This window comes from Mus caroli, unplaced genomic scaffold, assembly GCF_978045245.1.
Source record: "Mus caroli unplaced genomic scaffold, Mus_caroli_1 scaffold_5, whole genome shotgun sequence".
NCBI lineage: Eukaryota > Metazoa > Chordata > Mammalia > Rodentia > Muridae > Mus > Mus caroli.
In genome coordinates this window covers 20,608,674-20,897,031 of record NW_028227260.1, presented here as the reverse complement: position 1 = coordinate 20,897,031, position 288,358 = coordinate 20,608,674, and the positions used below count along the sequence as shown (strand labels likewise).

At 39.3% G+C, this 288,358-nt stretch overlaps 1 protein-coding gene and 3 pseudogenes across 24 annotated transcripts; 1 reads left to right on the top strand and 3 right to left on the bottom strand.

The window, feature by feature from the left end:
- Window positions 1-50,547: 50,547 nt before the first annotated feature.
- Window positions 50,548-51,121, bottom strand: LOC110286695 (ubiquitin-conjugating enzyme E2 D3 pseudogene; annotated as a pseudogene).
- A 27,792-nt stretch (window positions 51,122-78,913) lies between these two features.
- LOC110287340 (ATP synthase F(0) complex subunit k, mitochondrial pseudogene) lies at window positions 78,914-79,143 on the bottom strand (annotated as a pseudogene).
- Window positions 79,144-82,723: 3,580 nt separating this feature from the next.
- On the bottom strand, window positions 82,724-83,268 carry LOC110287363 (ferritin light chain 1-like; annotated as a pseudogene).
- A 44,906-nt stretch (window positions 83,269-128,174) lies between these two features.
- Huwe1 (HECT, UBA and WWE domain containing E3 ubiquitin protein ligase 1) lies at window positions 128,175-265,539 on the top strand. 24 transcript variants are annotated; one of them, XM_085837957.1, is made up of 86 exons: window positions 130,496-130,861; window positions 133,600-133,735; window positions 134,051-134,195; window positions 162,872-162,940; window positions 163,872-163,979; window positions 167,775-167,873; window positions 168,500-168,706; window positions 170,836-170,988; window positions 178,579-178,641; window positions 180,308-180,385; window positions 181,221-181,268; window positions 181,347-181,415; window positions 181,970-182,069; window positions 183,864-183,964; window positions 184,248-184,398; window positions 184,519-184,646; window positions 185,863-186,003; window positions 186,211-186,316; window positions 187,847-188,080; window positions 188,565-188,666; window positions 189,067-189,147; window positions 192,937-193,043; window positions 193,298-193,475; window positions 194,493-194,584; window positions 195,157-195,368; window positions 200,740-200,797; window positions 201,751-201,927; window positions 204,659-204,904; window positions 206,415-206,548; window positions 206,905-206,999; window positions 208,779-208,970; window positions 210,716-210,932; window positions 211,286-211,408; window positions 212,729-212,966; window positions 213,377-213,607; window positions 215,871-215,993; window positions 216,385-216,480; window positions 217,043-217,312; window positions 218,704-218,856; window positions 220,123-220,250; window positions 220,444-220,525; window positions 221,156-221,332; window positions 221,472-221,631; window positions 222,194-222,552; window positions 224,424-224,619; window positions 225,519-225,686; window positions 227,126-227,271; window positions 227,742-227,808; window positions 229,008-229,225; window positions 231,421-231,632; window positions 232,015-232,197; window positions 234,496-234,668; window positions 235,019-235,167; window positions 236,017-236,092; window positions 236,929-237,027; window positions 237,615-237,748; window positions 237,940-238,108; window positions 239,385-239,613; window positions 240,066-240,244; window positions 240,514-240,603; window positions 240,755-240,909; window positions 242,865-242,910; window positions 244,791-245,078; window positions 246,248-246,503; window positions 246,708-246,838; window positions 247,486-247,700; window positions 247,779-248,067; window positions 248,212-248,314; window positions 249,036-249,582; window positions 250,228-250,837; window positions 251,684-251,799; window positions 251,892-252,048; window positions 252,993-253,125; window positions 253,357-253,559; window positions 254,143-254,270; window positions 255,335-255,434; window positions 258,275-258,433; window positions 258,793-259,038; window positions 259,398-259,515; window positions 259,969-260,109; window positions 260,705-260,992; window positions 261,102-261,207; window positions 262,431-262,548; window positions 263,222-263,403; window positions 263,620-263,810; window positions 264,928-265,539. In XM_085837957.1, the coding sequence occupies exons 7-86, from the start codon at window positions 168,578-168,580 to the stop codon at window positions 265,028-265,030; spliced, it is 13,149 nt and encodes a 4,382-aa protein (XP_085694083.1). In that variant the 5' UTR covers window positions 130,496-130,861; window positions 133,600-133,735; window positions 134,051-134,195; window positions 162,872-162,940; window positions 163,872-163,979; window positions 167,775-167,873; window positions 168,500-168,577; the 3' UTR covers window positions 265,031-265,539. The 24 variants fall into 24 exon arrangements, with proteins under 24 accessions (XP_029328989.1, XP_029328996.1, XP_085694086.1 ...); XM_029473129.2 differs by lacking the exons at window positions 130,496-130,861; window positions 133,600-133,735; window positions 163,872-163,979 and adding exons at window positions 128,175-128,221; window positions 128,428-128,640; XM_029473136.2 differs by lacking the exon at window positions 163,872-163,979 and having other exon boundaries at window positions 130,495-130,861; window positions 254,143-254,225; window positions 258,278-258,433.
- The last annotated feature ends 22,819 nt before the right edge of the window (window positions 265,540-288,358 follow it).

The window sequence follows — 288,358 nt, the reverse complement described above, 5'->3', positions numbered from 1 at the left end:
AAAATTTGGAGCTGTGACGAAAGGATGGACCATCTAGTGATTGCCATATGCAGGGATCCATCCCATAATCAGCTTCCAAACGCTGACACCATTGCATACACTAGCAAGATTTTGCTGAAAGGACCCAGATATAGCTGTGTCTTGTGAGACTATGCCAGGGCCTAGCAAACACAGAAGTGGATGCTCACAGTCAGCTATTGGATGGACCACAGGGCCCCCAATGGAGGAGCTAGAGAAATTACCCAAGGAGCTAAAGGGAACTGCAACCCTATAGGTGGAACAACAATATGAACTAACCAGTACCCCGGAGCTCTTGTCTCTAGCTGCATATGTAACAAAAGATGGCCTAGTCGGCCATCACTGCAAAGAGAGGCCTATTGGACTTGCAAACTTTATATGCCCCAGTACAGGGGAACCTCAGGGCCAAAAAGGGGGAGTGGGTGGGTAGGGGATTTGGGGGGTGGGTATGGGGGACTTTTGGGATAGCATTGAAAATGTAAACGAGAAAAATAACTAATAAAAAAATAAATTAAAAAAAAAATGGGGCTCAGAGCTAAGCAAAGAATTCTCACCTGAGGAATACCGAATGGCAGGGAAGCACCTGAAAAAATGTTTGGCATTCTTAATCATCAGGGAAATGCAAATCAAAACAACCCTGAGATTCCACCTCACAACAGCCAGAATGGCTAAGTTAAAAAATTCAGGTGACAGCAGATGCTGGTGAGGATGTGGAAAAAGAGGAGCACTCCTCCATTGTTGGTGGAATTGCAAGCTTGTACAACCACTCTGGAAATCAGTCTGGCGGTTCCTCAGAAAATTGGACATATTACTATCGGAGGATCCCACAGTACCTCTCCTGGGCATATATCCACAAGATGTTCCAACAGGTAAGAAGGACACATGCTCCACTATGTTCATAGCAGCCTTATTTGTAATATCCAGAAGCTGGAAAGAACCCAGATGCCCCTCAACAAAGGAATGGATACGAAAAATGTGGTACATTTAAACAATGGAGTACTACTCAGCTTTTGAAAAGAATGAATTTATGAAATTCCTAGTCAAATGGATGGACCTGAAGGGCATCATCCTGAGTGAGGTAACCCAATCACAAAAGAACTCACATGATATGTACTCATTGACAAGTGGATATTAGCCCAGAAACTTAGAATACCCAAGATACAAGATACAATTTGCGAAACACATGAAACTCAAGAAGAAGACCAAATTGTGGACACTTTGCTCCTTCTTAGAATTGGAACAAAATACCCATGGAAGGAGTTGCAGAGACAAAGATTGGAGCTGAGATGAAAGGATGGACCATCTAGAGACTGCCATACCTGGGGATCCATCCCATAATCAGCCCCCAAACGCTGACACCATTGCACACACTAGCAAGATTTTGCTGAAAGGACCCTGATCGTAGCTGTCTTGTGTGAGGCTATGCCAGTGCCTGGCAAATACAGAAGTGGATGCTCACAGTCATCTATTGGTTGGAACACAGGGCCCCAATGGAAGAGCTAGAGAAAGTACTCAAGGAGCTGAAGGGGTCTGCAACCCTATAGGAGGAAACAACAATATGAACTAACCAGTACCCACCCCCCCCCCCAGAGCTCATGTCTCTAGCTGAATATGTAGCAGAAGATGGCCTAGTCGGCCATCATCAGGAAGAGCGGCCCCTTGGTCTTGCAAAACCTATATGCCCCAGTACAGGGGAACACCAGGGTCAAGAAGTGGGAGTGGGTGGGTAGGGGAGCAGGGCTGGGGGAGGGTATAGGGAACTTTCAGGATAGCATTCGAAATGTAAATAAAGAAAATATGTAATAATTTTTTTAAAAATTTTTAAAAAAGCACTGGCTGTTCTTCCAGAGGTCTTGAGTTCAATTCCCAGCAACCACATGGCAGCTCACCACTGTCTGCAACTCCAGCTCCAGTGGTCCAACACACTCATACAGACATACATGCATGCAAAACACCAATGCACCTAAAATAAAAATAAAACCAGCCGGGCGGTGGTGGTGGTGCACATCTTTAATCCCAGCACTTGGGAGGCAGAGGCAGGCAGATTTCTGAGTTCGAGGCCAGCCTGGTCTACATAGTGAGTTCCAGAACAGCCAGGGCTACACAGAGAAACCCTGTCTCGAAAAAAAAAGACCCCCCTCCAAAACCCCCCCAAAATAAATAAAATAAAAGCAACACAACAAAAACAGTGAAGATTCTAACTCACATGTGATAGTTTGGATTCACATTTCCCTGGTGACTAATGATGTTGAATTTTGTTAACCATTTATATTTCTTTTTTGATAAGTATCTATTCAGATCATTTGTGGTTGAAGGAACTAGGCTGATAAACACATTATTACAAGATGGGGGAGTATGCACAGTCCCAAACCAAATGAGGATCCCAAGCTAAACTACTTCCTATTCTTTTCTGCCTCAGAGTTTATAGGTTTTTCTATATGGAGAATTATATCATCAGAATAAATGGACTGCCTTTCTTCCTATTTGTATACTTAAATTTTTTTCTCTTGTTTCTTTGAATCAGCTAAAGTTTTATTGCTTATCCTGAAAAAGACCACTAAGAGCAGACACCCTATCTTGTTCTTGACTCTATAGGAAATGCTTTGATATTGGCTAAAACCTTTTTTTGTTGTTGTTGAGGTAAAAATCCTTCTACACCTAATTTTATTCAGGACATTATCATTAAAGTATGTTGAAATCCATCAAATGTCTTTTCTGTATGAAATGGAATGTTTATATGATTTTTTTTGTTTGCTTGGTTTTGGAGGCAGGGTTTCTCTGTATAGTCCTGGCTGTCCTGGAACTCACTATATAGAGCAGGCTGGTCTCGAACTCAGAAATCCACCTGCCTCTGCCTCCCAAGTGCTGGGATTAAAGGCATGAGACACCACTGCTCGGCTGATCATGTGATTTTTATCTTGCTGATATGATGGATTGTGTTTATTGACTTGCACATAGTGAACTACTCTTGCATCCCCAAGATTAAACCTACTTGATCATATGAGTGATACTTTGGATGTTCTACTAAACTCAATTTGCTAGTATTTTGTTGAGAATTTTTGCATTCACCATAACTTCTTTTGGAGGCACCTGTAGGTGTTACTGGATTGATAAGAGTGTTTAGCTAGCATACAGAGTCCTGTGATTAAAACCCAGTACCTTATAAAACCAAGCATGGTGACACATGCCTGTAAACCCAGCATTTGGGAAGTAGAGACAGCATCAGAACTTCAAAGTCTGGGCTACAGAAGGAATCTTTTTAAAAAAACAATTCCTTGTTTGTTATGTTTGTGAAATTTTGGCTGCTGTAAGATACTGTTGGCCTCATAGAGAGTAGTCAGAGTTTCAGTCTATCTCCCTAGCTTTAGATGTGGAGAGAACAGAACAGGCATCAGGTCTTTTTCCTTTTTTTTTTTTTTTTTTTTTTTTTGGTTTTTCGAGACAGGGTTTCTCTGTGTATCCCTGGCTGTCCTGGAACTCACTTTGTAGACCAGGCTGGCCTCAAACTCAGAAATCCGTCTGCCTCTGCCTCCTGAGTGCTGGGATTAAAGGCGTGCGCCACCATGCCCGGCCTTCTTTTTCCTTTTTTAAAAAAATCCAGCAGTGAAGCAATTTCTGAGCCTTTGTTGTTTGATACTTTGTTTATATTTTCACATGTGGGAAGGTGGCATATGTGTGTGTGTGCGTGACAGTGTGTGTGTGTGACAGTGTGAGTGTGTGTGTGAGAGAGAGTGTGTGTGAGAGAGAGTGTGTGTGTGTGAGAGAGTGTGTGTGTGTGAGAGAGAGAGTGTATGTGTGTGAGAGAGTGTGTGTAACAGTGTGTGTGAGTGTGTGTGTAAGAGAGTGTGTGAGACAGTGAGTGTCTGTGAGAATGTGTGTGAGTGTGTATGTGTGTGAGTGTGTGTGACACTGTGTGTGAGTGTGTGTGTGTGTGTGTGTGTGTGTGAGAGAGAGAGAGAGAGAGAGAGAGAGAGAGAATGTGTGTGTGTGTGCGCACACATTCATAGAAGCCAGAGGAGGACATCAGGTGTCCTGCTCCATCATTATAAGCCTTATTCCTCTGAGACTTTTGCCACCTAGAAACATCTGGAAATGTCTATAGAGATATTTTCTTTGTTTCAACTAGGACAAAGGTTAGTATTAGCATCTAGTGTGTAGGTAGCAAGAATGCTACCAAAATATCCTATGGTGCACCAGACAACCACTCATAAAAATGAATAACACTGAATAAATTGTCAATAATGTTTATATTTAAAAATCTTATTCTTGTGTTGTCATTCCAAAATATCTACCAAGAAACAATTTAAGAAAGGACATTTTTCTTTGGCTTATGAGTTTTGTTTGCTAATATTTAATTTCATATTATATGTGGGCATTTTGTCTGCATATATGTGCACCACTTGTGTACCTGGCATTCATAGAAGCCAGAAGAGGCTTGATCCATGGAATTAGAGTTACAGACAGTTATGAGTCGGCGTGTGGGTTCTGGGAATTGAAATGTGGACCTCTGGAAGAGGAAGCAGCCAATGTGATTAACCACTGAGCCATCTCCCCAGTTCCATTGGCTAACAGATCAATGAGAGATGCAATCTGCCATGGTTTCTGAAGTATGGTAACAGGAGAGTGAGGCAGCTGGTCACATGTATCTGGCCTGAGGAAGCAGAGAGCTATAAAACAAACTATAAAACTTCAAGGCCCATCTCTACTGACTCACTTCCTCTAGCAAACAAGTCATTATACTCTAAATGATACTGCAAAAGAGTACAACCACTTGGATATCTCCAACAGTACAAGCATATAAACTTATGGATGATATTTTCCATTCAAGCCTCAACTAAAATAAAGTCTGAAATATTAGTGAATAAAATGACATGTGTAGAGTTTCCTTTAAAGTAAGTATGGGAAATGACATGTGAGGTATAGATGGCAGAATCTAGGCTGTAAATTGATAATTATTAAAATTAGTTAATGAGTACATGAGAGATGAATTTTATTACTGCCTGTATTTTTGTTTATGCCTGAAAATAGGTGTGCTATAATCTTTAAAAACAACTATGATCACTAGGCTCCGGGATTGTTACCCAATCCATCTTATGACATTCCCTTTTTTACTTGGTTTCAGTAACTCTTGATGATCACTCAAGAGTGGAAAACTTCTTTTCTAATTCTTTCCCTCTGCCTTCGTTTATAAGTTAGAATTCTATTACTGCAAAGGTAGAATAAAGATTTATCTACTAGCTTTCAAAATAAAAGCTTGACATGGTAAGCAATGAAACTGGGCCTTCTTCTAATCATAAATTTACACAATTAGATTTATTCGATAGCTTTTAGTTTATTGGAATAATTTTTCTTCTTGCTATCAAATTGTCCCCAGACTGCTACTTGGATCAAAGTCTATCCTTGTGGTTGTTATTTTTAGATTTTTTTTTGAAGTATTTGGTTCACACACAGCATCTTTTCCCCTTTTATTGAAAATAGATTTTTTTCTTATATATCTTGATTACTGCTTCCCTTCTCTCTACTCCTCTTTAGTTCCTCCCCACCTCCCCTGCCACTTGGATCTACCCACTTTCTGTTTCTTATTAGAAAACAGTTTTCTAAGTGATAATAATATAATAAAATAAAATATGATAAAACAAAAACTGACACATCAGATTGAGCCAAGACAAACAAACAGAAGAAAAGAGTCCTAAAAGAAGGCACAGGAAACAAAAACCCACTCATTTGCATACTCGGGAATCCCATAAAAACACAAAACTGGAAGCCATAGTATATACACAGAGGACCTGGTGCAGACCCATGCAGAGCCTGTGTATTTCTACCTCAATCTCTGGGAGTTCATATGAGCTTTGATCATGTTGATTTAGAGGGCTTTGTTTTATTGGTGTCCTTCATCCTCTCTGGCTCTAATATTCTTTCTGCCTCCTCTTCCTTGGGGTTCTCTGAGTTCTGAGGGAAGGGATTTGATGGAGACATCCCATTTAGGGTTGAGTATTCCAATGTCTCTCATTCTCTTTGTAATATCTGACTGTGGGTCTCTAATACTTATTCTCATTTGCTGAGAAGGAAACTTCTCTGATAATGGCTGAATAAGGTATTGATATAGAGTATAACAGAATATCATTAGGAGTTGTTTTATTGCTATTTTTTGAACAGTAGTATTGAGTTTTACTCTAAGCCTCTGTGCTATTTAGTCTCTGGTTCTTGGTCACCTAAGCAGTGTTGGGTATGGTTTCTATCTTGTGGAGTGGACCTTAAGCCAAAATCAGACATAGATTAGTCACTACTACAAACTTTGTGACACCATTGCCCTAGCATAGCTTGTAAGAGGGACAGATTGTAAGATCAAAGGTTTTGTAGTTGTCTTTGTGTTTATGTTTCTCTTTTGGTATCATGCAGAATATCTTCCTGTACCAAAGACTCTAGAACACAGGGGTGAAGGGATCTTTTATCTGTATTGTCATATGATTGAAGGGAATATCTGAATTCTTCTACTCCCATCCAAGTGATGTTTTGCTATGCAGCCTATGTTGGCCAATGTGGTCTTCCTGCCTCAATATACTGACTGTTGGGATTACAAGTGTGTATAGCCATCCCCAGCTTTAAATTTTTTCTTTTCTTACTTTTTTTCTTGGTGTTGCTAAGGACCAGAATCAGGACTTTTCACATCCTAAACAAGTGTTCTACTATACATATATATTTCCGTTGGAGGGTTTGGGATATATATATATATATATATATATATATATATATATATATCCTCAGCTTTTCTAATCCTGTTTTATAAGAGCATGAGGTCTCTGCCTGCCTAGTCACCCCCAAATACCCCTCCTATACTAAATCTTAGAATTTGGCAACCAAATTGCAGGCCCTCACCAGATTTCAAAGATCCTGATGCCTTGATCTCAGATTTCAGCAATTGAGAAATAAATTTTTCTTTTCATAAACCAACTAGTTTATGGTTTGTTATATAGTTCAAGCATACTAAGACATAAAATTGTTGCAAAGTTGAGACTGCTACTATAAAAATATATTAAAATGCAAATGTGGCTTTGGAACTGTTTAATAAATAGAAGCTGGAAGAGTTTTGCGGTATAGGCTAGAAAATACTTGTATTGTTGCGAATGGACTAATTAGAGAGATTCCACAGAAGGCTCAAGAAAAAATGAAGAGAACTAGAAAATGCTATAATGTTCTTAGAGAACACCTAAGCAATGAATTTGGAACCCTAGCATTCACACAAAAGCCAGACATGGTATCTCCCATTTGTTCTGTTATCCCAGAACTGCATAAGGTAGAGGTGGCACTGGACAAAACTGAAGGGTTGGAAGGCAGATGCTAGGATCTTTCTGGCTGGCCAATCAGTGATACCCATCTTCAATGAGAAGCCCTATCTCAAAAATAAGGAGGAGAACAATTTATAAAGACTCCCCATGTCAACCTCTGGCCTCAATATGCATGTACATGCATATGTATTTGGTGCATTATATGTATACATATACATATAATATATATTATTGTATACATGTACACATATTGTATACATGTATACAATAATAAACATTGAGATTTGGTCTTGCTGTCTATTATAATGCTAAGTGTGGGCTCCTAAGACCTAGAGTCTACATGTAGATCCTGCCCCAAGTTATTTCTGATTGGTAAATAAAGATGCCAATAGCCAATAGCTGGGCAGAAGTGACATAGGTAATGTTTAGGATTCCCCAGCTTGAGTGTCAGAGGAGAACTATGAGAGAAGAAGAAGGTGGGGGAGGAAGAGAAGCTGCAATGGGTTAGGTGAGCCATAAGAATGTGGAACCAAGGGTTGGCCAATTGGAGTTAAGAGCATCCCCATAGTAAGTAATAACTCAGGGTTATCGATAGGAGAGTAGATTCTAATAACAGAGAGGGTAGATATTGGCCCAGCTCTAGGCTGACTAAGGCTTATTGTAAATATAAAGGTTGTGTGTGTCCTTTATCCAGGAAATAAATGGTCAAAGGTGGAATAGAAACCCCAGTTTGAGATTAAATAAGCTCTACAACATACACATATACATATATGTATATGTTGTGGAATACATATACATGTGTATATGTATATATATATATGTGTGTGTGTAATATATATATATATATATATATATATATATATACACACATATATAATTACACATGGATACCTAAATGGTCATAAACAGAATGTTGGTATTCACAAGTATGGCAGAGGATATTCTGATGAGGTATCACATAGGAATTTAAAATATGTTTCCAGAAATTGGAAGAAATGTAACCTTTATTATGATGTGGGAGAAAATTGGTTGAATTAGAAGTAATCAGGCAAAAAAAAAATCACACAAATGCAGGCATCACAGTAATTGCGAAATACTGTACAAAGCCAGACTGGTCCGCACAGCACTGGCATACAAATGCATCAACCAATGAAGAGAATAGAGAACCCAGAAATAAACTCATGCAATTATGCTCAGTTGATTATTAATAAAGCTGCCAAGAATGAACAATAGAAAAAGGCCAGTCTCTTAGTAAGTAGTGCAGGAAAAACTGGAAATCAACATGCAGAAGAATAAAATTGCACCCCACAACGTATTTAATATTTAAATGTAAAACATGAAAGTATAAAATTGTTTCAAGATAGACAGCAGTATGGCTTAGATAGTAAATACAGTTACTGCCAAGCCTGACAGCCTGAGTTAGATCTCCATGTAATGGGTATCCTGGTGTTTGCTGAGTCTTTTCCACAGGACAGATAAAGAATTGACTGTCTGGGAAAGACAACATTCTAAAATGCAGAGAGAATGAAAGAAAAAATAAAAGCTTTTTTGAGGCAAGCTGAGGCTGCTTTTTGGAATGAGAGGGGGACCCAGAGTTAGGAATCTGGTGGGCCAGGGGCAGTGAGGGTGCTCTGGGTCAGGCATTTTATTAAACCATCCCATTTTTCTTATCCTCTCCCTCAGGTGTTTGTGCTTGAGCAGCTGTGCTTCCCCACTGCTGTTCTCATGAGATAGGAAGTAACCACATTGGACTTTTTAAATACTGTTGAGACTATGAAAGACTATGAGGACTTTTGAAACTGAACTAATTGTATTTTTTTTTTTAAAAATTTCATTTTATTATTTTTTATTAGGTATTTTCCTCATTTACATTTCCAATGCTATCCAAAAAGTCCCCAATACACTCCCCCCCTGACTCCCCTACCCACCCACTCCCACTTTTTGGCCCTGGCGTTCCCCTGTACTGGGGCATATAAAGTTTGCAAGTCCAATAGGCCTCTCTTTCCAGTGATGGCCGACTAGGCCATCTTTTGATACATATGCAGCTAGAGTCAAGAGCTCTGGGGTACTGGTTAGTTCATAATGTTGTTCCACTTATAGGGTTGCAGATCCCTTTAGCTCCTTGGATACTTTCTCTAGCTCCTCCATTGGGGGCCCTGTGATCCATCCAATAGCTGACGGTGAGCATCCACTTCTGTGTTTGCTAGGCCCCGGCATTGTCTCACAAGAGACAGCTATATCTGGGTCCTTTCAGCAAAATCTTGCTAGGGTATGCAATGGTGTCTGCGTTTGGAAGCTGATTATGGGATGGATCCCTGGATATGGCAGTCTTTAGATGGTCCATCATTTCGTCACAGCTCCAAACTTTAACTCTGTAACTCTTTCCATGGGTGTTTGGTTCCTAATTCTAAGAAGGGGCACAGTGTCCACACTTTGGTCTTCGTTCTTCTTGAGTTTCATGCGTTTAACAAATTGTATCTTATATCTTGGGTATCCTAAGTTTTTGGGCTAATATCCACTTATCAGTGAGTACATATCATGTGAGCTCCTTTGTGATTGTGTTACCTCACTCAGGATGATGCCCTCCAGGTCCATCCATTTGCCTAGGAATTTCATAAATCCATTCCTTTTAATAGCTGAGTAGTACTCCATTGTGTAAATGTACCACATTTTCTGTATCCATTCCTCTGTTGAGGGGCATCTGGGTTCTTTCCAGCTTCTGGCTATTACAAATAAGGCTGCTATGAACATAGTGGAGCATGTGTCCTTCTTACCAGTTGGAACATCTTCTGGATATGGCCAGGAGAGGTATTGCTGGATCCTCTGGTAGTATTATGTCCAATTTTCTGAGGAACCACCAAACTGATTTCCAGAGCGGTTGTACAAGCTTGCAATCCCACCAACAATGAAGGAGTGTTCCTCTTTCTCCACATCCTCGCCAGCATCTGCTGTCACCTGAGTTTTTGATCTTAGCCATTATGACTGGTGTGAGGTGGAATCTCAGGGTTGTTTTGATTTGCATTTCCCTGATGATTAAGGATGTTGAACATTTTTTCAGGTGCTTCCCTGCCATTCGGTATTCCTCAGGTGAGAATTCTTTGTTCAGTTCTGAGCCCCATTTTTTAATGGGGTTATTTGATTTTCTGGAGACCACCTTCTTGAGTTCTTTATATATATTGGATATTAGTTCTCTATCTGATTTGGGATAGGTAAAGATCCTTTCCCAATCTGTTGGTGATCTTTTTGTCTTATTGACGGTGTCTTTTGCCTTGCAGAAGCTTTGCAATTTTATGAGGTCCCATTTATCGATTCTCAATCTTACAGCACAAGCCTTTGCTGTTCTATTCAGGAATTTTTCCCCTGTACCCATATCTTCGAGGCTTTTCCCTACTTTCTCCTCTATAAGTTTCAGTGTCTCTGGTTTTATGTGGAGTTCCTTAATCCACTTAGATTTGACCTTAGAACAAGGAGATAGGAATGGATCAATTCACATTCTTCTACATGATAACCGCCAGTTGTGCCAGCACCATTTGTTGAAAATGCTGTCTTTTTTCCACTGGATGGTTTTAGCTCCCTTGTCAAAGATCAAGTGACCATAGGTGTGTGGGTTCATCTCAGGGTCTTCAATTCTGTTCCATTGGTCTACTTCTCTGTCATTATACCAGTACCATGCAGTTTTTATCACAATTGCTCTGTAGTACAGCTTTAGGTCAGGCATGGTGATTCCACCAGAGGTTCTTTTATCCTTGACAAGTGTTTTTGCTATCCTAGGTTTTTTGTTGTTCCAGATGAATTTTCAGATTGCCCTTTCTAATTCCTTGAAGAATTGAGTTGGAATTTTGATGGGGATTGCCTTGAATCTGTAGATTGCTTTTAGCAAGATAGCCATTTTTACAATGTTGATCCTGCCAATCCATGAGCATGGGAGATCTTTCCATCTTCTGAGATCTTCTTTAATTTCTTTCTTCAGAGACTTGAAGTTCTTGTCATACAGATCTTTCACTTCCTTATTTAGAGTCACGCCAAGGTATTTTATATTGTTTGTGACTATTGAGAAGGGTGATGTTTCCCTAATTTCTTTCTCAGCCTGTTTATGCTTTGTGTACAGAAAGGCCATTGACTTGCTTGAGTTAATTTTATATCCAGATACATCATTGAAGCTGTTTATCAGGCTTAGGAGTTCTCTGGTGGAATTTTTAGGGTCACTTATATATACTATCATATCATCTGCAAAGAGTGATATTTTTACTTCATCTTTTCCAATTTGTATCCCCTTGATCTCCTTTTGTTGTGGAATTCCTCTGGCTAGGACTTCAAGTACAATGTTGAATAGGTAGGGAGAAAGTGGGCAGCCTTGTCTAGTCCCTGATTTTAGTGGGATTTCTTCCAGCTTCTCACCATTTACTTTGATGTTGGCTACTGGTTTGCTGTAGATTGGTTTTATTATGGTTAGGTATGGGCCTTGAATTCCTGATCTTTGCAAGACTTTATCATGAATGGGTGTTGGATTTTGTCAAAGGTTTTCTCAGCATCTAAGGAGATGATCGTGTGGTTTTTATCTTTCAGTTTGTTATATACTGGATTACGTTGATGGATTTCCATATATTGAACCATCCTTGCATCCCTGGGATGAAACCTACTTGGTCAGGATGGATGATTGTTTGTTTTTTTTTAAAGATTTATTTATTTATTTATTTATTACATGTAAGTACACTGTAGCTGTCTTCAGACACTCCAGAAGAGGGAGTCAGATCTCATTACAGGTGGTTTTGAGCCACCATGTGGTTGCTGGGATTTGAATTTCGAACCTTCGGAAGAGCAGTCGGGTGCTCTTATCCACTGAGCCATCTCACCAGCCCAGCCATCTCACCAGCCCTGGATGATTGTTTTGATGTGCTCTTGGATTCGGTTAGCAAGAACTTTATTGAGGATTTTTGCATCAATATTCATAAGGGATATTGGTCTGAAGTTTTCTATCTTTGTTGGGTCTTTTTGTGGTTTAGGTATCAAAGTAATTGTGGCTTCATAGAATGAGTTGGGTAGAGTACCTTCTGTTTCTATTTTGTGGAATAGTTTGTGAAGAACTGGGATTAGATCTTCTTTTTTTTTATTTATTTTTTATTTTTTTTTACAATTTCTTTTTTTTTTAATTAGGTATTTTCCTCAATTACATTTCCAATGCTATTCAAAAAGTCCCCAATACACTCCCCCCACCAGTTCCCCACCCACCCACCCCCACCCCTTAGCCCTGGCATTCCCCTGTACTGGGGCATATAAAGTTGGCAAGTCCAATGGGCCTCTCTTTCCAGTTATGGCCGACTAGGCCATCTTTTGATACAAATGCAGCTAGAGTCAAGAGCTCTGGGGTACTGGTTAGTTCATAATAATGTTCCACCTATGGGGTTGCAGTTCCCTTTAGCTCCTTGGGTACTTTCTCTAGCTCCTCCTTTGGGGGCCCTGTGATCCATCCAATAGCTGACTGTGGGCATCCACTTCTGTGTTTGCTAGGCCCCGGGAATAGATCTTCTTTGAAGGTCTGATAGAACTCTGCACTAAACCCATCTGGTCCTGGGCTTTTTTTTTGGTTGGGAGACTATTAATGACTGCTTCTATTTCTTTAGGGGATATGGGACTGTTTAGATCATTAACCGGATCTTGATTTAACTTTGGTACCTGGTATCTGTCTAGAAACTTGTCCATTTCATCCAGGTTCTCCAGTTTTGTTGAGTATAGCCTTTTGTAGAAGGATCTGATGGTGTTTTGGATTTCTTCAGGATCTATTGTTATGTCTCCCTTTTCATTCCTGATTTTGTTAATTAGGATGCTGTCCCTGTGCCCTCTGGTGAGTCTGGCTAAGGGTTTATCTATCTTGTTGATTTTCTCAAAGAACCAGCTCCTCCTTTGCTTGATTCTTTGAATAGTTCTTTTTTCCACCAGGTTCTTTTCACCCCTTTGTTTGATTATTTACTGCAGTCTACTCCTCTTGGGTGAATTTGCTTCCTTTTGTTCTAGAGCTTTTAGGTGTGTTGTCAAGCTGCTAGTGTGTGTTCTCTCTAGTTTCTTTTTGGAGGCACTCAGAGCTACGAGTTTTCCTTTTAGAAATGCTTTCATTGTGTCCCATAAGTTTGGGTATGTTGTTGCTTCATTTTCATTAAACTCTAAAAAGTGTTTAATTTCTTTATTCTTTCCTTGACCAATGTATCACTGAGAACAGTGTTCTTCAGTTCCCCGTGAATGTTGGCTTTCTATTATTTATGTTGTTATTGAAGATCAGCCTTAGTCCATGTGATCTGATAGGATGCATGGGACAATTTCAATATTTTTGTTTCTGTTGAAGCCTATTTTGTGACCAATTATGTGGTCAGTTTTGGAGAAGGTCCAGTGAGGTGCTGAGAAGAAGGTATATCCTTTTGTTTTAGGATAAAATGTTCTGTACATATCTGTCAGATCCATTTGTTTCATAACTGCTGTTAGTTTCACTGTATCCCTGTTTAGTTTCTGCATCCATGATCTCTCCATTGGTGAAAGTGGTTTGTTGAAGTCTCCCACTATTATTGTGTGAGGTGCAATGTGTGCTTTGAGCTTTACTAAAGTATCTTTAATGAATGTGGCTGCCCTTGTATTTGGAGCATAGATATTCAGAATTGATAGTTCCTCTTGGAGGATTTTACCTTTGATGAGTATGAAGTGCCCCTCCTTGTCTTTTTTATTATTTTGGGTTGGAAGTCGATTTTATTAGATATTAGGATGGCTACTCCAGCTTGTTTCTTCAGACCATTTGCTTGGAAATTTGTTTTCCAGCCTTTCATTCTGAGGTAGTGTCTATCTTTTTCTCTGAGATGACTTTCCTGTAAGCAGCAAAATGTTGGATCCTGTTTGTGTAGCCAGTCTGTTAGTCTATGTCTTTTTATTGGGGAGTTGAGTCCATTGATATTAAGAGATATTAAGGAAAAGTAATTGTTGCTTCCTTTATTTATGTTGTTAGAGTTGGCATTCTGTTCTTGTGGCTGTCTTCTTTTAGGTTTGTTGAGGGATTACCTTCTTGCTTTTTCTAGGACGTGGTTTCCGTCCTTGTATTGTTTTTTGTTTTTTTTTTTTTTTCTGTTATTATCCTTTGAAGGGTGGATTCGTGGAAAGATAATGTTTGAATTTGGTTTTGTCGTGGAATACTTTGGTTTCTCCATTTATGGTAATTGAGAGTTTGGCTGTGTATAGTAGCCTGGGCTGGAATTTGTGTTCTCTTAGTTTCTGTATAACATCTGTCCAGGCCCTTCTGGCTTTCATAGTCTCTGGTGAAAAATCTGGTGTAATTCTGATAGGCTTGCCTTTATATGTTACTTGACCTTTTCCCCTTACTGCTTTTAGTATTCTATCTTTATTTAGTGCATTTGTTGTTCTGATTATTATGTGTCAGGAGGAATTTCTTTTCTGGTCCAGTCTATTTGGAGTTCTGTAGGCTTTTTTGCATGTTTTTGGGCATCTCTTTCTTTAGGTTTGGGAAGTTTTCTTCTATAATTTTGTTGAAGATATTTGCCGGTCCTTTGAGTTGAAAATCTTCATTCTCATCTACTATTGTCCGTAGGTTTGGTCTTCTCATTGTGTCCTGGATTTCCTGGATGTTTTGAGTTAGGATCTTTTTGGATTTTGTATTTTCTTTGATTGTTGTGCCGATGTTCTCTATGGAGTCTTCTGCACCTGAGATTCTCTCTTCCATCTCTTGTATTCTGTTGCTGATGCTCACATCTATGGTTCCAGATTTCTTTCCTAGGGTTTCTATCTCCAGCGTTGCCTCAATTTGGGTTTTCTTTATTGTGTCTACTTCCCGTTTTAGGTCTTGGATGGTTTTATTCAATTCCATCACCTGTTTGGTCTGGTTTTCCTGCAATTCTTTAAGGGATTTTTGTGCTTCCTCTTTAATGTCTTCTACCTGTTTAGCAGTGTTCTCCTGCAATTCTTTAAGGGATTTTTGTGCTTCCTCTTTAATGTCATCTACCTCTTTAGCAGTGTTCTCCTGTATTTCTTTAAGTGTGTTATTAAAGTCCTTCTTGATGTTCTCTACCATCATCATGATATATGCTTTTAGATCTGGGTCTAGCTTTTCCGGTGTGTTTGGGTGCCCTGGACTGGCCGAAGTGGGAGTGCTGGGTTCTGATGATGGTGAGTGGTCTTCATTTCTGTTAGTAAGATTAGTACGTTTACCTTTTGCCATCTGGTAATCTCTGGAGTTCATTGTTATAGTTGTCTCTGTTTAGAGATTGTTCTTCTGGTGATTCTGTTAGCCTCTATCAGCAGACCTAGGAGAAAGGCTCTCTCCTCTGAGTTTCAGTGGTCAGATCCCTGTCTTCAGGCAAGCTCTCCTCTTACAGGGAAGGTGCACAGATATCTGGCGTTTGGACCTCCTCCTGGCCGAAGATGAAGGCCCAAAACAGGACCTTTCCCAGAAGCTGTGTTGCTTTGGCGGGTCACAGAAACTGTCAGCTTGTGTGGTGCACACTCTCACCTGTGCAGAGTATGTTCGGTGGAGTCCCAGAACCAAGATGGCTACCACCAATCTAGATGCAAAAGCCTCCCGGGCCGGGCAGACACCTGTCCTCTGGCCTAGAAGGTGGCCGGATGTCTGGGGTCCAAAAGGGTGCTGCCTCAGAGGCTCTGTGGCTCTCGCCTGTCCCACAAGCTGTCAGCTTCTGTGGTACACACTCTCACCTGTCCAGACTAAGTTCCTAAGTTCGGCGAAGTCCCGGAACCAAGATGGCTTCCGCAGATCCTGAGGCCAAGGGCTCCCGGGCCAGGCAGACACCTGTCCTCTGGCCTGGAGGGTGGCCGGATGTCTGGGGCCCAAAAAGGGTCCTGCCTCAGAGGCTCTGTGGCTCCCGCATATCCCAGAAGCTGTCAGCTTCTGTGGTGCACACTCTCACCTGTGCAGACTAAGTTCAGTGGAGTCCCAGAACCAAGATGTCTTCCTCTGATCCTGAGGCAAAGGGCTCCTGGGCCGGGCGGAGACCTGTCCTCTGGCCGGGAGGGTGGCCGGATCACCTGAAGTCTTAAGATCCCGTGGCTGGTGTTGTGAGTAGCTGGCGGGTGTCAGCCAACTCTGTGCCCTAGCTACCCTGGTGCTGGTCCGACCGGAAGGGGCTTGTGCCCCTACTCAGGCCGGGTTTTCTGCTTCCCTAACTAATGCAGTCTCAGGTCCTGTGTGATTGGATTGGAGCAGACGCTGTGTTCCACTCACCAGAAGTCTTAAGATCCTGTGGCGGGTGTCGTGGGTAGCTGGCGGGTGTCAGCCGACTCTGCGCCCTAGACACCCCGGTGCTGGTATGACCGGAAGGGCACTGAACTAATTGTATTTTGCACTGTGATATAGCCATCAGCCTATGTGGGCCAGAGAGTGAAATGTAGTAGTTTGAATGAGAATATTCCCCAGAGGCTCAAATGTTTGAATACTTGGTCCTCAATTGGTGGTGGTGTTTGGTTAAGTTTAGGAGGTATGACCTTGCAGGAAGAACTTTATCACTAGGGGTAGGCTCTGAGTATTCAAAAGCCATATGCCATTTCAAGTTTGCTTTCTCCTTTCTGCTTGTGGTTCAAGATACGATTCCTCAGCAATTATCTTCCAGCTCCAGATGCCATGTCTGCCACCTGCTGCCATGCTGTTTTGGCCATAACGAACTCTAACCATTTAGAAGCATAAGCCCAAATAAACTCTTCCTTCTGTAAGTTGCCTTGGCCATGGTGTTTTAGCACAGCTCTAGAAAAGGAACTAATAAATGTGGTAAGATCAGAAGTTAATTGCATTTCCAGTATATGCCAGCTGGATGGAATTTAAAATGATGCTTTCAAGCTTTTGAGCAAGATTATAGTAATTTTAGACAGAAAAGGAGCCAGCATCTACAGGAACTAGACCCCTAGAGGGCCAGACCCCTGTGAATAGCTAGTTTTTGTTTATTGAGATAGGAAATGGTCCTGAATGCCTGGTGAACATTCTTCAGCCATCAAAGAGTCCCTTTTAGGGTTCAGTAGGACTGATCCTTGGTCCCATTAGGGCAGTCCAGTTAAAAGTAATGAGATTCTCTTGAAAGGGAGTGTGGGTTTGCTGGAGGGAGGGTTTTTGTAATGCATCCAGCAATCTGTCAGATTTTCTCCTCATGTCTTGGTGTTAGATATGGTGATGAGAGAAGATTGTTTCTCCATTCCAGGTTTAGGGTCAGAGGGCCTGAAGAAGCAGTACTTCTCAGGTAGTTCTCAAGACCATTACAGCAAGAAGAATATAATCCATAGAAGGACAACTGTTTGGCTGGGCAATGTCCAATGAGGGAAGCATAAATGGTGTATAGTCCTACTGGCAAGGTTATAGTGAGAAGAATGTCAAGAGCAAATAGCATATAGATATAGAAGGATGTTACTGATCTATATCTTAGATGGTTATTTCTTGAAAAGTAGTCTGACTCCCCCTGGTGTCTCATAGGAGTAGTCTGACTCCCCCTGGTGTCTCATAGGAGTAGGAGTTGGCTTTTGAAGAGGTATTGTTTGTGCTTTCCTTAGGTGGTGACTGCATGGAGTACCACTTTCTCTCCACACCCACTCCCTTGACAGCGGTAGGGATAAGTCAAATAACAGGATAAGGGACTTCCAATGTGACTTCTAGAGAGAGAGAAAGAAACAAAATTTCATTTGTTTTTCAGGTTAAAATAGTAGTAGGTCTGTGTCTCTTGAATGAGCCAAAGTCATGACGCTATATATCTGGAATGCATTTTTCAATCAAGTAGGAAGGAGTTGGTGAGAAATAGTTGTTTAAATAATATCCTATATGGATTTATGCCTAATGTGTAGGGGTTGGGAACCCTAAAACTGTTAAGAGTCATACCAATCATTTTAATCCTAAGCTGTACTTTACTGTTTGGTGTTTAAGACCATGCAGGTTGCTGAAGTTAATTGCCTTTTTTTGTACTGTTAAGGTGAATTAAGGATCTGCTCCTCGGGGGTCAGCTAGGCTTGAGAAGAACCTTTGGCTCTTCTAGCCTTATTTCCACAAGTTGTTCCATCTATGTGAGTCTAAGTCAAAGGTTTTGCCTGACTGTGGCCTCCATTGTAAACATGTAGTGAAATTTTTCTTTTGTGTTGACCCCCTTCTTTGAAGACTAGACACTAGTTAGAGTCTACTGGGTGGGGTCTCCATGGCCTCCATGAACAAGAGAACTTGTGACTTACTCTACAAAGAACATGTTGACCCAAGTCCCATAGGCCCCTGAGACCTAGTTGAATTTGGACAGTGTACTGACTGGGTTTGTGTGTCAACTTGACACAAGCTGGAGTTATCACAGAGAAAGGAGCTTCAGTTGAGGAAATGTCTCCATGAGATCCAGCTGTAAGGCATTTTCTCAATTAGTGATCAAGGGTAGGAGGGCCCATTGTGGGTGATGCCATGCTCCTGGGTTGTATAAGAAAGCAAGTTGAGCAAGCCAGGGGAAGCAAGCCAGTAAGCAGCACCCTCCATGGCCTCTGTATCAACTCCTGTTTCCTGACCTGCTTGAGTTACAATCCTGACTTCCTTTGGTAATGAACAGCAGTATGGAAGTATACGCTGAATAAATCCCTTCCTTCCCACCTTGCTTCTTGGTCATGATGTGTACTGGCTAGTTTTGTGTTAACTTGACACTGGCTGGAGTTATCACAGAGAAAGGAGCTTCAGTTGGGGAAGTGCCTCCACGAGATCCAGCTGCAAGGCATTTTCTCAATTAATGACCAAGAGGGGAGGACCCCTTGTTGGTGGTGCCATCTCTGGGCTGGTAGTCTTGGGTTCTAGAAGAGAGCAGGCTGAGCAAGCCAGTAAAGATCATCCCTCCATGGCCTTTGCATCAGCTCCTGCTTCCTGACCTGCTTGAGTTCCAGTCCCGACTTCCTTTGGTGATGAACAATGACAGAAGTGTAAACTGAATAAACCCTTTCCTCCCCAATTTGCTTCTTGGTCATGATGTTTGTGCAGGAATAGAAACCTTGACTAAGACATGATGTTTATGCCATAGAAATCCTGACTAAGAGGTCAAGGGGGAAGCTATTCTCCATTATAATCTCTCTAACCATATTAGTATAGCATCCAAGTATGGTCACTGAACATCCAGAAGGTCAGTTACACAAATCTGGTACTTATAATACTTAGAAAAACTGAAGAAAACCGAACATTTAAGCAAACTTGGATTAGACATACAGGTTTTTTTTAAACGTTAGTCCTTGTAATTGTTATGAATTTAATTTGATTTAAGCAGAAGTGTGACTTTTTGGACTTAGTAAGTTCCCAGTTAACCCTTACAGAAAAAAGTCAATGTCCTTTATATAGTACAAAAGTGATGGTCCATAAAATTCAAGCTTTTCATTTTCAACAGCTTAAGAAGGAGATAGAAGCAGTAGATAAAAAGCAAAACACCCTCAAATCCATTTTTATAATCTCTCCCAGAAATCAACAAAGAAAGCTCTTCTAAAAACACATGGTTAGGGCTGGTGAGATGGCTCAGTGGGTAAGAGCACTGACTGCTCTTCTGAAGGTCCAGAGTTCAAATCCCAGCAACCACATGTGGCTCACAACCACCCATAATGAGATCTGACGCCCTCTTTCAGTGTATCTGAAGTCAGCTACAGTGTATTTATGTATAATAATAAATAAATCTTTGAGCCAGAGCAATCAGGGACTGAGCGAGCTGAGTTGACCAGAGTGAGCAAAGGAAAGAATTAAAGAATTAAATTCCCAACAACCACAGGAAGGCTCACAACCATCTCTACAGCTACAGTGTACTAATGTACATAAAATAAATAAAGCTTTGAAACACACACACAGGGCTAGAGTTACTATTGAGAGTGTTTCTTTTTTTTTTCTAAAGACAAGAGGGTCTTCTCTATCCTCTTCATGAATGAATTCCTGTTAGCTATTCTTACTGTAGACATCTTTATAGCATGAGATAAATAATAGTACCTATGTTAAATATAGTTTACCCATTAAGGACAAAGGGTCATTTACTCTTTGTCTGTCTTCCTTTCTTTTCTCTCTGTCACAGAGTCAGGGTGGCCTTTCAGTAAGTTTAGCAACAGATGACCCTTTATTAAGCAATATAATGTATATACAGAAGATATTATTTCTCCAGTGAATATTGAGTTGGGAGACTTGTTGTAGAGTCCAGTGTTGACAGGATAGATCCAAAGTACCTGCTCTCTTTTTAACCTGTAGATTTGATTAGATAGATGAGTCTTATCTGATAACTCTGGTAGGAATGACAAGGGACAGAACTATTGATTTTAAAGCATTACCCCCAATTTCTTTATGCTTTTATAAGGTCAAGGGTGTGTGGCAGTCTACACTCATGATCAAGTAAGAAAGATCAAACAAGTAGAGTTAGCTATCTTTATCAATGTCTAAACAAAAGATCTGCCAAAACTCACAAAACCCTCCAGGTCCTAGAGACTAGGGAAGTACAGAGAGGGCAGTTTTGAGGGTCTGATAGGCAGAGGATCCATGGTACAAAATGTTATTTTTATAGATGTAGTTTACTATCTGCTGTGGACAGCATTTGCAAGCAACAGGACTCCAGGAAGGCTGGCTCCAGGATTTGGGAAGTGTGACTCTCTGAGGACAGTAACATTCAGGGGAGGTGTGTCCCTCTTCGCTTGTAGCCCTGAGACTGTGGGAGCAGATCCCACTTCCCAAGCCCTAGCCACATCATAATTCCCAGGCTGGTGGTGAAAGTGCATTTGTAACCTTGCAATGTCTCAGCTTAGGCATGGTGGTGTCAACTCCTGGTTGCACATGTTAAGGTCTAGATGAAATAGTAAGGCCTAGGTAACAGTTACTTGGCTAGCCTGCCATTGTAAGAAAACTTTCTCATATGTTTCTGCTGTTACTAGGAAACTTTTTAATGCCAAGATTGATAGTCTGTTATATTCTGTAACTTTGGAAACCAGTCACAATTAAAGTCAATAAAACTGTTTTGTATAGTTACCCACAATAAGCTTAGACTTGAACCAACCACCCAACAGCACTTCCTGCACCGTGTATGAGCTTTTATAGTATAATCTGCCCCCCAGGAAGGACCCTGATATAAGAGAGACCTCTGCCCCAATATAAGAAACTATTTGGAATAAGACTTCCATTTTGAGTAATGGTCAAGTAGAGTTTAAGTTCCCAAGACCTCCCTGGGAACTGGCATCCACTTAACAGAAAGAGACATCTGCGTGGGTAACTGACATCCTGGTCAACAAGTTAAGACATGGATGTTAGACAAGTCTTATCCTGGTAGTCAAGTTAGAATATGAATATTAGACAAGGCAAACCCCCTGCCACAGTTGAATACCCCAACCAATGGGAACAAGTTAAGTCTACAACAAAGACATGTTTCTAAGGAAATCTCCCTATTCATAAGTCCTGATTTGGTGGAATAACTTGGAACAGATATTAATGGATTTGGGGCTTAAAAACTCAGTAGGATCTTAACTCAATGTTATGGTTCAGTTCCAAATCTGGACCAAAAGCCCTGATAGACCAGTCCTGGGGTAGGCGCTCAATAAACAATCCCTGTCTGACTGAGATTGGTGTTTGTGTGGTTTGTGGGGTAAGTCTTGGACCCTAACAGCACAGAAGCTGAGGCTGCAGAGCAAATTTCCATTTAGCTGTTACAAGGTCAAAGCCTTCTTGTTTCCCAGTGATTGGAGCCCCTTTTTCTTCCTAGTTCCCAAAGAAAGTAAAGTGGGGGCTGATTGGGGGGTTTGGGCATGTTAATCATGGCTGGGAGTTCTACCCACTACCCCCAACCCACAGCTTTGAAGGGGTCTCCAGGCATACCGACTGTATGGAGTCTTCTCAGATCTTCTTGAGACCTCCAAGAAATGTAATTGGAATCCTGGTGTTAGCTGGGCTCACTCCATGAGAATTGACTATCCAGGAAGGACTGAAGTGCAGAGAAGATTTTTTAAAAAGTTTTATTGAGGCGGGCTAACTTCTTCTATTAGGATAGGAAGGGAAACTCAGAGTTGAGAATCTTATGAGCCTGGGGTCCTCTAGGTTTGGTGTTTTATAAGATCATTGGGTCCTTCAATTTTCTTATCAGCTCACTCAGATGGTTGTTCCTGAGTGATCCTTTTTGTCCAGGCCATGTCCCACAAGCAAGGAAGTAGCTTTCTTCGGAAACCTGTCCCTACTTTATCTACCTATCTGCTTAACTTTCCCTTGCCCACAGTCACATGGTGAAAGGAGAGCTTGACTCCCTCAAGTTGTCCCTTGACCTCCACATGCACCACACGGAGGCATTTATACATACATGCGCACATGTGTGTGTGCGCACGCACACACACACACACACACACACATCAAATGAATAAATGTTTAAAAATTAAATCACTGCAAGAAAACTTAGAAGAAAAGGCTTTGAGCAATTGTTTTGAGCAATGATATTTGAAATATAGGTAACAAAGACAAAAATAGACAAGCAGGGTCGCATCAAACTGAAAAGAATTCATACAGCCAAAGAAACACTTCATAAAAAAAAAATTAAAAACCAACTGTGAAATGGTAGGAAACATTTACAAACCAGTTTCTGAATAAGATGGCATCTTAAAAGCCCCATCTGTGTGAATAGCTGGTGGAAATTGGGGAAACAAAGGCAGTAGGAAGGTTTTACCACTCCAAAAGCTTCTTCTCCCTTTCCCAAGATCCACTTGCTAGTTGCCCAGAGAATTCCACCCCCAACCCCCGACTGGACTGTTAGCTACCATTACAGCCTGTTTTAAGGACCTCCTCCAAAAAATCTACAAAAGCTGTGTCAACAGAGATCATATAGAAAGGGACCTTAGGGACACCATCCCTGGGACTATCCTCTGCATCCCAAATGGCAGGAAGGATGCACACGTTACAAATGGTGCTCCTGGCACTACACTGTGGCCTGCCTGGCCTGATTGCCACAAAGGTGGCTTAACAGAAGATACTCTCAGATATTCCTATCTTTGAGAAAAAGCAAGGTATCATCATTAGTGAACTTCATACAGATGAGGCTCGAGGAATCACCAAGGGAAGGGGTGCATGGATGAAAAATCAACATGGAGAATAAATATATACATATATTTCTGGACACAGAGGGCAGAGCAACTTCGGATCTCCCAAAAGTGAGGCAAAATCCACTATCCAGGTCAGTTAGTTTCATTAACCTACATCTCCATCAAGAACTCATTCCCTCCTACATTTATTTCTTATTTATAAAATACCCAAGGTCAAAGTAGCAGATCAATCTGGTCTCACTGTTTGTGCCTTATTCTATTTCTTCCATACCTTTTCATTTTTCTTTGGCTTCTTTCAAAAAACACAGGCTGCCCTGGATTATAGAATCCCTGTGATTCAACCTCCTTAGAAATGTGACTTTTCTGTGTTATCTGAGTATGGTACTTTTACTTCTCTCTTAAAAACATATCTGTGTGTATATGATATGTATATATGCATGTTTATTCTCTTGGAGATTTCCAGAGTTGCACATGTTGACATAACTTGATTTTTTTCTGCGAGCTCGGAATAGCTGAGAGGATGGCTATTGGTGTCAATCCTTGGGTCTCAGTCCTCTCCTTCTACCTTTTTTGAGACAGGGTCTCTTTGTTGTCACTGTTGTTCAACCCTGTGTATACCAGGAGAGCTGGCTCACAAGCTTTAGGGAATTCTCCTGTTTCTGTGGCCCATCTTCCCATCTTCCAGATGTTATGTGTGTTCTACAGATTTGAACGTGGTTCTCATGCTTGCACATCATGTGCTTTACCCAATGAGCTGTCACTCTAGCCCTTCAGTCTTTAACCAAAATTTCTACATCGCCCCTACTGTAGTTCCTTTTCCTTGCTCTAATTCCTATCTTGCAGCTTAATACCTACTGTCTTAGTTAGTGTTTTATTGCTGAGAAAAACCACCACAACCAAGGCAACTCTTTATAAAGGCAAACATTTAATTGGGGCTGGCTTACAGATTCAGATGTTCAGTCCACTATCATCATGGTGGAAAGCATGACAGCATGCAGGCAGACATGGTGCTGGAGGAGCCAAGAGTTCTACATCTTGATCTAAAGGCAATCAGAAGGAGACAGGCTTCTGCAGGCCACCAGGAGGAGGCTCTCATCTACACTGTGTGTAGTTTGAGCACTAGGAGACCTCAAAGCCTACCCCTACAATGACACACTTCCTTTAACAGGGCAACACCAACTCCAACATTGCCATAACTCCAAATAGTGCTACTCCCTATGGGCCAAGCATATTCAAACCACCACACCTATCAATCTCTAGTTCTCTGTAACTTCTGTCTTCTTTTACTTTTCTGTTCCTTTCCACTCATAACAACACCTGATATAATATATACAGTATTATTAGTGTCCTTTAACTCCCTAAAACAATTGAGGAGTAAGAAGTGAGTGTTTTATAGTCAACTGCTATACTAATATTGTGGAGGGTTTACAGCTAGATGGTGACTCTTATTGAAGACAATGCTTATATCTCTGGGAGAGAACAGGTGTAGAGTGTAGTGACCTGAATACCAAGTATTCCAGAAGAAAGTATAACCTCAATTTTAATATAGCCTTGTCTCTCTTGGAGCCATCTCACTAACAGAAGAAATATCCCTGAATTAAAACAATAATAAATTAATCAATGATACAACTTCAAATAAGCAAGTTTCAATACAGAAAAACATTAACATGAAAAACCAAGGCAACATGTCTCCTCCAAAAAATAATTATTGAACTCCAATTAGCAATTATAAATATGTTCAAATGATCGATTCAAAGAACGAATGAATCAGCTCCAAAAGAACACAAACACTTGAATAAAATAAGGAAATCATTTCAGGACATGAAAACTCAATAAAAGGATAGAGATACTGAAGAAGAACAGAAAGAACAATTTAATAAGTCAAGTATAAAGTTAAGTGTAAAGTCTTATAAGAATGGATTATGTGGGCCACAGAATATGAGAACTTAAAGGAAAGGTATAAGAATTCAATCATTCAATAAAAGACGATAAATTAAAAAAATTAAAAAGTGAACAAATTGATATTTCTCAAAAGAAAACATTAAAATGGTCAGTGGACATTGATCCCCACAGAGACAATCAGAGTTAGATGGGCACTGAGCAACTCTGGGACTTGCTGAGGAAAAATATCTAAATATGAACAAAGGACACTTCAAAACCTAATACAAACCTTATGCACTCATTAAAGCATGATATTGTCATTAAAATATATTACCCAATGGAACAGAATAGACAAGCCAAAAAATAAACCCACACCAAGAACATTCAATGGGAAAAGGAAATTCTAATCCAAGAAGCAAAGTTTTCTCATGTGTGTTCTCTATGCAAACCTTTCAAGAGAAACACAAGAAACACTGAGATGGTTCAGCCAGTTTCTCTCAGCTTCTAAATCATCAAAGTTGTAGAAAACCATGTTTTCTGAAGAGAAAGGAGAATGGGAAGGCATGGCAAATCAGACCAGGACCATTATGAAAAAAAAAAAAAGAGAGAGAGAAGTCCAGGGATCCCAATGCACCCAAGTGTTGAGGTTTGGTCTGTTGCTATGATTGTAATGCTAAATGCTTGCCCTGATTGCCTCATGTACACCAAGTGATGCTATGTAACTTTGCCCCCAAGTTATCTCTGATTGGTCAATAAAGATGTCTATAGCCTATAGCTGGACAGAAGAGGTAGATTGGGCTTTAGTTCCCAGGCTTTGGTTATGAACAGAGACCACAAAGGAGAGCAAGGAGGTAAAGACAGAGAAGACACCATAGGGTAGGTAAATCATAAGAGCATGACCATGACCACTGGCCAATCTGAATAACATCAACACAGGAAGAACATGACAAGTTATATCTCAGGGTTACTAACAGGGAAACAGACAAAATATCATATAGGGTTGATATCTACATAGCTCTAGTGCTTTAGGCGAATTATAAATATAAAGGTTTTGTGTCTTTTAGCTGGGAACTGAATGATCCAAGGTAGGGTAGAAACCCCCTAAATAATTTTTACTATATCACCCAAGAGACTTTTGATAGTTTTAAATATCAACTTACCCAACTTAGGCTTGCTTAGAAAGACACTCTGAATTGAGTAGTTGTTCTCTGGGCATGTGTACCAGGGTGTGGTCTCCCTTCCCCCACCTGCTTGAACCTGCTTGCTCAAGGGTGGAGTTTCCTGCTCATTCGTGCTGCCACGCCCACTGCTGGGCCCTGTCGGCTTTGCTGCCTGGAGGCACACACGTGTTCATCCTGCTACTGGATCCCGAGTTACTTGGCGGGAAATTGGGTTCCCTCCCCCTTCCTTTATAACTGAATGTTGGAATTAAAAAGGTGGGCTTTGAACATGAAATCGTCTTGGCCCCATTCTTTCTTCCACCCCATCTAGATTCCTCTCTTTTCAGCTCGAACTGCCATTCTCAGTTGAACCGTTCGTGTTGTGGACTGTGGGCAGGCCGCAACAGTTGGTGCCCGAACAGGGACCTGAAGAATGGCAGAGGGATGCTAAGAGAAATGGCTGCTGTGTGGAGCTCCACAAGAAAGGAAAGGATCTTCGTATTGGAGCATCGGAGCAATGGACAGGTATACGTGCTAGCGCTAGCTTAAAATTTCAGTTTTGTAAAGTGTTGCTGAGGATGCGGTAGGATACGAATTAAGTTTGAATCAGTGCTAACCCAACACTGGTTCTGCTTGGTTCAGCAGCTTGTTAATCAGAACTAGATACGGAAACAGGTGGTGTGCTGCTTAGAAAGCTGCTTAGGTGGAAGAAGGAAGGGTTTAAAGTCATGGATCAGGCGGTTGTTTTTAGTTTTCAGGAGTTGTTTCAGGCCAGAGGAGTAAGGCTTGAAGTACAATTAGTAAGAAATTTTTTAGATAAGATAGATAGCTGTTTCCATGGTTCAAAGAAGAAGAAATGATAGATTGTGGAACCTGGGAGAAAGTTGGTGAGGCCTTGAAAATCGCTCAGACAGATAATTTTACCCTAGGCCTCTGGGCGCTTGTAAATGATGCTATAAAAGATGCAACTTCTCCAGGGCTAAATTGACCTCAGGCGGAGCTTGTGGTATCTCAGGAGGAGTGCCTATCAGAGAAGGCCTCCTCAGAAAAAGATCTTCTTAACTCAAAAATTGATAAATGTGGAAACTCTGATGATGGACTGAATTTTAACAAAAATCACTCAGATAGAGGAATTGCCCATTACCTTAATGAGAATTGGTCCTCTTGCGAATCTCCTGCTTCACCTATAGTCACCACTTCGGGAGGTGCTACTCATAGGGACACACGGCTAAGCGAGTTAGAGTTTGAGATTAAGCTTCAGAGGCTGACTAATGAGCTTCGGGAACTAAAAAAAGATCTCAGAAGCGGAGAAGAGTAACTCTTCTGTAGTTCACCAGGTGCCGCTAGAAAGAGTTGTGAGTCAGGCTCGTGGGAAAGGACAGAATTCGTCTAATACGATAGCCTTTCCTGTGGTCGAGGTAGTTGATCAGCAAGATACTAGGGCCAGACATTACCAGACCTTGGATTTCAAGTTGATAAAAGAGTTAAAGGCAGCTGTTGTGCAATATGGTCCTTCAGCCCCATTCACTCAAGCATTACTGGACACAGTTGTGGAGTCACACTTAACCCCCTCAGATTGGAAGACTCTTTCCAAGGCTACCCTGTCAGGAGGAGATTTTTTGCTTTGGGATTCTGAATGGCGAGACGCCAGTAAGAAAACTGCTGCTTTTAATGCTCAGGCTGGTAACTCAGACTGGGATAGCAACATGCTTTTAGGAGAGGGTCCATATGAGGGACAGACAAATCAGATTGATTTTCCCGTTGCAGTGTACGCGCAAATTGCGACAGCTGCACGCTGTGCTTGGGGAAGGTTGCCAGTTAAAGGAGATATTAGTGGAAGTTTAGCTAGCATTCGGCAGGGTTCTGATGAACCATATCAGGACTTTGTAGACAGGCCATTGATTTCAGCTAGTAGAATCCTTGGAAGCCCAGACACAGGTAGTCCCTTCGTTATGCAACTGGCTTATGAGAATGCTAACGCAACTTGCCGAGCTGCAATTCAACCACATAAGGGACAGACAGATTTGGCGGGATATGTCCGTCTTTGCGAAGACATCAGGCCTTCCTGCGAGTTCTCGCAGGGAACCCACACGCAAGCAATGTTCTCGAGGAAACGAGGGAATAATGCATGCTTTAATTGTAGAAGTTTGGATCATTTTAGAAGTAATTGTCCTAAGAACAAGGGCGCCAAGGGTAGACAAACAGGCCGTACCCCAGGAATATGTCCCCAGTGTGGGAAGGGCCGCCACTGGGCAAAAGATTGTAAGCATAAACCAAGGGTTTTGAGCTGCCCGGTGCCGGGAAACGAGGAAAGGGGTCAGCCCCAGGCCCCGAGTTACTCAAAGAAGACAGCTTATGGGGCTATAAATCTGCTGCCCAGCCAACAAGATCAGTTCTTGAGCTTGTCAGGTCAAACCCAGGAAATGCAAGACTGGACCTCTGTTCCACTGTCCATGCAGTATTAACCCCAGAAGTGGGAGTCCAAACTCTACCTACCGGAGTCTTTGGACCACTGCCCATAGAAACCTGTGGCTTTCTCTTAGGACGAAGCAGTTCTATTGTAGAAGGCCTGCAGATTTATCCAGGTATTATAAATAATGATTATGAGGGAGAACTTAAAATCATAGCCGCTTGCCCTCGTGGTGTTATAACTATACCCGCTAATCAGAAAATTGCTCAACTTACTTTGATCCCTTTACGCCAGTCACTGTATAGATTCTTTGGAAATGAGGAAGGACAAAATAATTTTGACTCCTCTGGTCTAAATTGGGTGAAATCTATCACAAATCAGAGACCTAACCTTAAATTGACTCTTGATGGAAAAGGCTTTGAAGGATTAATAGATACCGGGGCCGATGTAACGATTATAAGAGGGCAGGACTGGCCCTTGACTGTTTCCTTGACTCACCTTCAAGGAATTGGGTACGCCAGTAACCCAAAACGTAGTTCCAAATTGCTAACCTGGAGAGATGAGGAAGGGAAATCAGGAAAGATTCAGCCGTATGTTATGTCAAATTTGCCTGTGACCCTGTGGGGAAGAGATCTGTTGTCACAGATGGGTGTTATTCTGTGCAGTTCTAAGGAGATGGTGACTGAGCAGACATTCAGGCAGGGACCCCTGCCTGGTCGTGAACTAGTAAAGAAAGGACAGGGAATTAAGACCTTTGAGGATCTTAAACCCCACTCTAACATGAGAGGCTTAAAGTATTTTCAATAGCGACCACTATCTTGCCTGCATCCCACGCGGAAAAAATTCAATGGCGTGATGATATTCCAGTGTGGGTGGATCAGTGGTCTTTACCTAAAGAGAAAATAGAGGCCGTTTCTTTGCTAGTGCAGGAGCAGTTAGAAGCAGGACATTTGGTGGAGTCTCATTCTCCCTGGAATACACCCATTTTCATTATCAGGAAGAAATCTGGAAAATGGAGACTGTTACAAGATTTAAGAAAGGTTAATGAAACCATGGTACTTATGGGAACCTTACAACCGGGGCTCCCCTCCCCAGTAGCCATTCCTAAGGGATATTATAAGATTGTTATAGATTTGAAAGATTGTTTCTTTACCATCCCTTTGCATCCAAAGGATTGTGAGAGATTTGCTTTTAGTGTTCCTTCTGTAAATTTCAAGGAACCCATGAAACGATATCAATGGACAGTCCTCCCGCAGGGGATGGCTAATAGTCCCACATTATGTCAAAGGTTTGTGGCGAAAGCAATTCAGCCTGTTAGACAACAATGGCCAAATATTTACATCGTTCATTTCACAGATGATGTCTTGATGGCAAGAAAGGACCCCCAAGAATTGCTTTTGTGTTATAAAGGTTTACAAAAAGCCCTAGCTAATAAGGGATTGCAAATTGCTTCTGAAAAGGTACAAACTCAGGATCCTTATAATTATTTGGGTTTTAGACTCACTGATCAAGCTGTTTTTCCCCAGAAGATCGTTATTCGTAGAGATAACTTAAAGACCTTAAATGATTTTCAAAAATTGTTAGGTGATATTAACTGGCTTCGCCCCTATTTAAAGCTTACTACAGGGGAGTTGAAACCTTTATTTGATATTCTTAAAGGGAGTTCTGATCCCACTTCCCCTAGATCCCTAACCTCAGAAGGATTGCTGGCCTTACAGCTAGTGGAAAAGTCTATTGAAGAGCAATTTGTTACCTATATAGATTACTCCTTACCGCTGCACCTGTTAATTTTTAATACGACTCATGTGCCTACGGGACTGCTATGGCAAAAATTTCCTATAATGTGGATACATTCGAGGATTTCTCCCAAACGTAATATCTTGCCATATCACGAAACAGTGGCTCAGATGATTATCACTGGAAGAAGGCAGGCATTGACTTATTTCGGAAAAGAGCCAGATATCATTGTTCAGCCTTACAGCGTAAGTCAGGACACTTGGCTGAAACAGCATAGTACAGATTGGTTGCTTGCACAAATAGGGTTTAATGGAACTATAGACAGCCACTACCCTCAAGATAGGTTGATAAAATTTTTAAATGTACATGATATGATATTTCCTAAGATGACTTCTTTACAGCCTTTAAATAATGCTCTATTGATTTTTACTGATGGCTCCTCTAAAGGGCGAGCTGGATATCTTATTAATGATGAACAGGTTATCGTAGAGACTCCTGGTCTCTAGGCTCAGCTAGCCGAATTAACAGCAGTACTAAAGGTCTTTCAGTCTGTACATGAGGCTTTTAATATCTTTATTGACAGTTTATATGTTGCTCAGTCAGTACCCTTATTGGAAACCTGTGGTACGTTTAACTTCAATACACCATCAGGATCCTTATTTTCAGAATTGCAAAACATCATTCTTGCCCGGAAAAATCCGTTTTATATTGGCCATATGCGGTCTCACTCTGGTCTTCCTGGGCCTCTGGCCGAGGGTAATGATCGCATTGACAGAGCTCTAATAGGAGAAGCTTTAGTTTCGGATCCTGTTGCTCTGGCCCAACGTGATCATGAAAGGTTTCATCTCTCTAGCCATACCCTAAGGCTCCAACATAAGATCACTAAGGAGCAAGCAAGAATGAATGTAAAACAATGTCCTAAATGTATTACATTATCTCCAGTGCCACATCTAGAAGTCAATCCTAGAGGCCTTATGCCTAATCATATTTGGCAAATGGATATAACCCATTATGCAGAATTTGGAAAACTAAAATATATACATGTTTGCATTGATACCTGTTCAGGATTTCTCTTTGCTTCTCTACATACAGGGGAGGCTTCAAAAAACTTAATTGATCATTGCCTACAAGCCTTTAATGCCATGGGGTTGCCTAAGCTTATTAAGACATCTTATTCTAGTAAAAACTTTATTGCATTCTGTAAAGAATTCGGTATCAAACATAAAACTGGAATTCCTTACAACCCCATGGGACAAGGAATAGTTGAACGTGCTCATAGCACCTTAAAGAATTGGCTTTTTAAAACAAAAGAGGGGCATCTATATCCCCCAAGGTCACCAAAGGCTCATCTTGCCTTCACCTTATTTATCCTAAACTTTTTGCAAACTGACATTAAAGGTCAGTCTGCAGCGGACCGCCATTGGCATCCAGTTACTTCTAATTCTTATGCATTGGTAAAATTGAAGGACCTCCTGACTAATGAATGGAAGGGTCCGGATCCGGTTCTAATCTGGGGAAGAGGCTCGGTTTGTGGTTTTTCACGAGATGAAGATGGAGCACGGTGGCTACCAGAGAGATTAATTCGTCAGGTAAACACAGATTCTGTCTCTTCTCGTAAGTATCATTCTAAAGACTAAAATTCCTCTTGTGCTTAGAATTCAGCTGGGAATGGAAGCTCCCAGAAACGCTGTTTTCCTCTGAGCCAAATCCCCTACAGGAGGCCGGAGACTAGCTTTAGCTTTACAATTTGCATCTGAATAAGTACCTGGATTTCTCCAAAAAGAAAATTTGCATTGCTACGCTCTCATTGTCTAGATCTCTTTCTTTTTTCAAGCAGGTCAATCTACATTCTCCGGCGGACCTGCAGGCGTGCCTTCCCCTCCCCCAAGAGCAAACAGGTGGCTTCTGCTATCTCCCTTCCAAGGACATTCCAGCACGTGGCTTTCAGTCTGAGATAGGATTTAGATTTACCAAGAGAGCTAGGGAAGTAGAAATTTCATATATTTACAGAGATTAGTTCTTATTTTGATAGATGGGCTTAGTCCCTTAGCTGGCCTCTGGCTTTTCACCCTTGCTGTTACTGCAAGGTGTCCTTAGTTCCTCAGGCTAGGGAATAACAGGGATGAGGAGGAAAGACTTCCAGCTCCTATTTTAGCCACAATTCGTGGCATTACTAATGACATAATTCTTGTCTAGGCCTTGCTAAATCTGAGGTTGTCAAGTCTCCACTAGAGACCGCGCAGAACTCAGACCTGCGCATACTGATTTGTGATCATACGAATACAGTATGGCTACCGCTTGGCACAGGAGATTACTGTGGGGGAAGGTCCAGCTTGACCGTTTCTGAGTTCCCTGTGCGACACACCTGACTTGAAGGAGGTTGGTATCTGACTCCAGCTAAAAACCAAAAATACCTAAGGCTCTGCCTCCCCTCCCCAAAAGATACCAAGAGCCACAGATGTGGGTCCTGACAACACCCACGGGAGGAATCAGGTCAATGTCCACCCAAGCCAAGGTTAAAGGCCCACTCATCTACGGATGAGAAAATCATTTGATCACCTCAGTTAAGCGTTGCCTATTTAAATTTAATTAATAGGGGGGAGAGAGGTTGGAGACCATACTGTCGAAAGGGCAAGCCCTTCACTGCCTCCCACCCAAATAAAATAGCCAATTGGCCTTGTACTAAGGAGCCAGCCGGTCTTGCCCCTTCTCCCTGTTTCCCCGCCTGTCATCCAAAATTGCGGAGGAATATCAACTCAGTGTTATTCTAAATTTGTTTGGTCAAACTTAGCCAGGGTTCCAACGCCCTACTTAAAATGCAACCAGGTAGTTACCTATTCAGCACTAATTAGCATTATAAAGTCAGAGCCTACAGCTCAGCACTATTCCGTCAGTGCTTTAAAGACAGTCTTAGCCAGATACAGTTTACCATTAGAAAAGATAGGGAATCCCACGAAAACAGGTTTTTTCTTTAGCCCTAAGAACTCAGGCAGAACTATTTAGCATAGATAATTTTTCTGCCTCAGGCCAGCCTTTTCTTTTTTTTATTTTTTTGTTAACTAATGGGAGGAGATGTGGTCTCCCTTCCCCCACCTGCTTGAACCTGCTTGCTCAAGGGTGGAGTTTCCTGCTCATTCGTGCTGCCACGCCCACTGCTGGGCCCTGTCGGCTTTGCTGCCTGGAGGCACACACGTGTTCGTCCTGCTACTGGATCCCGAGTTACTTGGCGGGAAATTGGGTTCCCTCTCCCTTCCTTTATAACTGAATGTTGGAATTAAAAAGGCGGGCTTTGAACATGAAATCGTCTTGGCCCCATTCTTTCTTCCGCCCCGTCTAGATTCCTCTCTTTTCAGCTCGAACTGCCATTCTCAGTTGAACCATTCGTGTTGTGGACTGGGCAGGCCGCAACACCAGGGAAATGTCTTGATTGTTAATTGATGTAGGAAAACCCACCTTTGAATGTAGATGGCATTATTTCATGAGCTGGACACAGCCTGTGCAAGAGTGAAGAAACCTAGCTGAGCATAATCACCAAACTAGCAAACAAACAAAGATGTATCCATTTTCCTTCTGCTCTTGACTGAGGATGTGATGTGACTAGCTGTCTGAGTTCCTGACTTGACTTCCCTGAAATTATTTGAGCCAAATAAACGTATTTATCCCCAGCATTATTTTGTGGAAGGGTGTTTGCCATAGTAACAGAAATGAAACTAGAACAGGCCTTCTTCACCTTCCTCTTGTACTAGTCTGAATATTACCCCAAATCAAAGGAGAACTCCCAGCTTCATCCTGGGTGCTATTGTGAAAAAAAAATACCACTTCAGATGGCAAAGGAAAAACACAAAAGAGATACTGTTCCCTACTGAGCTAAAGAAAACCTGAAGTATCCAAAGAGGAGGTGGTTGTCAATGCTAAAGAGAGTAAAACAAGAAGACAAAGGAGAGGAGGATAACAAAGAAGATAAAAAGGATGAAGAGACAAAAAATACTGGTGCTGAATAAATTGGTTCTAGTGCAATTTTTTTTTTTTTGTCTTTACAGCATTTAACATCCCCTAGTCACTCCTTTTAAAGAAAATAACATGGAACATAGGACTTGTAAGACTTGATTTTTCTTGAACAGTGTCCCCATTTCTTTAGTTAATTAACACAAGACTGAAAATTTCTCTGGAAATCCATGTTCTTGAATTGGTACAATGTGGAGGAGGGACTCAGACTGACTGGGAAAGTTAAAGCAAGTTGTTAGTACACAGCACTGACGAGTCATGTATGGTGTGGTAGTTTCTTCAACTTGAGTTGTCACTAATAAAACTCATGAAAGTTAATTGCTCTACGAACTAAAAAATACTCTGTAGTTGCAAAATATCTGTGGATTTATTGACATTCTGAATATTTCTAAGAAAATACAATTTTCATTAACATTGTTTTTTTTTTGTTGTTTTTTTTTTTTGTTTTTTTTTTTTTTGTTTTTCGAGACAGGGTTTCTCTTTATAGCTCTGGCTGTCCTGGAGCTCACTTTGTAGACCAGGCTGGCCTCGAACTCAGAAATCCGCCTGCCTCTGCCTCCCGAGTGCTGGGATTAAAGGCGTGCGCCACCACGCCCGGCTCAACATTGTTTTTTTTTTTTAAACTAACATACATAGGAAGCCATTAACATTACCAGTCATCAGGGAAATATAAATTTAAGTCACAATGAGTTATCACCTTTATGCTTGTCAGAATGTTTATTATCAAAAACATTAGGTAAGCTTTAGTGAGTATATGATGAGAAGAGAACCCTTGTACACTGTTGGTAATAATGTAAGTTAGTTCAGTTGCTATAGAAAACAGCACAGGGGTTTCTCAGACATTAAGGATAGAATTATCACATGATTCAGTGATTCTACAACCAAATAGTATTACTCTCAAAAACTAACAAATAGAATAGACCTAAATGTTTCTAAACAGATGAATGGATCAAGAAAAAAGTGGTACATGTATGAAATACTATATGTTAATGTTTAAAAAGGAAGGAAATCCTATTATCCATGAGAACACAGATAATTCGGGAGGACATTATGCTAATTGAGATATTGCAGGCACAGAAAATCAAGAACTGTACAGTTTCTCTCAGATATAATGTCTAAAATTATTTTTAATTAGGTATTTTCTTCATTTACTTTTCCAGTGCTATCCCAAAAGTCCCCCCATACACCCCCCACTCCCCTACCCACACGCTCCTACTTCTTGGCCATGGCACTCCCCTGTACTGAGGCATATAAAGTTTGCAAGACCAATTGGCCTCTCTTTCCACTGATGGCCGACTAGGCCATCTTTTGATACATATGCAGCTAGAGACACGAGCTCCGGGGGTACTGGTTAGCTCTCATCATGTTGTTCCCCCTATAGGATTGCAGATCCCTTTAGCACCTTGGGTACTTTCTCTAGCTCCTCCACAGGTGGGGGGGGGTGTGGGCTGTGATCCATCTAATAGCTGACTGTGAGCATCCACTTCTGTGTTTGCTAGACCCTGGCATAGTCTCAGAAGAGAGAGCTATATCAGGGTTCTTATCTTGCTAGTGTATGCAATGGTGTCAGCGTTTGGAGGCTGATTATGGGATGGATCCCGGGATATGGCAGTCTCAAGATTGTCCATGCTTTCATCTCAGCTCCAAACTTTGTCTCTGTAATTCCTTCCATGGGTTTTTTGTTCCCAATTCTAATAAGGGGCAAAGTGTCCACACTTTGGTCTTTGCTCTTCTTGAGTTTCATGTGTTTCGCACATTGTATCTTGTATCTTGGGTATTCTAAGTTTCTGGGCTAATATCCACTTATCAGTGAGTACATATCATGTGAGTTCTTTTGTGATTGGGTTACCTCACTCAGGGTGATGCCCTCCAGGTCCATCCATTTGCCTAGGAATTTCATACATTCAATCTTTTTAATAGCTGAGTATTACTCCATTGTGTAAATGTACCACATTTTCTGTATCCATTCCTCTGTTAAGGGACATCTGGGTTCTTTCCAGGTTCTGGCTACCATAAATAAGGCGGCTATGAACATAGTGGAGCATGTGTCCTTCTTACTGGTTAGAACATCTTCTGGATATATGCCTTGGAGAGGTATTGCTGGATGTCCAATTTTCTAATGGACTTCCAGACTGATTTCCAGAGTGGTTGTACCAGCTTGCAATCCCACCAACAATGGAGGCGTTTCTCTTTCTCCACATACTCGACAGCATCTGCTGTCACCTGAATTTTTGATCTTAGCCATTCTGACTGGTATGAAGTGGAATCTCAGGGTTGTTTGATTTGCATTTCCCTGATGATTAAGGATGCTGAACATTTTTTCAGGTGCTTCTCAGCCATTCGGTATTCCTCAGGTGAGAAATCTTTGTTTAGCTCTGAGCCCCAATTTTTAATGGGGTTATTTGATTTTCTGGAGTCCACCTTCTTGAGTTCTTTATATATATTGGATATTAGTTCCCTCCCTGATTTAGGATTGTTAAAGATCCTTCCACAATATGTTGGTGGCCTTTTTGTCTTATTGACAGATTCTTTTGCCTTACAGAAGCTTTGCAACTTTATGAGGTCCCATTTGTCGATTCTCGATCTTACAGCACAAGCCATTGCTGCTCTATTCAGGATTTTTTCCCCTGTGCCCCTATATTCAAGGCTTTTCCCCACTTTCTCCTCTATAAGTTTCACTGTCTCTGATTTTATGTGGAGTTCCTTGATCCACTTAGAATTGACCTTAGTACAAGGAGATAGGAATGGATCAATTCGAATACTTCTACATGTTAACTACCAGTTGTGCCAACACCATTTGTTGAAAATGCTGTCTTTTTTCCACTGGCTGGTTTTAGCTCCCTTGTCAAAGATCAAGTGACCATAGGTGTGTGGGTTCATTTCTGGGTCTTCAATTTTCTTCCATTGGTCTACTTAGCTATCCCTATACCAGTACCATGCAGTTGTTTTTATCACAATTGCTCTGTAGTACAGCTTTAGGTCAGGCATGGTAATTCCACCAGAGGTTCTTTTATCCCTGAGAAGAGTTTTTGCTATCCTAGGGTTTTGTTATTCCAGATGAATTTGCAGATTGCCCTTTATAATTTGTTGAAGAATTGAGTTGGAATTTTGATGGGGATTGCACTGAATCTGTAGATTGTTTTCGGCAAGATAGACATTTTTACTATATTGATCTTGTCAATCTATGAGCATGGGAGATCTTTCCATCTTCTGAGTTCTTCTTTAATTTCTTTCTTCTGAGACTTGAAGTTCTTTTTTTTTTTTAAGATTTCTTTATTTATTATATGTAAGAACACTGTAGCTGTCTTTAGACACACCAGAAGAAGGAGTCATATCTCGTCATGGATGATTGTGAGCCACCATGTGGTTGCTGGGATTTGAACTCAGGACCTTCCAAAGAGCAGACAGTGCTCTTAACCACTGAGCCATCTCACCAGCCCCAGACTTGAAGTTCTTATCATACAGATATTTCACTTCATTAGTCACAGTCACGCCAAGGTATTTTATATTATTTGTGACTATTGAGAAGGGTGTTGTTTCCCTAATTTCTCTCTCAGCCTGTTTATCCTTTGTGTAGGTAAAGGCCATTTACTTGTTTGAGTTGATTTTATATCCAGCTACTTCACTGAAGCTGTTTATCAGGCTTAGGAGTTCTCTGGTGGAATTTTTAGGGTCACTTATATATATATACTATCATATCATCTGCAAATAGTAATATTTTGACTTCTTCCTTTCCAATTTGTATCCCCTTGATCTCCTTTTGTTGTCGAATTGCTCTGGCTAGGACTTCAAGTACAATGTTGAATAGGTAGGGAGAAAGTGGGCAGCCTTGTCTAGTCCCTGATTTTAGTGGGATTGCTTCAAGCTTCTCACCATTTACTTTGATGTTGGCTACTGGTTTGCTGTAGATTGTTTTTATCATGTTTAGGTATGGGCCTTGAATTCCTGATCTTTCCAAGACTTTTATCATGAATGGGTGTTGGATCTTGTCAAATGCTTTTTCCGCATCTAACGAGATGATCATGTGGTTTTTGTCTTTGAGTTTGTTTATATAATGGATTATGTTGATGGATTTCCGTATATTAAACCATCCCTGCACCCCTGGAACAAAACCTACTTGGTCAGGATGGATGACTGCTTTAATGTGTTCTTGGATTCGGTTAGCGGGAATTTTATTGGGGAGTTTTGCATCAATATTCATAAGGGAAATTGGTCTGAAGTTGTCTATCTTTGTTGGTCTTTCTGTGGTTTAGGTATCAGAGTAATTGTGGCTTCATAGAATGAGTTGGGTAGAGTACCTTCTGTTTCTATTTTGTGGAATAGTTTGTGAAGAACTAGGATTAGATCTTCTTTGAAGGTCTGATAGAACTCTGCACTAAACCCATCTGGTCCTGGGCTTTTTTTGGTTGGGAAACTATTAATGACTGCTTCTATTTCTTTAGGTGATATAGGACTGTTTAGATCATTAACCTGATCCTGATTTAACTTTGGTACCTGGTATCTGGTATCTGTCTAGAAATTTGTCCAGGTTCTCCAGTTTTGTTGAGTATAGCCTTTTGAAGAAGGATCTGATGGTGTTTTGGGTTTCTTCAGGATCTGTTCTTATGTCTCCCTTTTCATTTCTGATTTTGTTAATTAGGAAGCTGTCTCTGTGCCCTCTAGTGAGTCTGGCTAAGGGTTTATCTATCTTGTTGATTTTCTCAAAGAACCAGCTCCTCGTTTGCTTGATTCTTTGAATAGTTCTTTTTTCCACTTGGTTGATTTCGCCCCGGAGTTTGATTATCCCCCCCCCTCCCGGTTGGGAGGGTGCTGGATGTCTGCGGCCCCAAAAGGGTGCTGCCTCAGCGGCTCTGTGGCTCCCGCCTGTCCCAGAAGCTGTCTGCCTCTGTGGTGCATACTCTCACCTGTGCAGACTAAGTTCCTAAGTTCGGAGGAGTCCCGGATCCAAGATGGCGCTCCCTTCTCCTGAGGCAGAGGGCTCCCGTGCAGGGCGGGCCACTGTCCTCCGGCTGGGAGGGTGCTGGATGTCTGCGGCCCCAAAAGGGTGCTGCCTCAGCAGCTTTGTGGAGGAGTAGAAGGCAGGAAACAATAAAAGTTAGGGCTGAAATAAATCAGTTAGAAACAAAGAAAACAGGCAGGAGTGGGTGGGTGAGTGAGCAGTGGGGAGAGGATAGGAGATTTTTCAGAGGGGAAATTAGGAATGGGGATAACATTTGAAATGCAAATAAAGAAAATATCTAATTTTAAAAAAAGAAATAAAGAAAACAATACAAAAAAATAAATAAACACAAGACCTGGTTCTTTGAGAAATCAACAAACTAGACAGACCCTCTAAACAAAAGACAGAGAGACAGTATCCAAATAAACAAAATCAGAAATGAAAAGGGAGATATAACAACAGAAACTGAGGAAATTCTAAGAATCACTAGGTCTTACTTCAAAATACTGTTCTCCACAAAATTGGAAAATCTTAATGAAATCGATGATTTTCTAGACAGATAACACTTACCAAAGTTAAATCAAGGTCGGGTCAACTACTTACACAGCCCTATAACCCCTAAAGAAATAGAAGTAGTCATTAAAATCTCCCAACCAAAAAAAGCCCAGGGCTAGATGGTTTTACTGCAGAATTCTACCAGACATTCTGAGAAGAGTTAATACCAATAATCTTCAAAATAGTCCACAAAATAGAAACAGAAGGAATACTGTCAAATTCATTTTACGAGGCCACAGTCACCCTGATACCTAAACCACACAAAGTCTCAACAAAAAAGAGAACTTCAGACTGGTTTCTCTTATGAACATTGGTGCAAAAATACTCAATAAAATACCCACAAAACAAATCCAGGAACACATCAAAGACATCATCCATCAAAATCAAGTAGGCTTCATCCCAGGGGTGCAGGGATGGTTCAATATGCAAATATTCATCAATGTGATAGAAACAAACTGAAAGAAAAAAATCACATGGTTATCTCATTAGATGCTAAAAAAAAAAGTCTTTGATAAAAGCCAACACCCCTTCATGTTAAAGGCATTAGAGAATTCAGAGATACAGGGCACATACCTAAACATAATCAAAGCAATATACAGCAAGCCAATGGCCAACATCAAGCTAAAGGGAGAGAAACTTAAAGCAATCCACTAAAATCAGGAACAAGACTGCCCAGTCTCTCCTTGTCTATTCAATATAGTACTTAAAATTCTAGCTAGAAAAGTAAGAAAACTGAAGGAGATCAAGAGGATACAAATTGGAAAGGAAGAAGTCAAAGAATTGTTATTTGGGGATGATATGATAATATGCATAAATGACACTCAAAATTCAGAGAACTTCTTTTTTATTATTGAATATTTTCTTTATTTACATTTCTTAGGGTTTTTTTTTGTTTTTTTTTTTGTTTGTTTGTTTTTGTTTTTTCGAGACAGGATTTCTCTGTGTAGCCCTGGCTGTCCTGGCACTCATTTTGTAGACCAGGCTGGCCTCGAACTCAGAAATCTGCCTGCCTCTGCCTCCCGAGTGCTGGGATTAAAGGCGTGTGCCACCACGTCCGGCTTTTATTTACATTTCAAATGTTATCCCCTTTCTTAGTTTCCCCTCCAAAACTCCCTATCCCATGCCCCTCCCCCTGATCACCAATCCATCCATTTCCACTTCCTGGCCCTGGCATTCCCCTATACTGGGGCACAGAACATTCACAGGACCAAGGGCCTCTCCTCCCATTGATGACCAACTAGACCATCCTCTGCTACATATGCAGCTAGAGCCATGAGTCCCACCATGTGTTTTCTTTGGTTGGTGGTTTAGTCTCAGGGAGCTCTGGAGGTACTGGTTAGTTCATATTGTTGTTCCTCCTATGGGGCTGAAAACCCCTTCAGCTCCTTGGGTATTTTCTCTAGCTCCTTCATTGGGGACCCTGTGCTCCATCCAATGGATGGCTGTGAGCATTCACTTCTGTATTTGTCAGGCAGTGGTAGAGCCTCTCAGAAGACAGCTATATCAGGCTCCTGTCAGCAAGCTCTTGTTGGCATCCACAATAGAGTCTGGTTTGGGTAGTTGTTTATGGGATGGATCCCCAGGTGAGGCAGTTTCTGAATGGTCATTCCTCAGTCTCTGCTTCACACTTTGTCTCTGTAACTCCTTCCATGGGTATTTTGTTCCCCCTTCTAAGAAGGATCGAAGTATCCACACTTTGGTCTTCCTTCTTCTTGAGTTTCATGTGTTTTGCAAATTGTATCTTGGGTATTCTGAGCTTCTGAGATAATATCCACTTATCAATGAGTGCATATCATGTGTGTTCTTTTGTGATTGGGTTACCTCACTCAGGATGATATCCTCCAGATCCATCCATTTGTCTAAGAACTTCGTGAATTCATTGTTTTTAATAGCTGAGTAGTACTCCATTGTGTAAATGTACCACATTTTCTGTATCCATTCCTCTGTTGCAGGACATCTGGGTTCTTTCCAGCTTCTGGCTATTATAAATAAGGTTGCTATGAACATAGTGGAGCATGTGTCCTTATTACTTGTTGGAGCATCTTTTGGGTATGTGTCCAGGAGTGGTATTGCTGGATCCTCTGGTAGTACTATGTCCAATTTTCTGAGGAACTGATTTCCAGAGTGGTTGTACAAGCTTGCAATCCAACCAACAATGGAGGAGTGTTCCTCTTTCTCCACATCCTCGACAGCATCTGCTGTCACCTGAGTTTTTGATCTTAGCCATTTTGACTGGTGTGAGGTGGAATCTCAGAGTTGCTTTAATTTGCATTTCCCTGATGATTAAGGATGCTGAACATTTTTTCAGGTGCTTCTCAGCCATTCGGTATTCCTCAGGTGAGAATTCTTTGAGAATTCTCTATGGAATCTTCTGCACCTGAGTTTCTCTCTTCCATCTCTTGTATTCTGTTGCTGATGCTGGTATCTATGTTTCCAGATTTCTTTCCTAAGGTTTCTATCTCCAGCGTTGCCTCACTTTGGGTTTTCTTTATTGTGCCTACTTCCCTTTTTAGGTCTAGTATGGTTTTGTTCATTTCCATTACCTGTTTGGATGTGTTTTCCTGTTTTTCTTTAAGGACTTCTACCTGTTTGGTTGTGTTTTCATGTTTTTCTTTAAGGACTTGTAACTATTTAGCAGTGTTCTCCTGTATTTATTTAAGTGAGTTATTAAAGTCCTTCTTGATGTCCTCTACCATCATCATGAGATATGCTTTTAAATCCGGTCTAGCTTTTCCTGTGTGTTGGGGTGCCCAGGACTGGGCGAGATGGAAGTGCTGTGTTCTGATGATGGTGAGTGGTCTTGGTTTCTGTTAGTAAGATTCTTAAGTTTGCCTTTCGCCATCTGGTAATCTCTGGAGTTAGTTGTTATAGTTGTCTCTGGTTAGATCTTGCTCCTCCTGTGAGTCTGTTAGCCTCTATCAGCTGACCTGGGAGACTAGCTCTTTCCTCTGAGTTTCAGTGGTTAGAGCACTCTCTGCAGGCAATCTCTCTTCTTACAGGGAAGGTGCACAGATATCTGGCATTCGGACCTGCCTCCTGGCAGAAGATGAAGGCTGAAACAGGACCTGTCACAGAAGCTGTGTTGCTTTGGCCTGTCACAGAAGCTGTTAGCTTCTGTAGTCCACACTCTCACCTGCGCAAACTAGTCTCGGAGGGATCCGGGAACCAAGGTGGCTCCCCCAGGTGCTCCAGCAAAGCCCTCCCGGGCAGGGCGGACACCTCTCCTCTGGCAGGGAAGGTGCCGGGATGTCTGGAGCCCAAAATGCTGTCTGTCTAAGAAGCTGTCCTCTAGGGACCTTGGGGGTGTCCACCAACTCCGCGCCCAAGGTGACCCGGTGGTGGCGCTGACCAGAAGGGACTTCCTGTCTGGTGTTTAATCCCAGTTCATTGCTGAGGATGGAACCACAACTTCATGCATGCTGGGCAAACAGTATACTACTGGGGAACACCCCAAATCCCTTAACTGATATTTTTAGATGCAGCAATCAGGGGCAAGGGAAGTGCAGCTTGATACATACATTATACCTACAGGAACAGCTGAAGCCATGATAACCTACAGGTGTCTGAGAGAAGTACCAGCAAAGGACCTACAACCTTCCCTTCATTACAGACTAGAACCCCAAGAACACTGAAGCTGCAGAGACCAATGGCTCCCACTCATCCTTCCTGTAAACAGCACCACATGACCCTAGAGAGCCAGGGGTAATCTAAAATTTCCAACTGTCAGCTCATTGTAGCTGTACCAGCAATTCATTCCATAAGTACTCTGATTTTCTATAATTTCCATTCATCTATATGTGTCACATAATGGTTTTGCCTTGATTTGTGTATTGTTCAGTTAGGTATTAGGACTCGCCACCCAGTTTACTATAACACATCTTTTAGAATATTCTTCAGCCATACTGCATACACTACTACTCTCATTCCCATCCTTTCCTCTTTCTCTCATCCTTTTCCATCCTCTTTTTACCTCTGAAACTGTAAGCAAGCCATAATTAAATGTTTTCTTTCATAAGAGTTGCTGTTGTCATGATGTCTCTTCACAACACTAAGACACCTTTCATAGCTTTAATAATCTAGAAAATCTGTGGACCTTAACCGTATCCTAACTTTCCCCTCATATTTTTTATTATTATAATTTTTAAAGTTGATGTAATACTTAATCATTGGGCTGGCGAGATGGCTCAGTGGTTAAGAGCACTGACTGCTTTTCTGAAGGTCCTGAGTTCAAATCCCAGCAACCACATGGTGACTCACAACCATCCTTAATGAGATCTGACACTCTCTTCTGGAGTGTCTGAAAACAGCTACAGGGTACTTACATATAATAAATAAATACATCTTTAAAAAATAATCATTAGTTTTTATCCATTCTACTTCCCCATCTCCTCCTAATATTATTAGTGAAAGAACTGCTCTTGGATGTTTATCCTCAATTTTACTGAAGTCAAAGGGACCACTGTCAATAGTTAGTTAACATGACAGCTTCATAGGGGTAATGACAAGGAGCTATTGTTTTCAGAGTTAATATCTTACTCAAGGAATAATATAAATTTTATACCAGGCATTTTGACCTGCTATATTGAGGAACTATGTTTTAATATATTTTTTATATTTATTATTATAATATATTATGTAATATATATTATATGTTTATAATATATATAATGTCATATACACAAGCATAGTTCTTTTAAAACTATACACACACACACACACACACACACACACATATATATATATATATATATATATATATGCGCTCACATATAGTGTTGGGCTGCCACATGTATGAAAGTGTGCTCAGAAGTCAAAATAAGGTGTCAGATCTGGAGTTGGAGCGATAGATGAGTGTGAGTAGCCTGATATGGGGGCTGGGGACCTAATTCAGGCCTTCTGGAAGAGGAGTACGTGTTCTTATCTGCTGAGTTATATCCTAGCCCAGAACTATTATTTTATTTTTCATTTTACTCATCGAAAATTTCATACACTTGGACAATTAAATATATTCATATTCACCCCCATTTGCACCATGCAACACCCTCTATTACTCTCCAACATTTCCTTTCCCAACCTCATGTCTTCCTTTTGGTAGAGGGTTATGCTGGCTAGTCTTATTGTCAACTTGAAATAATCTAGAGTTATCTGAAAGGAAGGAACCACAACTGAGAAAATGCCCCCATATAGTTGAACTGTAGGCAAGATTGTAGGGCATTTACTTAATTAGTGGTTGATGCAGGAAGACCCAGCCCATTGTTGATGGTGCCATCCTTGGGCTGGTGTCCTGGGTTCTAAAAGAAATCAGGCTGATTATTTATAATACCCAGAAGCTGAAAAGAACCTAGATGTCCCTCAATAGAGGAATGGATACAGAAAATGTAGTACATTTACACAATGGAGTAGTACTCAGCTATTAAAAACAATGAGTTTATGAAATTCTTAGACAAATGGTTGTATCTGGAGGATATCATCCTGAGTAAGCTAACCCAATCACAAAAAAACCACACATGATATGCACTCGCTGATAAGTGGATATTAGCTCAGAAGCTCAGAATACCCAAGTTACACTTCGCAAAACACATGAAACTCAAGAAGAAGGAAGACCAAAGTGTGGATACTTCGATCCTTCTTAGAAGGGGGAACAAAATACCCATGAAAGGAGTTACAGAGACAAAGTGTGAAGCAGAGACTGAAGGAATGACCATCCAGAAACTGCCTCACCTGGGGATCCATCCCATAAACAACTACCCAAACCAGACTTTATTGTGGATGCCAACAAGAGCTTGCTGACAGGAGCCTGATATAGCTGTCTTCTGAGAGGCTCTGCCATTGCCTGATAAATACAGAAGTGGATGCTCACAGCCATCCATTGGATGGAGCACAGGGTCCCCAATGAAGGAGCTAGAGAAAATACCCAAGGAGCTGAAGGGGTTTTCAGCCCCATAGGAGGAACAACAATATGAACTAACCAGTACCTCCAGAGCTCCCAGGGACTAAACCACTAACCAAAGAGCACACATGGTGGGACTCATGGCTCTAGCTGCATATGTAGCAGAGGATGGTCTAGTTGGTCATCAGTGGGAGGAGAGGCCCTTGGTCCTATAAAGGTTCTATGCCCCAGTATAGGGGAATGCCAGGGCCAGGAAGTGGGAGTGGATGGGTTGGTGATCAGGTCCCCCTGAGAAGGGGATAGGGGGGTTTTGGAGGGGAAACTAGGAAAGGGAGTAACATTTGAAATGTAAATAAAGAAAATATCTAATAAAATAATAATAAAAAGAAAAACAAAACAGGCAGAGCCAGCCATGATGAGCAAGCCAGTAAGCCACACCCCTTCATGTCCTCTGCATCAGTCCCTGTCCCCAGGTCCCTGCCCTGTTTGAGTTTCTGTCCTGACTTCCTTCAGTGATAGATAATGATGTGGTGAGGAGGAAGTATAAGCCAAGTAAGTCCTTTCCTCTCCAAATGTCTTTGGTCGTGGTGTTTCATAAGAGTTATAATAACCCTAGCTAAGAGAGTGGATAACCCACTTACTTCAATGCTCCCTCTAAGAGCCAAACACTGTCTCAACTCCACCACCCGTCTGCCATGAAAAGCCCTCTTTTGAGTTGTTGATCAGAATTATCCAAGAGCCTCCCAAAACATCATAAGCTATTGCTGTTTCTCTTGATTGTCCCCCAGAAGTGGAAGTTAAGTCCCTATTGCTGAAGACACTGTGTATCTCAGGCACAGAGCCCTGTTGTATGACAAGATTTTTTCCTGGGAAGATATAACACACACTTCTATTAACCCCAGATAGGAGCACATGACAGACAAAAGTACAGATGCCACAAAATTTCAAAGTTTTATTGGGACTACTTACAGGAATATGGGTAAGTGTCGCTGGTCTAGAGGTAGTAGGACCTGGGAGTATGAAGATTATAAATGAGGCAGACTAAAGTCTCATGTAATAGCCAACTCTATTCAGAGAATCAGCCAATTTATACTCTGAGAGTTAAGACAAATCACATGAGTAAAGTTCTCATGAGTTGAAGCTGTAGACAATCACAAAGGCAAGGCGAATGGCAAAAACATGCCATTCCATGGAGACATATAAAAATTTTAATTGAATAACAACAGCAATCAATAATGAATAATCTGAAGTAAACTCACTTCTATCCATTATACCTAGGAGGACCACAAAAACACATCCCAAGATTACTTCTGTGTTTTGAAAAAACTAAGGTTACAAGACTCTTGGTTTCTTGGAGTATTCTTGAAAGTTTTCAGAATTCTCCTCACGTGACTCCATTCTTGGCAAATTTGCCAACAGGTGAGGAGTTACAGGAGCAGAAATAACTCAAAGACAACTGCGTTACCAAAGCCCGGTCCAGAACAGGTGGCAACTCACAAAAGGTGAAAACACCGCACAACCTGAAGGCAGCTCAGTGGGTTTAAGAATGTCCTTTGCTCGTGAGTTATTTGGTAGAAACCTCTTTCAGTCAGCTTGGCTGTCTTCTGCTTCATCCAGGCAGCTATCTAGTCAGGTCTCAGTGTTTTCTTTGCAACTTGGCTTGTCTACGAGTAACTCTCAACAGGCTTTATATTTACTCTGGGAGGAAGGGACTTAGTGAATCTAGTTAGTTTCAGAAACTTCCTGGAGATATTTTGAGATCTCTATCTTTTGGTTTAAAGAACAGAATTCTCCACAGGATGGAATGTTTAAATGTCTAGGAAAATACTACACAACAGATCCACTGGGCTGATGAGCTGAAACTGAACTGACCTGAAAATCATCTCCCTGAGGACAAACTTTTATGATATCAAAAGGTGTCATGAATCTTCCAAAGGAGCTAAGCAACCAATAATCCTACTCAATTATAAGTACCCTTGCACAGTAACCAGTTATAAGTACCCTTGCACAGTAACCAGTTATAAGTACCCTTGCACAGTAACCAGTTATAAGTACCCTTGCACAGTAACCAGTTATAAGTACCCTTGCACAGTAACCAGTTATAAGTACCCTTGCACACTAACCCTAAGGATGCAGTAGTGGAATAAATATTTTGGCAGTAGCCAACAGCTCTCTTATTGAACTTAAGACTAACTCGACAAAAGGGAAAACGTCTGGTTCTGGAAACCTAGCCTGAAACCTCTAGAAACCCAAGGTTACTGAAGTTATGTATCTTGGGAGAGAACCTACAACCACCACTTTACTAAACTAGTATAATCCCTAACTACATTCTAACTATTTGTTTTTATACCCACAGGTAAGTTTAGTCCTCACCCGTCAACAAGGAAATGTCTCTTTGCAACAGAGACTATTGCAGAAAACCATAGCCAACTAAAATGCAGAGTTGTAGAGCTCAGTCCTAATGGATATATCTTAAAAAAAAAAACCAAAAAAACAAAAAACCTCCTGCACTTAAGGGTCAGAGAAAGCTAATGTGGAAAGATTGTAGGAGGCAAAGAACCATGGAGTTTGCTGTGATAGTGCATCTCCTAGGAATGTCAAAATTTATACTCATAAAGTCTTTCCAACATGACTGCCTAGACAAGAGCTAAACAAGGACACGAGCATTAGACATGCTAAAGTAGATGGGGAAGGCCCGTGAGGCCTTGACCATACATAAACAACTACAGGCAACTAGGAATGCTGAGAATGAGAGAAATAGTCTTACCCAGGAAAGGAGATATAAACTAGTCAGTCCTAAAAACAGACATACAAATAGCATTATATACACTAAGCAAACTACTTAGGAATATATATGTACACATACACACATGCATATATATACATATATATACATATAAACATATATATATGTAATAATAATGGGAAAAAGGCCATGAATTTGAAAAAGAGCAAGGAGTAGTGTATGGAGGGTTTGGAAGGAGGAAGGGGGAGGGGTATGAAAGGAGGAAGGGGGAGGGGTAAATGATGTAATTATAATCTCAAAAATAAAAGAATTTATAAAAATATATTGTATGAAATTCCCAAAGAATTAATAAAAAATATATGGGGCCTAGCAAACACAGGAGTGGATGTTCACAGTCAGCTATTGGATGTATCACAGGGCTCCCAATGGAGAAGCTAGAGAAAGTACCCAAGGAGCTAAAGGGATCTGCAACCCTATTGTTGGAACAACATGATGTACTAACCAGAACCCCGGAGCTCTTGTCTCTAGCTGCATATGTATCGAAAGATGACCTAGTCGGCCATCAATGGAAAGAGAGGCCCATTGGACTTGCAAACTTTATATGCCCCAATATAGGGGAATGCCAGGGCCAAAAGAATGGGAATGGGTGGGTAGGGAAGTGGGGGGCGCTATGGGGAACTTTTGGGATAGCATTGGAAATGTAATTGAGGAAAATATGTAATAAAAATATTAAAAATTAAAAAAAAGAATGTAACAGGAAAAACTCCAAGAATTAGGAAGAGAGATCCCTATATAAGAGGCATTTAGGATGTCAAACAGATAGGACTAGGAAAGTATCACTCCTCATAGCTTAATGAAGATGCAAAATACACAGAACAAAGAAAGTATGTTGAAAACAAAACAGCAAAAAAGAAACACTAAGCTACTTATAAAGGCAGGCCCATCCGAATAACAGCAGATTACTCAACTGAAAACTTTAAGAGGCAGAAGGCCTTGGGATTATGAATTTCAAACTATTATACCTAGCAAAGCTAACTGTCAAGATTTAAACAAAAACTAAATCTGTGACTACTAAACTGCTTCTACAGGAAATGCTCAAAGGAATTCTTTCAACTAAAGAGGAAAACAAAAAACAAGACAAACAACAAACAAACTCGAGTCTACCCACAAGGCCATATTGTGCTTCAATATGAATTTTTGAATTCTTATATTTCTCAAAAAAATCATTATTAGAATTTTGATTGGGATAATATTGAATCATAGATTACTTTTGGTAGGATGACAATTTTCGCATTCATTTTGATCATGAGCATAGGGGCGCTTTCCATTTTCTAGTGTCTTTTTCAGCTTCTTTTTTTTTTTTTAGAACAAGAACAGGTCATTCCTTTATTGACATGCATAAAATACATCACATTTTCTGTTCTGCTGATGCTATAATGCAATACCAATTCTCCAGCCACATCAGTTATGAGCATAAAGTATATTATGTAACCTCAAACCTCTAACAGTGGAAGGTGTAAGCAAGAACGGATGCTGCTAGAATAATGCTGCTTCCTTTGATGTGACAGCTGAGCATCCATCTCCCTCCCCCTCAGATGGCTTCTTCAGCATGTTAGAGCAGTGAGGATTGTTTTAGTCTCATAACCAAGTTAGAGTGAAGACATTGGCCACATACTACACATGCTCCAGTTTTTTAAAAAATTTCTGAATCTTGGGCAACTGTTCTAGTGTAACTACTTTACAGTTTCTAAAAGCAGTTCTTGTCCAAAGCTGGGAGAACTTAAGCCGTCTCAGATGAGCATGTGAATGAATGGAGGGAGGTAAACAAAAAATAAAATTAAAAAAGATGAGGTCTGATAGGGGAGCAACTGGATAAGAAAATCAAAAGAGGAACAGTAATTTAAAGTTTATTCCAGCTATAATGCAGGTTATTCTGACTTTAAGGTAGCATCACATGGCATACTTCTGAGTCCATTCCCGAGATATTCTGTTGTACTTATCTCTGTCTCTTTTATAGATCCGTGCAATCTCTGGCACTAGGGGGTCATCTGGGTTTGGATCACATAGCAGTGAACAAATGGATAAAAGAACTTTAGAAATAGTTAAAGCAGGAGACCCCTGTGATCTTAGAGTATCAAGACAAATGCTGCCATTACTGTTACTATTTGGATGATAAATTCTTGTTGTAAGTGCAACCGTAGGTGGTTTGAAGGGGTAGTCTGTAGGAAAATGAATTGTCAAAAAGAATACACCACCTTGATATGGGCTGTCATTAGGTCCCCTAATTGTGGCTTGCCAATGAAACGTGTCATCTCCAACTGGACCTGCAGAACATTGTGCTGGAGGGTCACGGGCCAAATCACTAAGTTCCTTATTAATCCGTTTCAGCGCCATAGTCTGTGCTATTCGCCGGGCTCCTCACTATCCCAAGGTGTACTCAAAGGTCCGGCCAAAACTCTTGATTATCCCGGGGAAGGATTGTCTCTTCTCACACCGGCTCTGCCAGACACAGGCGCCTTAGGAGGAAGGTAATGTAAGCGGCAGCTGCGCAGTCGAGGTTTTAAGGTTTTTATTATAGAGATATTTCACTTCCTTGTTATGTTTCTTCCCAGGTATTGTGTGTGTGTGTGTGTGTGTGTGTGTGTGTGCCTGTGTGTCTGTCTACTGTGAATATCATTGTTTCTTTAATTTCTTTTTCAGTATGTTTGTAACTGGTATACAGGAAAGCTACTGATTTTGGTGTATTAATTCATGTCATGCAATTTTGCTACAAGAGTTTATTAGCTCTAGAAATTTTCTGGTGGAGTCTTCTCTTATACATGTAGAATTTTATCAACTGCAAGTGAAGATATTTTGACTTCTTCCTTTCCTATGTATATCCCTTTTTAATTTCACCACTTTCTTTTTTAATTAATATTTACTTATGTACATCCCAAACACTGCCCTCCCTCCCAGAGCCCCTCACAGACACCCTCCCCCTCCATTTCCCATCCCCTTCTCCTCTGATGGCTTTAACTACAACTTTAAGCACTATATCAAATAGGAATGCTAGGTTCTTTAGAAGAGTTAGAAGCATTCCTTCTTTTGTCTTGTTCCTGATCTTTGAGTTCACTCTAGTTATTAAGATATTTACTATAAAATTGTCTACATAGCTTTTAATGACATGTTTCCCTGTCTTTAGTGCTCTGGGATCTTGAGGTTCTTTTTAAGATTTATGTATTTTATTTTATACAGACGTATATTTTGCCTTTGCGTCTGTACATTTACCATCTACATACTTGGTACCCATAGAGGTCAGAAGAGAGTATAAAAATCCCATGAAATTGGAGTTATAGATTATTGTGAGATACCATATAGGTTCTGGGGACTGAACTCAGGTTCTTTGTAAAAGCAACAAGTGCTTTTAAGTACTAAGCAACATCTCCAGCCTGTTTTGGGGGTCTTTTATCATGAATGGAGTGGATTTTGTCAAAGGAATTTTCTTATCTACTGAGATGATCATGAAATTTCTCTTTTAGTCAAGTTATGTGGTTAATTATATCTATTGACATGTATTGAACCATTTCTGCATGTATGGAATGAAGACAATTTGATCATGATGAAAGATGTTTTAATGTATTCTTGAATTCAGTTTTCAAGTAAATTTTTTTGTTTAATATTGGGTCTCACTATATAGCTATGGCTAGCATGGAAATCGCTGTGTAGACCAAGCTGGCCTCAAACTCTCAGAGATCCACCTGCCTCAGACTCTACCTCCAGAAAGCTAGAATTAAAGGCATTTGCCACTATACCCAATGCATTTTTTGAGGCAGAATATCACTAAATTATCTAGGCTGGCACTTTGATCTTTCTGTCTCAGCCTCCTGAGTAGCTGGGATTACAGACTTGTGTCGCTGTGCTCAGCTATATTTCTACCTTTTTAACTAAATGTTAGAATCTAGAGTTTTACCTGCCCATAGCTTTATTTGGATATACAAACTATGTAGACCTACATTTGTGGACCATGGGCAAGACAAAAATGCCTGGGTTTGGGAATCTTTGGGATTTGAGTTTGAAGTCCTCATATCTATGAACCTCAATCCTTACTGTAAATGTCTCAGGCAGCATATAGTCTCAGGTGAGACAATACCTTCTACCTAATAGAAGTTTGGTGGAGATTTTCATAGATATTGCATATAAAGCATGCAACACCAGGCGTGTCAGACAGCAGGTGTCAAAAATAGGAGCGATCGCTTCTTAATGGGGGCGAGTGCGAAATAAGATTGGAAAGATTTGAATCAGGTTTTCAGAGGACCTGGATTGCCAGGTCTTATTCTTGTGACACTGAGGAACCTTGGCAGGCCTGTCAGCAGGGGAGAGAATTGATCCTAAAGAATTTGTGGCACTGTTCCCTTAGTCTGGTCTGGGAAAGGAACAAAAAGCCCTTGGCCCAGCAGCTCTTGGGTTAAAATCTTTGCAGGCATCTGAGTTATTTGTAACCCGTTGTCATGGCAACACGTTTGGCAAGCGAGCCAGTGCTGCAAGCTCCTGACAGTGGGGTGGGGAGGGCAGTGGGAGACGACAGAGATGTGGAAAAGGGTTCATCTGTGACCAGTGTCTTACTTTCCTCTGATTTGCCCAAAGCTTTTCAGCTGCAGAAGAGGGTGAGCATCCTCTAGGGAGAATCATTGGATGTTGGGCCTCTCCTCCCCGATCTCCTGATATCTCAGATGTGGAAATAGGCTGAGAGAGGTCCAGCAGCTGGCTCTAGGCCACAGACAAGTCAGGGACAGAGAGAGTGCAGCACCCTCCCCCTTTTTTATTACTTTGATTTTTTTTTTTTTACAATCCAGTTGTTACCCTTCTCCTGATCCACCCTCCCATAGCTCCTCATCTCATTCCTCCTCCCACTGTCTCCAAGAGGATATCCCTACCCCCTGCCCCTGCCAGGCCTGCCTGGGGCCTCAAGTCTCTAGGGTTAGACACCTCTTCTCCCACTAAGGCAAAATCAGGTGTTCTTCTGCTGTGCATGTATCTGGTGCCTCGGACCAGCCAATGTATGCTGCCTGGTTGGTGTCTCAGTGTCTGAAAGATCTCATGGGTCTGAGTTAGTTGAGACTGCTGGTCTTCCTATGGGGTTGCCCTCCTCCTCAACTTCTTCCAGTCTTTCCCTGATTTAACCACATGGGTCCCCAATTTCAGTCTATCAGTTGGGTGTAAATATCTGCATCTGTCCCTGTCAGCTGCTTATTAGGCCTCTTAGAGGACAGCCATGCTAGACTCCTGTCTGTAAGCACACCATAGCATCAAATAGTGTCAGGTTTTGGACTCTCCTTGAGATGGATCCCAAGTTATGCAGTCTTTCCCTCAGTCTCTTCTCTATTTTTGTCCCTGCAGTTCTTTCAGACAGGAACAATTCTGGGTCAGAGTTTTTGACTGTGGGATGGCAGCCCCATCCCTCTACTTGATGCCCTGTTTTTCTACTGGAAGTTGACTCTACAAGTTCCCTCTCCCCACTGTAGGGCATTTCATCTAAGGTCCCTGCTTTTGAGTCCTGATAGTCTCTCATCTCCCAGGTCTCTGGTACTTTCTAGAGGGCTCCCCCACCTCCCACTTCCTAAGGTTCCCTGTTTCTATACTTTCTGCTGCTCCTCAGGGCTTCTTTCCTGTTCCCCCCCTCCCATACTTGATCATATTCCCCCTTTCCCCCTTCTCCTCTCCTCTCCCACCCAGGTCCCTTCCTCCCTCCCTCTGCCTCCTGTGTGCTTTCTTTTCCCTGCCAAGTGGGATTGAAGCAGCCTTACTTGGGCCCTTCAGCTTGCTAACCTCCTTGAGTTTTGTGGATTGTATCCTAGATATTCTGTACTTTTTTTTTTTTTTGCTAATATCCACTGATTAGTAAGTACATACAATGTATGCACTTTGGGGTCTGAGTTACCTCACTTAGGATGATATTTTCTAATTCTATCCATTTACCAGCAAAACTCATGATGTCCATGTTCTTAATAGCTGAATAGTATTCCATTGTGTAAATGAACCACATTTTCTGTATCTATTGTCTGTTGTGGGGCATTTGGGTTGTTTCTACCTTCTGGCTATCACAGATAAGGTCGCTATGAACATAGTGGAACACATGCCCCTGTGGTATGGTGATGCATCTTGTAAGTATATGCCCAAGAGTGGTATAGCTGGGTCTTCAGGTAGATCTATTTCCAATTGTCTGAGGAACCTCCAGATTGATTTCCAGAGTGGTTGTACAAGCTTGCAATCCCACCAGGAATGGAGGAGTGTTCCTCTTTCTCCACATCCACACCAGCATCTGCTGTCACCTGAGTTTTTCATCTTAGCCATTCTGACTGGTGTGAGGTGAAATCTCAGGGTTGTTTTGATTTGCATTTCCCTGATTGCTAAGGATTTTGAACATTTCTTCAGGTGTTTATGAACCCTTCAAGTTTCCTCAGCTGAGAATTCTCTGTTTAGCTCTGTTCAATATTTTTTAATAGGGTTATTTGGTTCTCTGGAACTTCTTTTTTTTTTTTTTTTTTTTTTTGGTTTTTGAGACAGGGTTTCTCTGTGTAGCCCTGGCTGTCCTGGCACTCACTTTGTAGACCAGGCTGGCCTCGAACTCAGAAATCCGCCTGCCTCTGCCTCCCGAGTGCTGGGATTAAAGGCGTGCGCCACCACGCCCGGCTCTCTCTGGAACTTCTTAAGTTCTTTGTATATATTGGATATTAGATGTAGGATTGGTAAAGATCTTTTCCCAATCTGATGGTTGCTGTTTTGTCCTATTGACAGTGTTCTTTGCCTTACAGAAGTTTAGCAATTTTATGAGGTCCCATTTGTCAATTCTTGATCTTAGGGCATAAGCCATTGGTGTTCTGTTCAGGAAATTTTCCCCTGTGCTCATGTGTTTGAGACTTTCCCCAACTTTCCCTTCTATTAGATTCAATGTATCTGGTACTTGGACTTGAGCTTTGTACAGGGAGATAAGAATGGATTAATTTGCATTCTTCTACAGGTTGACTGTCAGGTGAACCAGCACCATTTGTTGAAAATGTTTTATTTTTTCTACTGGATGGTTTTAGCTCCTTTGTCAAAGATCAAGTGACCATAGGTGTGTGGGTTCATTTCTGGGACTTCAGTTATATTCCATTGATCTACCTTCCTGTCACTGTTCCCGTACTGTGGAATTTTTATCACTATGGCTCTGCAGTACAGCTTGAGGTCTGAGATGCTAATTCCCCCAGAAGTTCTTTTATTGTTGAGAACAGTTTTCACTATCCTGTTTTTGTTTTCTTTTTTTTTTTTTTTTGTTATTCCAAATGAATTTGAGAATTGCTCTTTCTTACTCTATGAAGAATTGAGTTGGAATTTTGATGAGAATTGCATTGAATCTGTAGACTGCTTTCAGCAAGATGGCCATTTTTACTATATTAATCCTGCCAATCCATGAGCCTGGGAGATCTTTCCATCTTCTGAGGTCTTCGATTTCTTTCTTCAGAGACTCGAAGTTCTTGTCATACAGATCTTTCACTTGTTTGGTTAGAGTCACGCCAAGATACTTTATATTATTTGTGAGTATTGTGAAGGGTGTCTTCCCTAATTTCTTTCTCAGCCTGTTTATCCTTGGCTACCGATTTGTTTGAGTTAATTTTAAATCCAGCCACTTTGCTGAAGTTGTTTATTAGCTGTAGGAGTTCTCTGGTAGAGTTTTGGGGTCACTTAAGTATACTATCATATCATCTGTAAATAGTGATATTTTGGATTACTATATTGAATAGATAGGGAGAGAGAAGGTAGCTTTGTCTACTCCCTGATTTTAGTGAGATTGCTTCAAGTTTCTCTCCAGTTAGTTTGATGTTGGCTACTGGTTTGCTGTCTATTGCTTTTACTATGTTTAGGTATGGGCCTTGAATTCCTCATCTTTCCAAGACTTTTAACATGAAGGGATGCTGAATTTTGTCAAGTGCTTTTTCAGCAACTAATGAAATGATCATGTGGAGTTTTTTCCTTTGAGTTTGTTTATGTAGTCGATTAGGTTGATGGATTTCCGTATATTGAACCATCCCTGAATCCCTGGGATGAAGCCTACATGATCGTGGTGAATGACCATTTTGATGTGTTCTTAGATTTGATTGGCAAGAATTTTATTGAGTATTTTTGCATGGATATTCATAAGGGAAATTGGTCTGAAGTTCTCTTTTTTGTTGGGCCTTTGTGTGGTTTTGGAACCAGCGTAATTGTGGATTCATAGAACTTATTGAGTAGAGTTCCTTCTGTTTCTATTTTGTAGAATAGTTTGAAGAGTATTGGTATTAGGTCTTCTTTGAAGGTCTGATAGAACTCTGCACTAAACCCATCTGGTCCTGGGCTTTTTTGGTTGGGAGACTTTTGATGGCTGCTTCTATTTCTTTAGGGGTTATGGGACTATTTATATGATTTATCTGTTCCTGATTTAACTTTGGTATTTGGTATCTGTCTAGAAAATTGTCCATTTCACCCTGATTTTCCAGTTGTGTTGAGTATAGGCTTTTGTAGTAGGATCTGATGATTTGTTTTAATTTCCTCAGTTTCTGTTGTTATGTCTCTCTTTTCATTTCTGATTTTGTTAATTTGGATACTGTCTCTGTGCCCTCTGGTTATTCTGGCTAAATCTTGTTGATTTTTCTCAAAGAACCAGCTACTGGTTTTGTTGATTCGTTGTATAGTTCTTTTAGTTTCTACTTGGTTGATTTCAGCCCTGAGTTTGATTATTTCCTGCCATCTACTCCTCTTGGGTATATTTGCTTCTTTTTGTTCTAAAGCTTTCAGGTGTGCTGTTAAACTGCTAGAGTATGCTCTCTCCAGTTTCTTTTTGGAGGAACTCAGAGCTACAAGTTTCCCTCTTAGGACTGCTTTCATTGTGTCCCATAAGTTTGGGTATGCTGTACCTTCATTTTCATTAAATTCTAAAAAAGTCTTTAATTTCTTTATTTCTTCCTTGATCAAGTTATCATTGAGTAGAGCATTGTTCAGCTTCCATGTGTACGTGGGCTTTCTGTTCTTTTTGTTACTATTGAAGGCCAGCCTTAATCCATAGATTTCTGATAGAATGCATGGGATAATTTCAATCTTCTTGTATCTGTTGAGGCCTGTTTTGTGACCAATTATATGGTCAATTTTGGAGAAGGTACCATGAGGTGCTGAGAAGAAGGTATATTCTTTTGCTCTAGGATGAAATGTTCTATAGATATCTGTTAAATCCATTTGGTCCATAACTTCTGTTAGTTTCACTGTGTCTCTGTTTAGTTTGTGTTTCCCCAATCTGTCCACTGATGAGAGTGGGGTGTTGAAGTCCCCCACTATTATTGTGTGAGGTGTAATGAGTGATTTGAGCTTTAGTAAAGTTTCTCTTATGAATGTGGGTGCCCTTGCATTTGGAGCATAGATGTTCAGAATTGAGAGTTCTTCTTGGTAGATTTTTCCTTTGATGAGTATAAAGTGTCCTTCCTTATCTTTTTTGATGACTTTTGGTTGAAAGTCGATTTTATTCTATATTAGGTTGTTTCTTGGGACCATTTGCTTGGAAAATTGTTTTCCAGCCCTTTACTCTGAGATAGTGTCTTTCTTTGACACTGAGGTGCATTTTCTGTATGCAGCAAAATGCTGGGTCCTGTTTACGTATCCAGTCTGTTAGTCTGTGTCTTTTTAGGGGAATTGAGTCCATTGATATTAAGAGATATTAAGGAAAAGTAATTGTTACTTCCTGTTGTTTTTATGTTTGTGTGGTTATCATTATTCGGGTTTGTTGAAAGATTACTTACTTTCTTTCTTTTTCCAGGGTGTAGTTTCCCTCCTTATGTTGATGTTTTCCATCCATTATCCTTTATAGGGCTGGATTTGTGGAAACATACTGTATAAATTTGGTTTTGTCATGGAATAACTTGGTTTCTCCATCTATGGTAATTGAGAGTTTTGTTGGGTATAGTAGTATTCTGGGCTGGCATTTGTGTTCTCTTAGGATCTGTATGAGATCTGCCCAGGATCTTCTAGCTTTCTGTCTTCTCTGGTGAGAAGTCTGGTGTAATTCTGATAGGTCTGCCTTTATATGTAACTTGATCTTTTTCCCTTACTGCTTTTAGTACTCTTTCTTTGTTTTGTGCGTTTGGTGTTTTGACTATTATGTGACGGGAGGAATTTCTTTTCTGGTCCAATCTATTTGGTGTTCTTTTGACTTCTTGTACATTTATGGCGACCTCTTTCTTTAGGATGGGAATATTTACTTCTATGATTTTGTTGAAGATGTTTTCTGGTTCTTTGAGCTGGAAATCTTTGCTCACTTCTCTTCCTATTATTCTTAGGTTTGGTCTTTTCATTGTGTCCTGGAACTCCTGAGTGTTTGGGTTGGGATTTTTTTTTTAATGTTTTGAATTTTCTTTGACTGTTGTGTCTATATCTTTTAAGGTATTTTCTACACCTGAGATTCTCTCTTCTATCTTTTGTATTCTGTTATTGATGCTTGCATCTAAAGCTCCTGACCTCCTTCCTAGTTTTTCCATTTCCAGGGTTGCCTCCATTTGTGTTTTCGTTATTGTTTTTACTTCCATTTTTAGGTATTGGACTACTTTGGTCAAATTTTTAACCTGTTTTATTGTGTTTTCCAGTATTTTTAAAACGGGATTTATTTACTTTTTAAGGGCTTCTACATGTTAACTTGTATTTTTTTCTTTTTTTAAAAAAAGATTTATTTATTATATGTAAGTACACTGTAGCTATCTTCAGACACACCAGAAGAGGGCGTCAGATCTCGTTACAGATGGTTGTGAGCCACCATGTGGTTGCTGGGATTTGAACTCAGACCTTTGGAGGAGCAGTCAGTGCTCTTAACCGCTGAGCAATCTCACCAGCCCCAACGTGTATTTTCTTGTATTTCTTTCAGTGAGTTATTTATATCCTCCTTGAAGGACTCTATTATCTTCATGAGATAGGATTTTAGGTTAGCATCCTGGTTTTCAGGTGTGTTTGGTTATCTATGTCTTGCTGTGGTGGGAGAACTGGGTTCTGATGGTGCCAATGTATATTGACTTCTGTTACTTACGGTCTTGCTCTTGCCTCTCACCATCTGATCATCTCTGGTGTTAACTGGTCTGGGTGTTCTGTCTGGATCCTGCCTCCTGTGTCCCTGGGTTGCTGCAGGTCTCCTGGGAGTCCTTGGCCCTGCCTGTAGCAGATCTCCTGGGAGGCTTTCAGACTGTGGGGTCTTCAGAGAGGCATGCACGCTGATAATCTGTTGCCCTGGATGCAGCAGTTCTCCTGGGAGGCCTTTAGACTGTGCAGTCTGTTGCCCTGGAATCATCAGATCTGATTGGCCTTTGGAATGTAGGTCTTCAGAGGGACAGACAAGCTGATGATCTGCCCCTGCAGAAGGCACAGGCTGGAAGGGATGTCATGTAGGATTTAAGCAGAGAGGATGGGTCCCAAGTCTGCTGGGCTCCTCTGGGCACCCCTACCCCCTTTTTAAAGCACTTTGTGAGATGGAACTGAAGCACCTGGAGTAAGTGAGCCCTTGAGAGCAATTTGTCCATTTCCCTCACAATACACACCGCCTTTTTGTTGTTGTTCCTATGGAAAACCAGGACCCAGAGTGGTTTACAACTGACTAGGCATCACACAGCAGTTGTGAGATTGAGACTGTAGATCTCTTAAACCTCTGTGCCGACTACCAAGATAGAGCCTCCCCTGGCAATATTACTTCAACTGCCTTGGCCTTTGATGCCCTTCAAAAGCACACATGTTCTGGTCACATACCCGCTTCCCTGTAACCCCTTCAGTCACATGCAGGGATGTCTGTATTAACCACTTTTCTCATTACTGTGGCAAAATACCCAACAAAAGCAACTTAAGATGAGAGGATTTATTCTGGCTCACCGTGTGAAGGTACAGGGAAGGCGAGGTGGCAAAAGAATGAGGTGGTGGCTCACATTGCACCCACAGTCATGACCCAGGAGAGATGATGCTGATATTCCAGCTGCTGTACTCTTTTCTTCCTTTACCTATAGGGTAAAAAGAGAGACGAAAGACATATAAATAAAACAAAAACAAGAGATAAAGTAATAATATAAAAAAGTGTTTTCAAACAAGGAAGAGCTCTAACACAACAAGGAACCTCTAAAGCTGACAGTGAGTTAGTTTTCTGTTGGCCATCTCCTGCTGGGCATGTACCCTACCCTTAAATGTAGTGTGATTCCCCTGCTGAGAGCCCAGTGAAAAAACTAAATTTACATTTGCAAGTGGTTATCAGTTGATTATTGCTTCTGGGTTAGGGATGCCAGGGGGGAGGGGGGAGGGGCGAGGCAGCATGTATCCACTTCTTTCAGCTCTAGAACCACATCTGCTGCAGACCCCTGTAGGCCCTGTGTTTGCTGCCTATGACTCTGTGAGTTCCTATATGCATTGATCATGTCGATTTAGATAGAGGGCTTTGTTTTGTCAGCATCCTCTGTCCCTTCTGGCTCTTTCTGCCTCTCCTCTTCTGTGGAAATCCTTTAGGCCTGAGGGAAGGGATTTGATGGAGATACCTCATTTAGGGCTGAGTATTCCAAAGTCTCTTACTCTCTGTATAATATCTGCCTGTGAGTCTCTGTATTTGTTCCCATCTGCTGCAGGAGGAAGCTTCTCTAATGACAGCTGAGCAAGACAGAGACCTATGAGTATAGCAGAGTGCATTAGGAGTCATTTTACTGTTATGTTCATTTAATAGTATCTGGCGGGGGCTGGTGAGATGGCTCAGCAGGTTAGAGCACCCGACTGCTCTTCCAAAGGTCCTTAGTTCAAATCCCAGCAACCACATGGTGACTCACAACCATCCGTAACAAGATCTGACTCCCTCTTCTGGAGTGTCTGAAGACAGCTACAGTGTACTTACATATAATAAATAAATAAATTCTTTAAAAAAAAAAAAAGGGCTGGTGAGATGGCTCAGTGAGTAAGAGCACCCGACTGCTCTTCTGAAGGTCCTGAGTTCAAATCCCAGCAACCACATGGTGGCTCACAACCATCTGTAACGAGATCTGACTCCCTCTTCTGGAGTGTCTGAAGACAGCTACAGTGTACTTACATATAATAAATAAATAAATAAATCTTTAAAAAAAAATAGTATCTGGCTATACCATAGGTCCTTGGGCTAGCTAGTCTCAGGTTCTTGGTCATCCAATCAGTATTCTATCTCCTAGAGAGGGCCTTCAGTCGAAACAGATATTGGTTGGTCACTCCCACAATCTGTGGGACCATTGCAGTAGCAGATCTTGCGGGCAGGACATCATTGTAGAGCAAGGCTTTGTAGCTGTGTTGGTGTTTATGTTTCTCTTTTGGTAGCCTGCAGAGTACCTTCCAGTACCAAAGACACTAGCACATAGAGGCAAAGATTCTATGTAGGTATCAGCTCAATTTCTCCATGTTCAATGAGTTGTGAAGGTGTTGTCGTCAGCAGTGGGGCCTTGCCATCAGTTTGTAGAGAGCAACCTATAGTCTTGGCTACAGCCAGTTTGTATGGAGGTTCCCACAGGACCCCTTTGGAGCTCTGTGTCCCCATTATTTGATGACTTTTATTTAGATTGCCTTCATATTTATATATTTTTTAGTAAGTTTCTACTGCATTAGGTTTCCATACTACCCCTCAAATGGCCCTTAATTTTAGCTGCTTCTCTCTGTATTTTCTCCCTCAACCCTCCTCTTTCTCCCCCAAATCCACTTGATCCTCTCATTCCAGTTTCCCCCATCTATCTATAACTATCTATTTTATTTTCCTTTACTAGGGAGATCTAGCTTCCCTGCCTCCAGTCTCTTACCTATCATCTAGCATTCTATGGATTATAGCTTGGTTATTAATGACTTAACAGTTAATATCAGCATATAAGCAAATACATACTGTGATGGTTTGTATATTCTTGCACCAGGGAGTGGCACCATTTGGAGGTGTGGCCTTGTTGGAATAGGTGTGACCTGGTTGGAGTAGGTGTGTCACGGTGGGTTTGGGCTTAATACTCTCACCCTAGGTGCCTGGAAGTCAGTCTTCCACTAGCAGCCTTTGGATGAAGATGTAGAACTCTCAGCTCTGCTTGTGCCATGCCTGCCTGGATACTGCCATGCTCCCACCTTGATGATAATGGACTGAACCTCTGAACCTGTAAGCCAGCCCCAATTAAATGTTGTTTTTATAAGACTTGCCTTGGTCATGGTGTCTGTTCACAGCAGTAAAACCCTAAGACACATACCATATTTATCTTTCGGGGTCTGGGTTACCTCACTTGAGAGGATTCTTCCTAGTCCTATCCATTTACCTGAAATCTTCATATTTTCTTTTTTTTTAATAGCTTCATAATACTCTCTTGTATAAATGTGTTACATTTTCTCCATCCATTCTTCTGTTGAAGGCATCTAAGTTGTTTCCAATTTCTCACTATTATGAACAGAACACCAATGAAGTTGGTTAAATGACCAAGCCCGCTCAGTCAGTCAACTGGTTCTCCAGCGCAGGAGTGAGGATTAAAAGGAAAAAAGACAGACAACATTGCAGCATGACCCCAGTCAATTCTAAGACTGAAGGCAATTTTTTATTTTCCAATCCACTTTTTATACCATTTTAATTACATGCAAGTATTTTGGGCAAGCAATACAATAAGGAACTAACAAAGCAGCAAGCGACAGTTGTTTAAAAGGGCTTGTCATAAAGACCGAGATCCTTGAGCCCATTTCCTCGTCCAAGCCCAAAATCTTGCCTGAAGCCTAGTTCTTCTGTTCCACCCTAAAACTAAAATTCTTGCCTTACCTGACTTCTCTATTACAGCCTAAAGTTAGATTCTTGCTGAAACTTACTTCCTTATTATGCCCTAATGTCAGATTCCTGCCTGAGTTTACTTCCAATGTCAGATTCCTGTCTGAAGCCCACTTCTTTGTCCTTAGCCAATGTCAGACTCCTGCCAAGCAGTACCCCAAAAGGCTTTCCACAGTTAAACAAGTGTCTCTCTGGTAGAACGAAGTGATCTCTGGGCATATGCCCAAGAGTGGGATAGCTAAATCTTGAGGTAGATCGATTCCCATCTTCTTAAGAATCCACCACACTTACTTCCATAGTGGCTGTACAAATTTGCACTCCCACAAGCAATGGATGAGTGTTCCCTTATTCCACATCCTCACCAGCATGAGCTGTTACTTGTGTAGTTGATCTTAGCCATTATGACAGACATAAGATGAAATCTCAAAGTAGTTTTGATTTTCATTTCTCTGTTGGCTAAGGATGTTGAAATTTTCTTTATCTCTTGGCCCTTTGAGTTTCCTTTTTGAGATTTTCCTTTTTAGACTTTTTCCCCATTTTAATTAGGTTATTTATTTTCACTGATTTGTTAATCTATCTATTTATTTTCACTGAAAATAGAAAATAGAGAGCTGGAGAGATGGCTCAGTGGTTAAGGGCACTGGCTGCTCTTCCAGAGGTCCTGAGTTCAATTCCCAGCAACCACATAGTGGCTCACAACCATCTGTAATGGGATCTGATGCCCTCTTCTGGTGTGTATGAAGACAGTGACAGAGTACTCAAAATAAATCTTTAAAAAATAAAGAAAATAGAAAATGGAGCCTCCCCTCACACAATACACCTCAACCATAGTTTCCACTTCCTCCACTCCTCCTAGTTCCCTTTCATCTCCTCTGTCTCCAGATGTACTCCCCCTCCATTGACAGAGTTGTCTCTCTTTGGGTTTTCTTCATTGTTTCTACTTCCATTTTTACATCTTGGATGGTTTTGTTCAATTCTATCACCTGTTTGGTTGTGTTTTCCTGTAATTCTTTAAGGGATTTTTGTGCTTCCTCTTTAAGGGCTTCTACCTGTTTAGCAGTGTCTCCTGTATTTCTTTAATTCAGTTATTAATGTCCGTCTTACAATCCTCTACCAGCATCATGAGATATGATTTTAAATCCAAATCTTGCTTTTTGGGTGTGTTGGGGTGTTCAGGACTCGCTGTGGTGGGTGTACTGGGTTCTGATGATGCCCAGTGGTCTTGGTTTCTGTTAGTAAGATTCTTTCATTTGAGTTTTGCCGTCTGGTAATCTCTGGTGTTAGATGTTCTAGCTGTCTCTGTCTGGAGCTTGTTCCTCCTGTGATTCTTTAGCCTCTGTCAGCACTCCTGGGAGACCAACTCTCTTCTGAGTCCCAGTGGTCAGAGCACTCTCTGCAGGCAAGCTCTCCTCTTGCAGGGAAGGTGCACAGAAGTCTGGAGCTCAGATCCACCTTCTGAGTCCAGGGGTCTGGGTCTCAGCTCTGTCTCCTGACTGAGGATGAAGGCCCAAAGGGACCCTGTCCAAGAGGCTCTGTTGCTTCTGCCGCCCACGTGCTCTCCTGCGTAGACAGGTCTCAGTGGTCCCAAGATTCTGGGTGTGCTAGGGCCTGCCTTTGTCCTTTGTCCCTGTTCCTGCTAGCACAAGACCCTCTGGGTTTTTTTTGGAACTGATGTTGCATTCCATTCACCAGTGATCCTAAGATCCTGGGTGTGCTAGGGTGTCTGCAGCGTGAAGAGTCCTCCGTTCTGTGGGATCTTGTAAGATAATGCTGAGAGCAACTCAGACAATGGATGCCTGGCTTATGACATTTCCAAGGAATGCAAAGACTCTACTGAGGCTGTTCTAATAATATGTCGAATTAAAGAACTGTGGTCAGCTTGGGCTAAAGACTCAGCCATGATTAACAAGTGACCAGTAGCACTGAAGTCAAACCTGTGCTTTACTAGGATGTTTGATGTTGATGCTCATTAGCTGGAGTTGAGAAATTGGTCGTGATTAAAAAAAGGCCACCCCGGGCGTGGCGCACGCCTTTAATCCCAGCACTCGGGAGGCAGAGGCAGGCGGATTTCTGAGTTCGAGGCCAGCCTGATCTACAAAGTGAGTTCCAGGACAGCCAGGGCTATACAGAGAAACCCTGTCTCGAAAAACCAAAAAAAAAAAAAAAAAAAAAAAAAAGGCCACCATCACTGAGGATAGTAGGTCTGGGAATATTTCCTCAGGGTCAGCACATAGACGCTGTGGTCCAGAAGGGGACTATACTATACCTCATGGTGGCAGCCAAACTTGGTAATGTGATGTTTCTTTCCCACATGGTACTAGTTTTGAAGGCATGAAGAGGTCATAGAGACTGGCTAAGGTTTGGCACCATGAGAGACCATTAGTGAAGGTTTAGCCTCAGGGCTGTGATGTGGAAGTATAAGCCAAACAAACCCTTTTTTTCCCCAAGTTGCTTTTGGTCATGGTATTTTGTCACAGCAATAGAAACCCTAAGATAATGGCTTAATTGGTTAAGTATTTGACATATAAGATGAAGGTCCTGATTCCAGATCCTAACTAATCACTCATGTTAAAAAAAATAATAATAATTAAAAAGCTAGGCTTGGTGGCACATCTCTGTAATCCCAGCATGGAGTCTGGGGGTATATTTGCTGGACAGCTAATACTGTCAAATTTGTGAGTTCCAGATTCATTGAGTGTCATAATTTACCTCTCTGTTGTTGTGATAAATGTCATGACCAAAAGAGCAAATTGGGAAGGAAACAGTTAATTTCATCTTACAGCTTATGTATGACATCTTAAAGTCATGTCAGACTTTAAGTCAGGACCTCAAGCCAGGAGTCTGGAGGCAGGAGCTGAAGCGGAGACCAAAGAGGAATTCTGCTTACTAGCTCACTTTTCCTGGCTTTCTCAGGTTGCTTTTATGTACAACCTAGGACAACCTTCCTGGATAGCACTGCCCACAGTGGACTAGATCCCTCCACATTAATCATTAATTAAAAACAAAATGCCCCAAAGAGTAAATGAATGCAAGGAAAAGATTTTCCAGACAAAAGCTGAAGGAATTCTTCCTGCCTACCTTATAAAAATGCTAAAGAAGGGGGCGGGGTGGGTATGACACTTTTAGTCCCAGCACTTGGGAGGCAGAGGCAGGTGGATCTCTTGGATCTAGGCCAAGCTGATCTACAGAGCAAGTTCCAGGACAGTCAAAACTACACAGAGAAATCTTGTCTCAAAAAAAGAAAAGAAAGAAAAAAGGGAAAAAAAGAAAAGAAAACTAAAGAGTCTAAAGGGAATGCCTCAAGATAAATGGTGCTAAATAGTATGAGCATACAAAATATTTAAAATACAGAACAGTGGTACTAGTAAGTTCATTGACCAGTTAAAAAATGTTTGAATATTATAATGGGACATATAAAGAAATATCTTTTATATAAAGACTAAAACTATTTAGGATAATACTAGCTATCATAATTTTAAGAGAAATACAGTATAAAATATGTACATTTTTCTTTTCTTTTTAAAATATGTAAATTTTAATGCCAAAACGTATGTGGGGGAAATGAAATAAAAAAGGTTTTCATGCAACTGAAATTACAAAACTAAACTTTCTTGTTACAACTTGCATTTTGGAAGATGTCTTATTTTTATTGTTCTAATAATATATAGGTGTGTGTGTGTGTGTGTACATGTAGGTATGACCATGTGAGTGCAGGAGCCTGTAGAAGCCAGAGGCACCAGACCCTCTGCAGTTATGATTTCAGAGCTACCTGATGTGGGTGTTTGGAACTAGAAGAACAATAAAAGTTCTTAATCTCTGAGCCATCTTTCTAGTCCCTTATTAGATGCTTTATATAAGCCTCAGTAATTACAAATCAAGCATTTATAACAGATACCAAAAAAGTAAGGTATTAAAACATATTACTAGGGGAAAAGCAATCAAAAAAGGAAAAGAAAGAAAGGAACAAAAAAATCTACGAAGCAAACAGAAAATTAAGTTTTAGAATGGCAGTAATGAGGTTTATCTGTCTTAAACAATCTAGTTTTTTACGTTTTGAAGTGTTACCTTTGTTGGTCTGTGTGAATGTAAAGCCACAGTGTGCACTTATTAGGAAGGGATGCAGTGGGACTGTTGTATTTTCTGGGTGTATTTTCATGTCGAGGGACAGGGCAGTCTGCAATGTGCTCATAGAAGAGTATTGTGTTAGAGCCTTGAATCGAAAGATGAAACCTCTTTTTTCTAGGCCCGGGCAGTTTACTATTCCAGTTGATGCTCTTTGTTCTGGTATACTAGGCTGTAAAAAACAATTATCATTAGCCTTAGTGACATATGGGGATACATGTAGTATAATATGTAGTTGATTCTGGTTTTACTTTGTAAAAATATACCAGAATAGTTTGGTCTTTAAAGGAATCTTGTGGTGAGCACCTTTTGAAAATATAAGATAATATCTTTTTAAGTTTTTTTGTAAGTGTGAACTTTCAATTTCTAAATACAGAGAGATCTGGAGATATTTTTAGTTCAAACTACAATGTATAGCAGTAATTTTCTTTTTCTTAGACGCTATATTATATTTTTGTATTATTAATATCTTATGTATTTCAGTTGGTTTTTCTACTCAGAGAAAAGGAAATTTTATTTAGATCAGTACTTCTCAAAACTGTGGACCCATAATCAGCCGGATCAGCATCACCTAGGACATTTATAAGTGCAAATTCGTGGACCTGTGGCTCAGTGGCACTGTTTGCCGAGTGCTCAGCGAGCTGTGGGCAGAACCTCACCACTGTTCTCGTCGGAAGCTCAGGAGGTGGGACAGCAGCCTGCTGAAGAACTACTGGCTCACTGACCCATCTTCAGTGGCGACCAGCTCAGTTCATTCCCCTCAGAGCCCTGGTTTGATGTAGTTCCACAGGGCCTATTAGGAAGTATAGCATATGACTTCTTACAGATCAAAACAAGCCCAAACCTAAAACCAGAACAGAGTCCCAAGCCTGATGGCAGAGGCAGCCTGCCAAGAGCTGCAACTCCCGTGGGCTTGGGGTATGCAAATTAACAAGGACCGCCAGCCTTCCACGGAAGCATCTGAGCCTGTCATGGAGATTGTGCCCTGTGTTACCAAGATACTTAACATGACAACTCATGAATGGCCTGCTTCATGTTTACTTCATGCTACCTCATGATTATCAGTAGACATGTACCTGAGTGTTTCCTCAAAAAAAAAATATATATATATATATAAAATGTAAAAAAAAAAAAAACAATCTATTATGGGAAAAAGAGACAAAGAAAGTCATTACCCAATTACACATCTCTCCAGCCCCAATTACCCAATAAGGGTATTGGGGCTGGAGAGATGGCTCAGTGGTAAAGAGTACTGACTGCTCTTCCAAAGGTCCTGAGTTCAATTCCCAGCAACCACATGGTGGCTCAAAACCATCTGTAATGGGATCTGATGGCCTCTTCTGGTGTGTCTAAAGACAGCTACAGTGTTCTCATATAAATAAAATAAATAAAATCTCTTTTAAAAAAAGAAAGGTGTTAAGTCACCAAAAACATGATTACAATTACAAGTATGTACCTCACATTGGAGACTTTAGCTATATAACATAATGATTAGCAAATTGGAGGAGAGACATACAAAGATGTATTAAAATATCAGGAGGCTGGAGAAGTTTGAGTAAGACAGTGAGTTGGAAGCTATATCTGTGAGAGTGGATGAAAAGAAAGTTAAGACAGAAAAATAATAGCTCCTATTTCTAAAGAGAAAGTATGATGATTCATTATTCTGAAAATAGTGCTTGCATTCTAGGAGTCTGGAACTCTTGCTGGACCTCACAGCCAAAGTTAATAATACATCTTGAGGTCACTTATGACTGCTATCTTACTGTGTACTCATCTTGTTTGTTTAATGTGCCTTTAAGAGAACAATGTAACAACCAACTTGCTTGTCTTGGCTTTCCCCTGTAATCAACTTTTACAATCTAAGCTAATGCTTAGCTGTAGTCTTAAGATATGCACCCTTCCATGCTCCTGACCCAGAACAATGTATTGTATCATTTGCTAAAAGAAGCAGATACAGAGATAGAAAGCAACCTCCTAAAAATCTACCATAAAGGTTGAAAGCATCCAACATGAAGATAACTCACCAGGAGGAATTAAACAACAATAAATAAATAAAACAACAATAAATAAATAAAATGGGAAAGAAAAGAAGATTTGAAAAAGCTGGAGGAAATCTTCATCCCAACAGATGTGCAAAACACAACAAAGAAACAAAACTACGAGACATTGACCCACTACAACACCTAGACAGTTCCTAAAAGACTAGAAACCAAAGACAATGAGATAGATGCAGTGCCAGAAAAAATTAATGACCATATAGAAGAGTCCAACAAACAGATGAATAAAAGAAGAAAGTCAATTCAGGATGAGAAAAAGAAAGTTATCAAAATGAATGAAATGCTCCATAATTTATAGAAGAAATCTTCAAACACAGAGGAAAATATCAAAAATGAAATTGAGACTCTGAAAATGAAGTGATTAGAAATACTAGAAATAAGAGTCAACCAATTTAATAAAAATGCAGTGGTAAGAAAGATCAACAAACAAAACTAAGCAGAAGAATGAATTTGGGCTAGAAGATAAGGTCTAGACAATAATACATTATTAAAATATAAATAAAGGAAAATTAACAAACATGACAAAAATAAATAAATACAGGAGCGCCAGGAAGTTTTTGAGAAATCAAATGTAATATTGTGTAGAGACAAGATAATAAAAATTTAACAAAAAAATTCACAAACCTAGAGGGGAAAATGGTCATCCAAACACAAGATGTAGCCGCCTGCAGCCACACTAACTGGGTTCCTGAGTGGGAAGTTGGAGCTGTATGGAAGTGAAAGAAAATAAAACTTTTGACCTGTGATTCATGTAATTTATGTCAAATATCCCAAAGAGTTGTTTGTGAGCTTTGAAACCTGGGGCTGAGAACATAGCAGAACAGGCCAGGACATGCCCGGGCAGGCCTGTCGTTAAGACATTCCTGAGGCTGCTTAGCCATAAAGATAAAGAGAATGACATGCCGGACTGGCCCGGTGCCTCCCTATCTCCTGTCCTTCTGACCTAACTTAAATGTTAACAGGCTGCTGATGTTTAAATGGACCAATCATGTGAAACCAGACCAATTCCTCCCTAATGATGTTTAAATGAACCAATCATGTGAAACTGCGCCATTTCCTCCCCCAGCCTTACCCCTATTCTATAAAAACACCTAGCTTCCAAGCCTCGTGGTCGAAACCACTGTCTCCTGCATGAGATATGTTTTGACCCGGAGTTCTACCATAAAACAGTCGAAACTACTGTCTCCTGCGTGGGATACGTTTCGACCCGGAGCTCAGCCATTATGCTCGTGTTTTTGCATCAAGATGGTCATCTGTTCGTGATTCTTGGGTGCACGCTGAATCAGGAATTGAGTGGGGGTTTCCCCACTAGGTTCCTTCAGAAGGAAACGGGGAGAGAAATAATGGAGGCCAAGACACGTTTCTGTTCAAGGCCTGTGAAGTTTACTGAAAGTCCGTGCTTATGGTGGTGCACGCCTTTAATCCCAGCACTCAGGAGGCAGAGGCAGGCGGATTTCTGAGTTCGAGGCCAGCCTGGTCTACAGAGTGAGTTCCAGGACAGCCAGGGCTACACAGAGAAACCCTGTCTCAAAAAACAAAAACAACAAAAAAAAGAGGGTAGGCCCACCTCACCAGCCCATTCTTGGTGCCTGGAGCCAGCCCGTAGGCGATCTACAAGGTGTGTCTCCAGAACATCTCAAGGACCTTTCAGCAGGAAGCAGAGTCTTGGAGAAGAGCAAATAGAGCCATCAAGGTCAGAAGGCCTAGGTAATTTCCTTCTTAGTGGCAGGAAGGTCAAAGTCTGGATCAGCCTGCTTTAAGGTTAAGGGAGCTACCGGAGGATCCAGCAATACCTCTCCTGGGCATATATCCAGAAGATGTCCCAACCGGTAAAAAGGACACATGCTCCACTATGTTCATAGCAGCCCTATTTATAATAGCCAGAAGCTGGAAAGAACCCAGATGTCCCTCAACAGAGGAATGGATACAGAAAATATGGTACATTTACACAATGGAGTACTACTCAGCTATTAAAAAGAATGAATTTATGAAATTCCTAGCCAAATGGATGGACCTGGAGGGCATCATCTTGAGTGAAGTAACACAATCACAAAAGAACTCACACAATATGTATTCACTGATAAGTGGATATTAGCCCAAAACTTAGGATACCCAAGATATAAGATACAACTTACTAAACACATGAAACTCAAGAAGAATGAAGACCAAAGTGTGGACACTGTGCCCCTTCTTAGAATTGGGAACAAAACACCCAGGGAAGGAGTTACAGAGACAAAGTTCGTAGCTGTGATGAAAGGATGGACCATTTAGAGACTGCCGTATCCAGGGATCCATCCCATAATCAGCTTCTAAACGCTGACACCATTGCATACACTAGCAAGATTTTGCTGAAAGGACCCAAATATAGCTGTCTCTTGTGAGACGATGCCGGGGCCTAGCAAACACAGGAGTGGATGCTCACAGTCAGCTATTGGATGTATCACAGGGCTCCCAATGGAGGAGCTAGAGAAAGTACCCAAGGAGCTAAAGGGATCTGCAACCCTATTGTTGGAACAACATGATGTACTAACCAGAACCCCGGAGCTCTTGTCTCTAGCTGCATATGTATCGAAAGATGGCCTAGTCGGCCATCACTGGAAAGAGAGGCCCATTGGACTTGCAAACTTTATATGCCCCAATATAGGGGAATGCCAGGGCCAAAAAAATGGGAATGGGTGGGTAGGGAAGTGGGGGGCGCTATGGGGGACTTTTGGGATAGCATTGGAAATGTAATTGAGGAAAATATGTAATAAAAATATTAAAAATTAAAAAAAAAAGGTTAAGGGAGGCTACAAGACACTTTAGAGTTCCAAGTAGACAAGGCAAAATCCAAGCCCTTTCCACAATACATCATAGTCAAAATTCCAACCAAGAAACTATATTAAAACTTGTAACAACAATATGTCAAATCACATGTTAGTCAGAAAAATCAGTGTAACATCACTTTGCTCATATGCAATCTAAAAACCAGGGAAGCTTTCGAATATAGCCCAGGCTTTGCAAGCTACTTGAGCTGTCAACAAAGATTGTTGTACTCAGCAAAATTATTTCTTAAAAATTAATGGATATCTAAGAACATTTTAAGAATGACACTTCTTTAATCCCAGCACTCAGGAGGCAAAGGCAGGAGGATCTCTGTGAGTTCAAGGCCAGTCTGGTCTGCTACATAGCAAGCTCTAGGATAAGGACTACATAGAGATACCCTGTCAAAGAGATTACAAATTTCACAGATAAATGGATGGGGCTGAAGACAATCATTCAGAATGAGGTAATCCAGAACCAGAAAGACAAATTCTGCATGCTTTCTCTTACTTAGAAAAGTTAGATTTGGATCTTCAGATATGTGTATTTTATTTGGAATACCCATAGAGGTCAGGCAGTTCATTAAGGGATCATGGGCTCATGGGCTTTTAAGGGGGATGGGGGGGAATAAAATGCAATGGTATAAAGGGTTAAAGGAAAATAATGAAACAAGAAAGGTTAAATTGTAATGGGGGATGGAAAGATAGAATAGATGAGAGATAACTAACACAAAAGCCTTTAGAAAAAGTAATGCCCACCCTTGGAAGGCTAATTCATAGCACCTTCCAGCACCATGAATGATAGCCAGCAGGGAGGGAGCTTCCTGGTTAGTTCTAGGTTGATTTTTCTATATCCGTTAGTCAAAGTATTCAACAATAGAGTCTTACTATCTAGTTATGGTGGATAACGAAGAGCATTGTGCAATATCCTGTGCTGATGTACATGCACAACTCCTAAGAAAGTATACCATGCCTGGCACTGAAGCTTTGCTTTTTAATAACCCATGTTTTCTGGGAGCATCATTGTCTCCCCATGCAGGATTCCTGTGTTTAATCTCCATTAAGTTTTTTTAATTTATATTTTAAATTCGCTTGCAAATTAGTGTCTTCCATAAGAAATAAAATCATAAAGCCTTAGTTTTCATTGACCTGTCCCTCACCTCTTCCTCTCCCTCATTGCCTGTCCCCCTCCCCTATCAAACCTTTTAAAGCTCCCTGTGCTAGTGATGTTTTGTTGTTGTTTTATTCTGTCAACTTGACACAACATTTCAGAAGAGAATACCTTGATTGAGAAGATGCTTCCAACAGACTGAGCTATAAGGAAGCTACAGGGTGTTTTCTTGATTGGTGGCTGATGTGGGCTAGATGACTTATACTAAAGGTATCTAAGAAAGCAATGGAGAGCAAGCCTCTATAGCCTCTGCTTCAGTTTCTGCCTCTAGGCTCCTACTTGAGGTCCTGCCCTGACTTCCCCCAACGATGAACTGTGAGGAAGAAGTATAATCTAAATAAACCCCTTTCTTCCCAAGTTTGCTTTTGCTTATGGTCTTGACCACAGTGATAGAAACTAAAGTAAGACACTCCCTAAATTCCCATTTGTACTTTAATATTGCCTGTGTTCTACCATCTCCATCCTTTATGAAGGATTCTTCCCCTCCCCCATCACATGGGCCCTTTCTATCAGGCACTCCAAATCAAATATAAAAATCAATAGTTTAGAAGCTAGAATCCCATATGGCATTTGTCTTTCTGGGTCTGGGTTATCTCACTTTGTATGATATTTTCCAGTTCCATCCATTTTCCTGAAACTTTCATTTTAAAGTAGTGGTGAACATAGATAGGCAAATGTCTCTTTGGTAGAATATGAATCCCATTGGGTATATTCTCAGGAGTGGTTAGTGGGGTCACAATCTTTTAACTCTATGAGAAACCTCTACACTGATTTCATAAATAGTGGCTGCATTAATTTGCACTCCAACCAACAATGGATAATGGCTGCCGGTTCCCCCTCAGCATTTGTTTTTATTTGATTTCTTGATGATAGCCATTCAGATTGTAATGAGGTGGAATCTTTAATTAGTTTCAATTTGCATTTCCCTGATTGCTAATGATGTTGAACACTTTAAAATATCTGTTATCCATTTGCATTTCTTTCTTTGAGAATTCTGTTCAGTTTCTTAGTCCATATTTTGACAGGGTTGTTTTCTTTTTATTTATTTATTTTTTTCTCTGTGTAGCCCTGGCTGTCCTGGAACTCACTCTGTAGACCAGGCTGGCCTCAAACTCAGAAATCTGCCTGCCTCTGCCTCTGAGTGCTGTGATTAAAGGCGTGCGCCACCACGCCCGGCTCAGGGTTGTTTTCTTGATGACTAGTTTCTTGAGTTCTTTTATATTCTAGATATTGATCTCTGTTGGATGTATAACTAGCTATGATGTTTCCATTCTCTTTATTCTGTTGATAATTTCCAGTGAAGTCTCACTCAGAAAGTCCTTACATATGCCTGCATCTTGAAGTGTACTTCATAGTTTTTCCTCTAACAGTTTCAGAGTTTCCAGTCTTGCGTTGATATCCCTGATTTAATATCAGTCTTGTGTTAAATATCCTTGTTAATATCACTGATTGTGTTGAATTTTGTGCAAAGTGAGGTACACAGGTTGATTTTCATTCTTCTGCATGTGGACATCTACTTTTCATAACCCCATTTCTTGAAGATGCTGTATTTTCTTCAATGTGGATTTTTGGGCATCTTTATCAAAAATTAGCAGCTGTGTATATATGGCCTTATATCTGGCTCATCTTTTCTTTTCCATCAATCTACATTAATGTTCCTTCTTATGTTGTTAAATATGTTTTTGCTATATTACATTGTCTTATAAATAAGGTCACCTTGCCTTTAGGAGAATATGTTTCTGCATACTATCTTTAGATGTATGTTACACTGTAAGTTCATATATAAAGCCCTCACCAAAGTGTTTAACTTGGTTTGATTTATAAGTAAGCACTCAGGAAAATTTAGTTCAAGTTCCTTTAAGTTCCTATTTCTTAAATCATTTCATATTTAGGTACTTTTAAAATGTCTGAAATATTTAGAATTTACCTTTAATATAGTGTTGGAAATGGTAGGAATCATAATGATGTCAGCTTTAGAAACCTGCAAAACAATAGAGCATTGTCCTCCAAGAAAAGGGGGACAATATTAAGTCTAATAGATTACTATGTTACTATTGACATTAAAATCTTTAGCTGAAATTAAAGGTGTGCACCACCATGCCTGGCTCAGGGTTGTTTTCTTGAGTACAGTTCTCACTTAACATGTGCCAGGACCCAGAACTTGGATACCAAGACTGAAATAAATGTGAAGACAACAAATTACTGGATGTAATGGACAATTGGATATAATTACCTGTATTTCCTGTCATAACAGCCTGTTTTGATGCCCATCTACCTAATAATTGTGACTAGATTACCAGCAACATGAGACTTAGCCATAACTTTAAACCTCATGCACTCCAGTTTGAAGGATTAATTTGCTAGCCTCGAATTCCAGATGGGTAAATACTGCCATCTTATTTGGAACGATCAAGACATCTGCCTACCTCAGAGTATCTTTGATATATGTAGGAGTAGGAGTTCCCACTTCTATTTTTCTTTTTTTTTTTTTAGGATGGATTTATTTATTATGTACACAGTATTCTGCCTGCATACATGCCTGCATGTCAGAAGAAGGTCCTAAACTTCATTATAGATGGTTGTGAGCCACCATGTGGTTGCTGGGAATTAAACTCAGGACCTCTGGAAGAGCTGTCAGTGCTCTTAACCTTTGAGCTATCTTCCAGCTGCCCCCTGCCTCTATTTTTCATGCTGAAATTTTGTCAGACTTGAGCTTGAACAGGTTTTGTGCAAGCTGTCTCAACTGCTGTGAAACTGCCCAGTTGTATCCAGTAAACACTGTTTTCTTATAGTTGTCTCATTCCTCTGGATCTCATGATCTTTCTGCTTCTCCACAGTGATCCTTGAGCCTTAGGTGGAGAGGATGTGATGTAAATATCTCATTTAATGGCTAAGATTTCCCTGTCTCTTGTTCTCTACACCCTGATTGGTTGTGGGTATTTATATTAATCATTGACTACAAGAAAACGTTTCTTTGATGAGGGTTGACAGATGCACTAATCTCTGAGTTTAATGATGTACCATTAGGAATCAGTTTAATAGTGTGTCCATTTAGAAGAATAATAGTAGTAGGTTCTCATCTATAGCATATGACCTGTCTAGCCACAGGTTCCAGGCCTTAAATATAGCCACAAAGTTCTTGGTTACTCCCATAATTCTGGGCCATTATGGCATCAGTGAACATGTCTTTCCAGAATGATGATTTGTTATCTCAAAAGTTTCACATTTGGGCAGAGTTTGGGATTCTTTTCTACTCTAGGAAATTATACAACAGCTTTCAGTACTATGAAAACTAGCTAATAAAAATGAAATTTCCAGTAGAGTAGCATCTTGATTTCTTCATGTCCTATGGCTCAAGTGATGTCTTTAGCAATAGGGCCTTGTTGACAAACTCAGGAATGGAATCAACTCCATTGACAGTAGTAGCTTGTATCATTGAGTAACTATAGGACTTCACTGGCTAACAACTCCAAAAGGGATAGCCCATTCCTGGCACTAGGCTTTTGACTTGTTATCCTTTTGATAACTTTTGATAGGATAATTGTCAACCTGTTACATGATGACTACATTTGAATTCTTTTTCACATGTGTGTATATAAATATTTTCAGAAGCTCCTACAGTAGTAGGTTTCCATACAATCTCTTTCAAAAAAAATTTAATGTTAGTTATCCCTCCCTTACGCCCTCCTCTACTCTGCCCTCTAATCTTCCTCCACATTCAACACTAATAATCCTATTATTCTCCTTTTACCCTTTGTCTTAGTGGTGGTTTTATTGCTGTGGTGAGATACCATGACCATAGCAACTCTTATGAAGGGAAACATTTAATTGTAGGTAGATTACAATTCACAGGTTTTTGTCCATTACCGTCATAGTGAGAAGCATGGTGGCAACTCAGGCAGACATGGTGCTAGAGAGGTAGCTAGAAGGTTCTACATCTTCATCAACAGGCAGCAGGAACAGCAAGTGAGTCACTGTGCCTAGATTGAACTTCTAAAACATTAAAGCCCAGTTACACACTTCTTCCAACAAGGCTGCACCTACTCCAAGAAAGCCACAGCCACTAATAGTGCCACTTTCTATGAGCCTATGAGGGTTATTTTCATTCAAACCATCACATTCTACTTCCTGGACCCCACTGGCTTATAGCCATATCATAATACAAAATGCATTTAGTCAAACTTGAAAAGCCACAATATTCTATCACAGCGTCAACTCTTCACAGTTCAATCTCTGATATTCATGGCAATATCCTAACTATAATCCCTTGTAAAATCAAAATCAAAAACCAGGCCACATACTTCCAATATACAATGGCACAGAATATACATTGCCACTCCAAACAGGAAGGAAGGGGATATAGGGAGGAAATAGTTGGACTAAAGCATGACTGAAAACCTGCTGGGCAAAGTCTAAACTCTACATCTCCGTGTCAATGTCAAAGCTCTCTTCAGATCTTCAATTTATTTTAGCTTTGTTGACCTCAAAATACTTTATTCTCTTGGGCTGTTTCTACTCTCTGTCAGCAGCTCTCCTCAACAGGTATTCCATGACTCTGGCATCTATCATTTTGGGGTCTTACAAGCAATCCAGGCTTAACCTTCACAGCTTCACACAATAGCCTCTGTAGGGCGCAGTTCAGGGTCACTGGCCTCAGTGGCTTTTCTTAGTTGTAGAGATTCCATAACCCCCCTCCCCTTTTTTTATTCAAAGCCAGAATCACATGACCAAAGCTGGCAAGTTTTTTGTTTGCTGGCAAGGAACATGGCCCCCTCGTTCAAATACATTTTCATGAACTTTTTGTTTTTGATAATGTCCTTCACTGCCCAAGCTTGGCTGTCCTGAAACTTGATCTGTATGCTAGGCTTGCCTTGAACCCAGAGAGCTGCCTGCTTCTGCCACCTGACTGCTAGGAGTAAAGGCGTGTACCACCACATCCACCCCTAAGCTTTTCTTTAATTCTTTTTCACAAGTTGGCTGCTTAGCTGGGTGAGGTCTTTCCTTGAGGTCACCATTCTCTTTATTCCCTTTAGTATCAGTTTTATTTTTAAAAAAAAAAAATTCTGGTGTTCCTTTTCTCCTCTAACTATACATTTTGTATTTTTCCTTGCTCATCTTGATCCTTTTCATTTTAGATCTTCATAAGTGTGACAACTAATAACCAAGCAACACTAATACCAAGCTGTTTTGAAATTTTCTCTGCCAGAGCTATTAATCCATGACTCTTCAATTTAGCCTCTGGCAGATTTTTTTTCCAGGTTCATAACTTATTGTACAAATTGAGTATTACATGATGAGTTCACATCAGCTTCTTCAGGCATGGGACTTAACAGGTGAGGTCAGACATTTCAAAATCCATTTATGTTGCTTTCACAGCTGGAGTTTTCTTAGGCCTTAACTTGAAGTATAAGACCAGCAAAGCAATGCCTCCGTATGTGGCCAGGACACAATTCAATCTACCTGTGAGGGTAAAGAGTTGAAATATTTTTTAATACCAGTGAACTGGAATTGGCCATCATTTTCTGCACCAGCCATGACTTCAATCTTCATCGAACCCCAAACTTCGCAGCCGATGTCCTTTCTGGCAGATTTTTTGGACAAGAGAAAAATAGCACAAGAACAGTGTCTAGGCCACATAATAATGTTCTTCTCCTCTGAAATCTCTTGAGCGAGGCCCCACAGTTCAAATCACCCCCTAGCTCCATTGTATTCTACTAGTACAACCCACTAAGGTGCGCTTAAAGCATTCAACTGCTTATCTAATCCTCCACATTCTTCCAAACAAAGCCCATTCAGGCTTATCACAGCAATAGCCAACCCCTGGTACCAACTTCTCTTAGTTAGGGTTTCTATTGCTTCAAGACACCACGACCATGCACTCTTATAAAGGAAAACATTTAATTGGAGCTGGCCTCCAGTTAAGAGGTTCTTAGTCTATTATCATCATGGCAGGAAGCATGGTGTAATGACGCAGATATGGTTCTGGAGAAATAACTGGGAGTTCTACATCAGGATTTGCAAAATCAGGAGGAACAATATAATCAAAATATATTTCACACAAAAATAAAGACTTTCAGTACTATGTTGAGCAAAAGAGAAGAAAGTACACATCCTCAACTTGTTCTTATTTTAGTAGAAATGATTTTCATTTATCTCTATTTAGCATGATGTTGGTTTGAGGGTTGCTACATAGTTGCCTTCATTAGGCTGAGCTATGTCCCTTGTATTCCCAAATTCTCTAGGACTTTTATCATGAAGTGATATTGATTTTGTCAAAAGTCTTTTCAACATCCAGTGAGATAGTCATATGGTTTGTGTCTTTGAGTCTTTTTATGTGGTAAATTATATTTATTAATGTCCATATGTTGGACCATTCCTGCAACTCTGGGATGAAGCTGAAGTGGTCATGGTAAATACTCTTTTAAATGTGTTCTTGAACTTGGTTTGCAAGTATTTTACTCAAAATTTTTGTGTTCATCAGAGATACTAGCTGATAATGTTATTTTTGTGGCTTTGTCTGGGTTTTATGTCAGCATGACACTGGCTTCATAAAAAGAATTTGGAACTTTCCTATTTTGTGAAATAATTTGAGGAGTAGTGGTGTTAGTTATTTGAGGGTTTGATAAAATTCTGAACTGGATCCTTCTGGTTCTGTGCTTTTTAGTTGAGAGATTTTCAGTTACTACTTCTATATCGTTCAATGTTAGGAGTCTATTTAAACTGTTTCTTTCATCTTGGTTTAGTTTTAGTAGGCCATGCATATCTAGAAATTCATCCATTACTTTTAGATTTAGATTCCATCCAGTTTAATGGAATATAGATTATTAAAGTATGTTCATATAAATCTCTGAATTTCTTCAGTGTCCATTGAAAGGTTTCTCTTTTATTGCCCATTTTAACTCACTTGAATTCTCTCTTTTGGTTATTTTGGGAAGGGTTTGTTAATCTTTTTTTTTACTAGATATTTTCTTCATTTACATTTCCAATGCTATCCTGAAAGTCCCCTTATACCCTCCCCTGCCCTGCTCCCCTACCCACCCACTCCCACTTTTTGGCCCTGGTGTTCCCCTGTACTGGGGCATATAAAGTTTGCAAGTCCAATGGGCCTCTCTTTCCAGTGATGGCCGACTAGGCCATCTTTTGATACATATGCAGCTAGAGTCAAGAGCTCCAGGATACTGGTTAGTTCATCATGTTGATCCACCTATAGGGTTGCAGATCCCCCCAGCTCCTTGGGTACTTTCTCTAGCTTCTCCATTGGGGGCCCTGTGATCCATCCAATAGCTGACTGTGAGCATCCACTTCTGTGTTTGCTAGGCCCCGGCATAGTCTCATATGAGACAGCTATATCAGTTTGTTAATCTTATTAAACCATTTAAAGAACCAACTTTCTGTTTCATTGATTCTTGTATGGTTTGTTTATATTTCATTAAGATTGGTACTGATTTTGATTATCTCTTCCAAGCTTCTGTTTTGTGATGTTATTTGCTCTTCTTTTACCAAGGTTTTCTTTTTTTTTCCTTTTTTTTTTTTTTTTTTTTTTTTTTTTTTTTTTGATTTTTTGAGACACGGTTTCTCTGTATAGCCCTGGCTGTCCTGGAACTCACTTTGTAGACCAGGCTGGCCTCGAACTCAGAAATCCTCCTGCCTCTGCCTCCCGAATGCTGGGATTAAAGGCGTGTGCCACCACGCCCGGCTGGTTTTCTTTTTTTTAATTAGGTATTTTCTTCATTTATATTTCCAATGCTATCCCAAAAGACCCCCATACCCTCCCCCCCCACACTCCCTTTCCCCCCACTCCCACTTCTTGGCCTTGGTGTTCCCCTGTATTGAGGCATATAAAGTTGGCAAGTCCAATGAGCCTCTCTTTCCACTGATGGCCGACTAGGCCATCTTTTGATACATATGCAGCTAGAGAAAAGAGCTCCAGGGTACTTGTTAGTTCATATTGTTGTTCCACCTATAGGGTTGCAGTTCCCTTTAGCTCCTTGGGTACTTTCTCTAGCTCCTCCACTAGGGGCCCTTTGATCCATCCAATAGCTGACTGTGAGCATCCACTTCTGTGTTTGCTAGGCCCTGGCATAGCCTCCCAAGAGACAGCTATATCTGGGTCCTTTCAGCAAAATCTTGCTAGTGTATGCAATATCCATCCTTAATTTATTACTTTGAAATCACTCAAAAATCTTTGCTGTAGGTACTTGGTGCTATAAACTTTCCTCTTACGACCACCTTCACTGTGTACTACCAATTTTATTGTGGTGTGTTTTCATTTTCATTCCATTATAAGAATTTTTTAATTTACTTCTTGTTTCTTCCTTCAGCGGGTTATCACTTAATAGTACTTTCTTTAGTTTCCAGTAGTTTGCATACTTTTGTATTTTCTATTGCTGTTTAAATATCCATCTTTATTCCACTGTAGTCAGATACAATGCCAGGATGTTATTTTATGTTCTATATTTGTTGAGTCTTGTTTTGTATTTTTAAAAAAGATTTATTTATTTTATGTAGATGAGTACACTGTAGCTGTCTTCAGACACACCAGAAGAGGACATCAGATCCCATTACAGATGGTTGTGAGCCACCATGTGGTTGCTGGGATTTGAACTCAGAACCTCTGGAAGAGCAGTCAGTGCTCTTAACCACTGAGCCAACTCTCCAGCCCCATTGTTTTGTATTTTAACATGTAGTTAGTTTTGGAGAAAGTTCTATAGGCTGCTGAGAAGAATGTCTATTATTTAATGTTTGGGTAGAATGTTCTGAAGAAATCCATAAGGTCCATTTGATTTATGATGTAATTTAATCCCAGAGTTTTTTTGTTTGGTTTGTTTCCAGTTGACCTACCTATTCATGATTGGAGTGTTGAAATCACTATCACTGTGTTGAGGGTCAATCTATTGTTTTAGATATAATAGTATTTCTTTCGTGAAATTAGAGTAGTAATTATCACCATTACCACCCCACCCCCCTTCTTGCTGTTTCAAAAAGCTTTATTTTTACTTGATCCAAGACTTTGAAGAAGCTCCAGGGTGGTTACAAAGCTACCTAATGGCTTGAGATGTTCATTCACGTGGAGGTCCTGAGGCAGGCTGGTGAAGAGAAGAGGGAGCCCCTTGGAAGGCAGAGACCTAGTTGTGCTTGAGAGTGAGGCGCTCAGAGATATTCACCCATAGATGCCTGGGGCATACCAGTATGCGCTGGCTGTGTCCTTGCCAGCCTATGGATGTTGTTCAGGTGGTTGCTCATCTTGATGAGCTTCACCTCCTTATTCAGGAAGTGACTTTCCAAGAAGTCATAGAGATGAGGGTCTGTGCGGGCAGAACCCAGGGCATGCAGATCCAAGAGGGCCTGGTTCAGGTTCTTCTCCAGGGCCAAGGCAGGTTCCATGGCTTCCTGGGTTTTACCCACATTCATCTTGAGATGGCTTCTGCACATCCTGAAAGAGTGCATGGCCTCCGTGATCGTTCTGCAACTTGAGGAGACACACGGTGCCCTTGGTCTTTTCCTTGGCCAATTCGCCGAAGAAGTGGCCTACGCCCCCCAAAGCCACATCATCCCGATCAAAAAAGCCCAGAGAAAGGTAGGTGTAGGAGGCCCGCAGGTGCAAGTTGAACCCACGGTTCACCACAGCTTCCACTTCGGTGGAATAGTTCCGACGAATCTGAGAAGTCATGGCTAATCCCGAGTGTGGGGCTAACCACGAAGACAGTGCTGGCTGGTCCTAGGAGCCGAAGGCATTGGGTGAGGAGATGGTCCTGGAAGCTGTGACTAGAGAGATTTGTAAGGCGGCTGAAAGCTAATAAAGTGGGAGTCCTTGGGTTTGTTCTGTTCAAACACTATTGAAGCAAGACACAGATCCACGGGACCTCCAAGTTGCTGCTCTCACCATATATGCCTTTAACACTCCTGTTTGGCCTTTGCAGAAGACAGGTGGATTGTGAAAAATGACAATGGACTATCAGAAATTTAATCAAGGCATGACTCCGAATGCAGCTGCTGTGCCAGATGTGGTGTCCTTCTTACTCGAACAGATTAACATATCTCCTGGCACGTGGTATGCAGCTACGGATCTAGCAAATTCCTTTTTCTTAGTACCTGTCCATAAGGACCAGGGGCAAATTGATTTCAGCTAACAAGGCTAGCAGTACACTTTCACAGTTTTACCACAAGTGTATATTAACCCTCCAGCCTTCTGTCGTATCTTAGTTCTAAGGAAACTTTATCATGGGTCTCTTACATAAAATATCACACTGGTCCACTACATTAGTGACATTATGCTTATTATGAAATGAGCAGAAGATAGTAACCTCTTTAGACTGGTTGGTAATCCATATTATGATGAGAAATAAAATCCAACCAAAATTCAAGGGCCTTCTACCTAAGTGAAACTTCTAAGAGTTCAGTGGTGTGGGGCATGCAGAGATATTCCTTCTAAAGTAAAGGATAAATTATTGCACCTGGCCCCTCCCACCACCAAGAAAGTAGTACTATGCTTACTGGGCCCATTTAGATTCTGGAGGCGGCGCATTCCTCACTTGGGTGTGCTACTCTGGCCCATATACCAAATGACTCATAAAGCTGCTTGCTCTGTGTGGGGCTTGGAATGAAAAAGGCTCTTCAACAGGCCCAGGCAGTTGTGAAAACTGTTCTATCAGTAGAACCATATGATCCAAAGATACTTGAGGTGTCAATGGCAAAGAAAGACACTCTTTGGAGCCTTTGGCAAGCCACTATAGGTGAATCACAGAGACCTTTGGGATTTTGGAGCAATGCATCTGCAGACAATTGTCCTCCCTTTGAGAGATAGTTCTTGACCTACTATTGGGCCTTAGGGAAAATTGAAAATTTGACAATGAGTCACCAAGTTACTATGTGACCTGAGCTGTCCATCATGAGCTGGGTATTTCTTGATTCATCAAACCATACAGCAGTAATCCATTATCAAATGGAAGTGGCCCCCTCAACTGAAGAATGGATAAATATGTGGTATACACAATGGAATACTATTCAGCAATTAAAAACAAAGACAACATGAATTTTGCAGGCAAATGGACGGTAGTTCAGAATATCATCCTGAGTGAGATAACGCAGTCCCCAAGGATGTGCATGGTATGTATTCATAAGTGTATATTAGCTATGCTATACTCCACTGACCCAAAAAAGCCAAACAAGAAGGAAGGCCCAAGCAAGGATACTTAAATCTCATTTAGAAGGTGGAATAAAATAGTCATAAGAGGCAAATGGAGGAACTGAGAAGGAATAGGAAGGAGAATTGGGGCGGGGGGGGGTAGTTCAGGATCAGGTGAGGAGAGGAACAGGAGAGATGACCAGACGGCAGAGAAAATGAGTGGAAATCTGCAACTGACAGGGAGGTGGGTAGGGAGTATCTCCAGAAAGAGACAGAGACCTGGGATAAGGGAGGCATCCAAGAATCAATAGGAGTGACCTTAGCTGTGACTCACAGCATTGAGGATATGGAACCTGAAAATGCCACCTTCTATAGCCAGGCTAGAACCCCAGTGGAGCTGTAGGGACACCAACCCACCCACACAACTTTCAACACAAAATTTATCCTGTCTACAAGCAATGCAGGCATGGGGGATGGAGCAGAGACCGAGGAAATGGCCAACCAATAACCGACCCAACTTGAGACCCGTCCCATGGGCAAGCACCAACCCCTGACACTATTAATAATACTCTGTTATGTTTGCAGACAGGAATCTAGCATGACTGTCCTCTGAGAGGCTCCATACAGAAGCTGACTCAGATGCAGATGCCCACAGACAAACAGTGGATGGAGCTTGGGGACTCTTTAAGGAAGAATAGGAGGATGGATTGCAGGGCCCCTAAGGGGATAGGAACTCCACAGGAAGGCCAACAGAGTCAACTAACCTGGACTCTTAGAGCTCTCAGAGATGGAACCACCAACCAAAGAACATACATGGGCTAGAAATAGGCCTCCCTGCACATATGTAGCAGATGTACAGCTTGGCCTTCATATGAGTCCCAAACAACTCGAGTGGGGGCTATCCCAAAAGCTGTTACCTGTATGTGGGATATGTACTTCTAGCTGGGCTGCCTTGTTTGGCCTCAATGGGAGAGGATATGCCTAGCCATTCAGAGACTTGATGTGCTAGGGTGGGGGGGGGTACCCAGGACTCCTGGGAGAGGGGAAGAGGGTGTGGGGGAATGATTGTGGGCAGGGGTGACCAGGAGGGGGGCAGTGAGCCCCAGATCACCATGGAGAAATTGGACTGCTTCTCCACAATGGAAGCAAAAAGAAAAAAAAATAAGATGATTTATGTCTGGAGTGCAGGAGATCGTTTAGACTATCTCTTGGTGCTACTATGTCCTGTGATTAAACGTGCTAATTAAGGCAGGATGACAAAGGGCACAGACTCTTCAGGAATGAAGGTATGGGCACTCATAAAGAAAAAGAGCCTAGACTTGCAAAGGATGGAGAAAATATAGAATGGGCAGTAGAGGAAGGTAGTTAGTTATAAATCCCAGCTAAGGCCACATAACCAGTTGCAAAAATTACATTGTTTGTACATATATTAAGTAGATATTTGTGTTTTCTTTTCTCTATTTCTTTATCGCACTATAATAATTTATCTGAGGTAAGATCAGTGGTCTTGTGTTATGAGATGCTAAAAGACTAAGCATTCCTCAAGGGATATTGCCACCATCTAAAATATGTAATTTATAGTTCTATGTGTGATAGTTATATCATAGCAGAATTATGACCTGGCTATTGTTTTTATTTGGAAATAAGTATGACATAAGATGTGATTGTATGTCAAGTTGACAATGGGTTGACTTATGATGACCAACATTTGTTGTCAATTTTATGACAACTGGAATCAAATAAAACCCAAGCAGCTGGGCATGTCTGTGTGGGCATGCTTATGAGATAATTTCTTGATTGGATCATATGCAGTTGGAAGAGCTACCCAAAATCTGGGCCCCACCTTCTGGTGAAAGCCCACATAAAAGGACATGGAAGTTGCCCTTTTATGAAAGGGGAGCTTTTGCTTTTTGCCTGCTTGCCTTCAGTCTTGGTGGCAAGTCCAACTGTCTTGTTGCTGAGGCATTCCTTCTCTAGCATTAAAATCTACTTCAAGATTCCAACTTAGGCTAAAGACAAATAGCTTAGCTCTCTAGGAATTCACCACCACTCCAGTATCAGATTGGGGCTGCAAAGACATCCAGCCTATGAACTTAAAGAACTGGCGAACTTTTGACCTTTCCTCTGGGAAACAGGCATTGTTGGTCAAGCTGGATCACATCCTGTAAGCCATTCTATTAAATCTCACATATACGCATATGGACAAATCTCCTTGATGAAGATACATGCAAAATTCTCAACAAAATATTTGGGACAGTGAATTAAAAAATAAATCAAATCAGTTGAAAAAGGTGTCTGCTGCCAAGAGGGGAGACACAAACAGTATTAAGAATGAAGTATCCTCAATCATTACCCCAGAGGTCAGCTATAATAGTACATGTACAATTTTAGTGCCAAATATAACATAATACTGGAAATCAGTGTGGGTAAGTCTCAAAAAGCTAAAAGTAGGTCTACAATGTGACCTAGATATGTCACTCCTTGGCATACATCCAAATGATTCACTGTCCTCCTACACAATTACTTGTTCAGTCATGGTCATCTAGTAATAATAGCCAGAAGATGGAAACAACTTAAATGTCTTCATCTGACAAATGAACAATCATGAAATTTACATCTAAATAGACAGACATAGGAAATATAATGACTAAGGTAACCTGGTTCCATAAAAACAAATGCCACGTGTTCTCTGTCATCTGTAGTTCTTAGATACAAATCTTCAGACACAACATGAATAACCACATAGAAGAGGAAAGCATAAAGGAGCAATAGTAGGGGTTGAAGCAGGACGTTTCAAAAGGGAATACAGGTGATATGAAGTAGAAATTGAAAAATGGAGAAAGGGTTCCAGCTAGGGAGGGGGGGATTTCAATAAAGAAGGAAAAGAGACAGGGGAAACAATGACAAATCCTCGAGGAATCCTACTATTTAATATTTACGCTGGACTTAATACATAGATCAAAGGATCATTGGGAGCCCATCCCCAATAAATATTTCTACATCATAGCTCCTGCATCTATGGCTCAGTGGAAATTGAGGGGGCAGAAGTATTGTAAGGGATAGAATAACAGGAAGACAGCTGTGAAGTAAGTAGTCTCTCCTAAAAATAAGCTGCACTAGTGTATTTCTTTGAGTTCAAGGCCAGCATGGACTACATAGTGAATTCCAGGAAAAACAGGGCTACGTAGAGAGACTTTGTTTCGAACAAAACAAAACAAAAAAGAAATGGCTGGATAAACAAGATTGGAACAATAGCAATATCAATCAATAGACATGCTAAAAACTAAGAGGGAAAATTTTACAGGGAGAGGGTGTCCCACCCCTAGACAAAGAACTATAAGCAACTAATGACTGCTGGAAGAGGGATAATTAACCTCTCCTAGGGATGAGCCCCCTAATTGGTTATCTAATGTAAAGTGGTCAGCCCTGAAATCAAATATATACAAACAACAAAAACAGGTTTAGCAGGTTATATTTATATGTTTGTGCATGAGTGTGTGTGTTGGGGTGGGGTCAGATATGGGTTCCATCTCATGGTGTGGGCCTTAGATCAAACCAGACACTGTTTGGCTACTCGCACATGTTCTGTGTCACCACTGTGTTGCCAATAAACTTCTGATCCTGACTTCAGTTCCTGTACTGGGATCCAACTCACAGCCTCATACAAGCTAGGAAAAAAAAATCTATAAACTGAGCTATAGCTGCAGCCACTATCATAGAAGATAAATTCTAAAACAAACAAACAAAAAAAGTATCTGATATGGTTTAGATATCACCACCAAAACTCATGGTGAGATTAAACTCTGTTATAAAGTCAGATGAGGGTGTTTTTTCCTAATTTGATTTGATTGATTTTTTAAGACGGGGTTTCTCTGTGTAGCCCTGGCTGTCCTGGAACTCATTCTGTAGACCAAACTGGCCTTGAGTTCAGAGGTCTGCATGCTTCTGCCTCCTGAGTACTGAGATTAAAGAAATGTACCACCACACCAAGGTAAGAAGATGGAAATTTAATGCAGGTTTAAACTTAGTATAATTACAGTGCTTGAAAGTGGGTCCTTTAACATGTAACTAAGGTTAAGCGAGCCAATGTGTGGGAGTCCCTGACTCAGTGGGTCTATGGCTATATAAGACAAGAAGGAAAGGCCTGAGCTGGATGTTCAGTTGTCCCCCTGATGTGGTTTATCTTGCCACCAGGCTCGATAGACAGTCTCTACCTACTGGCAAGAAGGGCAAGAAGGACCTTATGACATCTGGCTGCCCAGTCTTGAACTTCCTAACTCTCAAAACAATGATGCAAGCACATCTCTTTTTCTAGGTCATGAATTTGAGAGGGAAGACATGGAAGGGGGTGGGGAGAGGAAAGGGAAATAATATAACTAACATTTAAATGAAAAGAAAAATATTAAGAAAAGATACCTCTTTCCTAACAAATTGATCAGTCTGTGGTATTCATTTATAGCAACAGAAGATAGATTAAGACATTAGACTCAAAGAGAACCAATACAAAATGTTAAAAGGTTCGATTCACAAAGAAGATAGATAATTCTAAACTTGTTTGCTTCTAGTAACATTAGTTTCAAAATATATAAAACAAAAAACTAGCAAACCTGGAAAAAGCAAAAACAATAAATGTACAATCATAATGGAATGATGATGGGTGGTATGATTTATTGGTACTATGAGTTGAGCCTAGGAATACAGGCAAGAAAGCAGTAAGAAACGCAAAACTGAACATTACAGTGAATGCTGACTGTAATGAGTACAGACAGAGCTTTGTGCTTGACCACTGAAAAAAATATACATTATTTTCAACCTCACATGAATCATTTAGTAGTTGGCCCAACACTATACTATGAAGCCAGTGCTAGCAAAACTTAAGGGATTTTATCATGCAAATAACTTTCCTTGCTACTATTCAGTTTAGTTAGGAATAAGAAATGTAAATGAAGAAAATATCTAATAAAAATTTGAAAAAAGACATTAGAAAAAGCTTGCATATAAGAATTATTTATTTATTTATTTATTTATTTATTTATTTACTTACTTATTTATTTCTTGAGACAGGGTTTCTCTGTCTAGCCCTGGCTTTACTGGAACTCACTCTGTAGAAAAGGCTAGCCTAGAACTCACAAAGACCCACCTGCCTCTGCTTCTCATGTGCTGAGATTAAAGGCATAGAACACTGTGCCCAGCTTTCTTTCATTTCTGTCATGCTAATGAGTGAACTCAGGACCTTGACCATAATAGTAAAGTGATCTGCCATTGAGCTACATTCCCAGATCTACAAATGGATTGTTTTTTGTTTTGTTTTATTTTGTTTGTTTTTCTTGAGACAGGGTCTTACTATGTATTCCTAGCTGTTCTGGAACTTGCTATGTAGATAGACCAGACTGGCCTCAAACTAACAGAGATCCATGTGCCTCTGCTTACTGAATGCTGGGATTAAAAATATGCAACACCACACTGGCAATATGAAGTTTTAAAACTACATCATGGAATAATTTATAGGTCAAAGAAGCTATGATGAATATTACAATTTTTTCTTTTCCATATTGTTCATTGAACCCAGGGCCTTGGACTTACCATGTTCTCTACTGCTGAGCTACATGCCCAGTCCTCATTTTGTTTGTCTGTCTGTTTGTTTCATTTTGAGACAACATCTAACTTACTTAGGCAGGTCTTGAGCAAGATCTTCCTTCCTCAGTCTCACAAGTAGCTGAAATAGACTACTTCACCAAGTAAAGGCTTTTTCTTATTTTGTACTATAGTGTATTGAACCTAGAGCTTTGTTTATGACTACTGAGCTACATCCCCACCCAGAAAATACTTACCTTTTATAGTAATAAAATGTTATGCATTGAAAATATGTGAACTGTCATTCCAAAAGATTGAGTTTTGTCATTGAAACCTACATTAGAGTTAAAAGGCTAAAAATTAAATTAAAAAAACAAAGAAAAAATAAAATAAGAAAATTGAAGACAATATGAAAGACTTTATAACACAAAGACCCAGTTGAGAGGACTAAAAACCACCAATACTGATCATCTGAGAGGACAGGGTGTACAATCTTCTCACATAATTCATCAAGAGAGAAGACACGTGGGCTGGAACAATGGGGTCGTACATATAAGAGCACTTGCTGTAATTCCAGAAAACACACATTAATTCTCTGCAGTCGATTCTTTCATAAGCACCTGTAACTCCAGTTCCAAATGATTTGAAACTTTTTTATGACTCAGGAAAGCAGGCAGGCAGGCAGGCACAACATACATGGGCACAGACTCACATTATCTACATATAAGCAAAAAATAAAATCTAAAAAAAAATCATTTTAAAAATTAAAGGGTAAACACTGAGAATATTAAAAAATAAAGAGTCCTCACCCATTGTATCCCAGATGCCAGCTACAACAATACACGATCAATTTTAAGGTCAAATATAGTATGATGTAAAAATCAGTGTGAAGAAGTCTCAAAAAGTTAAAAGTAGAGCTACCATACAACAGTTACTTGCTCAGCCATATTTACTGCTTCTTAGTAAAGACAGCTAACAAATAGTAACAATAAGATGTCCTTTGACTGACAACTAGATAAAGAAAACGTGGTACATATACACACAACAGAATTCTATTCAGATGAGAAGAAAAATGAAGTCTTCATGGAGCTGGAAAATATTCTGAGTGAGATAACCCAGATCCAGAAGACAAATGCCACATGTTCTCCTTGCTTGTGGATTCCAGCTCAAAATTTTTAGCTGTCAATATGTAACCTCAAGTAGCCAAAGAAGCCAGGAAAGAAGGGGACTATAGAGTTAGGGTGGGGTGAATGAGCTCTAGGAAAGGGAATAGTAGGAGACAGGTACTATAAGGTTAGTAATGAGAATAGGGGAGGAATTGTAACTGAAGAGGACTAAGTGAGAGAAGGAAGAAAGAGAAATAAATAACATTAAGGTTATTTGATAAAGCCATAGGAAAACATGATACTTTAGAAGCTTACTTAAAATGCATATAATGTATGCATATATAAATTATATTTACATAAGTTTAAATGAAATTAAGCTATTCAGGAGAATAATACTCAACCAGAAAAGCCATTGACTATCTAAGGAAAACCTCGGTGCAAAACATGCAGTCTCCCTTTGACTTATTGGTCACAGGAGTCCAAGAAATCCTCAAAACACTACAGGCTATTGCTATTGCCCTTAATTGCCACTTAGAAGACCCTCTTGATGAAGATACTATGGACAGTTGTTCTCTGAAATTTCATGAACCAAATCATCCTCATTTCTTCTGGTCTTCCAAATTTACAGCAGAACGACCTACTAAGTTCTGATTACAGCATTCCAGAACTTCTTGAACTCGACTCCAAATTCCCACATTCTTCCTACAAATTTATGAGATGCAATGAAAGCAGGCCTTAGAGGGAAGCTCCTAGCTCCCTCTATTTCTTTATTAAAAATTCAGAAATATCTAAAAGTAATGACTTGATGATGGATTTTTAGGACCTTGGAAAATAAGCCACACCCTTAACTCAGTAAATGTAAAAGAATAAAAGTCACAACAACAAATAAAAAATTATAGATCAATGTCTATGAACATAGATCCAAATTTTCTCAAAAAATACCTGTAAACAATGCTAGGCTCAGTGGTGCACATCTTAAGCCCAGCACTCATGAGGCAGAGGTAGGCAGATCTCAAAGAAACAGTTCTCAATCCAGAGATTCTTTGGATTGTTTTGTTTCTATTAATTAATCCCAGTACTGCTTGTTTTTTTTTTTTTTAAATATTTTTTACCATCAACTGGATTTGGGTTTAGTTTGTTCTTGTTCTTCCAAATTCTTGGTTTCATGAAGTCATTTATTTGTGCTCTTTCTGTGGGCTCTTCAAGCTATAAATTTCCCTCATAAGACTGCTTTCAATGTGTTCCAGATGTGTGTGTGTGTGTGTGTGTATTCATTTAGTTCCAGAAAGTTTTTCTTGGTTTCTTCTTTGAACCATTCATCATTCAGTAATGAGTTGTTTAAATCTCCATGAGCTTGCATATTTACTATATTTTTTTCACAGTCAATTTTAAATTTTATTGCATCATCATCAGATAAGATTTCAGTCTTTTTGAATTTGTGAGGATTTGTTTTGTGTCCCAGGACGTGGTCTGTTTTGGAAAAGCTTGCTTGTACTGATGAGTAGACTGTGTCTGTAGATATCTGTTAAGCCCATTTGATGGATGGTCTCATTTAATTATGGTGTTTCTGTTTATTTTTTTGTACATATAATGTTAGAGATATTTTGTACAGATAATATTTTGTACATATTTATTGGAGAAAGTAGGATATTTACTTTTCTTTCCAAGACAGGGTTTCTCTGTGTAGGTAGCCCTGGCTGCCCTGGAACTTATTCTGTAGACCTGACTGACCTCAAACTCAGAGATCCACTAAAGTGCTAAGATTAAAGGGATGCACTATCATCACCTGGCTCAAAAGATTAAAGGTATGCACTATCATCACCTACTATTAATGGGCTAATATTAATCTTTGTCTTTAATTCCAGTGTACTCTTTTTATGAATTGGGTATACCAAAATTTGTTACATATATATTTAAAATAGTAATATCCTCTTGATTAATTGTTCCCTTGATTAGAATGAAATGCCTCTCTCTATCTCTTCTGATTAGTTTTAGTTTGATCAGCCATTAGGTATGTGGTGCCTACTTGATTTCTGGTCTCATTAATTAGGAATATTTCTTTCCGGCTGATGAGATGGCTCAGTACTGGCTGCTCTTCCAGAATTCTTGAGCTCAATTCCCAGCAACCACATGGTGGCTTACAACCATCTATAAGGGGATCTGATGTCCTTTTCTGGCATTTGGATGTATATGCAGCAGAACACTCATACATTACTCAAATAAATTTTAAAAAAGAATATTTCTTTCCATTCTTTCACTTTAAGGTGGTGCCAACCATTAAACTTGACATGAGTTTCTTGTAGACAACAGAAACATGGATTTTGTTTCTTAATCCATTTTGTCAGCCTGTGTCTTTTATTTGTAGAATTGAGGCCATTATATTTAAAGTTATTATTGAAAGGTGTGTGTTGGTTGCTGTCATTGTGCTGTTGTTGATTTTGTTGTCTCAGTCAGATCTTGTATTTCAGTAATTATACATTCATTTGGTTTTTTGTACAGTCTCTTAGCTATGTTTATTCCTTTGTCTAGTCTAACATATTGCTTTTTTTCGTCTGTTTAGGGTTGATCTACTAAACAGGAATTCTCTTTGTCCTTCTACTACAGCAGATAGTTTTGCTAGGTACAATAGTCTAAGTTGGCAGTAATGGGCTTTTAGAAATTAAAGTGCAATATTCCAGGCCCTTCTGGCTTTTAGAGTTTCCAATGAGAAATCAACTGTTATTCTGATGGGTTTTTCTTTATATGTGACTTGTGTTTTCTCTTACAGCTTTCAATATGCTTTCTGTGTTATGTATACTTGGTGTTTTAACTATCTTATGTATGGTGGTTTGGATAAGAATGGCCCCCATAGGGCTGGAGAGATGGCTCAGCGGTTAAGAGCACTGACTGCTCTACTAAAGGTCCTGAGTTCAAATCCCAGCAACCACATGGTGGCTCACAACCATCCGCAGTGAGATCTGACACCCTATTCTGGGGCGTCTAAAGCTACAATGTACTTAGATACAATAATAAATAAATCTTAAAAAAAAAAAAAGAATGGCACTCATAGGCTCATATATTTGAATGTTTCCTTCCTAATTGGTGGACTGTTTAGGAAAGATTAGGAGGTGTGGTCTTATTGGAAGAGCTGGGTCACTGAGGGTGGGCTTTGAGGTTTCAAAAGTCCATACCAGGCCAAGTCTCTCTGCCTCTTTCTCTGTCTCTCTTTACCTGTCTCTCTGTCTCTGTCTCTCTGTTTGTATCTATTTCTCTGTCTGTCTCTGTATCTCTGCTCTCTTTGTGTGTGTGTGTGTGTGTGTGTGTGTGTGCCTGTCTGTCTGTCCATCCCCACAACCACTGCTGCTTGCATATTAGTTTGTAAGCTCTTAGCAGCTGCTCCAGCACCGAGCTTGCCTGCCTGCCTGCCAGTCTGCCTGCCTGCCTGCCTGCTGCCATGTTTCTTCTTGCTGTGGTGGTCATGAATTTACCCTATGAAACCGTAAGCAATCCCACCAATTAAATGCTTTCTTCTATTAGTAGCCTTGGTCATGGTGCCTTTAATCCCAGCACTTGAGAGGCAGAAGCAGGCGAATTTCTGAGCTCAAGGCCAGCCTGGTCTACAGAGTGAGTTCCAGGACAGCCAGAGCTATACAGTACAGAGAAACCCTGTCTCGAAAACAAACAAACACACAAAAAACGCATCATATATATATATATATATATATATATATATATATATATATATATACATACACACAACAATAGGCTAGGTGTGGTGGTGCATACCTTTACTTTTATTTTATTTTTCATTTATTAAAAATATTGTTTTCACACAAGCCTCTTCCGGTCAGAAAAGCACCGGGGCAGCTGGGGCACAGGGTCGGCTGACACTCGCCAGCTACCCACAACACCCGCCACAGGATCTTAAGACTTCTGGAGCGTGGAACACAACTTCTGCTCCAATCCAATTGCACGCGGAACCTGAGACTGCATTAGTTAGGGAAGCAGAAACCGGCCTGAGTAGGGCCACAGGCCTCATCCGGCCGGATCAGCGCCGGGGTAGCTGGAGCGCAGGGTTGCCTGACACCCGCCAGCTACCCACGACCCCTGCCGCAGGATTTTGGGACTGCTGGTGAGTGGAACACAGCTTCTGCTCCAGTCCAATTGCGCGGGACCTGAGACTGCTCTGGTTGGGGAGAGAGAAATCCGGCCTACATAGGGCCACAAGCCTCTTCCGGTCAGAAAAGCACTGGGGCAGCTGGGGCGCAGGGTCGGCTGACACTCGTCAGCTACCCACAACACCCGCCACAGGATCTTAAGACTTCTGGTGAGTGGAGCACAGCTTCTGCTCCAATCCAATTGCGCGCAGGACCTGAGACTGCATTAGTTAGGGAAGCAGAAACCGGCCTGAGTAGGGCCACAGGCCTCATCCAGCCGGATCAGCGCCGGGGTAGCTGGAGCGCAGGGTTGCCTGACACCCGCCAGCTACCCACGACCCCCGCCGCAGGATTTTGGGACTGCTGGTGAGTGGAACACAGCTTCTGCTCCAGTCCAATTGCGCGGGACCTGAGACTGCTCTGGTTGGGGAGAGAGAAATCCGGCCTACATAGGGCCACAAGCCTCTTCCGGTCAGAAAAGCACTGGGGCAGCTGGGGCGCAGGGTCGGCTGACACTCGCCAGCTACCCACAACACCCGCCACAGGATCTTAAGACTTCTGGAGAGTGGAACACAGCTTCTGCTCCAATCCAATTGCGCGCTGGACCTGAGACTGCATTAGTTAGGGAAGCAGAAACTGGCCTGAGTAGGGCCACAGGCCTCATCCGGCCGGATCAGTGCCGGGGTAGCTGGAGCGCAGGGTTGCCTGACACCCGCCAGCTACCCACGACCCCCTCCGCAGGATTTTGGGACTGCTGGTGAGTGGAACACAGCTTCTGCTCCAGTCCAATCACGCGGGACCTGAGACTGCTCTGGTTGGGGAGAGAGAAATCCGGCCTACATAGGGCCACAAGCCTCTTCCGGTCAGAAAAGCACCGGGGCAACTGGGGCGCAGGGTCGGCTGACACTCGCCAGCTACCCACAACACCCACCACAGGATCTTAAGACTTCTGGTGAGTGGAACACAGCTTCTGCTCCAATCCAATTGCACGCGGGACCAGAGACTGCATTAGTTAGGGAAGCAGAAAACCGGCCTGAGTAGGACCACAGGCCTCTTCCGGCCGGACCAGCACCGGGGTACCGTCAGCTACCCATGACCCCCGCCGCAGGATTTTGAGACTGCTGGTGAGTGGAACACAGCTTCTGCTCCAATCTTTAAACAGTGACAACGATAACAACTAACCCCAGAGATTACCAGATGGCGAAAGGTAAACGTAATAATCTTACTAACAGAAACCAAGACCACTCACCATCATCAGAACCCAGCACCCCCACTTCGCCCAGTCCAGGGCACCCCAACACACCGGAAAAGCTAGACACGGATCTAAAAGCATATCTCCTGATGATGGTAGAGGAGTTCAAGAAGGACTTTAATAACACACTTAAAGAAATACAGGAGAACAATGCTAAACAGGCAGAAGACACTAAAGAGGAAGCACAAAAATCCCTTAAAGAATTGCAGGAGAACACTGCTAAAGAGTTACAAATCCTTAAAGAAAAACAGGATAACCTAATCAAACAGGTAGAAGTCCTTACAGAAAAACAGGAAAACACATCCAAACAGATGATGGAAATGAACAAAACCATACTAGACCTAAAAAGGGAAGTAGACACAATAAAGAAAACCCAAAATGAGGCAACACTGGAGATAGAAACCCTAGGAAAGAAATCTGGAACCATAGATACGAGCATCAGCAACAGAATACAAGAGATGGAAGAGAGAATCTCAGGTGCAGAAGATTCCATAGAGAACATCGGCACAACAATCAAGGAAAATGTAAAATGCAAAAAGATCCTAACTCAAAACATCCAAGAAATACAGGACACAATGAGAAGACCAAACCTACGGATAATAGGAGTGGATGAGAATGAAGATTTTCAACTCAAAGGACCAGCAAACATCTTCAACAAAATTATAGAAGAAAACTTCCCAAATCTAAAGAAAGAGATGCCCATGAACATACAAGAAGCCTACAGAACTCCAAATAGACTGGACCAGAAAAGAAATACCTCCCGACACATAATAATCAGAACAACAAATGCTCTAAATAAAGATAGAATACTAAAAGCAGTAAGAGAAAAAGGCCAAGTAACATATAAAGGCAAGCCTATCAGAATTACACCAGATTTTTCACCAGAGACTATGAAAGCCAGAAGATCCTGGACGGATGTTATACAGACACTAAAAGAACACAAATTCCAGCCCAGGCTACTATACCCAGCCAAACTCTCAATTAACATAGATGGAGAAACCAAAGTATTCCACGACAAAACCAAATTCACACATTATCTCTCCACGAATCCAGCCCTTCAAAGGATAATAACAGAAAAAAACCAATACAAGGACAGGAACCACGCCCTAGAAACAACAAGAAGGTAATCCCTCAACAAACCTAAAAGAAGACAGCCACAAGAACAAAATGCCAACTTTAACAACAAAAATAACAGGAAACAACAATTACTTTTCCTTAATATCTCTTAATATCAATGGACTCAACTCCCCGATAAAAAGACATAGACTAACAAACTGGCTACACAAACAAGACCCAACATTTTGCTGCTTACAGGAAACTCATCTCAGAGAAAAGGATAGACACTACCTCAGAATGAAAGGCTGGAAAACAATTTTCCAAGCAAATGGCATGAAGAAACAAGCTGGAGTAGCCATTCTAATATCTGATAAGATTGACTTCCAACCCAAAGTCATTAAAAAAGACAGGGAGGGACACTTCATACTCATCAAAGGTAAAATCCTCCAAGAGGAACTATCAATCCTGAATATCTATGCTCCAAATACAAAGGCAGCCACATTCATTAAAGAAACTTTAGTAAATCTCAAAGCACACATTGCACCTCATACAATAATAGTGGGAGACTTCAACACACCACTTTCACCAATGGACAGATCATGGAAACAGAAACTAAACAGGGACACAGAGAAACTAAGAGAAATTATGAATCAAATGGATCTGGCAGATATATACAGAACATTCTATCCTAAAACAAAAGGATATACCTTCTTCTCAGCACCTCATGGTACCTTCTCCAAAATTGACCACATAATTGGTCACAAAACAGGCCTCAACAGATACAAAAATATTGAAATTGTCCCATGCATCCTATCAGATCACCATGGACTAAGGCTGATCTTCAATAACAAAATAAATAATAGAAAGCCAACCTTCACGTGGAAACTGAACAACACTCTTCTCAATGATACCTTGGTCAAGGAAGGAATAAAGAAAGAAATTAAGGACTTTTTAGAGTTCAATGAAAATGAAGCCACAACATACCCAAACTTATGGGACGCAATGAAAGCATTTCTAAGAGGAAAACTCATAGCTCTGAGTGCCTCCAAAAGGAAACTAGAGAGAGCACACATTAGCAGCTTGACAACACACCTAAAAGCACTAGAACAAAAGGAAGCAAATTCACCCAAGAGGAGTAGACGGCAGGAAATAATCAAACTCAGGGGTGAAATCAACCAAGTGGAAACAAGAAAAACTATTCAAAGAATCAACCAATCAAGGAGCTGGTTCTTTGAGAAAATCAACAAGATAGATAAACCCTTAGCCAGACTCACTAGAGGGCACAGGGAAAGCATCCTAATTAACAAAATCAGAAATGAAAAAGGAGACATAACAACAGATCCTGAAGACATCCAAAACACCATCAGATCCTTCTACCAAAGGCTATACTCAACAAAACTGGAGAACCTGGATGAAATGGAGAAGTTCCTAGACAGATACCAGGTACCAAAGTTGAATCAAGATCAGGTTAATGATCTAAACAGCCCTATATCCCCCAAAGAAATAGAAGCAGTCATTAATAGTCTCCCAACTAAAAAAAGCCCAGGACCAGATGGGTTTAGTGCAGAGTTCTATCAGACCTTCAAAGAAGATCTAATCCCAGTTCTTCACAAACTATTCCACAAAATAGAAACAGAAGGTACTCTACCCAACTCATTCTATGAAGCCACAATTACTCTGATACCTAAACCACAAAAAGACCCAACAAAGATAGAAAACTTCAGACCAATATCCCTTATGAATATTGATGCAAAAATCCTCAATAAAGTTCTTGCTAACCGAATCCAAGAACACATCAAAACAATCATCCATCCTGACCAAGTAGGTTTCATCCCAGGGATGCAGGGATGGTTCAATATACGGAAATCCATCAACGTAATCCAGTATATAAACAAACTCAAAGACAAAAACCACATGGTCATCTCCTTAGATGCGGAAAAAGCATTTGACAAGATCCAACACCCATTCATGATAAAAGTCTTGGAAAGATCAGGAATTCAAGGCCCATACCTAAACATGATAAAAGCAATCTACAGCAAACCAGTAGCCAACATCAAAGTAAATGGTCAGAAGCTTGAAGCAATCCCTCTAAAATCAGGGACTAGACAAGGCTGTCCACTTTCTCCATACCTATTCAACATTGTACTTGAAGTCCTAGCCAGAGCAATTCGACAACAAAAGGAGATCAAAGGGATACAAATTGGAAAAGATGAAGTCAAAATATCACTCTTTGCAGATGATATGATAGTATATATAAGTGACCCTAAAAATTCCACCAGAGTACTCCTAAGCCTGATAAACAGCTTCGGTGAAGTAGCTGGATATAAAATTAACTCAAACAAATCAATGGCCTTTCTCTACACAAAGAATAAACAGGCTGAGAAAGAAATTAGGGAAACAACACCCTTCTCAATAGTCACAAATAATATAAAATATCTTGGCGTGACTCTAACTAAGGAAGTGAAAGATCTGTATAATAAAAACTTCAAGTCTCTGAAGAAAGAAATTATAGAAGATCTCAGAAGATGGAAAGATCTCCCATGCTCATGGATTGGCAGGATCAACATTGTAAAAATGGCTATCTTGCCAAAAGCAATCTACAGATTCAATGCAATCCCCATCAAAATTCTAAATCAATTCTTCAACGAATTAGAAAGTGCAATCTGCAAATTCATCTGGAATAACAAAAAACCTAGGATAGCAAAAACTCTTCTCAAGGATAAAAGAACCTCTGGTGGAATCACCATGCCGGACCTAAAGCTCTACTACAGAGCAATTGTGATAAAAACTGCATGGTACTGGTATAGTGACAGACAAATTGACCAATGGAATAGAATTGAAGACCCAGAAATGAACCCACACACCTATGGTCACTTGATCTTCGACAAGGGAACTAAAAACATCCAGTGGAAGAAAGACAGCATTTTCAACAAATGGTGCTGGCACAACTGGTTGTTAACATGTAGAAGAATGCGAATCGATCCATTCCTATCTCCTTGTACTAAGGTCAAGTCTAAGTGGATCAAGGAACTTCACATAAAACCAGAGACACTGAAACTTATAGAGGAGAAAGTGGGGAAAAGCCTTGAAGATATGGGCACAGGGGAAAAATTCCTGAATAGAACAGTAATGGCTTGTGCTGTAAGATCGAGAATTGACAAGTGGGACCTCATGAAACTACAAAGCTTCTGCAAGGCTAAAGACACCATCAATAAGACAAAAAAACCACCAACAGATTGGGAAAGGATCTTCACCTATCCTAAATCAGATAAGGGACTAATATCCAATATATATAAAGAACTCAAGAAGGTGGACTCCAGAAAGTCAAATAACCCCATTAAAAAATGGGGCTCAGAACTGAACAAAGAATTCTCACCTGAGGAATACCGAATGGCAGAGAAACACCTGAAAAAATGTTCAACATCCTTAATCATCAGGGAAATGCAAATCAAAACAACCCTGAGATTCCACCTCACACCAGTCAGAATGGCTAAGATCAAAAATTCAGGTGACAGCAGATGCTGGCGAGGATGTGGAGAAAGAGGAACACTCCTCCATTGTTGGTGGGATTGCAAGCTTGTACAACCACTCTGGAAATCAGTCTGGCGGTTCCTCAGAAAATTGGACATAGTACTACTGGAGGATCCAGCAATACCTCTCCTGGGTATATATCCAGAAGGTGTCCCAACCGGTAAAAAGGACACATGCTCCACTATGTTCATAGCAGCCCTATTTATAATAGCCAGAAGCTGGAAAGAACCCAGATGTCCCTCAACGGAGGAATGGATACAGAAATTATGGTACATTTACACAATGGAGTACTACTCAGCTATTAAAAAGAATGAATTTATGAAATTCCTAGCCAAATGGATGGACCTGGAGGGCATCATCTTGAGTGAAATAACACAATCACAAAAGAACTCACACAATATGTATTCACTGATAAGTGGATATTAGCCCAAAACTTAGGATACCCAAGATATAAGATACAATTTGATAAACGCATGAAACTCAAGAAGAATGAAGACCAAAGTGTGGACACTGTGCACCTTCTTAGAATTGGGAACAAAACACCCAGGGAAGGAGTTACAGAGACAAAGTTCGTAGCTGTGATGAAAGGATGGACCATTTAGAGACTGCCGTATCCAGGGATCCATCCCATAATCAGCTTCTAAACGCTGACACCATTGCATACACTAGCAAGATTTTGCTGAAAGGACCCAAATATAGCTGTCTCTTGTGAGACGATGCCGGGGCCTAGCAAACACAGGAGTGGATGTTCACAGTCAGCTATTGGATGTATCACAGGGCTCCCAATGGAGAAGCTAGAGAAAGTACCCAAGGAGGTAAAGGGATCTGCAACCCTATTGTTGGAACAACATGATGTACTAACCAGAACCCCGGAGCTCTTGTCTCTAGCTGCATATGTATCGAAAGATGGCCTAGTCGGCCATCACTGGAAAGAGAGGCCCATTGGACTTGCAAACTTTATATGCCCCAATATAGGGGAATGCCAGGGCCAAAAGAATGGGAATGGGTGGGTAGGGAAGTGGAGGGCGCTATGGGGGACTTTTGGGATAGCATTGGAAATGTAATTGAGGAAAATATGTAATAAAAATATTAAAAATCAAAAAAAATATATTGTTTTCATACAATATATTCTGGTCACACTTTCCCCTCTGTAACGTTGGAGCATTTATCTTCAGCTTTCTGGCCCAAAACATCTGACAGACCTTAAATGAAGCAGAAATTATGAAGGTCTAACTTTGCCCTGTCTTTGCAGAGCTTAGCAGTCAACTATCTTGCATTTGTTTGTCCTTTCCGGACAGCATTTTGTCTGCAAATAAAATTAGGACATTTTTTTTTTTTGTCCAGTGGCTATCTTGCCTCAGTTGAAGTAACTCCATGTGTAGGTTATTTGTGCTCATCATCTTTTTTTTTAAGTAGAATGGGAGTACTGTTAACAGCAAATCTGTCTCAATGTCAAGATCTTAAATTAATAAAACAATTTTAAATGCCATACTTTATGGATCTCAGATGCTTTTGAAGACCATGTATCTATTTATAGCATATCTGAACAAGCAAACATTGCCTATCTCCAGCTATCTATTATCTGTTACAATGTTATAAGGAATATTGGGGACTGCCTAGACAATAAGCTATCTCTGTCATTTCTATGGTTTTTGAAAGCTGCGTCCCTTTGCTTCTTGCATACTCAAATAATATTTATTCCTCCTCAAATCTCTCATGGAATTGAAGACTAGATAGTTATATTCTCCAATTAAATTTAAGTTGTTTAGGATTTTAAAAGATGATTTTTGGATGGTGTCTTAGTCAGGGTTTCTATTCCTGCACAAACATCATGACCAAGAAGCAAGTTGGGAAGGAAAAGGTTTATTCAGCTTACACGTCCACACTGCTGTTCATCACTAAAGGAAAGCAGAACTGGAACTCAGGCAGGTCAGGAAGCAGAAGCTGATGCAGAGGCCGTGGAAGGATGTTACTTACTGGCTTGCCTCCCCTGGCTTGCTCAGCCTGCTTTTTTATAGAATGCAAGATGGTACCACCCACAAGGGGACCTCCTCCCTTGATCATTAATTGAAAAAATGCCTTACAGCTGGATCTCATGGAGGCATTTCCTCAACAGAGGCTCCTTTCTCTGTGATAACTCCAGCTTGTGTCAGGTTGACACGAAACTAGCCAGTGCAGATGATAATACAAGTAAAGATAAATAATTTAGATACAAAATTCTAACTCACCAAAATAAGATGACTATAAAATACTTTATCTAAATTGCCAAACACAATGCCAAAATGTAGGTTAAAATAAATAGATATCTTTAGTTATGACCTAATTAGAGTCTAGGTACTATGGCCAAAGTATTTGTGAATATAATTTGAGTCTGTGTCTTATATCTGGGAGCATGGGGCTAGGAGGCAGAACTAGAATTTAACTTCAACACCCCTCCCCCAACATATTCCAGTTCCTCTCTACCTCCCCTCCCATCTAGATCCATAGGCTTTCTGTCTTTCCTTAGAAAACAAATGAGAATGAATTCTTTAGAAGGAGTAATAATACAATATATAAGACACAATAAGATAAAAACAAAAATCAAACTAATCAGAGTAGTAGAAACCAACCAAACAAGAAAAAGATATAAAGAATCTTCAAATGAAGGGAAACCTAACTATGGTTTAAATATTATTTCCTCTTATATTAATAATCTCTTTTGAGACTCTTCTGACTCAGTGTTTTTCAAATTAAGGTTTATTCTGGAAATTTAAAAACATTTATGGGTCAGGAGAGGTGACTCAACAGCTAAGAGCACTGCCTGCTCTTGTAGAGGACCCAGGTTCAATTTCCAGTACCTCTATGGTAGCTCAAGACCATCTGTAACTCCAGTCCCTCAGGATCTAACACCATCTTTTGACCTCCAAGGGTACCAGGCATATACATGATGCACAATTGTACATGCAAACAAGGCACCCATACAAATAAAATAATAATCCCAACATTCAGTAGTTGGAGACAAGAAGATTGTGAGTGCAAATCCAGTCTGAGCTATATATCAAGATTGTCATAAAACAAACAACAAAAAGTATCCTCAATTCTCCATAAATTCATCAGAACATTTTTAATTTTGATGATAATCTAAATATAATAATCATATACATGTTCTATATTTGGGTGACTATAATGCAGTACAGCAATATAATTTCAACAACCACATCACTATTGATTTTTATAGTAAGATTTGCTGTAAGACCTAACATTTCAGTTGTTAGGGGTTTAATATACTGACACACCCCAATCTTTGTTTCAAAATGGGAGTTTCTCTCTGATACCAGTAGATATTTAGGGTTACCTAAAAGTGACTCTTCAGGTTCTATGTCTATTGTATTAGATAGATGATGTATTCAAAGTTTTGAAGCAGAAAGTATGTTGGCTCCATTTGTGGAGCAAAGGGGTTGTCGAAGGTAAGGTTCTGGCATATAAGCAAGACAATTGTTCTTTCATACATTAACAGATGCTCCTATGACAAGTTCTAAGACACAAATAAGGCGATGTTCCCATTCATGAACCAAATGAACTTGAGATTTATTCCTTTTCTGTGGTGTTAAATTTAGTTCTCTGGTCCAAATTAATGTTTCTCGTGTCACTACTCCTCATGATGCATTATCCTGGAAGTTCTCAGGTCACTGAACAGATGTGCTACTATATGCAGTATCTAGTCTCTGTGATCGTCAGGGACCAGTAAATATTCTCGAATTTTTTCAGTCTTTGCAAGTACTCAAGAGCTTCTTCCCACAATGTGTATGTCACAATTTGAACTCTCATAATGTACTAGAATACTATGTATACACACACACACACTTCACTCACTTAAAGAGAAAGAAGAGATGAAATTGGTCATCTTTTAGAAATGGAAAAAAAATTTGTATGTTTTAGGAATCAGTGTCAAATGGTATCATTAAAGGCATAAGGGCTTTTCTCCTCCTCCTCCTCCTCTTCCTCTTCCTTCTCCTCTTCCTCTTCTTTTTCTTCTTCTTTCTTCCCTGATTTTCTCTACTGACAGCATTCTGGTTGCAAGGTAGCTATAACAGTGCCAGCATAAGGGAAGTTTCTTCCTGTACATTTCTTTTTCTTATTCAGAAAGGTCTTTACCAGAAGTTCCCCAGAAGACTTCTCAGATCTTAAGACTAAATCACACATGCATGCCTAAGTTAACCACTAGCAAGGAGAATGAGTCTATTCATGTTTCTGATTGACTATTCAAATCCCACCATCACCTAATATAAGCCTGAGATAGGACCCTTTCACTCCAGTTAACACATAACAGCACTCAGCCCCCTACTTTATTACTACCCTTGCCTTTTCTTTATTTTGTTGAGAATCAGCATCTGCTAGCCAGTAGGACTCAAGAGTAGTAGAATACTGAGTGAGGGCCAATGAGATGACTCAATATGTAAAAACATTTTCTTCCAAGCCTGATGACCAGAGTTCTATCTCTGGAACTCACACAGCATAGAGAAACAACTCCCATGTGTTGTCCTCTGACTTCTATGTGTATGTAGTGGCATGTTCACATCTGCAACAGCCCCCCACACACACACACACAAATAGATGCAATCATTTTTAAAGGATATGGAGTAAAATTCCTGTAGACTTGGTAGAAATTATGTAGTGGCGCCTGAATTTGTTCCTGTTATGTTCATGATCAAAGGCAATACCCTGGTGAGAAGAAAAACACTCCTAAGATGTCTTTCCTCCACATAAGTACTATTCATTTGTCCACAGATTTTCCCCCAAGTCATTATGTAGTCTCTAGCCTGTGTTCAAACATCACCAATAGTTTTATCTGGCTTATACAGGACCAGTATAGCTTCCCAGATCTTTAGACATTAATAGTTTTCTCCAATCTTACAGCAAAGAGTTAAGGCATGGGGGAAAAATGGAACTTCTGTTTCTTTTTTATCACTTTCCTCAACTACAATTCAGTCTATTCTGCCTTCCTCTGTTCTCCATGAGTTAACAATGAAGAATTTAGTACCACATGACACAAAATAGCCTGTGCAAAGGTCATGTGCTATTCATTTCATTTCTGAGTGTTCACTTAAATCTATTTCCTCTGGTTGGGGACTTTCCCATCATGATTCTTGGAAGGTGGCAGAACCCATTTCTCCCTTTAGACAAAAGTGTCTCATTCAATTTCCTCCCAAGGTAGGGTTCTGGGGCATAACCTAGTCCAGTCACTCTAGACTTTGTTTTAGGAGTTAGAGGCAAAGAATTGAGGAAAAAGCTAAAGTTAGTCTTTCTCTCTCTGCTCCAGAGCCACCAAAGTGCTTACAGTGGGCTCCTTACCAGACCACTCCTGCATCTTTCTTGGAGTGTTGTTCCTGGCTGCAAAGCTGCCTCTTTAGCCTGCCTACTGGATCTGGAAGGTACTTAGCATCTTTTTAATGAATTATTTTGCTGCTTAAATCACAAAGAGTCCAATTCTATTGCTTGTACTTGAAGATCTACACTACTAGCTGCCTATATGTCCTTTAAAGGTTTGTCTTACTTCTGAGAACACCAAAGGGACCAAATTTCCAGGGATAGTTTCTATTGAAGGAAAATCTTTGTAGATATCTGCTTTGTGTGAATAGTAAAATTAAAGACTATAAGTCTACCCACTGTCGTCCCACATCATCTAATTTAGTGTCTTTGACTGCATGTGTTCAGCAATTCAAGAAAACCCCATTCAAAAAGCTTTTGCTCTGGTAAAAAAAAAAAAAAACAAAAAAAAAACTTTATACTTCTTGAAATAAATAGGTTCATGATGTTCTTTACATAGTAAACCTGATCTCAGTGAACAGATTATTTTCAACGATGATTTTAATTGTGTGGGAATAGACTATTCAAGTGTAACGAATTTAATTAAGTGTTCCTTTTGGCAAGATGCAGTAACTGCCTGATATTATGCTTCCTGCTTCAATGTGTAATGCCAAGGGGGGGTTCCAAAGTTGGTCTTGTTACAGTTGGAATCTGGGTAGCACCTCTTTAGAGGTTCTGTTTCCAAATATAGCCACATTCTGAGGTACTAGAGATGGGGTTTTAACAATATAAAACTTAGACAAACAATAGTCAACAAGGGAAACCATAGTTTCTCTAATACTTCTCAAACTCCTTTAAAAAAATCCTGACCTAATAAATTTAATAAGTAAACTATTGGTACTTCAGCAATGTAGCTCTCTGTATTAAGAACAGATGAGAGTTCAACAAGGCAGTTCACGTTCTGCCTCCATGAGACCATTCTCCCAATACAAACCCTGTCCCTGGTTCTGTTTTGTTTGTTTAGCTGGTTGGTTGGCTGGTTGGTTGGTTGGTTGGTTTTGTTTTCAAGACAGGGTTTCTCTACATAGCTGGGGCTATCCTGGAACTCACTAAGTAGATAAGGCTGACCTTGAATTTACAGTGATCTACCCACCTCTGCCTCCTTTGCTGGGCTTAAAGTCATGTATCACCATGCCCAACTACTGTTCTTCTTAGGACCAACATTGAGTATTCTGTTTTGCCTCCAGATCACAATAGAACATTAGCTAAATAAACTCCAAATTTCTTTCTGTATCTTAGACTACAGAGTTTATTTTCCACCTTTCCCATTCTAAATTGTGTGAAACCATGTTGTCCAAAGGAGCTAAAAGGTAGCTGCAGTCAGATCAAATTATAGCAGAAATATGTCTCAAGTAATAAATGAATGTCCAGAGCAATATGATATCTCCACACTTGTGGAGTTTTCAGAAACAATTTAAGTTCCAATCCTTTCCTTCTCAATTTCTTTTGGAATTGAGTCTCAGTTAAAGGGTCTTGTTCTGAGATGAAGGCAGAAAATACATCCTGAGCTGTTGTCTAATGGAATTAGTGACATTTCTGCAGGACCTCTGAGACAGAATTAATCCATCAGTAAAATTATTATATATCCCAATTTCTAATAATTGCAAAAGTAAATTGGGCTCATAGAACTTTCTCAGGACCCATGTATAAAATTTAGAAGAAACTGAAACGAAGAAGCAACCAAAGAAATGCAGTAAGTAGAACATCCCCCAGAAAGATTAGCTTGATACAGTTCGTAAATCAGAATCCTTAAAAGTGCTGGTTAGGTTAGATCAAAAGAGATGTTAAAGGACATAAAAATCGTATGAAATGAATGTTATGGATTGATTGCTGATTTGGATAAAATTGTGAGGGGTATTTTTAAAACATTCAGAAAAATATGAATAGAAGTTAGGTGTTAGAACATTGACAATGTATGGAATTAGCAAAATGGAAGGTAGTTGACTTAGAAAAGGCTGAAGAACAGTAGGTGTATTATGCTTTCCACTTGGTAGAAAAATAAAAGCATGCAGAGAAGCCAGATGCGGTGGCTCAGACTTGAGAAAGTTGAGGCTAGAGTACTGGCAGGAGTTCAAGGTCATCCTGAGCTACACCATAATATCCAGGTCAGCTTGGGATACAGAGACCAGAATAAAGTCCAAACTGTTTCAAAGCTTAGGATCTTACTGTCTCTGTCTCTGGAGTGTAGTCATTACAGTATCTCCATACCCAGGCAGAAACCACACTTTCTGTTCACTCTTAGGGCTGCCCTTCTTCTTTGAAGTAGACCAAGCTTCCTCTTTCCTGTTAATTATGAGAAACATAAAAATTTTAGAAAAGTTGATGGTGAGGGTAGACTGTTACTAGGGAGGGCCCTAAGGGGAGCTGGAAGTAGAAAATGATGTGTGGAAATAACTAAAACACATTGTATGCATATGCATTCAGTTCTTAAGGAATAAATTAAAATATTATTTTAAAAGCTTCAGAATGATTAGATGTGGTGGCCCACACCTTTTTTAAAAAAAATGTATTTATTTATTATATGTAGGTACACTGTAGCTGTCTTCAGACACTCCAGAAGAGGAGAAGAGGGCGCCAGATCTCGTTACGGATGGTTGTTAGCCACCATGTGGTTGCTGGGATTTGAACTCTGGACCTTTGGAAGAGCAGTCGGGTGCTCTTACCCACTGAGCCATCTCACCAGCCCGGTGGCCCACACTTTTAATCCCAGTAATCTGGAGGCAGAAGCAGGTTTGTGAGTTTGAGGTCAGTCTGGTGTACATAGTGATTTCCAGGAGAGCCAGGGCTATGCTAAAACAACCCTGCCTCAAGAAGCCAAAAAATAAATAAGTAAATAGATAAAAAATTAAAATAAAGGCTTCATAATAATAAAGAATATTATAATAAAACTTCATATTTCTGTCAAGCAAAATTGTACATATTTTGTTATACGTGCTTTTGACAAGTTAAAAATATATATAGATAGAACTAATGTGTACCATTTAACCATCATTTGAGTTGGTATCCTTGTCTATAGATTTTCAACATAGCAATCATCTTCTAGTAATTCATCAGATGATAGGTACAAAGGGAAAAGTGGAGAGGCATGTGTTCAGTATTCTCTAAGCCTTTTAGAAAACATGGAGTTGCTGGGCAGTGGCGGCGCATGCCTTTAATCCCAGCACTTGGGAGGCAGAGGCAGGTGGATTCTGAATTCGAGCCAGCCCTGTCTGCAGAGTGAGTTCCAGGACAGCCAGGGCTGCACAGAGAAACCCTGTCTCAAAAAAAAACAAAAAAGAAAAAAAAAAAGAAAAGAAAACATGGAGTTTCCTTTGGCCACATGTATATGAATCTACAAGAAAGGTGATATTATAAACATCAGGAAAATGTATACTGTTCAAAAAGAAACTGCCCCATAAATATCACTATGGCAAAATAGGAGCTGTCCACAATGTCACTTAGCATGCTGTTACCACTACTGTAAACAAACAATTGAAGGGAAAGATTCTTGCCAAGAAAATTAATATGCATATTGAGCATATTAAACACTCTAAGAGTGAAGACAGCTTCCTGAAATAGATGAAGAAAAAGGTTCAAAAGAAAAAAAAAAGGAAGCCAAAGAGAGAGGCACTTGGGTTCAACTGAGGTACCAGCCTGCTCCACCAAGAGGAGCATACTTTGTAAGGCCTAACAGAAAGGGGCCTGAGCTGTTTCAGCCAAGTTCGTGGCTTAATGTACAAAAAAGATAAAATACTGTTTAACAGTTGAATAATATTCCATTATGTAAATGTACTACATTTTCATGATTCATTCGTCAGTTGAAGAACATCTAGGGTATTGCCATTTCCTAATTATTGTTAATAGATCAGCAATAAACTTGTATGAGCAGGTATCACAAGCCATACCCAATCCCAACATGGAGAGGGAGGGGAGGTGAACTTGAAGTCCCACTCTTAACTAAAGAGCTATTGGCAATTGATAACTGCTGGGAGAAGTAGAAATGGTTATCTTTAATGTTTTGTCCCCTAGTGGGTTGATTATTCTCCAGTGAATGGCAAACATCCAAGAGTATTTGGGCAGAACAAACTGGATTTGATGGGTTAAAAAAAAAAAAAAAAGGACACAGGCAGGCACTAGTGACACATGCATTTCATTCCAGCACTCAGGAGGCAAAGGTAGGCAGATCTCTGTGAGTTTGAGGCTGGCCTGGTCTACAAAGCAAATTCCAAGACATCCAGGGCTGTTACACAAAGAAAATCTGTCTGAAAAACAAAACAAAGACAAACAAACAAAGAGGACACAGTGGATTGGAAAAGGGGGATAGATCTGAAAGGAGAAGATGGAGGAGTAAATATGATCCAAATACGTTGTAGGAAATTCTTTTTATTTTATTTTTTTAAAAGATTTATTTATTATTATATGTAAGTACTCCGTAGCTGACTTCAGACACACCAGAAGAGGGCATTGGATCTCATTACAGATGGTTGTAAGCCACCATGTGGTTGCTGGGATTTGACTCAGGACCTCTGGAAGAACAGTCAGTGCTCTTACCCACTGAGCCATCTCGCCAGCCCACAGCTTTCTTTTTTCTTTTCTTTTTCTTTTTTTTTTCGAGACAGGGTTTCTCTGTGTAGCCCTGGCAGTCCTGGAACTCACTCTGTAGACCAGGCTGGCCTCGAACTCAGAAATCTGCCTGCCTCTGCCTCCCGAGTGCTGGGATTAAAGGCGTGCGCCACCACCGCCCGACAATTCGTTTTAAAAAAGGAAAAATAGTAATAAAATAAAACACCTATTGAAAGACACATAAGAAATGTTTAGGGAAATAATATGAATATGGATGGTCTCAATAATATTAGTAGCTTGCATTAGCATATTTTTACTAGAATATTATTATTTATGTTTTAGGTATAATGAAGGCTCTATATTCCTTTCCAGATACACATTGAAGTATTTAGGGATGATGGATTCAATTCACTTTCAGATGGTACTAAAAAATAATAGTGTAGATTTGGTATTCCTCTTCATTTTCTAGCAGACAATTCCTAAAGTCCTTGGAAACTCTGGTGATAGTGTCTTTTGTCTGCTAATGAGTTAACCAATGACTGGAAGTGTCTGGGTCACTTCAGGAGAGACTGTTCCTCATTAGAAATACCAAAGCATTGCTATAGCATTGTAAACTTTCATCCCCATCTCTCAACCTCTGGGGAAAAGAGAGTGACTCAAGGTTAAGTTGATCACCAATAACCAATGATTTAATCAATCACACCTAAGTAATGAAGCCACAATAAAATACCCAAAAGACAGAGGTCTATCCAGATAGCTGAACACCAGGAGGTTCCTAAAGATTTGCATGTCACTGGACGTGGTGGCGCATGCCTTTAAACCCAGCACTTGGGAGGCAAAGGCAGGCAGATTTCTGAGTTCGAGGCCAGCCTGGTCTACAAAGTGAGTTTCAGGACAGCCAGGGATACACAGAGAAACCCTGCCTCAAACAAACAAACAAACAAACAAAAAGAAGTTAGGAACAGCCGGGCGTGGTGGCGCATGCCTTTAAACCCAGCACTTGGGAGGCAGAGGCAGGCGGATTTCTGAGCTCGAGGCCAGCCTGGTCTACAAAGTGAGTTCCAGGACAGCCAGAGCTATACAAAGAAACCCTGTCTCGAAAAACCAAAAAAATAAATAAATAAATAAAAGAAGTTAGGAACATTGTATACTTGGTCTATATGTATTTAATTTGGGCTGAGGGAATGTTTCAGTGAGTGATCAAATATCATGTTGAGCCAGAATTTCAACTACATTTTAAACATTTTAATTTATTAGGTTCATCTACTTGCCTTCTGTCATATGTGCATGGCTAGAATTGTCAAGATGCAGTTGTAGTTTCTTATAACAGCAATTCAAATTAATAGTGACTAAAACCATACTCATTTCCTCATGTGTAACAACAACAAAAAAGAAGTATAGGCCAAGTGAAGTAATGTAATAATATACATATTTAATATAGAATATATTGAATATAATATGTTGAAATATAACTTGTGTTAAATATATTCTATATTAATATATTAATATAATAGATACATATAATATACTATATAATAATATATGATGATATAGTTCATGTAGATCTATTGACTCAACTGTACTGTGAAAAACAGGACAGTTATACAGATATTCACTGCTAACATTATCAGGTGGAAGCAGACTAGACCTAGAAAATATTAGGAGTATTGAAGTAAAATTAGTCTCCTGGATGATGAGAATGCTGTAGCTAGAAGGCCATTATTTCTTTCTTCTTCGTTTTTCTTGCTTTGTTTGTTTGTTTGTTTTTAAGACAGGGTTTCTCTGTATAGCTCTGGCTGTCCTGGAACTCACTCTATAGTCCAGGCTGGCCTCGAACTCAGAAATCCTCCTGCCTCTGCCTCCCGAGTGCTGGGATTAAAGGTTTGAGCCACCATCACCCAGTTTAAAGCAATCAATTTTTATCTCTTCTTATTAACACTTGCTGACAGACCAGGTATATTGTTCTTCTGAAAGATAAGTTTTGCCTGTATAGCTTGATAGTAAACAAGAATATCCCGTATCTGTCTATTAACATTTGTGAAAGTTTTATAATTGACCTTTACTTTCTGTAACACTCTCGGCTCCTATTAAGGTAGTAAATGTCAGCAACCAGGCATCTCTACTGCCTGTCCCCAGTGACCCAGCAACAGCAGACTTCATCACTAGCTGCCAAGCTCCTGTTGCCAGGAGTCACATATCCTCCCCCTCTGCATGTGCTACATCCCCTTATAAAAAGCCAATCCCTACTCTCCCTGTTCTCTTTTTTTCCTCCATCCTTGCTCAGAGGCAACCTCTGTATACTCCATCCCTAATAAACCTCTATCATATGGTGTGACTTTATAGTGTCCGTCCCTTAGATCATAACCATTTTCTTTTTTCTTTTTCTTTTTTGGTTGTTTTTTTTGTTGTTGTTGTTTTTTTGTTGTTTTTTTTTTTTTTTTTTTTTTGAGACAGGGTTTCTCTCTGTGTAGCTCTGGCTGTCCTGGAACTCACTCTGTAGACCAGGCTGTCCTCGAACTCAGAAATCCACCTGCCTCTACCTCCCAAGTGCTGGGATTAAAGGCGTGCACCACCACTGCCTGGCTAACCATTTTCTTTATTGTGTACTTTCTTAGGGTTTCAATTATAACTTCTCTCTTTGTCTCACCTTTTTTACTTCTTTATTTCTCTGATTTGTTAAGTGTGTCATCAAAACTCATTTCAGCTTTCATGCCAAAAAGTTCAGGAACATACCACAGTGCACAGCACATATGGCGCTCAGAAGATAACTCTGTGGAGTGGGTTCTCTCCTTCCAGAACATGGGTTCTAGGGTTCTAACTCGGACTGTCAGGATCAACAGCAGGCACCTTTACCCACAGGCCATCTTGCTAGCACAGAACAAGTAATTCTTTTTTTGTTTGTTTGTTTGTTTTTAAGAGAATATATCTATCTAGCCTACCTACCTACCTACCTACCTACCTACCTACCTATCTGTTTATTTTATCTGTGCACTGGTGTTTTGCCTCCATGTATGTCTGTGTGAGGGTGTCGGATCCCCCTGGAACTGGAGTTACAGACCGTTGTAAGCCACCAAGTGGGTTCTGGAAACTGAACCAGGGTCCCTTGGAAGAGCAGCCAGAGCTCTTAACTGCTGAGCTATCTCTCCAACCCCCAAGGTTCACTTCTTATCCTTTGGGACAGTTGAAATAATCAACCATGAAAGTTCTCACTCATACACAATAGCCATGCCTGGCTTGCTCTCTTTATTCTGACCAATTTTTTTGAATTTCATCTCAAGAGGAAACACCTTCCATGAAAGAAGAGAGAGAGACAGACAGACAGACAGACAGAGACACAGAGACAGAGAGAGAAACAGAGACAGAAAGAGACAGAGAGAGACAGAGACAGAGAGAGTCATGAAAATGTTTATTTGTATGCTAATAATTTTTTTAAAGAATTACAAAAGAATCGTCTTCCTCTTTTCAACAAGAGCAGGAAACTCATATCATACCCTCAGTTTGAAAATCAAAATTCAAAATTCAGGAGTAGCTGGATAATAAAGTACTTGCCTGTTGTGTGCAAGGTCCTGGGCTCAGTCTTCAGCAGTACACACACAAAAATGTAAAATTCAAAGTGTGGCTTTAACCAGGCATGTGTATTGCATTTGTATCATCCTAAATTTAAGCAGTCCTAAATCAAACTATCATAAGTCAGGGACCATCTGCACTTTGAGAGAAGGCAAAAACAGATATTGGAAGATAATTAGCAGTATCTGACATGAAAACTACCACTTTATGAATCACAATGTATGAATTTCTTTCCTGCCCCTCCTTTTCCTTCCTTTGCCTGTTCCCCTTATCCCTTGAGAATTGATTCTAGGGCTTTTACATGTTTAACATGCACTTTATCAATGAAGTATACCCCTAACCCTCTCTTCTCTTTCTTTAGCTTTGCTTTCAGACCCAGCCATTCAATTCCCTAGCAAACCCCTCTATATTTTTGTGAGATTAATCTTAGTGAAATTTACACAACCAAAGCATTCCAGTTCTTGACAATTTCTCTGTTGCTCAACATTCTTATTGACTTTCACCTAGGCAATACTGGATAAATTCACCAATAGAGAAGTCTCCTACTAAATTCAGTATCAATTCCTCAATTCCAGGCTTAATGCAATCTATTACTGGTTTGCATACCCCCTACCACCCCACCCCACCCCACCCTTGCCAAATAGGTCTCTTCTTTCCCTTAGTCATAATGTCATAGTGTCCTGAGTATGTGCTCACAAAAACATGCTACACTTGCTTTCCAGCCCCTAATTGGGTTACCTTGAAAACTGTATAAAATATATGACATAATTTATTATTAGCTTCTAGTCTTACAGAATTAGCTTCTTAGTCTTCCCTTAAATGTCTTCAAATTTTATGTACTTACACGATACAATGTTACATAGTTTTAGTTTCTTCTTATTATTATTATTATTATCATTATTATAACAAATCAATACAAATTTAGAAACTTAAAATATGAATGTGCTTTTCCAGGATTGTTTAGAGTTAGATTTCCACTATCAAGATATCAGCCATCTGGCCTTTTTTTGGGAGGCTCTTAGAGGATCTGCTTTCATGTTTCTTTGGATTGTTGTCCAAACCCAAACTCTTTCATTGGTAAGACTGAGGACTGTTTCACTCTTGGCTGTCAGCTCAGGACCACAGTTAGCTCCTAGAGACAGGCTCTCTGTCATCTTTACAGGTATCCTCTATGCTATGTTTAGTGTCTCTCTGACTTCTCTTCTGCCATCTCTCCTTCTCTGCAGTCTTTTTCTTTTTCTTCCTCTTTACCTTTAAGGGCTCAGGCTATCATGAAATTGGGCCTACCTGGATAATCTAGCACCATCTCCCTATCTTGCTGTCCATGCCCTTAATAATACCTGAGATATCTCTTTAGTCATATAAATATCTATGCAGTATTCACAGGTTCTAAGGATTAAGCTATGAACACCTTGAGGGAGTGTTTTGCCTATGATGTTTTTCAGTAATCTCACTGGTAGAGTAATTCTAGGTGTCTTTTTAAAAATCTCTCTATTTCCCCCTGGTCTCATTGAGACCTCGACACCCCTAAGAACTAGTAACAATTAGAATAGCTCCCTGTTTTGGGATAAAACTTTAAGACCTTCAGAACTTGAGTATAATCTTACTTACCCTTTATATCTGTTTAGCTTTTGTTTAAGATCACATTTTCATATGAAAACTCCTCTGGTTCTCTAACTTAATATATCTTCCTGGATCTTCCCCCCATTTTCCCACTGTTCCTCTTTTGACACTAAGAACAAAGCTGGTTTTGAGCTTTTATTATATTATGGGAAACTTCAAATGTACATAAAATTAGGGAGGCTTATACTGCTACGAGTAGCAGAATGAATCAATCACTCAACTTCAATAAGGCTTTGATAATTATCAACATTTTTGCTAAGGTCAATGTTTGGTTGGAGTCCCTGGCTTCCCCCCTCCCCCACATGGTCCAGTAAATTCCATTCCTTCTTCTTTCTTCAACCCTGCTCACAAACCTACAAACAGATAAGGTGACAAATAGCCCAATCGGAATTCCTAACATTCCTGACAATTGTCAAACCCCCTCACCTGAAGTCACCAATCACCCAAGCATGACCAACCAATGCCTTCCCGTACAAGCCCAGCATGTGCTAGACACATAACTTTCCTTTGTCTACAGTCTATAAAAACTTCCACACCATAACTGCCTGCAACTTTTCTGGTCTTGTCCCCTGAGACTGGTGAACTCTCTTGGGAACCCATTCTCAAGTAAAGCTGCCTTTTTTACTTTTATTTTGGTTGAGTTGGCTTATTTCTTCAGCAGATAAAACCTATCAGTTTTATAAAATAATATCTATCCATACCTTTTCATTTGGAGAATTTAACATAAACACCAGGCATCTTGATTTTATGAGCAAACCACTTTCCTAGACAAGGTAGATTTTTTTTTTAAGATTTATTTATTTATTTATTATATGTAAGTACACTGTAGCTGTCCTCAGATACTCCAGAAGAGGGCATCAAATTTCATTACGGATGGTTGTGAGCCACCATGTGGTTGCTGGGATTTGAACTTGGGATCTTCGGAAGAGCAGTCGGAGCTTAACCACTGAGCCATTTCGCCAGCCCCGACAAGGTAGTTTTTAACATTTTTTTTTTAGACTTTTAAAAGTTAATAATTTTACATGTTTTTACAACATAGTTCTCTACTTCATTCCAAAAATTTAATATATACCTTAGATGGTAAGTATTCTAATTTCATTATTTGTCCTTAAAGGAAAATCACCTACCCTTTTCTTGTTGTTGATTGGTTGGTTGGGTTTGTTTGTTTCTTTGTTTGTTTTTTCAATACAGGACTTTTCTGGGTAGCCCTGGCCGTATTGGAACTCACTCAGTAGACCTTGATAGCCTTGAGCTCTGCCTGCCTTTGCCTCCCTAAGTGCTGGAATTAGAGACACCACCTCCCTTCTTTTAAGACCACAGTTTGAGTCTTTAACATTACAAAGTCACTATTGTGGTTTATGTAATTAAGAAATATAGAGCTTGACACCATGCAGAGAGAATGGCAGGGGAGAGATTCTAGGAGTCTGTAGATGTGCCACAAAGATTCAGAAAAACAGGTCCTTTGCAGTTGTTGGGTTTCCTTCCTTCCTTCCTTCCTTCCTTCCTTCCTTCCTTCCTTCCTTCCTTCCTTTCCTCCTTTTTGTTCTTCATAAATGGACTGGACTAGAGGTGTAGCTCAGTAGTAGAACTTGTCCTAACATGTAAAAGGCTCTTAATTCTATCCCTAGCATTGAAAAAAAGTGTTACAATTTAGAGCAAGGTAGAGAAGCAGCACTGAGAGAATTCACCTATGAAAATATACAAGATATAATCTCACTCCTTACTATTCTGTGGTTCACAAGTACTATTTTTCTTTTCAGTTCAAAGTTGTAGTCCTGCCTAAGAAAAATGGAGAAAGTGGGGCTGAAGGTGGAACTCTGTGGGGGTTCTGTCCTCTGATGATCAAAAGGCCTGATTAGGAAAGCCTGGCTTTGAGATGAACATTCACCAACACTAAACCATTCTTTCGAAGGAGTTACAGAGACAAAGTTTGGAGCTGAGACAAAAGGATGGACCATCTAGAAATTGCCATATCCAGGGATCCATCCCATAATCAGCCTCCAAACGCTGACACCATTGCATACACTAGCAAGATTTTGCTGAAAGAACCCTGATATAGCTGTCTCTTGTGAGACTATGCCGGGGCCTAGCAAACACAGAAGTAGATGCTCACAGTCAGCTATTTGATGGAACACAGGGCCCCCAATGGAGAAGCTAGAGAAAGTACCCAAGGAGCTAAAGGGATCTGCAACCCTATAGGTGGTACAACATTATGAACTAACCAGTACCCCGGAGCTCTTGACTCTAGCTGCATATGTACCAAAAGATGGCCTAGTTGGCCATCACTGGAAAGAGAGGCCCATTGGACTTGCAAACTTTATATGCCCCAGTACAGGGGAACGCCAGGGCCAAAAAGTGGGAGTAGGTGGGTAGGAGAGTGGGGGGGAGGGTATGGGGGACTTTTGGGATAGCATTGGAAATGTAAATGAGGAAAATACCTAATAAAAAATATTTTAAAAAAACATTCTTTCCCCATACTCTAATCCCTGCTTCAATCACAAAAGCATTCACTGCCTGTCCTTAAACTGCTTTTAGACATCAGCCATACATACTATAAAGTCAAAAGCACCAAGCGACTGTGTTTCTTTTTTGTTTTGTTTTTGTTTTTTGTTTGTTTTGAAACAGGGTTTCTCTATATAGTCCTGGCTGTCCTGGAATTCACTTTGTCGACCCGGCTGGCCTCGAACTCAGAAATTCACCTAGCCTCTGCCTCCCAAGTGCTGGAATTAAAGGCAAGCGCCACCATGCACAGCTGGTGACTCTTTTTGAAGTCCTCTATGAAAGGCAGTTTTTATCCAGAGGGTCTAAGTAGGAGGATCACTTGAGGCCATGAGTTTGAGGCCAGCCTAGGCAATGGAATATTTCAAATGTTAAAATCAGCTATATGCCTGTGGGTTCCAGACATCATAAAACTGCTACAGACTTTCTTAAGGATATTCACAGATAGCACTTTTTATGATAACACCGGTGAATGCCAGCCACCACACTGCCACAAAGACAATTGTTTACTAGTCTGGGTGTGGTATCAAATACTTGTAATACCACTACTCTAAACAGGGTTAAACCGAGAAAATCTGGAGTTTGAGGTTAGCCTGGGTAACATAAGAGTTCAAAGACAGTGTGAACATACCAAGAGCCCATCTAAACAAAACAAAACATCTATTGAGATGGCTCAGAGGGTAAAGGCACTTGTCAAGCCTCACAGCTTGAGTTCAATGCAGAGAGTGGAAAGGAGGGTACTGACTCCCAACAGCTGTCTGACTTTCACTTGCCACTTTGTAGTGTTAAAGATTCAGATTGTGATTTTAAAAGAAGGGACTTGGAAGCTGGTTAGAGGTGGCCAAAGCCAGTAAATTCCAGCACTAGGGAACCTGATTGCTTTGAATGTCCAACTGAGAGGAAGAAAGCTTTGAAGCTAATTTAAGCCTAGTTAGTGATGGTTTGGTGGTGTTGTTGTTTTGTTTGTTTGTTCTTGGCCCCTTATAGAGAGGACAAAAGAATAGAAGTGGTTTAAACAGATCTTGCACACCTGTAGCTTGCTGAAGCCATCCAATCTACAGATGTGTTTTTTAGTTGGTCCATAATTTTGTTTCAAAAAATATTTTTAAATTGTCAGAAAATACAAATTGGTATGCTCCATATAAAAACACAGATTTTATAGTTTCTCTAGAAAAGTTCAGAGATTCTGACTATGTGAATGTGCCCTTCTGAGTGACAGAATGAGCTGGATGGAGCAGACACTGCTTCTTCTAGGAAGGAGTGTAGTCCCCTACGGAGGCTTCCATGTAAGCAGCTAGGACCTGCCTGCAATTTGAGTTCATGGTCTCTGGTTTTGACTAGTGCTAGAAAGTATTTGCAATTTGGAAGAAATGCAAACCATGCATTTATATGAGGATTTAATGATGTCAAATCAAGTATTTGGCGATGTGAAGAGTACCAAGGAGATATATGCCAGGAATCTGACCATTCGGTGTAGAGAAGGAGGAATAAGGACCCATCCATCTATGTAACAAGGATGAAGAAACTTATGAAAAGCAAGAGAAAAGAGGCTCCAGTGCAAATTGCAGAGATCATCTAGGCTGAAGCAGGTGACTGCCAGAGTTAATTACAGCTAAATGTGTTGCTAGGGCAACTCAGACTCCCTTGTATAACCCAAAAGACCTCTGGCATTCACATGACTAAAGCAACTGATTCAGATGCCTGAGTTCTGAGGTCAGGAGTCTGATGAAGGAAAAGATAAGATTGTGGAAGCATTGTCCTGGGTTGGATCTCATGGGACTACAACATCCCACACAAGGCTACTGATGCCTTCTTGAAATACCTCTGGAATTGGAGATCATTATGTCTTACTCCTTAGCACAGTGTTTTCCAAATAGGTCATAAAGTATGTATAGGCTATGAAACTAATTTATTGAGATGAATTTTTTTTTTTTTTTTTTTTTTGCTTTTTGAGACAGGGTTTCTCTGTGTATCCCTGGCTGTCCTGGAACTCACTCTGTAGACCAGGCTAGTCTACCTAGATCTGCCTGCATCTTCCCCTGAGTGCTGGGATTAAAGACCAGTGCCACCACTGCTAGGCTAATTTTCTTCGGTGAATAGAAAAGAATGAGGGAAAAAAAGAGTGATGCTACAGTACCAAAATAAGTTAGGCAATCATAAAACATTTTAATGAGGTACATTTATTTTTTTGGTTTTTTTTTGGTTTTTGTTTGTTTGTTTGTTTGTTTTTTGAGACAGGGTTTCTCTGTATATCGCTGGCTGTCCTGGAACTCACTTTGTAGATCAGGCTGGCCTCGAACTCAGAAATCTGCCTACCTCTGCCTCCCGAGTTCTGGGATTAAAGGCGTGCACCACCACACCCAGCATGAGGTACATTTATATAATAAAAGTAAGTACTTTTCTATGAAACCATTGGTTACAGATACATGTATGTGTATATGTGTACATATATGTGTACTGAACTGTGATGTTTCTTTTTCGGTGAAATAAGGTTTCAAAATGGAGCCATTGCTACAGTCCATAGAGCAGCCAATTGACTAGATGTGCCTAACTTCACCTCCTTGGCTAGGTTAGTTCCTACAGACTTTTTCTTTGAGGTTGTTCTGGGTATAAGCATGTCCACAATCTCCTTTTCAGCATGTTTTTATGTTGACATACAGAAAGACTACTGACTTATGTAAGATGATTTTGTATCCTGCCACTTTGCTGAAATTGTTGATTGTGTGGCTTTTTTTTTGTCTTTTATGTATAATATCATGTTATCTGCGAATAGGGATAATTGGAATTCTTTTTGTATTTGCATCCTTTTGATTTCCTTCTCTTGTCTTATTGCTCTGGCTAGTAGCTCAAGCAAAATGTTGAAAAGGAGTGGGGAGAGTAGACAGCTCTGTCTTGTCCAGATTTCAGTGGGATTTCTTCAAGTTACTCTCCATTTAGGATGACGTTGGCTGTGGATTTTTAGCATGTATAGCTTTTTATTATGTTGAGATATATTTCCTCCAATCCTACTTTGCTGAGTTTTGGGGTTTTTTTTTTCTGGTTTTTGATTTTTGGTTTTTAGAGACAGGGTTTCTCTATGTAGCCCTGGCTTCCTGGAACTCTCTCTGAAGACAAGGCTGGCCTTGAACTCAGAGATACACCTGACTCTGCCTCCTGAGTGCTGAGATTAAAGTCATGCACCACCGCCAACTGGTTTAGGTTTTCTAATTTAATATACTCCAGGTTTTTAAAATGTTCCCTTATAATAATATTCTGAATGAATTTGTTCTTTGTTGTAATGTTGTCCTGGTCATTTCTGATTATATTGATTTGGGTCATCTCTTTCTTTTGGTTAGTTGGGCCAAGGTTCTGCCAATAGAATTAATTTATCTTCTCAGAGAACCAACTCTTAGATTTGTTGATTCTTTATATTGTTTTCTTTCTTTCTTTCTTTCTCTCTCTCTCTCTTTTCTTTTCTTTTTTCTTTTTCTTTTTTTTTTTTTTTTTTTTTTTTTGTTCTTTAAGACAGGGTTTCTCTGTATAGCCCTGGCTGTCCTGGAACTCACTTTGTAGACCAGGCTGGCCTTGAACTCAGAAATTTGCCTGCCTCTGCCTCCCAAGTGCTGGGATTAAAGGCATGTGCCACCACTGCCTGGCTGGTGCTGCAGTTCTATCTCTTGTCTTCTAGATGGAGACATCCCATTTAGGGCTGAGTGTTCAAAGTCTTTCTGTCTCTTCTGTCTCTCTATCTCTGTCTCCATATCTGTGTGTGTCTGTCTCTCTCTGTCTCTGTCTCTCTGTCTATCTCTCTGTCTGTCACTGTCTCTGTCTCTGTCTGTCTCTCTGTCTCTGTCTCTCTGTCTCTGTCTCTGTCTCTCTCTCTCTCTCTCTCTCTCATGTTTTTAAAACAGCTAAGTCTCCAGCCCATTAATGAGTAATATTGGGGTTTTCTACAGGAGTATTTGTAAGGAGCAAGAATGACTCGAAAATTTCTCGAAGAAAGGCCATCACATCATGGGTGACATGAAAGCTGGAAACCTGGAGTTCACTGAACAACTTGCAGGCAGCTTGAGGTCTTTTTGACCTCAGACTGTCTGAACCTCTTCCAGGCAACTAAGTTTATGAGATAGTGTCTCCAAGTAGTCCTTACTACTTATATAAATTTAAGGAGGGAGAAGACTAGTGCTTCTGGTCAATTTCAGGGACTTCCTGAAGCTTTTGAATTCTTACTCTTTGAGTTTTAATGAGTTTCCAGGCTGGATGGACTATGTCACTCCCTTTTGAACATAGTTTGAAGAAGTTATCCCTGCAGGATAGAGTGTTTCACCTCTCTGTAAAACAGTGGTTCTCAGCCTGTGGGTCACAAGCCCTTTTGCAAATGTCTACCTCAAAATATTTATATTATAATTCATACAGTAGCAAAAATTACAGTTATGAAGTAGCAATGAAAATAATTTTGTGGTTGGGGATCACCACAACACGAGGAACTATATTAAAGGGTCACAGCATTAGGAAGGTTGAGAACTACTGTTCTAGAATGTCTGATGTCTTCTTTTTTGTTTGTTTGTTTGTTTGTTTGTTTGTTTTGTTTTTCGAGACAGGGTTTCTCTGTGTAGTCCTGGCTGTCCTGGAACTCACCTTGTAGACCAGGCTGGCCTTGAACTCAGAAATTCGCCTGCCTCTGCCTCCCAAGTGCTGGGATTAAAGGCATGCACCACCACGCCTGGCTAAATGTCTGATGTTTTAACTTCATCTTGGAGGAAATTGTTTCATGACAGTAACGGACTCCTTTATCTGACAGAAGAAAATTTAAATTATCCCCCACATCCTTGCTCTTAAATGGGCATTAAATGGGTTTACAGTGAGAATCATACACAAAACACAGAGAAGAATGACCTTAATTTTTTGCAGTTGACTCGGAAAAGAAGCACAGGTAAAGTTGACCTTAGAAAGTGGCAACTGAAGACATCAAGGCAATTTACAAAGAAGTCAGAAACTGAGATTACACAGTTGTAATCGCAGCACCCAGAGAGCTGAGGCAAGAGGATCACGAGTTCAAGTAAAGCCTGAGCTACATAGTGAGACCCTGTGTCAATGGTCAAAATCAAGCCCCAAGCAGAAAGAAGTGACGAAATGAAAATGATGACACCGAGAAATGAAAAAGATGCCTTAATGGTTTGTTAGAAATTGGGCAGATCAAGAATGTAAAGGTTTTAATCCATTTGAAAGACTTTACTGTTTTTCCAAGTATGTTGAGTGCAAAAGTTACAGGGTAATAGAGGTATCTATTCACACATTCCACCCAGAAGGCCTAGGCAATCAAGCAATGTCTAGCAGGGTCAGAATCTCTGTAGGTAACCCCTGAGAAGACTAAGTGGGAAGCTAAGAGTGAAGCCAAAAGGAGATGAAGATCCCAGGAATTAAGAAATGCCAGGATTGTAGCCTTTCTGCTAAGGAAAGCTCTGGGTGGGAAGCAAAATAATAATAATTCAAGAGTACAGTCATGTAGGGGTAGTACAAAGGTGTAGGGGCAAGGCTCACAAAGCTCATTGGAACTCATATGGTGCCAGATCTCAAACATGGATCTGTAGGGTTTAATGCTTTCTTTCAGTCTTGGTTTGGTTCCATTCCCATCTCCCCCTTCTTAGGACTGGAGATGTATATTCTGTATCATTGTTTCTAGAAATGCATAGTTTGTAGTTTTATTTGTGTTTGATAGCTAAGAATTTGCCTTGAGTCTCAGAAAAAAAAAAACCTTTGAGCTTAAATTTTGAACAACATTTAGACTGTTAAGATTATATAGGAAGAACTAAATGCATCTTTCATTATAAAATGAACATGGTCCTTTGTGGGGGTTCAGGGGTAGAATTTGTTATACAAAGTGATGTGTTTGGGTTTTACATGGAAAAAAACTGGGCTTGTGATGGTTACTTCTGATTTTTAACTTGATCAGACTGAGAAGTGCCTAGGAGATCAATAAAAGTACACTTCTTGTGGTATCTGTGAGGGAATTTCCAGAAAGGAGTAAACTAGGGGGAAAGATCTGTCCTGAAACTGGGCTATATCATTCTATCACACACTGATGGAGAATTACAAAAGCACCCTAGAGCAGTCTATTTCTCTCTCTTCCTCCCTCCATCCTATCCCTCTTTCTCTCTTTCCTTTCCTTTCCCCCTCAGTCTCTCAATGTCAATTTCTCTCTCACTGTATCTTCTAATCTGCTACCATGAGACTACCTCCCTCTAGTTATTCCTTTCTAGAAACATGCTCACAAATTCTCACAGAAGTATACTTCACGAATTTTCTAGAAGCATGCTTCTGAATCCAATCAAGTTGACAATCAAGATTAACAATGACATCTGCAGAGAATGTTTTGTAATTATGCATTTACATGTATTTACGAAAGAATTTTTAAAATAAAAGGGAAGGGGGAAGCTAGGTTATTTCTTCACACATTGAGTGAAGAAATCCTTCATGTTGTCATAACAATGGTAGAGACAGGAGAGTGGGCTGGTCTACTGAGATAGCTATTCGGGTCCTCCCTCCACTATTCAAGCAGTGAAGTAGTGATGAGGTGGGAACAGGTGTCTAATTCAATTCTCTGCTTTTCTGCTCATAGCATGAAGTGATAATGTAGCAATCTGACATCAAGTGAGACCCAGAGGCTATAATAAGTGAAATTTGAGAGAAATCTGGGATTCTGGTCATCTTAGAGGACCAATAGATCATGGCAGGAAGAGGAAAATGGGTCACTGACATCGAAACATCACTACTAATCAACAACTTTAATGTCTAAACAACAACAACAATAACAAAACCAATAAACAAAGCAAAACAACCCCCCACACACAATGATTGGAACTTTTAAAATGTCTACTGAATGTGTGAGCAAACCAAGCAAAAATATTGTTCAGTGTCAAACTGTCCACAGGGTCTCCAGCAATCAAATAGTCAAGCATTTCTCTAACCACCATGAGCTGACCTGGAAGGATTTGATGGTGAGGAACATTAAGAGATACAAGAATCTTTAAAAAGAAGGGAATCCTCTGGAAGAGAAAGGTAGGAATGGACAATATTTATATCTAGATTTTTCTCAGTCACCTATTTGCTGTTCCCAAATTCACTCTCTTCATAGATGAGCTCAGGAAATACCCACTCAGCATCTGGACTAGGAATCTTTGTGCAATGCTGGAGAAACAGTCATCTTCCTTATCAAGAAATTCTCAGAGATTAAAAGGTGGTGATGACACAGCAAGCTATCCTTGTTTTATTGCAGTTCATGAAAGACATGTATGTGACCTCACTATACATCACTTGTATGTTATTCATTAGTAGGCTTTTGGTGTCCACATATAGGTGGCTATGCTGTATAAGCTGGATTTTTCTAGTTTCCCACAGAGAAATACAGTCAGAGCACTAGGATGCTGGGCATGCTCTCTTGTCTTACCAGTGAGGGTGTCCAGAAGTATAGGGAGGGTTACAACCACAGAATCAAGTGGAATAACAAGCAAATTACTCCTCTATCTAGAGAGTATCTTTGGCAAATAAGTAACAAGCAAGCTGTTTGATGAGATCCAGTGGATCAGTGTGCTATTCCTCATGGAGGTATGCCTGTGATGAACAATGATAAGCATTACTTTGACTGCAAAGACTACCACATCACCATAGGTGATAAACTGAAGTCCTTTCTGATAGGAAATATGAGGATGGATGGCTCAAGACCTTCAGGCACATTTCAAGCTTGGAAACCCAATGTTCTGCACTACCAAAGATTACATCTTTAAGTACAAGATGAATGACTCCCTTGAAATTCTGGTCCTCAATAAGAAGATTTCAGGCTGCAAATGGAGTGAGTTCTCCTGTTCCCACCCCATCCAAGTGTCCTCTCCCTTAAGGAAGTTCTTGCCAGTTATGAAATTCTATAAGACAAGGAGCTGGCCCAGGGTGACAGGGGTCTACTGAGAAATCAGAAGCCAACCAAGAACTCAGAAGTTGCAAGACAAGCTGGTTGGGTCCAAATGTATGTCAGCTACTCAAGAAACTTAGGGAGATCCATCCTTATGATCTTAAAGTGGCTGCTGTTGGAAATAAAAGTCCCTGGACCACTTCTCAGATGATATTTTAATGAAGCAAAGATACATAGCTGTCTGATTAGTTATTGCTCAAAGTTGAGATGCTTGTCTTGATTATCTTGTAGCCCTTTTGGAAGCCAAGGCCATGGATGGATGGCACAGAACCATGGCTGCTCCTTTCCAATGTTTGCTATGATAAAAACTAAGTCTGTTTTTAAAAATAATAATAAGACCTAAACGTAGGACATTAGTTAAATAATTAGCCTTACAATGGAGCAACACTCATTCATGAAATACATCTTTGTTAAGAATATACAATGAGACTACCTCAAAGGACCCTCTGTGCATCTTCTTAGGTTGTACAGAAAACTGCACATGGAGGGAGGGAGTGGTTCCATTAAGCAGATTCCCAATTCAGGGTTTGAACCACCATTCTGTAATGTGGAATGAATGTCTCAAGGGTTCTTTCACTAACATCTTTTCATTTTTGTTTTAAAAATCAAATTAATTCATTTGTTAAAATTCAAACCTTATTGAAGCATTCAGAGTTACAAATCAATGCCCTTTCCCCCATCCTTTTACTCTCCAATTTCATTCTCTATCCCAGACAAATACCAATTAATAGGGTCATCTCCCAACAGGTCATTTTTATTTCTATACATTTACAAATGTAGATCATCTACAGTTTATGGAGTCCTCCAATCATAGTACCACCCCACCTAATACAAAGGAGAAATGTTTGAGGGAGGACTATGTGCCTTTGTAGATTTGCACGGTGCTTCTCATCCTTTATTCTGGCCCTCCACAATGTGTGTCATCTTGCCCTCTTATACTCCCCGTTCCTTAATTTTTAAAATGCATATCAAGTTTTATCCCTTCAGGGATTTTCATTGTAGAGCAATCAAATTCCAGTTCCTTAGTGATCCTACTATCCTCTATGGTGGCATTTATTGGACCATGAGTAGCTCCAGCAAGGTCTCCCTTAGGTGAGTAAAATACACTACCAAGGGAGCAGGAGCGCCCTCTCAAGGGACAGAGGCGGGGCTAATCGCGTGGTAGGAGGAGCCTTATATCCAGTGTGAGCTGTGCTGCCGTGGGGGTGGGGGGGCTTTGTAAGCCGAGGGCGAGGGAGGGGGCTGGGGGGGGGGGACAAGATTGCTACTGGCCTCAGACCCTGCACACTGTTGCAGGCCTCGCCGAGCCACTGCGGCGGAGGTGAGCTTAGTTCCCCCCTCCCCTCTTCCGGGACCTGGGGGACGGGGCTGTTTTAGACTCCTCGAGGTAGGGGGCAGTTCCCACGGGATCTGGCTCTGAGGCTCGGAGGTAGCCGCTTTGGAGAGCCTTTGGGAAAGGCTGCTGAAGGGCCAGACAGGCGGTAGCAGCAGCCTTCCTCGAACCCCTCCTCCTCTCCCCTCCCCCAGTCCTCTGCGGCCTCCAGCAGAGAGCTAGCTGCATCTTTGGGGACAGCAGGACAGCGGGGAAGCAGCGAACAGCGCGCAAGAGAGCGGCCAACAGTGGGGATGCGAGGTACCGGCATTGGCCCTGGCCTAGTGGCCCTAGAGAAGGAGTAAAGGCCCAGCCTTCAGTTTTTCTCTTAAGGGTTGGAGGAAGGCGGCTTCAAGAGGAAAAGGAAGGTGAGGGGCGAGCAGGCAAGCTTCATGGTCACTACTAGGCGCACGCGCGCGCGCGTGCATGTGTCCTGATATGTATATATGTGTGTGTGTGTGTGTGTGTGTTCTGATATGTATGGTACTGCAGGACACACATTCATTTTGTTTCATTGCATTAATTTTAAAAACTATTTTATGTATCTTAGTATATCACAGCATTCAATTGTGTCCCATTTTTACATCGCTATATTGTATGCTTGGACTACAGTATATTTAACCGTTTCCTGATTGTTGTACACTAGCTTGTTTTCTTTGGGGGAGAGGGGGCTATTGCAAGTAATGCAGTAATGAATGGGCTTGTGTATGTTTCGTGCACATGTACGAAGGTATTCCTGTAGGAGAAATTCTTCGAGAAGTAATAGCAGAATCAAAACGTGTATGTATTTCAAATCTTGATAGATTTATCTAAATCTCCTTCCCCAAAGGCCATAATAATTTACACTCTCCAACGTAGTACGATATTGCCTATTTTTCCATAGCTATGCCAACATGAATTGTTACTAATCTTTATATCTTTTCAGTTATACAGTAAAAAAATCACATGTCGTTTCTTTCATTTTACTGCTGTTTGAGCATATTTTCATTTTTCTAATTACAAAAGTCAATAGTTAAATATGAACAGTCTTGTATATAAGCAATACACATTTTGAAATTTTAATATCACCCCCCCCTCTAAATCCCAAGAAAAATAAAAATATCTGGAAGTAAACTATAAAACTTTCAGGAATACAATGGATGGAAGAACGTTTGCATAAATGGAGAAGGAATATCAGGCTTCTGAATAGGAAGCCTCAATTCTGTAACGATATTCATTTTTCTATACTGATTCAAGCAGTTGATGCAATTCCAATAAATATACTAAGTTTTTGGAACTTGACGATTCTAAAGTTTATGGGGGGGGGATGGCTAAGAATAACCAAGAAAATGTTTTTAAAGATGGGGGTGCTTGTACTAGTAAACTGTACTCTGAAGGAAGCATGTTTAAATTAGAATAGACAGAACAATGGATTAGAATGGAAAAGCTTACAAACGGGCCAGACTGGATCCCAAGATTTATTGGAGAAACATTGTTGGTTAGACATGCAAAAACTGCCATATTAAAATCTTCAAGCGCCTTTCTCCCCACCCCAAGCTTGAATTTGCTTTTGAGGGCAGACGCCTTTGTTTGGAGAAAACCACTTTATTGGGTCTTTTTTGTTATGATAAGGTAAAGAAAGCCTCGATAGTTAAAACTGGTGACTCCAGAGGTAGAACTAATGATATGAGCTTTTAATGAGAAGATGGATTCAGGTTAGCCTGCAGTGCGGCGAAGGAAGAAGTATGGATATTAGAGGTCTTTAGATTTTTTCCCCCCATGTTTTGAGCAAGAAAACTGGTGTGTCATTGTTTCCATTTGCATTTGTGCGTTTATTGTAAATTGAACATCTTTTATGCGTTAGTTAAGACTAGCACCTTATTCCTCGAGGCAGGTAACAATGGGAACCCATTCTTTTCGCTTTCGGAATGGAGTTTGGCTAATTGGTACAGCCCTGCTGGAAGCGTGAGAATAAACAGGTTGACTTTTTAAGCACTAGGCAGGCTCCAGACACCTAAATCGGGGGGCGGAGGTAGTTTTCAAGACATGGCCGAGATTTGGCGCTGAGCTGTGTCATCGCGAGGTTTGGTAGCAAGCTCCGCAGTGGGTCGGAAACCTCGTGGTAAGCGAGATCCCTAAAGGACGAGAGCTTCCTCCCTTTCCCCGAAAAAAAACTCCCAGTCATTTTCACGAAGCTCCGCCTTTCTCCTTTTTAGGAGCGTGCACCTGGTCTCGCGAGATCTCATGTTTCCTAAAGGCGAGGCGCGGGCGGTCTCCTGCGGTGAATTACGGAGGTCTCGGCGAGGCTGAACGTAATATCGCGATAGTTCCTACGGCGCATGCGGGAGCCGGCGGCGGCATGCTGGCTCCGCCCCGTAGTGCTCCGTGAGGTTGTGCGTCATTTGCTTTTCGCTTCGCGTGGGGTGAGAGCGGAGCGGTTGCGATTTGGGGTTTGGTGGCAAGCGAGGGTTGGGACGGGCTGGGCTCAGTTTTTCCTGGTCCGGTGGAGGTTCTCCTGGGATCACGCGAAGGCGGCGGCCGAGGTTGGCTACTGAGTGCAGGAGCTGCGGAGGCGCGAGCAGCGTCTTCTGGTGCTGCTGTTCTTAGCCGGTGAGTTCTCGCGGGAGCAGGGTTACGTCCTCGTGGGGATTCGCCGGCGGTGGCGGAGATACCTTGGGGGTGGGGGGGCAGTGACTAGGGTCGGGCCGCCTGTTAAGATGGCGGCGGCGGCGGCGGCTGCTGCCTGTCTTGCTCTTACACGGTACCAAGGGGTTAGCTATCCGCGTTTGTGACGCTTCTCAGGTACCAGACGTTAAGGAGATGACGAATGGCGAAACGTCGTGGTGCCGGTAAATCCTTCCTGAGCTGAAGACCATCCTGTTTCTTACCGGTTAAAGCGACACCATTTCCCCCGGCCTCTGCCTCGTGTGGGCCTGCCTTTGCCCCACCAATCACTCTCCGCCTCTGTTTTCGTCGTCGCAGTGGGCGGGTTGGGAAGTGCGGGAGGGAGTCCATAGTTCATTGGGTAGTGGGCTGGGGATTAGATTAAAAAGTGGGAGAGAGGGACGCACCTAAGATTGTTCTCTAATTAATTATTGCGCGCTTGCTTCTTCTCAGCCCTTGCAGCGACCCATATGAAACCCCTAGTTTTTCTTGATCCGAGGTGGGCTCTGCTTCCCTGCTCCCGCAGCTTTCGGGCTAAGGTTTGAGAGGTCAATCTATAGAGTCATTAGAGTACCTTCCCTTTCCCAAATTCTGTCTCCCTGTCAAATCTCTGAGCTACGTGAATATCGGGATGCATTATTAAGGGGAGAAGTTAAAAAAAATCCTATCACTCCTCCTCTGTAGTCCTAATTTAGAGCCTAGCCTGAATCATCTACCCTGTCCCATGTCCTTCCATGGTGCTTTTGGCGCAGATGTTAAAAGAGCTTACCTTGTTCCCTGCATTTACTCCATCTTTGTGGATGGAGCAGCAGTAACCTTCCATTTTCCTAGGTCCTCTTGCTTGTTTATCCCTGACGCGGGGACAGCGTACTGATTTCTTCAACTTTGAATGTTTTGAGACCATACTTGGGCAGAACAATAAACGGGTCAGTGGTCGGATAATTGCAGTTTTAGTGGTCTCCTTCGTTCGTGCCCCCACTAGGTGAAACTTTGCCTTTCCAACCCCTTCCAAGCTACAAACTCTGGGACCCGCCCCCTTTCCCGCCTATGTTTCTGTAGTCTGTTGGTGTGTATATCTTTTTGTTTTGTTACAGCTAACCAACATTTAAGAACTAAGTCTCACTTCTTAATCCTTATATTTCTCTCCTAACTGCTCTTCCTCCCACCCCCAGGAGCTGAATCCCCTAGCAAGGTGTCGACCCCCAGTGCCTTTTCCTTCCTCCAGGAGTTTTACCCCTAAAACAGTCACGCTCCTTTTAAATTTAAAGTTACTTCCTTTCTCTTCAAATCACTTCTATTATAGACAAATTAATTCCCTATCACGTGTTCCCTTTGTAGATAACATGATTTGAATTACTTCTTTTATTTAGTACCAGTGTTGCATAGATTGAGGAGATGCCGCCAACATTTCCAATTCATAGGAAGCAGCCTGGTTTAGAAAGTAGTGTTTGCTTCCAGTTCACATTGAACTTATGACCTTGGGCAAATTACTTTTCAGATTTTGTTTATATAATGAGGGTAGTAATGCTTACCTTAAAGAGTTGCTTCTAGATTAGAAAATTTGCCTCAGAAAGTTTGGGTGCATTTTTAATGTGAAACTGTATTGGTAGATAGATGTTTTTGTGCCATATTCTACCTTTATAGCCTGGTAAGGTTTTTAAAAAATTGTTATTTCTTCAGTTCTATATTTTTCTATGTTTAGGAATAATACCTATTCACTCCTGTCTGCTTTGAATTTTTTCCTCATAAGCCACTTTGTATGATCAGTGGTTCATGTTTGAATATGTTCTCACTATTTGAAGCTTCTACTGGTGTAAGACTTTTGAATGCAAAATCATTCTCTTGGAATGACCACCAGCTATGTTTCGGTCATGAACCACACCCAAGTGTTCTACCTTTTGGAAGGGAGTGCCTCATCCCTTGCCTACTCATTTTTGCCACTCCTTCAAATACAGTCTGTCCTGTCCTTCACCTCACAAAAGTCGTGAAATTTCATGCCATTGCCAGTTTGCAGTGTTAAAGAGAACTTAGGTTTCAAGTGTTTTTATTTCTTTCTCTTTACCTCATTTCTTTCTTTTTACCTCTATCATTTTTAGACAAACTTTGTCTAAGTTGGGTCAGTATGGGGGGCATATTTGGTAGTCTTTTTATTTAAGTAGGATAATACCTATATGCAAGACATTAGGAAGGTTGATCTAGTAACTAAATACCATCATTTCCCCCTCAAAGGCAACCACAGATGGCTCTTTGATAACTACCTCCTGTTGTGCTTTTGCCATTTTATATTTTCTAACATTTTATTCGGAAGTAGTTTTCCTTACTATTATGTTTTTATTAGATCAACACTAGAGTGTTTTTTTTTTCCTTAATTATGTTGGTTGGGTGATGGGGTTAAAGTAGGAATATAGTTGCAAAAAGTATACTATCATTGAAATTTTAGTGGGTAACATCTGATAATTAACTATATGTGGATTTCCGTTTTGAGCTTCAGGGTTTGAGTTGGAAGTGCTCTAGGAAAATGAATTTCCTCTTTCATTGAAAGACAGGTCACTTTGCTTTGAGACTCTTGTCTTGATTCCTTTTACAGTGGGTTAAACAATAATCACTAACTCTTGTCCTTCAGCATTATACTAAATCTGGGAATGATGATCAAGGCATGACCTAAAAGGTTTAATTTATTCTAGGTAGATCTCTGAGAAGAGAGGAAGGAGTGGCAGTACCAAATAAAAACTTTGTCTAAGGTTCAGTGACAAAGTTCAACCTGAATTTCCAGGATGTTTATCGTTTGTCTCCCAGTATGGCCAAAAAGCACTTATGAAGGTGAAAAATAATTTTAATGTGTACAGTTTTTCTTTTCATAAAATATGTTTTCCTTAGTGTCAGTTTGTTAAACATGCTATCATTTTGTTTGAGTTGAAAACAGTTTTCAGGGGTATTGTATAAGTGTCACTAGAAACACTATACAGTTCTTTTTCAGAGTTCTTTAGTTACTGCTCAAAGCAGGTTCTAAAAATGCAAGTTGGCATTTAAGGGCTATTGCTTCAAAAATAACTGATTGTGTCTATTGATACAGTGGTTAACTACCCAATTCTAATGAATAATATACTTCTTTTCCACAATCTTTTTATTTTGTAGGTCCTTCAGTAGCCTGACCTGAGTGTCTGTTAGTGCTTCAGAGGAACATACCAGTAGACCAGAACTTGGTCAGGAAGTTTCAGGAAGCTATTGGAGCAGTGTTGGGATTTCCCACCAGGATGACTATGATTGGCTGTGATTTTAGGTTAGTTTTTTTTTTTTTTTTTTTTTTTTAGATCTTTGTGGTTGGTATTTGTATTTTACATCTTGAAATGGAGATGGGGCTGGGATTTCCATTTTTTGCTTGTGCTGCTTTGGTTCCATTATATGGGTCAGGTTTGTTTTATTTTTTTAAATAGTGGACGGAGCTCATTAGAAAATTAAAAGGAATTGTTTTAAATGTATATTATCAGTGCATGATTTAAAGTCACAAAATTTGAAACATAACTGAGTAGTATGTTGTCTACTCCCCCTGGTATTTTTAACATTTATCAACTTTAGCCTTTTTAGTTTTACCCTATGGCACCCCCCTTCCCATAGAATTATTTTGAAATAAACCTCTCTTGACGTGTTATTTTTATCCATACAAAAAATTGTATAGATATCTGAGAGAGTTCTTAACAGTATAACCCAGAATTCATTTTCAGTTGAAGAAATTGAAAATTTAAAAGTAGAAAATGGGCTCATTTTAAAATTTCCCTGATATTTTGACTCATGATTCAGAGAAAAGTCCATTTTTGAAATAGCTTATGTAGACTTTAAATCTGTTTTATTCTTCAGGTTATATTTCTCTTGTTTTTTTTTTTTTTCTCCAATTTATTTGTTAAGTCTTTTTTGCATTTCCTCACATTTGAAAATTACAGTCTATAGTGATGTCTAGCCCATTCTTGTTAAAGACCGTAGGTAATCTATTATAATGAAACAATAATGGTAGTAATCTCTTATGTGCTAGTTGGAGGTGATGCTGCTGGCTTAGTTGGTATACTAAAATGGCTAGTCATGGGTTCCTTTTTCTGTGGCCCTCTTGATTTGATACCTGATTTTAGTTTTCCATATGAAATATAGGCCTTCTGGAAGAAAAAGGTTTTTTTAATGTGTATTTGTAATATCTTTAGGTTGTTTGGTTGTTTTTATGCTCTGTTATCCTAGATTCTCTGATTCAGAGCTTAGATATTAAGAACTGGTTGATGAATTATTTTGCTTGTGCAGTGTTAGCCATTCTGGGCCTGTACTATGGTCAAAACCAGAAAATGAGAGTTGAACACATAGCCTCCAGCCTCCAGCCAGCCTTTAGCTCATACACAAATGTGAACAGAGCAACGGTTTTTGTTCCTGTCTTTAAAATAGTAAGAACTGCAAGTTAAAGGAACAGAAAGTGGAAAAGTCATGAATGAAAAATTTTGAATTATTTAGATAAATACGATTATGAATCACTGGTCAGGTGTTCAGTATTTCAGCTGTGTTCATCATTGGAGAAATAAGTCCCTGTTTGAAAATTGATTAAATATTAAAGGAATTTTGGGGAGATTCCAGCAAGTTCATGCTTTCAACAGAAAAAAAAAACGAGCATGTTAGATATAGTGATTAAATATTAACACTTCAGTTCTTGTAGTTTAAGCAAAACCACTTATACCCAAATCCTATTTTATGAAACTAGGATGACTGGTACAGAATTGTGCACAGTAGACATTCCAATATTTGAATCACCCCCTTCTTAACACTGGAAGTTCACAATGGAAACAGTGTTGGCTTTTTAATTCTCCTTTTGTTGTGTGTTTTTAGCCACCAGTTCAAAGTATCATTGAAATGCCAACTTGGTTGCTTTGAAAATATTTGCCCTTCACATTCCACATTGCCTCTCATGGAATAAGATTAAGTTTTTAAGTCTGTTGTGTAGCTGTGACCATGTTGGACTGTTTTGCAGTGGATCACACGGCCAGACAGGTCACAGGTGCTTGTATTCTTAGGATTTTCTTGTGTTGTTTTTTTTTTTTTTTTGACCCCTTTCTTCAATGACTGGTTACCAAATGTTTATATATGTTAATGTCAGGGATAATTCAGCTCTTAAGATTCTCTGGAAGCTTCTTAGTTGATGTGTCATAGAGGTTGAGTCAGTAAAACTTGATGTACTTGTTGACCATCTTGGTTTTCTGGTTATAGAAATGCTTTTTAATGAAGGAGTGGCACTCTGAGGAAAACAAGTTTGAGGTGTTAACCTAATAGTTTCCAACTTTGAGTTTCTTAAAAAAACGGTTGTCTTAAAAATCATAATGGTGACATGGAAAGTGATTTTACAGAATGTTGGAATTTGTGCTTTTATGAAGTACTATAAAATGCAAGTTGTATTATAGATCTGATTCAGCTGATTGAACTAGGTATATATTCACCTTAGAGATTTTGTTCACATAATCTTAAGAGTTGAAAGAAAGCAGTTTTACCTTTTTAATAGTGATAAGTAGGGCTGGACAGATGGCTCAGTGACTAAGAAATGCCCTTCCAGAGGTCCTGAGTTCAATTCCCAGCAATCACATGGTTGCTCACAACCATCTGTAATGGGTGTGTCTTCTGGTGTGTCTGAAGAAAGCAACAGAGTACTCAAAATAAATAAATCTTCTTTTTAAAAAAAGGGGCGGGGTGGTGGTGGTGGTGATGTCTCAGTGTTTAAGAACACTGATTGCTCTTCCAGAGGTCTTGAGTTCAATTCCCATCAATCACATGGTTGCTCACAACCATCTGTAGTGCGATCTATGCCCTCTTCTGGAGTGTCTGAAGACAGTGACAGTTTACTCACATATACGTGGAATAAATAAAATCTTAAAAAAAAAATAGTGGTAAATAAAAGGAACTAAAAGTAAAAACTAGAGGGAGAACTTAATATTTTTTGTAATTTAAAATTAAAAAGACTAGGGCCTAGAGAGAGAGCTTACCAGTTAAGACACAGGTTTAGTTTCTAGCACCCACATGGCAGCACACAACCACATGAAATTGCAGCTCCAGGGGATCTCATACCTTCTGCTGACCTCTTAGTGCACCAGGCACACACATAGTGCACATATACATGCAAGAAGTCAAATAAAATATTCATGCAAATAAATAATTTTTAAAAACCTAGAAGGTTGCTAAGTGCAGATGGACTACAATGAATCACCTTAAGCACAACTCAGGTTTTAAGTTCTTAAAATTAAATATATTGTATTTGGTAGGTGCTTACATTTTGGAACAGTTTTTAGAGAAAGTTTTTCTCTGGTTGTTGTTTGCTAAATTTATTTGCCTATTTTTTAATTGAAGTATATACTAGTCTTTGCTAGTGTTTTTCCATACACTTCCCTTTTCCTCACCCCAAGTTGGTTTTATATGTTTCTGCACAGATATTGGTGATTTAGCTTTAGCTTTGAGTAGCTGAAACTACAGATATGTGCCACTGCAGGAAGCTCTCCTTTCACTGTTACAGCATTCTAGGAATTGAGTTCTTATTGGTGGAAAGACTTCTTTCTATACAATGATAAAGAGTATTCAGTTCAAGTTCTGATCCAATTTATTTTTTTTGTTTGTTTGTTTGTTTTTGTTTTTCGAGACAGGGTTTCTCTGTACAGCCCTGGCTGTCCTGGGACTCACTTTGTAGACCAGGCTGCTCTCAAACTCAGAAATCTGCCTGCCTCTGCCTCCCAAGTGCTGGGATTAAAGGCATGCACCACCACTGCCCTGCTCTGATCCAATTTCTTATCTGCTGTGTCATCTTGTACAAATTGACCTCTTTATGCTATAGTGAAGTTGAAGTAATGATTGAGGCCCTTTGGGATTGCAAACTTTATACACCCCAGTACCGGGGAATGCCAGGGCCAAGAAGCGGGAGTGGGTGGGTAGGGGAGCAGGGCGGGGGGTGGGGGGGAAGGGTATAGGGAACTTTCGGGATAGCATTTGAAATGTATATAAAGAAAATAATAAAAAAATAAAAATCTGGAGTGTAAAATAAATAAAGTAATGATTGTTACCTATTTTCACATAGGATTTTGGATAAGTTGAACTAAGTGCATGAATCATTAATAGTAAATAGTGGCTTTAAAACTTTAGGGAACATCAGATCACCTAGAAGGTTTATTAAGCCAGATTGCTTTATTACTAATTTTTGATTCCATAATTTGATGGGGAATAGATTTTGCATTTGTGGGTTTCCAGGTGATAGTGGTGCTATCATAATTGTAGTTGGTGCAGAATTTTATCTACTACTGTTTCTAGACTGATTTCTCAGAGAGTGAAACACTTTACTCTTTAGTCTTATTTACTGTCACCTTTAGCTAAAGTAAATACATTCTTTGAGAATTTTACATGTGTATACAGTGCATTTTGGTCATTAACTAACCACCCAGTTTCATGTTTAATGTGCATAATGTGGATCATGTGTAACTTACCAATGTCCACTTTTCCCAAAGAAAAATGACTTTCCCTCTACAATAACCATTGGCTGCCAGTAGTAGCTCCTCAACTAGGGTGTAGGTCTTGTGTGTCCTTCCCCAATCAATCCATGCTAGAATTTTGATTATTTTGATCTTGTACAGACAGGTAATTACAGCTACTGTGAGTTTACGAGTGCAATGGAAATATCCTATCCAGAAGACATTTTAAGGCATTTTTCCCTGTCCTCTGGCATTAATGTTCTTTCTGCCTCTTCCTATTTCCTGAGCCTTGCAGGTTTTTTTCCCAACCTCCTTTAATAGGGTTCAAACCTCTTCTAGCCCACCACCCACCAGAGGTAGTAGAAAAGTTATTACGACATGGGGGAATTGGATCTGTTTAGAAGTAGTTGTTTGGGGGTGAGTCCAATCTTTGTTGTCTGGATACCAGCCGTTCAGTCCAGTAAGAATCACCAAATATAAATCAGCAGCTGCGGTCTAGTCTACTTGGCAGTCTCCATACAGGAACCGGCAAGGGGAGTTCAATCCAGAAGAAAGCACAAAGCTTGGCAACAGGAAGGTCTCTGCAAAAGCACCAAGAAGCTGCAGGAAACCTCCTCATGAGAAGTTCTTTGCGTTTTCTTCTCTCTCTCTCTCTCTTTTTGGTTTTTCGAAACAGGGTTTCTCTGTGTAGCCCTGGCTGTCCTGGAACTCACTTTGTAGACCAGGCTGGCTTCGAACTCAGAAATCCTCGTGCCTCTGCCTCCCAAGTGCTGGGATTAAAGGCGTATGCCACCACCACCCGGAGAAGTTCTTTGGAGAGCTTTTTGGTATGGAGTTCAACAATACAATGTAAAGCAGAGCAAAGCAAGCCAATGCTTGAGCTCCCACTGTTGGCTCATATTTATATTCTTTCTGAACATCATGTGTCCTTTCATGCATTTGCTATAGCAATACATCCTTTAACCTGTGTTTTCTTTAGCAAAACATCCTTTCACCTGTGTTCCCCAGCAAACCATAACTGACTTTCCAAAGAAGCCAGCAGTTTCCACTTCATGGTTAATATAGATTTCCCATTTTAGGCCTGAGCATTTAGTCACTTAGTCTTCTGCATTAACTAGTCACTGCAAAAAAAGAAGTTTCTCTAAGATTGAGAGCAGTTTATTTAGTATTGCCTTCAGCTAAAAGCAGTTTTGAAATCCTTACTTTCTTGCACAATGGTAACTGGGTCCAGAGGTGTGATAAATTCAGGTTCATTCCCTTTGGCAAACATAGGAGGGTATATGTTCATTTATGACATTGTGTTTTAATGATGTGAATCTTTTTAATTCATTAAATCATTGAGGACAGTGAATTGATGTTTCAATAACAACATTTTGATTTTTCCTAATATTTTATTTCCCCTTATTTCTTACTTGGTTACTCAAGTACATAGTTGATGTAGAACGGACAGAATGAACACTCAGTTTTTGTACCCTAAAAATAAAATGGTGTGTGCATGTGTTTTGTACGTGTGTGCATGTGTAAGCCAGCCATAGACTAGCATTAGGTATCATCATTCCTTTGCTGTCCACCCACATTTACTTCTTATTGTTGGTTTTGAAATAGGATCTTCTATGCCTTCTCAATGCTGAGATTATATGAGCACACAACACCCAGTTGGTTTTGTTTTGTTTTAAATGTGGGTTCTGAAACTTGGGTCCTTGTACTTGCAAGTAAGCATATTACTATCTTCTTAGTTTCTTCTCTTTTTAGGTCTGGCCTGGAATTGACTATGTAGCCCAATCTGGCTTTAAGCTCATAGTTTTATCCTCCTGCTCTTGTTTTCTGAGTGCTGGGATTACAGGTATGATCTACACTCAGCTTTTTTCTTTCTAAACATAGCTTTATTTTTTTAAAAAAAAAATGCCTAATGTGTTTATGCAGTGTACATGTGCTTTAGTGTATGCAATGTACATGTGCCCATGGAGGCCAGAAAAGGGTATCGGATCCTTTTGGAGCTGTAGTTACAGACCACTGTGGTTCTTGTAACCAAACTCCAGTTCTTGAAGAGCAGGTTGCTCTCTTAATTATTGAGCTGTCTCTAGCCTCTAAACACAGCCTTTGATATGATGTTTTGGTTCCCTGCTAGATTCAGATTATGTAAATGTGTATACCTAGGTACTCATGGATATAAACATTCTGAGGCTAATATTTTAACTTCAAAGTGTCCATTCTTCTAACTAGGAAAATTCTACAATATAAAGTTGCTTTTTGATTTTTCTTGGTATAAACCCTAGTAGTCTTGGGTAGTTTCCTTTCTATTAGTATGTCAGGTTATTTTAGGATTATTGTAGATTTCTTCCCTAGAGCTGGAATCAGCTAATGTGATAAGACAAAAGGTGAGATTGAAGGAAATTTTCTCTTTGCCATGGTAAGAGCTTTGTACCCAGTCTCCATTTTCCCTTTCCACTTCACCTTCCCAGGTTGTTTCATTATTGTTCCTACATTTTTTTCCTTTAGTAAAAAAAATTTTGTTAGAATTTAAGTGGAAAGGTTTGTAAAATCTTGATAAAAGTAGAAGGCATAGAGTACAGGCAGTTTTAGATTTGGGACTTTCCGCATTACAGTTTGGCTCAGTCAACTTCTTGTTTCATCTTTGGAAATACCTTCTTCATTTGTTATTGGAATCAGTTTTGTGGTGTTAATGTACTGCATTGTTTGCCATGATCTTCCCATTTTACATGGTTCTTTACTGTTAATTGTCTTTCTATTCAATGTTCTGCCACAACCTTATTAATCTGTGGTGAGAGTCCTTGCAACAGTTACCAGTTTCATTACCATGTTAGAAAAGAGTTATTCAATATTAACTCCTTTAAAATCATTTATTTTATGTAGTATCTAAATTACCATGTATGGTTCTGTAAGTGGAAACTGTTCTTGTTTTTGTTTTCTTGACTATTTGGTACTGGCTGGCCTTGAGCATGTGATTCTCCTGCCTCATCCTTCAGAATGCTAAGATTCCAGGTGTGCAATAGCACACCTAGCTCTGTTCATTTTTAAGTAATTTAAGGTTTTCGTTTTCATTCTTGTATCTTGTCTCTCTTCCTTTAGTTGAATAGGCATAGGTTTTCTAATTCTCGAGTGCTTCTTCAGCCTTTAAGACTGCTATGTTGAGAAACCCTGCAATTGTCTTCTATGAGTACAGGGTAATAATAACAAGTGTTTGGGCCAAGGTGAGAGTTGCTATTACTGTGCTAGTTTAGTCTTTGGATAAACCTGTATCTGGTCTTGAGGCCTGTGTCCTGTCTTTTTTAGCTGCCTGCTTCCAACTTTTTCCCTCTTTCCTTCTGCTGGCCCTAAAATGCATGTACATAATAATGAGAAACAGTATGCAAATTAATATTTGAATGGGTCTAGGATATTTTACTAAATTTATATTACTTATAAAATGCTTATCGAAATCTTACACTTACATGTTTGTATATACAGGTATATATAAAACTTAAAATGTACTTTATAGGTTGCACTGAGCCTTTAATATCATGATATGTAATAAAATTATGTAATAAAATTAATAATATTTTAAGGTACTGCAATTATAGAGTACTCTGTAAAGATGAGGCCATTATAGTTTATGTAATGGCTATGTCACTTAGGGCAAATTGAGTTAGTTTCCTCACCCTTTAAATGAGGGCAATAATATTTATGCAACACCTTTTTTCTAAGGATGTACTCATTGGTGCCACATAGTGGAGATACAAAAGATGAGCAATTGGGTGCTGGTAAGATGGTTTAACAGTTTAAAGGCAACTGTTAGCAAGTTTGATTTCTATCTTAGGAATCCACATAGTGGAAGGAGAGAACTAATGTCTGACATTTGTTCTCTGACATTCATATATGCACCGTGGCATACTCACCCACACTCCTATGTAGACCATACAAAATAAATACAAAATGTAGTTTACAAAGATAAGCAACAGAAATGGAACTTGCCAAGAGATTTATAAATCACACTGAAATGCTAGTATGAACAGTGGGAGGAATGAGCAAAATGTTACAGCAGTTTATAGGTGGAGGGATGGACTGAGACGAGGGAGGGAAATCTGCAGTTGAATGTAATATGTGAGAGAAGAATACGATGAATAAAAAAATTAAAAATAATCCCATTACTATGAAAAAAAGTAAAGACTAGCTTCATGGGCAGCATAGATCTACCTTTAGAAGACAAATTATAGTCATGTGCTGTCTAACAATATAGTTTCTGTTTGTGGTTTGTTTTGAGAAGATACTTATGTAGCCCAGGAACTCTCTGTATAGTTGTCAAGAATGTATTCTGTAGTGGAAGGTGACATTAAGATTTCTGTAATTGAAACATTCATTGTGCAAGACTAGTTTATTGTTGCTGGTGGTAGAGATCAGTAATGAATTACAGATACAGAAAATTATATTGCCTATTGATGGTGAAAGATTGTATTAATGACATTTGTAGACATTTACTTTAGGATGTTTCCACAATAATGAAATTTCCCTAATAGTGCATTTCTTATATTTCTGTTAAGGGATTCATGGCTGCACCAGCAGCTTTTAAATAGTAGAATCTTCTCTATATTCCACCAGAAAAGTTGGGACAGAGAACTTATTATACACATCAGACTCATTTTGTGGGCCCAGATTTAAGGGTAATAACTTGGCTATAGTTATTACATAGTCATGTATAGTATATAGTACAGTGGTGGAGCTAGGCACCAAGTTAGGCACAAGTTAAACATCCCAGTACCGTGCCACTGTGCTGTAGGTTTCCTTTAAGCAACTTGCTTTTATTTCTAAATGTGTTACCACCAGGTGTCATCTATGAAAGTACAGAGGTTTCCTCACTGGGGGAAACTTTGACCAAAAAAAAAAAATTTTAAGTAAAAGGCAGGACTCCAAAGAAAGCCCCCCACCTATAAACACACCTTTGACCTACATTCCAGTATGAGTCCAATTTGTAGCCTTTTAAAAACATTTCTATTCTTTGAGAATTTCATACAGTGTATTTTGAACATTTCCACTGTCATCCTCTTATGGGTAGGCAAGTTTTTAAGGGTGTTTTTGTTGTTGGTTTGTTTTTAGAAGGAATTTTTGTTTTGATAGTCTCATTTTATAGCCCAGGCTGACCTGGCACTATGTAGCTGAGGCTAGCCTCAAACCCGTGCCAATCCTGCTGCCTTAAATTCCCTGGTGTTTGAATTTCAAATAAGAGCCATCATAGCTAACTCTTTTAAAGATTTTTTAAAATTTATTTTATGTATATGAGTGTACACACCCGAAGAGGGCATCAGATCCCATTACAGATGGTTGTGGGCCACCATGTGGTTGCTGGGAATTGAACTCAGGACCTCTGGAAGAGCAGCCAGTGCCCTTAACCACTGAGCCATCTCTCCAGATCCCACAGCTAACTCTTGTCTCTGTTTTTACACACATATATATATATATATGTGGACACTATGTCAATAAGTGGGAATGAATTTCGATCCATAAAACTTAAGTGTTTTCTGAACTGGGGATGTAGTTCATTAGTGGAGCACTTCTTTTGCCCCAAGTCCTGGGTTTGGTGTGAGCACTGAAAAAGAAAATGTTTTCAAAGCCCATTTATTTCTCAACTTTTAAATTGTGAAGTGGTATATTTGCTATTTAGAAAAAAAAGCATGTATCAGACGAACTTTGTTTTTATAGCCTTTTTTGACCATTTGCTTATCTTTTGTTCATTTGACCATTTGGATATTAATCTTTATCAGATAAATAGCAGGCAAAGAGTTTTCTTCCATTCTTTTAGTGTTTTATTTATTCTAAGTTCTCTTTGCTGTGTAGAAACTTGTGATTTTCCATTTGTCTTATTACATCCAGAATTTTGGTTGACTAGTAATGTACTATAATCATACTCAGTTGTTGATTTCTACCTAGTTGACCCTGAATCAGAGGGTAGTATCAACTGAAAATTTTGGTTTTGCATTTATGTGTATGTAAGTAAAGGCATGCATTTTAAATATGTGGATGTTTTGTCTGCAAGTGTATTTGTGACTTGTTTGTGCCTGGTGTCTGTAGAGACCAGAAAAGACATTGGATAATCTGGTTCTGAGCTCTAATGTAGATGCTGAAAATCGAACTTGAGTCTGGAAGAGAAACCAGTAGTCCTAACCACTGAACTATCTTTCCGATCACAGTGTGTTTATTTTTTAGTTTTATTTTGGTGGTGGGATATCCTTTAGGGTACAGTACTTACCTAGCAAGGTCCTGAATTCAACCCTTATTTTTTGTTCCCTATTCCTTTCCTAAAAGGACTTGGTACAGCTTTTATCAGTGCACTGATGTGATCCACAATGCAAACTTGCAAAGTTGAGATGGTTTTCATCATTACTTTTCAGTAAGAGTTTGTAGTCATACTGATAACAGCTATAATTTCTCTGAAACTGTATAGTTTAATATTCATTTCAGCATATTCCTTCTAAGTTTGTTTGAACCACCTCAAAATAGTTGAGATACAGTTAAACTAGGCTACTTAACTTCTGGAGAAATAATAGACTTAATTTGAGAATAAGACCAGGGCCTCTCAATCTGATTATTATTAAAGTAGATTTTAACTTAGTTATAATACCAGCACTTAAGACTACCACTTGGAGGTTAAAGTTATCCTTCATATGTAATTTGTAGGAAGGTTGAAAGGTACCACATCTTTTTTTTTTTTCTTTTGATGATGTCTGCATATAAATCTTTATTCACTCTTCCCGTAAGTGGCCAGAGGTGACCTGTGAAGATGGTTCACTACTCTCTTGACCCAGAAAACCCCCACAAAATCATGCAAATCAAGAGGTTCAAACCTTTGTGTTCACTCTAAGAACACCCAAGAAACTGCCCAGGCCATCAAGGGTATGCATAAGCCGCAAAGCCACCAAGTATCTGAAGGATGTCACTTTAAAGAAGCAATGTGTGCCATTCCAGCAGTATAATGGTGGAGTCGGTCCAGTGCACCCAGGCCAAACAAAGGCTGGACACAGGAACGATGGCCAAAATGAGTGCTGAATTTTTGCTGCACATGCTTAAAAATGCAGAGAGTAATGCTGAACTTAAGGGTTTAGATATTCTCTAGTCATTGAACACATCCAGGTGAACCTAAGATGCTCCGGCAAACCTACAGAGCTCATGGTCGGATTAACCCATACATGAGCTCCCCCTGCCACATTGAGATGATCCTCACTGAGAAGGAACAGATCATTCCAAAGCCAGAAGAGGAGGTTGCACAGAAGAAAAAGATATCCCAGAAGAAACTAAAACTCATGACACAGGAATGAATTCAGCATAAAATAATGCAGATAAAGTAAATAAATAAATAAATTTTCATTCATAGAATATCTTGCCTAAAGATGATTGCTCTTGATTGATCTGGTGCAGAAAGAAATAGAACAAATGAGAGTTTATCTTATTCTTTGCCATGCAGTATTATGAAGTAGTCTTTTACTTATTTTACAGAGGTTACTGTAGCTCATTTATGTCTTAACACCTCCCAAAAAAGGATTTGATACATTGTTTTAAGTGGTACTTTAAAGACTGGCCTTTTGTGTATGGTGTTGTGTTTTATTTAATTTTTACTTCTTGTTGTTCTACTTCTAACTTCAAAAAGGAAACTCAACATGTGTATAAGCAGATAAATAAATCACATAGGGGTCTCTTCCATGATTTTTTTGCCAATTTATATTGACAAGAAAAACTTAGCTTTTAAGATATATAGATATCTATATATATGGATCATGTCTTTCAAAAAATGAGAGGATAGAGTATATGTAGCTAATGAGAGCATTCCAGGTATACAGAATTCCTCATATATAGTGAAAAAAACCTGGGTTTTTAAGAGACTAAACTTACACAAAACAGTGTACATATATGTACGTACATACATACAGACACAAACACACAAATACACACACACACGCAGAGCAAGAACTTACTGAGCTATCTCCCCATTCTCTTCATGACTTGAATATTCCTAAAAAAAGCTAAGATACTGCTTTAACCATTGAGAATATTTTTACATATCCCTTATATTTATGAACTACAGACATATGGGTTACTGTCATATATAATAAAACAGTATCAGATTATCAAAGAAATGGAATTCTATTCCTTTTGTATCATTTAAGCTCCAACTTCCCCATACCCCTGGGTTTACAGGAAAACAAGTAACATCTTTAAAGATTAACTCCCTATATATGAGGAATTCTGTATACCTGGGGGGGAAAATCCTTCTAGGTTTTCCCTGCATTTTCAAGAAAAAAAAATATAAAAAAATCACAAGCATGGTATAAAATGTTTGATATTTGTTTGTTTCTCCACTTTGCAGTTCAGGGGGTCAAGGGCTTTGTGCATGCTAGATACATGCTCTCATTGGCTGCATATTTTCTATCTCATTTTTTTTGAAAGACATGATTATATAGACTGGGCAGGGTATACTTACTCTGGTATATATATGTATATATGTTGTGTGTGTGTGTATACACACATAAATGAACAGGGACAATGAATTTGAAAGCAAGAAAGGGTGTGTGGGAGTGTTTGGAGGGAGAAAAGGAAAGGGAAGATATGTAATTATAGTCTCAAAAATACTGTAAATATATTAAATCTTACATGGGAACATTATTGTTTACTTTGAAAAGGTTATTTTGGTTTTGTAATTGTTTTCATTTTTTGTGATTTTGTTTACTAACATAATTGTTATGTTACTATTCTAATATTTTTTAATAGTTTACATTTCTATAATCTGGTTATGTCAGTGTTCTGCATATAGTCTGCATATAGTATTTTCTTTTTCTTTTTTTTTTAATTTTTTTTTCTTTTTTTAATTTATTATATTTAAGTACACTGTAGCTGTCTTCAGACACTCCAGAAGAGGGCGCCAGGTCTCGTTGCTGCGGATGGTTGTGAGCCACCATGTGGTTGCTGGGATTTGAACTCTGGACCTTTAGAGGAGCAGTCGGGTGCTCTTACCCACTGAGCCATCTCACCAGCCCCCATATAGTATTTTCATAACTGTTGAATGGAGAAAAAATTTAAAGCATCTTTTAATTTTGTGATAGTTTCTATGCTGGTGTCAAGGATGCAAAGACAGATAATGGGGGGGGGGGGCTGGAGAGATGGCTCAGTGGTTAAGAGCACTGACTCCTGAGTTCAGTTCCCAGCAACCATATGGTGACCCACAACCATCTGTAATGGGATCTGATGTCATCTGCTGTGTCTGAAAAGAACTACAGTGTAGTCATATACATAAAATAAATAAATAAATCTTTAAAAAAAAACCAAATATGGTACAGACCCAACCATTCAGAACTTCTGAGGGAAGTGTCAGGTAAAATGGTATGTGGATTGAGGGTAAAATTGGAAACAAGGGCTTCATTTTACCTTGAGAGAGGTGTTATAGTGAGGAGGTAACATTTAAGCTCAACTTTTAGGGATACTTAGGAGTCAACTTTTCAAAAGTCTTGAGTGCTAGGGAAGAGACCTTGTGAAACTTAACAAGACCAAAGCATGAGAATACTATATAATGTCATTTTGCCATTAAGAGAGAGGTATGCAGGTCTTAGGTGCTGCTTTAGTACTTATAGTTAAACTTAGTTTTAGGAATATTGCTTTGGTAATAATGTGATGATGGGATTAGAGATCTGGCAAGATAGAGCCTTAATTTAGCATACTTTTAATATATAGAGATGGTACAATGATAACCTATGTACCTGCCACCCAGCTACTAACAGTTAAACCAGCATGTGGCTGTGGTTTTATTTATATATACCCTACTCCCTCTTTCAATTATTTTGAAACAGGTTTCTAAGTCATTCATGGATTGGCACAGCTCTCACGGCTGATCTGTGCAGCCAAATCTGTTAATATAGCTTAAAAAAATGTATGACAGTCTCCACCCCAGAACCGAGTTAGGTATTTGTGTAACCAGGTATTTTTAGTTTCTAAAAAGAGTTTAAGGGGAAGTGAGTGACTTGATTTCTGCTAGATTAAAATACTTTACTGAACTCATTGATTTGTCTGTAATGAGATTTGCTTATTAGGTATGGACTGGATTTTTTCCCAATTTTTAATTAGGTATTTTTTCATTTACATTTCGAATGCTATCCCGAAAGTCCCCTATACCCTCCCCTCCCTACTTCCCTACCCACCCACTCCCACTTGTTTTTTTGTAGACAAGTTTGTGAAATTTTATAAAGAATAGTAGTTGAAAGGTCAATTTCTTAATTTTCTTTTGGAAGTGGACAATGGTGAAGAAAGGATTTATAATCTTAGAAACTGGATGTGATGAATCGTCTTTTTGCCAGGCAGTGGTGGCGCACGCCTTTAATCCCAGCGCTTGGGAAGCAGAGGCAGGCTGATTTCTGAGTTGAGGCCATCTTGTTCTATAGAGCGAGTTCCAGGATAGCTAGAGCTATACAGAGAAACCCGTCTGGAAAAACAAAATAAAAAAAAGTCTTTTTTTAAAGATTTGTTTTATTTATATGACTACACTGTAGATGTTTCCAGACACACCAGAAGAGGGCATTAGATCCCTTTACAGATGGTTGTAAGCCATCATGTGGTTGCTGGGAATTGAAATCAGGACCTCTGGAAGAGCAGTCAGTGATCCTAACCACTGAGCTATCTCTCCAGCCCGATAGGTAGTTCTTTTGTTTTGTTTTGTTTTTTTGCAGAGAAACATACATGCTTTTTTTTTTCCCCTTTTGGTTTTTTGAGACAGCTTTTCTCAGTTTAGCCCTGGATGTCATGAAATTTGCTTTGTTGGTCAGTCTGACCTCCAACCCATAGAGATCCATCTGTTCCTGCCTCCTAAGTGGTAGGATTAAAGGTGCTTGGGGAGCATACACATTTATCTTGAGATTTTAGTATATTCAGATTTTGTATGAGACTTCCAAGCAATGTCTGCAAATGAGTTTCCAGATTTTTTTGGGGGGGTGAGTAAAGGCTACTTGTTTTGTTATTTCATTTTACTGCCAGGTCATAGATTTAGCTGAGCAATCCTCCCATGCCATTTTATGTAGCTAAGGATAGGGATACTGGTGCCTGTAGTGAGGGGCGGTGGGAGTGGTTGGTAGTTTGAATTTGCGTTCTTATCCCTTCTTATCCCTGCCTGTAGACATTTTTTGACCTTAGTAAATTGGTCACAGTCTTCATTTCTCAAGTGGTCATGACGGTTAGATATTAATGTGTGATGGATAAAGTCTTGGCTGTATATTAATTGGAACTTAGGTCAGATAGAGAAAGGCTTAAAAATTATGCTGAGTCCTCCTTAACAAATCAGGCAATCAGTGATGTCTATAACTCTGTAATCAATAGTGAATAGGCTGGGGTTTTGTTGTGGTTTTGTTTGTTTAGTTTGGTCAGGAATTCTTTTTTTTTTTTTTTTTTTTGATTTATTTATTGATTATATGTAAGTACACTGTAGCTGTCCTCAGACACTCCAGAAGAGGGCGTCAGATCTCCTTACAGATGGTTGTGAGCCACCATGTGGTTGCTGGGATTTGAACTCCAGACCTTCGGAAAAGCAGTAGGGTGCTCTTACCCACTGAGCCATCTCACCAGCCCCGGTCAGGAATTCTAAAAGTGATCTTTCCTTTAAATTTTTTGAGATTATGTCTACAAAATTTCTTCTTTCCCCTTTGTACTTCTAAACTTTTCAGATACCCTTCCCTCTTGTTTAAATTCATACTCTTTTCCTTTTATTAAAAAAAATTTACTTATTTTATGTATATGAGTACACTTGCTGTCTTCAGACACACCAGAAGAGGGCATCTGATCCCGTTACAAATGGTTGAGAGCCGCCATGTGGTTGCTAGGAATTGAACTCAGGACCTCTGAAAGAACAGTTGGTGCTCTTAACCACTGAGCCATCTCTCCAGCCCCATACAGTCTCTTTTCATTCATTGGTTTTTTTTGTTTGTTTGTTTTTGGTTTTTGGAGACAGGGTTTCTCTGTAGCTCTGGCTGTCCTGGAACTCACTCTGTAGACCAGGCTGGCCTGGAACTCAGAAATCCGCCTGCCTCTGCCTCCCAAGTGCTGGGATTAAAGGCGTGCACCACCACGCCCCAATTCTTCCATTTTCTTAATAGTTCTATCTTCTCAAGCAAAATTTAAGAACCACTTGAACAGAGAGGTAGTTTGATACTTATAATTATATTTTGACCCAACAAAAGCAGTAAAACATTTCCAGAATTTTGTTTTTAAAAACTATCTTCTTTTTGTTGGGAGTTCCTATGTAATAGAGTTTTAATTTTTTGACCTCTAAGATAGAATCCATTTCCCAATCACCATTCTCTTTATTTGTGACACTGTATACTAGTTAAAATTTAGTTTCTCAAGATTCACTAACCAAACAAGGTGCTGATTTTCCTGTGGGCCTTTTTTTTTTTTCTGTAAATAGGGACAAATTGGGCTGAAAGAATATTTGTGTGTGAAGTAATAATACATCAAGTCTCTGACATGTTTCAAAGTATATTCTTTAGAATGCTTGAATTGTTAGATACCAAATAGGCACTACTTGAAAACACTGTTGTGTGCCTTCCTAAAATCAAGTTGTTTTTAGAATCATTAAGTATGTCTGTCAGCCTGGCAGGGTACTTAAGCTCATAACATTTATTTTAAATACAGGATATTGTTTGGCTTATGATGAACACTAAGTAAATATTCTCCTTCCTGTTAGAATAGTAGGTTTGAATTGAGAACAGAACGTCAGAATTTTAATTGGTATCTCAAGGACATACTATCTTTCATTTCTTTTTTTAACTATTAGTATTTCTTGCAGTTGAGTGATAGAAAACAGACTAGCTGTTCACTGATTATAGGGAGCATTTATTTGTTTTGGCTCCTCGTGTGTATTGGTGAGTAGCATATATCAGATGCTCATACTTGGAATTTGGGACCTGAGATGATTTACAGGTCTTTCTGCTTCGACCAGTACCTTTTAGGCATCTAAAGTCTGGTATTGGCAGCAGAAGCACCCCAACTAAACTGCTTTTGTGTTCCTCCCTTGGATATGGTTACCTGGCTTCCCTTAAATTCTGCCATTTTCAGAATTAGATGTAGGCTCCTGCCAGTTCTCTGAGCTACTAGATACTCTTTCAATAAATTGCTTTCCTGGCTTTTATGTTGCATAAAAATGTCCTAGACACTTGAATAATATAGTATCTATAGTCAAAACAGTTTTAATTAGAGCCAGATGCTTATTTCTGGGAATATTTTACCAGTGATCTCATCTGCAGTTTTTGGTAAATAACAGCAAAGTGATCATATATTTATTTTATTTAGTGGGTATTTTATTTAGTGGGTAAGGTACTTTGTTCTTTGGAAGATTTTTTAAGTGGTTAATTACATAGAAATTGAACAGGATTGGCATGTATCTTTAGTTTCAGCACTTGGGTGGTATGTGGATCTGAGTTCCAGGATAGTTAGGTCCATGTAGAGAAACATTTGTCTCAAAGAATTTGTATGTCCCCACTGTAAATGATACTGCATTATCAGCATTCCTTTACTAGAATGGCATATTTGTTACAGTTAATGAATCATCCAAAGATTACCTATAGTTTACATTTGAATTTACCCTTGGCATAGAAATTTGACTATATTTAAAATACATGTATTTAACCTATCGTATGGAATAATTTCACTGTATTAAAAAATCTTTTATACTCTATTCACTAACTCCTGGCAATCAGTAGTCCCCTTTTTTTTCTTATTATCTCGATATTTTCCCAGAATACCATATAATTAGAGTAGTCTGTTTTGTTTGGTTTGTTTTAAAATCAGGTTGACATTTTGATTGTTTATTTTCTCTGGAGATCCATCTGCTTCTGCACTGAAATTAAAGGCTCTATATCTGGCCTTTCAGATTGACTTCTTTTGTTCAGTAATCAGAGTTTGAGATTTTTCCACATCTATTTCTTGATAGCTCATTTAGTACTAAATATTCCTTTGTCTGATATACACCAAGTTTGACAGTTACAATGCAAATAATAGCTTATATTTTATGAATATGCTTAGTTCTCTAAAGGCATTTTAGCCATCTTCCAGGCAATCTAAGGGACTTCTTATTCTACATCCTTGCTAACATTCTGATGTCAGTGTTCTGGGTTTGGTTATTGTAATAGGCATAGTGAAATCTCAGTGCTGATTATCACAGTCTCTTGTTGTGTAGCATCTTTTCATTAGTTAATTTTCTATCTGTATATCTTCTCTGGTAAGGTATCCACTAAAAATTTTATTGGTTTATTTTTATTGACTTTCTATTCTTTGTGTTTTCTTGGTTTTTTTGGAGACAGGGTTTCTCTGTGTAGCCCTGGCCGTCCTGAAACTCACTCTGTAGACCAGGCTGTCCTTGAACTCAGAAATGCACCTGCCTCTGCCTCCCGAGTGCTGGGATTAAAGGTGTGTGCCACCAACGCCTGGCTTTCTTTGTGTATTTTTATATTTTTAATAATTGTTTTCTATGTCTTTACTCTGTCTTGCTACTTTGGATTAAACCAACCACTTCATCTGTGAGCCATGTCCTAGTTACCTTGATGCCTTTTTTAGCAAATATTTTCTCCATGCTAGCTAGCTTTTTTATTTAAAAGAGAATGCTTTTTTTTTCTTGGATGGATACCCTTGGTTATAATTTGAAACATCGTCACCAAAACCTGTATCATCTAACTCTTTTTGGAGATGTATTATTTTACATTTTGTAGATAGGTCTATGATCCATTTTGAATTGCCTTTTCTGAAAAAATGTGGAATTTTATTGTTTTGTCTTTTTTATGATGCATGTGGGTGCACAGCTATTCCAGTACCTTTTTAAAAAAAAATCCCTCATGCATATATTGACTTTGATTCTTTGTCAGAGTTGACCAATTTATATGGGGCTATTTTAGGGCTCCATTTTCTGTCCCCCCCCCCCATTGGCTAGTACCGCACTAATGATCTGTAATTTTCCTCCTAGATCTGGACATACTTTGATATATTGATATTTAAGTATTCTTAAGATGCTTATATAAATGGTATTCATTTCAAATCCAGTTGTTCATGGTAGCATATGTAAGAGTAATTAATACATTAATCTTGTATTCTGGAGGTTTCAGGAGGCAGTTTTTCTTTGTGGCTATTGGGTGTATTTTTTGGATTTTCTACATAGATGAAATGATAAGACACATTCCAATCTATGTGTCTTTTACTTCCTTTATTTTAGACCTCCCATAAACAAGTATTTTAAAAATACTTAATTTAAAGAAAAATAAATTAATAGAAAAAAGTGAGAGATCTCAGTCTTTTGAAGCACATCAAGGTTTCAAAAATCTGCCAATCCAAAAACCAATAAATGGCAAGGAATAAAGATTAGGGAAGAGATTAATGGAATAAGCTGAAAGAATGACCCAAAAAAAAAATCAACCAAATAAAATTAGATTCCTATCCTTCACCTTGGACATTAATCAGCTAGAAATTGATCAAAGACTTTAATCCCTCAAACTCAGTCAGAAACATAGGGAATACCCTTCTAGACACTGGGGGTAAATAACAAGTTTGGAACAGAATTTTAAGAGCAGAGTAACTGAACCAAGTATCAGCAAACTAAATATGTAATTACAAAGTTGCTACTCAGCAAATAAAATTATAAAGAAAGCACATTGACAGCCCACAGAGTGGGAAAAAATCTTTACAAGGTATACAGATAAAAGGTTTATATTCAGAATTACTGAGAATTGCATAAATTAAACACTAAGCAGATACAACTTGCAGTCAATATCTGAATAATGAGATTGAGTGGGCAGTTTTCAGAAGAATCACAATTTTGTAAGTAGATTTTTAAACAATGTCTTTATCTTATTCTATGTGTACGAGTGTTTGCTTGTATGTGTGTATTGCACCATGCACACCCAGTGCCCTTGAAGGCCAGAAGTAAGCCGAGTCCCCAGGAGTTACAACTGTGAGCTGCCATGTGGTTGCTGGGAACTGAATCCAGGTCCTCTGCAAGAGCAGTCAGTGTTCTTAACCTCTGAGCCGTTTCTCCAGTGTTTTTTTTTTTTTTTTTTTTTGGTTTTTCGAGACAGGGTTTCTCTGTTTAGCCCTGGCTGTCCTGGAACTCACTTTGTAGACCAGGCTGGCCTCGAACTCAGAAATCCGCCTGCCTCTGCCTCCGGAGTGCTGGGATTAAAGGCGTGCGCCACCACGCCCGGCTTCTCCGGTGTTGAAACACAATTTTAAAGTGTTCACATCCCAGTCATCAAGGAAATATAAATAAAACTACTTTGACATACCATTTCACTCAATGAGAATAGCTACCTATCCAGATGTTTGAGAGAAAGGAAATAGGGAAAGAAGAATGAAATAGGGTACTTCATTCCCAAGTACCAGAAGATAGAGTAAAAATACACAAAACAATTATCCAATTATTCATTGCTGGTTAGCGTGCAAATTAAAACAACTGATATGGGAACCAGTGTGGGAGTGCTTCAAAAAATTAAAAAAAGCACTAACGGATGACCCATCATTCCACTCTTGAACATATCTCTATAAACAAAACCATAAAATTTGCTGGAAATGGTTGGACATTGAATGTTTCTGTTTGACTGAGTGGGGGATCAAATTAAGGTCTTTGATCAATTTCTGACTGATTAATGTATAAAGAGAAAGATAGGAATCTAATTTTATTTGATTGTTTTTTTTTTAATGTATTGTTCTTTCAGTTTATTTCATTAATCTCTTCCCCAATCTTCACTATTCCTTGCCATTCATTTACTGGCTTTTGAATTGCAGTTTTTTTAGAGAGCCTTAATGTGCTTTGTTAGATTATTTATTTGAGATTTCTCACTTTTTATTTTCCATTCATTTATTAATTCATTCACTTTACATCCTGATCATAGCCCCCTGTCCCCATCTCCCCTCTCACAGTCCTGCCTCACACATACCTCATTCCCCTTCACCTCTAAGAAGGTGGAGGTCCCCCTCTGGGTACTAACCCACCCTGGCACCTCAAGTCACTGCAGGACTAGGTGCATCCTCTCCCACTGAGGACAGACAAGACAGGGGAATAAGATCCCCAAGCAGGCAGCAGGCAGGGTTACCCACATCAAGTGTTGGGGGACCCATATGAAGACTAAGCTATACATCTGCTAAATATGGGGGGGGGCTTAGGTCCAGCCTTTGTATGCTTTTTGTTTGGTGGTTCAGTCTCTGGGAGCCCCCAAGGGCCCAAGTTAGTTGACTCTGTTGGTCTTCCTATGGAATTTCTATCCCTTCTGGGTCCTTTAGCCCTTCCCACAACTCTTCTACAAGACTCCCTGGTTTCATCCAGTGTTTGGCTCTGGGTCTGCATCTTTTTCTGTTAGCTGCTAGGTGGAGCCTCTCAGAAGACAGTTATGCAAGGCTCTTGTCTGCAAGCATAACAGAGTATTAATAGTGACAGGGATTGTTGCTTGCCCATGGGATGAGTCTCAAGTTGGCCCAGTCATTTGGCTGGCCATTCCCTGCATTACTTGTAGACAGAATAAATTTTGGGTTGAAAGTTTTGTGGGTGGTTTAGTGACTCTATTGCTCCACTGAGAGTCTTGACTGGTTACAGGAGGTGGCCATTTCAGGCTCCATATCTCCCACTGCTCTCCTTCACTGGATCTCCCTCCACCCCCACATCTCTCACTTTCTAATATGAGCACTATAAATTTTCCTCTTAGGACTGCCTTGGCTGTGTCTCAGAATGGAGGTTCTAGTAGGTTGTTCTCATTTTGTTGGTGTCTAGGAATTTTAAATTTCCCTTTGAATTTCCTGGATAGCACACTTTTGTCCCCAAATATTTTTGTAGTTTCTCCTGTAGAATTCTTTCTTCTTTTTTTATGCTCTGATAGGACACAAGGAATTAGTGTGGTTTCTTTTTATTTTGTATTTGTTGGGACTTTTTATTCTATGATACCGATTTTGGAGGTTCCATGTACTGCTGAGAAAAATGCATATTCTCTGTTAGGTAGAATATTTTAAATGTATCTGTTAAGTTGATTCCATCTGAAGTTCCTTTGCCCATTTTCATTTCAGAACACCTATAGAAATGAGTGGTATATTGAAGTTTCTCACTATTATTGTACTTGGACCTATGTGGTTTTTATGCCTTTTGCTGTTTCTTTTATGAAATTCGAGGCTCCAATTATAAATGGTTGTTTCTTTTCCCAGCCTACTTAATTCACCCATTTTTTTCATAGATTGTGCACTTTTGTGTACAATCTTATAAAGGAGTCTATCGTTCCACCTTCTATAATATTTCATTAGGAATTTTCCAAAGTGCTAGATTGGTTGTTGTTATTGATTGCCATAATTTGTGTTTGTCTTGAACTATCCTTATTTCTTCATCACTTTGAAAGATAAACTTTGCTAGTTAACATTCTTGGCTCACAGTTACTTCAGAGTTTGATAAGACATTACTTCCTTTGTGTTTTTCTGTTTGCTGATGAAAAGTCTGGGCTGTGTCTGACATTTCTTTGGCCTTTGTATGTAAGTTGATATTTTCCTCATGTTACTTCTAGTATATTTATTTACTTTGTATTTTTGACATCCTGACTAATGTATCATGGAGTTTCTTCTCTGGTCATGTCTATGTGGAGTTCTTTCTAAATGTCTTATGTGTGTAGTTTTATCTACTTGTACTATAGTGCCAATAAATAGCCTGTGTTCCTATTGATTTTATCTGTTCCTTTCTACACCATGAATTCTCACATTTCACCCCTTGATTGTATCCCAGAATTTTTAGAAATACCATTCATACTCATTCATGTATGTGTCAGAGACAGACAGGCAGACAGACAGACAGACATACAGACAGACACACACACACACCTACACCTACCGACTGACCACTGGAACCTCAGTCAAAACCTGGATCATTGCCCTTTAAGACCACTGGAGTCAAAGCTTTAGTCTCTCAGGGATCCTTGGTACCACCTGGGCTGGAGACCTATCTAATCATATAGTCTTTTTTAGTCCCTTTGGAGTCAGAGGCCTGAACTTGTGGTTATTCTTAAGCATGGTTCATGTTGTGCTCCTGGGGATTCCCAGTTAATAGACCCCTGGGGCACCCAGCCGCTGGGCTAGCCCAGGATATCAGATAAGCACTCCACCAACAGGAAGCCAAGGGGAGGTAGGTCACTTGGTGGAGTTTCCAAATCAGTCTGCTACAAGAACATGGAGTAGAGTCCTGGGCCAGAGGCTAACAGGATACCAAGTTGAAGTACAGCCTCAAGGTGACTGGAGAGGCAAGCAGGCTTGAGAGTTCTTTATATATTCTAAGTACTATACTATACATGGTTTGTAATTATTTTCTCCCAATAGGATTTTATATACGTTTTGTTTAATTCTGGGACATTTTGAGTTAATTTTTAAAAATTAATTATCTGAATATATACATGTGTGTGACTGTGTATGTGAGTGCAGATTCCTGTGGAGTCCAAAAGAGAACTTGGATCCCTTTTTGCTGGAGTTATATGTGGTTATGAGCTATATGAAGTGGGTGCTTGGAATTGAACTTGGGTCTTCTGCAAGAGCAGCACAATTTGCTGAGCTATCTCTCTAGCTCCTTGAATTAATTTATGTGAGCTGTGACACTTGGGCCATAGATTATCACTTTGTATATGGATGTATTCTTGTTCTGACAACTTTTATTGACAACGCTTCCTTGATGTCACTTGGGTGTATTTGTATATTGGGGTTTTTAATCTATCTTATTGATATACATGTCTCTCAGTCAATACTACTGTGTGTATGTGTGTGTGTGCATATACATGTATAGTGTCTTGATGTATAAAATGGTATAGAGAGTATAGAGTGATAGTATTTGCTAGGGGTTTGGAAAATACTGTCTAAAGAATACAAGATTTCAGTTTAGGAGGAATGAATTCTAGGAACATTATCCACCATGATGACAATAGTTAGTGGATATATGAAAATTGTTGAGAGTCAACTTTTAGGTGTTTTTCTCCATACCCCCAAAATTTATATGAGGCAGTACCTCATTAACTATTTTAGCAATTCTACAATTTGGGCATAGTTCAAAATATGTTGGAGACCATAAATGCATGGTTTGTATCTCTTAGCTTAAAGTTTAATATAAAAAATAGTGACCGGCCAGAAGTAGTGCTTGGGAGGAGAAATAGGTCGATCTCTGAATTCGAGGACAGTCTGGTCTACCTAGAAGAATTCTAGGACATCCAGGGATAAACAGAAACCGTGTTTGAAAAACCCAGAAAAGTTAGTAGCTGATATTCTCGACATGGTGGTACATGCCTTTAAGCTTATCATTCAAGAAACAGAGGCAGGTGGGTCTTCAGAGTTCAAGGCCAGCTTGGTATACATAGTGAGTTTCAGGACAGCCAGAGCAGGGCTTTATTCTCGTTTAAAACAACAAAAATAAAAATTCCTCAAACCCAAACAAAAAACTGAGAACCAGTCTCACAACCTGAATCCAACCCCTCAACCCTACATGGTGAAAGGAAAGAAACTAACTCCTGCCAAGTTGTTTTCTGACCTCCACATGCATATATGCATAACACAGGTGCATGTGATGAACACACAAGCAATTTAAATTTTTTGAGCTATAGCTGAGATAAAAAGCTGTTTGACCCTACCCCTCAAGAGGGTTAGATTGAGCCTTGCATGCTTGTTATCCTATCACTACAGGGGAACTAACTGACCCTACATAGCAATACTCTTGTCTCCAAAAATAGTGTTTAACCCATGAGACAAGACAAACACCTCCCCACCCCCACCCCCACTCCTCCTGTCTGTTGGCAAGTTAAGAATTGTTGGGGGTGGCATGTCATTTTATGCAGTAGTCTAACCATTGTTGACTTATTCTTGTTTCAGCAAATAACCTATCAATGTTTTTTAATTTCAACTCAGTGGGGCACACACAAAGAGAAATAGTGAAAGTAGGAGTGGTCTTGCTGGGAAGAAGGGGTTCCAGGAGCAATGGGAAAGAGCAGATTAATTGACATGGAGTGAGGCTTACAAACTAAATTTTTGATGTAAACGTGAATTGTCAAAAATAGTGATTTGACGTTTTTATTTTTCCAAGTTGTTTCTGCTATTGTCATTCCTTTGCTTTCCCATACACATTTTGGACTAGTTTAGGTTTACTCAAGAGTCTTACTGGGATTGGAGTAGGAACAGTGTTAAACTTGTGTATCAATTTTAGGAGATTTGACATCTCTACCATGTTGAATCTTCAGGATGTTATGAGTGCTCGTGTATAGTATTTGTCAGTGCATATGTATGTAGAAGCAGAGTTCAACTTTGAGTGTGTTGCTCTATTGTTCTCTATTATATTTTTTAATACTGAGTCTCTCTGAACCTGAGGTTTTCTACTTCTGGTAGACTGACTGACCAGTGAGTTCCCAGGATCTATTTGTTTTCTTCTCATGTGCCCCAAACACTGTAGTTACAGACTTCTACCTGGGTTCTGGGGAACTGTATTCATGTTCTTGTGCTTATACTGCTGCAAGTACTTTTATCACTACTAAATCTGCTTGGCCATTCTGCGAGGTGTTTTATAAATGGGGGAGTTGTAGTCTTTTCTGGTCTGTGTGTTCGCTACTGTCTAGTGTTGTACTATTAAGGGCAAGAACTTCCAACATTGTCTTCGAATAAAGTGATGAGTACACTTTGAGTTGAGTTCCTCATTCATTCTAAAGGGAAAACATGCACCATTATATACTTGAGTTGTATAATGTTGGGGCAGATTGCTACTTCTCATATCAGAAGCAACTTAATTGCTTCTCTACATATACCTGTATCTCCAATAATGGGATCTAGTGTTAGCTGTAAAATCTTTTGTAAGAACAACAAAAAAGCCTGGTAGTTAAGTGTACAAATTGTTCAGTATATGGTTTCTACTCCATGGTTAAGATTGTTGTCAGGATCTAGTTGGCCTCATTTTAGGTATTTTGAAGTTGTTGATAGGAGTTAATCTTGTCCTTTGTGTTAGATGATGAGGTAATTTTACAAGGGAATTTGTAGTTACATATTCCTAAATATTAATTATAGGAGAATGTTGTTTAATGTTCAAATACTATATAAACCAAATGTTTTGGGTGATAAATATTTGAAAAGATATTAACTTTGATTTATATGTATGTCAAAAATGACATGGCCTCAAATGTTAATATTTAAACATTTAGACATAATATTTAAATGTGCCCATCATTTAAATAAAATACTGTGGAACATTCTTAATCTTTTTACCATCTCTTCCTTAATACTCATTGATTGAATAGGTGTAAGCAAAACAGATAATTAGGACAGAAGCTACCTGGAATATGTATGTATTCATGGCTGGTTACCTTAAATAGCACCAGATCTTTCTGAAGAGCCTGAAATCTACCTCTACCACTGTGCATGTGTCCTCTTTGATAGTAGGAGAAATGTTGGTTTCTTACCACAATTTGGTCAGTGTATCTTCAAGGACTTATCTGTTATTAAATGTTACAGGCATTACATGGGTCTGATTAGGCTGTTACCTATTTTGGGGCCTTTTAAATTACTTGGTCTTACCAAAGTGATTGTGTTAAACTGTCAGGACAGTTTTAGTAGTGTCTTACACATTGTTTCCTAGTATATTTAAAAAAGACTTCTCTTTGTTTTTTTAAAAAAAATTATTTGTTTGTTTGTTTGTTTGTTTGTTTTTCGAGACAGGGTTTCTCTGTGTAGCCCTGGCTGTCCTGGAACTCACTTTGTAGACCAGGCTGGCCTCGAACTCAGAAATCCGCCTGCCTCTGCCTCCCGAGTGCTGGGATTAAAGGCGTGTGCCACCACCACCCAGCTAAGAATTGTCTTTGTTAAGTCTGCTCTTTCCCGAAGGTCCTGAGTTCAAACCCCACCAACCACATAGTGACTCACAACCACCTGTAAAGAGATCTGATACCCTCTTCTGGTGTGTCTGAAGTCAGCTACAGTGTACTACATATAATAATAAAAATCTTTGGGCCGGAGCAAGTGGAGTTGACCAGAGTGAGCAGGGCTGACCAGAGCAAGCAGAGGTCCTAAAATTCAATTCCCAACAACCACATGAAGGCTCACAACCGTCTGTACAGCTACAGTGTACATACATACATACATACATACAAAAAGACATAATTTATCTTCCTGTTAAAAGGCACATTGCCAAAACCATCACATGGCTTAGCCTTAATCCTTGTGTTTAGCTGTGAGTTAACATTACAGTGGGGCAGGGGCGTTATTTGGCTTATTCGTCCACATTATGCAGTCTATTGTTAAAAGGAGTCAGGGAAGAAACCCAAACAGGAATCTAGAGTCGTGAATTGAACCAGACATAGGCCATGGAGAGGGAGAGAATTTACTGGCTTGTTCTTTCTGCCCTGCTCAGCCTTCTTGTATACTCCAGGACCACCAGGGATGTCACCATTCACATCCCTGTAGTAGGCTGGACCTTCCTACATCAATCATTAATTAAGAAAATGTCCTATAGACTTTAGGCAGTCTGATAGAGACATTATTAAGTGATATTTTCATTTCCTTTCTAGAGTATTGTCTTTAGACCTAGATTTATATTTAGTTGCTTTTTTGTTTTGTTTTGTTTTTAATCTGTTGCCCAGCCTAGTCATGAATTCCCATTGATGCTTCTTCTGCTCCAGTCTGGAGTTACAGGTGTGAATCATGATGTCTGATTCAGTAGACTTATATTTCACGTTTTAACTGTTTTACTTAATCACAAATTTCTGTTATGTAATTGTCTGCAGTATTTTCTAGCAGTTATATAGTCAATTCAAAAACCAATCCTAGAGCTGAAGAGAAAACAGTTAAGATCACTTTTTCCTGGTACCTGTATGGTAGCTCACAACCATCCTTATACTTTCAATATATCTAATGGCTTCTGATCGTCTTGGGCCCCACGCCTCTATGATGTACATATATACATGTGAACGAAACACACACATAAAGTAATTTGATTTAAATAACAACTTTAAACATCTTATTTGGGGCTTTTGGTACTTTCTGATTTTTCACTTTTGTACCTATTCATGCAATATAGATTAATAATGTTAAATGTTTATGTACATCTTTAAAACTTTGCCTAAATTCCCAGAACCCCCCCCCAATAACTAGAGGCTTATAGTGAGTTTTCCACCCCAAGTTATCAAAAAACCTTGCATACTTAACTGTGTCAATAAAGAGTTTGAAATCTTTATAATAGGAGAAGAAAAAAAAAGCTGTTTTGTTTTGGCTTAGTTTGGTTTTAGGTTTATTGTAACGGGGATCATTGGTTAGTTTTATCTAAAGATACTCTGCCATTTTCTGTCTAATAACCATACCATCGAATTAACATAACTCCAGTGTTACACTAGGTATTTTGCATACTCTTCGTCTAATATTTGTATTTCTAAGACTAGAGCTGTAGAATATCTGTAACTTTATGTTCTCATTACTTTGGGTTTTTTGTTTTTTTTTTTTTTTTTTGCAGATCTTAAATCAGAAAACTGAAAACATGAAAGTAGACAGGACTAAACTGAAAAAGACACCTACTGAAGCTGTGAGTATCCAAATTTGCTTTGTGCATTTTCTTTATTTCAGGAAAAAAATCATTGTGACCAGTTCAGCAGTTCTGATCTTCCAAATAAGTATGTCCAGTTAATACAAAGTGTTAACTATAGTAACTTGTGAAACTAGGAGGAATATCTCTGTTTTTTTGTCTAGCATGCATGAGGCCTTGGGTTGCACCCTGAACACTACCAGAAAAAATACTTCCTTGCCATTTTAACTTACTTTGATTAAAAATTAGTAGCTAAGTGACCAGTGGAAAAAGGAATAGTGAACAATACTTTGAAGATATTTGGTCCCTGAAAGGGACTCTCAGGCTACAATATAAGCATTGAAAGACAGTATGACAATGGAAAAGAGATGTAGAATTAAAATTGACTATAGCTAATAGAACCTAGAGTTTTTTGTTTTGTTTTGAAAACAAAAATGGTAAGTTCATTGACTTTTTTATTAGTCTTTTATTTTGTATTCTGACATGGGAATATCTGTTTTTACTAAATGCTGTATATTGAGCATATTAATATTGTTACTGTAAATTTTCATTTGATTCTGTTTTTGATGTGTTTTGGTATTTATAAGTTTTGATGACTATTATAATATTTAAAAGTGAAGAATAAAAACGTCTTAAGGAATTAAGATTTTTAAAACAAGACAGTGCCATCAGCGTAATAATCTATTTATATGAGAGTTGAAAATCAGGACAACCTAGCATACATAAGAACTTAATAGAGGGATTATATATTGTGGGAAAGAACAGTATTAGTCAATAAAATGTGCCAAGACAATTACATTTGATTTGGGTGGGATGGTGCGGGGGACTGTTTTACTGAAGTAAATTGTAGATAAGTCATCAAAAGTCAGATATTTTTAAAAGAAATTATAGGAGAAGTAGAACATACAGGTGAATGTTTACCTTGTCTTAGGTGGGGATTGCCCTTCCAAGCATTAAAGCAAAGGACAAAATACCAAAATGGAAATGTAAAATACCATATCCAAAATAAAAGGACACATGACAATAGCCATTCTAACAGGTATGAGGTAATATCTCATTATGATTTTGATTTGCATTTCCCTGATTATTAGTGATGTTGAGTACCTTTGTATGTGCCATTTGGCCATTGTCTTTGGAGAAAAGTCTTTTCAAATTCCTTTGCCCACTTTAAAATTGGGTTATTTGGGGGTTTTTCATTATGAAGTTGAAGAATTTCTCATATTTTTAAAATTAACTCCCCCCAGAAGAATGAAAAGTGAAATAAGTTAATTACAGAGGAACAAATACTGCATGATTCCTCTACTATGGGGCATCTAAAATAGTCAAAAGGTATGTAAGTAGGCAACAGAATGAATGATGTTTATCAGGGGAGGGAATGGGGAATTGTTCTATGGCTATGTATAATTTAGTAAAACAAGTGAGTAAAAAGTGAATAAAAAGTTGGGCATGGTGGCTCCTGTCTAAGGAGACTGAGGCAAAAGAGCCACAAGGTCAGGGCTACATAGTGATACCCTATTTGAAAAGAAAAAGGATAAGTTTCAGAACTTACAGTTACTGGTAAATTGCTGTGTACTTTAAGAATTTCGTTGAGGATAAACTTCATGTTAAGTGTTTTTAATACACACAAATACACAAAGGGCCACAAGGAAACTTAGAGGTGATATATGTTTTTCACCTGAAATGTGGTGATGGTAAAATGAATGTATGGATCCATATAAACTCACCAAATTATGTTAATTATGTGCTGTTTTTGTATGTTCAAAATTAAGCTCAGTTGTGTGGGGGAGTCATGGGACATGACAAGCTGGAGAAAATATTTGTAACCCAAAATAGTTAATATCTTTTATACTATGTCAGTAGAAGAAATGAATATCCCAATGACAAAATGGGCATAAAACCTTTCAGAGAAGGACCAAAGCCAGTAAACTAGAAAGAGTCTCTCTTACAGGTGATCAGAGAAATGCAAATTTTATTTTTTATGCTAAGTGAATTATAAGGCTCTTACAGTCACACTTATGTAAATTTCCTAGCTTCTATCAGATTATTTAAGAATATAAAATCACTGACTAGGTGTGTTTTAAGGCTTGGGTTGCCTGTTTTACTCAAGCAACATAGAAGATTGCCCAGTTTCTCATACTGGTGTTAGTACTAGGTTTTATTTTTAAGAAATGTTTTGTTTTTCATTGATTTTACTGGTGTCAGTACTAGGTTCAATTTTTAAGAAAATTTTTTTTTCATTGATCATACTGGTATCAGTACTAGGTTTTATTTTTAAGAAACGTTTTTGGTTTTTCATTGATCACTTAGAATATTGGCAGTATTTCAAAGGATTTCCCCCATAGGTTTGATAATGGAAACAAATTCAAGTAAATCCTGGTAGCAGCTTTGAACTGACAGATGGCTTGCCTTTTCCTCTGAGTTGGGACAGTCCCACTTGGTTTGCATTTATGTATGGAGAAAAAGGAAAAATATTGTAAAGATAAGTAAACCTTATAATTAGAAAACACGAGCACCTTAGATTTAAATGTGTGTAATAGATGAACCCTGTGAAAAGTTGGGTTGGAGGTGGGGCTATACCAAATCCCATGAGATGGTTCACCAGGTAAAAGTTTCTTACAATTTAATCTCAATGAGCTCAGCCCCTAGAACATAAGGTGAAGATAACCAACTCTGCATGATTGTCCCTGTCTTATGACATCTGCACATATTTACTCTCTCTCCTTTCTTTCCTCCTTTCCTATTTCCTCCTCCCTGTCCCCTAATCCTTCCCTCTTTCCCCTCTCATTCAGCAATAACAAGTCTCTCACTCACAAGTTTAAAGGATGTTAGAATGATTCTTTGAAAATAAGAGAGACCAGAAAGGTTGGGTATGGTAGTGCAAACTTTTAAGTCCTAGCACCTGGAAGGCAGAGGCAGGTAGATATCTGAGTTCCAAGATCAATGAGGGATACATAAGGAGACCCTGTTTCAAAACAAGAAAGAATTTAAGCAAGAAAGAGAAGGAGACAATTGTTTATAATTTTTCCATATGCCACAAAGATAGAGAAATTTAATACTTGAGTTTGGGAAGTAGCATTTAAGTATCCTATTTTGGTCTAGTCCTTGGTAACCTCTAAAGCATTCAGTGGCCATTAGTGAGGTTGAGTTCTAGGAAAGATGGTAAAAGGTCCAGGCAAGCTGCCTTTGTGTATGGCTTGTCCACTTAGACTCAGATGTCTCATAACTGTTCATGATGCCAAGCAGAGTCTTTGGCAAGGCCATAGTATCCTTTGCCAACAATATTGCATTCAAGCAAGATCTGGCTTGGGTACCAGGTTTGTGAGATATTAAATGCCATGTAATGGTGGACATACCAAGTTTTTACAGGACTCAGATGTTAACAACAAAATGGGTATTACCTAACCCACAGAATCATAACATTGAATTAGCCTATCTTTGTCATTAGAAATTTAAATACGTGTATTTGATACTAAATCCAAGTAAATGAAAAAGGGACAGATGAACTGTGTTAACAAGTGTCTCAAATTCTCCATGTTTTCTGTTATTTATTCTTCTTTACTGTTTTTCCTAAAATCTATACTTAAAAGGGGGATGAGGCTGAGGTCAAACCTGGTTTATAGAAGAATTTGGTGTTAGGTGTTTTTCATACATATCATCACCAAAAATTTGAGGTAGATCCTAGCAAAGTTGAGAATTAGGCTTAAAGAAAATCATAGTTTTAAATATGTTATAGGAGATGGGAATCTTTAGGGTTTCCTCTAGTTTTAGATTTCACAACAGCATTGTTGGATATATAGGTGGTATCTAACTATTCATCTCTTTCTTGATGAGAATTCAAAGTGAGGAAATAGGAAAGGAGGAAATCTAAATCTCATGTTCTTTGTTTCGTTTTAAAAAATCTCTTGTGTGTACTTGCTAAGTGGCAGGTACTTGAACATACTATACTCTTCAAGCTAGCTTATTAGATTGTGTTTTCCTGGTAAGTAATGGATAGTAGGTAGGATTCATCATAGTAGTCATAAAACCAAAATCAGAACATAGATTTGTTTGGTTCCAAAGCTAGTTTATTCCCATGACACCATTTATAGAATTAAATAAAAGATATTATCACTTTCCCACCTGTTGTCCATTAATAGAATGTTTCCCAGTCTCAGTCCCTATCCCATTTTCCTTTCCACTTTCAGAACCTTTATTATAAATTCTCAATCCACTCCTTGATACCTGATAATGGTCCTGTTCATCAATACAAGAGATCAGGAATGTATGGAAATGGGAATACCAAGTAAGAATAGAGTCTTAGTTTTACAAAGTTCAGAAGCTCTATGATCTTTTCTAATTCAAGGTTTAATATTGTAGAAAAATAATTCAATGCTAGCCTTTTCCTTTCAGGCTGGTTGGCGTTCTCTTCTCTTCTCTTCTCTTCTCTTCTCTTCTCTTCTCTTCTCTTCTCTTCTCTTCTCTTCTCTTCATCCCTCCATCCCTCTCTCCCTCCACTCCCTCATTTTCCCTCCTTCTGACATTCTGGTTACCTTTTAAGCTATGTTGCAAATTATTTAATTTTGCTTTTAGTGCTGCTTAGCTTATTTCCTTTGTTTCTATTATCCGTATACTTCAAGTAGTTTGCATATACAGGTTTATTCAGATTTAAACAAATGCATAGTGGATTGTTTCGATTAAAGTATTTCCTCACAGGCTTCTATTGTAATCTAAAAGATTTAGTTTTATATAAGCAAAAGTTGAATTTCTTTGTGGGTTTAAGGGTCCCTTTTCCCATTCTCTTTGTTTCTTCCTCATTCCTAAACACCTTTTATGAATACTTGTTTGTTTTTCTTAGCCTGCAGACTGCAGAGCCTTAATAGACAAACTCAAAGTTTGTAATGATGAGCAACTCCTCTTGGAACTGCAGCAAATCAAAACATGGAACATTGGCAAGGTATGTAAAATCCATGATAACAGAGGATAGGGAACATGCTATTAGTACATCATTTTGTGTGCTTTGATGATGAACAAGAGAACTGTAATGGAATAGCCTGATTCTATAGTTACTTAAGTATCTAGCATATGTGTCACAGCTCTTGGTTACTGGTATTTAGCCTGAATTGTTGCCAAGATTTTTTTTTTTTTTTAAGATAAATCAATGTGCTGAGCCAGAGAGAGAGAGTTCAGAAAGTAAAAGCATTTATTTCCAAGTCTGGTGACTTGAGAGATCAAGTCTGATCCCTGCATCCTTCATAATGGATGGAAGGAATCAATTCTTCTCCTCCCCCCACCAAATTATTTTCTGACTTCTACATATATGCTCTGGTGTGCACATACCCACATAAATACATTGATGTTTGAAGAAGTGAAAACAAAGCTAAGTGTTATAAAACTCTACTTCAAAGAAACCATTTAGTGTTAAAAGAACCATTATTATTTTGATGATGGGCCTCACTATGTGGCCTACGCTCCTTGGACTCCATATCCTTCTACCTTAGCCTCCTCAACACTGAGATTACTAGAGCATACCACTAAGCCACTTTTATCATATTTTTATATCCTCTTTATCCTTCTTTCTAGTGTGAGTTATATCACTGGGTGGATCTGTTGGACCGCTTTGATGGAATTCTGGCAGATGCTGGACAAACAGTGGAGAATATGTCATGGATGCTTGTATGTGATAGGCCAGAAAAAGAACAGCTGAAAATGCTTCTATTAGCTGTATTGAACTTCACAGCCTTGCTCATTGAGTACAGCTTTTCTCGGCATCTGTACAGTTCCATAGAGGTAAGAGAATATAAGGCTATGTGGTCTGTTCTTAACTTCAACCGTGTGTGTACACAAACAAGGGAATTTCTGTTTCTGATGGTTGTTTGCTTTCCTTTTCATTATGGATTTCTTAAGATTATCAGCTTCAAAGATAGGAAGTAGTAGTACGTGGTGGGGATTTAGCTCAGTTGTAGTATACTTGCCTAATGGGTATAGGCTCCTGGGTTTAATCCTCAGAACCACAAGGGGAAGTATGACATTTCTTAGCCATAAGTATTACCTCTTAGGATTGATGTGAACGTTTTTCTGTTTCATACTTCAAGACATAAAGAATATAGTACCTGTATTGAAGCATTTATGGACTATTTAGTAATCTTTGTCAAAGATTATTAGAGGTATTCCAAGTTATTTTTAAACTATTAAAATAGTTTGATTTCCTTATTAATGTGCTTATAATTTTCAATGTCTTTTGCCAAAACACATACACTCCCCCCATCATACCTGTGGCAGGGGGAAGGGGGCAGGGGGATGAGTTTCAGCACCCGTTCCTTAATTCAGAATGGTGTATTTGCATGTAACATACATATATCTTTGAAAATACTTAAACTCACCTCAAGATTATTTATAATACCCATCACAATTATATCACTTTTGTTCCTATGACCAAATTGCTGACAAGAACAAGGGAGGAATGTTTTTGAGGAGACAGATTTCATTCTTCAAGGATGGTGGTAGGCAGCTTTACCTCATGGCAGTCACATGCTACTTTTTTTGAACCAAAAAAAGCTATAACGCCCAAGGCTTAAACCCTAGTGACCTAATTCTAAAAGTTCTACAACCTTGTAAAACTAACTAGTGGCTAACTAAGGGTTCAGAAACAAGCCTATAGAGGGGCATTTTACACTCAAATTGTAGCAGTGTATGTGCTGTGTTGATAGTTGACTTTGTCTTAGGAATACTGACCAAACGGTGTATGGGAATGCACCTCAAAAATATATGTCTATCCATGGTAAGTTGAAGGGATGAATGATACGGGTGGGACTGATTATAAGAGCTTATTGTATTCTTTGTACCCATAAAGACTAAGGTTATCAATCCATGGTCAAAAGGGCACTGAAGAGATGGTTTAACAGTTGATTACTTCTAGCGTAGAACTCAGGTTTGGATTCCTAGCATGTAAGCATGGAAGGCTTACAACTATATGTAACTCCACTTCCAGTGGATCTTATTCCCTCTTCTTTTTTTTTTTTATTTTTTTTATTCCCTCTTCTTGATGTTTGTGGCTACATGGTACATAGACATACATTCAGACAAAACACATTAAAGAAATCTTAAATTTAGTGGTCATAAATACTGTAAAAAGAAGTTATTTTCCTTTAGCCAAACTTGATGACCTCGGTACCACCATGTTGTTTTTGTTTTATTTTCTGAAAGAAACAGAATCAGAACAGAAAATGATTTTGGACAAGTAATAGAATGGTTGAACATCAAATGGGAATGGATAAACAGTCAGTCTTGATAAAGAAATAGATGTGCTGCCCAAGGAAGTCCATATAAAGTAAACAAATAAAATGATTTTGTTCATTTCTAGCTCAATTACATAGTGATTTTAATTTTATCCAATTATGTGCTGCAACATATTGGTGAATGTTCTCTGTTTGGGAAAAAAAAAAGAGGTCACTCCCAAGCTCATACCGTACTTCCAATAGTTTTTTTTTTTTTTTGAGTAATTGCACACAGCTGTTGTTGATAGTTTTAGTTTCTATGAGTCCTTTATATATTTGTTATAAAGGAAATAATAGCATACACTTAGGTTCATTTCACAACGCTTAGAAATATAAATTTTTAGTCCTACATATGTAGTCCTACATATAGCATATTTCTACCTTGAAATTCTTCCTTATAAGATACAGATATAATATCGAACTGCAGTTTTCAGTGTTCACAGTTATTGAACTTTCTAGTCAGCTGTTCCTTGGGTGCAGGATTATATATTGTAAGAGATTGACTTATTTTTGTGTATTGTGGCTCAATAACTTGATAGCTTTTAATGTTGACACACATTATTACATCAAAAGAATTTTTTTTGAAGTTGTTAGTGCCAAGTACTTGATGCACTAAACTTTGTCCCTTTTTTGTTCCTATAGCATTTGACAACTTTATTGGCTTCCTCTGATATGCAAGTGGTGCTGGCAGTCCTTAACCTTCTGTATGTATTTAGCAAAAGATCAAACTATATCACACGTCTTGGATCTGACAAGAGGACTCCACTACTGACACGGCTGCAGCATTTGGCAGAGGTGAGTCTTTGGTGAAGATATCAGAGCATATGGTTAAACAGGCATTTCTTGTTTTGCCAAAGTGGATTAGAATCCTTTTTTGGTTTTTCCAGACAGAGTTTCTCTGTATAGCCCTGGCTGTCCTGGAACTCATTCTGTAGACCAGGCTGGCCTCAAACTCAGAAATCCGCCTGCCTCTGCCTCCCGAGTGCTGGGATTAAAGGCGTGCACTACCACGCCCGGCAGAATCCTTTTGTTAACTTTCTGACTTTTACAAGTATTTGGGACAGTGTAACAAAGTTTCAAAAAGCATGAATATTCTCAACTTTTTTTTTTTTTTTTTTTGGTTTTTCGAGACAGGGTTTCTCTGTGTAGCCCTGGCTGTCCTGGAACTCACTCTGTAGACCAGGCTGGCCTCGAACTCAGAAATCCGCCTGCCTCTGCCTCCCGAGTGCTGGGATTAAAGGCGTGCGCCACCAACGCCCGGCGTTATTCTCAACTATTAATTAAATTTGAAATATTTCATCAACTCTGCTCAAGAAACAAAATTCTTGTTTCAAAACTGATAGTGCTGCTTTGGAGAAATTCAGAATAAGGATTCTATGTGAAAAAGAAGCATACAGGGAGAAAAAGGTTAGATTTGAATCTTTAATTCTGATAACCAGTTTTCTCATTTCAGAATTTAAAATTAAGAATTGTTTAGAATAATCGGAGAGCATTTAGTGCTATTTTTTTTCAAATTGGATATTTTCTTTATTTACTTTTAAGATTTTGTCATCCCCCCCACCCCCAAAAAAAACCCTGATGTTGTCCCCTTTCCCGGTTTTCTCTCCAGAAACCCCCTATGCCCTCCCCCCTCGACCTGCTTCTATGAGGGTGTTCGCCCCACCCACCTACCAACTGCTAGCTCCCTGCCCTGGCATTCTTCTACACGGGGGCATTGAACCTTCACAGGGCCAAGGGCCTCTCCTCTCTTTGATGCCTGACATATGTTACATATGCATCTGGAGTCATGGGTTGCTCCATGTGTACGCTTTGGTTGGTGCTTTAGTCCCTGGGAGTTCTGGGAGGTCTGCTTGGTTGATATTGTTGTTCTTCCTATGGGGTTGCAAACCCCTTCAGCTCCTTCAGTACTTTTAGTTAGTGCTATTTTCTAATGGTGGTATTGTATTGGAGTCAAGATTTCCTACAGGAAAATTTAACTCTATCCAAAGATTGTGGCATTCCTAGAGGTTAACTGATTGCTATGAAGTTGTCTTAGAAGTCTTAGAATTTTTTTTCAGGGTCTTCATCTTAGTTACTATTGTCCTATTGTTGTGAGGATACATGATGACCAAGGTAACTTTTAGAAGAAAACATTTGAGAGTTTTTTACAGTTCATAATCATCATGGCAGAAGAATATGGTGATAGGTAGTCATCCATTTGGCATTGGAGCAGTAGCTGAGAGCTTAACATCCTGATCTGCAAGCAAGAGGTAGAGACTGGCCCTATCATGAGTTTTCTAAAACATCAGTAGCACACCCCTGACATGGCCACAGCTATTCACAAGGCCACACCTCCTAATCCTTCCAAAATAGTCTACTAACTGGGGACCAAGCCTTCAAACATGTAATTATATGGGGCCCATTCTCAATCAACCACAGTTGCGATAGTCTGAAGTTTACCCTCATGATCCCCTCTAGTGCTAATATTACAGGCATGTATTACCACATCTGATTGGAGGCTTGTTTTAATAGTCAATTTAATGGTTACCTTAGGATTGGCTCACTTTTCAGGCTATTTTAGGTTCATTACTCACAAGTTTAATAAATTTTATGACTTATCAGTGCTAGGGATAAAACAAGGCTTTGCTCATGCTAGACAATACTACCACTAAACTGTACCTCTAGCCATCAAACCTGCTTTCTAAATATATTCTGAGTGTTTCCTCATTGTAAGAAATGTAAGACAGTTCAATATGGGATCCAGTGTTCAAAAGAAAATGTTTAATCATTTGATAATTAACATAATGTTTGCAAACAACTTCAGTTAAATTAAGTGGTCCATACACAAAGGCATGAAAGTAGGAGGTCTTGTTGGGGAGAAGGGTTGGTTGGGGGGAGGAACGGAACGATAATTATGGATGATAGGAGCTGGGGGAAGCCTTGAATCTCAATACTCATGAGCGGAGGCAAAGACAAGTAGAGAGCTCTGTGAGTTCCCGGCTAGCCTGATCTACATAGTTCCAGGACAGCCAGATACATAATAAATTTCTATTCATCACATTAATCAAACATTAGGGTTCAGCAGGTACTTACCACCAAGCTTAACAGTTATGACCAGAGTTTGATCCAGACACTATATGGTAAGAGAATGACTTCTAAAAGTTCCTTCTGACCTCTACATGCATATTATAGAATGCAGGTGTACACGCCACATGCTTATTAAATAAGTCAGTAAAAATGTAGTAAGAACTTAAAAAATAGACATAAGTACATAGACTCAGGAAGCTCAGAAGTATTAAATTTGTAAATAATCTACCTGAGGTCCTAATGGAGGAAGAAAATTTAAAAATTGAGCAAAATGCCAAGTAATTCTTTGTCTTTTAATTTGTAGTAGAGCAATCTGTAGAGAGGATTTCAGTAGTTTGGAGTGTACTCTTGCTGGAGCTCAATTCCCAATGTACACACAGTGCCTCATGGTTGATCAGGAGCATTTGACAAGTCTGATCTCTTTGGGCACCAGAACTCATGCACAAATTATTCAACACACACAATTAAGGACTTAACTGTGTAAGGAAAGAAATGATTTGCAGTAATTATTTTAAAAGAGTTTGTTGCAGACAGTGGGGTTTTCTTTTGGTTTCCTAGGGAGATGATATAAAATTGTTAGAACTGGCCAGTATGTGGAAACATACATCTTTAAAATCCAGCACTTAGAAGGAATAACTATCTAGTGGGCTACTTGAGTTCAAGGACAGCCTGGTCTACATAGAGAATTCCAAGCCATCCAGGCCTACATAGAAAGATCCTGTCTCAAAAAATTGTTAAAATTCAGTGTGATAGCTAAGCATCACATGGGAGTAGCACTTAATATATATATGACACCGATCTGAGGGTAAAGTTAGAAAATAATCTTAACATTTATTAAAGTTTCATCCTTAAAAACCTCAAGTCTTTTTTTCTTCTTCTCATGTCTGAATACTTTAGGATCTCATCTTGTAACGTGGTGCTTTAAGCACGCTCTAAGCATGACTGATATATCCTAGTTATTTTTAGATATATACCAACTTAATTACCAGGGTCATATGATAATCCCCACTGGGTAGGTGAGTACAGCAAGGCTAATAAATTAATATTATTTTTTGGGGGAAATATATATGGGCTTAGTTCCTGGAAAAGTTATGAGATGCAAAATCTAATGTTCTTAGGTGTTTGGAATTGCTGGAGAATTGTTATTTCATACCTGGAGTCTCTTTAAAGCCTGTAAGCTAGTTCCTAAGTCATTTCCACTTGGTACCATTAAAGAACTTTATACCCAACCCTTCCTGGATGAAACACTGTCTTTGACAAATTCATTTATAACTGAGAAAACAGTACAAAAACATAAGATTTTAAAAAAAGATAATGGACTAGTGCTGTTTTAATAGTCCTGTTTACTGTCTCCTAAAAATTATAAACATTTGTTTTGGTGACAAAACAGATTTTGCTTCCTAGTATTAAAATACAAAATAAGGAAATTGGTTGTGGTCAGTTTGATAAATTTTCTTAATATATATATATTAGCACTTATGGCATATATACTTTTATATCATGCTTTATTTAGTTACTGTACTAGCTGAGTGTTTTTCAGTGTTATCTATTGGGGAAATAGAAGGAAAAAAAATTCTGTCATGCTTCTGCCTTGTATCTTTATATTTGTGGTTTTTTTCTTACCTGTTTCTTTTGTGTAGCCTATAGACTTTGTATATTCCTATCCATATGGTTTTCAACAAATTTCTTCTATGGAATTTCTGAAAATAGCCAAAAGAATACTAGAAACATAGGAAGTACTTACTGTTTTATAAAGGTATAGTAATTAGAATAATGTACTCAATTGATGGTTCAGTAGGTTCCAAAATCATATACAGCAAACATGTAAGAAATTAAGTTATAGCAAATGGTAGTGCATGCCTTTAATCTTGGGGGTGGTGTGGTTTGTGCTGGAGTGGGCAGATCTTTTCTGTATAGTACCAGGACTATACAGAGAAACCCTGTTGAGAGAGAGTGGGGAGAACACATAATTTATGCTAAAGATGACTGTAACAGAAGATGAATGGAGTGTTATGATTCAGTGTTACTATTCAGGAAACAATTTGGTAAAAAACAAAGTTAAGATGAAGAATTGCATGCTTAAAAATACAAATTTTTGGCTAAAGATGTAGTTTCACTGCTTGTCTAACATGCATAAACTGAGTGTGGTAGTGCATATGTGTATTCCTAGCACTCAGGAAGATAAGAAATTGAAGGTAATTCCTTGCCTGTGTAGCAATTTCAAGACCAATCTAGGATACATGAGGCTCTGCCTTAAACATATAAAATAATTGAAGGGTAATATAACTGAATAGTCAGGCATGGCATACCACTTAAGTCCAGCATTTGGGCAACAGAAGCAGGAGGATGTTTAGTTGTTGGTAAGCCTGAGCTGTACAGCAGAACTGCATTTCACAGAGAGGTTGAGAAGAGAAGAGAGAACAACACAGCGGTTAAAAAAAAAAAAGTCTTTTTCCGTGAAGGAAGAAACCAATTCTTTCTCCAATTGAGAAAGCTTATTTAACCTTTTAGGTGAAAAATTTGAATACAGTCAAATTATGGCATCTATGGTTGTCCCAGTTTCCTTTCTATTTGGGTAATTTGCATTTTTTCCTATTGTCGTAGTGACTACTTTTTGTTCATTAATATTTTCCTCTTTATTTCTGTTTCTTTCCTTTCTGTTTTTATTGCTGTTCCCTTTACAAACTACATTTTTATACATAGTATGTTCATCATCGTAAATATATAATTTTTGGCTTATGTCAAAGAACTTAGATAGTTCTGCCCTAATACCTTTGCTGACTGCAATATAATTCTTAATTTCGGTTTGGTTCTACTTCCTTTATGTCACAAACCTGGCTTCAGGGGCTCTTAATTAGCCAATTAGAATGATTATACATCTCCTGTATCCTTCATAGTTTTAAAGTCAGAACCACATAGTTGATACCGCCAACTTTAGCTGCCTTCTTGGGATGGAGCTTACTCCTCCCTTTAAATTATATTTGCATAAGAGTTGATCTGATACTCCTTTTTAGGAACAGAAAGTCCCCTAAGCATTTCCTTTCATAAATTGTAGGACTAACCGGGTGTGGGGGTCTTAGCCCAAGGGTATTATTACTCTCTCTATTCCATTTTGTGTCTGGCCTTATCTCTTTATCTCTTTCAGCACAAGCCATGGCTCCAACATTTAATTTTCTGCTGTTCCTTTTCTCTTTAAATTGTATATTTCATATTTCTTTTTTGTCTTGCTTGGCCTTTTCCTTTGTAGGCCTGAATAAAGGTGATTATTACTAATCTCAAAACAGAATCAATAATAGGATGTCTTGGATTCTCTCTGTTTCAAAATAGTCCAAAAATTTTCAGTTTAGCTCCAGGGAGATTTTTAGGACCAGGACAAAGACAGCAACATTGTTCACCAAAATATCAGGAGTTAGGATCTTTAGTTTCTAATGCTGTTTTCTGAAACCTCTTGAGCTATGCCTCCATAGTTCACTTTGTTCTCAGCACTGCTGTCTTCAAAACTCCTGGTAGGATGGCCTAATAAGCCTAGCTTACAGTTTTCAACCACTTTGCTAGTTCTAAAGTCTTCTACATTCTTTTCAAATAATAGTATGGTCAGTCCTATCACAGCAGTAGCCTACTTTCTGGTACCACCTTGTGTCAGTAACTTTTAAATTGTTGTGATAAGAGACAGTATGGTGAAAGTACTTTTTAGACACACACAAACATTTAATTTGGTGCTAAGAGTTTTAAGAGTTCATGGCCATCATGGTGAGGAGCATAGCAGCAAGTGGGCATAGTGTTGGAGCAATAGGTGAGAACTTAGACCTTGACCCACAGGAATGAGGCAGAGAGAAAACTAAACTAGGTTTTGAAATTGTTACTATCATTTGACCCCTCTTTTCTGTATCCTGTGCTTCTGGGTTAATAAAGACTTCCAAAAAGCTTACTTTTCTGGGATTAGGCAAATTTTGTTTTGTCTACTAGTAGGGTTTTGTAATAGAGATCTTTGAATGACAGCTTCAGTGATACACATTGTGTTATAGATTTATCAAAAACATGCATGGACAGCCAGGACTATACAGAGAAACCCTGTCTCGAAAAAACCAAAAAAAAAAAAAAAAAAAAAAAAAACATGCTGACGTGATTATATTTCTAAAGAAGGAAATGATAACCTTTCCTAGTAGAAAAACAGCCAAGTAGTGGTTGGGACACATGCTGGATTAGTGAGAATTAGATAAAGGTGTTTGTGTTTGAGCAGGGCCAGGCATGACTTACCTTAAGGCAAGAGTAAAAGTAGCTTATTAAAGTTCACAGTTGTAGCTGAGATGACTAGCAATTACTTAACAAAAACAATGCTATTCTTGCCAGATGTGGTGGCATGGATCTTTTAATACCAACAACACCAGGAGGCAGAGGCAAGTGGATCTTTATAAGTTCAAGGCTAGCCTGGTCTATATTTTCTAGGCCATCCAGGGATATACAATTAGACCTTGTCTCAAAGTATATATATTGCTAATAAAATTTTGGCTATTTCAAAGGTCAAAGATACAGACTAGTCCATAAGCAAAATTAATATGGTTTGAATTGGGGGTATGGAAGTTACCAGGAACTGTGCCACTCATTACCACAGGCACTTGTTTGAAAGCTTTTATACTTAGGTTAGCAAAACATCTTAGTCATGTTCTTTTGCTGTGATGAGATACCCTAACCACACAGCAACTCTTATTAAGGAAAGTATTTAGTTGGGGCTTGCTATATAGGTTCAGGGGTTTTGTACAGGATCAGCATGCTAGGAAGCATGGTGGCATGCAAGTAGACATGGTGCTGGAGAGGGATCTTGTGAGCTCTACATCTGGACCAGAAGGCAGAGGAAACACTGGGACCTGACTAGGGCATTTGAAACCTTAAAGCCCATCCCTGGTTACGCACTTCCTCCAAAAAGACTACACTTCTAATGCTACTCCCTAAGCATTTGAAAATATGAGTCTATAAGGGCCATTCTTATTCAAACCAACACACAAATAATATAGAATCTAGAGCTCTTGGTTTATGTCAAGAAAACATGGTTCCACCATGGTGAAAGAAAGGGTTAAAAAAAACCTACAATGGTGAGAAAGGCCAGCTATAACTAAATTCCAGCAAGTATGAATTTCTACATATGGAATGTAGTAGCTGGCTAGCATTGCTGCTTTGTACTCTTACCTTGAGCAGCTCCACAGAATCATAAAATAGATTGCATTGTTTTTTTTTTTTCATTAAACACTTTATAAACTTATGACCATAAGCATGGTGTTAACACTGTCCCTTTTTTTTTTTTTTTTTTTTTTCTTTACCAAGAGCTGGGGTGGAAAGGAGAATGGCTTTGGACTTGCAGAATGTTGCAGAGACTTGCAAATGTTGGTGAGTTAACTATTTGGGATATGATATAGTCTTGTTCTAAGCCTCAGTTAACAATGAATGTATGATATATAAATTGACACTTGACATTAGGACTTTTGTAGAACTTGAAAAATTAGTACATAATATCTTTAGGAAATCTGAGCTATTATTGTTCTTGATATAGATAAAAAGTCTCAGTTGTGTGTGTTCATATAACCAGTTCTGAAGTTGAATTTGTTGAATCAAATCCCAGAAAGCTGGGAAGAGTAGTACTTCCGCATCTGTATTTGGGATATGGCAGGAGGAAGAGCACGACTTCAAGACCAGCTTTGACTACATTTACTTATGGACTCACACAAGTATCAGAACTCTGAGCAGTGTTCAGGAATGGCTGATAGGAAATTTTTTTTTAAGAATTATTTATTACAGGGATCTGTAGACAAATCAAGAGTAGTTGACCTATATTTTATTTCCAGCACCCCGTGGCAATTGAAAACATATGTAACTCCAGTGCCAAGCCCTATGATTAGCCTCTTCTAGCCTCTATAGGCACCAGACACTTACTTGGCACAGTAGATATACATGCAGGTAAAACACTGATACAAATAACATTTTAAAAATAGTTTTTAAAGAACTTAGGTATACTCTTACCTTGTCACCAATTCTCTTAAGGATTTAGGCTATCCTCCCTTCTGCTTTCTGTGCTTCAAGTAGAGCCTAGATTGTCATATTCAACATTAAGTAGATATAATCAAATCTAACTAACTTATCTTCTGGAAATGTTTATCCCTTAGTGGGATGGTTCTTTTTTTTAGTTGCAGAAATCTACATATTAAAGCAGGTTACTTTCTTAACTTAGCTGATAGATGATGTTGGTAATAAGGGAAATATGTCTTAAATCTTACTCAGTTTGGAGTTTCAATTTTGAGAACATATTTTAATGAACAATTCTGAAGCTCATTCTTCATGTTAAGACTTTCTGGGTTTGTGCGATGACTGTTTCCTGTTTTTTGGCTTTATCAAGGTTGAGATTTGGCATGTTAAGAGTTTGAAATTCTTATACTTTAAATGGTACATGTACATAGTTGAACCAAATTTTAAAATGATAGTACCCTGTCCATTACAACATTCCCTAGAAAGAAAACATGAGGCTATTATTGTTTACCTTGTATTACTTTTGTAGAGTTCTATAAAAAGATGTGCTTTGAGGGTGTAGATTTTTTTTGGTTTGGTGTGTATCAATGCAGAAAACCATGAAACATGTTCTAGAAAGGTATAGAAAGGAGTGTTTGAAGTAATAGAAAAAGTGTCCATAAGGAGGCTGGTAAAATGTTTTCACAAGAATGCCCTTTTTCATCCTTTAACTGATGGCAAGATTTTGACCCCGATGCTTGTTCACTATTGTTTATTAAAGTTATATGCATTGTTACTTGGCAGACTTCACCCCACCACAAGAATAACTATAGTCAAAATTTATGTATTAAAAGAAAGAGTAACAGTTAATCTAGATGTTGAAAACAGATTTGTATCTCTAAATTCTAGCCTTCTGATTCTGTTTCCACCAAATATCATCTGATTACAGACACTATTGATATAGAATCTACTACTGTCACAATGTGTTTGAGGAAAGCGTTGGAGATGTCTAAAATCAGTTTAAGCTTGATATGTTATTCTCTTCTATACACAGAAATATCCACCCAGTGCAACCACACTACACTTTGAATTTTATGCAGATCCTGGAGCTGAGGTCAAAATTGAGAAGAGGGTGAGTCAGGTTATTTTGTTGTTATTTATAGACTCTCTTAGTTTAAATGAGGGGATGTTTTGTTCTGTATCACTGCCCTATGAAGCTAGATATACCTAGAAGCTTTTTAGGAAAAAATATTAATCATATGCCTACTTCTCACATCATTAAGTTTTTAAAAATTATTTACCTATATTCCACCTTCTCTGTCCAGTTCCCCCTCCCAGAGTTCCTCATCTCATTCCTCCTCTCCCTTGCCTCCAAGAGGGTGCTCTCCACTCCCACCCCACCCCCATCATTAGGTCTTATGATGGAACCTGTCAAAAGTTACAACTCCTTTTATTGGGCATTACCATATTTGTGTGTTTGCTCAGAGTCTCTGGAATGTATCCTAATAGTCTTAGATAGTTGGATTTCAGTTTCTGTATTTATCTCAGTCTATTAAAAAGAGCTCTGTTACTTAAATGATGTTCCAAATTCCTGGATGATCTGCTATGACTTGGTTTGGTATGGAAATTCCCCAATGATTTTTCTTCCACTTTTCATTGTTAAATTTTTTTTTCTAGAATAAAATTGTCTTCAAAACATGAGAAAGTATTCTCATGTATTCAATCTTTGCTATGAATGCTAAAATTGTGGAGATAGTTAGACAAGGGCTAAAAAGGAACACAAAATATGAAACATGCCTGGAAAACAGAATTATAGTTTAATACTACCAGTTTGAAAGAAGCAATCTTGTGACTGTTATATGTGGGAAATGGATGCTTTGAATGACTAAGAAATTACCTTGATTCTCAGTGTTTATTACAGGGTATTTAGTGAATCCCTAACAGGTATTTCAACTTTTTAATTTCAGACAACTAGTAATACACTACATTATATTCACATAGAACAACTTGACAAGGTAAGAGAATTCTTTGACAACTGATTAGTTCATTTTTGTTTGTAGCCTTGTTCTTAACTAATTTTTTTTCTAACACAGATTTCAGAAAGTCCTTCTGAAATAATGGAATCTCTTACCAAAATGTACAGCATTCCTAAGGATAAACAGGTAAAATACATTGAAAAATATCTTGCATATTGTGGTTTTCCAAATATACTAATAAGTTGGGCAAATAGAAACCATAGCAAAATTGATATACATTTGGAGTCTGACCATAGCAGATTAGCTACCTAGATTTGTTTCCTCTTCTTGAGGACAATAACTTCTAGCACCTTATGATAGATTGGAAACATAAACTTGTAAGCTGATTCAAAATGATTATATAGTAGTGGTGATAACTTTCTCAACATTTTGGATACATTTAGGAGAATTCTATTGTGTTAGCTTGTTCTGTTCTTTTTGGCAGTGGTCAGATATTTAATTTATTGAAAGTTTGAATTATTTATTGTCTATCAATGTGTATTGACAATTTTTGAAATAGTAGTATATTGAGAGATCCCTGTTTGGCCACTCTATCTAGTTCTGTCAACTAATCTCAGAGTAGTTCAGTTTGATACTCAAGCAACAAAACTATTTTACCAAGCAGCATAAAAGGACAAAACAGCTCAAGCAAAACCTATCCTTTGTAGTGATTAACTAATATAAGTCTTACATCTCTACAGATGCTGTTATTTACACATATACGACTGGCCCATGGCTTTTCTAATCACAGGAAGCGGTTACAAGCTGTTCAGGCCAGACTGCATGCAATATCTATATTAGGTAAGAAAACACTAATTAACTGGTCGTAAGTAGGCATTTTGAACTTGATTTCTGATGAGTGCCATCTTACCTTTAATGCTACGAGGCTTTATTATGGCAACCTAAATTATAAATGTATTTGCTTATCCCAGTTACTACTATAGTCATTCATCATTCTTGAGCTCCTTTATGTACTAGAAAAAAAGAAAACTTTTATTGTCATGTTACATGGGCTTGGTTGTCATCATCTTACACATCCCTATTATTCTTGATAATTCCTTGTCCAGTTCTCCCATCTTTTCAGAGGTATAATTTTGAAGTCTGAAAATAATTAAATAGTTAATACTCTATAATCCACTGTGCTATAGGAGAATAGAAAATACTGGTGGTTTTGTTTTTAATTATGCAGAATTCTAACAGGCCATTTTCATGTAAGCACTTTGAGTGTGTAATACCTACTATAGCTTATTTTTTCTTTCCTTTTTGGCCAATTTTACCTCTTATTTGTTCCCCAGATAGTTTTATTTCTATTATTATGTCATCAGCACATAACTGATTTTTTATATATGTAAAGCCTATGACATACAAATGAGAGATAATATGTTACTTGTCCATTTTGCATGAAGTTGCATCTGTTTTTCTACAAATGACCTAACTTTATTTTTATGTGGAAATCACATGTTTTTGAGGCTCCCACCATGGTTCTGAGAATTGTATACCTACACACTGTATTCCATCAGGCAACTTCAAGTACGTATATTTGGACAGTATTTATAAGCTATTTTAAGAAATGAAAGAAAATCCTGAAAATTGTCCTGTCACATGCTAGGCCCATTACAAGGCATGAAAGGACAAGTATCACTATTACTACCTACTTTCATTTAGTTTCTGCCTACCTACTCTTAGAGCTGACTACATTGCTATGTGTGTGTTCATACCTAGTATAATTTCTGGCATTCTAATGATTATCCAAAAAGTGTTTATTAAAGTTAATGAATATACTCACATCTCAGCCATATTTTACTTCAGAGTGTATGCCACTATTACCTCAGTGTGTAATTCAGCAAAAAAAAATATATGCATTTTCTTGAGACACGGTCTAACTATATATAGCTCTGTCTATCTTAGAACTCATGGTATAAGCCAGGCTATCCTTGAACTCACAGAGATCTTCCTGCCTCTGCCTCCCAAATCCTGGGATTTAAGATATAGGCTACTATGCCCTTCTCGATTTTACAAAGTCTTTTTTGGGGGTGGGGGGGTGGGGTTGGCTTTGTTGGGCTTTGTTGGGTTTTGTTGTTGTTGTTGTTGTGTTTTGTTTTGTTTTGTTTTTTGGTTTTTCGAGACAGGGTTTCTCTGTATGGCTGTCCTGGAACTCACTCTGTAGACCAGGCTGGCCTTGAACTCAGAAATCTGCCTGCCTCTGCCCCCCGAGTGCTGGGATTAAAGGCATGCGCTACCACGCCCAGCGATTATACACATTCTTAACTTTTCTATAAATTTTCTTTGTTTTAATAAGGATTTGTGGTATAAGCAAAGAAAGAAGCCAAGTCTATACCTTTATCCAAAGCATAGTTAGTTACAGTTCAATCAAGTAGTGATGTTAGGAAAATGAACTCTTTGCTCCCTTTTCCTACAAAACTTCCCTCAAATTCCTTCTACTGATAATTTTAGTAGAAAAATATGTGGTTATACAGATCTTACCACAATCATATAATGTAGTGATTTTATCCTTTTGTGCTGATTGGAATGTGTGTTATCCAGTGATGGCTAAATAACTGCATTTCTGTCAAAGTCTTTGCTTTTCTTTTGCAGTCTATTCTAATGCCTTGCAAGAGTCAGCAAACAGTATCTTGTATAATGGGTTGATAGAGGAGTTGGTAGATGTCCTTCAAATAACAGATAAGCAGCTTATGGTAAGTATCTATTAATATGTACATATCAAGTTTTATATTGCATATGCCTTCTGTTTTTAAGAAGTCCAAAAGTATCCTAGAAGTGGAGCCTGAACCTCTTACTTTTTTCTTTTTGGATATTAAACTGTGAAATTACTGAATACCAAATACACATTGTTATTCTCTACTGACCCCACTCTCCTCAAACAGTTTTAATAAAATTACTGAAAATTTGATTTTGAGATATTAGCACCTTGGTTCAGTTGTCCATTTGTTTTTGACACTGTTTACTTTGTCCTCATAGGAAATTAAAGCTGCTTCTTTACGAACGTTAACATCAATTGTTCATTTGGAGAGAACTCCCAAGCTCAGCAGTATTATTGACTGTACTGGAACTGCCTCCTACCATGGATTTTTGCCTGTACTTGTGCGGAACTGCATTCAGGCCATGATTGGTAGGTTTGTGAGGGAATTATTTACCTAGGAACAAGAGGATGTCGACCTTTTTGTTGTTTAACATTGTGCTAGGTAAATAACTGAAAATCCTGAGCTTATTATCCCAACTTTCTTTGTAGATCCTTCCATGGACCCATACCCCCATCAGTTTGCCACAGCTCTTTTCTCCTTTTTGTACCATCTGGCTAGCTACGATGCCGGTGGTGAAGCCTTGGTCTCCTGTGGAATGATGGAAGCCTTACTAAAGGTACTGTGCTTTTGCTTTCTAATATAATTGTGTGAAAATCAACTAAGAGAGGACAGATTTTGAATGTTTTTCAGTGAGTAAATAGCACAGAAAGTTTATTCTAAAAGAGTTATAGTTTATGTTCTAGTTGCCACATGTATCTATTGTCAATATTAGGACTTTTTATAATCCAGTGTAATTTGGTAGCCTGGAGGCCCTGGGTCTAGACAGTACTACATGCATAATAGTGTGACATTATGCATGGCCCTAAGAAAAATGTTGGTAAGAGTACTTGTAAAGTTTTAGTTTAATTTTAACAGGATTTGGATTAGTTGGTTGATGGGCAGTAGGTATTTTGAGACAATGGGTCTTGGCCTCTCTGGTATGCAATAAAATAAACTGTTTATATTTAATCATGTTTATGAATTGTTACGCATGTGGCCTCAGGAGGTTGAATATAGTCCTTGAATTCATAACTTTATTATTTGACAAACATTCAGCATATGTCTTTATCTTCTCTCTAGTTTCATACTATGCTGACTCAAGGGGACTCCAATACTATATATATATATATATATATTTTTTTTTTTTTTGTAAAAAACAACATTTATTTGGGGCTGGCTTACTGGTTCAGAGGTTCAGTCCATTACCATCAAGGTGGGAACATGGCAACACTCAGGCAGGCATGGTGCAGGAGGGGCTGAGAGTTCTATGTCTTCATCCATTGGCTGTTAGTGGAAGACTGACTTCCAGGCAACTAGGGTGAGGGTCTTAAGTCCACACCCACAGTGACACACCTATTCCAACCAGGTCAAATTTTCAAATGGTGCCACTCTCTCGTCCAAGAATATACAAACCATGACGTTCCACTCCCTGGTCCCCATAGACTTGTTCAACCACAGGAATCTATGGGGAGGGCATACTTAAACATAGCATAATGCAAAATACATTTAGTCCAAATTTTAAAGTCCTCATAGTCTATAGCATTCTCAACAACATTAAAAATCCAAAGTTCAGGGTCTCTTCTGAGATTCATCCAACCACTTAACTGTAATCCCCAAAGAAAGACAGGAATCCAGCTGGGCAAACTCCAAACTCTGTATCTCCATGGATGATGTCAAAGCTGTCTTCAGATCTCCACTCCTTTTTCATCTTTCAATACTATATTTTCGAAAAGCAATATAACTTTTATAACTCTGTTTTTAAATTATTATGTTTACTCTTCCATTTCTTGTAGGTCATAAAGTTTCTTGGTGATGAACAAGACCAGATAACATTTGTAACCAGAGCTGTCAGAGTGGTTGACCTTATCACCAACCTGGACATGGCAGCTTTTCAGTCTCATAGTGGTCTTTCTATCTTCATCTATAGACTTGAGGTATTATTTTCTTAAGACAATTTGCATAGACTTTATTGGATCCCAGTGAGTGCTGAGTCTAGGAAATTTTCTACCTATCATAAGTAACCATCTTACCTCTCTTAAATTTCTAGAAACTGAGTTTATAATCTGCTTGTTATTCTTTATTACAATTTTTTAATCCCTAAAATGTATAGGATTTTCTTAATATTTTTCCCTTGATTGTAGCACGAAGTAGATTTGTGTCGTAAAGAATGCCCTTTCGTGATCAAGCCAAAGATCCAGAGACCCAGTACCACTCAAGAAGGAGAAGAAATGGAAACTGATATGGATGGTAATTAACAAGTTATTAAGCCAATAATATTTCCATGTATGTGATTTTTCTATTATCCTACCCAAATTCTAATTCTTACTCATAAATTAAAAGGCACACAGGTTTCCAGGTATATCTTTCAACACTTTTTATATAAATGATATATAAATTGTTAGGGATAGACCTGGGAGGTAAAGCTACAGTAGACCACTAAAGTCACTCTACAAATTTTTTGGTTCATTATCTTATTTACACTACTAAAACCTAATAAGCACTGTGTAGTCAAAATACTGTCTTTTTTTTTTTTTTTTTTTTTTACCTGATAAATTACCTGGAGACTATAAACTCATAAATGAGACCTTGGAAAACTATCTTAAGATCAGAGATTTCAAGTGGTTATTGTTTAGGGATCTTTTAAGTGATAAAATTACAATTGCAAAACCAGATCATTTTATTTTTCAGGTGTGTTGTATGGGTTTTTTTTTTTTTTAACACTTTCATCCCTCTCCTAATAGAATAAGAAAATACTGCCCCCAAGCAGATTTCTTATAATTTGTAGTAGTCTTAATGACACAGATTATTATTGTGTATCTATTATGGTTATGATAAAAGTACTACAAATGTAATGCACAGTTTTGTTAATAGTAAATAGTATGCTGTTCCTTTTTCTGACTTTGTTTTTGGGCACGTTGATCTGTGCATGTTGCAGTCCACAGAAATCCTTTTGCTCAGTTTCTGTTTCTGTTTTATTGGGAACAAGCTGACATTTAAGTTCACAGGTGAGATTCCAAGTGTTGAATAAAATGTGTTTATTAACTGCTGATAAATAATCATGACTATCCATTGTAAACCAGCAATTGTCAGAATTTAATAAGCAGAACAATAAGTGCTTGGTAGATTCTGGTGCCATCTGAAATGCTTGATTCAGTAAATTTGCAACTGAAGACCAGGAAACAAGTATTTAAAACTAATCCAAACGATTGCATTGAATTCTCAAAGAAATTACATACTCAATACAAAGAAAGTTACACAGCTGTTCATCCTTACTACTTGTATAAGTAGGTGCATGCATAAAAATAACTTAAAAATGTTACATTTATGAAATTAATAAGATCCCCTTTAAAGTTTACATAACTGAAACATGTAGATAGTAAATATTTGCTTTTCAAATTTAAAAGTAAATGTTAATGCTCAGTCTTAACCCTCTGGCATTAGCTGCTAATTTGTGACTCAGTTACAACTTTATTTCCTTTTCATGTTCACATCTACAAGTATATAGTTTTTAGAACAGAGAGAGAGGAGAGCATAAACACATTCTGCTTGTATTGTTCATTCTATGTATCATAGCCACCCTTCCCTATGAACATCAGTGCTTTTTATATTTGTTAATTAACCTCTGTTAGTAGTCTTGACTTACTACCTCCCTCTTAGCAATAACATACAAAGTTGCATGTTTTACATCTCACTCAGTGGACGAAGTTTTCTCAGAAATCTTTCTTTTCTTAGTACCTTTTATTCTAATTAGTTTCTTTATCATAACTTGTACTTTAGTTGCAGATGTAACTATGGAAAGCAGTCCAGGCTCGTCCATATCTATGGAGCACCGGCTGGATGTTGAATTAAGGGCATCAAGTTCCAACAGCAGCACTAGCATCTCTGGCCCTGGCCCGGGTCCTGGCCCTGGTCCGGGTCCTGGCCCTGGTCCTGGCCCTGGTCCTGGCCCTGGCCCTGGCCCTGGCCCTGGCCCCGGCCCTGGCCCTGGGCCTGGCCCTGGACCCCGTCCTGGTGCGTAGACACATAGATACACAGTCTTTTACAGTGACTGACTTATTAAACTAGTGAAGAAGAGAACATTACCCGGCACTTATTGGTACATTTGAGGTTATCTTATAAGAACATGTCTTGCAACATTTTATGGTCTTCTGTTAGTTCACACAGTATCAAAACAGACATTTCGGAGGGCAGATAATATCCAAAAGAGTAACTCAGTGAAGTTTGAAGTTGAATCTTTTTACTCTACAGTATTTCTGTTTTTATCTTTTTATTTTTGTTCCTCTGTCTGTCTGTCTGATTTTAATACCGGTCATGTGTGGTGATTTAATTTCAGCTTTCAGAATACTCTCTCTCATGTCCAGAGATCTCACTTTAAATGTCTGCTAGTTTTGCTTTAGTGGATATAGACGGGTCTCTTAGTACATGTTTTGTGTGCCTCTTCACTGTGATTTAATGATGAGCACAATATGATACTTTTTTCTTTCTCCCATGTTAGGAATTCAGTGTATTCCACAACGAGCAGCACTTCTCAAGTCCATGTTGAATTTCCTCAAGAAGGCCATTCAAGACCCTGCTTTCTCAGATGGCATACGACATGGTATTTTGATTCTGTATACTGTTTTCTAAGACCACTTGGTTATCCAGATTGTTCTCTTTCATGTTTCCTTGATGTTTTTCTAAAGCATACTTAGTAAACTGATAGCTTTTTGTTACTTAATATGCTTCTTAGACATGAGGGCTACTTACACAAGTCCACTTCCCAGTTTTGGACTCTGATCTCTTCTATCCTACTGCCACCTCTCACAGTCTCCTTGTCTGTTCTTATTTTGACAGTCTATTAAAGCTAACTGCATGAATAAACTAAGGCGTTACATGAAACAGAGGCCATAGACTTGATCATTGATTTACTACAGTGTAACATATTGCTACCCATCACCTTTGATTTTCATGCCTCACCCAGACTTACCATATGTAGTCTTTGTTCATATTTCTTTTAGTGATGGATGGTTCTTTACCTACCTCTCTGAAACACATCATCAGCAATGCAGAATACTATGGCCCATCACTCTTCCTCCTAGGTGAGTAGAAATGAAGTTCGGGCTAGGTTGAATGTTCTGGCATACATTTATAAAGTACCTGGAGGCAAAAGGCAGTCAGTTCTCTTGAATTCAATGCCAGCTTGCTGCATGTGTGTGCACGCAAGCTTTTAGAACTTCTTTTTTTTTTTTCTTTTTTTATTAGATTTTTTTCATTTACAATTCAAATGCTATCCCAAAAGTCTTTTATACCACCCCCACCCCCTGACCCTGCTCTCCAATCCACCTACTCCCACTTCCTGGTAGCTTAATGCTACAAAGCCCATTGTTTTATCCCACTACGCACTTTGGCATCACAAAAGCAAGTTGGAACTCCATTTAAAATTCTATAAAGCAATTTAGGGGGAGATGTAGAAATTTCAGTTTCTTTGAACATAGTGGAGTGTACATTGTACAAATACATTATGGGCAGTCTAGAGATTTGTATTTATTATGACTTTCTTACCTCTTTGCTAATGAACAATTTATGAATCTGTGTATTTCTATCTTGTGATCTTGCAGAATTTACTAGTTTGGTTTTCCCTGTTAATGAACCAAAATGTTTGCGTTTACTCCAGGGATGGCAATATGACCCAGTGTTTCCCTTTTTTAGTGAAACTTCATGAAGCAGATGCACTTTGTAGTTGGATCTATGACATTCCAGTTACTAAATATTAATATGAGTACAGGTCAGGTCCTGTAAAGGAGTTGGAGTTGTGACAAAGGAAAATGAGCCTAAGGTAGATTGAAAGAGTTCTACTGGGAAAATTCGTATCAGAGCAGACAGACAGTTAAAAATAGCCTTAACAAAGGATGTTGCACATGCTTTTAGTTAAGTATCTGGGAATAATATTCATAAATGGAAAGTTAACAAGGAAGTATGTGGCAAGGTCACAGTGATCTGTAGTAACTTCACACTGAAACTCAACAAATAAGGAATTTGACATTTCTTATCCTGTGCCAAGTCTTGACTTTTATGACAGGGTTTTGGCTTTCCTGGAAACTCTCCCTATTGACAAGAGTGGCCCCAAACTGATAAAGATCTGCTTGCCTCTGCCTCCTGAGTGTTGGAATTAAAGGCATGTGCCTGCTACCAGTGGCTTTGGTCTTCACTCTTGTTTACTTCATTCTCAGTATTGTGTCTTCATTATTCTCCCTGGCTTCCTTAAGCTTTCATCTCCTGTCTTATAATCCCGTTACATTATTGTGTGTAGCTTGTCCAATGCCAGTGTCATCATGATTAATTCCTTACTTAACCTGAAGAGATTGATAATCAATTTGAATATTGAATTCCAAGAAAGCCAGGCTAAGTTCTATAAGTGGTTGCATTTGACTGAAGTTTAGCATTCTGCTGTATTATGTAGATTCTGTCTGACAAGTAAAAGAAAGTGGATGTGAGTAGTGGTTAGGGAATAATGGTGTATGGAACGGCAGTCAAATAACAGGAAATCAGATCTGATTGGACTCTGGGTTGGTAATCTTGTGCTATTCCTGAAACCTTGATGGTGAGTTTCTACTTTTGAAATGAAGTGAAAGTTATAGGGAGGGGTCAATATTCTTATGTTCACAAAAAATTGAGAACACATTTATTTATTTATTTTTAATATGAGATCTCATATCTCAGGCTGACGTTAAACTGGCTATGTAACACAGGATGATCTTAGGTTTCTACTCCTCCTGAATCTACCTCCTGAGTGCATTTGGATTATAGGCATGTATTGATTGCCACACCTAGTTAATAAGTTGTGCTCAGGTTGGGTCTTGGCTTAAGATGCATGCTAGATACTCTCTCTACCAACCCAGCTATATTCCCAGCACCTAGCATAATTTTTTTTTATTTTTATTTTCATTTTTATGAGTTTCTCTGTAAAGCCCTGGCTGTCCTGGAACTCAGAAATCTGCTTGCCTCTGCCTCCCAGGTGCTGAGATTAAAGGCGTGTGCCACCACGGCCCGGCTAGAAAAATTTCTTAGGAAATAGGACCAAAAAGTAAAGGTCACAGACTACATAAGACAAAAGGAATTTACAAAGATTAGCAATTGAGTAGTAGAATCCTATTTCCAGGTTATGATTCAAATGATGCATAGTAAGATTACCCAAAGTCAAAATACTTTGTAGTAATTGTTGGAGAAAGGGCTTTATTACCATCTTACATCTTGCAGCGATCTCTCCTTCAGTAGTTCTGGAGTAAGGTGGATCAAGAACTAGCATCAAACATCTTGTTTCTAGAAACTAACTTATTTTTATTTTCAGAAGAACTATTCTTAGGTGTGACCAAACAGATCCCTGTTTTCCATGAAGTAAAACTTCCAGTTAGCAGACATTCAAACACCATCATATTATGAAAATATTTGCAGTTAGGCTTTCCTTGAGGCATACAGAGTCATCTAGGCAGGTAGAGACCCTAATTCTCAGTGGATCCCATTGTTTTCACTAATACTGTTTTTAGTACACCATGGATTGCTCCATATCAAAATGGTGATGGCCTTTATCTTAGTTAGGGTTTCTATTCCTGCACAAACATCATGACCAAGAAGCAAGTTGGGGAAGAAAGGGTTTATTCGGCTTACACTTCCACACTGCTGTTCATCACCAAGGAAGTCAGGACTGGAACTCAAGCAGGTCAGAAAGCAGGAGCTGATGCAGAGGCCATGGAGGGATGTTCTTTACTGGCTTGCCTCCCCTGGCTTGCTCAGCCTGCTCTCGTATAGAACCCAGGACTACCAGCCCAGAGATGGTCCCACCCACAAGGGGTCTTTCCCCCTTGATCACTAATTGAGAAAATGCCTTACAGTTGGATCTCATGGAGGCTTTTCCTCAACTGAAGCTCCTTTCTCTGTGATAACTCCAGCTGTGTCAAGTTGACACAAAACTAGCCAGTACAGCCTGTTTAGGTCTTTAGATCCATTGCTACAAAAATTTTCCATTTGTGGTCAGAAAAGGGAGTAAAATAGCTGAAGTCAAATTTTATTAGCGTGTTATGCCACGTAAAGGTTACGAGTTTGTGATAACTAAAGCGGTTAACAAAATTGGGACTCTTTTTAAGAAGTCATTGTCCATTTTGCTATTTAGGTAGATATTGTTTAGCAGACCATTATGTCTATATTAGTCCTCCTGCCTGGATTAGACTACCAGGACACAGTGCCGCCTTTTAAGGGCGTGCCTAAACTCATTGTGTGCTCTGATCTGTCAGTGTCTTTGTGAACTCAATGTTTTCTGAATATTATAAATAGGTTAGTATGGTAGAAGTATAGTTTTTTAAAAAGGCTTGTTAGTGTTGGTTGATATCCCTGGGAGGCCTGCTCTTTTCTGAAGGGAAATGGAAGACTAGTGGATCTGGGGTAAAAAGGTGGTGGAGATGGGGTTGAGAGGGGTGAAGAGAGGGAATCTGTTTGCTGATATGTGATGTATGAGAGAAAAATACATAAAAAAGGAATGATCACACATATAATAAAACTCTTAATGTTTATTGGACTACTCTTGGTATTCTGGAAAATCGTTTTCATAATAAGCACAGAAGTTTAAATTATTAAATATTTAGTGTATGTGTTTTAAGATTTTGTAACAGGCAGTGGTGGTGCATGCCTTTAATCCAGCACTTGGGAGGCAGAGGAAAGTGGATTTCTGAGTTGAAGTCCTGCCTGGTCTACAGAGTATTACACAACAGCCAGGGTTACACAAAGAAACTCTGTCTTTAAAAACCAAAAAAAAAAAAAAGAAAAAAGATTTTATTTGCTTTTAATATTTATGGATAGTCTCAGTTTCCCATAATTTTTCTTATATTTCTTCTTAGCTACTGAAGTGGTGACTGTGTTTGTATTTCAAGAGCCATCACTGCTGTCCTCACTCCAGGACAATGGACTGACAGATGTCATGCTGCATGCACTGCTCATCAAAGATGTGAGTTCATTCTACCACTATAAAAATGACTACTCCGTGTATTTCCTGTTTCCTCAGATACATCTTCCACATGCTTTAGAAGCAAGTTTGAAATGTTACTGTGTGAAAAAATTTACCTCTTGTATGTATTGTTGAATCTATTTTATACCTGTTTAACAAATTCCTCAGTGTGGTAACCCTAACTAACTATATTTTCTTTGCATTTGTATATGACATTTTTTGAGTTGCATTCAAATCCTTTTCGTCTTTACTAGGTTCCTGCTACAAGGGAAGTCCTCGGTTCCCTCCCAAATGTATTCAGTGCACTTTGCTTGAATGCCCGAGGTCTTCAGTCTTTTGTACAATGTCAGCCATTTGAACGTCTCTTCAAAGTTCTTCTGTCTCCTGATTACCTCCCAGCCATGCGGAGGAGAAGGAGTTCTGATCCCCTTGGTGAGTTGCTACTATTTTTCTATTTTAAAATAGAAAGTTGGTTTTGGCAAGGAAAGTTTTCCTTGACTACACATCGTTTCTCTGGTTAGGTATGCTCAGCTTAACGGGAATTATCACCATGTATTCTATTATTACAGGTAGGAAGGAATACGTCATCCTTAGCCTCTCTCTTCATAGTATTTCCATGCTTCTGAATAGTTCACTTTACTGATGTTGGTAACAAACAGGTATAGGGACTGGTGGTTTCTTTTCTCTTTTCTTTTCTTTTCTTTTCTTTTCCTATCTTATTTTATCTTTTTTTCCCCAGTCGTCTATTTTCAAGTCTACCATCTAATCTACAAATTTTTCTGTTGTGAACAGATTTCTCATTTTTTTCTTAAATAGTTACAAATAATTATATTTTCTTCTCAGCATATTTTGAGTGTATATTGCTGAGGCACAAGAGAGAAAAATATTGTAGTTTGCAAAAGTGTACCTGTATATTGCCTAGGCTGAGTCTGGGCATTTGAATTCAGCCTGGGCAATATAGTGAGGGGACAACACAACAGCATTCACCCCCTACCCCTCACTCATCCCCTTTTCATGAATAAATGTATTCTGTACTTCCATTCACCACTGTATCATTCTAGCAGTCTTCATGGAGACATCCCAAGGGTCAGGGTATAGGGGACTTTAAGGATAGCATTTGAAATGTAAATGAAGGAACTATCTAATAAAAAATGCCATAAGAAAGTATTTCTTCTTTTCTACTCCTTTCTCTATAATAGAGTAGCTCAGACCTTGGCAGTGCTGTTTGCTAAACTGATCTCTTTCCTCCTCTTCCTCCTCCACCACCACCACCACCAACACCAACACCATCACCATGATTTGGTGGATTGAGGCTTATGTGAATTCATTCAAGATTTTGTGTTGGTAGATAGTCACAAGAAGCAGTTCAGTTCCTTCTTTCCGTCTTAAATTGGCACAAAAATTTTTGGGCTCAGTAATTTTTTTTTTTTTTTTTTTTTTTGCCTTAAGGGGATACTGCATCCAACCTGGGGAGTGCTGTTGATGAGCTCATGAGACATCAGCCTACCCTCAAAACAGATGCAACAACTGCCATCATCAAGGTAGGGATTGATAATGGTTAGGACTTTGATCTTTTACAAAGTGTCCTAGCTTAATTGGGAAGGGTTTTTTATCTGCCTAATTTCTAAGCCTTGCTTTTTTGGACTGTTCCTTTGCAAAACCAAAAGTTATAACCATTAGTCCATTCTTTACGAGAGTGGACTTTATGTTGATTCCATCCTTTTTATACTGAATCGTTTTCTGAATTAACACAGTTCCTTTGTTTAGTGTAAATCTGTTTGTATTGCTTTCTTATGAGATTAACAAATATGCAGGGGCTTCAGTTTGTATGAGCTAGCGTGTTTTTCTTGAAATTTCCCCTTCCTCATTTCTCCTTCCTCCATCAGGAGTGGATTATTCGAATCTGCATATAAGATACTGATGATTTGTAAATTAGGAGTGGCATGTGACCTTGTGTGATTTTTTTTTTTTTTTTACACTTACTTTTTTACTTTTTAAAAAATTGATGTAATGGTTATGCTTCAGCATTGTTGTGTATATTACAGATAGAAAATCCTCACAAAATGTCATTCCTTCATTATAAATAAGTAATGTTTTCCTCTTTGACTTTTAGTTACTTGAAGAAATCTGTAATCTTGGAAGAGATCCTAAATACATTTGTCAGAAGCCATCTATTCAGAAAGCGGATGGTACTGCTACTGCTCCTCCTCCAAGGTCTAATCATGCTGCAGAAGAGGCTTCCAGTGAAGATGAGGAGGAAGAGGAAGTACAGGCCATGCAGAGCTTTAATTCTGCCCAGCAGAATGAAACTGAGCCTAATCAGCAGTAAGTGTTAATAGGTCAGATTCTCTTTCCTTATGATACTACTTAGTATCATAATAGTTTTATGGTGATGGTGGTGGTGGCACTTCTAATTCTACTATTTGGGAGGCAGAAGCTGGCCCATATCTGAGTTTGGAGGCCAGCCAGGGCTATAGAGAGAAACACTGGCTGGAGAGATTGGGGTTGTGGGGTTAATTTTTTTTTTTTTTTTTTTTTTTATGATCAGCAGGATGGAACTCAAGCAAAGCAACTCCATACCCTTTATGTCACTTCAGTTTATAAAAAATACATCAGATCATTTTAAAGTTCTTTCTGGCCTTTTAGGTGTTTTCTTCCTTTGTTCCTTCCTCTGTAGTATCATAGTGCTGTGTTGTAGCATTGGTTGCATTTGAAAATTGCTATTCTTAAAATTTTAGTTCATGATGTTAAATCAGAGTTCAATATTCCAAGTAATATATGAAACTTTTATTTCAAATGTGAAAGCAATGTCTCTAGACAGGTGTCAATGTTTCAGCTGTGTGTAAGAATAGTTTTGATCTGGTACTAAACTGGCATGTTGGAGGTAGAAAATAGTCTAGTAGAGTATAAATAAAGCCCAGGAATAGCAGAAGTAAAAAGAGTTATTGGAACTCAGCAGTGCTCTTGGTGGTGTCAGTAATTTTGGAGGGGAGTCATTACTTAATCTCCATTTGCCTGAGACAGCAAGCATAAATCTCTAGTGTTGTCTTCAATCTACATTAAAACCATGTTTCTAAAAGAGGGTGACATTCTGAAATTGTGGCTTTTCTCAATACAGTATAAAGAAGTTACAGTATTTATCCCCAACTTTCTCCGATTACCTTGCAGAGCTGAGTTGCTTTTCCTGTCTACAAATGAAAAAAAGATTTGTTGAATGTAGAATGTTGTTGTTGGTGATTATAAGTCAAGTTGTGTGTATCTGCATATATTAGATCTTAGATCAAATAAATTCCAAATTCAAGCTGCTGTTAGAGTAAATTAACATTTTCTGAATATTACTCATTTTTCATACTATTTTCCTTACTTGAGATATTGTATATCATTATCCACATTTGTTCCTTATTCCAGAACATCTTCCGATTGGGAAAGCAAGCTTATATTTTCCCATATGCTGATTCTTTTCTGTATTAATCTGTTTCAGTGACTCCCCATCTCTATTTAATAGAATTATCAAAGAGCTTTAGATCAAGTGCCTGTCTCTCTTATCTGCCCATTCCAGTTTACATTACCCCCCACTCTCCTTACCCTGGCCCTGCTTGCTATGGACCATAGGTTTTTTATTTGTTTCTCATTATGAGATGATTTTGAGCCACCATGTGGTGGTTGCTGGGAATTGAACTCATGACCTCTGAAAGAGAGTCGGTGCTCTTAAAGCTGAGCCATCTCACCAGCCCTCCAGTTTACATTCTCAATTGGACCTACAAATTCCTGGTTCTTTGCCTCTATCCTTCTTCAAATGCCATAGGTATATATCCAAATGTAATTCTTATATGTATGTTCAAATATTTGTACAAAGTACACTGTACTTTTTATTTTCTGCCTTTTTTTCCATCCAAAAATGGAGCTACTGATCTTACTTCTATTGTACATGAAATAATTTTGAATATTCAAAAATACCCTATAAATACAATGATAATACAAATGTGCATCCAATGCATAGTTTCTTTAATTTGGTTTTACTTACTGTGTTTTGGGAATTTATCCATATTAGTAACATGACTCTGTAGTCTTGAGTGTGTTGTATAACTATGGTTACATTTATTTAGTTTTCCTCTTAATGAACTTGGTTTTTATTTTCCTGAGGCTAAGATAATTCCTTTTTATTCTTTTTAAAGTAATGATGGCTTATGAATGATAGTGAAATAATAGTTTTTGTTGGATTTGTAGAATAAGAACACTTAGGCAGTTTAAGTCTAAATTCTTAGGTTTCTAATGTGCTATTCACAAACTAAGGTCTTGCTTTGCAGGTAAGAGTAGCTGGGAATTCATTGTACAGTGTCCTCAAACTCAGTCTTCCCTCTTCAGCCTTCTAAGTGCTGAGGATTATGACTCTGTTTCTGGCCACTCTATGTAATCTGAAACAAGCCTTTCAAGTCCTACAAAGGGGCTTTTTGATTCTTGCTGCCTTTCAGGGCATAGTGTGGCATTCTCCTACATGACTTAGGTTTATAATAATAAACACCATAGTTTAAGTTTTCCCTGGTCCTAAACTGTGGGGAGAAGAGGGGCTGGGCTTGGTTTTCCAACCAAGGCCTGTGTTCCCTAACAGTCCCTGCAAGTAACTGTCAGTCAGTTCTTCATTCTAAATGATGGGCTGGGATGTGGGGAATGTGGCCTGATAACCTCCAGGCTGTTGCAAATCTTAGAGCAGCACTCAAATTTTTAAAGTGCAGGTCCATGATCCTGATATTAGGAACTTTTAAATAACATGCATAAGTCTGTGCAGGTCTGTAGCATTTGTTTGTGAGTATAGAGATTGGGCAGAGGAGAATTTTACAATTATAACTCATTTACAAAAACAGACTTTTCTTGTTCAGGGATGTGACTGCTTTAAATTAGGTTAAACTTAGGCTTGTAGGTAGAGTTCTTTTGGAGATAACTGATGATTTTTAGTTATTTTTAAATGATGTAGTAGGAAAGAACAAAAATAGATATATATGAATGAGTCTGTTCCTGGAGTTATATGAAGAACAATACTGTTGGTTTGTCTTTTTTTTTTTCCTACAGCTTCCTTTGTAGCAATGAAAGGCACATCTGGGATTCATTTTGTTGTATTAACCTATGCTCTGTACTAGATCATATTTGACATATACAAAGAGGCGAGAATTCCATTGGAATGGTATCTGTACTTGTAGCTTTAGAGGTGGATCTTTAGGTTCTTTCTAGGGAGGTGAGGCTGAGTTGAAAAGGATAATTAATTATTAATAAAATGCTGCAGTTGTGCATTATCAAGGAAATGTTCTTTTCAATCCTGGCCCTTCCTTTCTTTGAAGGGTCTTAGTCCTTTGAAGGACTTAACTTTCTCAGAGTGATATGAATACTTAAGCTGATACTGAAAATCACACAGCACAGTGCCTGATAAATTGTGGGGAAAGGACTATATTAGTTTACTATTATTTCTTGTGCCTTTTGTTGTCAACAAAGGGTAGTTCAGAGACCCAGAAAGACCTAAGATAAACTTTGCAATGTAAGGATTAAAACAGCCTCTCAGATTTCACCGTCATCTCATTATCTAATTTCCGGTGGTAATGTGGCCATTTGAAGTTCCTCACAAGGCCAGCACTGCCACCCTGCTTTGTACTATGCCCAGAAGGCTCTAATGAAGTCCTCTTCCTGATTTGAACAGCACTTTCTGCAGGTACAAAGGGCCATTTCCATCACTACCAGCCTTTAGTCTCTATTGCGATTTTTAATAATTTACAAAGCAGGGAAAATGAAGTAGAATCCAATAAAATCCTTTTATTAATAAAAATCAAAACAAACAAAAAGATTTCCACTTTTTGTACAACGGTCTTTGCCCATGGGACTAGAAAAAAAGCTGAATTTGCTGCTCTTAATGGAAGACAGGACTTAAAGTTCACAGTATTCATTGAGTTAGGTGGCTTACAAACACTTGTATCTCCAGTTATCCTGCACTCACATGTATATACTCACATGTAACATAAAGTAAATTTTAACAAGATTCTTTTGCAAGTCCCCTCCCCCAATTTTTCTTCATTTAGTGTATATGTGTATAATCTCATACACAGATGTGAAAGGTCAGAGGACAACATTCATGAGTTGATTCTCTGCTTCCCTGTGATGCTGAGGACTGAACTCAAAATTGTAAGGCTTGTATGGTGAGTGCTTACCTGCTGTGCTATCTCTTCAGCCCTTTTAAAAGTTGAGGGTGTTTATAAAATCCTTAACCCTGGGCTGGTGAGATGGCTCAGCAGGTAAGAGCACTGACCCACATGGTGGCTCACAACCACCCATAGTGAGATCTGACTCCCTCTTCTGGTGTGTTTGAAGACAGCTACAGTGTACTTATGTATAATAATAAATAAACCTTTTTTTTTTTTAATAAATCCTTAACCCTAAAGCCTTGGATGTTTTATTACTGAAGCTATTCTTAAAGCTTCTTTGTTCTTTTTCACTTTTCTGCCAAATGTTTTCATGGTTGTCAATTTTTATATTTTGTCAGATATGAGAACTATTAGCATTTTATCTTGCTTGCCTCTTTTACTATCTTTTCTCTCAACACCACTATCTCTGTTCCTCCTTTGCCACCTCTTTACTCAGATCCCAAGGATACATAAGCATCATCATATGTTGTTTCCTACTTAAGTTTTCTTCTTTTTTGTCTTTATGAGTTACATTTTCTTTTCATCTCAGTACAGTATATATGGTTGTTTCCCCCTGTCATTTTATTGCAAAAGACAATTTAATTTAAAGATACCTTTTGCCGGGCAGTGGTGGTCCACTTGGGAGGCAGAGGCAGGCGGATTTCTGAGTTTATGGCCAGCCTGGTCTACAGAGTGAGTTCCAGGACAGCCAGGGATATACAGAGAAACCCTGTCTCGAAAAACCAAAAAAAAAAAAAAAGATACCTTTTATAAATCTATAACCTAATTAGCATCCAGTATTGAAGAATTTGAAAAAGCTAAAAAACGTGATAAATTGTACATAATTCAGGAACTGTCATCCTGCAATTACAAATTAGTTGTAAAAGGAGGCCTTGGAAAATGACTTTAGCTTTGACTGTTCATAAGGACTTGTCAGTCTTAAGCATTTTTGATTTTTTAAGATAAGGTTTCCTTGTGTAACAGCCCCTGATTTTTCTGGAACCCACTTTGTACACTAGCCTGGCTCTGAAAGCTCCTCCTGCCTATGCCTCTGCCTCTTTGAGTACAAGGATTAAAAGCATATGCCACTACTCCTGGCTCATAGTAAAGATATTTGAACAAAACCAAACATCCACTTCTTTCTCAGCTCTTAATCTAACATAAGATTATGACTGTTTTATGTTTGCTTCATTGCCTGGTCCTTTCCTATAAGCACGTTTGGTCTTTTAATTCAGTTTATTTTCACTATTTTTATAATGTTAAATTTTTTTCTAACAGTAATTTCACTTAGAAAGGATGTGTCATTTGTGATAAGTATAATAATTGCTATATTTTTATGGCTTGTTTATTTTATACTCTGAACTCTACCTTCATTATTGATTTCAGCTCTTTTTCTTCATGTCTTAGTTTTAAGGTTCATATACTAAAAGAGTATATACTCTAGGAGCATGACTTAGTAAAAGGGCTTCACTTTTTTCCCCTCACACTGGTGCTATGAATTTCTGTGTAACTGATTCTTTTCTCTTTAACAGGGTTGTTGGTACGGAGGAACGTATACCTATACCCCTCATGGATTACATCCTTAATGTGGTAAGATTCATTGTAGAGCTAAAGATGTGTGCTTTTTCAGGTTGTCAGAGCAAGTTACTTGTTCTCCTCTAATGCCTTTAGTTAGTAATTATCATTCTATTTTCTCAACTTGAAAGTACTTTATGTGATAATATTGTATAGCATTTAATGTTTATTTTCTCTAGAGCTTTTAAAGTACAGAGGGAAAGGTGTGCAAAATTGGAAATATTTGTTCTTGCCCCATTTTCAGTAAATGAGCCAGTATTCTCAGCCTTTTTATATTTTCAACTTTCTGTTCACTGTTATTATTGTACATTTGAATTTTAACGAGATTTAGTGTGTTAAACCAATATTATGTCAGAATTTGCCCAACATGCTTTTCCCACATTTTACCCCTTCCCCTGCCCCTCTCTGAAGTGCATGGACGTTCCCTGTATCATTAAGAAAATGTGAAGAGCACTAAAATTTTCCCAGAATTTAATATCCACTTAGCATTTATTCTAGACTAATAAGCACTTCCACTTGTGCTTTTGTGTTCATTAATACATTCTTTCTATCCCTCAAAGATCCCTTTTGTTTTGTTTTGATTCAAATTCCGATTCCTGGAGTTCATTTTATTTATATTATAAGGATGTGTGGGAACTGTCATAACAAATGGAGTGTATGATACAGTTAAGACAGACCTGTTTCTGCCACTAATTCAGAATGTTGCTCTGAGCAAGTCATTTAGCTTCTCTTTGCTTTCAAATTGACTTCTGGAGTGGTTGAAAATTTAGATTGGGAAGGGTTCCTTATTTTCTGGATAATATGAATATGTACTAATTATTTGTCCCTGTTAATTGAAGTGGTATTACAGAAAATACTGATGTCTTGCAAATACGTTGTCCCTATCCTGATCCTGATGAAGTAAAACTGACCTTTTACTTCCAAGTATTAGCCTCTAACTTGTCTTTTAAAAAACTTTCATCACCTAGATGAAATTTGTGGAATCTATTTTGAGCAACAATACAACAGATGACCACTGTCAAGAATTTGTAAACCAGAAAGGACTCTTACCTTTGGTTACCATTTTGGGTCTTCCCAATCTGCCCATTGACTTTCCCACATCTGCTGCCTGTCAGGCTGTTGCAGGTGTCTGCAAATCCATATTGGTAAGAAACATCTAGCGAAATATTTACATCTCTGTATGTATTTTCATTGTGTTCTCGCTTAAGGACCTCTAGTTAAAAATTGATAAATTTGTGTGTGTTCCACTTAATATATTTTATACTATTTCTCATAGTGAAATTATTTATTTTCTTTGTTTTTGCATTTGCGTGTTGTTTTGCCATTTGAATTCATATGCGTGTAAATTATTTCCAGGAAAGCTTTCTAGCTTCATGCTGTTATGGTAGTATTTTTTGGTTTTAGTATGCGCATTCATTTTGCAGTGTTCGTTCCTTTTCCCCAAGCTTTATTAGTCATAAATTGATATGTAATTTATTGCTTAAAATTGCCAAAAACAAAGTTTCTTCATTTCTACAACACCTTTGATTTTTGCAAGTTACTTGTTCACCCCTAATGCCTTTACTTAGTAATTATCATTCTATTTACTCAACTTGAAAGTACCTTATGTAATAGCTTTGTATAGCATTTAAGAGTGTTACAGTGACACCAAATATTTATTAATTTTGTCAGTTTCCTTTTTAAAGCTAAATGATAAAAAAAAAAAGCTAAATGATATTTTATGAAATACACTCTAGATCATTTTGTCCATTCCTCTGTTACTGGACACTGAGTTTGCTTTTATTTTAGCTCCTAATGAATACTGTTATAAACTTGAGTGTAATTAATAGCACTTCAAGATTTGCCTTTGGAATCTTTTGGATGTATACTTTGAAGTGACATAACCTAATCAAATGATAATTCTATTTGTGTGTGTGTGTGTTTGCATGAAACTTTCAAACTACTTTTCCAAGATTATTTTCCATTCCTAGTAGCGGCACATAAGGATTGTAATTTCACCATCTCCATGCCAGATCTTTTTTTTGGTTTGTTTGGTTTGTTTGGTTTGTTTGTTTGTTTGTTTGTTTTCTTAAATAATAGCCATCCTTGAAGATAAAGTAGTGCTTCGTTTTCATTTTGACTTGCATATCCTAAATAATTGGTGGTATTGACCATAACGTTTGATTTGTGAACTTGAGTTATTGTCTATGTGTGCATCTTTTGCTAAACGAATATTTGTGTTCTTTATTTTATATTTAATCAAATTAAGATGTTTTGCTGTTTAGTATTGAATATCTCTGTATATATTGAACACCAGCCTCTTTTTTTCAGATACATCACTTGCAAATATCCTCATTTTGTCAGTTGCCTGTTTGTTTGTTACCTTTGACATACTAAAGGTTTTGATGCTGACCAGGCCCATTTTGTCTTTTGTTATTGTTGTCATTTTTGTTTCCTGTGCTTTTGGTGCTGATCCAAGAAATTTCAGACAGTTTAATTCCTATACTTTAGGTATTATGAGTTTTTAATTCTTAGGTCTTGATACATTTGGAGTAGAGACCCAAAAGGTTCCACTTTATTTATTTCATTTGTTTATATTATATTTCCCCCAATATCATTCATTGAAAAGACTGTACTTTTATTAAACCATCTCCTATCACTCACTGTCTTCAAACACAATTTAACTAAAAAATTTGGAGTTTTCTTTCTCAGCCCTATTCTTTTCCATTGATTGTCCAGTAGTGCAATTTTGATTAATCAATTATAACTAATCAAAATCAAGTTGGAAATCAGGAAGTGTGAGACCTCCAAATTGAGTTGTGTTCTCATACCCCAGAATTATTTTGGTTTTTTTGGGGGGGGTTCTTTGAAAAGCTATAAATGAATTATGAGGGAAATTTTATATCTGCCTCCAACCCAGGAAAAAAAAAGATTGGGAAATTTTGATAGTAATTACAATAAAGCTCCTTTGTTGGCTGTTTTGTGCAGTGATAAATAATTTCTAGAAACTGCAATTTAATGTTTTATTTTGTTTCACTCTTTGCAGGTGTAAAGTGCTTTCATAAGAGAACATGGGGAAAGGACTGATCTAACTACCCCACCTCTAAGATGCTCTGTGAGGAGGGATAGATTTATTTCAAGCCATAGGAAGGCAAATAATTTCTAGCTTTGCATAACAAGTGGTAATCTTTAATTGCCAGATTTTTCTTCCTTAACTTGAAAAGAAATGTAATATTTGGGTTTGTCTATTAAAATAATTTGCCTTCCTGATGCCAATCTCAGAGTCACCACTCTTGTTTGGGAAGAAGACAACTTTATAGCTCTGAAAGTACTTCTTGATAGTTTGACTAGCCTCGGTAGCTTTTATAATACTTGCTTTCTCCTTTATTTCCTTCTGAACCATTTGTACTGCTCGATATAGATACAACTGCTTAATTTATGTAACATGAGGTTGAGTTTCACATGCCCTCTCAGCCTCCTCCCTCAACAATATTTAATACAATACTTACTTTAGTCAATTATCAATTTACTTATTAGAAATAAATAGAAAACACCATTGTAATGTAACTCATTTTCAAGATTTGGAACTTTGCCTAACATTGCTCCTTTCTAAGCAAAATTTGAAATTAAACTCTTACACAGCAGTACAACAAACAGTCCTGTTTGACATTTTCATGTTGTGATTGGCTCATCAAGCTTAAAAATAATATGCTGTTACACAAAGTAGTGAAATATATCATTCCTGGCTTCATATTTTGGTACTGCCATTTATAAATTGAGAAATGTAACTGACTGAAATTTCGGAGAGTTCAAGTAATAGTCACTATTACTGTAAATGTTAAGAACATAATGTATGTATTTCATTACGTGGAGACACATTCATAATTCTTGTTTCAGACCCTGTCACATGAACCCAAAGTTCTTCAAGAAGGTCTCCTTCAGTTAGACTTGATCCTTTCCTCCTTGGAGCCTTTACATCGGCCCATTGAATCCCCTGGGGGCTCAGTGTTACTGAGAGAATTGGCATGTGCAGGCAATGTTGCTGATGCTACCCTCTCAGCTCAGGCCACGCCTCTTTTGCATGCACTCACTGCAGCCCATGCTTACATCATGATGTTTGTTCACACTTGCAGAGTTGGACAGGTAAGAATAATCATGGGGCTATGGTTTCAGTTTAAAGCCAATAAAATGGCAAGGACCTATATCCACCTGCTAGATTACTGTGCTTGGGAACAAATATACCTGGAGTCGTAGCTGAAAGAAATGCCTTATTTTTCTTTAGTACTTTTTTTTTTTTTTCTGGACAATATATCTGGTGGTGGTTGTGGGTTTATATTTTAAATTGCCATGGAGTTTCAGTCTCTTAGTTTTTATTAGCTGTTGTGTAGGCATATAATTTATCATATGAATAGAACTTTAAGAAAAACCATAATTATTATTTTTTGTTACTATCTATAACAAATGTTGACTGTTTTTGCAGGCAAAAATTGTTTGAGTGGCCATTTCATCTTAACTGCTATCTTTTTAAAATAGCAAATATGAAACTCATTTCATTGCATTTATTTAACTTTTGTTTACTTTTGTGTGGGCCTGATGACATGATGGGTTTTGAGCATACCATGTGGGATTTGGGGAGGCCAGAGGACAACTTTTTGAAGTCCATTCTTTTATGCTTTTATGTAGATTCTAAGTATCAAGCTCAGGTTATTGGGCTTCCCTATATTTATCCCTAATCCTTCTCAAAAAAACATCATTATTTCCTAATCTCCATATAAGTACATATAGATCCAACAATGGCATGGCAAAAAATTATTTTTACCACAAAGCATTTAAATTAGTAGTTAGCAACAAGAAGAAAATGTGTCAAATGCTATGTCTGCATTCTGTGGTCTTTCTTGTTCATAAAGGAAACTGCTGTGAAGACAGGGAAGCTTCCTCAGTTTCAAAATTCCTGCTGTGTAAATCTTGAGTTTTCTTCTTTTTTAATTTTTTTTTTAATTTTTTTTCAGACAGGTTTTATCTGTGTAGTCCCAACTGTCCCTAAATTCAATTTGTAGAACAGGCTGGTCTCAAACTCAGAGATCTGCCTGCCTCTGCCTCCCGAGCGCTTGGATTAAAGGGTTATACCCCCATGCGCAGCAAGAACCTGAGTTTCAATCCTCAGAAATTCTGTATAAATGCCTGACAACTTTGCACATGCTTATAATCCCAGCACTGTAAAAAATAGGTGCATTTCTGGGGCTTTTGGGCTAGCCAAAAATTGTCTCAAAAAATTAAGGTGGTCAGCACCTAAGGAACAGGTTGTTTTCTAGACTCCATACGCCTAGGTACTCATACATGTGATAAACAAAAGTAAATCTCCTGGCTTTGTGTTTGTGTAGTCACTATTTTTACCATGTTTATGTCTCAGTAATTTATTACAAAAAGTAGTTCAACAGTTCAAAAACTGGGCAAGAGTACATTTTCTACCAGCTACACTACTATACTGTAGCCCAGACATTGCTCTCACTCACTATTTCTTGCCTCCAAAAAATGCTGGGATTATAGGCAGATGATACCGTACCAAACAGTAAAGGTTGATATTTTAAAAATATAGTATTTTAAAAGTATAATTGTTTGTAGACCATCTCAAATACTTATCCTTTGGTTGCAGAGTGAAATTCGTTCTATCTCAGTAAACCAGTGGGGTTCACAATTGGGTTTGAGTGTTCTGAGCAAGCTAAGCCAGTTATACTGTTCTCTGGTGTGGGAAAGCACTGTCCTCCTCTCTCTATGTACCCCTAACAGGTAAGAGGATGTTCATTTCTCTTAATATCTCTCTTTGTTTATCTGATAGACAAAGTTTAAACAGGGTGGATGAGTTTGATTAAAAAGGTTCAGTTTTTTATCCTTCCTACCTTCTAGCCTATAGATTTAACTGACAAATTATAACATCCTGTGCATGTTTAAGATGATTTCCCAGGGATGGTTGTGTTAGCACAATGCAAACAAATCTTGTTTGTTGCTTCTTCAAGAATCAGAATTGTTTTTTATTGCATTTAGGATAACTTAGGCGCTCTTAGAGGTACTTCCCAAGCACTGTAATAGCACTTAATTCTGTTTGTTTTGGTTTGTTGTTTGTTTGATTATTTCCCTTATTGTAGCCTACCATCTGGATGTGAATTTGGCCAAGCGGACATGCAGAAACTAGTTCCAAAGGATGAGAAGGCAGGTACGACCCAGGGCGGAAAAAGATCAGGTAACTGTAAGAAAAATAAAATGTAATGACTGTTACTTCTAAGTTATGTCCCTGTGACTTCCACAGGTCATGTGCTTACTGTGAGACTTAGCTCTCCATCATCCTTAGTCTTCAGGTTTCATTGATTTTTTTTTTTTTTTTTATTAAATTTAGTTTTTGTTGTTTCTTCTGTAAAAACATGCACATATTATAAAAAATACTGGCATAACAACATTTTTGCCACCAAACATTTGAGAGTTATCTGCCTGATACTTTTCCTGAGTATATTTAAGAGTGTTTTAGGTATATATATCTTTGTTTTGTAAGTGCCAAGAGTTGACTATTCCCAGCTTATGTGCTATTTAGGAAAGTAAAAGTCTTTCATGTAGTTTTTTTGTAAATACAAGATACTGTCCTGACAATTATGATACCTAAAGGCATGGTAATATTTTAATTTCATTTATGACTTCTCAATTTTTAGTATAAATTCTCTGTAACCTGTTGGGAAAGGAATTTTTCTGAATAATAATATTGATCATACTGGATTAAATGATTTGTTAATGGAAAACTTCCACCTATTTTTACTTTTTAAAATGGATACTCAAAGTTATATGTATGGCTTATATTCTGTTTTCTTTTAGACAGTAGTGCTTTGGAATTATCTTCTGCTTTTTTTTTTTAATTGCATTGCAAGTTCCATAATAGTATAATCAGAAATCACATAAAATTCTCTGATCTTGGTGTAGCAAATGTGAAAGTGATAAAAAAAATTTTCCAGAGATTTTAAAGACCCAAGGTACATAAAACTGAAAAATAACAATGACAATTCTATGTATAAAGCTGTCAGATATTCTTTAAAATGCATTGAAATTACTGAGAAGGAAACCTAAGCAACCAAAATCAAAATGCACATATCTTAAAATATAAGAGCTTACAGCAGCTGTTTTAGGAGTCAGAATAAGTATACACAGACTTCTGAGGTTAATTTTGAAGAAAATGTATATTTCAAATTTTAGTCCATTTCAAATACAACTCAATAAAATTTATTAAGAACTAGGGATGAAGTTAAAATCCTGAAAGAATTGTTTCTCCCAATAGTTTACACTCTTGTTTGGGGGCGTGGGTAGCCTTTTACCACCACATCGCTAGCAATTTGGTTAACAAAGAAGTCACAATTCCTTAAAACTATTAAAGAGGAATGCTGAGGTTTAGAAATACATAGACAAAGTCCAGTAATCCTTACCATTGTGGCCTAAGGCAAGGAGGATTAGCACCTCTGACTTCATACTGAGTGTGGAACCAGTATGAGAACTTGCCTCTAAAGAGGGTGGGGCTTTGGTTGGAGAGATGTCTCTTTAAGAACACTTTGCTGCACTGTCATGAGAATCCAAGTTTGTCTTTCACCACACATACATAATTACAATAATTAAATGCTGGGAAATTGTCCAGCAGTATTCTATAATGTTCAATTTTAGTATGAAAAAACTATAAGATTCTACCAGGACGTCTTCAGTGATAGCTTCAAATATGATACCGGTGTTAAGATCCTTCATATCCTTTCATTTGGAGATGCCAGCAAGTATTTACTTATTAGAGCTCCAAACATAAAAGCATATTGGTGTCATTCTTGTTGTTGTGCTTTGGATGTGGAAGATTGGTTTGGTTTGAGCTTCTTAAGAACTAATTGAAATTTAAATAGGGATAAGCACCATAGATAACTATTTTTTTGAGACCCTTCAAAAATGGATCCAGGTAAGTTCTAGCTCTGCGTTATCTTATTACCCCCTTTTACTTGTACAGATGGAGAACAGGATGGAACTGCTGGAAGCATGGATGCTTCTGCCCAGGGTTTATTAGAAGGAATTGAACTAGATGGTGACACACTGGCACCCATGGAGACAGATGAACCTTCTTCTTCAGATTCTAAGGGCAAATCTAAAATCACACCTGCCATGGCTGCAAGAATTAAACAAATCAAGCCGTTGCTGTCAGGTCAGTGACTCTCCATTTTTAAAACTTTCTCTTTGAGCTTCAGAGCTCTAGTATTACTCAAACAAGTTAAATTGGAAAAACCATATTTGAAATAAGTCAATGTTGTAGAATTGTCGTGACTCTCACATGTACTTTGTTGAATCCATATTGTGTCTCATGCTCTATATAGGTTGCTAAAGATATAAAAGGAGATAATTTCTTCCTGATCTTTAACTACTCTCCCTTCTAAATTTTACTTGTTTGTTCTTCAGTTATTGCAAATGGCATCTCCTATCATTCTGTTGGAATGTCTCCCGGGGTACCTTATTGCTAAGTCTACCAGATACTTTTTTTTTTAATGAAGTGTAAGAGTTGGCCTACTTTCTACCTCTAGAAATAACTCTTAGATTTCTATATGACCAAGCACTCACAATTTTCACCAGTCTCATTTTGCTTTGATTATCCAGTAACATAGTTTCTTATGTTTTACTAAAGTTACTTTGGCAGCTTCAAGGAGCCTGCATTACAGATGTGAAATGATTGTGTTTGCCATCTTTTGCCCCTTTATATGGTACCATCATTCAGAGGACCTATTTTGTATATTTATTAATAGTTACCATTTTCTAACACTTAGGACATAAGAAGAAAGCCGGGCAGTGGTTGTGCACACCTTTAATCCCAGCACTTGGGAAGCAGAGGCAGGCAGATTTTTGAGTTCGAGGCCAGCCTGGTCTACAGAGTGAGTTCCAGGACAGCCAAGGCTACACAGAGAAACCCTGTCTTGGGGGAGGAAAAAAAATACATATACACACACACACACACACACACATATATATATACACATACACACACATACATATATATATATATATATATACATACACACACACATACATATACATATACACATACATACACACACATATGAAAGTGAAAATCTAACTCCCCAAGGCAGAGAATGACCTTCAAATCCTAAAGATTTTATCTTTGTGCCTGTTTTTATATGGATTTTACTAATTATCCCTGAATTGAAGTACAGTTAGGTGATGTTTGTTTGTATGTTTGTTGGTATTGTCTTAGAACATTCTCAGGTTTCTGTGGTAGATCAGAACCATATTTTGTCTGTTTCTTTGCTGATCAGGCATTTTGTTTTCTTACCTTTGATAGATTTTTAAGCTGATTTGCTATCTGTTCATATGTGAGTAATACTGAGAAACAGGGCTTGGTTGCATTTTCCTTTTGACTTAAATTCATTTTTTAGATTCTGAGTATGCCAAAACTTCCACCTAGGCAGTAGCCTATTCCATAGTTAATATTATACAATATAAAATTATGTAGAATAGAAGATGAAAAACTTTTCTGTATAGATGCGTATACTGTTCTAAGCGTGATCTTTAAGAATAAAAAGTTTCTATTATTTAATAATTTGCATAATTTGTATTTTTTATTTATAACCAGTGTTCAGTGTGTGTGTGTTTGTGAATTTAAGTATAGAAAAGGTCTAGTGAAATGACTAAAGTGACTACAGTGTAAATGAGAGTTCAGGTCTTCAACACCCAGATGGAAAGTCAAGTGTGACAACATGTTTCCTGTAATCCCCAGAGCTCATGTAAAGGTACAAGGAGAGAACAGACTTCTTAATGGTGTCTTCTGACCTACAGACTTACTATAAAAATGATAATTATTTTTAAAATATGAGGAACATAGGTGTAATACTGTAAATTGTGTGAATACTTTATAGAATTGTACTACCTTCTGGGTTTCAGCTTCTTCCAGATTAGGCCGAGCACTTGCTGAGCTCTTTGGACTCCTTGTTAAGCTTTGTGTGGGTTCTCCTGTCCGTCAAAGAAGGAGCCATCATGCTGCCAGTACCACCACTGCGCCAACACCTGCTGCTAGATCAACAGCTTCAGCCCTCACTAAGCTACTCACAAAAGGCTTATCATGGCAGCCCCCACCATATACACCTACTCCCCGCTTCAGGTGAGTTCCTATTTTAGGTACAGGAAGTAGAAAGTGGCAATAAAAATGATGTATGTTTCTTCCTATTCTACTGAGGAAAAGTTTAGAAGTCTCTTGCTTTCTCTTTATATATATTCCACATGAAGTATATTTATTATACTTAGTATAGAACATGGAAATTTCTAAAGGGTTTATTGTTAAACAGTATTTAAGTAACCTTCTAATTCTTAATTGGGTGGCAGATATCCCAGGAGTGCCAAACTAATCTTTCACCTAAATACTTTGCTAGCCTTTCCTTTAGATTTTTTTCACTTAATTTCCGGTTGCTTTTGTGTGTATCTTAAAAATGTCTTTTCTTTGTTTTATTTTTTTAGGCTGACATTCTTCATCTGTTCGGTTGGATTTACCTCTCCAATGCTCTTTGATGAGAGAAAGTATCCTTACCACCTTATGCTGCAGAAATTTCTCTGCTCTGGTGGTCACAATGCTCTTTTTGAGTAAGGATCATTTGCTTCACAAAGAATCGTTTCTTGTACTTTGATCTTTCCTATGTGGCTTACCTGCTCACAGCTTTCTAAGTCATTTATCCTGTGATGCTAGGATATATAAAGAGAGCTATTAGTTGTATCATTTTGTGTTTTATGAACAAGCCATGTATTTCCCTCTGAAGAAAGAGTCTGCATTTCAGCTAGAGAGGTGGTTGAGCAGAGAAGCGGACACTGCAGCTTTTTCATGGGACCCAAGTTCTATTTCCAATACCTATTTGGCATCTTACTACTGTCTGTAACTCATTCTAGGGTATATGATTACCTCTTCCTTGGCAATAAACACACATGTCAACAAACACTCATAAAAGTTAAAAAAAAAAAGTACGTGCATGAGTGTATATAGAATCTCTGTTTTTATATTTGGCTTTCCATTCCTACTACTACACATTTTTTTCTTTGAGTACAGTAAATTTGGTTTTTGTCTGTTTCACTTTGATTGGCCAAAACATTTTAAGATGAACTTAAGCAGTTTGAGTAGATTTTTTTTTAAGTCTTTAAAACATATGTAAATGGCATGTTAAAAGTAATAAGAACTTCTCATGAGCCTAACTCAATACATAAAGTATTGACCTTTGTCAAGAAAGGTTTCTTCTGCAGTAAGAAAGACAATTTCAGAAAACCACATCCACTCAAAATGCTGAGTTGTGGAGCCTAGTTCTATTGGATACATATACAAAATAACTCAGTACCTAAAGCTCATGGAAGATTTTAGAACAAGGGGTAGGAAAATTGTAAGAGCCGGAGGATCGGGACTTTTGGTAGTTTTTCTAGTAACATCAGAAACTATGACCATAAAGTTTCCCCAGTGTCAGCCTATACATGAACTGAACAGAGAAAACAAGAGACATTCCAAAGTGTGAGGAGAAGGCCACAAGGACTCAAACCTATACAAAGGTCTATACAGGCAATTAAGGAATGCTGAGAGTGTGAGTCTTCCCTAGGGAAGAGCATAAATGGTCAGCCCTGAAAAATATGCATACAATTAACATTATACAGATTGAACATGTTACAGTTAACAATATATGAGTATACATGTATATGCATTTATAGCAACAAAGAAAGAGGCCATGAATTTGAAAAAGTGAATAGTAGTATATGGGTGTAGTATTGGAGTGAGGGGGAGGGAAGGAGGAAGTGATACAATTATAATCTAAAAAACAAAAATGTGTATGAAGAGGACAAAAGATGGGGTACAAGTGTACTAGTGATCTTTCAATGTAAAATACTAGTTAATACTCTATTCACATGTTTTGTCTTATTTGAATTTAGAACTTTCAACTGGGCTCTATCCATGGGAGGAAAAGTTCCCGTTTCTGAGGGATTGGAACATTCAGATTTACCTGATGGCACAGGAGAATTCCTAGATGCCTGGCTTATGCTTGTAGAAAAGATGGTAAATCCCACCACGGTGCTTGAATCTCCACATTCGTTGCCTGCTAAATTGCCTGGAGGAGTCCAGAGCTTTCCACAATTTAGTGCCCTTCGCTTCCTTGTAGTAACTCAAAAAGTGAGTATTCTACATTTTAAAACCAAAGGGGGAAAAAAAACTCTTCATGCTAAGTAGTTATCACTACACTTTGTCCATATTAAAATGTGAATTTTGAAAAACAAATGGATTTGGTTTTCAGATTAGCTTTTTTTTTTTTTTTTTTTTTTTTTTTTTTTTTTTTTTTTTTTTACAAAAGGAATAAACCTTCAGTCTTCCTGCTATAAACTTGAAGTGCATGCTTCTGATTGGTTCTTCTTGTTGACTTAAATGTTCCCACCCTACCATACCCACCATCTCAGTGCCAGTTTAACTCTTTGTTGTTGTAACTGACTCATTGTGGAAGGGGCATGTCTGTGAGTCTTTTATTTTCCTTCTGAGGATTTGAATTGATGGGGAAACTCATCATACACTTTTCAAATGGCTTACAGGCAGCCTTTACTTGTATCAAGAACCTGTGGAACCGGAAACCCCTTAAAGTATATGGGGGACGAATGGCTGAGTCTATGCTGGCCATTTTGTGCCACATTCTCCGAGGGGAACCTGTGATTCGAGAAAGACTGAGCAAAGAGAAGGAAGGATCTCGCGGAGAAGAAGAAGCAGGCCAGGAAGAAGGTGGCTCGCGCAGAGAACCTCAAGTCAACCAGCAACAGCTACAACAGGTAGAGTGCTAGCCTCAGATTCTACACTTTCACCTTACATATAGACTCTAGTGCTCATAAATTTTGATTTTTAACCTCATCTCACTGTAGGCAAGACTGACTTCAAATTCTGAGTTATTTGCCACTTAACTTGCTTGTAAATTTTCTAAGCTTTCATACCACTGCTTTCCTTGGTTCTTAGTTTCTCAGCATTTTTTTCCTAGTGAGGAAAGGTAAAAGGTATGGTCCCAGTACTGTGTTCAGAAAACATATCTATATTTTCATAAACATTAATTACATAGTTTTCAGGAACCTACAAAGAATTTTTTGGTAGTACTGTCAACTACTTTCTGGTTAAACGATAAGGCAAACTATTATAGCTAAATATATTCTTCAGTAAAAGATTTTTGAAAAACTATTCACTAAACCTATATGATGTTAAAATAATAACATTTTGAAAATTAAAGACCAAAAGGGGGAAGTTTCGAAGAACATTTTAACATTTTTCTCACTTTTCTTACTCTTTGAGAATTTTACACATGTATTTTAATCATAGCCACCCCTCCAACCTCCTTCCCAAGTTTCCCCAACCTATTTCCCTCCTACCTTCGTGTTCTATTTTTCTTTCTTTTTTTTTTTTAAATAACCCACTGAGTCCCTTTAATGCTGACCGCATGTATGTAGGTATATGGCCAGCCACTGGAACATAGAAAGCTTAACAGTTGCCAGACCCTGAATTACTCTCTCTTCCCCAGCAGCCACAAACTATCAATAGCTCCTCAGCTAGAGGTGGGGCTTTGTGAACCCCTCACCATCCTTAGTTGAATGTTCATTGGCTTCATCATGTTTCAGGTAACTACAACTCTTGTGAGTTCATGAGTGCAAGGGCCATGCATGTCCAGAAAGCAGCATTTGAGAAGCATTCCATTTCATTTCCCATCTTAAGATCTTTCTGACCCCTTTTCCACCATACTCCCCAAGCCTTTGGAGGGTGGGTTTAATATGGGCTGAGCAATTGAAGTTGCTTATTCTCAATACTTGGAGTAAAAGTCTCTGCAGAAACTTCTTTTAAAGGCTGAATGCAACACTAATCTATAGGTATAAATATTGAAAAGTTAGCTTAAGTACATGACTTTCTCAGCCAGGGGCTTTTGACCAGGTATATATATATATATATATTGGTCCCTCCTGTGGACCAATCCTCAAATCCAATGAGGAAGCAGTTAGTTACCTCCATAATAATCATGCCACCATTGCATGGGGTCTGAATTGTAGCATGCCTGGATTCACAGCCGGGTAAGTCTGTTAATTACTTTTCTCCCCAAGTGACCTGCATAGCAGTTTCTGGCACTGTGAAAGCTAGCCAGCATCGAAACATAATCTAGCTCCATTATAATTTGATTTCTCTGTGTCCTGTAACCAAAGTGTGTTACATCTTCAGTGATGGGGTCTGAACAACCTAGCTAATCATTGGCAACCAAAAACAAAGGTAATATATCCTGTGCTGTTTAAAGGGACACTGAGGTTTCTTGAATTATAATACTCTTAGTAACATATTCCATGCCTGGCACTAAGATTTTTATTTAATATGATCCATGTCTTCTGGGAGCAGTGTTTTCTACTCATGCTAGGTACTTCCTCAAAATTTTAAGTATGAAGTTTCCTTTATTCAAATCTGTCTTCTCTCTATATATATGCATTGCTATGTCTTATTATAAAAATAAGTTCGTGTTTAGGAATTTTGAGATTTTATACTAATGTATAATAGTATGTATATATAATTATATTCTTATTCAGGAAATTAGTCTATTTCTTTTAGTTGGATGCTATGGTATAGGTTTATATATATACAAACTCTTATAGGTATATCTTATTTCACAATCACTTTGTGGTAATTGAAATCCTTGATCAGTTTTATAGATAGATTTTCTGTATGTTACAAGTTTCTAATTCAGAAAATAGGTGCCAATTTATACTTCTGTGTATCTCAAGTTAAAGTAACCATCTACCCTGGCCTTCATTTTGAGATGATGAAGCTGAGACATATATTGGTTCTTTACATCAATAAGCAACTTTAATGTTTGGATATTATATAACTACCAAAATGAAAGGAACATTGATGATAAATTACTGTTCTGACTTATAAGTACTCTTAGTTCACATAAACAATTCGTTATTTGATTTTTTTTTTCTGTTTTTGTTTGTTTTGTTTGTTTTATTTCTGTGTTAATGTGGCTCTGGGCTCTTGGTTTTTTTGTTTTGTTTGTTTTTGTTTTTAATATAGCTCATGGACATGGGTTTCACAAGAGAACATGCCATGGAGGCACTGTTGAATACCAGTACGATGGAACAAGCAACAGAGTACCTTTTAACCCACCCTCCTCCGATCATAGGAGGAGTTGTTCGGGTGAGTTGACACAGAAAAATCTTAACATTTTTCTGTATTACTTTAGCTGCTGAGCCTTTTTTACCCATGTCCTTTGCCTATGCTTTATGTACTAATTCTGAAAGCTTCAGAATATACTGCTAGGATCTTCTATTCCCTGACCATGCTGCCTTTTTTTTTTTTTTTTAAGTGCTTTGTTTGCAGAATTCTTTCTCTACTTAATTTTCATTGTAAATTTCCCCATTGTCCCTGTAGTGGTTGGTACCCACATAAGCCTTACTTTGGTTTAATTAGAGAGAGTAATATTCTAGTCTCATTCCCTTTCCTTATGAGGGTTTTGTTTTTTTGTTTTTTTTGGTTTCCTTATTTGGGGATTTTTATATTTATTGGATTCTCTGTTGTTACTTTGTAGGATCTTAGCATGTCAGAAGAGGACCAGATGATGAGAGCAATTGCTATGTCTCTGGGACAGGATATTCCAATGGATCAAAGGGCAGAGTCACCTGAGGTAACTAAAGTCTAGCATTCAAAAGTATCTTGTCCCATTAATCTGTGTATTTCTGTGAATACTATTTTTTTGTATTCTGTAATCACTATACAATGGTAGGAAAAGTTGGGGGAGTGAATACTTATTCATCTCAACGTTTTGATCTACTTAGCTAACTTTTATCAACCAAAATGAAGCTGTAGATGATTCAAATGAAGCATTAGTCTTTGTTGTCAATAAAACCCAAAATGGAACTAGTAGTAACCAGTAGTCCAAACTTAGCTATATAATGTTACTGATATTTACCACACTGGAAGGAAACATTGGATAGGATCTAAAAATGAGTTTTCTTGAGAATAGTACATACGATGTTACAAATTTCAACCGACAATGGTTTTGTGTGCTCTTAGTCTGTTTTTCCTATATTGCATTAACCTCTTTAGCTATTGTGTTGCATTCATTGCCATGCCCTTTTGAAATATTCAACTTTTTAACAATGTAGATGATATTCAAACACTGGGTAAGGTACTTAATTTTTTATTCTTTACCTCTGGCATATATTATCCCACTTTTCCACCTCCAGGAAGTTGCTTGCCGGAAGGAGGAAGAAGAACGTAAAGCTCGAGAAAAGCAAGAAGAGGAAGAAGCTAAATGTCTAGAGAAGTTTCAAGATGCTGACCCCTTGGAACAAGATGAGCTCCACACTTTCACAGATACAATGTTACCAGGCTGCTTCCATCTTCTTGATGAGTTGCCTGATACAGTGTACCGTGTTTGTGATCTGATCATGACAGCTATCAAACGTAATGGAGCTGACTATCGTGATATGATTCTAAAGCAAGTTGTCAACCAGGTAAGTTCTCAGAATACCGGATTTTGGAGTAAAATTGTTTTACTGTTATCTGTCAACTTCATTTCTGAAAAAGTCTTGCATTCTTTTGCTTGCAATCTAACTCTACTTGGTTATCTTCCTCAATTTATTTATTTCACACCAAAAAAATAGTCTTCAGAAGGTAAAAGCAGAGTTATGTAGAATAAAAGTCTTATGTTTGAGCTAAATTACATTTCATATTCAGAAAATACTAATTTTTTCCCCTTTGTATGATTTTCTGATGGATATTCAACCCAGTTTTGTTACTATTTTTAGTGTTTGTTTCCTCTCTGTTCTAATTATTGGGTTGGGATAAGAAACAAAGTATCCCCAATCTCTACTTGGAGAAATATCCCTGTAGCATTTATTTGTATATCTTTATAAATTTGTATCATTATATGTATTTAAGTCTTTAAGATGTTTTTTTATAAAATCTTTTCTTGGGTATCATTTAAGAGAAGAAATCTGTTTGGAGACAATGGAAACATAAGGATTGTTTGTTAGCTTTTAAAAAAAACAAGTGGAACCAATGTGATGGGTGTATCACAGGAATATGTGTGAGGAGCAGAAAGAGCTGAATGACAGTTATATCACTAAAGCTTACCACGGATGATAGCTCACAAAAATTGGGAACCTGGAACACAGTGCACTACACTAGGCTCAAAATTGTCTTTTCTAAGTCAAGCATCTCTGTTTTTTCTAGGCAGCTAGCCAAAGCATAAATTTTTAATAAATAGAAAGATAATCATAAGGAAAACTAGATACACAATCTTTTACTGGAATGTATGGTTACACAAATTAAATTAGTTTGAGGAAGGTTAAATTTTAATAAAGAAGATCAGTGATATCCCTATACTAATTTTAAGGAATTGAATATTTTAAAAATTAAAACTATGCTTCTGTTCTAAAATTTTAGTAGTTAGTTGAAGTAAAGATTGGCAGAATCTTTTGGAAGCTTACTATGTATACCAAAAATGTTTTTTTTTTACATTCATGCCCTTTGGTTTAGAATTCAGGCTTTCTGTAATACAATTTAAGAATAGCTGGTTTAGCAAAGTGTAAAAGTAATTACCTGCCAAGAACCCACATGGTACACAAAAAAAGTAAAATTTAAAAAGTGTTTAGAATAATTGTTAGTGATTGTGTCTTCTTTTGAAACATTCACTCTCTATCATAAATAGGTTGTTATTTCTACTTTTCTGCAAATATACTGAGGTTGGAGGGAATGTTTATGTTTAAAGTTTTTTAATATTTTCACAGACTGGGTTACTCTGTATGTACATGACTTGGCTGTTTTTTTGTGTTTTTTTTTTTTGTTGTTGTTGTTTTTTGGTTTTTTGTTTGTTTGTTTGTTTGTTTTTTGCCTTTTTTAGGTGTGGGAAGCTGCTGATGTATTGATCAAAGCTGCTCTTCCTCTAACAACAAGTGACACAAAAACAGTTTCAGAGTGGATCAGTCAGATGGCTACCCTGCCACAGGCCTCCAATTTGGCTACTAGAATCTTGCTTTTAACACTACTTTTTGAGGTAACAGATCTTTTGCCCCGTGTAATCCACTTATTGAAGAATTACCCTGCACTTAGCAATACATTGAATTGGAGAGAAGTTCAAAATATGGTCCTTGTATTTCACGTGTACCAATAGACTAAAAATGTGCATCATGAGGTTAGGGGTAGAAGGTTCTGTGTTGGGAAAGTTTATATATATCACTTATGAATATAATGCAAGAAGAACTTTTTAGAACAAGTGTTAAGTCAAAAGATGGTGGTCAGTTTCTGTCACTGTAGTTGAGTATGTACATGTGTAAAAGGCATACACACCAGTCAGATATCATTCTAGAAGGGGATTTCTTTGTATAGCCTGTCCAGGAATTAGCCCTGTAGACCAGGCTGGCCTTGAACTCAAAGAAATCACCTGCCTCTGCCTTCCAAGCACTGGGATTAAAGATATATGTCACCACTGCCCAGCTCATGAGTTAAAATTTTATAATGCTTTGAGATTAGATACTAATGAGAAAGTAAAGAACTGCATGTTTATGATCCTCCGTAACATTATAATATTTTTAAAAAGTTCTAATATTATTATAATTATAATAATATAATTATATATTAATATAATATAATAATAATATTATTATATTTAAAAAAAGAATCTCATTTAAAAAGATTTACTAATTTTTCCTTTCTAGTCTTTTTCATTTAAATAATCATGATTGTTTCCCTATGTCATATATATACATATGTTACTTTTACTAAATAACCATCTATTATTACTTATAATGGTTTTCTGTTAAAAAGCAAAACACTTTAATAGTACTGCTGTTAAGAATCATTATTTATTATCTTAGTTTTCTTGGAATATTTTAATGCTTCCTTATAAATCAAAAACAATTTAAATGTTAAGGCTGCATAGTCACTACTGAGTGGTAGTGGTGATAGGAGGCAGAGGCAGGCAGATCTCTTGAGTTTGAAGACAGCCCAGTCTACAGGGCTATATAGAGAAACCCTGGCTTATAAAACCAAACCAAAAGAGTGTGTAGCCTAAGTGACTATTATGAAGCCATTTTCTACATTTAAACACACATTATTATGCCTGATGCTATGTTTAATCATTACAATGACTGAGGAAGTAGATATGACTTCTCTTAACTCATGAGGAAACCAAAATGTAGAACACTCTTAAGTAACTAATGTGAGTCCACATAGCTCGGCTCATAGGTAATAAGGAATAGAATTTGCATTTAATTAGTTGTATAAATGTTAACCTTTGTTTGATTGTGTCTTTTTTAATCAGGAGTTGAAGCTACCTTGTGCCTGGGTGGTTGAATCAAGTGGCATTCTTAATGTCCTAATCAAACTCTTAGAAGTGGTTCAACCCTGCCTACAGGCTGCCAAAGAGCAAAAGGAAGTCCAGACCCCAAAGTGAGTGGCTCTTTATCTATCCTGGTTTCACTTCTGTTTCTCTGAGACTTGGCTTATGCGTTTAGGGTCTGAATCAGTTTTCTGAAGCATATGTGAAATAAATCTTGAGATCTTTATTTAGACAACTATAAAATACCTGACATTTTCCAAATTTGTGTAGTTTTCTGCCTTACACTAAATAATTTCTTCTTAGGTGGATCACCCCAGTGTTGCTCCTTATTGACTTTTATGAAAAGACAGCCATCTCATCAAAGAGAAGAGCCCAAATGACTAAGGTATGTGAAGCACTATGTGTGTGTGTTTTACATGGCCATTTCATTTCTTGCAGCAATAGTAAACAGAAAAAAGTAAAGATCAGAAGTGAAAACTGTAAAATCATCCCACAAAAATACAACTCTTGAGGGATTTCATTAGTTAAGTTTCTCTTTTAAATGAACAGTTCAAGTTGTTGTTGTTAGCAGTAGCAGCAGCAGCATTGCCATTATTTTTGGAACTATTTGGTAAAGGCCTCAAGATCTTACTCTGGGAATTAGTATGTTCTTTTGCTACTTGAAAAAAAACTGCAGTCTCTCTAGAAATATTTTCCTGAAACAAAGATTGTAGTATTCCATAATATCTCAGTAAGTTCTTAGTAGCATTTGTTCCTTATGTCTCTCAGGATCATAATTCTTTTATCAAAGATAATTTAAAACAAAGGGAAGAATAGGTTGTCAAGATAGGAAATTGTCAGGGGTTTTTGGCTTGGAAAAAGACCAAGAAATAAAGAAAGCCTCTTGAAAGTATATTGAATATACATTTTTTATCCTGCATTAGTTTTAAGCAGCTGTCTACTGATAGCTGCTGATTATTTTGACAATAAGTTGCAGGAAATATGAAGATACTTTATGCATTTGCATTTTATTTAGTACCTACAGTCCAACAGCAACAACTGGCGCTGGTTTGATGACCGCTCTGGGCGTTGGTGTAGTTACAGTGCTAGCAACAACAGCACCATTGATTCTGCCTGGAAATCTGGAGAAACAAGTGTAAGATTCACTGCAGGCCGACGAAGATACACTGTCCAGTTCACTACAATGGTGCAGGTACATGCTCAACTTATAGTGTAAACTTTATTAAAAAGAGGATATACATTTTACTTTATTTTTTCTGGTTTCAGTCCTGTCAGGTTAAGGAGTAGGATGTCTACTTCTAAATCCAGCTTTGTTTTGTCTGAATTCTTAGGTTAATGAAGAAACAGGAAACCGACGCCCTGTGATGCTGACTCTCCTCCGGGTGCCACGACTGAGTAAGAACTCAAAAAGCAGCAATGGACAGGAACTAGAGAAGACACTGGAAGAAAGCAAGGAGACTGATATCAAACATAAAGAAAATAAAGGCAATGGTATGTGCCTTACATTTTGCATTTGTTTTTCCTTCCAAGTGGTTGCTCTTGCTGGATATAGCTCAAGCTAGTCTCATTCAAAATCCTTCTACCTCAATCACCCAAGTAGTTGGAATTAAAGGTGTGTACTTTTTGTACCCTGCATTAATTTTTAATCCTTTTGTTGTTGTTGTTTTAACTGTGAAAGAATGGATTTGTTTAATTGTATTCAGTACCTTTGGAGGCCAGAAGATTAAGTCCCCTTTAAGCCAGACTTAGAGACAGTCATGAGCTACCCCACAGTAGAGCTGGGAACTGAACTCAGTCTTCTGCCATATGTACATGATCTTATTCACAGAGCCATATCTCCAGCCCCCTCATTATGAGTATATTAACATGTTTTAAGGTACTATGGCTTAATATCTGGAACTCAAAGAGACAGACAGATGGTCTTTTCCTAAGACCTTTACATCTGGTCTTAGAATTAGGTGTTTTTCAGCTCAAGTGATGGCTGTTTATTTTGGAAGGAGAGAGATTGAGTAAAATGTCAAATTGAAAACACTTTTTTTTTTTCAATTTGTAGATATCCCCTTAGCTCTAGAGAGCACAAACACTGAAAAAGAGGCAAACCTGGATGAAACAAAAATTGGGGAGATCCTAATCCAGGGCCTGACAGAAGATATGGTGACTGTTCTAATCCGTGCCTGTGTGAGCATGCTGGGAGTCCCTGTGGACCCAGACACTTTGCATGCCACCCTTCGTCTCTGTTTGAGGCTCACCCGAGACCACAAATATGCCATGATGTTTGCAGAACTGAAGAGTACACGAATGATCTTGAATTTGACTCAGAGCTCAGGTTTCAATGGGTTTACCCCCTTAGTCACCCTTCTCTTAAGGCACATCATTGAGGATCCTTGTACTCTTCGTCATACTATGGAAAAGGTCAGTATTTTTGGAGTCTTGTGCCTGTCTGTATATTTGGGTTTTTTTCTTTAATGTTCCTGGTCTGTTGTGCACTGATGGGCCTTTAATCATTGTAAAAATTAGAAAATAGGTTCTTATATTTTAGAACTAAATGAATATATTAGTGGAAGAAATAAAAAAATTCTAAAAATATTTACATTTAGTATAATTAAGAGATAAATATCATAATCAGCAAATCTTTTTACCTCCTAAATACCTTTGCTGAATTCTTATTCTTCTTACTAAATCTTTTTCAGTAATCATATAAATATTAGTAGGTTTCACTCTCTTTCTTGGAACATTAGAATTTTTTTATTCTTCATTCAAGATGGTTTTGCATCACGTGTCCAAAATCACGAGACTTAGAGCTGTTTAAAACAGCATATTTGAGGTCAGTGGGGGAAGAAATAGTTACATATAGACAGAATTTGGGCTTTCAAAAACCCAAATGTGCCGGGCGGTGGTGGCGCACGCCTTTAATCCTAGCACTTGGGAGGCAGAGGCAGGCAGATTTCTGAGTTCGAGGACAGCCAGGGCTACTCAGAGAAACCCTGTCTCAAAAAACCCAAATGTTTAAAAAGCTAAGATTATGTACAAAACATGATTGAATGAAGGGAATCTTTGAAAGACTTAAGTATTAAATTGAAGCAGACAATAACAGGAACAAAAGAAGATAAGTAGCAAAAGGCATGATTGGTTGGTAAGGCTACATCATTGTAGGACAGTTTCATGGTGCAGAGTAAGAGAACCTTCTAGAAATTGGGTTTTTTAAAACTTACTGTCTTGGTGGTACATGCCTTTAACCCCAGTACTCAGGAGGCAGAGACAGGCAGATTTCTGAGTTCAAGGCCAGCCTGGTCTACAGGGTGAGTTCCAGGACAGCCAGGCCTATACAGAGAAACCCTGTCTCGAAAAACCAAAAAAAAAAAAAAAAAAAAAAAAACCACGTGTTTCCACATGATATAGTCTAGGTTTAAGACCAGTTTAGCTGTTTAAGCTGTTGCAGTAGTTTGGCTAAATTTCACTACAAAGAAGCAACTGCACCAAATCTGAAAATTTGTTGGTATGTATGTGCAAAAAAGTACAGTGCCCTCAAAGTCCAATAGATCTCCTGGAACTGGAGTTGTAGCTAAGTAGCCTGTTCATCTTAGGTTCTGGGAACTGAATTTAGTGTCTCTGCAACTGTACACACTCTTTCCATTACTCATCTACATATTCTATAGCTAAAGATTTGCCTCATGATAAATATCAGCTATATAAAAATGCATATACAAAAGTCTTTAATATTGTTTATAATATCAAGAAAATACAAGTCTAATATCAAAGAGTAGACAACTGTGTAAAGTATAAATCATGGCTTTACATATAAAGCAAAACTTCTGTATTTTAAATTAAGAAATATAACTGGCTAGATAAGCCAGATCTTCTAACGATTATAATATGCTATACTAGATAACATGAATAGTTTGTTAAAATACAATATCCCCAAAAGATTATATATTTTTAAAGGTTTTTAATCGCAGGATACTATACATAAATTTGATAGCTCTTTTAGCTGTCATCTCAAAGTGATGATTGACTAAATAAAGCATGAAGAAATTGTTCTATTATGTTAAATATAATTGAACTATTATAGCTTAAAATCACAACATTTGCGGAGTCTAGAGCCTACACTTAAATGTGGAAACTATATGGCATGTGTGATCAGATGCACCTCAATAACATTCATGTAAGAATTTAGTTTTGAAATCTTTTATGACTTGTATATGAGACTTATTTTAATTTTAAAGGGTCTTGAAGAACAAGAGTATCTTTCTCTTATTACTTAAATTGACAATGCTTTTTACTAGGTTGTTCGCTCAGCAGCTACAAGTGGAGCTGGAAGTACTACATCTGGTGTTGTATCTGGCAGCCTCGGTTCTCGGGAAATCAACTATATCCTTCGAGTCCTTGGACCAGCTGCCTGCCGCAATCCAGACATATTCACAGAAGTAGCCAATTGCTGTATCCGCATTGCCCTTCCAGCCCCTCGAGGCTCAGGAACTGGTCAGTTTCATTTGCTACTATTCTTTCAGAAAATTCTCTTTAGGCAGATATTGAGACATTGGTTGAGCATTTGACTCAGTAAATTCTGTATGTAATTCCCAGTAATTTCTCTTGGCCTTACTGCAGCTCCCAAGGATTCACTCACTCTAGTCTTTACCTACAAAGCATTCATCTTGATGTGACAATAAAAGTTAAATAACTGCAGTTGGTTTCTCTATAGTGTGATCATTGAAAAACAATTGTTTGTTTGGGTGACAGAATCCAGTGAAAAGTTTACAGTGCTACCTGTATTCTTAACCAAAAGTTAATGCCTTTATTTCATTGAGGAAGTAATTACATTAGTATCAAATTATGGAAATATTTTACTGAACAGCTAGCCTAAACCCATGGTAAACACGAATTGAAAGGAAAAATAAAAGTATCTCAGAAGAGAACGGTCACTTCTACTTGGATTGGATTCTGGATCCATTTCTAGGAGACTTGGGGGATATATGAAGTTTCTCAGAAGTTCATACAGACATTTACAAAATTGTTAGATTGTTTATTGAAATATAAAAACATTTCACCAGGCAATGGTGGCGCATGCCTTTAATCCCAGCACTCGGGAGGCAGAGGCAGGCGGATTTCTGAGTTCGAGGCCAGCCTGGCCTACAGAGTGAGTTCCAGGACAGCCAGAGCTACACAGAGAAACCCTGTCTTGAAAAACTTTAAAAAAACAAAACAAAATTTGTTTATAGTTTATAAAAGGTAGATTTCTTAAATAAAAGACTTGAACTTAATTTTTAAAGAATTATTTCTCCTGCTTTTATGTACTACACAATCCTTGTTCTGGGTACTTTCTTGTTGATAGTGAATACCAGTGTTCTATTGTCTGACTTTACTGTTTGATTTTGGCCTAGCTTCAGATGACGAATTTGAGAATCTTAGAATTAAAGGTCCTAATGCTGTACAGCTGGTAAAGACAACACCTTTGAAACCTTCATCTCTGCCTGTCATTCCTGATACTATAAAGGAAGTTATCTATGATATGTTGAATGCTTTGGCTGCATACCATGCTCCAGAGGAAGGTATGTATCTGCAATTGGTGTTCTGAAGGCTATATTATCTTGCATGGGTCATTTCAGCTAGCACATGGCTTAGTAAGCATTATACCCACAGTCCTGGGATCAAAAAGTGAATATGTTAGGGATGACATAAATGGCCCAGAAGGTAAGAACACCTTGTAGAAAACCAGTTTCCCAGCATTCACATCAGCCAACCTCAACCACTTCTGACTCTAGATTCAGAGGGTCCAATACCCTGGGCACTGCAGTCACCTGCACACAGATGTACATGCACAAACACACATACATAAAATTAAATCATTAAAAAACAATTATGACAAATAATATACACCCGAAGAGACTTACTTAGTATAAAATACAAGAGGTATGAGAATAATGGTGAGTCCTTAAGATAATGTGCGTAAATCTTTTCTGATAATGGATCTTGAATGATATTGATGAAGAGTTTACCAAGTGTCTGTTGTTTGAGAAAATAATATACCATAAACAGAAAGGTGAGACCAAAAGTTCTTGGTATTTGTTCACACAGCATTGTGTGAACAAATACCAAATTTTTTCTAAAGATATATTTACTATATATGTAAGTACACTGTGGCTGTCTTCAAACACTCCAGAAGAGGATGTCAGATCTCATTACAGATGGTTGTGAGCCACTATGTGGTTGCTGGGAATTGAACTCAGGACCTCTGGAAGAGCAGTCAGTGCTCTTAACCACTGAACCATCTCTCCAGCTTCCCAATTTTTTTTTTATTCTTTTATACCCAAAAGCAAAAAGTATATTATTAGTGTGACATGGCTTCCTTTTCAGGCCTCCATCCTAATCCTCCTTTACATGTGAGTGGTTGGAAAATTATATTTGAATTGCTTCGAACCCAAGGTTCTAATCCAGCCATGCTTTTAAGTTTTTAAGTTCATTTCACTAATTAAGTTTAATTAGTGAAATGAACAGTGATCATAATAACTGTAGAAAAATGTGAGACTTTCATTTGGTATTATTCATCTTTACAATATTCTGATCCTTTCCTCCTATCTCAGTATCATTACTGCATCTACTGCTCTAATTGATGTACCTATTGACTGGCCTCATATTATACAAGCCTTTTGCATATTGACAGTTTAAAAATGTAAGACTAATGAACTGCTTTGGTCATAAGACTAATTAATGTTGGAATAACAACCATGCTCTGTCAGTAATGATAGGCATACATTTTGAGAAATGCGTTAACTGATGTGTAAGCATTATAAAGGTCATTTGCTCAAAACTAAATTGGTGGTGTACCATGCTATAAACATAGGTTATGTTGTATATACCAATAGTTTTGTTGGTTCTACAACATAATTATTGCACTGGTACTCTTAAATGCAGCCCTATGAACATTGTGCTAATGTTGCACAATTAAAGGACCATATTTTAATTTAGATGTTTGTTTATATTTTTCTAGCAGACAAATCTGACCCTAAACCTGGGGGAACGACCCAAGAGGTTGGCCAGCTCCTACAAGACATGGGTGATGATGTATACCAGCAGTACCGGTCACTTACTCGTCAGAGCAGTGACTTTGATACACAGTCAGGTTTTTCCTTAAATGTAAGTGAATTTCAGCTGTCCTATATTTTCCTTCTCTTTCCACTGCTCCTACTTTCTCAGTATCTTGGGTTATCCTAAGGAAGCTTTAAAAGTATAAATTTTGTCAGTATGATGGTTCACACCTTTAATTGATCCCAGCATTCAGACGAAAGCAGGTTTTTGTGAGTTCAAAACCACCTTGGATTACATACTGAGACCCTGTTTAGAAAAAGTATTAATTTTAATATATGTGTAAATTATTTATTGCAGAAAAGTAAGGTATATTTGACATTTTTACTTTTGATTTGATTTTGTTTTTTGTTTTTGTTTTTTTCTTTACTTGACTATTCTGGAAACTGATAGCTTCCTATAGATTATAGGGAGAATGTGGTTGAAAGATGAACTAAGAAGAATCTGTAGCATTCTCAGACATTACTTGTAAAAGGAGTCATAACACCTGTATTCCTCACAGCTCACATGTATTCTTTCAGAGTCAGGTTTTTGCTGCAGATGGTGCCCCTGCTGAAACTTCCACAACTGGAGCCTCCCAAGGAGAGGGTAATAATTTGCCTTTCTTTATTATTTGTTGCGAAGAACACTTAAAGAAACTGGTTGTCTCTGCACTAGAGTAGACTAATAGATATCAGTGTCATATTTACATTTGTTTACTTGTCTAAGTGATTTCTAAGGGCTGTGCCTAATCTTCTGTAGATATAGGCTGCTGAAGTTAATAGAACTGTAATTTCCATTAACTTGTTAATGTTGCTATAATGATGTCCTTTGGTTGTACTATTTGTACTAGTCCATATATATATATAGTCCTTTTGTTTGACTCCCATGCGCTGGCTTGCATAGAGTGTTTGTGCCATTGACATGATTATAGTGATACACTTTTTGTAATTGATTCCTTTAATAGGGCTTTAAAAATAAAATTTAGGAGACTCTTCGGTTAATATACTAGTTCCAAGAGATTAAAAGGTGAGAAAGTAAGCTATCTTACCTTCTACAGGACCTGAGTTCAGTTCTTAAAAGTCACATGTCACTTACAACCAACCACTCATTGAAATAATGGCTTCTTCGGAAGCTTGGGTTTTAATGATTAAGAGCTCTAAGCCATAGTTGTTCTTGCAGAGTACCTGAATTCTTTTCCCAACACTATTTCTGGTGGCTCACAGATTTTTGGGGCATCTTTGTTCATACACATATCCACATACAATTAAAAATAATATCAATAGGATAATTGCTAAGTTATTTTACTGGCCTTGCTGACTAACAGCATATTAGTCAAAGAAAACTGTCTTTGCCCTTAGTATGCCTCCCTACAGCTTAAGAATTTTGTCTAATGAGGGAGACGACAACAATTGTAACTAATGGAATGAACATATACTTCCACGAGATAGAGAGAGCAATATTTCCATGTATCTAGATGGCACTTGAGTTGAATTACATAGTGTGTAGTAGGCAAGTGTGTGGAATCAAAAGAAAGGAGATGGATATTTAAAGAATTACTAACTATAATTCATTATTTCTAGGACATGAAATTGCATAATCATCAGGAAATAGTGGGTGCCTGGATGTTTGGTCCAAGCCTTCCTACTATGTCTTATCCATATTTATCATCTTTGTCATTTAACTACAGTGGTAATTAGTGATTTGTACAAGCGGCCTAAAATGGAGAAATACTGTCTTCATTCTACTTGTGGCTTGATTTTTAATGTTATTCCAGTGTAAAATTGAGTGTTTACCTGTTTTCTCAGGAGCTTCAACTCCAGAGGAGACTCGAGAAGGGAAGAAAGATAAAGAAGGGGACCGGACATCTGAGGAAGGCAAGCAGAAAAGCAAGGGCAGCAAACCTTTAATGCCTACCTCTACTATCCTTCGTCTTCTGGCAGAGTTGGTGAGGTCCTATGTTGGTATTGCTACCCTGATTGCAAACTACAGCTATACTGTGGGCCAGTCTGAGCTGATCAAAGAGGTAATATTTACAGTTTTTTCTTTCTTTGATATTTGGGTTATATCCTAGACTGTGTTGGAAACTATAATACTCATTGAAAGGAAAGCTAGTCTTTTCACCATGATGTGAAGCAATCAGAGTAACTGCAAGGAAACAGTTAATGAAATCTTTTGTATCTTGTTTGGCTTGACAAATTTTTAAATTCTTTTTTATTTGAGTCATTTTTCTGTTTGTCACTAACACTGTAGTATTGCTATGTAAATTATACAGATGCATATCTCTTTGGTGATACAGGCTTAAGAATATTATTGCTGAGCTCTAGAACATGAATTTATATAGCTTTAACAGATGCTACCTGAAGTTTACCAGAGTGTATATTCTAGTAGTTTTATGAGAGTTCTGATTGTCTCACCTTATGCCATCACATATTTCATTTTATTTTTTCCAATTGGTTTGTTAGTAGTTTTGTGGTTAGGATTTGCATTTTCTTGTTGGCCATATTTTCATGTTTTTTGGTTATTGAAAAAGGGTTGGTTGGTTGGTTGGTGGGTGGGTGGGTGAGACTCTTTTGTTGGCCTTAAATTCCTGGGCCCATCCTCAGCCACTCTCAAGAATAGCTGGAACTATTCTTGAATGCCAGTTAACACTTGGCTTCAAGTGTTTCATTAGATTCCTTATACATTGTATATGTGAGCCCTTTTTGTCATACATACATTCAACTTGTATATACTTGGTTTCATATCAAAGTTTATATTCATATGTTTTATTCCTAATTTATGGAACAAAACATTTAACTATGAATGTATTGAGTATCTTGCTTATTATATATCCAAACATATTACAGGTGTGGCTAGGTGGTTTATAAATACCATTGATATGACAACTCCACTTCAGAGTTATTAGTAGAAGTATCTCCTTAGAGTTAGGAGATAAGATTCAGAGATACAAGTGAGGGCACACTGTATAGGGCCAGAATGAAAATTGAAAAACCTTGTCTTTGATTCTAAGCTAAGTGCTTGTTGTGTGGTTACATTGAAATTCTTCTCATATTGTACTAATATGATATATATGACATTACTAAGATTCAAGAAGTTTTAGCTTTGTATTTCATTGAGGTTGAGTTTATCCAGTTCTCTAATCTCTAGAGTCCTGAAGTATACTCTATTGATAAAAATGTGACATAAAATCATTATTAAAAAGTGTGAGTTGAGTGACATTTTAAATGTTGTACAGCTATAACTTCTTACTCCCAAAATCTGCCTGAAAAATAGAACCTAATTCTTTTCCTATAAAAATCAGAGCAGAAATTATAGAGTAAGAGAAGGCTCCATCTTCCTTGTTAGACCTTTTTGCAATTTTTAGGTAATTCTATATTTCATTCAGCTCCCAGTTTTCAGTACAGGGTCTCAGGCACATTGCAAGTGTCAAAAGGAATTATAGAATACAAAAATGGATGTTTGAATCCTCTACCCTTGACTAAATTCTTAGTGCAAGCTACTTTTCTTTAGGTCTCAGATTATTCTCCTCTCAAGTGTAGAAAATGCTTGATTTACTTCACTCTATTTTATTGGCTTGTTATAATCAACTCCATTAAAGTCACTCAAATACATGGGCTGGAAATATAGCTCAGTGGTTAAGAGCACTAGCTGCTCTTCTAGAGGTTCTGAGAGGTCAATTCTCAGCAACCACATGGTGGCTCACAACCATCTGTATTGAGATCCCAATGCCCTCCTCTGGTGTGTCTGAAGACAGCAACAGTGCGCTCACATAAATAAAATAAATATCTGTTGTTGTTAAGAATACAATGTTGTTAGCTCTCTCCCGGATTCCCAGCCTCAGATTTTTTATTATTAAGATACACCAAGTATTGTTACCTGTGGTGGTATGGTGGCACATCTTTAATCCTAGCACTAGGGAGACTTAGTGGCCACAGTCGTCTATATAACAAGTTCCAAGACAGCCAGAGCTATACTGTGTGAGAGGCCACATCTCAAAGATAAAAAGTAGAAAGCAACATGACAATCCCATGACTGTCTGTGCCATGTGGTAAGAAATAGATGGGATCTGGAAGCTTTATAAAGCCTCTTAAAGATTTCTAATTGGTTCACTACTTACCTAGCTTGTACCTTGGATGACTTGAAAGAAAAAGTTCCTACTTTGCTATGGTGTGGATAAATTGCACTTGTGAGTAAATGTCACAATTAATGACTTTTCAGGACTGCAGTGTGCTAGCTTTTGTCCTGGACCACCTCCTCCCTCACACCCAGAATGCAGAAGACAAGGATACACCTGCCCTGGCCCGTCTGTTCCTTGCAAGTCTGGCTGCTGCGGGGAGTGGCACAGATGCCCAAGTGGCCCTAGTGAATGAAGTGAAAGCAGCCCTGGGACGGGCGCTTGCTATGGCTGAGAGTACAGAGAAGCATGCCAGGTAAAAGCCCATATCTGGCCTAGTACTGATAAGCAAGAGCATCTTTTACTCCATGGTCCAGGGAGTTCCTTGAACTTGAACAAGAGTTGTGTTCACACCAACAGTGTACATAGAATGTCTGGTACCCATGGTCAATTGAAGTAGATATTGCAACTTAGAAAAATCAAAGGGTTTTTCGCTATATTCGGACACAATATTGAGGAGATTTTAAATTTTCTGTAGTAAACAAAGTCTACTAACTAGAAAGGGAATTCTCTGTGTAGATATTATTTCCAGAAGAAAATGCAAAAGGCATAAGAGAATTATCTAAGGCATTATAGTAAAGACATCTTTTACAAATGGGCTGTATTCACTTGACAGAGGTATCAAACTTCTCTCCCAGACTTCAGGCAGTGATGTGTATCATCAGTACTATCATGGAATCCTGTCCCTCCACCTCCAGCTTCTACAGTAGTGCTACAGCCAAGACTCAGCATAATGGCATGAACAACATCATTCGGCTGTTCCTGAAGAAGGGACTAGTCAATGACCTGGCCAGAGTCCCTCACAGCCTAGACCTGTCCAGGTAAAGTAATGCCCTGCGGTTGATGAGGAATCAGCTGCTCTTGTAAGAAAGCATCAGATGTAAGTGGAAAATTATGTCTATACTAAAAGTGGATAGATTTTAGTTGGTTTTAATGTTATTCTTGATACTTTCTGAAATGATGACTGCTTTTCTACAAAAGTCTTGCCTTCTAGATTTGGTGCAGTTGCTGCCTTGCAGTGTAATTTAGCCAAACTACTGCAACAACTTAAACCTGTCTTAAACCCAGACTATATCATGTGGAAACACAGGGTTGGTTTTTTGTATTTGTTTGTTTTGGGGTTTTTTTGTTTTTGTTTTTTTCGAGACAGGGTTTCTCTGTATAGCCCTGGCTGTCCTGGAACTCAACTTTGTAGACCAGGCTGGCCTCGAACTCAGAAATCGGCCTGCCTCTGCCTCCTGAGTGCTTGGATTAAAGGCGTGTACCACCACACCCCTGGCCACAGGGTTTTTTTCACCTACCATTAGTAATCCTTGTTAAGATTGACTACTAAGCTGGAACCTACAATCTCAGCAGTTGTTTTGTCTTAGCCTTCCAACCAAGTACTAAAATTTCATGTATACACATATCATGCACAGCTAACATACTAATTTTTTTTAAGTGTCTAAATTCTTCAAACTCAGGTTAAGCTCAATAATAACACTTATTAACAGCACTCACTAACACTACCATTTTTTTAAGCTTCCAAACTCAAGTCATTTAATGGTATAAGTCTATAGTTACATCTTGGTAACACTTTTGTTCCATATGTGTTTTGCTTCTCTGGAGCTCAGTTCTTAGAAATTAATTTTTTAAAACATACTATTTAACTCCAAATACTAAGCAAATATTTCCTAAAGATGAAACATTTATACCCTAAAAGCTTGCTATATAATGCTTAATAATCTTATTCTCTCTGATCTATATTCACATGTTCCCAGTTATTTTAATTATGCCTTCAACAGCCTTGGGAGTGTGTTTTGATTCAGGATCCAAATGAAGATTGTGCATGACATTTTGTTGTCAAAAAGCCTGTTTCTCTAGGCAGCACTATATCTTAATTTGTAGAGTTTTAGGTAGTATGCATGATGCCCTGGATTTGATCCCCAATGTTGCATAAATCAAGGTTGGTGGCGAATAGCACACAGAAGGCAGAAGAAAAGGGACCAAGAATTCAAGGCCCACCTGGAGCTGCATAAAACACTGTCTCAAAAAAAAAAAAAAAAAACTATTGCTTTTCTTTGCACTTTTGACAATGCTGAAGAATTCAGGGTAAATGTGTTAGGGATGATTGCCTGAGTCTATATGTGATTTCCCCATTATGTGAATAATCCAAGTTAAACATTTTAAGGAAAAAAAAAAAACAATAATAATATGATATTTACTCTTCCCATCACTTATGAAGACATGTGGGTCAACTAGCCTTCAATGATTAAACAATCCTTTTATATCCCTTTCACTATAAGTTCATTCAATATCTATCATGCCTATAGTCCTTTCTCATCAGTGTTCTTGTTACTTAAACAGTTCATATTCCTTTAATTTTTTTGAAAGCTTTCTGATATAATGATATCCCAAGCTCATTTGTGATGTCCATGAGCTTTGGTTCACTTTAGTGTTGGTTGGTATCAGAGATTGTAGTCAGATCTACAGGATCCACAGGACCTCTCTAGTTTCAGTGGTGCCCAACGTAGCCTCATGTTACATCTCTACCTGCAGGTACTATGATATTTTCACTGAACTCTATAAATCCTACATTTTGTAGACTTAAAAGTGGTCATTGCGTTTTTAAAGACTAAAATAGGTGTGTGGTAGCATACACCTATAATCCCAGTACTTGGAATTTGGAAGGAGAATCAGAAGTTCACTGTCTTCATAGAGACTTTGACTAGCCTGAGCTGTAACTACATGAGGCTGTCCCAAAAAAGAATTAAAGACAAAATAAAGGGGTTTGAAGATGTTTTTGTTTGGTTAATTATTTGGAATGTGTCTGGTTTTTTTTTTCTTTTCTTTTCTTTTCTTTTCCTTGATAATCTAAGAAGTATTTTGGTATTTGTAGTCATCCAGAATTTATTCTGGCTTCTACTCAAGGATTTCTCATGTGCTTGTCATAGCTTCATGAAATATGACATTGACTTAACTTTTGCTTTACTGGGTTTTATTCTTAAAATTAATGGAAAGTTGAAGATTCTAGACTTTGTGCCCTTTTCTCTCTTAGCTTCCCTTATAAGAACCTGTATGCTTAGGAAATTGGCATCTAGTATTTCTATCCTTAGTTCTTGTATCTTTCTTTATCTCAGTCCCAATATGGCCAACACAGTCAATGCTGCTCTAAAACCCTTGGAAACACTTTCCCGGATTGTAAACCAGCCCAGTAGCCTTTTTGGCAGCAAGAGTGCTTCTAGCAAGAACAAGTCTGAGCAGGATGCTCAAGGAGCTTCTCAGGACTCCAGTAGCCATCAGCAAGATCCAGGTAGGGAATCAGAATGAATGGACTGCAAAACTGGATGGGTGGGAGTTGTTGCTTGTGGAATTAAACTGTTCTAGCTTATTGTTGTTTACCTGGGAACTTGCTGGTCTTGCAGATATCTGTCATAATGGTGTGGAAATCTGTCCCACAAGGAATTCTTCCTTCATATTGCAGCTTTGTTTGGCTATCCTCACATGCAGCCAAGTCTTTTTCTTCATCACACATTCATTTATATTTATACTCTGAGAATTTGTAAATTTGCCTAAAGACAAGTCACTGTGTTCATGCTTGCCTCATGATGCCCAGCATAGAAACACCTTTTGATTATTGTGCTGGTTGGTTGATTGTTTCAGGCGAGCCTGGGGAGGCAGAAGTGCAGGAGGAGGATCATGATGTCACTCAGACAGAGGTGGCAGATGGGGATATCATGGATGGGGAGGCTGAAACCGACTCAGTGGTGATTGCTGGGCAGCCTGAGGTGCTCAGTTCACAAGAGATGCAGGTAGGGAGGCAGATCATTCCAACTTTCTTCTGTTGCGGCACTGAACCAAACTCCCAAGTGTTGTGGGTGGGTGAGTACTTTAGATCTTGCCTCAATGTGGTCTTCAGAGGAGCACAGAATGTGTAACAAATGTGTTTAAATTGTTTTAGTTAAAATGGGGCTGGGGGCAGAGCCCTTTGGGTACGGTGTCTTTGATTTACTTTGCTCTGATCATTATTGAAAGTTACTTAGCGCCATCTTATGCCAAGCCACCAGATCTCACTAGAGTATTTAAATACCAGTCTTCTAAGGATTTTAAGGAAAGCATGGTAATTTGGTAGCAGTGGGTAAGAAATTGTGCCTGTATGTAGCCGAGGATGGCCTAGTAGGCCATCAATGGAAGGAGAGGTCCTTGGTCTTGCAAAGATTATATGCCCCAATACAGGGGAATGCCAGGGCCAGGAAGTGGGAGTAGGTGGGTTGGGGAGCAGGGTGGGGGGGGGTATAGGGGACTTTCAGAGAGGAAACTAGGAAAGGGGACAGCATTTGAAATGTAAATGAAAAAAAATGTAAATAATTGTGCCTGTGAACCTTAGCTGCTGGCTCTAATGTGATCTGCATGTATTCCTAGACAGTGTTAAAGACTAACCTGGTATTTGTTGACCAGGATAAAGACAGTGTGAGCGTGTATTTATTGGAAGCATGTGGTAGGCTCTGTGTTAATAGCACCAATTATGTGGTTTCTGTGTAACATCCTATCACATATTATAGAAATATATGCTCCCTTGCTGGCTTTATAAAAGGGTTTCCGTGCTAGCACAATGATAGACTTGTTGTGTGCATCTATATGTATGTTCTCTTTCTCTCCAGGTTGAGAATGAACTGGAGGACCTGATAGATGAGTTGCTTGAGAGGGATGGCGGATCTGGGAACAGTACAATTATAGGTGAGAGCCCCAGAACTGAGTAAAGCCTCTTCCTTTGTCTCAGTCTCTCTTGGGAGGACCATTTTTCTCATCATCTGCTTGCTCAGCTCTGCCTAAGGGCTCATAGCCAGCCTAGATTGCTGCTTGTCTTGATGTTGATGATCTTAACAGAAAAGAAATTAACAAGTTGTTTATAGGCCTGTAACAGGTCTGAAGTGTTGTATATCGGGTGGTGGTGGGGGTAACCATCAGTATAGATGATAACATCAGGCACACCAAAAGAGTGTTTATTCATGGAGGCCTAGAAGAGGCTGTAGGATGAGAAAATGCTTTTCTTTCAGTTCTTCAATGAAGTCCAGGGGCTTTTTGCCTTTGTGTCTTAAAATGTAAAAAAGAGTGGTCATTCCTTAAGGATGGCCCCTTTTAAGTCTCAAATGGAAAATGACAAAGGTAAACAAACCAGCTGCCACCTCACTGTGAAGGTGTTTATATTTTTATTTTACTGGTCAAGAAAACCAAAGGATAAACGGAAGTAGGCATGTATTCTTAAAAGATACAAAGCTTTCTCACATCCATCGTACTCTGTGATTGCACAATTAGTGAGATTGGCAAGACAGATGTGATCGTTCCATTTTACAGATGAGGAAACTGAGACTCAGACAGGTAAAGTGACTGGCCAAGCTCATCTAGATAGTTGACAGCAGAGAATCGAGGTATTCTCCCTCATCGGAAAAAGAAAAAGGAGGAAAAAAACCAAACGTGGATATCTATTAGGTGTACATAGCTACTTAGACGCACCCAGTCTGGAAAGGGAAGTCCTCTGTTGTTCAGTGAAGGCTCTGCTCTGTAACCTTCAGTGAGCAGAAGTGGAGAGGATGAATCACAAGAGGACGTGCTGATGGATGAAGCTCCTTCCAACCTCAGCCAAGCTTCCACCTTGCAGGCCAACCGAGAAGGTGAGAGTGCCGAGGCCAAAAAGGCCTCCCTTCTTGCCCTGCACGTCTGACAGACACTACACTAGGGTTTTCCTGGAGGCAGCTGCCCACATGTGCAGAATAAGGAAGCATCTGTCTGCATGCGCTGACATACACCATCCACTTTATCCTCAGCCAGTTTTTCAAATAACGTTTTACTACTGCTTGCCCAAAGTTTGTCACTTCTTACTTGGTTCGCTTTCTTCTCACCCACCTGCTGTCATCGCTCCAGATTCCCTCTTATCAACAGGATGCAGTCACTAGCAAAATAGGACTGGAAAGGCAAGGGGACACCAACAGACTTGGTCAAGCCCTACATCATGGCTCCTCAAGCACCTCCCTGGAGCCAGCTTCCACATTTCAGCAACCCTGCTCAGCGTGTCGATGCATTAATTGGCACTCTCAGGAAATCTGGGCTGGCTCACTAAGTCTGTACACCACCCTAGATCTGATTCTTCCTCTCTTAGAGTCAGATACCCCATCGCCTTCCCACTCAGTCTGCCGGCCTGCACAGTGGCCTGTTTTCTAGCTACTCAGTATAGTCCTCCAATGTGCTCCCTTTGTTTTAGATTCCATGAATATCCTGGACCCTGAGGATGAGGAGGAACATACTCAGGAAGAGGACAGCAGTGGCAGTAACGAGGATGAGGATGATAGTCAGGATGAAGAGGAGGAGGAGGAGGAAGATGAGGAAGATGATCAGGTGAGGGGGGACTGTGTTTGGGTTGGTTCAGATGACCTCTTCCATGGGAGCACAGAACTACAGAAAAACGGACAATCTGGGTTACTAGCTAGCCTCGTCGCCTCCCTCCCTCATGTGCTCATGTGGCCATGACACCAAGCTTCAGAAAACACTTACCTCCAGCAATTCTCCATCTCGTATTTTCCCTTAAGGAGGATGATGAAGGTGAAGAAGGAGATGAAGATGATGACGACGATGGTTCTGAGATGGAATTGGATGAGGATTACCCTGATATGAACGCTTCTCCCTTGGTCCGATTTGAGCGCTTTGACCGGGAGGATGATCTCATCATTGAGTTTGACAACATGTTCTCCAGTGCTAGTAAGATACAGGGGCTCAGCTGGGTTTTTACCTATTGATTCTTATACCCTTCTCTAGGGTAAACCAAGCAGAACTAAAGCAGCCATCAATCTGATAGAGGACACCACTTCTTTTACTGTCTTGGCATCCCGGGTCAAGGGATGTCTGAATCCATCTCTCTGGATAGCATACATATCCTTGCAAGAAGGAATCGGAGGAGGCTGCTCTTACTATCTCCACCTCAGTAAACAGGGAGCTCTTAGAGCCTGGACAACTTGATGTTTTGCTTGATTGAGAAAAATGAGACCAAGTCTGACTACATGAGGCACCTGAATCACACTGCAGTGACAGGGCAATCAATAATCTTTAATTTGTAACGCTGGATCTCAAAGGTTTGGATGGACATCGCTGAGCCTGGCATTAGGGAGTGGATTTTATATATTCACTGTTCATCATGGATGGAACTGATCGGGAGAGAAAATGAATCTCTCCACTCCTTTTCTATCAACATCAACGTTCCTTTGTAGCGACGAGTTCTTAGCCTCAAGCTGTCTTCATGGGACAGGTCTTACCTCAAATCACAAGCATAATATAGCTGAAAACACTTTAACAGTTTTGGTCTGTTGTCTTGGCCATAATCTTTTACCTCTGAGCCTCAGTTTGTCACCTGTAAATGAAAAGCATGAAGAGAAAAACAAAATGAGCAGTAGATAATTTTCAAGATACCTTCTATGATACTCTTAGAATTTTTGCGGTTTTCGTCAACCTTCCTTATATTTGAGCCTTTGTCCATTCAACAAAATGAATGAATATCTGAGATGTGCCTACCAGTCCTTGGTACTGGGGATAAGGTGGTAAAGAAAAACAGGAGTTTTTACCCTCTATAGTAACTTATGGTCTGTAAGGAATTATAAGTAAGAAGACACCACATTTAGTATGCTAATGCACAGAGTAAAGGTATATCTAACCTGACCTGTTAGACTTTAGAAGTAACATCTTGGACTGAGAACAAGGTGAGGAAGGGAAGCAGAGTCTTCTAGGCCAAGGGGCCAGCATCTGAAGTGCCTAGAGACATCACTGTTGTCTTGAAAGTGGGCTGGGAAAAGGTAGGATTACATTGAGGTGGTGGCATAACCTATGGTTGTATCAGATCCTGGATTAGGTGTGGGAATGAGGGAGAAAGGAAAAAGATCACATTTCCATGTGAGCAAGGCCCAGGAGACATGGTTCTACACATAAACAGCCATGGAAGAAATTTATTTTTGGCACTGACCCCTTTTGCATATTTTCCTTGCAGCAGACATTCCCCCATCCCCAGGAAATATCCCTACCACCCACCCATTGATGGTACGCCATGCAGATCACAGTTCCCTGACACTGGGCAGTGGTTCTTCCACAACTCGTCTTACCCAGGGCATCGGTCGCAGTCAAAGGACCCTCAGACAGCTTACTGCCAATACAGGCCATACCATTCATGTTCACTACCCTGGGAATCGCCAGCCTAACCCTCCTCTTATACTCCAGAGGTGAGTTTGTGTTGAAGCAGAATCAATTAGAAGTTGGATTCAATGAAGCTCTTAAGAATTATAACTGAACTTCCACATTATCTTGGCCATAAGGATAAACAGTCCCTCATAAATAAGGTTGTGTGACCCATAGTAAGTGAAACAATTTTAAAATGAAAGAGTGAATATAAGTGCCTTATAAAGGTATACAGCAAAGGCATTAATACCTAACATGGTACCTAGCATATCAAAGCTTCCTAGTGTTCAAGGAACTAACTAAAGAATAATATGCAGTTCAATCTCGAAGTTATCAAACTGACATGCTAATAAGAATGGTAGTAAAGGTTTAGGTGCAGTATGATTAAAATCTACCCATAATCCTATAAATTTACTAGATGTACATGCTCAATCTCATGGTTAACAGGCTTCTGTGGACTTAAAAGTGAAAGTGGTACCTTACCATTACCCTACAGGTTGCTTGGTCCCTCTGCAGCTGCTGACATTCTTCAGCTGAGCAGCAGCCTTCCCTTACAAAGCCGAGGCCGGGCCCGCCTCCTAGTGGGCAATGATGACGTCCATATCATCGCCAGGTCTGATGACGAGCTGCTGGATGACTTTTTTCATGACCAGAGTACAGCCACTAGCCAAGCAGGCAAGTTTATTCAGTAAGAGGGACGATAGAGTTCTTTGATTCTTCTTCAGTCCTAAGAAGAATAGTCTCTTTCCTGGAGAAACTAAATTTTATAGGAGCTAAAACCACTTGGTGACTTAGCCAAGGACAACAACTCTATTGCCTCTGGGTATCTGTTATGTAGCAAAACTTGTGGCAGACCATGGGTTCTTTTAGGTAGATAATGCAGTTTTTAGGTCAATCAACACTACATAAAGCCAAGAATTTCACTTCATTTTGTTCTCTTATAGGAACCCTGTCCAGCATCCCAACAGCTCTAACCCGATGGACAGAGGAATGCAAAGTTCTTGATGCTGAGAGTATGCATGACTGTGTTTCAGGTCTGTGACAACTTGAATATCAGGGTAGTAATGAGCCTTCCAGCTAGAATGAGTATGCAGAGAGTTGTTTTTGATTCTCTGGCTGTTAACTCTGCCTCTCTACTTCTCAACCTTTCCAAAGTAGCCTCTGATTTTTACCTTTTTCTTGTAGTGGTTAAAGTACCCATTGTCAATCACCTGGAATTCTTGAGAGATGAGGAGCTAGAAGAGAGAAGGGAGAAACGCAGGAAACAATTGGCTGAGGAAGAAACAAAAATAATAGACAAAGGCAAAGAAGACAAGGAGAACAGAGATCAGAGTGCACAGGTGAGGTGACTCCAAAAGACTTAAGAGATGCAGCATTTTGTATTTATTATGGTTTTGCCCTGCTCATAGTACTAAGCTACTAGAAAATTCTAGAACATTACATTGAACATGGAAGATTGTTCATTTCCAGATTGACCATTTACTCATCTGGTTTTTAGGCAAAAAGAAAAAAAAAGTCAAACCCAGAGGTAAATTATTTATTTCTCCACTACCTTACTGGGGAAATGTGAACCTTATACAGTAGTCCTACTTTGTAAACTCTTTTTGCGGCCTAAAGGTAGACCCTCACTCAGCCCACATTCTTGGTTCTCACTTCTATTTCACAGTGGACTTCCAGAAAATTTTCCCACCTGAAATCTATTACCATACAACTAATGTATATACATAAAAGCTAATAGAAACACACAAAAAGAATGGAAGGCTATAGTATGTCCCACTCAGCTATTAGGATATTGGGTCATTTTTTTCTTTATTTGCATACCAATCAAAGCTTACCCTCCCTCCTCTCCTCCCAGTCCCTTCCCCCTTTCCTTACCCCTTTCTCCTTCAGAAAACAGGAGGCTGCCAATGGATATCAACCCACCTTGGTATATCAAATTGCAGTAGGACTAGATGCATCTTCTGTTGAGGTTAGATAAGGCAACCCAAAGGCAGACAACAGAGTAAGGAACAGCCCCTGCTTCTCCCACAAGACCAAGCTGTATATCTGTTAGATATGTGGAGGGACCTAGTTTCAGCCCCTCTGGGCCCAGGTTATTTGATTCTGTAGGTTTTCTTGTGGTATCTTTGACCTATCTGGCTCCTTATTAGGTAAATTAAAAATAATGAGGAGCTGGAGATAACCACAGTTTCGTTCCCACCAATGTAACAGCTTAAAACTAACTTCAAGCTGAGCATGGTGGCACATGCCTTTAATCCCAGCACTTGGGAGGCAGAGTCAGGCCTGGTCTCTAGAGTGAGTTCCAGGACATCCAGGGCTATACAGAGAAACCCTGTCTCGGGGTGGGGGTGGGGGGGTGGAATAACTCCAGTTCCCTGGAGTTTGTTTGCAGCCTAAACAAAACAAAACAAAACAAAACAAAAAATCCCCACAAACACCAGGTTCAGTTCAGAGAGCTCTTACCACAAAACAATAAGGCAAAGAAAAATACTAAAATGTACTGGGATTGAATCAGTGGTAATGTGCTTGCTCTATATAAGCCAAACCCACATACTTATATGTAGGCACATACTCATACACATGCAAAGAAATGGGGGGTGCATTAATATTGAGGGTATAGCTTAGTGATAGGGCACTCTTCCGGTCTGTACAAGTCCAGGTTTGATTCCTAACATGCTAAAATTAGTGCAGACACATTGAGGTATTTGTTTATAATAACAGGCTTGCTCTAACAAATACTTTTATATAAAACTTTGCCTTAAAAACAGTAACATTGTATATGACTAAAAGCTAAAATGGACATTGGATTATAGCTCAGTGGCATGTGCATGGTTTGACCCAAAGCAATACCCCAAAACAAAGCTAGAGTGGAAAAAATAATAAACCCAAAGAAGGGAAATAGGTGGAGCTAAGAGTTTCCTGTCTCACAATTGTGCTTATTTCTAATGTGTTCTTTTTTTTCTTTCATTGTTCATTTCCTGCTCACTCCCATACTTTTGTCTTTATGTAACCTAGTGCAATCTTTCTAGTGTGTTGCTAGAGGTAAAAACTAGGACCTCACACATGGTAAACTTTTGAACTCTCCAGCTGGCCTGTATTCCCCAAGTCCTCTCCAAAGCTGTTGAACATTAGATTAGTGTATGTAAAGGAATTGGATAATATTTTGTATTCTGAAATGCCCACATGGCCAGGCCACTGAATTCCTTGGTAGTCTAGGTAAGAAATAATGACTCTCATATTTGATCTTTCTTGTGTGCTAGTAAACGTCTCCCAATAGTCTCTCTTCTCTTTGCAGTGTACTGTATCTAAGACAAATGACTCCACTGAACAGAATGTCTCAGGTAACCCTCCCTCCCTTCCACTCTTGCTAATTAATCAATGGATTCTTTCTAAATAGCTGGCCACATGGGCTGAAGACAGACACTGGTGCTCTGTGGGATGAGGTAGTAGATTGTATAGTTTTAGGGTCATACCCCATCTTGGAGATAACTATACAGTCTACTGTCTTTCCCACGGTGGTACACTTCCCATCCAACTAGCCCTGTTCAAGTTCCTGTTATGGTTATGTTGTGTTTCAGTCTGATATGTACACAGGCCATTTATCTTGTTCTTTTGCCCAACAAACTCGGCATGTACATCTTTGAGGTACATACTTTTGTATGGCAGTTCATTAGAACACCTGGTGGAAGTGGTTCTCAGTTGCCAGTCCTCAATGAAAATTAACACAGGGAAGTCTAGTGTGTGTTTTAGAGCTAGATTTATTCCATTCAAAAGACTTTTATATTTGGAAGTTATATTCTCCTAGATCTTGGATAACAAAATATTGTTACTAAATTATTGGGTTGTTTTTTTTTTTTTTTTCTTACAAAACCAAAAGTAATACCTAGTTTAGTCCTTTTCATTCTTAATCTAAAATCTTAGTGGTCTATGGAATTTAAAAGTTTTAAGAACATTGTCTTTTAAAAGTGGAGTTTGGGGATCATAGCTTTGTGGGATATATGTACATAAATATTACATATATATACTTCTTATTCCTTCTAATCACCTTAACAATGGTCAGTAACCATTTTTGTCATTGGTCAATGTGGTATCATGCTTGCCTCATGTCTATTCAGAACTTTCTTCTGCCCTTGTATTGGGACACTTGTTTTACCAAAGCCTACATAATATTTTAAAAGCACTGAAAAGAGAATAGCTGTCCCGGTGCTCTTAATATCTAGCAAAAGTATATGAAAGAGTCTATGCTACAAGGTAAAGTGGCCTTTTGCCTACTGCCCTTATTAGACACATCTGCACATGCTGGGGTGAGGTAGTAAGTTGTATTGTTGTGGGGTAGGGATTTTAGGCCCCAGTAAGAAGATAACTATACAACTTACTACTTTCCTTGGTGTGTGGCATATTCACATTAAGTCTTGGCAGTATTGACTCCATTAGAGAAAAGCTGTAAATGTTTATTCAGGAAACAGGAATATAATAAAGGAAGGTGGAAGGGAACAGATGATAGAGTGAGGCAAATAATGTTAAATGACTTGCCCATATATTAGAACATATTAACTGATTATTTTACCATTGAGTATAAACTGGACATTCTTCTACTCTTTGATTCTATGATAACTTCATTTACTAATAGTAGAATATGAATATGAAGAATATGAATGGAATTTTTTTAATAAGAAGCAAGGCATGTTGGTTCATACTTTTGCAATTCTAAAACTTAATAGGCAGAGGCAAGAAAAGCAAACATTTGAGGACAGACTTGGCTTTAGCGTGAGCTCAGTGTTAGCCTAGGCTGCATGAGACCCTGTCTGTAAACAACAGCAGGAATGTAGAATTATGAATAAATTCTGACCATTTCTTGTTCCAAGTAGATCGGGAAAGTAAGGATCTATAAGCTTTTAGGAGATTTTTTTTTTTTCTGGGTAGCCTTGCCCTATTCTATGTTAGGCAACTGTTCCCTTCTACCTGGAACATAGAAAAGATTGTATTCTCTAGATCATCAGAGTCCTATCTCTGGTGTTGAGATATAGGTAGTATTATTATTTAGCCCTCATTATTATGATATGCCATCCAAGAACTGTTTCTGGGAACAGATTGATTTGAGAAAGATTTTCATGGCTTTTATTTGAATGGGTCCTTACCAGGCTGCATGTGCTGATTGGATTCTTCCCATGGTCATTTGCTAAGTTCCCCTTAACCTCGAATATCATTCTTTCCAATAAAGATGGGACTCCTATGCCTGACAGCTATCCAACAACCCCCTCTTCAACGGATGCACCTACATCTGAGTCCAAGGAAACACTTGGTACCCTACAACCCTCCCAGCAACAGCCAGCACTTCCACCCCCACCATCCTTAGGAGAGATTCCTCAGGAACTACAGTCCCCTGCTGAGGAAGTGGCAAACTCTACACAGCTATTGATGCCTATAGAGTTGGAGGAATTAGGTCCCACAAGACCAAGTGGAGAAGCAGAAACAACTCAAATGGAATTGTCTCCAGCTCCCACCATAAGTGAGTAGAATGTCATCTTTAAAAGGGCATAAAAAAGAAAAGAATTGCAATCTTTGTAACTTTTCTCTGCTTTCTCACTTTAAAGAATTAGGAGCTCAGAATCCTCAGTTTACACTCCAGCTTTCTTAGTAGTAGCTGAGATTTCTTCTTTGTGTCCTCAGTCAATTATTGTTGTATATCTTAATGATAAGTATTAGGCGTGCCATAATTTATCTACGCAATACTCATTTCTGAACTATCATGTCAGGTTTGTTATTTAACTTCTTTGAAAATAATTTTTCAGAGTTGGTGGTACCTTCATTCATAAACTGAAATTCTATATCATTCAGTTTTTCTATCATTTACATACCTACTGCTCACTTATTTAAAATAGTGCATCAAAACTTTCAACAAAATACTTTTTTTTAACAAGGCAAACTGAAACTGACTTCACTACACCATAATTTCTATGCTGTGGCCTGGAGAGATTTTTTTTAAAGATGTCAGTTTTGTTTGTTTTTGTCAGGGACTGTCACAATTTCTTTTCCTGTTGCTGATAAGTTATTTTAAGGGAAGAAGGATTTATTTTACTCACAGTTTGAGGTTATATTCTGTCATAGCAGGAAGAGTCACAGCAGAAACTTGAGGGAGCTGGTCACATATCATTATGCATAAAACAATGAATACATGCATGCTTCTCAGTGCCCCTTCTCCAGTTAAACAGCCCAGGGTCCCTGGGAGTGCTACCACCCACAGTGTTAATTCCCAAATGATGTTTTCAAAGGCCCATGTCCTAGGCAATATTAGATTTGGTCAAGTTGATGATCACAACATAACCATCACGAGACAGTAACCATTACAAGAGCCTTTTTTATTTAGATAACTAACTGGGACCACTAGCATGTTTGTGTAACTGGTACCTGCAGGAAACATGAGAGTAACAAAATCCCTACTTCAGATATCTAGGGACATTGTAGATATGTGTAGAACAAACGTGTGGTACATAGAAAAGTCTTAAGGAACTTGAGGGCAGTTGAGATGGAAGAGTTGGCAATAGATAATCAAGTGGTAGATGAGTGAAAAGTCTGTATTAACTGTTACAAAAGGAAACAATCCTACCAAAGGCTTTGCCTGTTATATAACCTTGATTCAAAGTAGCCATCTAATTTCTCACTCTTACTTCCTTCTAGCCTCTCTTTCCCCAGAGAGAGCTGAAGATTCAGATGCATTAACAGCTGTCAGCAGTCAGCTGGAAGGTTCTCCCATGGACACCAGCAGCCTGGCTTCCTGTACGTTAGAAGAGGCTGTGGGTGACACTCCAGCAGCTGGCAGTTCTGAGCAGCCCACAGCAGGTAGCTCCACTCCTGGGGATGCCCCATCAGTTGTGGCAGAAGTGCAGGGCAGACCTGATGTATCAAGAGAATCCAACCAGCCACCTGAGGACAGGTAAGTACTATACAGCCAAGAGGAGATTAGGAATGTATTAGAAGTTATTTCAAGTTAAACACAGTTAAAGGCATGCTTGTTGCACTGTGATTGATGTGTTCTATCTGAGATGGGTATTAGGAATGTTTTTGTTGTTTGGTTTGTGCTTGCTTTTTATGGGAAAACTGTATAAAGAACAACCTAAGGATGATTTCTTTCCCTTAGCTCGCCCCCTGCATCCTCGGAGAGTTCTTCCACTAGAGATTCTGCTGTGGCCATCTCTGGAGCAGATTCTCGTGGAATTCTCGAAGAGCCACTACCTTCAACAAGCAGTGAAGAAGAAGATCCCCTTGCTGGTAAGTCCATGCGTGCCATAATGATTGCTTGGACAGACATAACCCTCCAAACACTTTCCTCCAGGTAGGTGTGTGAGTCGGGGGTGGGGGTTGTTGAAGATAGACTAACAATAAGAGGATGCAGGTGTTGTGTAATGGAATGAGTTCAGGCTTGGAAGTCAGGTTAGCCTTAGCTCACTCATTTTCTACTTAAAATAGGACCATTATATTTAATATCTCTAATCCTCATTGACAGACACTATGTTAGTCAGTTTTCCATTGCTGAATCAAATGTCTGAAATACCAACTTTTAAAAGAAACGATAAGCTTAGCTCACAGTTACAGAGTTTTCAGTCTTTGGTCAGTTGTTTCTTGGTCTCTGTAGTAAGAGACTACTATATAATGGTGGCCACACACAATCTACATGAAAGTCTTTATAAAGGTTGACTTGACAGTGTACACCACTAATGAACTTTTTTAATTTATTTGAGCTGTTGAACTATTTGAAGCTTAGGAAGATGGGTTGTGGCTCTTCTCCATATCTTTGCAAGCAATGGAAACACAAAAGGCTGATTTTTCTCAACCCATGATTTGTGTTTCTTCTCTCTGAGTATACCTTTGAACATCCATGAAGATGTAAGTTCCTTTACATCTTACAATCTCTTTAGGTATCAGTCTCCCTGAAGGTGTGGATCCCTCCTTTCTGGCTGCTCTCCCTGATGATATTCGTCGGGAAGTTCTACAGAACCAGCTGGGCATACGTCCACCAACCCGAAGTACTCCCTCCTCAAATAGCTCAGCTCCTGCAGTAGTGGGGAACCCTGGTGTAACTGAAGTGAGCCCTGAGTTCCTGGCTGCCCTACCTCCAGCCATTCAAGAGGAAGTATGTAAGCGGGAACATGGTGAGAACAGTTTTAGCTTGAAAAGAGCTATACTCTTACTGATTTCTTTTCTTCTATAGGTGCTAGCACAGCAGAGAGCTGAACAGCAGCGACGGGAACTGGCTCAGAATGCGAGCTCAGACACCCCCATGGACCCTGTGACCTTCATTCAGACTCTGCCCTCAGATCTGCGCCGTAGTGTCCTAGAGGATATGGAAGACAGTGTGTTAGCTGTGATGCCACCTGACATTGCAGCTGAGGCTCAAGCTCTAAGACGAGAACAAGAAGCCCGGCAGCGGCAGCTCATGCATGAGCGTCTTTTTGGACACAGTAGTACTTCTGCACTCTCTGCCATTCTCCGAAGCCCAGGTACACAGGGAGGCAAGTGGGAGGGCTCTGGAATATCTTGCTTGGCCTTGTTTTTTAATTAGCCTCCTTTACTACCTGTTATGTTGCTTGAACCCAGTTTCTCCTCACTTCACCAAATTTAGTTTCCTTTTTCTTTTCTTGTAGCTTTTACCAGTCGCCTGAGTGGCAACCGTGGGGTCCAGTATACTCGCCTTGCTGTACAGAGGGGTGGCACCTTCCAGATGGGGGGTAGCAGCAGCCATAATAGGTACCCTTGTCTTTTTTTTTAAACCTCACTATACTACCTTCTAAGTCCCTTAATTTTGTAAGTAGAGAAGCTAAAAGATTTTGTGGCAGCCAGGATGACTCATTTCCTTGAAATGAGTAGATAAGCAAAATCTGTTTAAATTCCAAGTGCCACAGCTCAAAAAGGCAGGCTAGCAGCAGGTACTAGTTATGGTTTTAACAAAATAGAAAGTGAAGGCCTGTTTGGCCTTAGGACTACAACAGATATGCTACAGAAATAGGGGAGGAGTTACTTGTTGACTAACTAGGATGAAGCACGGTAGATTTAACATTCTAAAACAATTATAGAAGAGATCAGTCCTTATAAAAGAATGGCAGCTCCTTAATCTAGAAAAGGCAAAAAACAAGCTGTGGGTCATGGACCTTAGATTTTCATCACTTAGTAAATGATAAAAATATGAATCTCTGCTCTCTTCTCAGTAGTCATGTAATAAAGAGCAAATTATCTGATTTGTTTGAGCTTTTTTCACTCGGTCTCAATAATGCTGTACAACATCCTTCAGGGAAAGAAGTTGTAAAGTACCTGGTATATGATAGATACACAATAGACTTGTTGCTGTGGATTATTTTGTCTTCTTTTACAGTCTTCCTGGGATTATCCCACTCGTTCTTCTCTCATGTACCTCATATACTGATCCTAGTGCTTTAGCTAGTGTTACCCAGAAACCATGCTCTGTTTCCAGGCCTTCTGGCAGTAATGTGGACACACTCCTCCGCCTCCGAGGACGACTCCTTCTAGACCATGAAGCCCTGTCTTGCCTCTTGGTCCTACTTTTTGTGGATGAGCCAAAGCTCAATACTAGCCGTCTACACCGAGTACTGAGAAATCTCTGCTATCATGCCCAGACCCGCCACTGGGTCATCCGCAGCCTCCTGTCCATTTTGCAGCGCAGCAGTGAGAGTGAGTTGTGCATTGAGACACCCAAGCTCTCCACAAGTGAAGAAAGGGGCAAGAAATCAAGCAAGAGCTGTGCATCAAGCAGTCATGAGAACCGTCCCCTGGATCTGCTCCACAAGATGGAGTCCAAAAGTTCCAATCAGCTCTCCTGGCTCTCAGTATCAATGGATGCTGCTTTAGGCTGTAGGACTAACATATTCCAGATTCAACGTTCTGGAGGGCGTAAACATACAGAGAAGCATGCAAGCAGTGGTTCCACTGTCCACATCCACCCCCAGGCTGCTCCTGTTGTCTGCAGACATGTTTTGGATACACTCATTCAGTTGGCCAAGGTAAGGAGCTTGAAGGAATCCTTGACCCCAGGGCTTTCTGGGCATCAACACCTTGGGTGAGATCTGGACAGTAAAGGGCTAACAGATCTCTTTGTTGATTTATTTTATATTGTGCATTTGCTGTTTCTGTGAAATTGTCCAATAAATAACTTCGTGGAGTTTTATCTCTGTTCTTTACAATTTTTAATGTACTATCTTGGTCATCGAAACAACTGTTTACACTCTATGATTCTTGTTTTACAGATAAAGAAGCTGAGATTCAGAACACTTTAATGGCTTTGTCATTTGACTAGAAAGTGACAAGCCCAGTATTTTTTGAATAATAAACAGTGCTACTATGTACTGGGGGCCCACCTGTACTAGGGACCAGGCAAAATTTAATACCAACAACTTTGTGTTGTTCTCCTTGTTTCATTAAGTGCAGAGAGACAAAAGATTTAGAAAGATTTCTAATTTTGTCTTGCTTCCAAGTCCTTATTTCTTTAGGCTGCTTCACCATCTACTGGATAGAGGTCATATAATCCATCTGTCTTGTATTATCAGAGTTGTTAAAGAAAAGGAATAGTCTGAGAAGCAATTGTCTTTTCCTGTCAGGCTTATCCTTTACAGAGACTCCTTAGATCGAACCTATTCTTTTCCCTGCAGGTGTTTCCCAGCCACTTTACACAGCAGCGGACCAAAGAAACAAACTGTGAGAGTGATCGGGAACGGGGCAGTAAGCAGGCCTGCAGCCCATGCTCCTCACAGTCCTCCAGCAGTGGCATCTGTACAGACTTCTGGGACTTATTGGTAAAACTGGACAACATGAATGTTAGCCGAAAAGGCAAGAACTCCGTGAAGTCAGTACCAGTGAGCTCTGGTGGTGAAGGGGAAACTTCCCCACACAGCCTTGAAGCCTCTCCACTGGGGCAGCTCATGAACATGTTGTCACATCCAGTCATCCGCCGGAGTTCTCTCTTAACTGAGAAACTCTTGAGACTCCTCTCTCTCATCTCAATTGCTCTCCCAGAAAACAAAGTATCAGAAGTGCAAACTAACTCCAGCAACAGTGGTTCCTCCACTGCTGCCACCTCAAACACATCTACTACTACCACCACCACCACTACTGCCAATGCCCCCACGCCCACACCCCTAGCTGCAACTACCCCTGTCACTTCTGCTCCAGCTCTGGTTGCTGCCACAGCTATTTCCACCATTACTGTAGCTGCTTCTACCACAGTGACTACCCCCACAACTGCTACCACTACTGTTTCAAGTAAGTGTTTAAAGTCAGAGCTATGGGGTATGTGCTATGGCTCCCATCTTAACTCTCACTTCCCAATCCAGATAGTCTTCTCTAAATGATAATTATTGTGAGAACAGGATGTGTTTATTCTTAGCCTGTTTTCTCTTCATTCCCCTCCCACACCACCACCTTCCATGTGTATGGTGTATGCACCTGTACATTTGTATAAAGCCAAACCTCTGGCTCTACCAAAAGTGGTGGAGTTAAATCCTAAGATTTCTAGACTATACAATAATAGACTGAATGAATGCAGTGTGATTTAAGATAACAGATCATCTCAGGAAGAAGAGAAAATAAGCCAGGTAGCAGATGAGTTAAGGATTCTCTGCAGGTATAAGTTGGTTAGTTAGTTTGGGCTTTTGGCTTTGTTTTGTTTTGTTTTGTTTTTCGAGACAGGGTTTCTCTGTGTAGCCCTGGCTGTCCTGGAACTCACTCTGTAGACCAGGCTGGCCTCGAACTCTGAAATCTGCCTGCCTCTGCCTCCCGAGTGCTGGGATTAAAGGCATGCGCCACCACTGCCCAGTGCATGTATAGGTTTTAAAGAATAAATTGTGGGATGTGCTAGAGAACAATTTAGAGAAATACTTAGGACTTTTGGTAACCTTACAAGGCATAGCTAAGAATATAGAGCCCAGTGGTAGAATGCTTCCATGGTATGTATAACATCCTAAGTTCAATTCTCAGCACACCAAAAAGATTTGGCCTTGATAGGTAGGTTGTCATTTTCTCTGGTTTGCCATTTTGAAGCCCTGTACAGTGCAGCACTTCCAGGTTTATGACAGTCACAGAGCTTTAATGTGTTCTGTTTCCTTGAAGCTTCTACTACTAAAGGCAGCAAATCTCCAGCAAAGGTTGGTGAAGGAGGCAGTGGTATAGACTTCAAAATGGTGTCCTCCGGCCTCACTGAAAACCAGCTACAGCTCTCTGTGGAGGTGAGTCTAAGCTCTTCTAAAATGGAAGGAAAGGGGTAGACATTTCAGTTCTCAGGTTAGGGCTTTTATTACCTCTCCTATATTTTACCTAGGTGTTGACATCCCACTCTTGTTCTGAAGAAGGCTTGGAAGATGCAGCCAATGTGTTACTGCAGCTCTCTCGTGGGGACTCTGGTACCCGGGACACTGTTCTTAAGCTGCTACTAAATGGAGCCCGCCATCTGGGTTATACCCTCTGTAAACAGATAGGTAATAATAATATTACTCTATTCTGTCTTCTTATAAAACACACAGAGACACACTGAATTAGACCATGCTCCTAAAGCTCAGTTCTTGTTTTCATCTGTGGATTGTTTGAGAACAAGGTTGTCTGACTTTCTCATCACCAGCAACTGCTATATAGCTGGTCATCTGTGCTTAGTGAAGGAGTAGGGGAATATTATTCATGAGAACAAAAAGACCTACTTTTTTTCTCCCTAATAATTAGTGTCTATAAGAGCCCCATGATGAAGTTGCAATAACAGCTTTTTTTCATCTTACAGATATACCTAAACTATGATCAGGTTCAGGAGTTATACTCACAATAATGGCCTCCTTTGTATAGTTTTGATGATGCAAAAGTTCTAGCACTTGAAAATTGTCCATGGGTGATACATGATTATCTCATAGTTCTATAGATAGCATCCTTTGAGGGAGAATAAGAATACCACAAAAACCTGAGTAGGTTTGGGTTTTGTTTGTTTTTGGTTTTTTTTGGGGGGGGGGTTGTTTGTTTGTTTGTTTGTTTTTTTATTTTTCTGTGTAGACCGGGCTGTCCTGCAACTCACTTTGTAGACTAGGCTGGCCTCGAACTCAGAAATCAACCTGCCTCTGCCTCCCAAGTGCTGGGATTAAAGGCGTGTGCTACCACGCCCAGCCACCTGAGTAGGTTTAAGAGCATAGATAGAACATAGATCATGATATGTCTCCAGAAAAGGTCCTTTTTATTCTGTATACCAAACTGCTTTTTGTGTAGATTCAGTAAGACAGTCCAATGAATTGGTAGTCCCCCAAGTGGTTGGTCCTTAGAAGAAACAATAAACCAAATAGCAAAAATTTCTGTTCACTTATATTTCCTGCAAAAATGTCCTGGTAAAGTTCAGCTTTCTGCTTTAAGGAAATTTCTGACCACATGAATCCTCTGCCTACCCCAGGTACCCTACTCGCTGAACTACGGGAATACAATCTGGAACAGCAGCGGCGAGCCCAATGTGAGACCCTCTCTCCTGATGGCCTACCTGAGGAGCAACCACAGACCACCAAACTGAAAGGCAAAATGCAGAGCAGGTGGGTGTGGGCTAGAATCTGGAACATTTGAAAAGTGGCTTTGGCTGATTTTCCTCTTCTGTGTTTTTTCTATTTGTTCTATAACATACTTGACCTGGTGTTTTTAAAAACTTCTCCAATGGCTAATGCTATCTTTAAGGTTATTTTCTCTAGTTAATACCAGAATCCCTCCTTGCTCTGAGTATTTATACTTTGATGTCAATATACATAAGCCACCTCTACACTGTACAGGTTTGACATGGCTGAAAATGTGGTAATTGTGGCATCTCAGAAGCGACCCTTGGGTGGCCGGGAACTCCAACTGCCTTCTATGTCCATGTTGACATCCAAGACATCTACCCAGAAGTTCTTCTTGAGGGTACTACAGGTCATCATCCAGCTGCGGGATGACACACGACGAGCTAACAAGAAAGCCAAGCAGACAGGCAGGCTAGGTATAAAGCTAGAGTGTCTAATTGAGGGTGGTGGTGGTGGTGATGGTGATGCTGCTGCTACTGGGGCTGGGGGTGGGTCCAGAGTCCCTGGAGAAGCTGGGCTAAAATGTACTGTTTTGTTTCTATTTGACCTTTCCAAAAAAGCACCACCACCCCCCTTTTTATCAAATGTTGATGGCTGTATTGTATAACCCATTCAGTCATCTACCTGAGAATGAATAGATCAAGTTACAATTGAGGGGTAATTGAAATCTGGCAAAGAAATGGAAAGACCAGCATTTCTCTGAGAAAAACTTAGGAATGTGCTTTCTGCCTCCTTAAACACTCCTAACTAAAATATTAGCCATGTCCTCATACATTGGCTTCTGTCCCATAGAACGCTCTACATGCCACCATCCATTTGTCTGGCAATCCCCTGCTCTTCTCTACCCTGGGACTTGATTGTGAGGATACAAAACTGCCTAAACTAAAACTCAAATTCAACAAGATGCCCTATGGCATCCATGAAAGAAGAAAAGAATTTTGGGCATTCCCACTTCCTACATTTTATATCATGCCTTTCCCCTTTCCCTCTTTCTCCCAGGTTCCTCCGGTTTAGGCTCAGCTAGCAGCATCCAGGCAGCTGTTCGGCAGCTGGAGGCTGAGGCTGATGCCATTATACAAATGGTACGTGAGGGTCAAAGGGCGCGGAGACAGCAACAAGCAGCAACGGTTAGCATGATGCCTGTGGCCCCTCATTCATTTCTCTACCCTCCTTCCTGCACCATGTCATCAGTGGGGGTTCATTGCCCATACCTTGTATGCTTTTGCATTACGTTTGCTAAATGAATGCCTCTAGACAACAAAGTTACTTTCTGTTGGTATTTCTCTTGCTATTCATTGATTGTTTTACTGGTTTGTATTGATTGAAATCTGGTTGAATATAAAGCTTGGCCATCATACCTCATTCCCAGCTATCCAGTTAGCAGTGTTTTGCAAATTGTCTTATGCTCCATGCCTGGGTTCTGAAGGGATATAGGGTTAAAAAAAATTTAGTGTTGTGAAATAATGTAGAGACAACTCCAAAGTCCCCTGAGCTTAGTATACATTATCTATGGCCACTGTTCCACCCTATCCTTTAATTTCAGCACTTGGGACAGAGGCAAGGGGGATCTCTGTGACTTCAAGGCCAATTTGGTCTACATAGTGAGTTCCAGGACCAGAGAAACCCTGTCTCAAAAAATATAGTATATTACTGATCACACTGGACATAGTACAGGATTTGGGGGGAATGACTCCAGCAGCACTAAAAAGAGAAAATAAAGAGCTGCTATTCTGGGGTATTTTTTTTTCTGCCCAGTCTCCTGTCCTACCTGATAAAGACATAGCTTAAATACCCCACTTATGGAAGATTATACTGAGTTCAGTTTGAACAAATAGTAATAGCAGGAAGCATACTTTCTGCCTACAAGTATGTATACAAACAGAACCTGGTCCAGAAAACCTACAATTTTTGTCTATATTCAGAGCACCAGTGTAAGGGTAGAGTGGGATCTGAGTGAGAATTACATGGGAGCAGCTTACAGAGAATGCAGTCATCCGGGAGCTCTTGGTTCATAGTGAAAAAGAAGCATGCTTGTCATTCTTTTGACCTAGAGAGCTATATACTTGGATAAGATAGGAGATAGGAGAAAGTATCTTCTAAGCTCAAAGTGTGAGACTTTCAGGGGCCAACCTCTAGTTCCGGAGAAAAGCAGAGTTGCACCTTTTATGTGACCTTTTCTCCTTTTATCCAGTCGGAGTCTTCTAACCAGTCAGAGACATCTGTCCGGAGAGAGGAATCGCCCATGGATGTGGACCAGCCATCTCCCAGTGCTCAAGATACTCAGTCCATTGGTCAGTACTACTGTTGCTTGTTTTAAAAATTAAAAAGTTCTAATGGATCTATAAATATTCACAAGATTATAAATGTAACATCAGCCCAGACAACATAGGAAGAACCTGTCTTTAAAGTAGTAGTTTAGTGCCTGGCGAGATGAGTCAGTGAGTAAAGGGTATTTGTACTTGTCACCAAGCCTTGACAACCTGAATTTGAGCCCCAGAACCCACATAGTCAAAGCAGAGTGCTAACGACCACAGTTTTACTCCAACATGTACCCTATGTGTTTGTGCTAAATAAATAACATAAAGCTGAGGCAAGATTGAGCTGCTCATATACTAAGCCTACAGTTAAACATAGTGAAACTCTATCTTGAAAGGAAATGAATGAGCTGGCTTAGCAGGTAAGGGTACTTGCTACAGAGCCATTACCAAGTTTGACCCCTGGTACCTTTTTTGTTTGTTTGGTTTTTGGGGGTTTTTTTGGAGACAGGGTTTCTCTGTATAGCCCTAGCTGTCCTGGAACTCACTCTGTAAACCAGGCTGGCCTCGAACTCAGAAATCCGCCTGCTTCTGCCTCCCAAGTGCTGGGATTTTATAAAGGTGTGTGCCACCACCGCCCAGCTACCCCTGGTACTTATATGGCAGGAGGAAAAAGAAATTAACTCCTTCAAATTTGTCTTCTAGTTTCCACACATGCAAGGGCATACACACACCCATACGTATATACATAAAAGTTGTTTTTTTTTTTTTAATAAGTGGGGAAAATGTTAATGTAAAAAGAAAAAAGGGAGCCATACATGGTGGCACATGTCTTTAATTCTAGTATTTTGGAGGCAAAAGTATGCATATCTAAGTTCAAGACTACTAGCTTGGGTCTACATAGGAAGTTTCTGGGCAGCCAGAGGTACAAACTGAGACCCTGTCTCAAAAAAAAAAAAAAAAAGAAGAAGAAAGAAAGAAAAATTGCAGTATATTTTGTGTGTGGGGCGGGGGCATGTTCAAGTCTTGGCTCCCCCATTTGCTAGCTCTGAGTTACAAGGCATAAGCAGTACTATTTTGGATGGGAAACAGCCCAGTGTCCAATGTAGGCAAAGTGCTTCCCATGGGGGATGATTTCAATCCTAGGTCATGAACACCCAACATGGTAACACACACTCTTATAATCCCAGTACTAAAGAAAGCCAAGATGGGCTTAGGTTTGAGCTTGCTGACCAACTGGCCTACCCTATTCAGTGAGCTCCAGGTTAGTGAAAGACAGGTAGATCCTAGAGCAGTACTCAATATATGGGTCGAGACCACTTTGAGGGTCAAATGACTCCTTTCATAGGGTTCTCCTAAGACCATCCAAAAACACAGATACTTATATTATGATTCATAACAATAGCAAAATTACAACTGTAAAATAGCAACAAAATTTAAGGTTGGGGACACCACAACATGAGGAACTAACTATATTAGAGAGTTGCAGCATTAGGAAGGTTGAAAACCTAGGGGAATAATATCTAAGATTGATCTTTGTGCATATATACACAATTTAAAAATATTTTTTAGTTAAAATAGGAATATGCACAGTTGTTAAAATTAAATTAATATGTGTGTAATACTTAACCAAGTACCTGGCACATAGTAAATATGGCATTTTTCAATAAGTTGCATACAGAATATTTTTGGTGCCCTTTAAACATATTACTTTAAAATAGTGTTCTCATAGGACATCCAGTTTTGAAATGCTTTATTGAATTATCTGGACTTTGGGAGGTAAATATTACTCCCATGTTCTGTATCCATTTTTTACCCAAGGTCACACGATCTCCACGTGTAACAGCCAGAACGCAAACCTAGGGCTAACAGAGCCTTGAAGAATAGTTAGGATTTGGTTAGAGGATGAAAGTGAAGGTCAGGAAGAAGCCTAAGCAAAACAGGGATATTATGGGGTTCTGGTGTTGCTCCTCTATTACTTAAAAGATTCAACTAGTCTTGCTACTTGGCTATTAAGCAGTTGTGAATAAACTTCCAGAGAGGAAGGAAAAAAAATACCAACCATGGAGGAGGGGGGTGTTCATCTTGCACTAAGGCTTCTTAAGGGCTTTAAGAGGCATGAGACTTTTATTTAAAATTATTGAATCAAAATATCTATTTTGGCGCTGGGCATGGTGGTGCACGCCTTTAATTCCAACACTTGGGAGGCAGAGGCAGGCGGATTTCTGAGTTCGAGGCCAGCCTGGTCTACAAAGTGAGTTCCAGGACAGCTAGGACTATACAGAGAAACCCTGTGTGTGTGTGTGTGTGTGTGTGTGTGTGTGTGTGTGTGTACACATATATGTATGTATGTATGTATGTATGTATGTATCCTAGCCTTATCTCTAAAAAACAAAGTATGGAGAAGGCAACCTGATTGATTATGATTACAAAGGCAGAATTTATCAGAATTTAATGAACATAATTTCTAAAACATAATTGTACTGGAAGACAACTTTCCAAAGTTCCATTGTAGCACATTGCCCTTAACATAAGAGGTTCCTTTGCAGCTAAGGAGGCAATGACAAGACTATACAATATATGGCCTTTGAAAACTTGAAAAAGAGAGAAAGAATTGCCCTCTCTTAGTTAACTCTGGTACTTGTGATTTGTCTTTATAATTGATTGCCTGTTTTGCTTTTCTGACTTCCTCTTTTTATTTGTATTATTTGAGGAGTCAAATTTGTTATTTAATTTACCTTCTAGATGTTGTTCAATGATTAATACTCATTGGCCAGTGAGCCCAGACTGTCTAGTGTCCTGTGCTTTTGGTCTGGGAAAAACTCTCAAGTAAGAGAGACACTCTGCAAGTTTTTGACTGTCCTTTGTGTATCTAGTAGTCTCAGATGGAACACCACAGGGAGAGAAGGAGAAAGAGGAGAAACCACCTGAGTTACCCCTGCTCAGTGAGCAACTGAGCCTAGATGAACTGTGGGACATGCTAGGGGAATGTTTAAAAGAACTGGAGGAGTCTCATGACCAGCATGCAGTATTAGGTGAGTTGCTCTCTGAGGTTACAGATTCCCAGCCCCTTGGTCTGCTCTTGGACATTCTCTGTCTGGTAATGGTGGTGGTGATTAATTATCTTGCTTCAGTCTAAGTTTGTTGAACTCCCTTTGTGTGTCTGTAACAAGAATTCAAAAGAATTGCCCTCTCTTAGTTAACTCTGGTACTTGTGATTTGTCTTTATAATTGATTGCCTGTTTTGCTTTTCTGACTTCCTCTTTTTATTTGTATTACCCTGCAAGTTTAAATTATTCTATGTTTTATATTTGTGATGTGGTTATGGGAAGGTGGGCGTGTTTATATGTTAAACTTTGTAAAGTGTCATTTTGCTATCATTGCTATCCTCCAGTGCTACAGCCTGCTGTCGAGGCCTTCTTTTTGGTCCATGCCACAGAGCGGGAGAGCAAGCCTCCTGTCCGAGATACCCGTGAGAGCCAGCTGGCACACATCAAGGATGAACCTCCTCCACTCTCCCCCGCCCCCTTAACCCCAGCCACTCCATCTTCCCTTGACCCATTCTTCTCCAGGGAGCCCTCATCTATGCACATTTCCTCAAGCCTGCCCCCTGACACACAGAAGTTCCTTCGCTTTGCAGGTACATGGAACTCTTAGACCCATAGATTTTATCCCTGTCTGATTAAGCAAAATGAGAGAGTTGGCAAACATGCTTGCATACTAACACCCAACACACACTTTGCAAAAAAAAAAAAAAAATAGACCTAGTTAATTACAGGAGAGTTCTGCTGTAGAACTTCTTATATTCCTTGCATTCCAAAGGATTTGGGTTTTATTGTAAAGCTAGGCGCATTCATCCCTTAGGAGTGGCCCTTGCCTTTAGCTATTTCCTGATTTAGGCCCCTAAAACAAATAAAACCAAGTTGGTTGCTAGTAGACTGTTTTGTAGTTTCGTAGGACCTATAATATGCTGATTCCTGCTGTCATCTTTTCTCTCAGAGACTCACCGCACTGTGTTAAACCAGATACTACGGCAGTCTACCACCCATCTTGCTGATGGGCCTTTTGCTGTCTTGGTAGATTACATCCGTGTCCTCGACTTTGATGTCAAGCGCAAGTATGTACCCTGGGATGTATTGGAGTGAAGAACTATATAAAAGATACCTGTGTCACCTTCCAGGGGAAAAAAGCTATAGTTGTTCCTAGGGTTATAAGGGTTTCTTGGTGGTACTACATTTCTAAAGTCCCCTCTCAGCCTTTAGAGTCATAGCAGCGGTAATATAGTCAAAATGAGGTTCAAGACTCCTTCCTTGTCATCTCTACTCCTCCTTATACAGATAAATGTGCTTTCTTGATTGTTGCAGAAATCTAATTGCCTGTCTCATTCATTAGAAATAGGAAAATTTTGAATTCATAAGTGATCTAGCCCAGCTGCTATCGACTTTCTGGGTGTGGGGGGCGTTAAAAGATCAAAGGGAGCATGTCACTCTGAGTTTTCCTTCTGAACAGACAGATATAAGTTTGCTTTACCACCCCCAATCCTACTTCCTTTCCTTTTCTACACCCTAAGATATTTCCGCCAAGAGCTGGAACGTTTGGACGAAGGGCTCCGGAAAGAAGATATGGCAGTGCATGTCCGTCGTGACCATGTATTTGAAGACTCCTACCGTGAGCTGCATCGCAAATCTCCTGAAGAAATGAAGAATCGATTGTAAGAACTCAGGAGAGAAAAACAGCTAAGATGATTCAGGGCCTATATGCTATATGGTAGCAGTGACCTAATCTGGCCTCAAGTTTAGGGGAAGTGGTTACAAAACTCCCAGTAGCATTCTGGCTTAGATATGTTAATTGAGCTTCCTGCATTTGGACTTGGACTGCTGACTTAGTCACCAAGTTTTAGGCAGACAAGGATGTCTTTAATGCCTTTGCAGTGCAAGGTTAATATATTATTAGGCTAGTAATAGAAATTTGCCTGCAAAGCAGATTGGTAACCCTGGGTTTGGGAGGCACCATGTGCTTGAGTGCCACCCCCCACCCCACCCCCCAGTCAGTAATTGTTCACTGGTGAAGCCACCTGGAAGAAATTGATAGCTTGTAGCCATAAGTATCACTGTAGCTAATGAGACAGATTAAAATCATGGTCTGTTTTTCAAGAGCTCTCCTGGTACTCTGTTTACTTCTTCATCTAACAATGGACTCTCCAAAGTCAGATTCACAGAATCTTTCTTGCTTACATGATGCTACATGAATGATCAGATCTGTCCTGGCTTTCTGCACAGCTCTCTTATTTCTGCTCTCTTATGCAGGTATATAGTGTTTGAAGGAGAAGAAGGGCAGGATGCTGGGGGGCTCCTGCGAGAGTGGTACATGATCATCTCTCGAGAGATGTTCAACCCTATGTATGCCTTGTTCCGTACCTCACCTGGTGACCGGGTCACCTACACGATCAATCCATCTTCCCACTGTAACCCCAACCACCTCAGCTACTTCAAGTTTGTTGGACGAATTGTAGCCAAAGCTGTATACGACAACCGCCTCCTGGAGTGCTACTTTACTAGGTCTTTCTACAAACACATCTTGGGCAAATCTGTCAGGTGAGATTATGGTAGCCTTTAGACTGCCTTTAGCCCTATGACTCTTATCTTTATCCCCCTTTTATTTCTGTTCCTCAAGCCATGACCCTATCTAATTGCATTTTTCTAGGTATACAGATATGGAGAGTGAAGATTACCACTTCTACCAGGGCCTAGTTTATCTGCTTGAAAATGATGTCTCTACATTAGGCTATGACCTCACCTTCAGCACTGAGGTAAGTTGGGAGATAAATTTGGGGGAATTACTTTGGAACTGACTCTGTATCAACAGTTCTGAGAAAGCACTTTGACTTCATCAAACAGGAAATAGAATTGGTAAAATAATCCAAGCTGTCTGTCTCCTAGTTTCTCCTCAGTGGGTAAGAGCACTTGTTTTGCAAGCCTTATGGTCTGAGTTCAGATTTGACACCCAGGTATGGTCATGATTGAGTGCTTGGAACTTTTGAATGCACAGTGCTTGGGGAGTGCAACACAAAAGAGGATCACTGGAGATAGGCTGGCTGCCAGTTTAATTCTAGGGAGAGACCTTGTCTAGGGAATAATAGTGCAGAACATACAGACAACATTATCCTCTGGCTTTTTTACGTGTGCATATTATCACATAAACTTACATTCATACACACATGAAATAGTTTTATTTATGTATATGCCCATGTGTTCAGGTATATACAAACCAGAAGTGAGCATTGGGTCCCATGGAGTTACAGGGCTCTGAACCACCAAATGTGAGTGCTGAGAACCAAACTTGAGCCATCTGGAAAAGTGAGCAGTTTGCACTTTTAATACTGAACTATATATTTCTAGCCCTAATTTTTTATTTTCAATAAAATTTTCAGAGCCAGTAAGATAGTTTAGCAGGTAAGCCTGATACTTTGAGTTCAATCCCAGGGCTCAGTGTGGTGGAAGGAGAGAACTGACTCCTGCAAATATCCTCTGATACACACACACACACACACACACACACACACACACACACACACACACACACACACACACACACACACACACACACACACACTCAAACTAAATGTAAGGGGAAAATGTTCCAGGCTAGACATAGTAGCATGCATCTGTAACTCAAGAGCTGGAGGTACAAAGACAGGTGGAACAAATTAGCCAAATCAGCTTAGAGTTCATTGAGAAACACTCAAAGAAAGGTAGAACATGATAGGGGAAGACACTCTTTGAACTCTGCCCATGCCCATACATACACTGTTCCAGTGCATAATTCAGTCCCAAGGACAATTCATTATAGAAACAAAATTAGAATTACCCTTTTCTAACTTGTTTTAGGGCCAAAGATTAATTTCCTTCATTCCATCATTCAGCTTTTTCTCTCTGGAACATGGCAAGGAGTTAGGATGTGTTTTTGCACCTCTGTGTTACTTGTAGCCCAGACCAAACCTGATGTGTATGATTGGTATATTGGATGTTGTAGGTTCAAGAATTTGGAGTATGTGAAGTTCGTGACCTCAAACCCAATGGAGCCAACATCTTGGTAACAGAGGAGAACAAGAAGGAATATGTACACCTGGTTTGCCAGATGAGAATGACAGGTAGGAGAAGTGCCCTTTAGATAGACCTCTGCTTGTTCAAGGAAAGAGGTCAGCCTTTTATTTCACATTTTTTGTTCTTATTTCCTATGACATGGCCACAAATACCTTGCACCAAAGTACTTAACTCCATCTACTATAATATAAGGGCCTAGAAACAGTGCTAGGTAAGGCAGGCAGATATGTCAGTATAAGGTGTTGTCTTAGGGTTTCTATTCCTGCACAAACATCATGACCAAGAAGCAAGTTGGGGAGGAAAGGGTTTATTCAGCTTACACTTCCATACTGCTGTTCATCACCAAGGAAGTCAGGACTGGAACTCAGACAGGTCAGGGAGCAGGAGCTGATGCAGAGGCCATGGAGGGATGTTCTTTACTGGCTTGCCTCCCCTGGCTTGCTCAGCCTGCTCTCTTATAGAACCAAGACTACCAGCCCAGGGATGGTCCCACCCACAAGGGGCCTTTCCCCCTTGATCACTAATTGAGAAAATGCCTTACAGCTGGATCTCATGGAGGCATTTCCTCAACTGAAGCTTCTTTCTCTGTGACAACTCCAGCTGTGTCAACTTGACACAAAACTAGCCAGTACAGGTGTCAAAACTGAGGCTGTATTAACTCTGTTCAGTTGTATGAGTTCTGATTCCATGTCACTTTTTTTTTTTTTTTTTTTAAACCAGGAGCCATCCGCAAACAGCTGGCAGCCTTCTTGGAGGGCTTCTATGAAATCATTCCAAAGCGCCTCATATCCATCTTTACTGAGCAGGAATTAGAGCTGCTCATATCAGGGCTGCCTACCATCGACATTGATGATCTAAAATCTAACACTGAGTACCACAAGTACCAATCCAACTCTATTCAGGTGAGCAGAGGTGTCCCCATACTCTGAGAAGTATGAAACACTTATCAGTGCTGGTTTATGGATAACAGTATACCTATGCCTCTTTTTGTTCTTCTGGAGCTGATGTTCTCACCTATCCTGTGAAAGAACAAAATATTTCAAGTCCATTGCCATTTCCTTAAACTTCTTTACAAGCTCTCTTTATAACATTGGCTTTTTGTGTGTCTCTTCTTACAGATCCAGTGGTTTTGGAGAGCATTGCGTTCCTTTGACCAAGCAGACCGTGCCAAGTTCCTCCAGTTTGTCACAGGTACTTCCAAGGTACCCCTGCAAGGATTTGCTGCCCTTGAAGGTATGAATGGCATTCAGAAGTTTCAGATTCATCGAGATGACAGATCCACAGATCGCCTGCCTTCAGCTCACACGTGGTAAGAAAACAACTTAAAAGTTTCTCCTTTTCAGTGATTTTATTGAGGTTGTACACTTGATAACTGCTAGACACCTACCCAAGATTGGGAGCACAAGTATGGCCTAGTCTACAACTTTATAAACCTCAGTTTGTTAGGTCTATGGAGGAAGTTGAGGTGAGCAGATAGGCTAAACACAAGAGTGGTGGCTGGAAACACATTTGCAAATAGCACTTAAGGGAATCATGGTGTGTTCCAAAGCTTTGCTCCTTCCTACTCACAGAAACAGAATTTAGTTCTCAGCACCTATGGAGAGGTCAGTTTGCGACCATTGTAACTCCCACCTGCAAGGTTAATAATGACCTCCTCCTCTTCTGGATTTTATAGGTACCTCCACTAACATGCATATACCCATGCATATACATCACTAGTGAACCAAGATACCTCCTTAAAGGCAATTATTTCTTAGGAAATGTCATGATTGGAAATGTATGTAGTTCAGTTGGTTAAAAGTACTTTTCCAACTCAATACCATGATTCCGTTCCTCACACCACATAAATTATCTAGGAGGTAGGACAATCAGAGTTTGAGACCAGCTTGGGATACACAAGACCAGGTCTCAAAAAATAATAGAAAAAGCTAAAAACTAGATGAGGGGCTGGATTAGCAGGTAAGATACATACTGCTTTTGCAGAAGATTCAGATTCAGTTCTCTGCACCCACATGATGGCTCACAACCATTTATAACTGTAGTTCTCAGTGCTCTGATGCCTTCTGACATCAACAAGCACACAGTAAGGTGCACATACAGACAGACAGACAGGCAAATTAATATACATAAAATAATCTTGTTTTAAAGTGAAGCCTTAAGGGATAGATTAAATTTACCAACTCACTATATATGTGACTGCCAGCTATCTCTTCTCCAGTACATTAAACTTTATCCTATAGGTTAAGGCCATGGTGCATAAGTTATAGTAAGAGCCGATTTATGTTGCTAGTATTGAGGCCAGATTAGCAGGTTGGAGAAAAAGTGGAAGAGTCAGCAAGAAGCAGTGGGTAGATGAGCTCTGGCTCAGAAAGGAGCAGAAGGTTTCATTGTTCTTTTCTCATGAATTTAATCTTTCTTCATTCTAGTTTTAATCAACTGGACCTGCCTGCCTATGAGAGCTTTGAGAAGCTCCGCCACATGCTACTATTGGCCATCCAGGAATGCTCTGAAGGCTTTGGGCTGGCCTAATAAATAAGGCCCTGCCTACTTCTGTGGGGTTTTTCTACCATTGTTGGACCTGGGGAGGGGGGTGGATTTAAAAGATCCAGAAAGAAAATGTCAAAATCCAATAAATGAAATTCACCAACTCACCGTTTGTGTCCCAGCTGCCCATCTTCCCTAGTGCATACCTGTTCGCTTCTCATTCTCTTTTGTCTCCCCTTTCCTTGCCTCTCCCTTTTCCATGCCGTCCATGATCCCCACCCCATGTGTTAAGAAGGCAGTAGCCTTTGCAGGGACCTGTTTGTCCCAAATGAACAGTGTGCTCCTCAGATTCTGTGTTCAGAAGGATTTGCTGCATTGAGACTTGAAACCTTTGGATAGGGGAAAAATTATATATATATATATTTTTTTGTTCTGTTTGCATTTCTTAATTTGTGCTTGGAATGTGTTGATGTGCACAGCTAATGATTCAATGCGAGACAAGATTGGCATCTGTGTTGTGGAGGTTTCAAATAAAGAGCACTCTTCATAACTCACTTTTCACAACGGAGTTTTTTTCAAACTGAAAAAAGAAACATACACATACTAGACAAATGAACTTTCCAGAAAACCATTTCTGCCCTTCCTGATCACCCACCCACCTCCACTTCTGGTATAGAACTTCCTTCAGTCAGTTTCCCCAGAGAAAAGACTGACAGATACCAGGAATTGGGGGATTTTTGTTATTTAAAATGGGTATTTGGAACACACTGCAGCAGCTACTATCAAAACAGTTTACTCAACCCACGCAATGTTTTGTTTGGTAAGCATTTATGATAATCTCAAGTTTAATTTTCTTAAAAGTTTTGGTCCCTTTCTAGTAAATTTTAATAAGCAAAATATTTGACTAGCTCGCCACAAGACCACCTTTTTTGTCTGTCTTGTCATTTGTTTGCAAGTATTCACAGATTATCTAGTAGTCTCTTGTGGTTTTTACTCTATCCAGCACTTTATCAGACTTTGATGGTTCCAGCCTTGAACAAAAATTTAATAAAAAATTTAGTTAGAAAAACAATCCCAAGTAGTACTTTCTTTGTGTTGTTTTTCTTATTTATTGGGGCACTATGGCTTTTTTTTTCCTATTGACATCTCATATTAGGTGTTGGAAAGCAAGAGATATACTCACCTTGATCCTATGGGCCTGATAAGTTGGCTGGCAGCCACTTCCTATTCAGTATTAGCTGTCTTGTATCTAACCTTGCTCTGACAACTAAGAAGACAGGTAGGTGCATTGTCCCTATCTCAGAACGTTTGTCTGGGAGGAAGCAGTCACCTCTCTGACACATGCAGTGTCTCTGAGTAGACCAGGCAGCCTTGTAGATTCTCTAATGGCCTTGAGTAGCAATCTAAAGTTGGATAGGAGTTGCATTTAATAAGAAAAAGAGCCATCTAGGTTGAGCCAAGTGTAGTAAGAGTACATCACATCTGCCTTGAGCAAAAAGATAAAAACCTTATTTAAAAGGGGAGGAGGGGCGCTGAACTTTAGAATGGAAGGAAAAATTGTTGGGTCCACAAGAGCTAGTTCTAGCTTTGTACGGTTGCTCACATATATTATTGAAGTACTAAGAGCTGGGGCAGGAGGATTGCTGTAAGCGAAAGGCCAACCTGAACAATAAAGTTGAAACTTTCTCATAACTGTCTCAATATAGTCAGCTAATATAGTAGCATGCTTGCAGAGGATATGGAAGACCCTAGATTTGGTGACCAGCACATCACAAAAGAAAGGAGTGTATGGGTTTGAGGTTGAGGGGACTGTAGAACACCAGTAGAATCCTAGTGAAAGAAAGAGAATAGGTATATTTACTAAACTTTAAATCCAGCAAGAGACCTAGTTATACTATTCGTATAAACTGGTATCTAAAAGATGTGAAAGTTGGAATGTATTTATAAATTACATATGTAGTACTAAAAATATCAGTTGTAATATGCAGCATGAAGTCACAATATGAGTTGTGTTGAAGTGTTAGATGTGGTATAACTAGTTCAGCTGCTTAGGGGACAGGCCAAAAGATTACTTGAGCCTGATAGTTTGAGAGCAGCCTGAGCTCAAAAAGTTGCAAAATAGGCCAACCATGATTGCATATGCTTGTAGTTAGTTCCAGCTCTTGGGAGATCTACCCTGGATCAATGTAATAGCCCTGTCTCAAAACAACATTACAAAATATTCCTATGCATAAAGGATCTGAAAAGTCACATAGGTGACAAAATTAATGTTCAAGATGAGTGAGGAAAATGAATAGAAACATGTAGCTAGGAAGAGGTATGTTTACACAATAGGCTTCAGTATCGCTGGTGGTATTTCTTAAACGAGGTATATAATATAAATTTTAACATCTATAGATAGACATGAAAATAGAAGTGAGGACTATGAGAAGAGAGGAGCAGACAATAAGTAATAGAATATGTCATGAAAGCAGAAAGGGGAGGGAGGAGACCAAGAAGAGGGATAAAGTGAAGGTAGGGAAAGGCAGGAAGGAGGTGAATAAAGACAAAACATAATTTATATGCATGGAAGTGCTCAAGGAAACCCATTTTCTGCTAACCAAAAATAATCCACTGCTGCCAAGATGACTCAGTTAAAAGCATCTTCCTGAGCCCTCAAGTTCAAGTCACGGCACCCACATGGCAGTTCACAATCATCTATAACTTCAGATCTAGAGCCATCTTTTGGCCTCTACAGGAACCAGACAGGCACAGACACACACCACAGAACAAGTGAGCGAGAGGGAGAGGGACATACACTTATACACATGGAATAAAAATCAATTATCCAGTGGGCAAAACATGTGGCCTATGAATGTCGGTTACCCTCTTTTATTCCAATATTTGCCCAGTGGGTACAGGGACAAAAATACTGTAATAACAGTGATGTAAATTGAGCCTGGGTTTAACTACATAGGCTGTCCATTATCAGGATGACATAGTTAATTGTATTACTACGTGCCTATTTCTCATGGGATCCACCAGCTAGCCACCTGGTGGTTGACTGAGCATTATATTGAATTTCTAACATCATTAAAGGAAACAGATCTATTCTTGATAGTTTTGTCTTCCCTGCCCATAGTACTCATGCCAGCACAAGTACCAGGATGTGTAAACTCTTCTGCACAGCATTGCTTCAAATCCATAAACTCATCTCAGAGAAAAGCAAGTGCTGCAATGGGTTCATGACTAACTGGTTTTATCACATACCACACCATCCTAAAGGACCTGGTGTAGGCATAAATTTTTTGCAACCGACTTTAATAAGGGCTCACCCTCTCCTGTAGCCCACCACCCAGCAGAGGGAGTAAAAGAAAAGTTATTAGGATATGGGGGAACTGAACCTGTTCAGCAATAGTTCTTTGGGGGTAAGCTTGATCTTCTTGGGCAGCAGTTCAGTTCTGTAGCAAATACCAAGTCAGCAGCTGCACACCAGTCCTGTAGGCAGGCAGATAACAGGCATGAACCAGCAGCTATAGTCCAGTCCTTTCAGCAAGCAGACACCAGGCAGCTGTAGTTCAATCCTGAAGAAACTGCCAGGCTCACCAACCATCCTGAGGTGAGACCAATGAAGTGGCAAGCTGCTGGAGGAACCTCACGAGCAGTTCTTAGGTGAGTTTCTCTCAGTGGCAGCATTATCACAAGTAGAGCTCAACAACACTATGTAAGGCAAACCAAACCAATGCTTACTTCTCTCCCACTGTTTGTGGGGGTCATATTTATACTCCTTCATCAAGCGTCCTTTCAAGTTTGCTATGTCCAAACATCCTTTTCACCTGTGTGCCCCAGCAAAACATCATTTGGCATAACTAACTTTCCAAGGAACTAGAAGTTTCCACTTCAGACCTGGCCTAACTGACAAGTAAAATCACTTACTAGGTAGTCAAGTGTGGTCTCAGTGGGGAACCATCTGAGAAAGATGGATTTGTCGGTGGTGGTGGTGGTTTAGATGTAACATATACTTCAAACTAGAGAAAATTATACAGTACTGTCTATTTCATAGCCAGAATAATCAGGTCCTAGAATTGAGATGTATAAATGGGAGTAGCTACTCCCAACATTATTAGTAATTAGTAAAAAACCCACTCACAATTTTTACTTCATGGCTCAGCAACTTTGAGCTCTAAGCAGTTTGGAAATCTTAATTCCAAAGGAACTAGATAGTCTCTACCAAAGGGTACAACAATGATTCCACCAAACACTTTAGACGTTTGGAGTTTCTTAATATCAATTGAAACTACAGACAAAAGAAGAGAATTTGAAAATTAAATTCAGCCTGACATGATGGCACATAGCTTTAATCCCAGCACTCGGGAGAAAGAGGCAGGAAGATTTCTGTGAGTTTGAAGCAATCCTGGACTATATAGCAAGTTCAGGGTAGCTGGGGCTGTATAGTAAAACCCTGTCTCAAAAAAAAAAAAATTATTTCACTAGTTTCAGTTGTTGATCCTAATTACCAAGTGGGAATTGAACAGTTGCTACACAGTGAAAATAGGGACCAGTTGTGCAACCCAGCAGCTTATTTTGTAGTACTTCTGTGCTCAAAGGTAAAGGTTAAGAAGTACAAGGGGGAAAAAAACGACAGAATGATCTTCAGGTTCTGTGTGAAAGGACAAATGCACAATGGATATTAGAGGAAAATATTAATTATAGATATTAACTATAACCTCGTGATCAATCACAAAACCGAGTGCCTTAGTAGCTTTGCTTGCTTTTTGCTTATTTGTGTATCTATTTAGATCTGCAAATTATTTTTCTTGCTCCTTAGTTTCATTTTTATACAAGTAGTTGTCAGAAGGTGATTTTATAATTGAGTCTGTAGATAACGGGTGGTCAATACAACTGTAATTAAACTTGGGGAATACTTAATATAGGCAATGAGCCAAATGTAATTAAAAAACAACCACTTCTCATAGTACACAACAAAACAGTTTCATTTCTATTTAATAAGATGTATCTAGCATGGTAGCATGCTCTTGTAATCCCAACACTTGGGAAGCTGATAAAGGAGAATTTTGAATTAGAGGCCAACCTGCACTGTGTCTAGCATGGTTTGGTCCTGGAAATCTAGCTGGGTTGATAGGTCTTCTGCTACAACTAGGCTTCACCCAAAGCCTCTCATAGGCTCTCTTCATGGTGCCAAGCTTCAACTCCTTTGTATGACCCCTTCAGTCCTGGGCCATCAATTGCAACTGAGGCTGCACCTTCACCAATGACTTCCATGGCCTCTCACAGTACCAAGTCTCAGCTTCTCTACATGATGCCTTTATGCCTTTAAAACCTGGGTGATTCTTACACACTACCAAGTATAGCTGCAGCATGAGGTACAACCTTGTCTATCTCTGGAACACAGCTTCTTTGTTCTCTCAGAAAACACTTCCCGAAGATATCACCTCAGTGATGCTGGTTAGCTCCAGCTAACCATCATCAATTTTCCCAGTAGTCCCTTCTATTTTTCACTCTAAAGCCAGAGCCACATAGCTGAAGCTGCCAAGTTCTGCTGCTTGCAGGAGTTGGAATATGCCCCCCTTGTTCTATTTACATTATTATTAGCTTTCTGTTTGCTAACTCCTTTACTGTCTAAGCTTGGCTGTCCTGGATCTTGCTCTGTAGATTGACCTTGAACTCAGAGATCTGCATGCCAGTCTCCTGGGATTAAAGGTGTGTACCACCATACCTGGATCTAAATCTAGCTGGGTAGGATCTTGTCCCAAAGTCCCCTAATCTGTTATCTTCTAGAACATAGGATTCTGTTCCATTTCGCTTCCTGGTGCCCCTTTAATACTTTAACCAAATATTTTATATTTTTTCCTTTTTTTCTCTTTTTTTTGTTGTTTGTTTGTTTGTTTGTTTGTTTGTTTTTCGAGACAAGGTTTCTCTGTATAGCTCTGGCTGTCCTGGAACTCACTTTGTAGACCAGGCTGGCCTCGAACTCAGAAATCCGTCTGCCTCTGCCTCCCGAGTACAGGGATATATTTTTCATTTCTAAGCTTGCTACGCTTGTTCAAAATGTTTTTCATGAGACTTAACCAGAGAACAAAGTCTCTGCTGGGCTATTTTGAGATTTCCTTTGTCAGTACAATTAATCTGAGTCTCTTCACCTTAGTCTCACGCAGACTCTTCAGATAAGGGCAAAAAGTAGCCACATTCTTCACCAAAATCCCACAAAACAGTCTCTAAGCTACATATTAAAATTCTCCACTGAAACCTCTTGGGCCAGGTCCACACAGTTCAAATCACTCTCGGTAACAAACTCTTCCATATTCCTACTAGGATAGCCCATTAGGCCCAACTTAAAACATTCCTCTGCTTTCCAAATCCAAAGTCCAAAAATCCACATTCCTCCAAACAAAAGCATGGACAGGCCTATCACAGCAATACCCCACCCCTGGTACCAACTTCTGTCTTAGGGTTTTACTGCTGTGAACAGAAACCATGACCAAAGCAACTCTTATAAAGAAAAGATTTAATTGGGACTGGCTTACAGGTTCAGAGGTTCAGTCCATTATCAGCCAAGGGTACCCTAAGGCCCCCAGCCATGACCTTTGCCCATCCTGGATGTTCCTACCTTCAGTGCCCCAAAACTTGAATCATCCTAAGTAAAGCTGATCTGCCTACAGATAGCTGGTCCCAGTGTGGTTATTCACAAAACCTTCTCACAGAGCTTCCAAAATCTATCCTCCCAGCTCATCATCTCTGCCCCCACTGCCCTTGTGGACCATATTGGCCATTGATCCACATGTTCAGCCAAGGCAAGAACATGGCAGCATCCAGGCAGGCCTGGCACAGGAGGAGCTGAGAGTTTTTATATCTTCATTTGAAGGCTGCTAGCAGAATACTGACTTCTAGGAAGCTAGGATGAGGGTCTTAAAGCCCACACCCACAGTGACACACCTACTCCAACAAGGCCACACCTTCAAATAGTGCTACTCCCTGGGCCAAGCATATTTAAACCATGACAAGGAGGGAGAATTTTCACAACAAATGGTAAATTTATGTTTTTATGTCTCAAGGTATTAAGAAAAAATCAGGGGGTTGGAGAGATGGCTCAGTGGTTAAGAGCCCTGGCTGCTTTTCCAGAGGTCCTGAGTTCAAATCCCAGCAACCACATGGTGGCTCACAACCATCTGTAATGAGATCCAATGCCCTCTTCTGGGGTTTCTGAAGACAGCTAAAGTGTACTCATGTAAATAAACAAAAAGAAAGAAAGAAAGAAAGAAAGAAAGAAAGAAAGAAAGAAAGAAAGAAAGAAAGAAAATAAAAAAGTTAGAACCATGTAAAATTGTAAATGGTTTTAGTAAAGAAGTGTTCATGTACAAAGATTAAAATGTCTAGAAGTTTCCAGAATGGAAAAGAAAGCATTATAAAGATCCAAGTAAGTTATTAAAGATATGTAAAAGATAAGACTTAGAGATGATGTAAGACTGTGTTAGTTCTTTTTCTATTGTGATAAAGTACCATGGCCAAGGCAACTAACTAATAGAATGAAGGGATTATTTGGGCTTATGGTTCCAGAGGGATAAGAGTCCATGATAGCAGAGCAAAGGCAGCAGGTTTAGCAACCACAACAGTAGGCTGAGAGCTACATCTTGAACTGCAAATAGGAAGCTGTGAGTCTCTTTGCTCATGTGGATCATTGGCCAATATGGTCCACAAGGGCAGTGCGGGCAGAGATGATGAGCTGGAAGGGTGGATTTTGGAAGCTCTGTGAGAAGGTTTTGTGAATGACCACACTGGGACCAGCTATCTGTAGACAGATCAGCTTTACTTAGGATGATTCAAGTTTTGGGGCACTGAAGGTAGGAACATCCAGGATGGGCAAAGGTCATGGCTGGGGGCCTTAGGGTACCCAAAATGCCTTTAATATGGGGAAGCATTTCAGGAATCTTAGGTGCTAGCTTAACAGGTTTTATCAGGAGAAAAGAAATTGATCCTGCAATCTAATTGAGTCTATATGTCATTCCTCAGGTAGAGACATATGTAGAGGCTTAGAATTCCCCAGACAAGATCAGAGAAGGAGAAGGAGAGGCCATGCTAACGAAGGGATTCTGCCATATTAGCAGGGGCTATCTGGGCTAATTGATCTTAATTAGCAGAGTTTTCCCACAGAAATGGAAGAGAGAAAGCTTGTGGTTTTTTTTTAAAGCTCCAAGCCTGTCCCCAGTCATGTACTTGTTCTTCCAGCAAGGCCATACCTCCTAAATCTACTCAGACAGCACCACCAATGGGGGACCAACTATTCATATCTAAGCCTATGAGGGACATTCTCATTCAAACCACCACAGTGATATTAAAATGTATAATATATTGATGTCAAACCTCTGCTTAGATCAATAGAGCTATTGATTGGCTTTCAATAACAATGACAAGGACTGGCTTAAAGAACACAAAGTGTATGTGCAACCAAAGTTTATTTAGAAGTGTTTGTGTTTTGCCCAAGCTTTTTTTAAATATTATATTACACAGTAGTTAAAAGTATCAGACTGGTGTCACTGATCTTCTGGATGTTCAATAACCATGTTTGAAAGCTATACTAATAGGGTTAGAGGGATTTAAAAGGGAAATATTTTTCCCTTTTTCCAGGCCAAGGTCAACTAGATCCCAGGGAATTGTGGGACAGCTTTCAACATCCATTATAACTGTGGAAAGTCACCTGTTCTCTCATTCGGGGCCACCTTGGAGACCCTCACCTGATGGACTATAACAAATGTCCAGTCTACAAAGATGAAGTCAACACAAGGATTTTTTTTCCTCTATGCTTTAGGGCAAAGGCATGGTCAAGCAAGTACTTTGACTTATCTTCACATAGCTGGAACAGCTGGTAAAAGAAGGCCAAGTGACCTTTTGAGGGTCAGATCCTCCAGTGACCGTGACATTTGAAACATGTGGTTTAAAACGTGGTCTTAAGAAAGTAAAACCAAACACTAAAACAATTGGTAGGCTTTTAAAACCAGTTCAAGTGGTCCCACTCCCCAGACAAGACTTGAATCCATATGGGAGATTGTTGAAGACAATTATTTCTCACTGGTGATTTTCTGCTTCATAAGAAAAAAAATGCTGCTCAAGTATAAGATGTCAGACCTGGGCTCACTGCAGCATCTACCTACCAAAACAGATAGGCCCAGACTTGTTTTGACCTAAAATTAAAGCATTTGTTTTCTCTCCGCATGTATATTCTACATGCTGATTCTAGCCTCTTTGACAGCTATCAAAAAATGATGAAAGAAGGTGGTGCTTTGATCACTGCTGAGTCTAGCCCTGGAGGCCAAAAGAGAAATGAAGAGGAGCTCAGTACATGGATAGTCTTGTGAGCCCATGAAGCCTTTGATTCGGATATTCCCTCTCCTGGCTTCTCCTGATTCTCCTGATTCCCTGCCTAGGCTGACTCTTGTCTTTACTTCACATCTCTTTGCAGACACTTGTCAAGAGCTTCCTTTCCTACGTTTGACAGGTAGAATCTTTTTTGTTTGTTTGGTTGGTTGGTTTTTTGAGACAGGGTTTCTCTGTGTAGCCCTGGCTGTCCTGGGACTCACTTTGTAGACCAGGCTGACCTCGAACTCAGAAATCCACCTGCCTCTGCCTCCCAAGTGCTGGGATTAAAGGCGTGCACCACCATGCCCAGCTCAGGTGGAATCTTTTAGTTTGGCCCTCTGAAGGGTTACCCCCCCCCCAAACTACCACATTCAACGCCCCAAATTAGACTGGAAGAAGTCAGATTGGTCACTGCCTAAATCCCCCCAGTGGCAGCTAGGGTTACCTCTTTAGAAGCAAGGGGGATGATAGGAACAGGTAGAGGAAAACTGACTAGGCAGTGTTGGGTCAAAAGACCCCAAAGAAGAGTAACCATGTTCTTTCTTGAGATAAAGCCAAAAACAAAAAAAAATCTTAGTACACCTGGCAGTTCTTGCCAGAGGACCCTAATCTGATCCCTAAACTCCACTAGGCTTCTCTTTTCAGACAGGATAATAGCAAACTAGCAGTGAGGGGGATGGAAAGTAAATAAATTGATGAAAAAATAGCAACAAAGGCTGTTAGAACAAAACTCCTTCTGGTCAAGGAAATAGAATTGCCAACCAGGGTAAAAACCTCACACACCAGCTGAGTAAGGTAAATGGCTTCGTTATAGGACCACCTTAAAACATGCTTAAGCTTCCTTTATCATAACAAGTTTATAGTTACTAGAGACTTCAAACAGCCAACATATGCTGGCTAAGGTTTTTTGTTTTGTTTTGTTTTTTTAATCTATATCAAAGAAGGGTAAATAGTGACAAACTTTAAAAAAAAATCAAAGTTACTTAGTCTGGCAATGATTCACATTTCCTGAACTTTCTCCTTTCTTTTTGTGCCAACCAGCCAATAGCATCGGTTTGTGAAGTTAAACTCTCACCAATGGGAGGAGATGCAGTTACCACCTACTTCAGGGATAAAACATAGAATCCATGTTAGCCCATGTGTCAGTTGCCCCATTTGGGTTTGATAAAAGAATTGTCTTGCCAAAGTCCTTATACTTTGTGTGTTTCTTTGTGCAACACTGAGACCATTCATTGTTTCTGACAACACAAATTCAGATGTGTGTAGAATGGTGTACAAGGGAGATGGTTAGCCAAAGAGGTAGACTGTTGCCTGCCACCCCCACCTCCCCACCCCCGCTCAGGTTTCAAATTCAGTCTTTTTTGTTTACTCTGTGAAAATGGATCTGATTGTTTTAATTTTTTTTTCCTTTGCTGGGTGGCACTGATGCTTTACCAGTAGAGGGCAGTGGAAAGAAACTTGAAGGAGGAATTTGCTTTCTTGTGCACCATCTTAAAGCAGAGCCGCGTAGCACTTGTAACTTCTCCAGTGCCTAGTTAAAAGGGGACAATTTCACACTGCCTGTTTAGAAGCTATTGCCTGACCCTCCTGAGTTCAATTCAGGAAGGAAGAGAGGGGAGGAAGAGAAAGGGAAGGATGGGGATATTTTCTCCAAAAGCGGGGCTAAGGGGCCAGGAGAGGTGACTCAGAAATTAAGAGCACTTGCTACTCTTGCAGAGGATCTGAGCTCTATTCCAAGTACCCATATGGTGTCTTATATCCATCCAGTTCTAGGGCATTCAACACCCTCTTCTGAACTCCATGGGCACCAGGCAGGCACACAGTGCACATACATACATGTGGCAAAACATTCATACATATAAAACAAATAAGCAAATCTAGAAATCATTTTTATAAAAGGGCTGGAGTTGTTATCAGTGCCAGAGCACCCACTTAAGTATGTGCAATGAATGCTATGGTTCCAACCACTAGAGAAAAGGAAAAAAAGGAGAGGTGAGGAAGAGAGGGAGGAAAAAAAAGGAAGGAAAGAGCCGGGGTCCAACTATCACTGGCCATCCCTTCTGATGCATGGTTACCAGCAGCACCTAGTAGCCAACTGCTATTTGGAGTTGCTGTTGAATAATTTAGCAGTTTGCCTGAGTCCTAAAGCATTCACAACTTCATTCCCCAGCTCTTGCACTGCATGGCTAGCAGTACTAGATGCCAGCAACTTTCCCTGGCACAGCAGTTTGAGGCAGAAAGCCTCCAGTTAGAGTCCTTCTGCTATGGTTTGAGTGTCCTCCAAAGATTTACATGTTGGGGGCTTGGTCTCCACCCAGGATGATGTTAGTATAGTAGAATATACATATTATCTCAGTGCCCAGAAAGCCTAAGTTACATAGTGAGACCCTGTAAGCATACTGGCTGCTCTTCCAGAGAACCCTGGTTCAATTCCCAACACACACATGGTGGCTCACAGCTGTCCGTAACTCTGGTCCCAAGAGATTCAACTCCCCTTTTCTGACCTTTTTGAGAACCAGACATGCACGTGGTACACATATATACATACAGTCAAAATACCCATACATAGTGAAAAGAAAAAATGGGAGGGGGTGTTTACTTCAGCAGTCCGGAGGCAAGCTTTATGAAGTCAAGCCTGGTCTGGTCTACATAATAATTTCCAGACCCATTAGGGCTACACTTTGAGAATCTGTCTCAAAGACAAAACAAAACAAAACAAAACAAAACAAAACGAAGTTGTGTTGTAAGAAATTCTAAGGTTACTAGGCAATGGTGGTGCACGCCTTTAATCCCAGCACTTGGGAGGCAGAGGCAGGTGGATTTCTGAGTTTGAAGCCAGCCTGGTCTACAGAGTGAGTTCCAGGACAGCCAGGGCTACACAAAGAAACCCTGTCTCAAAAACAAACAAACAAACAAACAAAAAACAAAAACAAAACAAAAAGAAGAAGAAATTCTAAGGTTAATTGATAAGGTGCCATTAGAAGTGCTAGGAAATCCTGCTCTCTTTTTTCTTATCTGGCAATGTGATGGCTTGCTCCCACACATTTTCACAATCACTATAAGGTGGATATCACTAAAGGGAATTCTTACTATAGTCTGTCCTATGTTGTCTGGACTTTCACATTAAAAAATTTGAGCTATATAAGCCTTAAAGAGGGCTTATTTATTCTTTATGTGCGTGTGTGCTTGCCTATATGTGTGTGCACCACATATATGCAGGTGCCTTTGGATTCAGAAGAAGTCATCAGCTCCCCTGGAAACAGAGTCACAAGCAGTTGTGAGCCACTTGGTGTGATTGCTAGGAACAGAACCCAGGTCCTCTGCAAGAGTGGAAAGTATTCATGACTGCTGAACCCTCTCTCCAGATGTTAAGCTTATTCTTTTTAACCACAACATTAGCCTACCTTAGGTAGGTCATTACAGGTAAAAAAAAAAACCTAACTAATAAACTGTCCCGAGCTATCGTTCTCGCCGGCAAGAACACACTCGGACAACCGGATTCTTCTGCAGCAAAAAGCTTTATTACTTCTTCAAGAGGGAAGACCCAGACCCCGGAAAATGGCGTTGCTTATATAGCCCTCAGCCATGGCGTTTCAGCACCTGATGTGGCGTGTCAGCTCCTGATTTGTTGCTCGCCCATCACCCCATTACTACGCCCCGAGATAGGCAGTGACTAGGCGTGAGTTCACTCTCGCACCTGCGTACAAGGCTTGTTTATTAGTTAGGCACAGCGGAGGCCGGCGCCATCTTATAATGGCGATTGCTCACATAAACCTCCCTTGAATTGCCTTCTTTAGCATCCTAGAGAGCGACTTTCTGCAAAGTTTCTAAAAGCAGATTTCCAGCAAGTTCTACCGTTTGATATATACCACATTGCTTCCAGTAAAGACTAGGTTTCAGCTATGAGTATAGAGGTGGCAAAGCCCTTGAGGGAACCACCAGTTCCTCTTGACTATTAGTCAGAAATCTCCTAAGGAACAGGAGAGAGAGAGAGAGACAGAGACAGAGACAGACAGAGACAGAGAGACAGAGAGAGACAGAGAGAGTTAGAGAAACAGAGACAGAGAGAGACAGGAAGAGAGAGAGACAGAGACTGAGAGAGACAGAGAAATAACAATTTTGATCGTGTTTGTACTTTTCAGTGCTTTCTTGAGTATATGACATATATTGTGAGATAGAATTCTTACTATGTAGCCCAGGCCAGCCTGGAACTCTGAGATCTCTCTGCCTCTTAAGTGCTAGGATTAAAGATATCTACCATCACTCCTGGTTATTACATATATTAATAATAGCATACTGTCCTTTTCTTCCTATTCTATCATCTATGTCATTTTCCTGGTTTACCAGATAGGTGCTTATCTTTTTCTCCTTCTTTGCATACCTGAAAATTTTACTTTGCACTATAGTTTACCTTTCATTATTAATAATAATCATCATTATTTGTTGTTCTGAAAATTGGACCTATGGCCTTTTAAATTTTTTTTATTATAATAGTTATTTACCTGTGTGTGTGTGTGTGTGTGCCAAGAGTCAGTTCTCTCTTTCCACCATGTAGGCCCCAGAGATCAAGTCATCTGACTTGGAGCCAGGAGCCTCATCTGCTGAGCCATCTACCAGGTGACCTTGCACATGCTGGGCAAATGCTCTGTCACTGAGCCTATACCCTAGCCATATGCCTGAAAACTTTTGTTGGATAGCAGACATGAATATTACCTTTTTGGTGCTGGATTTTTCATATTTAAATTTTGGTTTGGTTTTGATTTGGGACACTGATCCATGCATGGGGTGGTTTTGTTTTGTTTTGTTTTATTGTTTCTTTTCATTCAAACTAATGAAGATTATGCCTCTTGATTCTAACACCTAGTCTGTGAAATTTCCTCACCTGTGAATGCTCATCAAAATTCAACTGGAGACTTGAAAGCCACCCACTAGAGGTCTCCCAGGCTTGCTTTATCTGTGCAAGAATGGCCTCTGTGTTACTCTGTACTGTTGTGAGAGTCCTAGCTGCCATTATCTTCTAAACTCAGAGGGAACCATCAGTTCCTCTTGACTATTACTCAGAAATCTCCTAAGGAACAGGAGAGAGAGAGAGACAGAGAGAGAGAGAGAGAGAGACAGAGACAGAGACAGAGACAGAGACAGAGACAGAATATTATCCATTACCTATATTATCCTATTAGATTGGCAGCTGTCATGAACTAAATGTATAGCCATAGTGTCAATCTCAGATTAGAAAAATCTCACTAGTTACTCAGTCCAGGAAACTGGAAGCCTTAAAACAGGTCAGACCAATAACACAGCTTGAATCTTAAAGCTGCAGGCTTGCAAGATCACTGGAGGCTCACTGCTGCCAACTCTCCAATCCAAGGTTGAATCATTTGAGCCTGAGATCTATGGGAGGTGGTAGCAGCAACGATAAGATGTGTCCACTCAAGCAAGGTCAAGTTATGCATGCTTCCCCTTGCACTTTTTCTAAGTGTGTTGTTGTTATTCGTTACACTTAATCTTTGATAATATCTGAAATGTATACAATGCATTCTGATTACTCTCACCCTCCACTCTCTTCTCCATCCTATCCTTGTCAACCCTCCTCCTCACTACAATTCCCTTTCCTACATCCATGTCTCTCTTTTTCTCTTTTAATGTTTTGTGTCTAACCACGGCCATCTGTGTGACCATGGGTGTGGAGCCTGGTGGGCTCACCAGTAAGTACACAACTGAAGACAATAACCCCATCCCCTGCAAGAGTCTGTCGGCTACGAGACAGGGTCTTATTATATGTACCATTTGACTTCAGGTCTCACTCTATAAACAAGCTGACCTCAAACTTACCATGATCCTCCTGCTTCCACCTCCCTAGTGCTAGGAGGGTTAAAGGTGTGTGCCACTGTGCCTACCTCCTCACTTTTGTTTGGATGGCACCACCCAAATTCAGGGCAGGTTTTCCTGACTCCATTTCACTGACCCACATGCCAATGACTCAGGAAACAGCCAGAAGTATACTTTACCAATTTTCAAGGTGCCTCTCACTGCAGTGAGGTTGACATCTAGGATTAATCATCATGCCCTCCCTGCACCACTTTGGAAACCCTCCAAACCATCATGATTCATTCTCCCCAGGAGCACAATATCACACTTCCTGTGGCCTCAGATCTGGAAACTTTGTATTGTTTCACGTATTGTTTGTTTGTATTGTTTGTATTGTTTCAAGTATTGTTTCACGTATAGTATCTGGTTTTTTTTTGTTCAAGACAATAGAGTAATCTACTCCCTGTTACTTCTTCACGCATAGAAACAAAATTTCTTCTTCTAATCTGCATTGTGAGATTTTGGCTCCTAGAACACAATGTTCACTCATTTATATAAACCATCTATATTCACAACATCTCTGAAAGTTGGGGGTCACTTTGCTGTCTTAATTGAAACATAGATGCTCTTTGTTTTTTGTTCTTTGTTTTTGACAATACTGCAGCTTTCTCAAACCATTGCTGTTCTTTTTCTCCCACCAGTAATTCTAAAATGATGAGACCTTCTGGTACTTCATGTATGATGCCCCCAAGCACACACACCAGAACATGCTCCCTCCCTCCTAGGGAAATCCCACTGCTCTGCATGCAGTGCCCACAGAGTCATAAACGGGTGGAGGCCAGAAAAGGGCTTTGAACTTACAGTCTTGTGAGGTCACTGTGTGGGCATTGGTGATTGAAGTCAGGTCCTCTGGAAGAGAACTCTTAATTGCTGTGCTATCTCTCTAATGCCAGACAAAACCTCTTTTTTAAAAAAAATGTATTTATTTTATGTATGTGACTACACTGTAGCTGTACAAATGGTTGTGAGCCTTCATGTGGTTGTTGGGAATTGAATTTTTAGGACCTCTGCTCACTCTGGCCAACTCTGCTCACTCAATCCCTCCTTGCTCCGGCCCAAAGATGTATTTATTATTATACATGAATACACTGTTGCTGTCTTCAGACACACGAGAAGAGGGCGTCAGATCTCATTACAGATGGTTGTGAACCACCATGTGGTTTCTGGGTTTGAACTCAGGACCTTTGAAAGAGTAGTCAGTGCTCTTAACTGCTGAGCCATCTTTCCAGCCCCCAAAACCTCTTTTTTTTTAAGATTTATTTTTTAAAAATAAATGTAAGTACACTGTCATTGTCTCAAGACATACCAGAAGAGGGTGTCGGATTCCATTGTGGGCCACCATGTGGTTGCTGGAAATTGAACTCAGGACCTCTGGAAGAGCAGTCAGTGCTCTTAACCACTGAGCCATCTCTCCAGCCCCAGACAAAACCTCTTAATTACTCCTACCATTCAGACTCCTCCTTTTGAGTATTTTATTCTTGAGTTCCCATGTTCAGGCTTTTAAAAAAATGCATGTGCTCCTGTGTGTACATGTTTTCATGTGTGTGTGTTTATTGCATGTGTACACATGGGAAAAGCACACATTGATATCAGGTGCTTTCCTTGATTGCTCTCCATCTTTTGGAGACAGGATCTCTCACTGGAACTGGAACTCACTGATTGGTTAGGATGACTGGCCAATCAGCTCCACAGATCCTCCTATCTTTATCTCTCAGCCCCCAGCACTGGGCTCATGGAGGCCTTGCTCAGCTTATAGTGAGAGCTAGGGATCCAGACTCAGGTCCCCATGCTTCTGTGGCAGGTACTTTATCAAGAGAGCCATCTCTCCGGTCCCATTGTCCAGAGTGTTTGATGATTTCACTGATTATAGATTCAAAGTCCACATTCTAATTGTTTGGCTCTCTACTAATATTGTATTACTCTGCATCTGCCACAAATTCCCACAGTTAGATTGTAGGCCTTATGATTAACAATATTATCAGCCCCTTCGTTTTATTCATTGAAGGTTACAGCTCTCCTCCTCCTAGCTCAGCTCACCTTTTGTATTAACCAGAGTTGTCCAGACAAACAGAGCAAATATAGGCATATAAATACATACTTCCTAACTTACAGGGGTTACATCCTAGCAAATCCAGAATCATTTGAAAATATCATAGGTCAAGAGGCATTTAATGTACCTCACCTACTAAATGTCACAACTTAGTATTACGGTATGCTTAGAACATTATTTCCCCTCACAATTACATGGCTGACTGGAAGCTACAGCTAACTCACTAATACCTAGCATGAGAAAGATTATACTGCATATTGCTAACCCAAAAAAGGTCAAAATTAAAAATTCCAAGTAAAATTTCTACTGAGAGCATATTCCTTTCATATCATAGTGGAAAAGGAGTAAATTGGGCCATCATAAATTTAGGGCCATTTGGAGAGAGAGACAGACAGACAGACAGACACACACACACACACACACACACACACACACACACAGAGAGAGAGAGAGAGAGAGAGAGAGAGACCCATGGAGACAGACAGAGAATGGGAGAAAGATTATAAGAAATTAGCTACCACAATTAATGGGAGGAAATCCCTAAGAGAGTGAGTCAGAGAACTGGAAACTTACATCTGAAGGTCTGGGACCCCAGAGAACCATGGATGTAAGTCCTAGCCACAAAATGACAGGCTTGAGTTCTAGGAAGAGCTAATGTTTCTGTGTGAGTCCAAAGGCATGAAAAACAATGTCCCAATTCAAGTATTCAAAATGCATTTTGAGAAGGGTTCATCTTTTTCTTCTAGTCAGACCTTCAACTGGTTGATCAAATGAGGTTCACCCATTAGGGATTGCAATGTGCTAAGTTAACCAGTATTCTCATCCCAGCACTCCATTTAATAGCGTCTATTACCATAACACTAAAAACAATGCTTGACCAATCAAGTTAATACACAAAGCTAACCAAACAAGCCTGTCCATTAGCAACTTGACACCCATACACATCACCTTAAACCAGTATGTAATCTTCAAAAAAAATGAAGTTAATAACAATTAGTTGCACCAGATGGTAGCAGCACACAGGAGTCAGAAGCAAGCAGATCTCTGTGAGTTTGAGACTAGCCTGGTCTACACACAGAGTTCTAAGACAGCCAGGGTTACACAGCGAAACCTAATCTCAAAAAATCAAAAATAAAATAAAATGGGTGTGGTTGTGCACACATGTAATCCTAGCTCTTGGGAAACTAAAGCAGAAGAATAGAGTTTGAGACAAGTCTGTGCTACATAATAAGGCCATAACTTCTACTACCCACCAAAAAGGACAAGAACAGTAATGACCTAACCACTTGTGATGGCTAATCTTGATCATCTACCTGGGCAGAGAGAACCTCTATCAAAGTGATCTGTGGGGCATTCTCTTGATTGCTAATTGATATAGGAGGCCCAGATCCTGGGCTGTCTAATCAAGGTAGCTGAAGATGAGCAAAGGAGCAAGTCAGTAAGCAGTGTTCCTCCATGGCCTCTGCTTTAGTTCCTTCCTCTAGGTTTCTGCATGAACTCCTGCCCTGGCTTCCTTTTTCTTCCCAAGATGCTCTTGGTCAATGTCTTTTATCATGTTGTAACTATTCTATTATAAAAAGGGAAGGTTCTCAATTGTTTTCTCTTCTTTTTATAAAACATAGTTTAAATACATCTTATGTTCAGAAATGTTTTGCATGCATGCATGTCTGTGCACCATGTGCATGAAGGGGTCAGATGCCCTGGCTTATAGATTTCAGTTGCCATGTGGTTGCTGGGAACTAAATCCAGGTCCTCCGGAAGAGCAGCCAGTGCTCTCTAATCACTGACCCATATCTCCAGCCCCTATTTCATATTCGTAATATCCAATAACAAATATTGATATAAAATTAATACAGCTAATGGTAATGATAAGGATAAGAGAGGGAAGAAAACAAAGATACTTGATGCATAGATAATAAATACTCATCACAATAAGGAGGAAATAATGATTATAACTAAGTTCTTGGTTATATGTAGTATTCATAATTACCTTCCGTTTTCTACTCATCCTTTCAACTGCCCACAGTTCTTTACCTTCATTTCTGAAGGGCGTGAGCCATTGGTAGTCCTGTCTGGATTAAGCTGTTGTAGTTTTCCATTGACCTTAGTCAAAGTTGTGGAAACACTCAGAAATTCTCTGAGTGATCCCCTGTATTCCAGAATACATTTCCTTACCTCCCTTTAGCGATCAGATCAGCCACTCCAGCACACACCATAATGTCTTTCCTTGCTCGAGCACAAGGAACCCAAAGTGGCTGGGTAGCATTTTTCACTAGTAGGGCAATGGAATGCTCTGTCTCTGGTGGAAGAATTCATTCCTGTAGAAGTAAAGTCTCGAGGTAGCAGGAATAGCGAGCACCTTATGATTAAGGCAAGCTGACACATGGAATTAGCATTTATAGCCTGCAATTTATATTGGAACCAACTGTTTTTCTCTGCTCATGCATTCTGATTACCTTCTCTCAATCCTTTCAGCTCCCTCTCATTCCTATTATTCCCCTTCCCATCTCTGCCAATCCTTTCCCCAGATTCATGACTTTGGATTTTGTTTAGTGACTCCTTTAGTTTAACCAGGACCATCTGTGTGGTCATTGGATTGAAACTGTCTTTTGGAGCCTGGTGGGGTCATCAGTGGATACACAACTGAATGGAGTGACTACTCCTCTCCCTGAATTTATCAGCAAATAGGTCAGCAGTGGGAGATAATATTCCACTGAGTCTTTCCTCCATCCACTGCCTACAGTCATCTGCAATTGCTGTGAACTTGTGATCTCAAATATCTGTGTCTTGCCCACAAGATGCCATTTTGTACTGCTTCTCTATATCTTCTGGCTCTTACTTTTTTTTTTCTGACTCCTCTTCTGCAATGTTCCCTATGCCACGAGTCTCTTTATTCACAGCCATTCACTGGGAAAAGGCTTCTGTGATTAAAACTCAGAGTAGCACTTACCTATGAATATAAACATATTTAGAATATAAAAATATTTAGAAGGCAGTTTTCTACTATATCCATTTACCTAAAGAACAGTATTAAGGTCCCTCTTATAGCCTGATCTCTACCCTTTTTTTAAAGATTTTATTTAATTTATTTATTTATTTAGGTTTTGAAACAAAACAAAACAAAACAGAGTTTATCTGTGTATCCCTTGCTGTCCTGGAACTAACTCTGTAGAGCATACTGGCCTCTAAGTTGGATACCTGCCTGTCTCTGCCTCCTGAGTGCTGGGATTAAAGGTATGTGCCCCCACTTCCCAGCTATGATTCACTTTATTTTTTATTATGTATATGTGTGTCTCCATGGATGTTCCTCTCCCTCTCTCTCCCCCTACTGTGTGTGTGTCTCTGTGTGTGTGTCTATACCTGTGTGTCTGTCTTTCTGCCTGCCTGCCTGTGTGTGTGTTATATACCTATGAGGTTCATGGGATCTTCCTGGAGCTTAAATTACACATAGTTGTGAACAGCCTGACATGAGTGCTGGGAACTTATATTCTCAACAAGAGTAGTACACGCTTCTAACCATCGAGCCAGGCATGGATTTCTGCCTACCGCATGGATCTCAAATCTAATTTATAGCAGTAGTGCCACTATTGCACATGTGGGAGTATCTTGCCTGGCAGGTTGATATTAGTAATGTCTCATAGCTGGGCAACACTGTCTCCCCAGCAACCTGCATAGCACCTTAGGCCACCATGAAAGATAGCTGGCAGTGAGGAAGCTTCCAGCTTGGTGGGACCAACTATTTTGAAGATGTTTTAAGGACTTTAATCATCTCCACATATTGAGCTTAGATAAAATACTGGCAACAGAAAAACAATAGATGGAAAGACCCATCACCAAAGAATTTTTGTTTACTGTTTTACTTTTGAGATGGGATCTCACATAGCTCAGGCTGACAGTGACCTTGAATTCCCAATCCTATCACTCTAAAGTACTAGAATTACATACAAATGCATGCTACCACTACACATGACCTCTTCACCAAAGATCTCAACACTATAAGGAAAACAGTTAAGACTGAAGAACTGAACACAGAGTTCTCAGAAGAAACACAAAAGGTCAAGAGTTTTTGGTTTTTTTTTAAAGCGCTCAGTATCTGTAGTTATCAGGACAATACAAGTTAAAACTACTCTGAGACCCATTCTCACTCCAGTCAGAATGGCCAACACCAAGAAAACAAATGCTAGTGAGGATGTGGGCATAGAGGAACCCACAACTATGCTGCCAACTTGTAAACTGGTAGAGCTATCAGGGAAACCAGCATGGAATTTTCTCCAAAAGCCAAAAATAGACATTCTATATGACCCAGCTATACCACTTCTGGGCATGAACCCTAAGATACTTGCCCATCTATGCTTACCCCTGCTCTATTTATATTAATTAGCAAGAATATGGAGCCAACCAATGAAAATGAGGTATATATACATAATGGAATTTTTTTTGAGGCACGGTCTTGCATAGCCCAGGTTGGTCTGAAACTTATTATGTCAATATGTAGTTAGGATGATCATGAACTTTTGACCCATCTACCTCTACCTCTCAAGTGCTGGAGTTACAGGCAAGTGTCATCACCCTTGGTTTTATGTGATGGTGGAGATCAAACCCAGAGCTTCATGCATGATAGGCAAGATCTTTATCAATTGAGCCACATCCCCAGCCCACAACATAATCTTATTGAACCATAAAGTAAAATGAAGTTTGGAGGAAAACAGATGGGAAAGATTATATTAAGTGAGGTAATTCAAGCTCAGAAAGACAAACACCACATGTTCTCTCTTATATGTAGATCCTAGCTTTTGACTTTGATACGTGCATTTATGTAGGAGTGGGTGTGTATAGAGCCCGGAAGACTGTAAAGGAGCCCATGAGAGGAGAAAAATATTCTCTAAGAGGGAGTAGTGGAACACATGTGATATGAAAGTGCAAAGCAAGGTACTGGGAGTGGGAAGGCTCAAGCAAGGGGGAGTGGGTAGAGTGGGGGATGGTAATCAAAACTAATGCTGTGTGGAACAACCACAAAGGAATCTCATACTTGATAAGCTAATCAAAAAATAAAAATGCTTAGAAAGAGTTTGAGCAGAAGTGCCCTTGTAGGGATGGATAAAGCTACTCCCCAAAGCTATAGAGTATTTAACAAATATCCCAGTGCCAATGGTAGGCTCTTTCTTATGAGTTGTTAGGGAGGCTCCCGAGGCCTCCAAAACAACATAAATAATTGCCATTCTTGTTGGTTGTCCACCAGAACTAGATAGTAAGACCCTATTGCTGGGATTGGCTCCATAGGAAAGAATTCATGTCTAAGACTGAAAGCCTATTAAAAAGCCCATGGCTACGGTGGGGGTGAGGGTCGTAGGCCCTAGTGTGGCAGAAGCTACTGCTGTTACTTAGCTAAATGAACATGATGTGCCTGCCAATCATCTTCTAAATAACTGTGTCTATGCCTGTAGATTAGTGATGCTGTCAGTTTTATCAGAGAAGTTCCTTTTTGCGCTGGCCAGTAGTGACTGCAGAGATTCATAACTAGTCAAAGTACTGAAAGTAAATGGCTCCTGGATGCCCAGCTATAAATGAGGTATCACCCTTTCTAAGACTCAGAGAAACATCAAAGGAGGAACAGTGTCCTGGCTAATTTTATGTCAACTTGACATAACCTAGAGTCATTTGGTAAAGGTGCTCTCAATTGAGAAAATGCTTCCATAAGATTGGACGGTAGGACATTTTCCTAATTTTAGTTATTGATATGGGATGACCTAGACCATTGTAGGTGGTACCACCCCTGGGCAGATAGTGTTGGGTTCCATAAAAAGCAGGCTGAGTAAACTATGGAAGCAAGTCACTAAGCAGCACCCCTCCGCGGCCTCTGCTTCAGTTCCTGCCTCTAGGTTCCTGCCCTGTGTGAGTGCCTGTCCTGACTTCTCAGTGATGGAATGTAATGTGGAAGTGTAGGCTGAAATACACTCTTTTCTTCCCAGGTTGCTTTTGGTCCTGGTGTTTTGCCACAGCAATAGAAATGCTAACTTAGACAGAAAGAATGTGAGAGCTGGAGAAACAGAAAGAAGTGTTGATTGCTGATTTCTAGGCATGATATGGCTGTTGGACGAAGAGCA

Coding starts and splice junctions, on each gene's coding strand:
- Huwe1 (XM_029473129.2), top strand. CDS start 162,896: ATGAAAGTAGACAGGACTAAACTGAAAAAGACACCTACTGAAGCT. Junction 234,669..235,018: donor TAGCCATCAGCAAGATCCAG/GTAGGGAATCAG, acceptor TGATTGTTTCAG/GCGAGCCTGGGGAGGCAGAA. Junction 248,068..248,211: donor TGCCATTCTCCGAAGCCCAG/GTACACAGGGAG, acceptor CTTTTCTTGTAG/CTTTTACCAGTCGCCTGAGT.